The following is a 288,358-nucleotide window of genomic DNA, read 5'->3' on the forward strand; positions in this document are numbered from 1 at the left end:
CACATTCTCACACACTGTAAATTATTCCCGCTAACAGAACAGCTGCAGTACAGACAACCCCCCACACACACACACACTGCACATTAGAATTGTTGCTGCACACAGATTAGATGGTGAAACTCGCAGTGCCATCATCTGAGGACAGAACTCACAAATTAGACCAATCTGAAAGAATAATCTGTGCCTAAACTGTCCAAAAGATGCCGATTCACCGACGTCCTGCAGTGAAATCACCTTAAAAATCACACGTTGGCTTTTCATTTTTCGTATGCTAATGCAAAGTCATGTTAAAGGGTTAACGTTTACGTCACATCATCATAATAAAAGAAACGTTGGGCCTGATGACATCACTTCCTCCCGTGGCAGGGCACAGCTTCCTGCTGTTCCACCGCCCGCCCGGCCTCATCATCCCTCATAAAAAGTCCAACAAAGAGCCGAGCGGCTCAGTAAATCAACTCAGCCTTGTTAAACACAAACACACACACACACACACACACACACACATATTAACACAGTGGCATTCCAGAGCAGGGTGCTCTAACACACCCCTCTAGAGTCTTGTCCTTTGATGTGAGTGTGGGAAAGCTCAGGGGAATGGTCTTCATGGGGGATGGAGGTAAAGAGTGAAGGGGGGAGGGGCTTCAAAAAGGGGGAGGGGGGAGGGTACACACACACACACACACAAGTGGGGAGTTGAACCTGATCCTCGGAGACACCGAGGTCAGATCTGTACATCGATAAAAGACATCGAGAGTACCATTATCATCATTATTATTATATTTATTCCACAGCACCAATCGTCTCTGCACGTCAACGTGGGCGGAGCCAACTCGCGTCGTATTCTACGCGACGCGCAAACTAGTGACTTGGCGCAACTGAGTCATTAGACTTGTTTCTAGAGCTGAAACAAACGACGACTAAATGAATCGTCAACTATTTTGACAATCGATTAATCCGCTGTTTTCATGATTAAAACGCGATTTCTGATTGTTTTAGCTTCATAAATGTGAATATTTTCTTTGTCTCTAGACAAAGAAATCATTAAAACTGAGTCATTTTGGTTCGAGAACATCGTTATTTCCATTATATGGACCAAACGATTCATCGGTTACGAAAATAATCGTTAGTCGCAGCTCTGCTCGGTTCATTGAATCGATTTGTTAACGGAATCGTTCAGTACTTCCTGCCCGAAATACGACGGAACGTAGCTGTGATTTGGCTCCCGGGCGCTAACTTGCTAAATAAACCAGATTCCTCCGTTAAATATTGACATTTAAGACATTTGCTTTTGCTAATTGTTGGGAGATTAACGCACGTTTAAGAGTCTGTTTAACTTTAATCTACAGTTTGGCTTTGATTCCTGTGACGCACGGAGCAGGTACCATCGCCGGTGGAAAAGCAGCGGAAAACGAGTCGAGTCGTGCTGGAACGACGTAGTGGAAAAGCGAGCTAACATGTTGCTGAGTAAATAAGGTCGCGTTTATATGGCTGAAATCACATGCACACATTTTTAATCCGCGCTACGCAAATACGACTATGTCAACTTCTGAGTTGCACTAAAAGAACACAGTGGAATTCAGTGGTGGCTAATTAGCAGCACTTAGCGTCTCTTCTTTTCTGCTGCAGGTTTCGTTACAAGGCCGAGGCAAACGAGCAAGGAAGGTAAGGATGGAGCAAGAGGAGTGAAGTGTAAGAGTTCCTATGAAAGAATCTCTTATGGCCAGTTCTGCTTTGGCCCAGCATGTGTGTGTGTGTGTGTGTGTGTGTGTGTGTGTGTGTGTGTGTGTGTGTGTGTTTGTGTGTGTGTGTGAGTGTGTGTGCACCACAGTGCAGCAGCTAAACAGAGGTTACTTTATATAAAAAGCTGGTTCCTCTCCTGGTCTCTGTAATCTCGCCGTACACAAGACGACACACACACACACACGTCCAAAAAAGCAGGCACAAACACAGAGCTCTGAGGTCTCGGTAATCACACCGAGCAACACACACACACCGAGCAACCCACACACACCACACACTCCACCTTTCATTAAACCCAGTGACCTCCTCCTCCAGAGAGACAGAGGGAGTGTGAGAGAGACAGACTGTGTATGTGTGTGTGTGTGTGTGTGTGTGTGTGTGTGTGTGTGTGTGTGTGTGTGTGTGTGTGTGTGTGTGTGTGTGTGTGTGCGTGTGTGTGTGTGTGTGTGGCCCTTCCACAATAATATGTCCAATTAACCGTCAACACACTGAGACGCCAGCTATCCACTATCTTATCAACTAGGGCTGCAGCTATCGAATATTTTTGTAATCGAGTATTCGACCATTTATTTTTCGATTAATCGAGGATGCAAAACGCAAAATTATTATTATTATTTTGAAAAAAGTGTTTTTGAATTTTAATCGAGTAATCTGATTTTTTTTATTTTTTCTTCAAAAAAATAAAAAAAATCAGATTACTCGATTAATCGCGTAATAATCGGTAGAAAACTTGATTACAAAAATATTCGATAGCTGCAGCCCTCATAAGCTACATTAAATCAGCGAACATCAATGTTTACACCGACACACGCTAACGTCAACATTGATTTTCATGTAGCTTACTAGGGATGCAGCTATCGAATATTTTTGTAATTCGAGTATTCGACCGATTATTCCTCGATTGATCAAGTAATCGGATTAAATAATAAAACATTCTCAAAAAAATAATAAAAATTCAAAATATAAATATAAAAAAAATTCATAATAATTTTGCGTTTTGCGCCCTCGATTAATCGAAAAATAATAGGTTGAATACTTGATTACAAAAATATTTGATAGCTACATCATCGTTTAAATCAGCTAACATCAATACGTTTACGTTAGCTTCCAGTTGCTAATGCTGCGGGGACACACGCTAACGTCAACATTGATGTTAGCTGATTTGATGTAGTTTACTAGGGCTGCAGCTATCGGATATTTTTGTAATCGAGCATTCTACCGATTATACCTCGATGAATCAAGTAATCAGATTAAAAAATAAAAGATATTAATATATTTAAAAATATCTAAGAAATTTGCGTTTGTGTCCTCCATTAATCAAAAAATAATTGGTTGAAATACTCGATTACAAAAATATTTGACAGCTGCAGCCCGAGCAAGCTACCTTAAATCAGCTAACCAATCATCAATAATCAATGTTTACGTTAGCTTGTGCCGGCAGCGTTAGCAACTGGATGCTATCGTCTCAGACGCCGAGTCATTGAGGACGTGCTGTTGTGGTTACGCTAGTTGTCGTTTTCCTGGTTAGCTTCTTGTTGAAGCGTGAAATGGTCGCACAATTTTGACATTTTCTGCCTTTTTACGAGCCGTTTCACTCGCCGTCGCGCTAGCTGAAATCCGGATGTGCGGTGTGTGTGCGTCTACTAAAACGGTCCGTGTGGAACGACGATCCCCGCGCTGAAGATAGGAATCAAACCAATACCCGAATCACTCGAGTAATCGTTGCAGCCCTATTATCTACACGCATAATCCAGCCCTTGTACGTCTTTAATCCATCTTTCCATCTCTGCATCCATCCCATCATGTGTAGTCTGGCATTATCTCAGCCCAGTAGGTGTGCCTGAGGCCATCCCTCTGATTTCAGGGGGGAACAAAAATTGAATTACATGACGAGTCAGAGACTGTAATTAGCTACGACATTAGACGATGGTGGAGTTGTCTTTTCCGAGCCAAATCTGCACTCTCTCCTCTCCACCTCCCTCCTCCTGCTCAAAGAAAACCTTCACTCAGAGGGCAACGGCGGCTGATACAGACGAAGAGAGGAGGGAGGAAAACAAAGATGTCCTTTCAAAAAGTTCTCTGACTAAGAGCTCACACTGCTGACATCATCAAAGTGAGACGGGGGAATTCCAGCGTTGTCTTAACTCTGGTTTACAGAGACTTTAAGTGGCTCACAAATGTGCCGATATCAGATGCAGACAGAAAGTGAGACTTCAGAGTGTTCTTAACTGGTGTTAAAATCTAAAAAGACCACACTTCAGGGCGATCAGGTCCTTATTTTTAAAGGAAAAGCACTTTTTTCAATGAATATCACACATTTTGAGAGAGAAAAAAATTTGAGAAAGAAATAAAATTTGAGAAAGAAAGAAAATTTTGAGAATGAAACAACATTTTGAGAAAGAAAACTAATTTTGAGGAAAAAAGTGTTGAGGAAAAAGTAAATGAATTTTGAGAAAGAACTTGAAATTTTGTGAAAAATATTAACATTTTCAGAAGAAAAATGATGTTAGCACAGCTGAAAACAGCAAAGTTTGAAGGGAAAAATTATTATTTTGAATTAAAAAAAACTTATTTCTAATCTTGTCAATGTCTTGGCTATATTTTCTATTCATTTTGCAACTCTTTTGATTAATAAAAGTGTGACTTTTAATGGAAAACACAACAAAAATTGAACAGGTGACCCCAAACTTTTGAACGGTAGTGTATTGACAATTGATTCATCAGTTTTTAGTGTTTTTAAGGATTTTGTTCTGATTTTTCAGCTGCTTTAATGTGAATATGCAGAAATGTCCTTATTTTTAAAGGAAAAGCACTTATTTTCAATGAATATAACATTAAACGAATCAGAAATACACTCTTTACATTGTATAGAGAGTCTATAACGTGTTCTAATGGTACATTGTGTTTGCTAATTGCGCAAGAAGGCTATTAGATGATTAGAAAACCCTTGTGCAATTATTATTCTGAATAAAAATTATTATTTCTAATCTTCTCAATGTCTTATAACTATATTTTCTATTCATTTTGCAACTCTTTTGATGAATAAAAGTCTGACTTTTAACGGAAAACACACAAAAATGGTGTAGGTGAGGCCAGACTTTTGAACAGTAGTGTATACAGACATGTATACAGAAGTTAGAAGTCATAACAAGAGCTCACATTAGTGCTGCGTTGGTAAGAAAAGTCTCCACGGAGGCACATGAATGCACCATTGTGCATTGTGTGTGCAATTGTAGAATTAGGTAATACACAATTTCACAGCGCAAAATCCCATCCAAGTCTTATAAAACGAAGGTAAATGACTGGAGCTCATTAGCGACAGAGAGAGCGAGCGAAACGGTTGGTTATTAAAGTGATAAACCGTAATGATTTTTAAAAAAGTGGACTGACCCTGGATGCACTGCAGCGAGCCGTCCTCCGCTCGGATCGTAAACGTCTCCCCGGGGTTCACCTGCACCAGGATCACCTGGACCAACAGAGACAGAGACACACAGGGAGCACAGCGTTATTCCATTTAGCCACGAAAACAGCAAACATGAGGTGTTTTTTAAGCTAACGTAGAGTAAGATGCTGCTGCACACGCCCTGATTTAGAAGTTCTCCACACACTCACACACACACATTACACAGTTAACAACATGACGCTGTCCCGATCCCTGCAGCACCTTACCGTCATATTGTCCGCATACAGGTTGTTGAGCGTGTACACGTGGCTGCAGACGTGGAACAGGTGACCCTCCATTGCACACGCACACGCACACACACGTATTCATGCACACACACACACACACACACACGTATGCATGCATGCACAAGTAGCCGACCAGAGTCTACGCTCTACAGGTGCGGCGCTGTAAAATCCTCATCCTGCTGCTGCTGCTGCGTCTGCATGCTCTCTCCCATCTCAGCCCTCACACACACACACACACACACACACACACTTCCTGCTCTGTCTACTGCAGCGGCTGCTGTTGCTATGGGAACCCCAGCCAGCATAGCACAGGGCGACCCATGTTTCCTCAGGACCGAGAAAACCCCACCGTATCCGACACAGATGTGCACATCTGTGCGTCTACTGGAGACCAGATCCGTGGTACGATTTGATTTATTTTTGGGGATTAAAATATTTGGATAATCCTGCTGATGGTCTGACGCGCTCACGCGATGTTTAACGTAAAGTTCAATCACGAAAAACGTTAGACTTCAATCTACTTTGTCTAAATCAGGGTTGTGTGTGTGTTTGTTTGTTGTTGTTTTTAATTCAACATTTCCAGGCAGCAGCTCAGAGCGATTATCGTCCACAATGTTCACGTAATCTAATTGCGCTAATTAGCTTTTAATGGCGTAGCGTGTCAACAAACACGGGGCCGTATTCTTACGGTGCTTGCTATGACCGCACACACATTAACAAATAAATAAATATTTGTAATAAAAAAATAAATAAATGTGTATTCTTGATACACATGTATCAATAAAGCCCCCCTGTGAACACTTTGATACACAGTTTATCTGCGATTGCATCATTTCCCAAAAACCCAGTTCCCTTCAAGGCCAATGAAATAAGAGCTGCATCCCGTAATATGTGACCTCTAACTGGCTACATTGTTTCACATCACGTAGCCGGCGCAAGGTCGCATATTCTGAATGGAAGGGAATTTTTATGACTGTTTATATACAAGGTTACATGTGACATCATTTGGATGAATTGTTGAACTTTATCAGAAACTCTAAAGACGAAAAATAAACACTTTTTTTCCTTCGCCACATTATTTGTTTATCTTCACATATTTAATTTAGTTTCATTTCATATCGAGTTCAGAGCTTTTATTCTGAAAATCAGAATAGTTTCTGATGCTAGAACAGACAGTTAGCCTAAACCAAATGTTTGGTTTGAAAAAATTTGTGCTAGGTGCGCTAACAGCGTCAACGTTAACACATGACGCGTTTCCATGACGATCGGAATTGAATCAGAATTGTTAAAATGAGTCTCTAAAGTAACGCTAAACTTTAAAAACAGACGCACACATACGCAGTACACAGGTACGCTAGTTATTTGTTAGCGCTGCTCTTTTCCATTAATAAACAGACCGCTCCAGTTCCACTGTAGGCTAACGATAACGTCGCTAATGCAGCTAACTGGTAAACGGTGCCTGGACTCATGAAAACGTGACGTCACGCGCGTTTTTTTCCAGGTCAGTCGTCGTGGAAACGCGACGTGCGTTAAGCTAGCGCTCCAGCACTAGAAAAAATACAAATAAAAACACTGCTGTCGTCATGGAGATGGCCAGGTTTGGTGAGTAAATGTCCGTAAAATAACGACTTGTATAAACTGAATATATTTACCCATAAGTTTGTTTGTACACGTGTGCAATTGCTTTAAAATGACAATAGTTTTAGTTTCCTTTTCCTTTGGGTCACTTCTTTAGGCGAAGGCAGCTTAAAACAGACAAACACAGCAGATTGTTTGTCTTTTTTTGGTGTGTGCTTTGAAGCAGACGCTTACAATGCAAACAAAGAGGAACAGATTTGCCCACATAAACCAAGGAGGAGGAGGAGGAGGAGGAGGAGGAAGACAAAGAGTGGGCAAAGTTGACGACTGGAGAGAGTTTTTAACATCCCATCGAGTACGCGAACGAGACGACGACACACTAACGATCACACTCGTGCATCTGCAGACAAAACACGCGCGTGTAAACAGGTGTAGGCAGGTAGAAACAGACAGACGGGGAAGCAGCAGACACAAACACAAACACACAAACAACAAGTACTGTGCCCACACACACACACACACACACACACACACACACACACACACACACACATCCAGAGTCAAATCTATATAATCATCGGTCTCCATCTCTGCTGCTGCAGCCTCACTGGGAACCAAGTTTTAAACTGCAGGGTGTTACAATAAAAAAGAGCTCCCTAACTGCCGTGTGTTACAGCCAAAACACTCCCCCTTAACTGTTATGTGTCACAGCCAAAACACTCCCACCGACCGACCGACTGACCATCCCGACAAGGGGGGGGGGGGGCAAGGCCAAGAAAGTATTTATAATTATCGCCCACATGCCATTAAATCCATGCAAAGTCACTTAAAAGTATGATTGTTTCTTTTCCTGGGACAAAGTCGTCCTCCCGCGTACTTAAACGCACATTTTATTTTAAATGTGTTTAGTCTAGTTCCTGTTAAATGACAACTGCCTCACAGCCTGACAGCTGTTCATTACCTGCGGCAGCCGCCCATGACGCGCGTGGTGAAGGAAAACACAAAAGGCTGCGCATCAAGGAATGTTGAAAGATGACTGGTGCATTCGTGATGCAGCTATACATGAATGTAAACAGTGTGTGTGTGTGTGTGTGTGTGTGTGTGTGATACCTGCTGCGCTCCATCACCGTTAACCATGTGCGGCATCAGGGGGACCTCCCCGTTCAGGAGGGGGGGCGGAGCCAAATCCAGTGGAATCTGGTCTGTCATCATCATTGTGACGTACATTCATGGAGAAATTCACTGAACTGCCCTACCTGAGGGAGTACACGGAGAGAGAGAGAGAGAGAGACAAGACGTTAGCATTGTTCATTTATAAATACACGTACAGTACAGTAACACAAAGACGTCAAGTGACATTTACACAAATGCCGTGACGAGTACAAAAACAACAACAACAAAAATAACTGGTTTAAAGAACAACATCCAAGAAACAACACTTTAAAAAGGGCTATAGCCTCGCGTGAAGAAGCTAAAATGGGACGCTAATGTCTCTTTATTTACATACTGCACAATTTTTCAGTTCACATTAATCCATAATTTAAACAAAATGTGAACATACGACAAAACATACTTTATGTCCTGGATCAAATCAAACAGTAGAAGTACATTTATACTGCTACTGCTACTGTGAATAAGAGGCCGGAGCCAGCGGCTAGTTAGCCTAGCTTAACTTAACTTAACAGCCAGCAGCTAGCATGACTGTGTGAAGCTCAAACATTTCTATGTAAAACCTGGGTTTTGGGGTTTGTAATATTCAATATTTATAAAGATAGTGTTAATCTGACTATGTTTTAATAGATATTATTAATAAATTACACAGTTTGAAGCTTTTTTCATTGTTAAAACAAGATTTCTGCTTGTTTCAACTTCTTAAATGTGAATATTTTCTGGTTTCTTTGCTCCGTAAAACAAAGAAATCCTTAAAAAGTGATTCTTTTTGGTTTGTGGACAAAACAAGACATTCGAGAACATCATAATTTCCAGGTTTATTTAACATTTTCTGACCAAACGATTACTCGATTAATTGTGAAAATAATTGTTTGCTAAATCTATGATGAAAATAATCGGGAGTTGCAGCGCTAAAGTACGATAAGACCGCCAATTTCCGTCACACCGCTCCAATCGTCGCAGAATTAAACGGACGTAAAAACAACAAAGCTAGGCTAATCAGAAAGGGCTAATAAAATGTAAACAAAGATATACAGTGGATGGTTGGTTACAAAGAGGATTAAGATTAAAGGGGAGATTAAAGTAAATAGAGAGAGGAGCTTCATATCAAGTCATATCATGTCGATATGATTAAAAGGAGGCGAATTACTAACCCAACTATAAAAAAAATGTTTTTAAATAAAAACAACAACGTTTTCTCCTCGTCTTTCATCCACATCTGCAGAAGAAGAAGAAGAAAAAACACCTTCATATATTAATACGTGTAACTGTACTGCACACGTGCAAACACACAACAATGCGACGCCACAGGCGGATTACAGCGTGACGTAGGTGTGCTTTAATTCACTGCTGCTGAGTGAAATCACTGCTGAGAGACGACCGCGCTGTAAGCCGCCGTACGGACATCACATGACCACGCACGGCATCGACACTGTGCTTTTTATTGAAGTATTAAGTATAATAAGACACACACACACACACACACACACTGTCCCTGTAAAAACAGCTGTGTGTCATTGTGTGCCTTCTCTTTCAGCTGGTTGTCTTCAAGCCGCGATGATGAGGTCTTTGAAAAGGTTAGTGGATCACACAGCTGTGGCTCATACTGTTCTAACATAAACACACACACACACACACACACACAGACAGACACACACTCTATCTCCTCTTTTAAGTCTTGATTTTTTTTCCCTTCCTTCTTTCTTTCTCCTCTCGTTGGGTCTAAAAAACCCTCTTTTTTCTCCCTTTAAGCCGCATTTCCAGCTCAGCCTAGCCATCCTTGCCTCGAACACACACACACACACACACACACACACACACACACACACACACACACACACACACACACACACACACACACACACACACACACACACACACACACACACACACACACACACACACACACACACACACACACACACACACACACAGACACACATCACAGACACACACATCACAGACACCACTCTCAGCTTTGCCAGGAAATAGCAAAGGGAGAGAGACAGAAGAAAGTAGGGAGAAGAGACGACGAGTGAGGGAAAAGGCAACTTGTTGAGAGAATAATTTTATATATATATATACACACACACACACACACACATATGTACACACATACATATGCACACACATGTATGCATACACATATACACACATATATGCACACACACATATATACGCACACACACATATATACACACACATGTATATACATATATGCACACACATATATGCACACGTATATATATATATACACACACATATATTTGCACACGCACATGTATATATATATACATATATATGCACACACACACACGTATATACATACATGCACACACATATATGCACACGCGTATATATATATATATGCACACACATATATGCACACGCGTGTATATATATATGCACACACATATATGCACACACATATATACACATAAGCACACACACATATATATACATATATATGCACACACACACATGCACACACACGTATATACATATATGCACACACACACATATATATGCACACACACATATATGCACACGCGTATATATATATATATATATATGCACACATATATACACACATATATACATATACATATACATACACACACACACATATATACATACACACATATACATACATCTACACACACACACACATATATATAGATATATAGTCAATTTCCTGACTTCTTACAAATTGTGTTTAAGCTGTAGGTCCATATGTAAACACACACATATATATAATGTCTGTACCAATCATAAAGGAAATACGACATACAGTCTCAGACCAAGCTGTAAAGACAAATTATATCGTCTTAATCTCGCCGATATACCTCGTTATGTAATTTCGAGGCATCGGCATCCTCTAAATTTAAACGCTCTGCAATTTGGAGCAAGTGATGCGTGAAATTGCACAGCGCAGAAAGAACTTTGAGAGGCAGGCAGCGGAGTTCTGAGTACAGTTTTGAGCAACGGTCGTTTTTTTTACAGACACAAGTTCATTAACGCAGAGACTGTGAGCGAGTCTGAGTGGAAGAGACGTGCTAATAATTTGACGAACCACACGCCAGGGCAGCACACACTACTATACTGTAACTACACACACACACACAGAGGGTTTGTTTGTGTTTCACAGCTGCTCTCTCTGGTGTATTCCACATTTCCGACAGGATCTAACATACAGTATGTGGTACGTACAGTATACATCAATAACGACCTTTTGTTTTCCAGTGGAATCGCAACCAGATGGATGCTGCTGTTGACAGCTTCAGACATCACCATACACACACACACACACACACACACTCACACACACACACAATGGTTTCCGTTGCCCCGCGGAATGTCGCTGGGAATAAGGTGTCGATTCCCAGCAGGGATAAAGTGTTAAATTGAAAATTCCACGTTGGATCCGGGAAAACAATCGGCCACTTGTGCGTCAGCGGCGGCATGTGTATGAATGTATTTGTTTTGTGTATGTGTGTGTGTACCATGAGTGTGTGTGGACAGAAAGCCCTGTGTAAGCATGGAAAAGTGCGTCTGCAACATAAAAGGACACATAGACTAAAAAACGCACACCTCGATTTAACACTCACTCACACACACAGAGTGAAGGCCTAGCGCTGACCTGACAACACGGCAGTCATAACTCATTCACTCATTCATCATTCACACCCAAAGACTCCAGTCTGTCCATCCTGACGGAGCATAATGGACGTTCACAACCTCATGGCAGACTGTCTGACTTACTTCCAGGCGACTGATTCACACCTCCCATCTCACAGAAACACAGACACATTTGTGCAACGTCTTGGCCATTTTTGGTCAGAATAAATTTGGTTTTGGGGGGAAAATGGTGTTGAAATATAAGCTCACATTCCTCTATGGTTTCCCTTTGGTGCTTTTGTACTACTGCACATTTAGGCTAACACTTTTGGGACGCTAACGTCTCTTTATTTACACAGAAAACTAGCATTATATCCGTATTTGAAACACTTTCACATTTGTATCACAACGCTACAAAACATACTTTATGTCCTGGATCAAATGAAAGTGCATTTATACTGAGGCTGGAGCCAGCAGCTAGTTAGCCTAGCTTAACGGCTAGCAGCTAGCGTGACACGTGTGTGAAGAGAACAACGTATTAAAAGCACACAAAACAGGCATGTACGGTGTTAATTTTGTAAGACGCTAGAATGGGATGACTAGCGCTTTTGGGATGCTAACATCTCTTTATTTACACAGAAAACTAGCATTCCTTTGTCAGTTCAAGTTAAACTGTAATTAAAACATGTCCTGGATCAAATGAAAGCACAGCAGAAGTACATTAGTACTGAGGCTGGCGCCAGCATCTAGTTAGCCTAGCTTAACGGCTAGCAGCTAGCGTGACTGTATGTGAAGAGAACAACGTATTAAAAGCACACAAAACAGGCATGAACGGTGTTAATTTTGTAAGACGCTAGAATGGGAAGACTAACACTTTTGGGGCGCTAGCGTTTCTTTATTTGCGCAGTAAACTAGCGTTACTGCTAATTAAAACACTTTCACAATTGTATCACAACACTACAAAACATACTTTATGAAAGTACAGTAGAAGTACATTTATAACTGCTAGTGCTACTGTGAATATGAGGCTGGAGCCAGCAGCTAGTAAGCCTAGCTTAACGGCTAGCAGCTAGCTTGACGACTGTGTGTGAAGAGAACAACATATTAAAAGCTCACAAACAGGCATGTATGGTGTTCATTTAGGAAGAAGCTAGAATGGGAAGACTAACACTTTTTGGACGCTAATGTTTCTTTATTTACACAGAAAACTAGCGGTGCTGCTGCACTTTGTCAGTTCCCATTAATCCATAATTAAAACACTTTCACATTTGTATCACAACGCTACAAAACATACTTTATGAAAGTACAGTAGAAGTACATTAATAACTGCTAGTGATACTGTGAATATGAGGCTAGAGCCAGCAGCTAGTCAGCCTAGCTTAACGGCTAGCAGCTAGCTTGCCTGTGTGTGAAGAGAACAACAGGCATGTATGGTGTTCATTTAGTAGAGAATCTGAATATTTCCCCCCTACAGTACTATAAAGCTTAGCGACTTCTGCCGGTTAAAGTTAATTTTGAATAAAAACATTTAAACGTGGCACTGTGACCTTCCGTTTAATCCCGACTGTAAACCTGAGATGATTTCCCAAAACTTCAAACTATCACTTATCACTTAATACCATCCTATTTTGACCACAGCTGCACAAAAAAAAAAAAAAAAAACAACCCCAAACTGCTTTATCCCAAATTTAGCTCCACGTCAGTCTTTTTATGGACGGATGATGCATCGTCACCGTCTGTCTCCCACATGACTGACGTGACAAAGTCCTTTCTTTGAAGCGATTGTGTCACCAGAGGAGATGAGGACTGTTTAAAAATAAAAAAGTGCCTCGAGTGGAAATATGGAAACCACATATTTCAGCGAGCGAGCGAGCAGAGCAAGATTTACATAGAAAGATGACGCAATGCAAATTTTGCACTGTTGTGCACATGCACAAGGAAAATGAAGCATGCACATTTACGTGTACATGCAGTAAAAGTGGAGTCTTGCCACTGAATCTGCAAAAAGGACATGTGATGCTGAAAATTAAGGCCTAATGTGCTTTATTCTGAAAATCTATAATCTATCATTTAATGTATTTAAATGCACTTTTTCCCCATGCTGTTTCAGTGTTGGCCTTAAATGACAGGAGGTTAATCAGCAGTTGCATGAATGCATTGATCTGCAGGACAGAGAACATGTATAACGTGACTTCACGGCTCCGTGAGAACACAAACCGTTATTTTCCTGCCCGGCGTGACAGATTAGAACCAGACACGGTGAGACTAATATCCACGAGCTGAGAAAAGACAGATTATTTAAACCCTTTCATCAACGACACCGGCGTCTCTGGGACCTTTGGGAACTCCTTCATAAACTCAGAAAACCTAAAGCTTCACAACCTTTACTCACATTTCACTGCAAAACAGTTGAGTTTTAGAGAACTGAAAATTCCGGCTAATTTTCGACAAAACATTACGCAACTGCCGTTGAAATCATAACAAACTGCTGCTGCTGCTTTGCGTCATAACGTCACTGTATCTTGGCCGTCACTGCTGAAGGAAACCATTGCTCCGTCAGCTTTTCATTCTGCACACGACTCATTTACACCAAAATAATCTATGACATCAACGCTTTGTGCAAAACGTATGCAAAACCTCTCGCGACACACAAAGCTCCATTATGAGCCCGTTTACACAGAGATTTAGATCCAACTCCTAAACGCTGCTTAAAAACAGAATACATGACATATTTATATTCATATACATTCAGACTGATAACATACAAAATGGACCATTGGCTTCTGTATCAAGGGTTCTTGGTAGCACTAATGGTTCCAGCAAGAACCATTTTGATCCAGAGAACCCTTTAAAACCCCTTTCCTGAATAAAGGGGTTTTAGAAGGGTTCTTGGTGCAACCCTCCAAAAGAAGTTCTCCTATGAGGACAAGCAGAAGAACCCTATATGGTTCTACTGAGCACTTTTATTTCTAAGAGTGTACTGGGACAAAGTGGAGGAACTCATCTATAACACACTGGAAATCCCCCTCCCCCAAAAATGTCAAGTTATTCCACCTTAAAGGCGCCATATGTAAGAATGTGGCCAAAAACGGTTACTACATTCAAATTCAAAACACAGAGGTATTTTAGGTTTGGTTTTTCTGGCAACCCGTGGTTGCTCGGCAGCTGAGACTCTACTGACTGCAATGATTGGTAGACTGCGGTAGGTGGCGCCACCTGACACCAAAACATAAGTTTGGGGTCACTTTGAAATGTCCTTATTTTTTAAAGGAAAAGCACTTTTTTTTCCAATGAATATAACATTAAATTAATCAGAAATAAACTCTATATTCTGGTTTTTAATGAAATATGTACATAGGTGTATAGAGGCCCATTTCCAGTGTTCTAATGGTACATTGTGTTTGCTAATGGCGTTAGAAGGCTATTGGATGATTAGAAAACCCTCGACAACCAATGTTTGAAGGGCAAAATGACTATTTTGAATATAAAAATCATTATTTCTAATCTTGTCAATGTCTTTGACAATATTTTCTAGTCTTTTGATGAATAAAAGTCTGACTTTTAATGGAAAACACAACAAAAATTATCGTACAAGTGAACCCAAACTTTTGAACGCTAGTGTATTGAGGTGACGACGTTGTTTTTCTTTTCTTTGCAAATGCTAATGTGTGGTTTCAACGACACTCGCAGCCCGGAGATCGGTGACAAAATACAGATGAACTAGTTAATTCATTCAATAATCCTGAGCGTGGAGTGGATTACAGTATTGGATTATCCCGTCGGTGTCGCTAATATGTAACGAGCATGTAAATGTAAGAGATAGGAAAAAAAAAATGTGAGGAGAGGAGTGAACAGGAGATAGACGTGACATCTTTGGGTGTGTGACGAATTCTCTCAGGTGTCACACACACACACACACACACACACACACACACACACACACACACAGTGGGAAATACATACACACACACACAGTGGGAAATACACACACACATGCATGCAACAGATTGATCCTTTTAAAAACTCATTGTATCAGCTGACGACTTCAATCTGTGTTTAATTCACACACATGCATGCAGACACACTGGTGTGTGTGCGTGTGCATGTGTGTGTGTGTGTGTGCGTGACTTCTAAATATGGTGGGAAACTGCCACCAACACCACTCCCATTCAACTCCAGCTCCTTTTACAAAAGGTATTCAGTCTACAAGAGACCTGTTCCCTCTTTACCCCCCCCCCCCTCCACCCCATCCAACCTCTTTCTAACACACACACACATTCTTGTTCTTGCTGCATACTGAGGACCGGGGTATAAGTGCTGACAAAGTGAGGACCAGCATATCCACTTTTTCCAACACAATTACAAAATATCTACTTCATGAATGACATCTGTAAAGAACTACTGGGTGCAGTACCATAACATGTCTGCAGGTGGAGCCCCAGAGGAAAAAGTTTGTGGCTGGAAATTGGGTTTTTGTTACCAAATTGAGGACCTAAAAATCAGAGTATAGCATGTTTCGATGAAAACATAAGTGAGGACCGGGCCGAAATGTCCCCACTTTGTACAAATGACCTCACTGTGTTGGTTAAAAAAACCCTCACTGGTCCTCAGTATGCTGCAAGTACAAGAACACACACACACACAGATTGAGAGAGTACCTTTTCACCAGAGGAGGTGGAGGTGGAGGTGGGGAGTAAGGCAAAGAGGAATGCTGGTCTTGTGCTTACATTGAGGGGAGCATGAATGTGGTCTCACACACACACACACTCACACACACACTCTTGGGAAAGACAGAGAGGGGATTTATAAAAGATGGAACCTTCTTCACATTCCCACGTCAGGCCGACAGCTTTCTGCACATATGCATGCAGCATGTGTGGAAGAGAGAGGGAAGAGGGGGAGTAAGAGAAAGAAAGAAAGAGAGACTGTCTATTGAAAGGCTGAATGAGAGGGAGCAGCAGCAGCAGAGAGAGAGAGAGAGAGAGAGGTAAAATTTAAGGATTGGACTCGTTCCCGTACGACTGCATGCATTTTGGTTTGCAGATGCGTGTGCGTGCATTTGTGTGCAGTGGCTTTTATGTGTGTGTGTGTGTGTGTGGATATGGTCAGAGTCCTCTTGCCCTGTAATTGCGGTAATGATATGTCATAGACGACCAAGAAGAAGAAGAAGAAGAAGAAGAACTTGGAAACGGGTGGAGTGGAATGCAATGGACACACATACAAACTCCACCGTGTACGAACAAGCTCTTTTTCCAAAACTCTTAAAAACCCGAGGCCTTTAGGGCAAACGTTGCCCCCCAAACAGAGGAGATACAACACCTCCACAAACCACATCTGACAGACGCTGCTCATGGCTTTAATTTGACTTTTTAGCTCATTAAAACAAATCTTTTAAGTCATTTTTAACATTCGTCACATCAAATGGTCTGTGCGCTTCTAGGCTGTATATTCTGAAGTCGATTTAGGGTTTTTAAGGTTTGAGTTTTAACAAAAAAGTCCTAGACTTCAAAATATACAGCCTAGAAGCGCACAGACCATTTTAAGCAATGACCGTGTGAAAAGTGATGATTTTGTCAATAAATGGAACAAACCAGATGAAAATATTGGTTAAAAATGACTTGAAACATTATTTTTCAATGAGCTGAAAAAAGTCAAATTAAAACCATAAGTCTGTGCACTTCTAGGCTGTATATTTTGAAGTCGAGCCAGGGGTTTTAAGGTTTTTTGTAGGATGGGTTTGTTCAAACTCAAACCTTAAAAACCCCAGCTCGACTTCAAAATATACAGCCTAGAAGCACACAGACCATTTGAAGTGATAAATGGAACAAACCAGAGGGAAATATCTGTTAAAAGTTACTTGGCTAAAGAGTCAAATTAAAACCATAAGTCTACGCGCTTCTAGGCTGTATATTTTGAAGTCAAAACGGGGGTTTTTAAGGTTGGATTTTTAAATAAAAGTCCAATGTCTGTCCGAACTTCAAACTCAAACCTTAAAAACCCTCCTGGCTCGACTTCAAAATATACAGCCTAGAAGCGTGCAGACCTTTTGATGTGATAAATGGAACAAACCAGAGGGAAATACATATGAAAAAAGACTTGAGACATTATTTTCCAATTAGCTAAAAAGTCAAATCAAAACCTTAAAACCCCCAGGCACGACTATAAAATATACAGCCTAGAAGCGCGCAGACCATTTGAAGCGATGACCGTGTAAAAAGTGACGATATTATAAATAAATGGAACAAACCAGAGGGAAACATCTGTTAACAATGACTCGAAACATTTCTTTTTGTTTGTCCGAAGGTCAAAAATTACAGCCTAGAAGCGCGCAGACCATTTGAAGTGATGGTAACCTACCTAAATGACTTAGCAGACAATGACGACACCAAAGTGGCAGAAGAAGCGCAGAATGCAAAGCGACAACCTTAAGTGACAAAGAGTCATAAATATAAACATTAATGTTTTCACATTTATGTCCTTTTTCAAGGTAACATTTCTCAGATTCACAACTATTTTAGCTCAAAGACACACTGAACTCGTCTGGGTGTAAGGACGACTCCATGACTGTTGCATCATGAGGCAACGCTGCCAAACCAGGACGGGAATATCAATAGGAAAAAAAAAAGACAGAATAACCTCAGTAATCCTAATATGATGAATAGCCGTAGCTTCTTTTTTTTCCCTCTTCTGGCTGCTGCAGAAACTCCTTATCACAACAGTTTTCCTGACGTTCGGTCATTGCCACGTCCCACATTCGAGTGTTTTCTCTCCCACTTTTTTTTTTTTAACAGAAATGCAAATGAGTCTCCAAGGTTACGCTGCGGTTGTTGCCTGAAACTTTGCACGTAACTCGTGGCAGATGTGGAGCTATTAAGAGAGAGAGTCTGCGAGCTGGCTCCGAGGAACGCAGAAAACACCCTCCGCGTTCATTAAATGTCACTTTCTGATGAAATCCTGTCATGCGGCACTTAATTAATCCCAGATTATAGTTGGCACACATGAAAAAAATGTGTGTATTAACCCTGTTTCATGGGTAGTAACTTGAATTTTTTTGGTCTCCCCCCCCCCGCACCCCTGTTTCCTCCAAATACCAAGCATTCTGCAGATTGTTGTGTGCAGCCGGAGCTAAGGCAAGTCAGGACTGAGCCCGGTGAAGGACCAGCTCAGCACTTCTACCCCCCCATCGCTCTCCACATATAAACCAAATGAGTACCCTGAGTAAAACCCTGTCATCCATCCATCCATCCATCTACATCCAATCCTCTCATCAGGGCTGGTTTCCAGGAACACAGGTCACCAACTGTTGACCCCCAGTGACTCAAAGTCACAAAAACCGTTCATCTTTTTCTTTAAATTTGTGCGACTACGGCTTTAAAATAAAGCAACTTTCACAACTTTCTCCACGGTGCCAAAAAAGCAACTAAGGGAGAATTCCAATTCCTTGCTTAACCCTCAATCTCAAAAATGCGCACTCCCGCTAGTGCAAGTGCTGTCCCAATTCTGAGGAAAAATTAAGTTGAGGGGCGAGTTTAAAGGTGCATTATGTAATAAATCTAAATCAACTAAAGCCATAAAATCCTCCTTATGTCACAGAGACTCAGGAATAATGTTCATATAACAAACTGAACTCACCAACAACAACAGTACAGACTAAATATTTGCAATAAAAATTTTTTTTTGCATACTGCAAATCATGTTTTGGCATGTGGCGCCACCTACCGCCGTCTACCAATCATTGGAGTCAGTAGAGTCTCAGCTGCCGAGCAACCACGGGTTGCCAGTTACGTCAAAAAAACGAAACCTAAAAGACATCAGTGTTTTGAATGTGAGTGTAGTAACTGTTTTTGGCCACATTCTTACATATGGCGCCTTTAAGGGCCGTAACGCCCTCAATATTGAGATTTTCCGAGACCACCCTTTGGGAGCGAGGGCTACCCAGAATGCATTGCGTGTTTTTGACATAACAAAGATAGCGCCGAAAGCTGCGAAACGAGTACGCTACAAATGAAGTATTTTCTTTGTTAATAGAGATATATAAATGATGAAAACCATTGTATTATCTTAGTTTAGGCCCATATTATGGATTACTGACGTCATTGTTGCGTAACATTTATTTTACGATCTTTTGTCAATAGCCGGCCGGTGCGGACAAGCGATCGTTTGCTATGGTTTACTTCCGTGGTTGTGGTATTTGTACGAGTATCATCTTAAAACTTGACTGACAAACGGATCGTAATAAATAATCGTGACGTAAATGTGTTCTTCTTATTCTTATTCTTTTTTGGAGTTGACAGACTGGACGCAGCTTTTGCGTTATTCTGCCCCTACAATCTAAAGACGTATCTGCATTTAAGGGGTGTCCCCTTTCTAAGTGACAAAATAACCCTCAACACTTGGTTAAGATTAAGGGTTAAAGATAGGAATTGGAATTGGCCCTAAGCCTCCACTAAGTTCTGGATCTCACTCCGTTTGCCATCCACTTCCTGGAAAGATCCCGCCTTCGCGCTCGCATTCCACCGCGCTGTCAAAACACAGCGTCCCCGCTCCCACTGGCTGATGGGAAACCAGCGGCGCCGCTCACAGGCTGCTGCCAGAGCAGTGGGCGGAGGAGGGGAGGAGGGGAGGAGGGGGGAGTTTAACAACAACAAAAAAATAAAAAAGAAGAAGAAGAAGAAGAAGAAGTGGCGACCCATTCCCAGAGATTGAGAGAGAGACTACGGTTACATAACGCAGACAACACAACACACACTCTGGATCGAGACAACACCCTCGCAACACAAAACAGGGTCAGGGAGAAGAGAAAGGAAAAGGAGGGCAACAGGAAAAAAGATGGAGGAGGTGGAGGAAAGAGGGAGGTGAAGCATCAGCTTTCAAACTAAAGAGGGAAAAGTGCTATTTTACACTCAGGTCAGCAGCAGTGGGATCGTCTCCAGCAGGTGTTTGTGACACAGAGAACGATAGAAGATCGACGTGGACGAGTCGTCTGTAAGTGAGGAGAAAGGCAAGGAAGCGAGGATGGAGGAGACGAGGAAGGAAAGAGGAGACGAGGAGGAGGAAAGGGGGGGGGGGGGCGGAGGTTTGAGTGTGTGCCGAGAGAGGAGAGAGAAATGTGTGGAATTCTAATTGTGTTATTGCTCCAGAACAAACATTAGTCCTGCCTGTCATACCACAGACAGCAGGCTGCTCAGTGTGTGTGTGTGTGTGTGTGTGTGTGTGTGTGCAGCAAATTAACAGTCAAGTGCATCAAGTTTAAAATAAGTCCCCGACAATAAGAGCTTGTGCCTTAGCTTCACGTTAGCACAGCTAGCTCCAGCAGATCGGCCTCCCCCCCTCCCTCCCTCCTGCAGCTGTACGCCTGTAGGCTGGCCATGTGTGTGTGTGTGTGTGTTTAGGGGGGGGGGGGCCGGGCAGAGGCCCAGCAGGCAGCAAACCCTCAGTTGAGGCCCTGACAGTCCAATGTTTGCCACGTAGCCGAGCAGAGGACAGAGAGAGAGAGAGATATATGAAATATATACGTCTTGTCGTCTAGGGATGGACGTCGACAACTTGTTTGTCATATAAATGTTTATCAAAACACTGGTTGCACAATTTGCAGGAGCATTTTCTTCTTTATGATAAAAAAATAAAGTTACACTGCACCGTTTTGTCCTAGTATCTCATCTGTAAACGGCTCCACCATTGCTAGGATGCTAAAGCTAACACTAGTTATGGTTAAATGTGTACTTTAAGACACCGTTAGCATCACTTGTTTTGAATTTAGTGCTGGACACGTTAATGCGTTAACGCACGCACACTAACGGCGCTAACACAGCTAACTTGTGGGACGCAAACATGACGTCAGGTCAGTCGTCGGTAACGTGGCATACACTAACGTTGATACCGTTAACCGACGCTAACTTGCCCAGCGCTATTTGAATTACAATCGTGAGCTGAACAAGACAGCAGTTGTAGCTCGACTAAGACGTTCAACTGGACCGCAGTCTCCTTGACCACAAGCGAGGAACCGCTAACATGCTAACTCGCTCCACGCGCTGCTAAAATGCCCTTAGCATCTTCGCTAACATCCATCTACTCCAAAAATATCAAAAACAGAAATAAAATTGTCCTCCTCGTCAGTACCAAAAAATGTACCGACCTGGTTTCCCGCCCAACCGGGTTAGAGCGCCCCCCGTAGGTTTGATTCCACACTTTTCAGTCCCATCTAATGAAGGCGTAACACAATAATCTGTCACAGAGCAGCTAAACCCTTCTCCATGACTTGAAAAGAACAAAAATACACATATTCACCATTAGCTAGGTGCTTACTAACATGTCGTTAGCCTAATAGCATAGTTGCCCAAGTCATATTTGAACGATTTCGGAAATCAAGGAAAAAAATATTTTTAGCAAGCACATTGGTAAATTTAGGCAGATATCACAGTTACCAAAAAATGTATTATGCTATTAGGCTAACGATATATATAAGTGGCTGGATGGGAAAACTCCAGAGACGACACCTAACCTAAACCCTAACCTAAACCCTGTGGAGTCGCAGTGTAAACAAACAGTCGGGGAGACACCGTCGACTTGATGGAATTGTTTATCTCATCACTCGGAGACACCGCCGTTTCCGCCGGGTTACGTCAGCCGCCGGCAGCTGCCCAGACTCTTTCTCGTTTCCTGCCGTCTGAGCTGAGTCGCAGATGCTGGAGGTTTTCGTTGGTGACCACACACACACACACACACACACACACACACACACACACACACACACACACACACGTAAGACAACACAGTTTATAAGCCAGCGCACCCTGATAATCATCATTAAATCTGATGTCGCTGCCTGTCTTCATGGCTTCCATCAGCCTCAGCCGTGACCGTAACACTGAGGAAGTGGCCGTGCTCCCACAAGCACATGAACATGACTCACGCCTCCTCAACACCGGGCTACCAGATTTTCCCTTCTTCTTCTTCTTTGCCCTCTCTCATCCCTCTCTTCCTTAGACTTTTTCCCCTCTATGAGAGGATAAGCCTCTCCAACACCTCGGATCCACCAGGCCTCAGACCGACCTCACGCTGGGAGGACACACACACAGATGTCGTACACGGGTGCCGGCGCTGCAATTACTCCAATTACACCCCCCGAGATAACACTTTTTAGAGTCCACTTCCTCATCACAATCCAGGTCCTTTTAGCATTCAGGAATGTTGATATCAGTCCAGCCCCAGGGCTCAAACACCTTCACTGCTATTAGAAGCTTAGACGTAGGAATGAAGACGCCCTCCAGTGTGGCCTGGTGGGTGGAGCAAGGTCTAGAGGTCCAGGGGTTCCACAACCACAAGCTGGATCCTCTTACAGTGGTGGTTCATGCTAGCTTTACGCAAAAACGATCTGAACACAAAGCGCAAAAGTGCCGTTGCGTTTAGTCTTTGGGTGGAAATCTGGGTGACGCAAAAGTGTGCAAAATTTGATGTAGTATGCATGCCAGGTGGCTAGGTGGCACTGTGAAGCACTGCGACTTCTAGTAGCGCGAAGTAGCCGCTAAGGCGACTTGAACGTCCCGACTGGTGGATTATAAAAATGTTTTGTTGTTGTTTGGCCGTAGCGCACGTGGATCTGACGTCGACGCGTACGCGAGGCTAGCCAGCGTGAGCGGCTCGGGGCACACTTTTGCGTTTTTTCAACCCTTTAGACTTTAGAACACGACGGTGGAGCGTTTTTAAGATTTCCACTCTGGGGGGTGGTTTTGTTTTTTTTGCGTTTTTAAGCCCCAAAAAAGCCGTCGCCGTCTCAACCAAAAGGCACGTCTGATAAAATATTTTGTCGGTTTCACCCGGGAGCGTTTTCGTGTAAAGCCAGCCTAGGATAAGACTGTGTTGCTTCCGTGGTTGGATGCTTTCCACTCCAAAAAAAAGCACAAGTTGCCAATGAATATTAGTTCCACTTTGATTCCTAAGCTCCACTGCTCCACTCTCGATCCTCCTCCTCCTCCCAACTTTAACCTGTCTCAGCACCCTCCTCCTCCACCTCCCCCCACCAGTCGTGCCTCCGCTTCCCACAACAACCCCTCGCTTTACCAAAGACAGGCGCCCATTCAAGAGGTTTTGGTCAATGTAGGATGGGGGAGCAGTGCAGGACACGGGGGGGGACAGGGGGGTCTCATTCCCGCTAAATTGTCCCACATGGCTGAGCGTGCCGAGTTTAAACAAACACGGCCACTTCCTCCTGGGCCGGCGCACAAACAAAAACAAGCGTATATGTAAATATATATACGCTGCACAGGGCTGCAGATGACTTATCCCTCTACAGGATCTAGAGTTACTCCTGGTGACCAACACTCTCATATGCACGCTCAACAAAGTGTTTATGTTTATCACTTGGCGTAAAAACTGTACATAACAATTCACAATAAACATCTATAACGGCTAACGGCTAACAGCTAACAGCTAACGGTTCCCATGCGTCTGAATGTACAACAACTGAACTTCATTTTAAAAGACTATTTGACCTATAATGCGTACAAAAACTGACAAAGCTGCCTGTAGTACAACAAACCTCTACAAACCTTAAACTTCTTATTTTGTTTTAATGAATTCTTTGTTATATGGGGAAAAAGAAGATTGTCACATTTAAGACGCTAGGTAAGACAAATAAGTGTTAATAGTTAGCGCTTGCTCTGTTATTGCTAAGTAATAGTTCCTTGATTTCTTGATTTCAAATCAATGTGCTTGCGACACGAAATAGGTTATATAAGCCAGGTTGAAAATATGTAAATAAAGCAGTCGTGACAAACAATACCGTTTACCAACTGTGGAGGGAGCCCAAGAGCAAACCCTGCATTGAGTTTTACGTTAGTGTGAAACAAATAGGAGTGTTTTATTAAACTATTGATCTGAGCGGCAGTAATCCGGGTTTGTTTACGAGATTGTCCCAACTTTTACGAGTTCCGACAGAACTGGGAAACGCGGACATTCCGACTTTCAGCGATGACATCGCCCAAGAATTCCCCCCAAAAAAAAAAAAAAACATCAGCGTTACGCCATTACTAAATGAATCGTTAACCGTTTTGACCATCGATTTTCATGATTAAAACAGGATTTCTGATTGTTTTAACTTATTCAATGTGAATATTAACTTAATTTATTTGCTCCACATAGCAAAGAAATCATTTGTGGACAAAAACAAAGACATTGTTCATGAAAGAACATCGTCATTTCCAGGTTTGACGAACACTGATCAACGTTTTTTTACATTTTCTCACATTTTACCAAAAGACTAGTGGATGAAGGAAGTAATCGTCAGTTGGTGCAACCAAGCAAATGCCATGAGTCTTAATTAAGTCAATAAGTTAATTCTACTACATACCTTACTAGTCTCTCCCTCTCACACACACACACACACACTCTCACAAACACACACACCACCCACTGAGTTTACTTTGTCATGGCCCATAAACCGGATCATCTGAGTGTCTCTCCGTGGTGCGTCTGCATGTGTGTGAGTGTGTGTGTGTGTGTGTGTGTGTGCGTGCGTGAAAGACTATTTAGTCACACCTACACGAGAAACAGACGAACACACACACACACACACACACTTTCTCTCTCCAGCAAATAATAAATTAATGAATGGATTCTGTGCATGTTTACTACGACTGACTGACAGCTGTGTGTGTGTGTGTGTGTGTGAGCGGAAGCTTAATCCATGACAAGAAAGCGGGAGAGAGCGCTTCTGAGAACAGCAGCAGGGCAGTGGAAAGTGTACACACAATCACTCGCTGCTTCCCGACATCAAACACACGGACACACTCACATATTTATAACACCCCCCCCCCCTCCCCACAGCCTGGGGGGGTCATAAGGTCACATACCTCCTCCTCAATCAGCCTCAGGATTTCACACACTGGTTCAGGGGAGATGGTGTTGGTGTGTGTGTGTGTGTGTGTGTGCGTGTGTGTGTGTGTGTGTGTCTGCAGTTTGTGTGTTTGGGATGTTTTAGTGATTTGTGGGGGGTCCGGGGGGGCGAGGAGACGGGGGGACTGAGACTAGCAGCAGCTAGCGCGGTAGATAATGAAAGCAGAATAATTACTTTTCTGAAGTCATAAAAGTTTGACAATAACAAACACACACATCGAAGGTGATTGTTGTCAGTTGATTCTGGCAAAAAGCTAACGTTTATGAACACTTTTATGAGTTTGTCTGCAGCCTTATAGTCCTTATAAAACAGTGTCAGAGCTGCAACTACACAATTATTTACGCAATCTATTAATCTGTCGATTATTTTCTCGATTAATCGATTGCTCCACAAACCAAAATTATTCAGTTTTAATGATTTCTTTGTTACGTGGAGCAAAGAAACAGAGAAAAGATTCACATTTAAGAAGCTAAAACAGTCAGAAATCTGGTTTTAGTCATGGAAAATAAGCTTCAAACCGATTAATCGATTATGAAAATAGTTGACGATTAATCTATTAATTGTTTTTCTAAAGACGACCCAAAACTTTCACCAGCACTTTTAAATACACACCCATATATATACACATATATATATATATATATAAACTACAGCTGAAACAATTAATTGATTAATCAATTACTAAATTAATCGTCAACTAATTTGATAATTGATTAATCGGTTTGAACAAGATTTCTGATCGTTTTAGTTTCTTAAATGTGAATATTTTCTTCGTTTTCTTTGCTCCACATAAACAAAGAAATCATTAAAAAACTGAATCATTTTGGTTTGTGGACAAAAACAAAGACGTTCGAAGAACATCGTAATTTCCGACGATTAATCGAGTAAATAATCGTTAGCTGCGGCGCTAAAACCGTGCAAACTGCAGCTACGGAAGAGGAGTAAACAACCATAGACTTTATGCTGGAGACGCTAGGAAACGGTGTGTGAATGCAACCGAGCCAATTTCACTTCCTGTCACATGATAATTAGGGATATAAGCAGTTGTAGATTCAGTTCCCCACAGTGCATTTCACACACACACACACACACACACACACACACACTCTTTCACAGCAGCTTTGATGATGACACTCAGAGACAGAATATATTCCTCTAGTCCCTAACAACACACACACACACACACACACACACACACACACACACACACACATCAGAAAAGGCATAAAAACAGCCATTAACAAGCGGCGGAAACTTTCCATGCTGCTGCCAACCAGCAGCACCGACACGCCTGGCATGCTAATGCAGGCACGTAAAAGTGAAGAGCGGCATGTTTCGTGGCATGTGTGTTAAGTCGGCACTGTGCACGCGCGCACACGTGCACGCACACACACACACACAGGGCTCTTTAATCAGCCGTTTGCATGGACGATGCCCTGGAGGTTAGCGGGGAAAGGGCACGAGCAGGGCACCGCGACCCAAACGCCAAACATCAACCCTTCTTCTTCTTCTGCTGCTGAATGACTCCCAAACACTTTCCTGCAGCGGGCGTGCACCGACACGACTTTACACGACACGACTCCTGATTCGTGGATTCCAAACCATTTGAATCTCTTTGTTATAATATTAAATATATATATATATTGAATAAGTCGGATAATCTCTTTGTGGAATGTCAGGTCAGATGAGCAGAGACGGCATATTTAGACGATTCATCGAGAGGATAACCGATGACGAAAATAAGCATTAGTCGCAGCTCTAATTTAAAAATGTAATTCAAAATCACACAAACACACTACGCCAGAGTCAGAGCTGTGGGAAATACAAACCAGTCCATACAATAAAATGGCCAAAATATATAGATTTTACACCACCTAACGTCACTAAATGAGAAAGAAGAAGAGAAAATGTCTTTTTTAGCTGGTTTTAGTCATTATTTGCATTAAAGATGAGGAGACTGGGAGGGAAAAAGTATGAATATATTGATTTAAAGCATTTAAATGACATGAAATGCACATAAAGTCTGTCTTATGATGAGGTTTAAAGGCCAAGATACTTAAATTATTGCCTTTTTTGCAGTTTTTTGAATGACATCATCTTTTGCTTCAACAAAAAGTTGAATTTCTTAGTTTTCTCAAGGTTTGACAGCACTTTACCCTCACATCAAACACTGAATGCCTTTAAGGTTCACGACTGCGTTTCCTTCAAACTCAGGACAGCTGTTCCTCGAACGTTTGAGATTTAATTTGAGCTACGACGACAACTTCACAGAGGCCTCCATGACATATCTGCACATTCTTTTCAAAAAGAGAGGAGAGAAGAGGCTGCTTTTATCTTCTAAATCGACTGTCAACAATGCAGGAAATTATCAAGGCAGACAAAAGACGGTGGGGGGGAGAGAGAGAGACGGCTTTCTGGAGAACGGTATAGAGGGTTAGGGAGTGAGAAAAGAAAGAGGGTAAACATTACAGCTCTGTGCCAAGCAAACAGGAGATGCTGGGATACTTCAACAAAAACCCTCTGTTCATATGGGAAAAAGAGACACAGAGAGCAAAAGCTGGGAAACAGAAAGTGAAAGCAGTCATCATGAGATCATAAAGTCATCAAGTTTTCCATAGACCATCGTCTAACACGGCGAAATGAGTCTGGAAGAAGCAGGAAGTGCTCGACCACTCTGCACTCTGAGGAAAACGCAGTGCCACTTTACACCGACATATACGGTACAGTAAGTACATTACATTTGACTCTCCTTTGTTGGGATAATGGGATTCTTACTCCAGTTTACCTTTACACAAAAAGAGAGAAGAAACCTGAGTTTTTAAAGAACTTTCTACCCTGTTTTTTTAAATGTAAATAAAACATTAGGTAACGTAAGTAGCCTATATGTGCTTTTACTGTGCATGTGAATGGACCAGGTAGACAGAAGACACTCCAGGTGTCAAACCCTTGACCTTGCGGCGAGCAGAGGAACATCGGAACGTTGGAACACCTCCTCCTCCTCCTCCATCTCACACACACACACATACAACAACCTGCAACAAGAAAACCTCTCATCCACAGGCCGAGGAATCAAGAGGCAGCTTGTTCTCGCCACCAAACCACAGCTCTGCAGCTCTGCTAACAGCCAGTGAAGCAGACGTGGTTCTGGGAAGCACACCTGTTGCCTTTGGGTTCGACAGAGACCAGGCTTTATAGCAACGATCATTTCTTGGGGCGGACGTCTTGAAAATCTGGGCAATTACACAAAATGCTAATTTGAAGTCACATTGAAAACTAATTGGCTAATCGATCGTTTCTTTCGTCTAGAAAAGAGCACAAAAGAATTTGCTCGAACGCATGACGTCGTTTCCATGACGACTGACCGGGGAAAAAGACGTTACGTTTATGTGATTCACGATTGTTAAAGAGATTCTCTAAAGTAACGCTAAACGTTAAAAACAGACGCACACATAGGCAGTGCACATGTACACTAGTTACTTGTAGTAGTGTTGCCCTTTTCTTTTAATAAAAACAGACCAGTTTCCAGTTTGACTGTAGGCGCGCTAACTGGTGCTAAAGGAGCGTACGGAGCTAACAGAGCTAACAGGTAAACGGTGCCTGGACGCCACAAAAAACTATGTTACTTTAGAGACTCATTTTACCAATCGGGAGTCACGCAAACATGACGTCACACGCGTCTTTTTGTACGGTTAGTCGTCACGCAGCTAACAGAGCAACACAGATACGATGTGTATTTGTAGCATTGCTTTTTTCGTTTAATAAACAGAACGCTCAAGTTCGACTGTAGGCGCGCTAACCGGCCCTACAGGAGCTAACTGGTAACTGACTCCCGATTGTTAAAATGAGTCTCTAAAGTAACGTTGTTTTTCGTGCGCAGGCACGAGAGTCCAGGCACTGTTTACTAGTTAGCTCCTTTAGCTCCGTTAGCGCGCCTACGGTCGAATTGGAGCAGTCTGTTTGTTTACAAATAACCAGCGTACCTGTGTTCTATGTGTGTGTCTCTTTATCAAGGTTAGCGTTACTTTAGAGACTCATTTTGACAATCGAGAATCACATAAACATGACGTTGTGGAAATATTAACGGCGTTAGCGACCTAGCACTATTAACAATACACTCTTCTAATGGCGACATAAGACGAGTGTATCTTGTGAACTGCCCCCGAGAGAATTCTGTCACGAAACAGCCGAATGGTTTTTTGTTTTTTTTTTATCTCCGACAAATCAAGCGCTAACTTCCTAAAACAAGTTTGATTTCGCGTTTGAAGACGTCCAACGAGCACAGTCAAGAGCTCGGTCGTCGAGGAAAACCAACGCACCAGGAAAGATATCGTGACGAGGTTTAATCTCTTGTTCTTCTTTGCTTCTCTTTCACATGTTCTCACACACACGATCCAGGGATGTGCATTGTCTTGTCTGTGAAACTCTATCGCTGCTCCGGCTTCTGTTTGCGATACACAAGCACTGTTCGGTAACACTAGCTAGGAGTCGCACACACACACACACATGAATGGCCCTTCCCTGACCCAATTACAACTCAGTGTGCCTGAAGACTTTACTTCCACCAAAACGTCCTCACTAGGAGTAAACACGCGGTTTATTGTATGTGGTGAACGTCTGACTCCGCCTCCGTAGGTGGCGCTGTAGTTTCCTTTTGACCTTTTACGTCACACAAAAACAAATAAGTGATGTTTCGTACCGCACTTTCTACACCGCGAGGAAATTTGCGTGCGCGCTAAAGTCCGACTAAGCGTACACATGTAGGAGTAATCACACTACGAATCGCATTATCCCGGTATGCTAGCACGCATTCGTTCACACCAGCTTCTTCTTAATCGAACCCTAGTTCGTTTACTCAGAAAGTCCGAAATCTAGCTTAAAAGCTCTAACAGGACTACAACGCAGGGCATTGTGGGTAAACACACCCAAAACATACGTGCACGTAGAAGCGATAGCCGGGAGGAAAAAAAGGCTTGTGGTATGATGTGGTGGATCGCATTAACCAATAGACGAGCGAGTTTTCTCGTTCATTTGTTTGTCTTCTCTTTCTGTCATTCTCAACACAGCGCCACCTCAGGCAAGGAGGGGGAACACGTCATTAAAAAGGTTTTGAAGTCTAGCAGAGACTGTTAGGTTTAAAAACGAACTTAGTCTGATTAAGGCTAGCTTGATTTTAGTTGGACTAATGTGTTTACATGACATTAAAAAATAAATTGTATTAGTCCGTTTATAATCTGACTTTTAACATGTAATGTAAACGCACCGATAATCTCTCAGATTATTAAGAGGCGAGACCAATAGACGAGCGTTTGTCTTCTCGTTCAGTCATTCTCGACGCATCGCCACCTCAGGCGAGGAGGGGGAACACGTCATTAAAAAGGTTTTGAACCGAGTCTAGCAGAGACTATTAGGTTTGAAAATGACCGTAGTCCGATTAAGGCTAGCTCGATTTTAGTCGGACTAATGTGCCAAAACACAAAAAAAAAATCACTGCATGACATTTTCATGGGGTAAAAAAAGCCAAATAAACTGATTTTCAAGTCACATATTTGGCCTTCGTGGCGCGCGTTATTTCTGAATTTACAACAAACTGACAAACTGATGAAATCGGATCAATTAAAGCAAGTTTGAAACTTGGGCACACATGGGCAGAGTGAGCGTAAAAGCAACAATGGCGCCCTACTTTCACTTCAAAACACGTATTTCTTCAGCCAAGTTGTGTTAAAGTGGCTTAAAAACGCCTTTAGCACAACATTCTGCCGCAAAAGCACAACCATAAAGAATCAAAAAACGTCAATCCTGTCCTAGGACAACACAACGTGGGGGAGGAGGAGGGAGGTGAGCTTTCATAACGGTTCAACGCTGGACTCTGAGCTTTGTTTACATTCTTAAAGTGTATAAACGCTGAAGCCGCAGAGGCTTAGGCGTCCACAGAGCGTCCACATAAACCCGTGCACAAACACACGGAATCACACGTAGCGGTATAAGCCTCTGGTAGCCTTTTCTCCCGACTCGAAACCGGAGAGAGACGATGAGACGACGTGTCCCGCGGCTCAATCTGAAAGAACCATCTCACCTGTTGAGTAAGAAATCTGGGAAACGAGGTCGTGTCACAAACTGACGCTCAAACATACGGACGCTCGTCTTATTTATTAAAGCTTTACATTTTTTCCTTTAATGACCTCCTCCACATGTGGGATAAATTGCCCATTCATGCACGGCGGCGGGGAGAATTCCTTTAAGCGTAAACACCTTTTTTTTCTTCTTTTTTTTTTCCACCAGCTGTTGCAGCCAATCGCTGCATCCCACAACAGCACCCCCATCCCCATCCCATCATCACTAACTTTTAAAAAAAAAAGAAAGAAAAGTCGGATATCAGTTTTTAGAGGAAAAAAAAGAAAGAAAGAATCATGGCCACATCAGCCTTTCACCAAAGGAATTTCATCTGACGTCATGTATTTAGGATCAGATTTCCTCTCCGTCTCCCAGTGTGTGTGTGTGTGTGTGGGGAAGTGTTAGCTTATTTTTTCCCCAGATGAAGACGAAGAAGAAGAAGAAGAAGAAGTGGGGGATGAAATTTTTTCTAAAAAAAAATAAAAATCATAATCATAGCCCATCCAATTATACCCTCCCCCACACCACCACTAATCATGACAGCATGATAATCAACCACTGAGTCCTGTCATTAACTTTCTTTTTCCCCCCTTTATAAACACACACACACACACACACACCAGTTGAAGCAATGTGTGTAGGTGTGTGTGTGTGTGTGTGTGTGTGTGTTAAGTAAAAATCGATGGTCTTCAGCAGGAGGAGACCAATGCTTGATCTCCACGTCTGCATCAGAGAGAGAGAGAGAGAGAGGGATTTGTCTTCTCTGCACAAACAGACACGTAGTCGTTTCTGATAGACAGTGTGTGTGTGTGTGTGTGTGTGTGTGTGTGTGTGTGTGTGAGAGAGACTGACTGGAAGGAATGCTAGGATATGCTGGAGTTGACTTTTTTTCTCCTCCTCCCCGTCTTCTTTTTTTACTTTACACCACTTTTACTGCAGCTTCACACACACACACACATTTAATCCTTTATACAAAAAACGTGTAATAACGCAACACAACAACAATTATTCACACACACACACACACACACAGGGATTTCGCAACCAACTGTGTGCGTCAAAATCTGACTTCCTCAGCATCTTCCACACACACACACACACTCACTTTTACCACTTTTATACGTAAACACACACATAATTATGTATATAAATACACAAAAGAAGACACAAAAACAACGTAGGAAAGGTACAGAAACTAGCCAAAGAGGAGAAGTTAGCTCCTGTTGCGCACTCACTCACTCACTCCATCTGAAGTCACTCTTTGGTTGGATAAAAAGTGTGGATTCTGGAGCAAAAAGACGATAAAAAAAAAAAACCCACGTCGCTGCGTCTGATTCTCTGAGTTTTTCTTTAAAAACAAAATAAGAAAGGAGGAAAAATGTGGCCCAGAAAAAGTTCGGTGTCACCTCCTTTCCTTTCCTCCTCTCCTCCGCTTTCCTTTCCTTTTTCCTCCGCGCTCGCCAAGTGGCCCAGACTGCCGGCGTCAGCGCTCACACACACACACGCGCGCGCGCACACACACACACACTTCGTCAGACACACACTTCGTCAGTCACACACACACTCACACACACACACTGAGAGACAGAAACACGCACTTCTTAAAACTTTTTTCCCCAACATCGACTCCGCCGGAAGTCGCGAGCCCTTTTCCTTTGGTTTCCTGCCTCGCTCGCGCCTACAGTTGTCGAGAGTTAAAAAAGCGTAAACTCACCTCGCTGTAATAAAACGGCTCGTCTTCTTCTTCTTCGTCAGTCTTCGTCAGTGTTCGTCAGTCTTCGTTAGTATTCCCAGACTCGGGGCTCTGCCTGCTGTCTGCTGGCGAGGCGCGACGACGCGGACTGGGAGACTCCGCTATGTCAATCAAAACGCGACGCACATGGAGGGTTTAGAGCCCGCCCCCTTTTTCCTTAAACCCCGCCTCCCTCCTCCTCTTTTACCGTAATACACTGTGTGTGTGCACTGCGCAGAGAGGAGGACTGAAGAAGAGAAGTAGAAGAAGAACTCCACACAGAAGAGTTAGTTAGTTAGTTAGTTAGTTAAGTAGGTAGTTAGCTAGTTATTTAGTTAGTTATGTAGGTAGTTAGCTAGTTATTTAGTTAGTTGGGTGGGTGGTTAGTTAGTTAGTTAGTTAGATAGTTGTGTAGGTAGTTACCTAGTTAGTTAGGTAGGTAGCTAGTTAGGCAGGTAGGTAGGTAGTTAGCTTGTTATTTAATTAGGTAGGTGGGTAGTTAGCTAGTTATTTAGTTAATTAGGTAGGTAGTTGGTGTGTTTGTTTGTTTATTTATTTGTTTGTTTGTTAATTAGTGTATTAGTTTAGATACTGTGTTAGCTACCTACCTAACTAACTAACTAGCTAGTTAAGTGGGTAGTTAGCTAGTTATTTAGATAGTTAGGTAGGTAGTTAGCTAGTTAGGCATGTAGGTAGGTAGTAAGCTTGTTATTTAGTTAGGTAGGTAGGTATTTAGCTAGTTATTTAGTTTATTAGGTAGGTAGTTGGTGTGTGTTTGTTTGTTAATTAGTGTATTAGTTTAGATACTGTGTTAGTTAGTTAGTGAGGTAGGTAGCTAGCTAGTTATTTTGTATGTTTGTTAGTTAGGTAGTTAGTCAGTGTGTTAGTTAGTGTTTGTTTGTTAATTAGTGTGTTAGTTTAGCTACTGTGTTTGTTAGTTAGTTAGTTACTGTGTTAGTGTGTTAGCTAGTTAGGTAGGTAGTTAGCTAGTTATTTAGTTAGTGTGTATGTTTGTTAGTTAGGTAGTTAGTCAGTGTGTTTGATAGTGTGTTTGTTAGTTAGTTAGATGGTTAGTGTGTTAGTCATTGCGTTTGCTAGTTAGTGTGTTTGTTTGTTTGTTTGTTTGTTTGTTGGTTAGTTCGTTAGTGTATATGATATTAAAAAAAAATCAACTCTTACAAGATAAAATACACAAACATGAACTATAACTATGCTATATTAATATAAGACATTAGAATGCACATGAACAGGTCTGTTGTATGACATATATATAAAAACACACTATGACACACAATACACCTGTGGCACAAAGGTTGTATCATAAAAACATCTTATACAAGTTATTAAAAGGAAGATAATTGTTTTTGTTTGTGGTTTTATGACGACACATTACATCACTCTCATAAGGTGTCATTAGAATAGAGATTAAACGTAAACAGGCAATCGTAAAGATAGCGAGATTACGTTAAAATAGATTTATTTTAAACATAACTTAACAAAAAGGGAATGAAAAACAACGAGGACGACAAACAACAGAGCAAAGTCCTCCCATCAGCTGACAGGTCCAAGGGTCTGACACACAAAACACACAGGATCAATTCTGACAATAATAAGAATTAAAAATAAAGTGTAATCTGGACTGAATGAGAGGCAGACTGTCAGGACACGCTTCATCATGTGTGTGTGTGTGTGTGTGTGTGTGGGCTTCAGGGGATTATTTTAGGGCATGTCGAGACATTAAGTGCAATTTAAATACTTTCCATTTTCTAAATTATTTCTATTACTTTTTAAAAAACAATTGAGAGTATAAAACGACAGAGCAGGTGCTTTGTGATGCAGAAAAAGTGACAATAATCAGATTATTTTGCCACACAGGGCTCAGTTAACTCACAGATTGAACTCAAATAATTTGTTACATGAGCACATAAAGAAGACGAGACAATGAGCAAAACGACAAAAAAACAAACAGAATAAGACGTACAATTAGCATTTAAAGGTCCAGTGTGCGAGTTTGTCGAAACTTGCTGTAAATGAACACTTGTGCGTTTTCTCCTAACCTCAGAATAAGACTTGGACCTTTAAGAATAGCCATGTTTTATAGTTTTATAGCTGCTCAAACAAACTAACTAACTAACTAAGTGAGAGCATGCATCAGTGTGAAAAGAACCAGAGACAGTTCTGAACATGTCAGTGTCCAACAGTCGACGGCTCTGTCTTTTCCTCGGAGCCAAATACACTCGCTGCCCCCTGAGTTCTAGATTTATCTCTGCTGACACTGACACACACACACACACACACACACACACATTCCAGAAAGTGCGCTAAGAAAACAGGCCACTGTCATTCTAAAGCGAGCTGAAGTGTGACAGACTGTGGAGCCCCCTATCTGCAGAACGAGGGAATGCAGCTCAAGCAAACACATTTTAAAAATTTTAAATCTTGACTCTGCCTCATCTATTTTTTTGTTTTACTTTTTTTTTAAGGTTTTGGACGACATTTTTCATAGAATTTTTTCCAAATTTTGGACAAATTTCTTTTGGACATTTTTTTCAAATTTTGGAAAAAAAATTCTTAAAACTTTTTTGACAATTAAAAAAAAAACATTTTGACAAATTTTTTCAAAAACTTTTTTTGACAAGTATGACAGATATGACTCTTTTGTACAAGTTTTGGACCGCTTACTGTGGGTTTTTTAAAATTTGGGAAAACATTTTTTTAGATAAAGCATGAAACAGAGATACACAGATAACAGATAAGTTTGGAAACTTCCAGACGACCACGACGACTCAGTCTTATTAGAATCGAGCTGAGGAGGAGAATGTGGACTGGAGCAGATCTTGGACCGATGTCAGGCTCAGGCCTCCACAGCCGCCAGATGTTTACCACCAGCCCAGCTGCTTTCTCTCTCTCTTTATCTACACTGTCTTTGCCTCTCTTTGCCTTCCCTTTAAAACAAGTCCTCCCTGTAATCATGCACATGCTCAGTTCGCCCAAAAAAGCCTCTGTGAAGTGAGTGGAACACGTCCAGCTTTATGAGAATATCTGCACCGCTGCATATTCTCCACAGAGAGAAAGTGGAAGAAGTGTTTGGTATATGTTCATTATTGACCCTGCATATGTGTGTGTGTGTGTGTGTGTGTGTGTGTGTGTGTGTGTGTGTGTGTGTGTGTGTGTGTGGAGATGCATGTTATGACTACATTGACATGTGTAACCTCTTTTCTGTGGATCTGGTTAAGTTTAGGCCTCAGATTTGAAATGTTATGGGGACTAGTTATGGGTCAGGCTGTCCTGACATGAATGAAAGACAACGCACGGTCCTTAAAAAGATAGCTGTGCAAACCTGTGTGTGTGTGTGTGTGTGTGTGTGTGGCACTTCCTCCTATAGATGCGAGGATGGAATTTGGCTCATCGCGAGTTCAAAGGAGTCGACGCAAAGCTCTTTGCTCGCCGACAAGAGCCTACATGCCTCGCTCTCATTTCTCAGCTGCTGAGACCATCAAACACTTCACCTATTTCTTTGGTGTGTGTGTGTGTGTGTGTGCGTGTGTGTGTGTGTGTATGTGTGTGCCCTGAATTAGAATAGATAGGGGCTCTCGCTGTATGATGTCTGGCAGAAGACATGAAAAGAAGATTATGCGATGTGATAAACTGCCGTGATTCTATCTCTAAAGTCCTTTTTTATGGGAAAAAAAAGACACTTATATTCTGCCTGACAGCACATTTTGTGAGGCTACGTTCATCATATTTCTCTTTAAAGGTCAAATAAGTTGGAAACGATACGAGACAAATGCATTTTCCTTCATATGTGGTGTAAATATGGCACACTGAGCAGAATACAGTGAAAATAAACCTATATATTACCCTTTAAATTAAGCTAATGCATATATGTATACTGTATAGTCCGACTAAGACGGGCAATCGGACAGTGTCTGACTCCGCCTCCTTAGGCGGGCGCTATATCTCTCTATAAGCTAGTGCGTATTGAATTGACCTTCAAGTCACGGAAAAACAAACAAAAGTCCAACTAAGCGTTGAATAGATGCAGGAATAATCGGACTATGAGTTGCTTTATCCAGGTACGTTAGTCCGACTAAGAATAGCTCGATTCTAATCGGACTAACATGTTGACCTGACGAAGAAAGAAACAGAAATATTGTCTTCAGCATGACTCCTTATGACACAAAAACACAACGAAATCAGGTAATCTTGTGTCTGCTATCCGCTGTGCTGCTGCTGTATACACACAAATGCTCCCTCAATCCAGGCTGACAGCGTTGCTAAATGTCGCCCTTTTCTAACAGAAGGACGCAGCATAGAATTAACAGTTTTTAACAATAATAATAATAAAGATAACTTTTGATCTTGTATGGGTCGATTGGACGCCAAATCCAATATGGCCGACTTCGTAGAGCCGAGGTCATGGTCTCAAGAGACACAAGATTTTTTGTTCGCCTTGGGCCGAACAACGTTCCCACCAAATTTTGTGAAATTCCATGCAACTAAATCTCGGCCCGCTCTATAGGCGTTTGACCTGAGGGGGGCGCTATACTGAGCCATTTTGCATTGTTTTTTTTGCAATTCCATTATTTTGGAGTACTAGTTGGACCACATCAGGTCAGAGGTAGACGCTAAGGGGGGTACTGTACAACTGTAAAACGCTGACTTTTATAATTATAATTTCAGTCTGGACCGAACCATTCTGCACATTGGGATATTAAGTATTTGGTCTGGCATGTGTGGTATGTCTGAAACGAGCATTTGAGTCCAAATCCCTCCGTCCTGCTTTGAGAACATGAATCTGTTTCCAGTTGTTTTCCCCGGGATTTTACACCGTGTTATCTAAATCTCTGTGTTTAGGGGAAACCTAGCAGAGTCACGTCATGTGTTCCTACTTAGCGAAACACCTTCCAGTCATAGCATCACGTCATGCTAGCTCGGTCACCACCACCAGTGGAATGTTGGTGACTCAGGGAGGTTTGGGTCTGTGGACTTTGTCCGTTCTGACATTTGTGGGTTGGAAAACCCACGCCCGGCTGCCATTTCAAACAATGACCCGTCGTCACCTCTGACCTTCGATGGGAGGCAGAATCGCTAATGTACAAATCACAACAACACAGCTGCGGCGGCGTGTGGGGATTCTGCCAACCATTACACAACAACACCCGGTCAGGACAATCACAGCATTCAGAGCAGTTATTTAATCTGCAGTTTCCCCCCCACAGTCCAAAAACATGCAGATTTGTGGATTAGGCAAATTGGACGCTCCACCTTTTTTGTCATGTGACCTTCACGTGGAGGATGTGGACGGTTAAATGGTAGAAGATAGATGGATGGATGGATGTCGTTTCATTACCCGTATAAAGCGTGTCCGGAAACGTGTTCAGGGACGTTCACTTGTCTCACATGTCAATTTTCGTGCAGATCAGACAATGTTAGATTTTACTTCCTGTTACGCAGGTTCCACTTCCTGTTTGTCATCTTTTGCAGACATGTTCAAGAGCGGTCCCTGGTCTCACATATTACGTTTCGTGCAGATTGGTCAACGCACAGCAAAATTAGTGCTCACTTCCTGTCTAAATTGGCCGAATTAAAATGGCCTATTTTAATTAATAATGTTATTACTGCTGCAGAACCTTGGTAACAAATCCAGTCCACGTAAATTTGGAAACTCAGAATCTAAAAAAAAATGCTAATAAAGCTATATTGGTTCATTTTATCAACTTTTTAATCACTTTAATACTTATACTTGAGACTGGAGTGAAAAATGTTGAATTTAAAAACTAAAGAAATTGCCGTCTAAAGCAATATTGGTCTATTTAAAGCTGTAGTACGTAACTTGTAATCGGTAATAACTAGCCTACGTTCGAACAAACCGTCAAAATTAGTTTAGATCTCGTAGATGACTTCAAACAGGACGGGGTTAACACACAACACAAAAAAAACACACAAAACAACACAACACAAAAGCACTGCTCCCTTAGTCCTCCTGGTCTGATAGTCTTGCTTCACAGAGGTCCATTTCAGAGATGTTTCTGCTCACAAAGGACAATCACATCATTGTAAACAACCAATAAATCAACAACAACGTAAAAAATAACACACTGCAGCTTTAAATGTTACCACCTGAAGTCGTGGCGGTGTCCGGCGGTAACTGGTGCTAACGCTAACATCATGTCACTGCTGCTTCAGCGCTGACGTCACTGCTTCTGGAGAAGAAGAAGGTGCAGAATCATCGGTTATTACTCATGTCATTGCACAATCGCTGCATGTAGCGGTCTGTTCCCCAGCTGTGGGACGGCAGCAGCAGCAGAGGAGGTCCGGCTGTTGGGAAGTTACCATGGCATCGGTGAAATCATGTCGCCGCTGTGCTGCGGTTAGCTCGGGGAATCTCTCGGGATGGATTTATTTATTTTCTTCCTGCCAAGGGTCGAGTCAACAATGTGCCACACACACACACACACACACACCAACCAGAGACTTCCTGTGTTGGCCCGCGGTCGTCATGACGACAATGACGACGACAGTGATTCAGTGCAGGGGCGATGACGTCACGGTCCGAGCCATGTGGTAAAGTCAACCCCGTAAAAAAGAAAAAGTTGAGGAAATTCAAAATTTCAAGGGAATCAATTTTTTCAACTAATCAACTAATATTATTTTGTGAAACAAACTTGTAAGTTAAAGTTGTGCCAACTCAAAATGTTTGAGTTTTCATACTGTTTGGCTAACTAATCTTGTTCAGGTCATTTAAAAATGTAATTACAAAATGAATTTTGAGCTAGCACAACTCCAAACTTACAAGTTCGCCAAACAAAATAATATTAGTTGATGGACGTTTTTTAAAAACTCAAGATCTTTTGTTGGGCTGCAAACTCAAAAATTGATAGCAGTAAGATGGAGGTTAGCAAACTATGACCTCCGTACAGGAAGTGGAACGCCCGAAACAGGAAGTAAAACGTCGGAAACAGGAAGTAAAGTCTAACATTGTCCGATCTGCACAAAAATTGTTATGTGAGACAAGTGAACGTCCCTGAACACGTTTCCGGACACGCCTTTGACACAATAGGAAGTTGGCCATTTTTAACAGGAAGTGCACTCTAATTTTGCTGTAAATTGACCAATCTGCATGAAACTTAATATGTGAGACCAGGGACCTCTCCTGAACACATCTGCAAATGATGACCGCCGTACAGGAAGTGGAACATCCGAAACAGGAAGTAAAGTCTAACATTGTCCGATCGGCACGAAAATTGACATGTGAGACAAGTGAACCTCCCTGAACACGTTTACCGAAACACGAACACCTTTGACTCAACAGGAAGTCGGCCATTTTAGACAGGAAGTGAGCACTAATTTTGCTGTACATTGACCAATATGCACGAAACTTAACATGTGAGACCAGGTCCTGAACAGGGCGTGGAACACCCAGAACAGGAAGTAAACAGTGTAACCGCTCATTCTTACGTGACAAATAAAACATACAGATGGTTTTATTACACGTATAAACACAGTGTGTGTGTGTGTGTGTACACAAGGAGGAGGCGATGACGTCCGTGTGGGAGACTTCATATTGTTGAAACATCTTTATTTTAAACTCCAGACAAAGCAACGAGAGAAAGAAATAAAGATTGTAAGAAAGAAAGAAAGAAAGGAAGAGAAAACCATGCCAATACAATAATTATCGCATCTCCAACCACAAGAGGAAGTCAGTCCAAAATAAAAAGTCACTTTTCTTCTGTTCTCAGAGTTAAGAGAAAGATTTCAAAAGCACAAGTCCCACATGGCTTCACCTCCTCTTCCTCCTCCTCCTCATCACGCCTGTGTGTGTGTGTGTGTGTGAGCACCAGGACATTTTTGCATAGAGCCACAAGAGTTATTGACCACAGACATCCCATCATCTTCCAACAGTTCTTTAAAAAAAATACTGTCTGGCTGAAAAAAAGGAGAAAAAAAAGAAAAGAAAGTGTCTTCATGAGATCGTGGCAGTCGACACGTCCGTCGCAGACGTCTCATTATGGCATGTTTCACTACTATTGTTTGTGATTGTCAAGGTGGGCGGAGCATCAGATTAGGCCACTCCCTCCTCCTCCTCTTCCTCCACTGTGCATCTAACAAACAAACAAACAAATAAACAAACACACGTCTAACATAATTTACCCCCCGGCCCCCGAGCCACACAGTGGCACAGCAATACAAACCATCAAAAACAGGAAAGAAAACAGAGCCTTTATATATCTATATATATTAAGATATATAAAGGCTTATTTTGACTCTTGTTGTTATTATTATAATAATAATATAGTTTAATACACAATCAGGCACATTGACGAGAGCAGCAGGGAACTCAAGGTCCTGAAGGCCTTTCAGCATCGACTCGCTCTCTTTATCCTTTCAACTGCAAATACTGTGTGTGTGTGTGTACATCACACACACACACACACCCCACCGTCCCCATGGCAACAACCGTGACATAAAAGCCGCTCGTAACGGCGTATCACGGACTCCTCAGTCACTGATGTTCGAGTAAACAGAAACTAAGCTACACACACACACACCGACGCACACACACATTCACACACATATAAGAGAGTTAAAGGATCACTTCACACACACTAACAAAATAAAATGTCATAATAATAATAATAGTTTTCGTCCTTAACTTGTCGAGAACATATGGACCGAGTTTGACGCGGCTAGCTCAAACGTTCTAGCACAACTATGTTTAAATGCGTAGTTTGGTGTTACTTTCCAAAATGGCCGACTTCTGGGTGGGGGCGGAGCCAATGGAAGTACATGAAGAAATTTGTTTGAAATCGTGAGAGTTTACCAAAGTTTGGTCAAAATTGGAACACAACTGTGTACGACATATACGGGACAGCAATTTATTTATTTATTTTAATTAGCATTTAAATTAAAATTTTGGCCACTTTTTCTCGCGTCAAAAAGTCCGGAAAAAACGCCAAAATCGAAACTTTGGACTTCGCCCGACACACTCGACAAATTTTCGATCCCGATCTGAATTTTTTTTGTCTGACCTCTGGGGGAGCTGTAGAGCCCTGGGGCTACGAATGGGTTTGTGCACTATGCCACTATCGCAATTTTTTGTATGTGTATATATATAAATATATATATATTTGGACATATATATATGTATATGTATAAATATATATATATATATATGTATTTGGACATGTATATCTGATCCGTTACGAGTGGTGTGTGTTTGTGTGTTGCAAAATGTAAAAAATGGACATTAAACAAAAAGATATTTACAATAAGTAGAGGACAGGGACAAATAAAACAATGACCTAATAATACTTTACGTTACTTCCAAAGTAATAAGTTAAATAAGAGCTGTGTTAAATGAGACCTTCACGTGATGCAAAAATGTTTGTTTTTGACGGTTATTACTAAGGCGATAAGATACGACCAGTGTTAGCAACAAGGACGACGATCAAACACACAGTGGTGAGGACGGGGACAGCTCACAGCTCTTCTTATTATTATTATGCGCATAATAATAATAATAATAATAATAATAATAATATCATTGTAATTACAAATGTTACAGGTGGAAATGTGTGTGGGGGGTGGGGGGGGCAAACTCTACCAGAGAGTTAGAAAACGTCTCTCTCTCTCCGCCCCTGCTCAATCCAAAATAACAACACTCGTCCTCTCTTAGATGAGATGGAGCTCAGACTGTGCAGTGAACTGAGCTCAGTGGCGCGGTCCGGCCACAGAGAGGCGCTGTTTCACCCCCCGAAAAGGCGACAGGAGTCTTCAGAGACACAGTGCTACGCGGCCTCACAGGCAGTATCTGTCTTTAGTGTTTGTGTGACTGCAGCTGAGTCACTCTTCTTATCTCCCAGAGTCTGTTTGTGTACCTGGAGCACAGCTGATGATTGTCTCGTGGCAGGATTGTCAGGCGTCACACGGCTCTTCGCTCTCTTCACTCTCGCGGGTTCGAGTAAACTGGAAAAACAGACGCCACAGTCGTTTTCTCTCCCCCCGTGTTTTTCCATCCCCTTCTTTAGGGACTCTTTAGAAACTTCCTGTTTTCCAGGATGAAAACAAACCCCCAGAAATTCCAGGGAAAAACGCTGAGTTTTTATTATGCCGTTAGATCGGAGATCACCAGTTTCTCCATTTTATTCCCAATCTCTCCTGAGACTTGAAGCTCGTCGGACTCATAGTCGTCATCGAAAGACCTGGAGAAGAAAACACAAGGAAGAGTTGCTAACAGTGTTAGCATGAAAACACAACCCTGTTCTGTGTGTGTGTGTGTGTGTGTGTGTGTGTGTGTGTGTGTGTGTGTGTGTGTGTGTGTCGTACCCTTCATGTAGCTGCTCATTCGCAGTCTCTTCGGCGACCAGAATCTCGTATTCCTCTGAGGCGTATTTATCCCAGTCAGAAGGTTCTGGACCTTCACTGTCCACGTCCTGAATCCACAGCACAACAAAAGACAAAAAGATAAGGGTCAAAGGAGTGTCCGTAAACGTGTTCAGGGACGTTCACCTGTCTCACATATCAATTTTTGTGCAGATTGGACAATGTAAGACTTTACTTCCTGTTTCAGGCGTTCCACTTCCTGTACGGAGGTCATAGTCCCTTACATGGGAAGTTGGGAGGGTTAGGGGTTAGCGGTTCTAATATCGTTAGCTCCTTGCAAATGTGCAAATGCTTTTGTTTTCCGTTTGTAAAAAACAGCAAAAACGGTATATGATGTGAATATATATATATATATATATATATATATATATATATATATATATATAAATAATCGTACATTTTTGATTTTATTTATTTTTGAAAAGACTTTTCACACAAAAATAAAAACGAGCCATCAAAATTCGCCAATATTCCAATGGCTGCTGTGGCCACGCTCCTTTTGAGTCCAATAACATTTGATCTTAAACGCCCTCAGACTAGCAAGCTCAGTTACGAAACTTGCGTAACTGATATACGCCAAATCCAAGATGGCCGACTTCCTGTTGAGTTGAGGTCATGGTGTCAAGAGGATTTTTTTGTTCGTCTAGGGCCGGACAACGTTCCCATGGAATTTTGTGACATTCGGCACAACTAAATTTTGGCCCTCTCCATAGGAACCTGACCTGTAGGGGCGCTACTGAGCCATTTTGCATTGGTTTTTTCACAAGTTCTGATGTGCGTGGCAATTTCCGTTTCTCATTCACAAACACAAGCAAAAAAAACCTTGTTTAATGACATCAATTGCAGTAAGACGGAGGTCTGCAAACGCTGACAGGAAGTGGAACGCCCGAAACAGGAAGTAAAGTCTATGATTGTCCGATCTGCACGAAAATGTATTTGTGAGACAAGGGAACGTCCCTGAACATGTTTCCGGACACGCCTTTGACCCAACAGGAAGTCCGATCTGCACGAAAATCAGGAAGCAGCACGGGATCATGGGAAGTGTTGTCTTTTAAAATTAAAGACACAAAATGTAACATACTGGCTGTTAAGCACATGTTAAATTAAGATAAATTAATAATGAATTCATTGTCATTTAAATGTTGCTATTTACAGTATTTACATGTCAAAATAATAGGAAAGTTTATGGTGTTTATCTTTTGAATTGAGCTACTTTGAGTGCTTTTATTTTGATAAGCACAGACAGGAAGAAGCTATATTATAGTAGCTATGATGTAGGCTGTACGTCTACGGATGTTTTTATTATTATAAGAAGCAGTAAAACCGCACATAAACGGCGTCTTATAGCGTTCGCATGCTCTCGTCCGCGACATTTTCCGATGCGTCTCTTTTTGTGTCGCTGAATTAAACAACGACGCAAACCTTTTGCACAGCAAACGGATCTCTCTGCTCATGGTCCAGGTATTTCTCCAGGTTGAAGAAGGTGTCGAAGAAGATGTGAGCCATCCGACAGCGCTTCAGGTCGCTCAGGGTTATCTTACCTGCAGGAGTGGAGGAGAGCGGCGTTAGCATTCATCCATAGAATCGTACGTTGTATTAAAAAAAAAAAACGGGACGTAGCGACGACTCGGGCACAAACCTGGACTCTCGGGTTTCACGAGGTCGAGCATCTGACAGAGAAGGTCCTGGAAGGGCAGCGGCTCGATGCCCATCCTCTCCATCCTCTCACACTGCTCCTCGTAGAAATACTCCAGCTCAAACATGGACAAGACGCCGTCGCCGTCCGTGTCCATGCACCGGAACCAGTACTCAATGCTAAAGACGTTAGAAAATCAGAAAACATTCATTATTCCTCAATTACATAAATATAAAATTGCAGCTTCAAATGTTTTTTTTTTTACCTGGTGAGATTTTTCTTGTCCTCCTCAGATAAGAGGAACCAGACGAACTCGGCGTAGCTCATGCGTCCTTCTCGCTGCACCGCATTACCACTGGAAACCAGGGAGGGCGACAGAGAGAGAGAGAGAGAGGCTTTTCACATTCACTGCTGCAAATATTATGGTTTGTTTATGAGTGTGTGAGCAGGGCCGGCCCAAGCCTCCATGGGGCCCTAAGCAAAATTTGATTTTGGGGCCCCTCTGTTACTGCCAATAATGATGATTATTGATCACTCACACACCTACTGTACTAAAGGTATTCTACTTATTCTACTATGTCACTAATATGAATACACTAAATGTTTTGTTTATATATATATATATATAGTATATAGGGAGTTGTCAAATATTATATATAATATATATATACATATTATATATGTTTATATATATACATATATAAAATATACATATATATTATATATATATTATATATAATACATATTTATATATACATACATATTTATATACATATTATATATAAATATATATAATAATTGACAAAATCAGCAACTCCCCCTACTGGCGACACAGATGTAAGATATTATAATTATATAATATATATAATATTATATAATATAATATAATAATATAAATTAAGGTCTATAAATACAAAATACACTCCTGTAATAAAAATATTTGACTTTCATATGAAAAAAACCCCACAGCATTTAATAAAATAAACAAATAAATAATAATGTTAATCAACATAGGAGTCCGGGACGAGGTAATAAAAATGGTTTATGAATAAAATATAAAGTATAAAAAAAAAAAAAAAAAATCACATCTGACAACTAGGTAAAAACTGTGAAAAAGCTTTGGTAAAAATGGGGGGAAAAATTCTAAATAAACTCCAAACTTTTTTTTTTTTTTTCAGTTAATTGCTTTGGGGGCCCTCTAGTGGTCACGGGGCCCTAAGCAGCGGCTTAGTGTGTGTGCACATACCGAGTGACGGCCCCTGAGTACAGCCTCTCGATGATTCTGCTGGACGAGGCTGCAGAAAGGAGAGAAAATGGAGACACATCTGTGAAGGTTCTTCTGTCGTTAGCCGTTAGCGTCTTTTCATAGAGTTTGAACGTTTTAATCTGACGTCAGACGACGTGGAGGACAAACAGATGCTGGTTTTTGTTTGAAAAAAGGCTCGTGAAAGAACAAACAGAATGGAAAAATAACAAACATCCAACGTCCGTCTGCTTGTGATTCTGGATCTGAGCTGACATTCCAGAGCAGTTTCAAAACATCGCGTCAAATCAGACTCTTTAAGTTGTGGAGCTCCATACCGTGGTCGTTGTATCTGGACAGGTCTTTGGGGTCGATGTAGAGGTCGTGGTCAGTGTCCAGCTCCCAGAACTTGCAGTAGATGACGTAGAAGTGCTCGTAGGAGAAGTAGTCGGTGATCTGGTTGATGTCGTCCTCCTCCTCCAGCAGCGCCAGCGTCTGCAGAAAGTTGCTCCGCCGCAGCTCCGTCATGGTGACACGACCCGTCCACGAGCGGTTCACGATGTAGAAGATCCGCTGGATCACCTGATGGAAAGGAAGAAAAACATCTCTTCTTCATTGATTTATTTAGCAGTTTTATGTGGGCGGAGCTTCTGTTCGAACATCCATTTAGGGCTGCAGCAAAAACATGGCACACAAGATGGCCGCCGTTGTAAAGAAAGAGTACAACAACAAAGGCTACAATAACAAATTATACACTTCTACAAACATACGAGTACATAGGAAGTGATTTTGTCCATTTTTATCCAGAATAACTTTCAATATCTGGCGATTTGCGGCTAAAAAATACAGTTAAAAATAGAAAAAACACAGTTTGCGTGTTAAATTTGAAATTTGAACAGTATACAACATATTTATAGTTTCCCGATAGCACGGATACGGTAACGCAAAGCCTTTGTAAAGAAAAAGTACAATAACAAATTATACACTTCTACAAACATACGAGTACATAAGGAAGTGATTTTGTCCAATTTTTTCCCAGAATAACTTCAAAATATCTGGCGATTTACTGCTAAGAAATACAATTAAATACTGTTTTATCAATTTAAAATGAATAAAAAAACACATTTCGCGTTAAATTTGGACATTATAAAACATATTTATAACAACTTGTCGGAATTACCGTAATAACCACAACATGTTGGTTTTGACGTGCAACAAACCGTCGCAGTTTTTCCCCGATATATCGCACAAACCGTCGCCTAACGCAAAGTGCGCTTCAGTGCTAACGTGAGCCTCTGCCGCCCCCCTGTGGACCTCTCAGTAATAACCACAACATTGTGATAATTCATTTATACCTAAAACGATACAAAGTACACCTTTAACACAATTCTTTTTAGCGTAAATAAGAAAATCCGACTTACATAATAACGTGATAGAATCTTTTCAGTGTTTTTAAAAAATATTATACTTTTTTTTATACTGTACTTTTTATATTGTATACTACTAATTTAATTGACTTCTTATACCTTTATTTTTGCTTTATTTCGTACTCATTTGGTTTGTTTTGAACATTTTGACAAAATAGTGATGTTTATACACCAGTGTGTGAAGTCATGAAAGCTGTGAAATATTTAATCATATATTCATATTATTTTATATTTATTGATGTATTTCATGACGTTTAAGACATGTTTATATGGTTAATAGTAATCACTTCATCATAAGTCGTCTTCATTGTGACCTTCATGACATATTTATGTCACTTTCTGAGTTTCTGAGATGAGTTTAATTTGCTTTATTGATACTTTATGTATGATAAAACAAACAATAGTGATCTTTTCACTGCTATATTATAATTGCACACTATATCCCACTTGCAGCTGTTTACCGTTGTGATGTAGCGGGAATGGAATTCAGGTGCATCTTTCAGAAAGGTGAGTCCGGGGTGTGTGTCCACGATGTCCTGATGATTTCAAAAAACAGGAAGAACCAGAATTAAAATTAAAAGAAGAGTTTGAGGGAGAAGAAAACACGAAGAAGACGACGTGACGACGACAACGTTTACCTGCAGCAGAGGAATCAAGTCCTCCTGCTCCAGGAAGCCACAGCCGGGCTTAGCCAACAAGGAAATGAACCTGGACGAATCGTCGTGGCAACTGTGCAACAACCTGAGGAAGGAAGGGAGGGAGAGTGATGTCATCACCTGGTGACGGGTGAATCAACAGATTAATAAATAAAGAATAATGTGTGCGTCTTACTTCCTCCAGGTGGCGATGAAGGAGTGGACGGACACGAAGCCCGTCCTCTCGCCACCGGCGCCGTAGAACATGGGAGCTTTCCAGTACAGAGGACACCCGCACGCCTGAGGACACACGACGACAACGTCACACACGGAACAACGCATCGTAATCCAGTGAAGCCGGACTCGTGTTAATCCTGCAGTCGTAATACCAGATGTGTGTCCTTTAGATCCACATATACCGTGTCATCCAACTTAGTGTCTGCTGCAGGATCATTATAGCTAACAAAAATGTCTAAAACTGAAACTGAAGCAGTTTAAAAAATAATTGAGTTCACTGAAATCAAAACAAAAACGACAATAAAAAAAGAGAAAGAAAGAAAGAAAACCAAGAAAAAACGACGATAAATAAAGCAAAACTAAGACTAAAAACTAAACTGAAATAATAAAAAAAGCAATCTGAAAAACTACATATAGCTAGCTAGTTAGCTAGTTAGCACAAGCTCTACTCGTGCTGCTGTAACATGAAATCAGATCTGCGTCACGTCGTCCGACACTGGTTAAAAGTTAAAGTTAAAGGTTAAAGAATGAAATTAAAGGATAAAATAATCCATAATTTGGTGTCACACGCTCTTTCAAAGTCAAGGTTTTCTCTCAATACCTGAAAAACTAAGACTTAAACTAAACAAAACTAAGCTAAAACGACTAAATTATTTGTTGAATGATGAAAACTAAACTGAAATAATGAAAACGCAAACGGAAAAACTAAATATAGCTAGCTAGTTAGCACAAGCCCTACTTGGGCTGCTGTAACATGAAATCAGATCTCGGGATCGTTCACACCTGTACGTGATCAGATCTGCGTCATGTCGTCCGACACTGGCTAAAGGCTAAAGGTTAAAGGTTAAATAATGAAATGAAAGGATTAAATAATCCATAATTTGGTGTCACACGTTCTTTCAAAGTCAAGGTTTTCTCTGAATACCAGAAAAACTCAGGTTAAAAACTAAATAAATACTAAACTAAAACTACTAAATAATTTCTTGAATTAACTAAAAATAAACCGAAATAAAAAAAAGCAAACTAAATTTAGCTAGCTAGTAAGCACGAGCTCTACTCGTGCGGCTGTAACATGCAATCAGATCTCAGACTTTATCGTATCTGCGTCGCGTCGTCCGTCACTGACCTTAGCGATCTTTCCCATTTCGTAGATGTCCGCCTTCTCCTCCTCGAACTCGGCGAACGCCGCCTCGACGGCAGCGATGGCCGCGTCATGGTTGTTAGCGGCCGCCGCCGAGCCGCTCAGGCCGGGGAGGCCGCACGGGAAGTAGAACCTGGGAATGTTGACGGCAGCCGAAGGAGGAGGAGGAGGTGGAGGAGGAGGAGGAGGGGCTACGGCGACGATCACCGGGGCTGGAGGAGGAGGAGGAGGAGGGCTGGGCGAGCGTGGAGGCGTGGCTAATGGAGGCGTATGTGGAGCAGGGGGAGGAGCTGGAGCAGGTGGAGGTGTGCCGGGTTTCTTATCCGGTTTGGACTGGACCTGAAAATAGAGCCATTGAATATATTATAAAGTCTGTGTAATTTAATCATAATAACAAAGTTACAACACTTTATTCAATCAATAAACGACAGTTTTAAATGTAAGAGAATCGATCGAGCAAAGGAACGAAAAGGTTAAACGTTAGAAGATCACTCATTAAGATATTTACCACTTATTATTCTTTAACACTTTAACAAGTGATTGATAACGACTATAACGAGTCAGTCGTCACATCCCGACACAGCACAGAAATATTTAGAATAACGACAACAACAAATGAGCGTTCTTAGCCTTCACCGACCTTCAACACAATTCACTCCTCATTAAAACGCTAAAGCAGCAGCTCATTTTGCACACACACACACACACACACACACACACACACACACACACAAACACACACACAAACAACAAAATCTCTTTTTTAAACAGTTTATTTCATTTAAATTCTCATTTACTCCTAATTCTGAATTTTCATCTCATAATTATGACTTTTTTATCTGATAATTTCAACTTTTGATCTCATAATTCTGACTTTTTATCTCATATTTTGGAATTTTCATCTCATAATTCTAACATTTTATCTCATATTTTCAAGTTTTTATCTCATAATTTTGACTTTTTAACACATAATTCTGACTTTTTATCTCATATTTTCCACTTTTTATCTCATAATTCTGACTTTTAATCTCATAATTGTGAGTGTATTGAGCAGTGACAGCTGAAGCTCTCTCTCCTTCACAGCGTTCATTCTATCACTCTATTCCTGCGCCTCCTCCTCCTATTAATACACTGATGGTATCTGCTCAGAATAGTCACTCTGTGTGTGTGTGTGTGTGTGTGTGTGTCTCCTTCATGTATGATCCTGAGTGTAAACAATGACTTTAAGTTAGTTTCTCCTCCTGACCTCCTGCTGCTGCTGCTGCTGCTGCTGCTGCTGCTGCTGCTGATGAAATGACCTGAGTCTCTTCTTGAATCGTGAGGGCAGAACAAAGTCACAGCCTCTGGACAGAAAGGCCAACTCTCCCCTCAGGTCAGGGTCTCTGAGCATGGACGTCTCCTTGATCATCATGGTGGTGGAGGTGGTGGTGGTGGTGGGGGGGGACGAGACTGACAACAACAACAACCCCCCCACCCCGACACAGACACCGGCCGCAGTACAAGCTAAGTTTGTCTTAGTTTGTCCCTAAGTTTCAGCGAAACAACTCCAAAGATAATCCAGAGAAAGAAAAGTATCCAAAAACACGTGAGTGACTCAAACGTCACTCAAACGTCTACTTCATGAAGTTTTCTTCTTCACTTTGACGCAGAAACAAACTCCGTTCACTGTGTTCCTGTCTGCTCTGGGATGGAAGCGTGTGTGTGTGTGTGTGTGCTGCACTCTGGAGAAACATGAGCCATGACACGCACGCACGCACACACGCACGCACACCGGCTGTCCTCAGTATTAAACATGAGCCATGACACACGCACGCACGCACGCACGCACGCACGCACGCACGCACGCCGGCTGTCCTCAGTATTATGGTTGGGGGGTGGTGGTTTAAAGGGTTTAGGTGGTGGTGTGTGTGTGTGTGTGTGGGGGGGGGGGGGGTCACAGCATAATGTGTGTGTGTGAGGTTTCGTCAACACCTGCCCTTTGACAGAAAGTTACTTCTAGATTAGAATCATAACGTTTCAGAGGTAATAACTGAGGTAACTGTGAGTAAATCAGTGAATCAGTGTATTCTGTCGACAGCTCACACCAGATAGAGTAGTTTATTACTTTGAAGATACTTTAGTATTTTAAATAGAACACGTTCTGATTATTTGTCGCAAAAAATATACGTATTTGTCCAAATATACCAAATTTTATTGGCCTTTTATTCATAAACGACTTTTATGACCATTAATATCATATTTATTGTTGATATTATACCACAACTATTTTTAGTTTGTACAATTGTGTAGAAAATTGTGATATTTCTTGGTATGACTTTATCTCATAATTATGACTTTTTATCTCATAAATGTTACTTTTTATTTCATAATTATGACTTTTTAGCTCATAATTATGACTCTATAACTAAACTTTGACTTTATATCTCATAATTTCGACTTTTTAACTCATAATTTCGACTTTTTATCTCATAATTTCGACTTTTTATCTTGTAATTATGACTTTTTTATCTCATTATTATGACTTTTTATCTCATAATTTTGATTTTTCATCTCATAATTTCGACTTTATATCTCATAATTATGACATTTTTAACTCATAATTTTGACTTTCTATGTCATAATTATGATGTTTTAACTAATTATTTTAACTGACTTTTTGGAGAAAACCTCTAATTGTGATATTCCTTTCTGACAGATATTGCATTTGCATGTGTTCAGTGCAGTATTTACACATATAAAATGTGACAGAAACTAGTATATAGATAAAAATAGATCATTAATCAATAGTATAAACAAGTGATTTTCCACTACAATTCTCCATGTGAAGCCTGAGAGTTCATCCTTTTCCTCATAGATAAACACCAGGTTAGACCAATCAGAGACAGGAGGACATGAGGACGTCCTTTAATAAACCTGTTCACATCTGAGCCTCCTCCCTCTACATGAACACTGAAGACTGCAGAGAGTCTAGCGCCATCTGGTGTTGCAGCAGCTGCACTGACATAAAACAGTTTTCTCAGGGTCATGAAGGAGGTTTTTCCCTCTGCTACATCTGATAGATTCTTTTCTTTTCAATGACTAAGAATGACTTTTATGTGTGTGTGTGTGTGTGTGTGTGTGTGTGTGTGTGTGTGTGTGCGTGTCCTTCCAGAGAAGTCAGTGAGTCACTCTCAGTGTTTTTTAGGGTCACTCCTAAATTCTTTGTACGCCCTGATAGATTCTCTGGAACAGCTGGACACAGACACACACACACACACACACACACACACACACACACACACACACACACACACACACACACACACACACACACACACTGACTCTTTCTGGCCACTTCTTAGCAGGGAAATAATATAAAAATAGTAATCTCTTAATGGAAATAGGAAAAAAAAAAAAATTAGTAATCTTGCAATGTCTATCAACAAATGGACAAAATTACTTTTTTATCTCATACATTTCGAATTGTATCTGATAATTATGACTTTTTTATCTGATAATTATGACTTTATCTCATAATTTCGACGTATTATGTCATAATTATGACTTTTTAACTCATAAATTTAAATTTAATCTCATAAATTCAAATTTTATCTCATAATTATGACTTTTTATCTCATAAATTCGAATTTTATCTCATAATTATGACTTTTCATCTCATAATTTCGACCTTTTATATCAAAATTCAGACTTTTTACACCTCTTTGTTTTTTAGTTCCGGTGGAATCAGGCTTTCTTACATTTTAACCATAAAAGTTCCAGAAAATGATCATATGAGTAAGTTATTTAAAAGTTACTGCATGTTAAAATAGTGCATTAACAATTTAAAATGCACATTTTTATTGATAAAATTTATTTATTGAGATTTTTTTCTTTTTTTACATCCTGTGAAACATGCTATATATAGGAATTTTGTATCGGATTTCACTGTTTTTTTTGTTGTTTTTTTTAAAATCTAGAAATGAAGATATTCCAATATGACGGGGAAGCAGAGAAAGGACAAAAAGATTATGGGATTGTGACAGCAAGAGGAGACGGGCTAATGGAAATCTAAGGGGGGGGGGGGGGGGGGGGGGTGAGCAACAGGTGTGTGTGTGTGTGTGTGTGTGTGTGTGTGCTAACCCAACACCATTACAGGAACAGGTGAGTCAGCAGCAGCAGTCGTCTATGACACAGATGGAGTAAATGCATGAGAACTGCTGCTTATAACATAATATATATAATAAAATAAAGAGTGACCTTTGTCAGGACCTAAACCCTCAGTTCTTATGAGGCAGAACCTCGTTTCTGAGCAGCTGAGGTTAAGGTTAAGGTTAAGGGGTTAATTTAAGGGATAACACTTTGTTTTGGGCCGTACCAAATGAGAGGAAGTCAATGCAGCGAGGGTGTCAAGTTCACAGGAACTGCTTCTTCCAGAGAACTTGAATAGTGTGAACATAACAACATCCGAAAACACACACACACACACACACACACACACACACACACACACACACACACACACACACACACACACACACACCTGCTCTGTGAAATTGGCTGTGTGTTGTGTGTGTGTAAAATTATCCGTATAAATATAGACACCAATTTCACGTCTATTTCTGCTCCAGGCACCGGGCAGATCACACACACACACACACACACACACACACACACACACACACACACACACACACACACACACACACACACACACACACACACACACACACACACACACACACACACACACACACACACACAGTGACTGTCATTAATTGATGCATTTCTTAATTTACACACATTTGGATGGTAAAACTACTCAGACTAAAGTTTTAATAAAGTTAAACTAAACTTAACTTTGTGATTAAACACAAGCTCACTTCAGACCTTGCCGGCCAAATGCCGTCTCCATGGCGATAACCCTTTCCCTGGATTGAGTGGCGGGTGGAATGCTCCCAGGGTTACCGTGCCAACAGCAGGAAACGCAATTCCCTCTATTCTTTATTCCCAGTCGTCTCACTTCCTCTCAAGAAGTACACACAAATAACCGCACACACACACACACACTAACACACACACAACACAAAGCTGCCTTCAGATTCCTGCTCTGTAAACGTTGAGCAGAATGAACCTCAGTGGAGTGAAGTGTGTCTCGGTCGACCTCACGACGTGGGAACAGTTAAAAACACAGCTGTGGAAGCAGGACTTCTGCTCTGTAATAAACGTCAAACTATTTGTATTTCTTTCGGAAACTACAACGTAAAATTTCTGCTTTCATAAACAAAAGCCAAGACTGGGTTAGCGTTAGCGAGGAGGCTTAATAGGAATTTCCATATCTACTAAAACTAGTAAACATACCATTGGTACAAATTCATGTTCGTACGATGCAGTATTGGTTCACTTTTAATCTGTAATCTGTGCCAAATTACGGTACGTGAAATCTCTGGGAGAGTGCACGAGAGCTAGCGCTCAAAAGTTAGCCGCAGAAACATCTCAAACCCGATGAAGCACCTGGTCAAAAACGGGATTTATTTAAAGTGGAAAGTGACGACCGCTGCATCGGCTAACAACGCTAGCTAGTGCTACTACTAGCAATAGTAGCAACAATACCCCCCTGAATATTGGCGACAAAATGAGCGATGAAATCCACCTCAAAGTGTGGCTGCATTTCACACAATTAGAAACAGACACTATTAGCACTGCTAGCTACACCCCTGAAGCCAGTCAAGCTAGCAACGTTGGGGACGAAATGAGCGACGAATCAACCTCATCGACAAATTCAGGCAATCATCAGCAAGCTAACTCAGTGAATACGTTGAAAATGGTTAAAAATAAGCGTTTTTACAACTGAAAAAGCGAAATAAGGTACCGTTTAGCACCGGTACTGAATTCCAGATACAAAAGCTTGGAAAGTTGTTAGCTTTATCTGTAAGAATGACATTTTCTGGACAAAAACGTGGTATCGCTCACGAATAACAGAGAATAACAGAGAATAACAGAGCGCTAACACGCCAATGAATCCACATCATTCAGGCAACCATCAGCTAGCTAACTAGCTAAGTAGTTGGAAATAAGTGTTTTTACAACTGAAAAACATTTTAAAAATACCAAAATAAGGTACAGTTTGGTACCGGTACTGAATTCCAGATAAAAAAGTTTGGAAGTTGTTATCTTTTTCTGTAAGAATGGCGTTTTCTGGACAAAAATCAGTGGTATCTATCGAGTCAATTTTAATCTACAGTCGTGCAAAGTGGCTTTCTGCATAATTTGTGCAGAATGCTAACACGCCAAGCTAATTTGTTGACGTTATTAGCCAGAATCTGTTTAGCAGCATCCATTTGTAAGGAATCTGGTCATAAAAACCAGAGTACTAAACAACAAAGACGAGAAGAAATCAGACTCGGTGCCAGATTTCGTGACACGCCAAGAGATTTCAGACGAACAGAGTCGTAAAGATTCTAGATTTATTATCGGGGTAAAGATACGTGTTGAGATTAAAGCTAATCAAAGCTATAAAAATACCGATGGTCGGGGTATTTTGATGAGGCGGCGGAACAATCTTGAAAAATGTTGTACATAAACATTGACCTGACGTGAACTCTGACAGGAAGTGATAAAACATGTTAAGGAGTGACTTTCTTTGTTAAAAACAGTGAATTATTATGGTATGGTGGTTTCTGGGAGGGAAGCCCAGTGACATCATGGTGAAAAACAAACAGAGTGATTCACTTCCTTCAGCCTGTCGACACTTTAACCTTCAATAACAACAGGCCGCGATCGGCGCGGTATTGTGTATTTATACACGCGGATATCGGGTTCGGATAAGTAAAGTGTCGCGTTACGTTTTAACGTCCGTGTCAGTATTTAAAGTGAGTGAGCTAATCCCGCAGCAGAAGAGACGCCGCGGACGAACATGAAAGTGCAACAGTGACTGTGATGTAAGATGTTTTAATAATAAAGCCTTAAAGGGACGGCTTTGTTTGTGCGTTTGCTATTATTTTCACATCCAAACACAGCTCTGGAGGTTGCACAACAGCGTCATCGTAACGTCACAATCGCAGCAGATGTTTTGTTTCCACACAAAAGAAAATCCCATTATTAAACCAGAGGAGGTGGTGAAACTACGTCAGTTCACCGACTCTCCTGCAGATGGTGCTGTTAATCCTCTCCATTATCAAACAGCTGGAGGTGTGCGCTGAGAGTCACTAGAGGGCAGCAACTCTCTAAATGTTAGCACGTGTGCTCACACACACAGGCAGATAAATATGAATAAGCCTGAAATCCCTAATCTCACTTCATTCAAGGGTGAAATTCATTAAATCCCCATTGACAGGCAGTGGTGATCCGTATTAAAAAGAGTGTAATTTCATTATTTATACTTTAAAGAAGGTCAAAAATACAAGTGTTTTCCCATCTTGAGTTCGATTCCCACATTATTTTTTTTAATCCCCGGCTTAGTTTGGGTGGAGCTGGGGTCAAAGATCAAGAGTTCCAGGTTCTATTTGCTATTCCCCTGATGACGTTAGCCCACTCCAATCCAAGAGATTGCACAATTTATATTCTGAGGGTTAGGGTCCCACCAAACACAAACTACAGTGTGTATTGTGGTGGTTGGTTTCCATGGCGACACAGAGGGAGGCCCCCCCCCCCCCACACACACACACATACCAGTGACGCAAACTTCTGAGATGAAAAGGTAGCATTAACAAAAAAACTAGCAGCAGCTGGATGATATCCCAGAGTGCACCAGGAGTAGTGAATTATGATGTGCGTAGATGTGTGTGTGTGTGTGTGTGTGTGTGTGTGTGTGTGTGTGTGTGTGTGTGTGTGGGGATATGAAGGCTGTGTAGAGAATAATCCATTGTCCGGTCTAACCTTGAATGGTTATGAGCCTGTATTGGAAAACGCCTCTCACACATAGCAACACCAGCCCCTGTTTGGCAGTACATTGTGTGTGTGTGTGTGTGTGTGTGTGTGTGTGTGTGTGTGTGTGTGTGTGTGAAATGGGCATCTTTCCACTACTGGACCAAGGGTTCTTCTGTGACCTCACTTCCTGTGGAAGCAGTGGAGGAATGATGTCATCCTCTGCTCAACCTAGTGTCAACAACAAGTCTTCTTATCTCTGTTCTGTTTTAGCCTGGAATGAATCCCTGTTCTCTCTCTCTCTCTCTCTCTCTCTCTCTCTCTCTCTCTCTCTCTCTCTCTCTCTGTCTCGCAGACATTCACTCATTCATTTGGCTTCTCCCGACTCATATTTAATGATGTTTCTCCTCCTTTTCCCCCCAAAGACTTTCTATTACCAAAAAAAGTGGCAGGTTTACGGTCTGACGGGATCAGCAGCTGACTTGTCTGACTTGGCCGACTAAATATGGTCAAGGAAATTCACTCATTCTTCTTCCAAAACCAAGAAACTAGAGCACTGACAGGCCCTCGATAACAGCTGTGTGACCTGTGATTACACTATTTTCAGATCTGGATACAACGATGAGCTATGTTGCTATTAAACAAAGGCATATCCACACAGTGACAACACTTAGACTAACCCTAACCCATATTACTTGGAAATGGCCAGATATTTCCAGACCTGACAGACATGGACTGAACCACTGTCACCACACATCGGATCAATAGGCCTGTGCAACAGAGTTTTAACCTCCTAACCTCTAACCCTAACCCCAACCCATATTACTTGGAAATAGCCAAATTTTCCAGACCTGGACTGAACCACCATCACCACACATCGGATCAGTAGGCCTGTGCAACAGAGTTCTAACCTCCTAACCTCTAACCAACCCCAACCCCAACTCTAACTCTAAACCTAACCCGTATTAGTTGGAAATAGCCACATTTTCCAGAGCTGACAGACCTGGACTAAACTACCATCACCACACACTGGATCAGTAGGCCTATGCAACAGAATTTTGAACTCCTAACCTCTAACCCCAACCCTAACCCATATTACTTGGAAATGGCCAGATTTTTCCAGACTTGACAGATCTGGACTGAACCACTGTCACCACACGCCGAATCAGTAGGCCTGTGCAACAGAATTTTAAACACCTAACCTCTAACCCAAACCCGGACCCAAACTCTAACCCTAACCCCAACCCATATTACTTGGAAATAGGCCAGATTTTTCCAGACCTGGACTGAACCACTGTCACCACACACCAGATCAGTAGACCTGTGCAACAGAGTTTTAAACTCCTAACCTTTAACCCCAACCCTAACCCATATTACTTGGAAATAGCCAGATTTTCCCATAAAGCACCTGAGAATAGTCTGGATATTTGTCTCTATTTGGGACTTTTTAGCCTCTACGATAACCTGCAGGAGCCCAACATCAAATCTTGCCACATGACCAGTGCTATTGTGGCCTAGAATCACTCAAATCAGCGGTTAGGGTTAATGAAGGAAGGCCATCACAAAAGCAGCTCTGGATCCAACCAATTGGGAACGTAATCATAAAACACAAACACTCAGGTCAACAAGCTCTCAAATATCTGCTCTCGTGTTACCCAAAAAGTGAGAGAGGGGGTAAAGAAAGACAGGCCGCTGACCTAAAAGTACCGCAGGCGGATTTAGTCGACCCCCCCCCCCCTCATCTCAACATCCAGCCTACCACTACCACTGATTTATTTCAGCCGGCTTCGTTGTCTCCATGGAGATTAATGGGGTCTGCTCTGACGGGCGCAGAAGCGTTAGTTTGTCAGCAGCAGCAGGATCAACAGTCAACATGTGCGCGCCATACCGACACACAAACACACACAGACACACAAATATGGACGCCACCGTCGGCCCCGCAGAGCTTAACAGAAACCGCTCATCAAAGCAAAGCTCGCCGCGAGCAAAACACGGACACAAATCTCCAAAGGCGGCGCTCGAAAGTCGTCCGTGAGGGCATTTTCTCACTTGTGTGTGAGTGGGGGGGGGGGGGGGGGGGGGGGGCGTGCCTTGTTTACAGTTTGATTGGCAGTTTAATGTGCGGGGGGGGGGGGGGGGGGTTGTCTCTGACGGATATTAGCATAATTCCCAGAGTGCCTGAGTGAGTATTGGGTGACGGGAGAGCTATTCCCAAACTCAGCTGTGACCCACAGTAGCACAGGGTCGACTTACACTCAGGCCAACAAACACACACACACACACACTACCGTTGAAAAGTTTGGGTCACCTATATAATTTTTTGTGTGTTTTCCTTTAAAAATCACTTTTATTCATCAAAAGAGCTGTTTCAAGCTGTGCTAACATCAATAAACAAGGGTTTTCTAATCATCCAATAGCCTTTTAACGCAATTAGCAAACACAATGTACCATTAGAACACTGGAAATGGGCCTCTATACACCTATGTACATATTCCATTATTCATTTACCACATTAACAATGTATAGAGTGTATTTCTGATTCATTTAATGTTATATTCATTGGAAAAAAGTGCTTTTCCTTCAAAAAATAAGGAAATTTCTAAGTGACGCCACACTTTTGAACGATATCGTATATGCTAGCATGCATGGTTACGTATGTAAATGCACATAATATGCATGAAAACCTGCACAAAATAGACGCGAAGCCTGGACACACACACACACACACACACACACACACACACACACACACACACACACACACACACAGGTCCATTTACACTGTGGCGACAGTGCGTCTGTTAGCGGGATGCCATAGTACAGGGGGGTGGACAGATTTAGGTCTCTGTAACACCTAACTCTGCCAAGAAGAGAGGCCGGACAGTAACGATACCATTAACACTTAGTGTGCCAACAGACACCCCCCCCTGAACCCCCCCGTACCCTCACCCCCCGTACCCTCACCCCCAAACCCCAACCTCATCCCGCCTTTCCACCGTCCTCCAATCATCACCCTCTCATTGGGTTCCTCTGCCATCCACACAGCAACAGCTGTTATCCCACGATCCCAAAATAACACCACGAGCCAATCACAGGGCAGGAAGAGGAAGTGGCGGTGGTGGTGACCGCAGTCCTCAAGCACAGGTGAAGGAACGCAAAAATCACCCGGATGCACATTAGCAAAGAGACGAGGAATAATTAACAAAACAAAGACAAACAAAGGGCCAATTCCAATTCCTATCTTAACCCTCAAGCTCAACCCTTAATCTTAACTGGCCTCAAAACCAAGTGTTGAGGGTTATTTTGTCACTTAGAAATGGGACACCCCTTAAATGCAGATACGTCTTCAGACTGTAGGGGGCAGAATAACGTGAAAGCTGCGTCCACTCCAAAAAAAAAGAAGAAGAACACATTTACTACAAAAGATCGTAAAATAAAAATAAATGTTGCGCAACAATGACGTCAGTAATCCATAATATGAGCCTAAACTAAGATAATACAATGGTTTTCATCATTTTTATATCTCTATTAACAAAGAAAATACTTCATTTGTAGCGTACTCATTTCGCTGCTTTCGGCGCCATCTTTGTTATGTGAAAACACGCAATGCATTCTGGGTAGCCCTTGCTCCCAAGGGTGGTCTCGGAAAATCTCAATATTGAGGGCGATACAGCCCTTAAACTTGACCCTCAACTTAATTTTTCTGAGAATCGGGACAGCACTTGCACTAGAGGGAGCATTATTGAGATTGAGGGTCAAGCAAGGAATTGGAATGAGAGGAAAGGGGGATGAATAGACAGTCAGAGGACGAGTGGAATCACGTAACGATGTGTGCGGGTGCCGGTTGTTCTGATCTGAATGTGGCAGCTACCATGGTTACCCTCATAAATAGGTGCCCTACATATCAGCAGGGCATAAGGTTACACAGCTCGGTAAATAAACAACACAGGAGAGAGCGCTGCGGAGAAGGAAAGAGAGCATTTGAAAATAAAAAAATAAAGGGAGTCAGGCTTTGTATTGATTTGGTTCTCTGTGCTAGGGTTCATGGGTTTGTCTGTCGGTGCATAATCAGAGAGAAACGGGGGGAAAGGCAACCTTTTTGGGTTCATGCGATGCAGTTTCAGATTTTTGCAAGATATTAAAGTCCTTCTTTGATCTTCCTTGTGCAGCGCAACCTCAATTTACCTCTAAATATTCCCCAGAGAGGCAACGAGATCCAACAAAACACGAGTCAGAAAGCCAGGAAAAGTCAACAGAGCCGCTCCGAGCACAACGAGCTACTCTTTTCCATGATTCAGAGACACACACACACACACACAGATAGGGGGGAAACTGTATCAGCGTGGTTCATCGTAGGTCATTGATACTATTCATCACAGCGCATCAATCGCAGCTGCAGAAACCCCCCCGTTGTGTTGCAGCAATCAAACCTTTATTGGGCCTTATACAAGAAGCAATAGATCCATCCTGTCATTCAAACGTCACTCGGTCGGTCTCTCTCTCTAACAAACATCTGCGTTCAAATAGATATCCACTCGATCTGAGACACTGATTTGTCATAGCATAGCCCTAAAACAAGACATAAGGAAAGATGAACTTACCCGGATCACCTCGGGAGTCTGCTGGATGAGCAGGGTCGAACCGGTGTCTCTCATCAGAGCAGGGTCTGCGACGGCGGTATCTCTTGCATCGACTGCGACGGGGGATACAACTTCAGGCGCGACCACAGGTGTCGCGTCGACTGACTGCGTGGACGAATGCAAGCTTGCAGGTTCGGGGGCGTCGTCCGCAAAGGCCTCCGTAACTTTATCCGGAACATCTGCGGCCGGCTCTGGTGTGGGCAAAGGCAGAGGTTTGGGGGACACGTCAGGTGAAGGTTGAGGTGCAGGCTCAGGTGTGTTTGCCAGGGAGTGTTTTGGCAGTAGAGCCGGGACGGATGGCACAGTGGGATCAGCAGCTGGAGGTGTATCAACCCTGCCGCCTGTGGCCAGCGTGTCCTGCAGAAGCCTCATCACCTCTCGCTCCTTGCCGCATTTCCTCTCGGCACTTCCCGTGCTTCCCGCCCCGGAGTCCACCAGCTCCTGGGCAAAGCTCTCGATGCTCTCCAGGATCCTGAGCAGGAGAGCCCCGTCCTCCTCCTCTCCACCCACCACTAACGCGCCACCGATGTCTCCCTGGGGAGGAGCGAGCCTCGCGGGCGCTCCAGAGCTCGGGCCGTTCATGGCTAAGTGGCTCGCGGGCTTCTGGATTTGGAACGGGGAGATTTTCTGCTGAGCGGGGACCTCGCTGCTGGATGTGGTCACCTCTCTCTTCCGGGTCTTGACTGGAAGTGGGGGCTCGGTGTTCCTGGGGTGGCTCATGCTCTGGGACAGATTCTCCAAGTCCATGAGGAGCTTGTCAATGTCGTCGTTCCTGTGTGACGCGGTTTTGGGCGCGGACAGTGAAGCGATGGGGCTGTAGCCACCGCTGGCTGGCAAAGTATCGTAAGCATTATGGAGTGCGTGTTGTTGGGTTAGCTTCATGTGCGGACTTGAAAAAGTCCCGTTTTTGTTCTGGGTCACGCTTCCCGCTCTGGTTGGCGCGAGCGTCTGCGGTGGGATTTGCTCGAGTGTCTTCCCAACATCGGCTTCCTCCTCCTCGATATAGAGAGCCTCCATGGGGGACGCCGGAGGTGTGTGAGTGTACGGTGGGGTTGGGGAGGTCCGAAGAGGCGACACGGAGTGTGTCGGAGAGGATCTGGATGGTGAGCAGGTGACAGACGGCGGGGATAGCGTGTGTTGCGTCACAGAGGACGAATACGAATGCTGCAGTCCGTTGCTAAGGGAGCTGGTTCTCGACGGCGAGCTGTGGACGACTTTGTTATGGATGGAGTCCGATTTCAAGGAGAATGAGACCGAGGAGGGAGTCGAGGGTGCAGAGTAAGGAACGGTCTTTGATACAGGAGGTGACTGCACCACGTCCTCATAGCGAGGAGGCTGCTCGTGGCCAAAGATTGGCGAGAAAGGTCCCTGTTGGATGGAGTGAAGGGTGTTGACCAGCTCAGCCAAATCACCGTGCCCACCTCCAGGTGCTCCCTGCCCACTGCCCCCCAAACCTCCAATCCCTTCGAGGTCCAGAGGCAGTCTTTTCAGGTAGCTGCTGAGTCGCGTCATGACGGCCCGGTACATGCTGTCAGGACTGGCTCCTCCGTCCGTAGACCCTCCGCCCGCCTTGCCTTTGATGCACTGCTTTATGATATCGGTGCATTTCTTAAGGTCTTCGGAACATTTAAGCAGAATGTCGAGGCAGGCTCGGATGTCCTCGCCACCTGCTCCGCCGGTGCCCGCCTCCGCTCGCGTCTTCTCAAGCAAGCGAGCGATCAGGTTCTCCTCGCCCAGCGTGTTGCGGTACAGGGAGGCCACCGTGTTCAGACTCTGGTCCAACGATCCGATACCCGTGAGACCGCTGGTGGAGCCGCCGCCTATTTTGACGCTAGTGCTCGTGTTGTCTTTTAGCCTCGCCTCCTCCAGCCCCGCCTCTTTCCCGAGCACAAACGGCGGCACGTTCTCGTCGTTGGCGGCGACGGTGCCGTTCGTGACGCCGTTCGTTGTTCCGTTGGTCGCGGTGTTGGTGCTGAAGTGGCCGTAGATGATCTCCAGGTCCGTGGAGCGTCGGCTGAAAGAGTCCGGACGAACCTTACGACCTTTTCGGAAAGTGACGTGATTGGAGGTGGAGAGGCGGAGCTTGTCAAAGGAGAACTCTTTGAGTTTACCACTGGCCAGATTAATGGCCTCCTCAGTGATGTCCTTCAGACTGCCGGAAGTGCTCAGATTTCCAGTCGATCCTCCACAACCTGGGGTCTTTTTACCTTTCCATGTGGGACTGTCTTCCCCTAAAGACAAATTTCCACTGCTGCCCGCCCTCTCCAGACCCCCGTTATAACTCGTATCCACGGTAACGCTGATTTTGCCATGGTTGGGAAGCTGCTGAGCGATAACGCCGCGGCTGTGCACGGGCGAGCAGCTCACGTCCGCGTACACGCACTCGGGCGCGACGAGCAGCTCGGAGCACGTGCCGCGGTGTGCGACCGTGCAGTCCAGACCCTGAGACAGCGCCCCGCATGGCCCGGAGCAGTAGTGCACGGCGTGGGAGTGAGTGCGGCGGTCCACCACCACGCTGTTGTAGCAGCTCACGCTGCTCACCACGACGCGATAGGCTGCTGCCATGGCGACCGGTGTGCTTCAGGGCATAGGAGGGTCAACGTAATGTCAGCGCGTGAAGCTAAAACACATAAAAAATAGCTTAAATTACAAAGTTTAATGGATTTGTCCAGTTTTCTAAGAAAAACGTAATCCAAAGTCGATATTCTTTCATGGCTTTAAAAGGATTCCACTCGTCCTGCAGAGGGAAACAATTCCTTGTCACAGATCTCTGGGCCTCCTAATAACAGCTTTAAGGTTCCTTCTCCTCTCCACAGGCACCTTCTCTGTTTCCTCTTCAGCAGCAGCTCATTAGCCGCTAATAATAGCCGCGGAGGACAGCGACAGCGGAAGATCCAGCTGGGGCTTCAGCCATTCCTCGACAGACGACGGCCTCAGGGGCTTAAAAAACCAAGGCCGGCGAGGCCTTCACATGGCTCCAGCCTGAGCTCCTCAGACGTTAGAAGAAGAAGAAGATCCAATCGCTGTGTCGTGAATTTCCTTTTCGTTTACGAAGGAGTTTACGAAGTGACACAGCTGCAGAACGGCAGGGGTCCGATCACAGATGGCCGAGCGCCTCCTCCTCTCCGCGAGAGCTCGTCTGGATCTCCCTTTCGTCTCGTACCGTCAACCATGTGTCAGAGGGAACAGGAGGGCGCCACCTGTGGGGAGGGAAAACAGAGAGAGTGAATCATTAGAGTTGGAACTCCGTGAAAAACCCAAAAACCATCCTCCAAATCCATGACACACATTCAAGATGAGAACGAGAGCGTCGAAGGTTAAACGACACATGTACAACAAGAGCTTTTTTTACCCAGAATCCTGCTGACAAATCACAACTCTGTGTAAAAAACACCTGTCGGGTTTCAGCTCAGCTGCAAATCCCAGTCTGTTTTATTCGACTTACGGTGCAAGAAAGCATGAAAAAATAAGCGTTTGCAAAAACGTAAATACCAGCTGATAACAGGGCGAGTGAGACGGGAGCAGCAAAATGATTTAAAGGCCATGAAAACACTTCGACGTGGGAGTTCTTTCCGTCTCGTTTTCTGCATTTCTGTGTTTGTTATGCTTCTCTCTCTCACTCTTTAACACCGCAGCAATACAGACGTTGAAGATTCTACATGCATTCATGTATATTAAGCATAATAAACCACACTAATGTACTCTAACATGACGTTAAGTACTACAGAACACACTCGAAAGGTTCATGTACGTGCTGCATATCTGCAGGATTCTCAGAGAAAGAAAGAACAACACGGAGAGGTTTTTACAGCTTCTGCACTAAAGAGCGTGGATATACGATCCGTGCGTGACTTCTCGGCCATTTTCCGACTTGAAAGTGTGAAAAAAGGGGAGGATGATTGGTGGACGCATGGGTCAGGAGGAGCAGCAGGGGAAAGGAAAAGGTGGAGGAGGAGGAGGAGGTTTGGAAGCACCTGGAAAAACAACTGTTATGACTTTAAAGTGGAAACAACAGGCGGACACCACTCGTCTGTCTGACTCTGCTTTCTCTCTCTCCTTTTCTTTACACACACACACACACACACACATGCAGAAACACACACACACACACACACACACAACAGCTGGATGCTGCTGAATCAGTCTCTTGAAAAGGAAATTACACTTCCTGCCAGGGTGCACTTGAAATCTTAAGAGACAGTTAGGAATAGACTATTATAGGATGGCAATTACACACACACACACACACACACACACACACACACACACACACAAACACACAAACACAAACACACACACAAACACACACACACACGCACACACAGATACACACACACACCTCCCTGCTGTGTATATATATATATATATATACACACACACACATATATATATATATACATACACACATATATATACATATATATATATACATACACACATATATATATATACATACACATATATACATGTGTATATATATATATATATATACACACACACACATATACACATATACACACATATATGTATATATGTCTATATGTGTGTATATATATACACACATACATATATAAATATACACATACATATATATATACACATATATACATGCATATATAAACATATACACATATAAACATGCATATATATATACACATACACATATATGTGTGATACTGATCATGTAAACAAACGCCACACAACACACACACACACACACACACACAAATACACACAACACACACACAGCACGTGCATACACCCACCCATGAATGCCTGCACATGCCCCACTGGCACAAACACAGTTACAGAATGAGATGATTGACTCTCACTCACACACACACACACACACACACACACACACACACACACACACACACACACACACACACACACACACACACACACACACACACACATACTTGTTTGCAAGTATCGTCTTTCTCTTTCAAAGCTTAGAACTCAGAATCCTTCTGAAACTATACATGAATAATAAAACATCCTCTGCGTCTTCTTCCATTTCGTCCTCAGAACTTAAAGACAGAATGGAGGCAGAGAAGTGGAGTTCGTCTGGTTTTTAAGTTTCTTTGTGAGGCCAAACGAGGTTATTTGTTATTTGTGACAACTCTAAAAAAGTCTTGCCTTTAACCTTCACCAGGAAGCTCTAAATCACTGGAGGCCACTTCTGTCACAACGTCCAATACAACCATTAAGAGTATGTTTGTGCACATGTGCATATGTGCGTGTGTGTGTGTGTGTGCACATGCATACAGTGAGTGGGCCAGTATAGACCTGTCTCCACTTCCACTGTGGATGTTTGGGGGTTAAGATTTGGGCCCTGTGCGCCACACAAAGACTTCCCCTGAGAGGCCTCTCTGGCCTCTTGTTATGTTCCCACCCACACACACACACACACACACACACACACACACACACACATACACTGATCCTCACTGAACGCTGCACTGCCATGTTTTAGATGTTACCAAAAACACCTGATTTGAATAAATCGTCAGGTCGTCATCAAGCTCTGCAGAAACCTGATAACGAACTTTTGTCAATTTTGTTTTTCAAAAAATTTAATGTTTCAACTTCTGTCATTTAAATTTTTTTTATATATATATTTCAATTTTTTAAAAATTCAAATATTTAACGATTTGTTACAACTATTTCAATTTTTGTCAAATTGTTTTCCAATTGTCATTTAAAAAATGTTTTTTTCAAAAAAATGAAATGTTTCAATTTTTATCTTTAAAAAAAGTTGCAACTTTGGTAAAAAAAAAGAAAATTCAAAAAAATTATATTCCAATTTTTGTCAAATTGTTTTCCAAAATGTTATATTTCAATTTTAGAATAAAAATAAAATAAAATGGTTTTTTTTTCAAAAAATGTAATGTTCAAATTTTGTCTTTTTTTCAAAAAAACTGTTTCAACTTTTGTCAACATTTTTTTTTTAGTTTTTTTTATGTTACATTTCAATGTTTGAACACATGGATCCGTGTTCCCTGAGGACCAGGGTTTGGGAAACACTGGTTTGAGGTACAAAAGATGCAACAAATACACACAAGTACACACACACAGACACACTGTGTTGCCACTGAGATCAACACAACAAGAACAGAAATGCCACACACACACATACATACTAAATAAGCAGCTCTGAACCTACAATGAGAGACAACAGCAGGGACAAAAAGAAGGATGAGTCGACTTTAAACATCACACAACTCTGCAGACACACACACACAAACAACACACACACGCTGCATACAAAAACACACTATTTAAATGTCTATTTGATGCAATTACACTCAGATCTTTACAAAAATGTCTGTTATGTGGAGCTCTGACCCACTTCTGTCTGAAACCTTCACATGAATTATTTAGCCTAACTTCCAGTGCACACACACACAAACACACACACACACACACACACACACACACACACACACACACACACACACACACACACACACACACACACACACACACACACACACACACACACACACACACACACACACACACACACACACACAGTCAGTCAAACTTATTCTGCAGCAGAACTCAGGACAGCGTCGCAGACAGATGGATAGATACTCCAGAGAGAGACAGATCTGTCCTTGTCCAGTCTGTGTGTGTGTGTGTGTGTGTGTGTGTGTGTGTGTGTGTGTGTGTGTGTGTGTGTGTGAATCATGAAGAAAGATGTCCTGGCTGGGCGTCAGGAGGAGGAGAAACTGCTCTGTGACCGGAGCAGATGTAAAAACTCAGCGATACGATGAACTTGGCAGATTTAACATCCTCTCTCTCTCTCTCTCTCTCATTCTCTCTCTCTCTCTCTCTCTCTCTCTCTCCACTAAACACAAAAGTGTAAAAATGTGAAGTATAAAAACACAGCAGGAGGGTTTTTCTACACCGTGGTCATTAGTCTGTCATGAGGAGGAGAGCTGGCGTTTTTCTCTTGTGGATCTGGCAGATTTCACTTAGAGAAAACTCTGCAAACCAGAGCCAGAATACGTAAGAGGAGCTTATTTGACACAGATTTGGACGGAAAGAGGGAACATTTAAGATGTTCATGAGCGCTAACGTTAGTTCAGACCATTAACAGTGAACCCTAACCCTAATATGAAACAGGGTTCCTCTCTTTAGGACCTTCTCTGACCTTCTTCTCGCAAATTGTGGTTAGTTTAAGGCATTAATTTGTTGTAGTTAAGGTTTCTGATGCCGCTTTACACACATATACACTACCGTTTTGTTGTGTTTTCCATTAAAAGTCAGACTTTTATTCATCAAAAGAGTTGCAAAATGAATAGAAAATATAGTCAAGATTAGAAATAATCAAAATAATAATTTTGTTCTTCAAACTTTGCTGTTTTCAGCTGTGCTAACGTCCTCGCACAAGGGTTTTCTAATCATCTAATAGCCTTCTAACGCCATTAGCAAACACAATGTACCATTAGAACACTGGAAATGTGCCTCTATACACCTATGTACATATAACATTAAAAACCAGACGTTTGCAGCTAGAACAGAGTGTGTTTCTGATTCATTTAATGTTATATTAGTTGAAAAATAAGTGTTTTTCCTTCAAAAATAAGGACATTTCTGAGTGACCCCAAACTTTTGAATGCTAGTGTAAATGTATGGAGGTCAATAGCTGCACAAACCTGTGTGTGTGTGTGTGGTTGTGTGAGTGTGTGTGTGGCAGTCTCATTATGTCTGCCAAACATATTGCCTGAATGAAATCCAGACTGCAGAGAGCACAAATCACTGTAATCCACACACACACACACACACACATTACAAAACCACAAACACACACACACAACAATGACAGCACCACACCTTTAAAGGTCCGTCAGGGTTTGAACAGGACGAGGCCACATGGGTAAAATGTTTCATAAAAGCATTTTTCACTGTAAACCAAGAACAGACTTTGATTTGTCTTTAGTATGTTTGTTGTTGTTGTTCATCTTAAATGTTATGGCATAGGTTTGTTAATCTGTTTTCTATTGCTTTTTTCATACCAGCAAAAGAAACTAAAGCAAATCCAGATGACAGTGCCAACGGTAAGTATGTCCAGATTAGAAAGCAGCGGGCCCAAAACTGATCCCTGTGGTACACCACAAGTGATTATATATGCAAAATAACCCTTTATTTAACTGATTTAAAGTAATTTTGCATCTCTTTAGTTAGCATTTTGTTACAAACAGTCATCATCATTCATTTTCTTCTTTCTTTTTTTTACAATTTCCCTGCTTTTTTAACCTCTCTGCTCTATTTTCTTTGCTTAATTGTTTCTCTCTCTCGTCGTTAATTGGGCAAACAATCCTACTTAACACAGTGACGTGGAACAAGGGTTTCTCAAAGGTTCCACACACTTAATCTGTTTTCTATTGCTCTTTTCATACGAGGAAACTAAAGAAAATCCAGATGACAGTGTCAATGGAAAGTATGTCCAGATTAAAAAGCAGCGGGCCCATAACGGATCCCTGTGGTACCCCACAAGTGATTATATATGCAAAATAACACCTTATTTAACTGATTTTCTATCTCTTTCGTTGCCATTTTGTTGCAAATAGTCATCAGCATTAGTTCCGTCTTTCCTCTTTAACCTTTTAGCTCTATTTTCTTTGCTTAATTGTTTCTCGCTCTCGTCGTTAATTGAGCACAGATTCCTACTGAGCACACTGAGATGGCACAAAGGTTTTCTCATAGGTTTCACACACACATGACACTGAAACAGCTGTTCCAGGGCCGTGTGACTAGCAAAGCAGCTCATTAGCGAACAAAACACACACACACACACACCTGCGTGTCCACTCACTCACAGAAACACAATCAATCCCATGAGGACGGTGCTGAGGGCAGCAGAGAGGATGCAAAACACTGACTCACTGAATCTTTTCTTATCGAGCGTTTCCCTCGTCAAAAAACGGCTTGGCCTTATAAGGCTAACAAAGTCAAGTGTTGACCTCACACACACACACACACACACACACACACACACACACACACACACACACACACACACACACACACACACACACACACACACACACACACACACACACACACACACACACACACACACACACACACACACACACACACACACACACACACACACACACACAGCTGTTTAACTGTAAAAGGCAGATCAAATGGATCAAATTTGTGCTCAAACATCCTCCTCAAAAGGCCTTTTTTATGTCCACTAACTAAATATATTCACAACTTTTTATTAGATTTTTAAAAATTACTCGAAATGGTTGCAAATAATGAAGTAATGAATTTCTAATCCTTTCACAAATTAATAACGACAACAAAGATAAAGATAAACTCGGCTGTGGCGGTGACGACTTGAAGCTTAATTTAATTTTTTCTGGCCTCGCCTGTGACGTCTATTTATTCAGAGACCTTGGTTGAGGCTGGATAGTGGGGCTCTATAGCGCCCCCAGAGGTCCGTTCATGGTCAAACAAAATTTGTCAAATCGGGACGAAATTTAGTGAGTGTGTGCGGCAAACTCCAAAGTTTCTTGACGATTTTTTTCAGAATTTTTGACGCGAGAAAGAGGCCAAAATTGCATTAAATGCTAACATTTATTAGCATTTAGCATTTTTTTCCCCAAGTGATTCCAAACAACTTTCTAATGTACTTCCATTAGCTCCGCCCACCCATAAGTCGACCATTTGTGGAAAAACAAAAAAACGGCTAGTCTACGCATTCGTACAAACTCGTCCTAGCGCGCTTGAGCTAGCCGTGCCAAGCCCAGTACATAGGTTCTACGCAAGTAAATGATGAAAAGTTGTGAAAGGATTTTCTCTACGTGGCCTCAACTCGACAAAGTTGAGCTTCCCTGTGGGGGTACCACACGGATCAGTTTTGGGCCCAATGCTTTTTTTTACAATCTGGACATACTCACATTGGCGCTGTCATCGATTGGATTTGCTTTAGTTTCCTGGTATGAAAAAGTTGACGTGGTCCGTTGTGTGACCGAATCACCAGCACAATATTGTGGTTGAATCCGGCACGGAAGCACTGAATCGACAAAACTATGTCACCATCTGTTCGCCAGCAGGTGACGTGGGAGGTCTGGATGTGAGGTGAAGTGAGCAGGTGTGTGGCATGACAACACACACAGATATGTTTAAAAACAACAACATATTGGTATAAAATGTTGGTTTTATATAGCGCTAGATAGATAAATGCACATGATAGCTATTGGGGAAAGTAGTTTGGCGCATTTCTATATGAACACATCAATTCAAACATATATATATATATATATATATATATATATATATATAAACTGTGCCAAAAGAGGCAGACATCTCTTTACTAAAACCTCTGTAATGTAACTCTGCTTCATTTCAACAGCATCAGACTTTGCACAGCTCATGTCCACATGGATAAGAAGAGATAGCAAAGGACATTACTTTCATTTTCTATATTTATATATATACATATATATATATATATATATAAAGTGTGCACATTATTGTGTGTCCTCAGGCGTGTTTGTGTTCACTGGACAGTGACGAGAAAACGGCAGGACAATCTGTTTATGACCAAAAGAAAGAGGCGAAATCCCCCGATTTGAGCAGAAATCCCATATAAGAGCATGTTTAGACTGGAGCTCTGAAGCTAGACTAACGAGACTGAGGTCCATCTATCTGTGTGTGTGTCTGTGTGTGTCTGTGTGTTACTGTGTGTGTGAGTCGACTGCTGTTCCTGTCCATCACAGAGTCATATGAGGAGCAGATTAGGTTTTCTAACCGCAAACCCCCGTCTCCATGACCGAGCCATCGTCACGGAGACGGTGAGGAGAGACCACTGACTCACCCCCCCAAACCCTCACCCTCCTTCGTTATCTTGACACCATGTGCACGAACACTGTGGGCGCCTCAAAAACCACATCTAAATCTGGACTTTGTCGTGCAGGTTTCACCACAGAGTCACATGTTCTTCCCCCCCCAACATCTCAAATATTAACGAGTTATGAACACTCTTAAAATTCATTTTGGACGCCTTTTTAGGACATCAATATTTGCTATTTCAAGGTTAGCAAGTGTTAGTCGCCATTTATTGCGAGTTCCGCCAACGTATCGCTCAACATAAAGCACAAACACACGGAGAAACCAAGCGAGACGACAACAAAACAACTCCCGTGATCCAACACTTGCTGTCTTTTCATTATCGTCGATAACGTACAACAGTACAGACAAAATATTTGCATTAAAAAATATATTTTGCAGACTGCAAATCATGTTTATGTTTTGAAATCATGTTTTGGCGTCATGTGGCACCATCTACTGGCATCTACCAATCATTGCAGTCAGTAGAGTCTCAGCTGCCGAGCAACCACGGGTTGCCAGTTACGTCAGAAATCGAAACCTAAAAGACTTCGTTTTGAATTTCAATGTAGTACCGTTTTTGGCCACATTCTTACATATGGCGCCTTTAAGCGTTGTGTAAACAAACACAAACTCAAGCTATCCAGAACTAGCTACAGGAAGTGTTGGATGGGGGGGGGGGGGGTGTGGGCGGTATTGCTCGCTGTTTAGATCCCTCAAGGAAGCAGCGAAGAATTACGCACGAATTATGGCGGAAATCGAAAAATCCGACCCAAAGTTTCCAAAGTCAGGAAACATTTCACTGAAATTAAACCAGCGAAGCACGCTAACCGCTCGTTCCACGTTAGCGCGACGGCGGTTCACGAACACGTTAAACGCCGTCACGTACCGCAGAGACGTGAGTTCACAAATAACGTCGATACCTCGTAGTTATTAACCATCAGACTACGATGCAAGTACATAATACTTCTGCGTCGTACGTCTGTCAGTCGGAAAAAATCACGGAAGAAGCTAGCTTAGCGGATGCTAAAAACGTTAAATTGAAAGGAGTTGAATGACAGGCGAAGCTGCTTTGACGTACTTTTACAACCACGCGGTGCACGTGTATTTTTAAATTACCGTAATTACTCCTCGCTACTTCGTGCATTTTTTAATCATTGGATCTGCCCCTGAAAGTATATAAATATAAGGGTTAATTTCAACCCCTGTCAATACTAGCATTTATAATGAATCGTAAACATCTTTCACTTATTAACTGTGTGATATGGAGCAGATTAATTTGATATTTAAGCTGTTTCAGGTATTTAACAGTGATAAATGTTGTGCACGAGTGAGTCCACTGTATGTAGGTTAAACACAAGTCCAAAATAGGTTCTAACGAAGATAATCGTGATTAGTCGACACCAAAAATGACCGTTAGCTGCAGCCTTAGACGTAACGTGATCTTACAAACCGATTACCGAAGCGTTAGCAGCAGCAGCTCAAATGAAGGAACGTCAAAACACCTATTACTGCTGCTTCACACACTGACCATTGGCTCGACCAACCCTCTAATCAAGACTTCTGCGATGCTTCCCGGGAACGGCAACTCGCTTAAATCGTCCCAAACGGCCTCTAATTCATGCCTACGATGAGCGTACTCCGTCCGCCTCAAAGACCCTGACTTGACTTTCACGTTATTGTTGTTTAAATGTGACGAACGGTCACACAGCTGCCACTTTAAAGCCGTTATTTACAACGCAGCGTACAAACAAGACTGTAAATTTCTCCTCACCTCTGTCTCAACTCTGCTTCCTCTCGTTTTTTTTACTAAACTCCAGAGCGAAGGAGAATTAGTGTGAAACGACAGTAAAAAACACAAGTTTAATAGAAAGTGAACAACAGATGAGAAGCTGGGCTGAGTTAAAGTAAGTGGAGAACAGTTAATTCTGCACATAAATGTGTTCAAGTGAACACAACACGTCTCACTGTCGCACACATGCGCCACATCCTCTGTTACTGGGTTATTATAGTGTTTACAGTCTATTCCTGGACTTGTGTTTGTGCACGTGACCTCTTTTCACTGCTCACGGTCAAACGTCCACTCAGGGAACATGTGTGTGTGTGTGTGTGTGTGTGCACGTCTCAACATTAGCATAGGGTACCAACCCGTTCGTAGCCACAGGGCTCTATAGCGCCCCCCAGAAGTCAGGTCATGGTCATGTGAGAGAAAGTGGTCAAAATTGCGATAAATGCTAAATTTCAGACAAAAGTCGTCGGATCGGGACGAAATTTTGTGTTTTTGTCGCGCTTACTCCAATGTAACTTGAATATGTTTTTTGGGATTTTTGACGTGAGAGAAAGTGGCCAAAATTGCGTTACATGCTAAATTTGTTTAGCATTGTTTTTTTCTATCGTGTCCAAGTCACAAATAGTTATTCCAATTTTAACCAAACTTGGTAAACTGGTTGCTCTCACGATTCCAAACAAATTTCAAATGTACTTCCATTAGCTCCGCCCCCAAACTCGCGCCAAACATGGTGCGCTAAAAAAAAAGTGATATTAGCATAGGGTTAATAGCTGCAGGGCTCTATAGCACTCCCAGAAGTCAGGTCTTGGTCAGACAAAAGTCATCGGATCGGGACGAAATTTGCTGATTTTGTCGGGCTTATTTCCAAAGTGTCTTGAATATATTTTTTGTGAATTTTTGACGTGAGAGAAAGTGGCCAAAATTGCGTTAAATGCTGGATTTCTTGATTTTTCCAACCAGTATAGTCATAGTTATTCCAATTTTAACCAAACTTGGTAAACTTGTTGTTCTCATGATTCCAAACAAAATTCAAAAGTACTTCCATTAGCTCCGCCCCCAAACTCGCGCCAAACATGGTGCGAAAAAAAAGAAGTGATATTAGCATAGGGTTCATAGCTACAGGGCTCTATAGCACCCCCAGAAGTCAGGTCATAGTCAGACAAAAGTCGTCAGATCGGTACGAAATTTGTTGATTTTGTCGGGCTTATTTCCAAAGTGTCTTGAATATATTTTTTGGGAATTTTTGACGTGAGAGAAAGTGGACAAAACTGCGTTAAATGCTAAATTTATTGATTTCCAATCGTGCCCAAGTATAGTCATAGTTTTTCCAATTTTAATGAAACTTAGTAAACTTGTTGCTCTCATGATTCCAAACAAATTTCAAATGTACTTCCATTAGCTCCGCCCCCAAACTCGCGCCAAACACGGTACATATGTTCTACACAAGGATTTTCTCTACGTCCAAAAGCAAAGTTGACGCTAAAATGGCAGGAAAACTACTTTGAAATTCCACTTTTTGACAGTTGATTGAGATTATTATTGTGTATAATCTCACAAATAGAAGTTTACTATGATTATCATCAATTTTCAGTACTAACTCACATGGGCTACTTTCCCATCGTCGTTCCCATTATTTCTCCACCTTCTCCACTCGACGTTTTCTCCTCGTCTTAAATCAATCATCTCCTCATCACCTCCTCTATCATCGTGGCCACTTAGACCAACATTTCCAGCGGTCGCAGGAGTTTTAAAACTGGATTACGAGAATGTGTTAAATCAACAGTCAGAAGACTCAATTGCAATTGGATTTAGTGGGAATGTGAGACCAATTTAACTGGTTTATAACCTGATGAAGTGCTCACTGTTTGTTTTTGGATAAATTGAAAGATCAATTAAGAGCGCGGGATAAGTGAAACCGTGTCTCTGTCCTTATTTTTGAAGGAAAAGCACATTTTTCAACGAATATAACATTAAATTAACCAGAAACACTCTATTCTAGCTGCAAACGTCTGGTTTTTAATGGAATATGTACATAGGTGTATAGAGAGCCATTTCCAGTGGCGTTAGAAGGCTATTGGATGATTAGAAAACCCTTGAAAACAGTTTTATTTTGAATAAAAATCATTATTTCTAATCTTGTCAATGTCTCGACTATATTTTCTATTCATTTTGCAACTCTTTTGATGAATAAAAGTCTGACGTTTAATAGCAAACACAACAATATTGTATAGGTGAGCCCAAACTTTTGAACGGTAGTGTATTATAAGCTCTGTCCGTCCTTTCCTTGACATTTAATATCATCTCTTTTTTCAAAGCATCAGTAGACACCAGGGTTTTTCGTCCACTAACCCAGCAAAAAAAAAAGAAAAAAAAGAAAAAAAAAACCCATGGACGTGACGCCACGGCTCAGCTCTGTGGCTTCAGCTGACCATGTTTGCCGCCGAGGTCTAGACGACTCGTCGTCGTAATGAAAAACAGCCGCCGCAGCTACAAATGTGGAATATTCCGCGTTATTTACTCGTTACCCGCGGTTCGTTTTACTAATTCTCGAACGCTCACGTTTCAGGCACATGTGGCCACCAGCTCTCCTGGAGTCGTTAAAGCTGTGAAGTTAGTGGTGAGGAACAAGAGTCCGTTAAAGCTCGTTTCTGAATATCTGGTCAACAGCTTCAACCACCCAAAAAACGACGTATCGTACGCACGATTGATCTGCAAAAGTGTGCAGAAACCAGAGATTATGAAGGGAAAGCAAAGTGAATGCAAATGGGTGGAGGTAAATAAATATAAGGAAGCAGAGAAGATGAAAATAATATAATAATAATAACAATACGACGCATAACAAATAGAAAAAGAGCTCGATTGTTGAACCAGGTTAGAAAACTGGGTTTGGCCTCACCACAGATTCAAAGTAAACATAAGACGAGAAGGAGACACACACACACACACACACACAGTCGGTGTTTTTCTGTCTCCAAGTATGGCTGCAGGCTACATTTATGTGTGTGCGTGTGTGTGTCTGTGTGTGTGTACATCTGTTTGTAATATGGCAGCACAATGGTAAAGATTTACTACATGAGCGGACTGGAGTACGGCTTATTAGACTGTAATAATGTCAACCTAGGACTTAACAGAGAGCTGGAGGGGGAGGGGGGGGGCAACCTGTCTGTGCTGTCACTACACACACACACACACACACACACACACACACACACACTAACTGACAAAGTGCACTAACACACACTAACACAGCTTCTTGACAGGCCGCCCGGTCTCGTCGGCCAAATCTACAAAGTAGAACGAACGCGGTGATCTCATGTTGGACTATTCTGTGTGTGTGTGTGTGTGTGTGTGGAAAGTATCCGACACTCACACACACACACACACAAACATACACACTCCTGCTTTGCTTCCCCTCACCTGAGAGAAACAACACGAGCAGCATGCGTGTTTAGAATACAAAAGACGAACGGCCACAGCTTGCATGACTCACCGTGCTGAGCGTGCACGTGCACGTGCGTGAGCGTGCACACACACACACACACACACACACACAGCCCTTGGGTTCGGCTCAGAAAAGAACATTCCCTCATTATAGCAGCGGCTCAAAGGCAGCGTGGCATCGCCGGGGTTGTTACCATGGCTGTGACTGGCTGTGAGCCCTGGACCATCACACTGACGACTGTCACCGTTTATCACACTAACACACTGACCAATGCGAGTCTCACACACACACACACACACACACACACACTCATGCTGACTGCCAACAGTGATGTCAATTGCAGTCTATTACAGGATCATCAGTAAGTGACCGTGTTGAGCCAGGAACTAAAAGCCTAGTAACAGTTTATTTATACGCAGCGCTCACAGTCACATGGGAACACGCGGGCGCTGACGTTATCCACGCATTTACGGTGTTTACCATATGTCATTATTGTTATGAATTGTGTGGGAGAATTAAGGAATAATCCGAAATCCAAAAAACCACCCGATGGTGGTAGTCAGATACTACAGGACCCCTGACGCACGTGAATACCAGGGTATGCGCGATATCGGAAGTATACCAGGGCCTTTTACCCTAACCACAATTCAAATCAGCCCAAAAACTGTCAAGGATGATCATCCGTCAATGATAATCGTCCGAGCGGCGACCTAGCGACCTTTCAGCTGTGAACCGGTAGTCAGATACTACAGGACCCCTGATGCGCGAGCATACCAGGGTATACGCGATATCGGAAGTATACCAGGGCCTTTCACCCTAACCACAATTAAAATCTTAGCCCAAAAACCGTCAAGGATAATCGTCCGAGCCGCAAACTTTTAGCTGCGAGCCGAGGGAGCCGTAGCATCATTCTTCTTCTATGGTAGGAATGCGTACTATTCCAGGCACCCAGGCCACCCGATGGTAGTAGTCAGATACTACAGGACCCCTGACGCACAAGCATACGCGATATCGGACGTATACCACGGCCTTCACCCTAACCACAATTCAAATCTTAGCCCAAAGTTCGTCAAGGATAATCATCCATCAAGGATAATCGTCCGAGCCGCAACTTAGCGACCTTTCAGCTGTGAGCCAAGATGGTGGTAGTCAGATACTACAGGACCCCTGACGAGCATACCGAGGTATATGTGATATCGGAAGTATACGAAGGCCTTAGGCCAACCACAATTCAAATCTTAGCCCAAAAACCGTAAAGGACAATCGTCCATCAAGGATAATTGTCCGAGCCGCGACCTAGCGACCTTTTAGCTGTGAGCCGAGGGAGCCGTAGCATCGTTCTCTTCTTCTTTGCTAGGAATGCGTCCTATTCCTTTCGTCCAGACTTGAACCGCCACCCAATGGTGGTAGTCGGATACTACAGGACCCCTGACGCACGAGCATACCGAGGTATACGCGATATCCGAGGTATACCAAGGCCTTCACCCTGACCACAGTTCAAATCTTAGCCCAAAAACTGTCAAGGATAATCGTCCATCAAGGATAATCGTCCATCAAGGATAATCGTCCATCAAGGATAATCGTCCATCAAGGATAATCGTCCGAGCCGCGACCTAGCGCCCTTTCAGCTGTGAGCCAAGGGAGCCGTAGTATCGTTCACTTCTTCTTTAGTAGGAATGCGTGTTCAGCCTTGTACCGACACCCGATGGTGGTAGTCAGATACTACAGGACCCCTGATGCACGTGCATACCAGGGTATGCGCGATATCGGAAGTATACTAGGGCCTTTCACCCTAACCACAATTCAAATCTTAGCCCAAAAACCGTCACCACTTCTTAAGAAATGCCTCACTAGGACCAGGTTTTGGTCTCCATGAGGACTACTGGTCAAAGTAGAAAGGGAGTATCACACGGCCTCTTGATGCCTCATGATGCCTCAAATCCAAAATACATTTGTTCTGACGGCATGTCGTACACTGCTGGGACGTGTCATTGGCGAATATCTCAGAAAGTCTGTGCGCGCGCAAATATTCCCATAAAAGTTGAGACGGCAATAAATGCTATATGTCAAGTAGGTGTGTGGATGTCTTTCTTCGTATAATTAGCTGCCAGCAAATACTATAAGTGTGTGTGTGTGTGTGTGTGTGTGTGTGTTTCCATATAAAATGAGGCGGTGAGCTCTATGATTCCACATTTTCCACCATCAAGAGTTACTGAGCTCCGTGTTGGCAGACGAGCGAGGCAGACACACAGTCATCGTCGTCGCTGAGCTGCCAAATATTCCATGTCCATGCCTAACATCTGTATGCAGCAACACACACACACACACACACACACACACACACACACACACACACAGAGTACATATCGCACACATACACTTGCGTATTCTGCCGAGTTCTGAAGGATCCGACACGACTCACCCACACAACTGCACGTTTAAAATAAGCTAGGGGTGCTAAATGTACGGCCCGTGGCCCAGAACCGGCCCACCAAAGGGTCCAATCCGGCCCCGCGGGATGATTTTGTGAAAATTTCACATTACAATCTAATGCTAAATTTTTCACTTCCAGATACACTACCTGTTCAAAAGTTTGGGGTCACTTAGAAATGTCCTAATTTTTGAAGGAAAACCATCTTCTTTTTTTTCAATGAATCTGACATTAAAGGTGCCATATGTAAGATTGTGGCCAAAAACAGTTACTACATTCAAATTCAAAATACCGAGGTCTTTTAGGTTTCGTTTTCTGACGTAACTGGCAACCCGTGGTTGCTCGGCAGCTGAGACCCTACTGACTGCAGTAATTGATAGACGGCGGTAGGTGGCGCCACCTGACGCCAAAACATGATTTCAAAACATAAACATGATTTGCAGTCTGCAAAATATATATTTTTAATGCAAATATTTTGTCTGTACTGTTGTTGTTGGTGAGTTCAGTTTGTTATATGAACATTATTCCTCTCTGTGACATATTAGGAGGATTTTATGGCTTTATTTGCTTTAGATTTATTACATAATGCACCTTTAAATGACTCATAAATACACTCTATACATTGTTAATGTGGTAAACGACTATTCTAGCCATTTCCAGTGTTCTAATGGTATGGTGTGTTTGCTAATGGCATTAGAAGGCTATTGGATGATTAGAAAACCCTTGATTGAAATTATCATTTTGAATAAAAGTCATTATTTCTAATCTTGTTAGTGTCTTTGACTATATTTTCTATTCATTTTTCAACTATTTTGATGAATAAAAGTTTGACTTTTAATGGAAAACACAAAAATTGTATAGGTGAGCCCAAACTTTTGAACAGTAGTGTACGTTATCTCCATCACATACGACTAACCTGCCATGGGTTACGTCATATAATCCTTTGTGAACTGTATACGTCAACACTCACTGGCACTTTCACGTCAGCCTTTCTCCAGGTGGAATTCCTCACTACAGGAAGTGCACACACACACACACACACACACACACACACACACACACACACACACACACACACACACCCCCACACACACACACACACACACTCTCTCTCTTATCCGTCAGGCTTTGGCAGCTTCAGCATCAGTGACAGAGCGACTGTTCTGAGCCTTTGAAGTCAGGAGTCAGTAAACCTCTGAGAAACTGGCTCCTCCTCCTCCTCCTCCTCCTCCTCCTCCTCTTCCTCCTCCTCCTCCTCAGTCTGCAGCTCATTATGAAGTCAAGAAAAGAAGCCGCTGCTTCTAATGATCGATTCAAAACGGTCTTTGTTTCGCACTAATGTCCAAAGATTCTATTCTTTCGTCTTTTGAGAGAAAAAATAAATGTGCTCGGTTCAAAAAGAATCATCATCGTTTAAAGGTTTTCATCCCATCATCTCTGTCACACTTCAACTCTGTTTGGGATTAAAACAGTGAGGTTTTTTCAGATATTCTGACTTAAAGTCAATCCTTCTTAGAAAGAGAAAAAACTTGAGCAAAAATCCTGATATTTTTCACATATGTGGTAAAAAAAAATCATTTAAATCTTCAAATCAAGAGTAAAAATGTCAAAAAACCCACTTTAATCCAGGGTTTCAATGATGTGTTTAACTGCACATGGGTGTTGGTGGGGATCATAAGACCAGACCCTCATTCCTTCTCCATCTGCTCTGTTTATGCACATAATTTCTTTTTTCCATTAGCATAGCATTAGAGCTAAAACAATTAATCAATGACTAAATGAGCTGACAACTAGCCGGTGTTAGCGGCGGTTAACGCACAACGCATTTCCACAACGACCCACCGGAAAAAGACATGCGTGATGACGACGTCATGTTTACGCGACTCCCAATTCTTACAATGAGTCTCTAAAGCTAACGCTAACGGCGTTAACGGCATCAACGTTAGCGCACAACGCGTTTCCACGACGACCCGCTGGAAAAAGACGTGCGTGATGATGATGTCATGTTTACGCCACTCCCGATTCTTACAATGAGTCAATAAAGCTAACGCTAACGGAGCCAACAGGTAAATGGTGCCTGTTGACGCCGTTAACGTGCCCAGTGCTAGATGATCTCCAACATTTAGCAAAGGAAACTCCTAAAACACGACTGCGACGTCCAACGCACAAATTCATGATTAAAACCAGATTCCTGATTGTTTTAGCTTCTTAAATGTGAATATTTTCCTTGTTCCTTTGCTCCACGTAACAAAGAAATCATTAAAAGTGAGTCATTTTGCTTTGTGGACGTCTTAAAACCCCCACAAATGCCGACTTCTTCAGGTGCCAGAGAGGCTCTTATGTCTCATTTGCCTTTGACGATCAGAAGAAAGACAGATTTGCGATGACAGGTGAGAACAAAGACGACATACTTTAAAGACAGGCCGTTACAATATGAGGCTGACAGCACTTCAGCGGTGATTAATAGCTGGATATTGCATCCACAGGGAGGGGGGAGGGGGGGTTAGCAGGAGGGCATCTGCAGGGCACTGCTGGCATCCTGAGCTGCTCCACCTCTATATAAAGCAGTGGCGCCGGGGGGTAAAGTGGCCCGTGTGCATTCCCCTGATTCAGCCTCAATCATGGATACCTCAGATAGTTTAGCCTCCGTGTCAGCGAGCGTCTCACTCTGTAGCAGCGCTGCTGCCTCAGGGCTAAACCTTAGCATCTACGTTCACCTCCTTTGCCCGACTCAACCCCCCTCCTCTATAGTGGTTCATGCCAAAAAATGTGCCATTTGATCTGTGTGTTTTTTTCTTCTCAGCATGCGAGAGACAAACAGAGACTCAGCGATGTGTGGTTTCATCTGGAAAACACGGGAGGACGAGGAGGACGTCGTCTCGTTTATTTTCATAATTGATTAATCGGGTCATCGTTTGGTCCATGAAATGTCAGAAAACGTTAAAAAATGTTGTCTTTTGATTGAGTTTTTTAAATGATTTCTTTGTTTTATGTAGCTAAGAAACTTTGGAGAAAGAAAATATTCTTATAATTAATAATCTTATTTTAATCATTAAAAAAAGCTTCAAAACTATTAAATCAATGATCACAATAGTCGACGGCTCATATAGTCATCGATTCGAGTCGTCGTTTGGTCCATGAAACCTCAGAAAACGTTAAAAAATGTTGTTTAAAATGTCTCGTTGCAAAGAAACAGAGAAAATATTCACATTTAATAAGTTAAAACAATCAGAAATCAAAGTTTGAATCATTAAAAAAATCTTCAAAACGATCGATTCGAGTCATCGTTTGGTCCATAAAACGTCAGAAAACATAAAAAATGTCTTTGTTTTGTCCACAAACCAACGTTATTTGTTTTTTAATGATTTTTATCTTCTATGGAGCAAAGAAACGGAGAAAATATTCACATTTAAGAAGCTCAAAACAATCAGAAATCTTGTTTTTATGAAAACAGCTTCAAATCGATTAATAATGGATTAATCGAGTGATCGTTTCAGCTCTAATCTTGTTCGAGGACATGCAATATGGATTAGAGTCAGTATAGATTACCTAGTAGATTATTTACTGATAACGTGTGAATAAAATAGCAAGAAACACCAAGATTTCCATGGTGTATTAAGTGAAAAAGTCCCAAATCCTCACAATTAAAGCTTTGCATTAACAAAACAATCCTATTTGATTTAAAACAATCATGAAAAACGACATAATTCGACCCCAGATTCTTCTACAGATCAAAGATGACAATGATGAGGACATTTCTAGTATCATTATTATTAATATTATTATTATTACATATTTATATCAGTCATTTCCACTCAGACAAACCTAACAGCATGAGATGTAAACAGGATGTTTTGATGCACTTGTATGTGTGTGTGTGTGTGTTCTTGTACTTGCAGTATAATGAGGACCAGTGATGGGTTTTTAACCAACAAAGTGAGGACATTTTTACAAAGTGAGGACATTTTGACCGGTCCTCACTTTGTTTTCATTGAAATCACTTCCTGAAGTTGTAAACATGCTATAATCTGTGAGAGGTCCTTAATTTGGAACAAAAACCCGTTTTCCAGCCCCTGGTGTTTCACACACTTTTTGCTCTAGGGCTCTACCTGTAGACATTTTATGGTACTGCACCCAGTAGTTCTTTATGGATATCATTCATGAAGTAGATATTTGCAATGGTGTTGATTTATAAAGTGGAAATGCTGGTCCTCACTTTGGCAGCACTTTTACCTGGTCCTCAGTATGCAGCAAGTACAAGAGTGTGTGTTTGTGTGTGTGTGTGTACATCTGATATTCAGGTCATGTGAACGTAAGATCCTGAGATCCTAAGTACGTTAAAACATTAGGTTAATGTCACGTTTTCACCCGTCAATTACGACATGTGATTATTTATCTGATTATTCCTGCGTGTGTGTGTGTGTGTTTGCTGTGGAACTGTGTGTCCGTCAGTCTCAGACGTCCCCGAGGAACGCAGAAAGCTAAAAGCCACCGTGGTTCCCATGAGCACTGAGGGCTCACTCAGTCCCCGTCACTGTGTTGGTTTCTATTGTTGAAAACTCAAACACACAACGTTTCTACAAATAAACAATAAGCAAAACTGCTGCTTAATCACAGCGTCATTGTGATGTAATTACAGTGTAATTACGAACCACATCTATGTTTTCTATGAATCTGAGAAGAATGTTGAACAAACTCAGTCTCTAATCAGGACTCAGTCAGAAAGTAGAGGCTGAGAAAAGCAAGAGAGGCCGTTATTATTCTGAGATCAGCTGATTTTCTACTTTTGTTCTACACTGTTAAACATCTACGACTATTTATTTTAAAAGCTTTTCCACTACACAGTTGGAGCAGGACTTGGCTCAACTGTGACGTCAACAGACTGCCGGCCACCGATTGGTCAGAGAGTGTCGTCACTGGACGGGTCGTGAGTGCGACGTCCGACACAGGAAACCAAACAACACCCAACTGTAGGTCAGTTAAAACGACTTAAAAACACTGAAAACTTAGTGTTAATCTTAGTGCTGGGCACGCTTACGGCGTTAGCGGCGTTAGCAGCATCAACGTTACGAAACAACGCATTTCCATGACGACCCACCGGAAAAAGACGCGCGTGATGATGACGTCATGTTAACGCGAATCTCGATTGTTAAAATTAGTCTCCGCATCAATGTTAACGCACAACGCATTTCCATGACGACCCATGTCACATTTACATGACTCCGGGTTGTTAAAACGAGTCTCTAAAGTAACGCTAAACTTTAAAAAACAGACGCACACATACGCAGTACACAGGTAAGCTGGTTATTTGTTAAATAATAAACAGACCGCTCCAGTTCCGCTAACGGCGCTAAAAGGAGCTAATGCAGCTAACGGAGCTAACTGGTAAACGGTGCCTGGACTCCGGGTTTTCACGGCACGTAAACATTTTTCCGGGTCAGTCGTCATGGAAACGCGCCATGAGTAAACGTTGACGTTCCCAGCGCTAGTTAATCTCCAACATTTAGCAAAGGAAACTCCTAAAACGCGGCGTATTTAGCGACAGCGCTGCTTAAAATCCCGTTACCCGCGTTAACCTAGAGCCCAGCACCCAGCGTCAAGTGGCGCCACCTACCGCCGTCTACCAATCACTGCAGTCAGTAGAGTCTCAGCTGCCGAGCGACCACGGGTTGCCAGTTACGTCAGAAAACGAAACCTAAAAGTATTTTTAATTTGACTGTAGTAACCGTTTTTGGCCACATTTTCACATATGGCGCCTTAAATAATCGATTGCGCTCTAATAATAATAACTCATCGTGCTGCGACAGGTGTTAGATTTCTTTCCGTATCCATTTCTCAAGTCAACATTTCTGGTCACGTGTTGGAGCTTCTTGTCGGAAAAAAACCACACGACAAAAAGACGCCAAACCGAATCCGCTCAAAGTCGGAAACACGTTTGGCTCGATCGGTAAGATTATATCTAAATTGTAGCCTTGGTTTCAGTCAAGAGGCGAAGAGAGAAATAATCTCTGATGTTTCTCAAGAACAAAAAAGAGAGAGAGGGGAAATGAGCTCACAGCTTTAACCACACCGACTGACGACGCTCTCGTCTGTCCGTCTGTCTTTGCAGCAGAGAGACAGTACAGCGCTGGTCTGTAACCATGGAAACGGCAGAGCTGTATCACTGACAGTCTCTGGTAGTAATAGTGCCCACGCACACTCACTCAGACCAAAAAAAAATCCTCCGCACCACGGTTAAGAGTCAGGGAAAGGTGACGGAGAGACGACTCCATTTGAAACTTTGTGCAGAAGCGTCTGCAGCAACAAAATCCACAGGAGCTCAACGTGTCACTCGAGGACCAGAGGCGGTTCTAGAGTCTGTAGGGCCCCGAGGCAAACATTCCCAGGGGGGCCCTTCCTTCCAAACAGTGTTCATCACCATTGTGTTATAAATAATCCGACACCAACGAAAAATGTATGACTAAATGAATGAAATAACATGGAAAACCCTGTAATTAAAAAGTATGTGAATATATAAATGTAAAGAACAATAAAATACTGTAAATAGCTTTTAAAAAACTATATAAACTTAGTAAAAAATACATTACACTGTAAAGAACCCACATTATAAAACAATAAAATACTGTAAATAACTGAAAAAAACATATAAACTGAGTAAAAAAGATATGCATTACACTGTAAATAATCATTTTCTAACTTCACACAGTGGGGCCCCTTTAGGGGGGGTTTACTACTGAGATGTCATTGCAAATTCGCCCATTGTTGTTTAAGGGGGACGGGGAGGCGTCTGGTCACTGCACATTTCAGTAAAAACAGCCCTCAGGCTCCGAGTGTCGGGGGCCCCCTATCGGCTCGGGGCCCCAAGCAGTCACCATCACAAGGTGCGCCCCCGTTAAAGACAAAGTGACCCTCTTTTGCTGATGTTCCCAAACCAGCAGTTTTCTGGTTGGTTTGCGAGCCCACGACACTGGCTACTGCAACTCCTACGTTAAACCTCTTCCCCAAACAAAGCAAACAAGCTAACGTAATGGTTTGGTCCAGAAAATGTCAGAAAATGCTAAAACCTGGACATGACGATGTTCTCGAACGTCTTTGTTTTGTGCACAAACCAAAATGATTCAGTTTTTAATGATTTCATTTCTTACTTTAAGTCCTATTTTGGCACAGAGGTTTTCTTAAAGAACTTTTATAATCAAGTATCAGTCGTTTTCCAGTTCAGTTTACTGAACAGCATTCATTCAAGTCAATGACAAGTCAGTTGTCATTGTCAAAGACACGGCTTTAAATAGGGAAAACCAGGTTTATGCAACATTACAAGTTTGTCTTGAAAGTAAAGTTGAAAATTCCACCCATATGCAAAAAAAACCCCTCACATGACTCGCAAAGCATTTCCTTAGCATCGTTAAAAAACGTCTCTAAATTAGCATCTGTAAGACAGAAAAGTACAGTGCAGAACCACGCTGTGACGGAGGTTTGTGCATGGAATCATCCACTGGTTTATGGTAAAAAAAAAATCCAGTTGCACTGAGCTGTGGAGCAGTGATACACACACACACACACATATACACACACATATACACACACATATATACACACAACCACCAGTGGTCAGACTGGCAGGCAGGAGGGAAGCTCGAGTGTGCTGAGATTTGACCGATTCACCATAGACTGGCAGCCAAACGAGCCACACACACACACACACACAAACACAGATTCAAATGTGTATGTGTCAATACATACGTGTCTTTGCATACATAAATATATATGCATATATACACACATATATATACATATATAGACACATATATGCATATATACACATATATACATACATATATATACACACATATATGCATATATACACATATATACACATATATGCATATATACACATACATATATTCATACATATATGCATATATAAACACACATATATATGCATATATAAACATATGTACATACATATATACAAATATATATATATACACATACACACATATAGATATACACATACATATATGCATACATATACACACATGTACATACATATATAAACATATACACATATATATACACACATACACACACATATGTATATATATATACACATATACACATGTATATATATACACACATATATACACACACACACATATATATACACACATTTATATATATATATACACACATATACATATGCATACATACATATATATATACACATACATATATATATATTTTTGGTGTACTTTGGGGGAAGTGGTTCCAAACCAGTAGCTTAAAAACCCATAAAGTTAATATACAGCCTAGAAGTGCAGTGAAAATGTCAGACCAAACTCTGCCTTCCTCTCGAGCAAACAATCTAAAAAAGTGGGCGTGTGTAAGCTTTTACTGTTCTACTCTGTAGATGAGAAAGTCATTAACATGTAAATGTGCAGACTGTTAACTTCACCCTCAGGTGAAGCAGCAGCAGCAGCAGCAGCAGAAGAGGAGGAGACGTCACGGATGAGCGGCTAATAGTTTCCAGAGGAACAACATGTCATGTAAAATATATTCAAATAGATTTTCAGACAAAGTGACAGAGTGAGTGAAACCTTTGCCTCTGTGTGTGTCTGTGTTACAGAGTCCTCTAAAAGTCTTTCTATGTCCGTGAAGAGGAGTGAAAGACACAGGACGATAAACAATGTCGGGACTCCCCTCGGTCAGTGTTTACCCACCGAGATAAAGGCCGTCGTTCCGCTCTCACCACCCAAAATACTTCCTCCTTCCTCCTCCTTCCTCCTTCCTCCTCCACTGGAGCTGGAGATGCACTTAAGCCTTGGCGCTGTCAGAACCATGTTATCATGCCAATAAAGCTTCTTGTGGACGGATTTAGATTAAAGCAAGAGAGAGAGGGAACAAGACAAGGGAACAGTGGTGCAACGGGGTCATGAGAAACACTGCAGCGTGGCCTCCTCCTCCTCCTCCTCCTCCTCCTCCTCCTCCTCCTCCCACGTCACATGTTAATGTACTTAGAGCTCTACCAAAAACCTTGAGATCCTGGCTGGCATAACAAACAGGGGCAAAGAGCCTGGAATAGTTTCTTGTTCCCCTCGTTTCCCCAGATGCACTGGAGCTATTTCTGTGGTTAAAACATGGATCAAACCCACATCGCTGCCTTTCTACTTCCTTTCATCGTCTCCTCACTCCTTCCTCTTGCTCTATCTCATAATTTCTCCATCCGTTGGTTCGTTCCACCCCCCCCCCCCCACAGTCTTTCCTGGTCTGTGGTAGGCAGTGAGACGCACGGTCTACCCACACTTTAGCCTCTGTCGTTCAGAGTCTGCCGTCTGTTCTACAGCTCAGGATTCTGTCTGCCCGTGATGTCACACATTTGGCTTCGTCTCGCGACCTTTCTTGGATATCGTCCTCGCCGTCCTCCCCCCCCCCGTCTGACACCTCGACGAGTCACAACCGACTCTATAAAGACGCTGTTAATTCGTCAAATACTTGATTACAAAAACTCACCACAGGGATCATTGTTCCACACGGACCGCTTTAGCAGACGCACATCTGGGTTTTTTTAGCTGGCGCGACGGCGCAGACGGAGAGTGAAAAAGTCCGTAAAAAAGGCAGAAAATGTCCAAAGTGTGGGACCGTTTCACGCTTCACGCTTCAACAAGAAGCTAACGAGCTAACAAACTACAACTGGTGTAACACAACTGCACATCCTCAATGATTCAGCATCTGAGCCGATAGCATCCAGTTGCTAACGCTAACGCTGCCGGCACACACTAACGTAAACATTGATGTTAGCTGATTTGATGTAGCTTACTAGGCAGCAGCTATCAAATATTTTTGTAATCGAGTATTCTATTGATTATTCCTCGATGAATCGAGTAATCAGATTAAAACATTTTTTTTTTTTATTAAAACATTTAAAAAAAAAATTTTAATTGAAAAATGCAAATTTAAAAAAAAATGAGAATAATAATTTGCCAATAGCATCCAGTTGCTAATGCTCTCCGGGACACGCTAACGCAAACACTGATGTTAGCCGATTTAATGTAGCTTAGCGGGGCTGCAGCTATTCAAATATTTTTGTAATGGTGTAATCTACAGATTAAAACATTTTTTTTAATTAAAACATTTAAAAAAATAAAAAATAAAAAAATTAATTTGCCGATAGCATCCAGTTGCTAACGCTTCTGGCACACGCTAACGCAAACATGGATGTTAGCTGTAATCAGTAAGTAATCAGATTAAAACTTCTTCTTTTTTAATTAAAACATTTAAAACATTTTTTTAAACATTTAAAAAAATTGTTTGAAAATTAGCCAATAGCATCCAGTTGCTAACGCTTCCGGCACAAGCTAACGCAAACACTGATTATTCCTCAATGGATCCAGTTATCAGATTTTAAAAAAATAATAATAATAATTAAAATTTAAATAAAATTTAAAAAAATATATATAAAATTTAAAAAAAAATCTATTTAAAAAAAATAAAATAATAATTATAATAATTTTGCGTCTTCGATTAATCGAAAAACAATTGGTTGAATACTCAAAATACACAAAAATACTCCATAGCTACAGCCTGTTAATCTCATCTCAATTTAGCGCAAGGTTCGTTTGCTTCCGACAGAAACAAGAGAGGCAGTGATGAAAAGAGCGAGTAATAAAAAGCAGCAGTAAAATATTTTTAGCATCTCGTACCCGTTCACGTCGCTAACCGGGGCCTAAAAGGACCATCGTCGTCATGACTAACAATGCCCCGGTTAGTGAATTAATCTGTTTTCTTTGCCTTGGCAAGTGTGCGGTGCCACTGCAGGAATGCCCTGCTTCACATTCACAGAGATGTACACAACTGTGTGTGTGAGACACGAACAAAGAGTTCCACTGTGGACAGCACAACACAATCAGCCTCTCAATGTGCAGCTATTAACTCATCGCACACACACACACACACATTCCAGAGTCCACGGACAAGAAGCAGTGACATTCAGACCCCGAGCGGCCAATCGGCACAGAGCCACAATGGAGCACAGTCGATGAGCAGCAAAGGATGATGGGTAGTTCTGTGAATCAAAGCGCTCGGATTAAAGGTGGTTTGGAAGGAGGACATCGGGGCCGAGTCCACTTCCCACACACACTCATGTATGAGTCATCCCATTGTGGGCTGGGTTCCATTTCTTACACTTGTTTTGGGACTAAGCGGTGATTTGTTTTCATTTCCATCGCCGCGCCTCCGCACGGTTAAAGTTGTGTTTCCATTAGCGATAGCAACTTTTTTTTTAGTACATGCTCTGACGAGGTTCCAAGCTAAACAAGCCAAACAAAGCCGAACTGTAGATGAGTTAAAAAGACTCGACAATAAATAAAAATGTGGGTTAATTTCCAACAATTAGTAGCGAAAATGGCTAAAATCTCAATATTTAACAGTGGAGTCTGCCGTTTTTCGTCCAGTGACTGTATCAGACGGAGGAAATACTGAACCAACCATTTTAGATTTACTGATTCTAATGATTCAGTACCTGCTCTGGCAAGATTCCAAGCCAGCGGAGGCGATTACTATGTGTTACTGTCACGTCACAGGAAGAGACGTCCGACACGAGAATCAAAGCCGAACAAAGCCGAACTGTAGATGAGTTAAAAAGACTTAACGATAACTAAAAAAGTGGGTTAATTTCCAACAATTAGTAGCGAAAATGGCTAAAATCTCAGTGGAGCCTGGTGTTTATCGTCCAGTGACTGTATCAGACGGAGGAAATACTGAACAAACCATTTTAGATTTACTGATTCTAATGATTCAGTTACACAGAAAACCACTCCTTTATAAGTCACTCGTTTGTGTCGCGCGTAAAACAACGTCACGGCAGTTTCATGCAGCGGAGCGGCGATGACTCCGCCCACTTTGAGTAGGTACTGTTTGTGTAGTGGAAAAAAAGTAGGTGTAAGCAAATCATACCGGGTCTAAACAAACAAAAACAACCTTTTAAATTGTTTAGTATTCATTCATTTATTATTTCATTCATCTACAGAACAAAACGTAAGTTGTTCATTAGAAGTTTAAACGTACTCTGATGTTGTTTCTCTTGTCTGAAAAAACCCCCAAACTCTTGACATCTGATGACGTTATCAGACGTGATAAACTATAAATAGACGTCGAGAAAAAACCCCTTAAAACGGCGCCAAAAACCTTAATAAAGTGAAATTGCTGTTCCACTAAACGGTTTAAACGGTTCCCGACTGTTTAAGCTAACGTCTCGACAGTTTAGCGTCAAGACGCGTTAAGCGATCGTTACAGCATTTTTGTCCACGTCATTCACTCGTACCTCAAAAGCAGCTTCAGGGCGACCGCTAAAACCATAGAGTCGTCCGCTTAATTCACCTCATCTTCATCTTCCTCAGTCTGGGAGCGTGGCCCAGTTTCATGGTTCACCACAAACCACCACGTGCAAAACTTAAAAAAAGGTGAACTGTTTCCAGCTCGCAGCTAATCTTTGATGAATTCCTTAAATAAAGATAGCGGATTATTTACTTTTTAAGCTCTCGTTTTGGCACAAAAACATCATGTGAAATTAGCGTTAGAATAATCACGATTCTTAATGATGCCGAACACTTGGAGCCTGAGGACTCGGTGATTTCCAAGAGTAAATGATTTTACACAGCAGTGAAATTATTAAATAAGAAACTACGTCTGGAACTCTCTTCTCAATCATTATCCGTTTGTGCACCGACGATTACTCTTTGTTTTGGGCCTTGGGTTCTTTGAAACGCACTCTACAAGTTATTATTATTCTTATTATAAAAACTAGCATAAGAAGTAGGACAATTGTATGACAACTACATCGAACAGAACGGAAAAGGCCAACGTTTAACTCCTTAAAGGTGAAGTAAGTAGTTTATAGTGCCATCTAGAGGAGAGGCTGAAATTTACAACAAAGGACTGCTGCTCTGCTCACCCCCTCCCTTCCCTGAGTGCTACGGTATCCTCAGCTGTCGTCCTCGTCGTCTTTCTCCGTGTCAGCAGATGAGGTTCGTGAGGCGAGGGAGAGGGCGAGCTACCGTGGCCGTAGCAGACGAAGCGGAGAGAGAGGAGGCGGGACTTCAGCTACAAGTAAAGAGACGCTTGTTTTGTTCTGTCGCGTTTGTCCTTACAGGCTCCGGTAAAAACTTGGCGTCTCGCTGCTAACAGTGGCTATGCAACCGCGGCCCGCGACCATGTTATTTTACATGACTTTTTGAAACACTACGAAAATGAAACAAAAACTATTATACAGCGACTAGACAATGCAGGAGCACATAATATGCATAAAAAAGTGGATTTTGGGTTATATGAACCCATAAATACTACACGGTGTCCCTTTAAGACAGTAAAATATTATCGTCAATATGTTTGTGAGTGTGTTTCCATGACTTTAGAGGACACTGCATCGACTTGCATACACTTCCTGGGTACTCACGCTGACTTTAAAGGCGCCATATGTAAGAATGTGGCCAAAAACTGTTACTACGCTCAAATTCAAAACACAGAGGTCTTTTAGGTTTCGTTTTCTGACGTAACTTGCTCGGCAGCTGAGACTCCACTGACTGCAATGATCGGTAGACGGCGGTAGGTGGCGCCACCTGACGCCAAAACATGATTTGCAGTCTGCAAAATATTTTTTTTTAATGCAAATATTTTGTCTGTACTGTTGTTGTTGGTGAGGTCAGTTTGTTATATGAACATTATTCCTGAGTCTCTTTGACATATTAGGAGGATTTTATGGCTTTAGTTGTTTTAGATTTATTACATAATGCACCTTTAACCTTGAATTACCACTGGCCTAATCCTAATCCTGACCATTATCTTGTAATAATTTATGTTATGGGACTAGATTTTTGTCTTTAACTGCTCCAACTGTCTTTGTTACTCGTTACCAAATAAAATCAGAAGAAGAAGAGTTGTTATTATGGTCTGTATTTATATGAAGTGTCATATAGACATTCTCAATGCTCACTAAAAACAACTTTTCATACTTAAACACAGTAAATATCTTATACTTTAAGACTTTTACTTAAGTAATATTATTCAAAAAAAGTGACTTCAACTTCTACCAAAGTCATTTTCTGGTCACATACTTGTACTTTTACTCAAGTTTCCACTTTAAGGTACTTTACACACAAGTCCTTACAATGTGACTGTGTCCCCACAACATAAGGAAGACCAGTACACACACACACACACTTCTTACGAGCACACTCACACTTTCCCTGTCACATCTTCATTTTTAGACGCCCGGCAGTGTTACATGGAACATGAGACGACCACCCACGCACACACACACTCTCACACACACACACACACACACTCACTGTTGCCGGGAAATGGGGAACGACGATGTCACTAAAAGTGCAGTGAAGATGGTCAGCACAATAGTGCCTTCTGTTGCACAGGGATGAGTAACTCGCAGCTTATGTGTGTGTCTGTGTGTGTGTGTGTGTGTGTGTGTGTGTGTGTGTCTGTGTGTCTGTGTGTGTGTGTGTGTTGCACAACGGAGGGCAGGCGAGCACATGTGGCTGCAGAGAGAGCAAACATAAATCACACTCTGGATCAATTAGAAAGCACAAATGTGAGACGGTCCTGCAGCAGTCGCAGCAGCAGGGTTGATCACAGACACACACCACACCCATACACAACACACACACAGACACACACACACACACAGCCAGGGTGTGGGTATGATGTAGCTCATAATTACACATTAAACAAAGCCCAAAATGGAACATAATTAAAATCTGGGATTCCACTGGCTTTCTTTATGAGAACCTTTTTCTTTCTTTTTTTTAAAAAAAATCACTGTACGACGACGACAACACGTGCTATTCTTATTCTTATTTACACACAGACACACAACACAACACAACCAGGGAGTGGTCTTGAATTAACCTGAAAGTCCGTTTATGTTGAGTTTCTGTTACATAACTCCTGTTGTTTATAAACCTGCGTGTTCGTGCAGGCGTCTGTTCAAATGTTTTCAACGACATGTTTATGTTTTTATTCAAGCTGAAATGGGCGTCAACTATACATAATATTACATATTATATAAAATCAGTGTGAAAAAGCAGATTAAATTAAACATCAGAGGACGTTGAACTTGTGCTCTGTTCTAATAAAACATCCTTTACAAACCACATATTTCTTTCTTGTTTTTAAGGCCAGTCACTGTTTGTTTTTTTAATCATATTTTTTTAAATCCTATCCACATCCTGATAAGTCAAAAATAAAGTGTGAAAAAAAAAAAAGCAGACTCTGTCCAAAAATAGAGGGAAAGTCGTACCAAAAAATGTCCACAACAAAACAGCAAATTCCACAGTTTTTTCGGGCCGGAGGTTTGACAGGAGAAAAACATAGTTTGAACACCAAACATCTGAAAGTTCTCCACTAATATATATATACATATATGAAAATATTTGAAAACCTCTTAAGGAATAATTTTTACAATTTTTTTAATTTCATGAAATGATCCATTAGCCCTGATCCACTTTGACAGTGAGCTGACTTTCTTCTCAAAAAAAAAAGTATCTCGGAATGACTTGAAATTTACCATCATACTAGTCGGCATCGCCCTGAACAAGGATCTGTTGAAAATATTCACATATCTCTTAAGGAATAATTTTAATGAATTTTTGAAATTAGGCATGTTTGCGTTGTACACATATTTATAGAAATGACATCCACAGGAAATAAAGTATGACATTGTGACTTATTTTGTGACTGGTCTGTCTGACCCTAAACCATCTCAGGACACTCCCAATCTATTCCAGTGGGTTATTGTTGCTAGGCGCTCGCTGTCCTTCTACACCTACGTGAAAAAATGGATCAAACCCAGATTAATATCACACACATATTCAGTTACACACACTCACACACACCTTGGGAACAACAAGCACCTGTGAAAAGACGCACATCTGTGTGTGTGTGAGGGGCCGAGGATACAAATCCACCCACTCATCATCTGCCCACAGGAAAAATCTGATCAGTCAAACGTCTCTGGGAGTTTATAAGAAAGTTATATCAGGTGTGATAATGATACGTGATACGTATCAGAGGTCCTTTACAAACACAGATAATGACAGGAAACGGCGACGTCGTCTTTTGTAAACTGTCATTATTTTATTGGACGAGGACGAGCGCTCTGACTCAGACGAGACCACGACGTACGATCCCCCCCCCCCCCCCCCCGCAGGACGACGTCAGTCTGACCCCGGGCGACTTAAAAACATCGTGTTTCACCGCTGTGGAATTTTCCCTTCCATCAATCTTTCCACAATCTGGGAGGCATTGTTTACGTTTGTAGTTCATTTATTTATCGGGGTTCCCTACGATTTAGAGGGGAGAATATCAAATTCCCAACAGACGATGTCATTTCAGCTCCGTATTTTACTCATAGATTTAAAACATGACGTAGCGTTAGCGCCATGAGAAGCCATTACTATCCGATATAAGGGTGAAAGCTGAAAGACAAGTGCAGCCTTATTTTTGTATGGTGTAATGTACGAGGATACTTTATCCTCTGACTTTAAATAATCTCTTCTAGAATCGTGTTTTTCTGTCTGATTCGGTTTCTAATATCTTAAAAAATGAAATAAAACGACGTAGCATAAAATGCTATAACATGTTCCAACATTTATTGTTCTTTGGATTCCGTTTACTGTATATGCAGATGACAGTCGAATGTATACGCCACTAAAACAAGAAAAAATAATAAAGTACATTATTGCAGAAATCAAGGCACTTTAATGATAATAAGCTAGCAGCACTTCACTGGCTACCGGTTTGTTTACAGATAGATTTTAAAATGACTTCATTTGTTTTTTAATGTCCTTAAATGTACGCTCCCTTACGCTAACTGTCTTTTATAGTTGATAGCGTTTGTGTGCAGCACATTTGGTTAACCGTGTTGTCTTTAAAGTGCGTTACTGCAACAAACAATACCGTTTTCCAACTGTAGGGGGAGTCTCTGAGCGCAAATTCTACTTCAAAGTTTTTCAAAGGGTTTTCTATTGGAGGCTAAAGATTTTTCTTTTCTACATTAATAACTCTCTGATTGATTAAAAAACAGGGATATTGAAATGTGACACTTATTTTGATTTGATTTTATATTTCACATACCTATACACCTATATACCTAAACCGATACACATGTATTACATACATGTAGAGTATTTATCCAAGGATACTTGCCTTTTTAATGAGTGCTTTTCACTTGTAAAAATACTCTGTTATTATTGCTGTTAGACATAAATCATTCGCTGCAGTTCTCTATGCTGAATTATGGATTAATTGCCATGAGAAAAGTGCATGATTTGTGCATCACATTAACACACACACACACACACACACACACACACACACACACACACACACACACACACACACACACACACACACACACACACACACACACACACACACACACACACACACACACACACACACACACACACACACTTCTGCACAGTTTGTGCCGTCAGGTTCTTTGCGTTCTTCCAAAGTAAATGTGTGCAGCCAGGATCCAGTTACAACACACACACACACACACACACACACACACACTTTAAAGCATCCATCATCACACACAGATCTCCTCCACTGGCCACAGAGACAGAGCTTTGGTTTTTCTTGCCTCTCTGACGTTTCCTCTCTGACTCACTCTCTCAGAGTAAAGTCAGTGAACGGACACAAACACAAACACAAACACAAACACAAACACCAGGTTCTATGTCCAACACTGTCAAAGTGTCCAAAGATGATGATGATGATGACGACTCATCATTTAGATATTTGGAGTAAACCACAATAACAAAAAGGTGGTGATTATTAGCACCAGTGACTGATGGACTCTAAAGCTCTTTGAGATCAACAACACAAACAAAACACTCAAAAAAGGATGAAAATATAGATTTATAAATGACACGGGGTCACTGTGGGTCATCATTAGAAGAAAACACATCGCTCAAAGTGTGTGTGTGTGTGTGTGTGTGTGTGTGTGTGTCTGTGTTACATCTATTCTAGGAGAATTCCAGAGGGGAGACCCTGTGACTGACGCCCCCCCCCCCAGGATCTGACAGGATATCACCAACTGGACACACACACACACACACACACACACACACACACTAGACATACAGCAGTGTCACAATAACATGCACATGTTGGGCTGTTGTTGTTGTTGTTTATTTACTTCTATTGTTTTGTCCTGTTATCTGTCATTTTGTAAACACATGTTTACATTGTAAACTGTCGTTTGAGTGCAGTGACTTGATATTAAAGTCAAATATCTGCATCTTTGACCTAAAACACTTCGATTTAGTTCTTAAATGAGGAAAAAAATATACGATTTCACTCATTTTGTGTGCAACAAAGTCAAATATCTCCGTTTTTGACCTAAAAATCTTCAATTAAGTTCTTAACTGAGGAAAAAAGCTAAGATTTCACTCATTTTGAGTGCAGTGACTTGATATTTAAGTCAAATATCAGACTCTTGGACATATAAATCAGATATAAACCAGTGTCTGACCTAAAACACTTATATTAAGTTTGTAAATGAGGAATAAAACAAGATTTCTCTCATTTTGAGTGCAGTGACTTGATATTAAAGTCAAATATCTGTGTCTTTGACCTAGAAAACACTTCAATTAAGTTTCTACATTAGGAAAAATATAAGATTTCACTCATGTTGTGTGCAATAGTCAAATATCTGCATTTTTTTTTTTACCTAAAACACTTCTATAAAGTTGTTAAATGAGGAAACAAATAAGATTTCACTCATTTTGAGTGCAGTGACTTGATACTTAAGTCAAATATCAGACTCTTGGACATTTACAGCAGATATAAGCCGGTGTCTTTGACCTAAAACACTTCTATAAAGTTTCTAAATGAGGAAAAATATAAGATTTCACAAATTTTTTGTGCAATAAAGTCAAATATCTGTGTTTATGACCTAAAACACTTGAATTAAGTTCTTAAATGAAGTGAAAAAAATATGATTTCACTAATTTTGAGTGCAGTGACTTGATATTTAAGTCAAATATCTGTGTTTTTGACCTAAAAACATCTAAATTAAGGTCGTAAATGAGGACAAAAATAAGATTTCACTCATTTTTCGTGCAATAAAGTCAAATATCTGTGTTTTTGACCTAAAATACATCAATTAAGTTCTTAAATGAGGGGAAAATATAAGATTTCACTCATTTTGAGTGCAGTGACTTGAAGTCAAATATCAGACTCTTGGACACATAAATCAGATATAAACCAGTGTCTTTGACCTAAAACACTTGGTCTGAGTCCACTCTGCAAACTTCCTTTGACACACACACACACACAAACACACCCACACACACGCACACACACACGAACGTGACAGAGTCAGCACGCGCACACGCACGCGCCGACACGCTCGCGCGTAAAGAGAAATACTTGGTCGAAAAAAAATCACGCCCTGACTGATGATCACAGAGCTCGCGCAGCTGAGAGGGAAGAAAAAAACCGCACAGGCGATAATTGTCGATATTGTCGATATTATCGATGACTGCGACGCGAACACACGATAAAGTTTGTGCACACACACACACAGAGAGAGAGAGAGAGAGAGAGAGAGAGAGAGAGAGAGAGAAGAGGGGAAAACGTTCCGTCTGACACCATCTCTTACCTCCTCCTCTTCTTCTTCCTCTTCCTCTTCTTCCTCCTCTTCCTCTTCCAAACTCTGTCACGACGTGGCTCGCGCCGCTCCCGCGGACTGCGAAACCGAACCGCGGCGAACCGGGAGAAGAAGTGCGGACGTTAATGAAGCTGCTGCTCCTCAGTGTGCTGCTACTCCGAGTGTGTGTGTCTGTGTGTGTCTGTGTGTGTGTGTGTGTGTGTGTGTGTGTGTGTGTGTGTGTGTGTGACAGCTCATGGAGAGACTGAGCAGAGTGAAGGAGAACCGGGGGAACTTAGGGGGGAGTTCCCTATGAGCAGCGGAGCGGCGGCGGGGGGCGGGGTCTGGAGCGGAGTGACGAGGGGGCGACCACTCTTTAAATTTCACGTGGAAGCTGCTTTAAAGGCGCCATATGTAAGAATGTGGCCAAAAACCGTTACTACATTCGAATTCTTTTTAGGTTTCGTTTCCTGACGTATCTGGCTACCCCGTGGTTGCTCGGCAGCTGAGACTCTACTGACTGCAATGATTGGTAGACGGCGGTAGGTGGCGCCACCTGACCCCAAAACGTGATTTCAAAACATAAACATTATTTGCAGTCTGCAAAAAAAAAATTATCTGTGACATATTAGGAGGATTTTATGGTTACTTTAGATTTATTACATAATGCACCTTTAATATCCGCGTAAACTAAACACAACAGGGTGTTTATTCATGTAAACGATAAAACACAAGCCCCATCAGTACGTTTGTATTCATTTAGAATAAACTTTTGTAGTTGGTTTAAGGTACGTGTTTTTTGGGTGTTTCCGTTAGGACTAGTACCAAAATAACCGCCCCCCCAACTGTTCTCGTTCCCTTCGGGGTACTAGCGTAAATGTACAGTACGGGTGGAGCTAGAACCCGCGACAGTTAGCTGATTGGCGCGACGGAAAAGCGAACCGGTTCTTTCTTCAACGCCTGTAGATATACTTCCGAAACACGGCGAGCAAGGACCAAACGCGCAAATCGCGATATGCGCCATCGACGGACGCCCAGGTTTTTGGAACCGCGCGCAAAGAGTGCGCTGGGTGCGCGTGGACAGCGCTAGGTGGAGCATTAAGCCCCACCCACTAATTAACCTAACCATTAACAAAATTTTTCACTCACTTACAATTCATTCCAGTTATAGTCGAAAGTCAGAATTTCCAACTTGTTGCTCCTTCAACTGGAATGCCCCCTAAAGTCGGAAAGTTGGAGCAACCTCACAAACCCCTGACGTTGGGCTCTAAGATGGCTGCCACTTTCCACACCAAGTGATGTCACTTTAACACGTTAAGTAGCAAAGTTTCTGACTTCCGACCTCCAACGTAAATGGAACGCGACGTCAGTACGTTATTGTAGACGGAAGTAGACGCTAAGGATAATCATCCGAGCCTCGACCTGGCAACCCTGGAACCGACTGACACCACGACTCCCCTGCCCGACGGACCTGTCATGCGAAGCTCCGACTTCCGACCTCCGAAGTAAATGGAACACGCCGTCACTACGTTATTGTAACACTTTTACCAGAGATATTTTACACATTTAATCCCCTGAAAGAGTGACCAGGAGTGACCAGGATTAGAACAATGCTGTGTCCAGTTGTCCAATTTTGCAGTAAATCAACAATATAATCAAATTTTTGAGGCCGGGGCCTTTTCTTCTAGGTTTCCCCCGACGCGCAGTAATTTTGGTTTGGCCTTCAGTAAAAAAAAAAAAAAAGTATTCATCACTGACGAATATAAAGCTCTTGTAACAACCACAGACTCAGAGATTTATGCCTCGGGTCCAGCTTCAATAATTGATGAATTATACATGGATATAACAGCAGCTCGCTCGGTTTAACTCGACCACTGATTTGATGGAGTGCAAGACCTGTGTATCTCCATGATCTATGTTTCTATGGAAACAGAATGCAGATCATGATACTGATATATTGTTTTATAGGCGTTTTAGACGACACGTAAGGTTATATAAGCGGTATATAGTGATCAATGTTATGGTTTTAGACCCAGGACAGAGGGTCGACAATGGTCTACGGGACGCGGTCTGTGGTCGCGTCGCTGGTGGTGTGAAGTTACCGAGTGTGAGTAAGACGTGCTGATGGACGATGTATAGCGGATTTGATTTAAAGCAAACACACACCTCACATCCCTGACCCCCCCCCCCACACCCCCCAGGCCAAATCCTGCAGGAATGCGTCTCCTATAACAACATGAACCATCACAAGGCGCCACCATCACACGACTACAGGAACACGCCGTGTTTTCAAAAATAAACGCTCCGATGCTCGAGTAACACCCAGCGAGAGGGATAACAACAAATCGCTCTGGACGTCTGTTTTTTTTTTTTTTTTTTTTAAACGACTCGCGTAACAAATCCCTGAAGGCGGCGAGGCAGAGTCCAATCCGATTTAACCCCCGGGATCTAATTCTGCCGCGGCCCGGGAACACCTCGCGGATAAGTTACCGCCACATATTGCAACAACCCCCCCCACACACACACACAGAGTCAGGAGGAGCCGCAATAAAGTGACAACATTAAAGTTTTGTTCCGGCCTCCAAACGACTGTTTATTGCTCGTTCGTGCATCTTCAGCTTATGAGCGGTTAAGTTTAGCCACCGTGTCGTTTAGCTGAAGGTCCAAGGTGAAACGTCCTTATCTTTTACAATGAATATAACATTAAATGATTCAGAAATATTAATAATTCAAGCTGCAAACGTCTGGTTTTTAATGGAATATGTACATATGTGTATAGAGGCCCATTTCCAGTGTTCTAATGGTAAATTGTGTTTGCTAATCGCGTTAGCACAGCTAAAAACAGCAAAGGGCAAAGGCCAAAATGATTATTTTGAGTAAAAATCATTATTTCAAATCTCGTCAAGGTCTTTGACTATATTTTCTATTCATTTTGCAACTCTTTTAATGAATAAAAGTCTGACTTTTAATGTAAAACACAACAAAAATTTTATACAGCTGAGCCCAAACTTTTGAACGCTAGTGCAAAGGTTGAGACTGAACTGTTTTAAAGGCGCCATATGTAAGAATGTGGCCAAAAACGGTTACTACATTCAAATTCAAAATACCGAGGTCTTTTATGTTTTTCGTTTCCTGACGTAACTGGCAACCCGTGGTTGCTCGGCAGCTGAGACTCTACTGACTGCGATGATTGGTAGACGGCGGGAGGTGACGCCACCTGACGCCAAAACATAAACATGATTTGCAGGCTGCAAAAAAAATGTTTTAATGCAAATATTTTGTCTGTACTGTTGTTGTTGGTGAGTTCAGTTTGTTATATGAACATTATTCCTGATTCTTATTATGGCCAGTTGCTTTTATTACATAATGCACCTTTAAATTGTCATTTCCTCACCGTTCTCATACGACGGACGCAAGACAAACCCCAAAAACCTGAATTACGGAATAAGACTTCAGAATACGTGAAGCTAAAATATAGAAAAACGCTGCTCACTGCAGTGAGAGCTGCAGCTGCAGAGACACTGAGCAGAAATGGCTGCAGGGATAAAAAAGAAAAGGCAAAGGAGGCGCTGACACATACTGACAAACTGGAACAGAGAGCGTCACTTCATCACCTCACACACTGATCGACGTGCACGCTCGCACACACACACACACACACACACACGCGCATGCATGTTGCAAAGAAGAGCCTTGCCTTAAGGACATGGAACCTGGATCTGAGCTTGTGCTGAAAGCAACAGATGCTGGAAATACAGCGCAGTCGCATTAACCAAGGTCACACCACAGTCGTCAGTGATCCAGAGGCCTTTATCTTCATCTTCATCTGAGTGATGTTCCAAGGTCTCCGTCTTTGAGACGTTTAAAATGCTCTCTATTTATGTCGTATTCATGTTCCTTGTTCCACACGGACCGTTTTAGCACGTCCTGGTTTCAGATGGCAGAAACGGTCCGTAAAAAGGCATAAAATGTCCTTAGTGTGCGACCATTTCACGCTTAAACAAGAAGCTAACGAGAAAAACTACAACTAGCGTAGCCACAACAGCACGTCCTCAATGATTCAGCGTCTGAGCCGATAGCATCCAGTTGCTAACGCTGCCGCCAACGTAAACATTGATGTTAGCTGATGTAATGTAGCTTCCTAGGGCTGCAGCTATATAATATTTTTGTAATCGAGTATTCTACCGATTATTCCTCGATGAATCGAGTAATCTGATTAAATTTTTTTATTTTTTTTAAATTAAATAATTAAAAGTTTAAAAAAATGTTTTAAGAAATTTGCAGATAGCATCCATTTGCTAACGCTTCCAGCACACGCTAACATAAACATTGATGTTAGCTTGTAATTGAGTATTCTAACAATTATTCCTCGATTAATCGAGTAATCGGATTAAAAAAAAAATGTTTTATTAAAAAATTCGCTGATAGCATCCAGTTGCTAACGCTGCCGCTAACGTAAACATTGATGTTAGCTGATTTAATGTAGCTTACTAAGGCTGCAGCATATCAAGTATTTTTGTAATCGAGTATTCTACTGATTATTCCTAGATTAATCGGATTAAAAAAAAATGTTTTTTTAATTAAAACATTTTAATAAAAAAATAGCCGATAACATCCAGTTGCTAATGCTTCTGGCACACGCGAATGTAAACATTGATGTTAGCTGATTTAATGTAGCTTACTAAGGCTGCAGCATATCAAGTATTTTTGTAATAAAGTATTCTACTGATTATTCCTTGATTAATCGAGTAATCGGATTAAAAAATAAAAAAATTAAAACATTATAACAAAAAATTAGCCGATAGCATCCAGTTGCTAACGCTTCCAGCACACGCTAATGTAAACATTGATGTTAGCTGATTTAATGTTGCTTACTAGGGCTGCAGCTATCACATATTTTTGTAATTGAGGATTTATTTTTATTTATTTATTTGTTATAAATAAATAATAATAATTTTGCCTTTTTGCTTACTCGATTAATCGAGAAATAATTGGTCGAATACTCGAAAATACAAAAACATCCGATAGCTGCAGCACTGGTCCACACATATGCTGTTTCATGTTCCCGTCTTTACATCTCTGTGGCACTCCAGTTACAAATTAGCTCAAAGAGAATCCCACAAAGCCACAACCACACACTTGTGCGCTAATAAAACGGCTCACATATTTACAGTGTAAATGTGGATGCACATGGCGGACGTAAACCCCCCCTCTGTCCCCCCCCCCCCCTCCACCACCACATGTCTGAGTATCTGCTCATTTATCTTGGTATGGTCTTTGGTCGCCGGCTGCATCACTAACACCCTCTCAGCGCCACAACAGCTGTGTCTCGTCAGTGTTGCTGTGCAGCAGCAGCAGCAGCTGAGGACGGAGTTTAACTGCCTCGGTTCTGGCTGAAGGGGTCGGAGCGGGGGTTTGAGGGGGGGTTTGAGGGGGGGTTTGAGGGGGGGGGGAGGTCAGTGCTTCACTGAACATCAGGATCCCATTCAGAGCAAAAACGAGGCACATGGGAGGGAGAGGGACAGGGTGTCGGCTGCTCGGGAGGAAGTGGGAGGTCATGTGCGTGAGCATGTTCGTCTCGCATGTTTCTAATCTGCGTTTTTTTTTTTTTAAATCCCAGCCGCCATGTTACCGTCTCCATGTTGTCTTTAATGTGGTCGTTTGTTTTTGCCACCGTTTTTCCATGCGAGGACGAACACGTGTGGTTTTTGTCGACGATGACACGACGTCTCCTCTCAGAAGAAGAACAGTGCAGCACTATCCTCGTGGCTCCTGCGGGGTCAAAGGTCAGGGCTGAGGCATGCGGGGCGGTCAACATCAGTCCCTAGCTAACGCTGCAACTTTGACCTTTCTCTGCGCAGGATGCAATGCCAGCGTGAGGTTTAGTCTTTCTTTGTTTGTTTGTTTTCTCCCCAAAAAATTGCAATAAAAAGTAAATTTCTCTGTCTGTGAAATTCTCCCGTAGGTTTGATCCAACAGAGCTCTCGTAGCTGACATTGAATAATAATGTGGATTCAAAACAACGCTATTTCCACAAAAATCTGCAGGGCGTTCCAGCTTTTAATCCAGGTTTTCAAGTCCCTGTTTGGAGGTGGAGTACCAAGTGGATCGAGGGGAACTGAGCTAGCAACTGAATCCAATCAAATCCAATCCGTTTTCAAATTACGGCTGGGCACGTTAGCGCGTTAACGGCAGGTTAACGGCGTTAACAGCGTTAACAGCGTCAATGTTAAAGCACGTTAGTGCACGACAAATGACACGTTTCCGTGACGATTGACCGGGAAAAGACGCGCGTGCCATGACGTCATGTTTACGTGCTGCGGTACCGGAGTCCAGGTCCAGGCCACCGTTTACTAGTTAGCGCCGGTTAGCGCCGGTTAGCGTTGTTAGCGCGCCTACAGTCCAACTGGAGCGGTCTGTTTATTATTAAACGAAAAGAGCGGCGCTACAAATAACCCGCGTACCTGTGTGCGTCTGTTTTTAAAGCTTAGCGTTAGTTTAGCATCTTTTTTTGCGTCATTAGTGACTCGTTAAAATATATAAAAAGAACTCTAACAATGACTTAAATACCAAAAACTATGGTAAATGAGAAATATGTAAATGAGATTGAGGTAAATAACTCTTTAACTTAGTAGTAGACTAGTAGAAATGAAGAAAGTCCAACCAAAAATCTACCTATTTATATAATTTTATAATTTATTCCTCTCTTAAGCCTTATTTCCTTGTTGCTAAGGTTGTTATATAACAGCTGAGCACATTCCTTGTTTGTACTTGGCCGCAAACCAGGATTATTATTCTAAAAATAATAATAAAAGTAGTAGTACACAGATAATCTTGCCTCTGCTGAAACATTAAAGCATCACAAAAACCTATTAAAAATACATCTCAGAGAAGTCATGAATGTCTTAATAAGGTCAGCAAGAGTCTTCAGTTAGAAAGATCTGCTTTGGATTCAATACTGGACGATAAAGAGGAGAGAATAACGCAAACAGAAACCATGTCATTATGTGATTATAATGAAAACATCAGATCATCATCATCATCATCATCATCATCATCATTGATGTCAATCTGGTTTCAGATCCTCAACGACATGAGAAACAAGGTCTAATCTCACGCTGTTCAGGGTTATTGAAACAATCTGAGGCTCATTTAGGATAAACTGTTATACTTTGTACTGAAATATTCTGCTATAATATAATACTAATAATATATATATATACACACATGCATACATATGTATGTATATATGTATGTACATGTACATGCATATATATATACACATACATATATACATACATATATATACATACATATATATACATATGTACACATATATATACACATATATACATATATATAGATATATACATACATATATATACATATATATACATACATACACATATACATATATATACATACATACATATATACATATATATATTTATATACACACGTATATAAACAAGTTATTGTCTCTTTCTGGGTCAAAACAGAAGTGAATGAATAGGTGGACTCCTGGCTGTGACCTCTGCTGCAGCTCTAGTCTGCCACCCTGTGGCCACAGGTGTGTGATACAAATTTTCTTTGCACCTCTCACAAAAAAACTCCAATTCCCATAAGCCCTTTCAGGGGGAGTGTTGTTTGTCTCCAAAAAAAAAAAAAAATATATATATATGTAAAAAGCATTGAGGAAGAAACTAAACAACAACAACCACACCATAAACATCAATAAATAAATCTGACTTATCTGTGTCCTGATTGGTTCTTTGCAGCGGCCAATCACGGTGCAGCACATGCAGCAGCAGAGAGTCAGTGAGCATCATCCTCCTCCTCCTCCTCCTCATCAGTCGTCAGTGGTCCATGATGAGGCTGAGGCCTGTCGTGGCGTCGGTGTTTCTCACGGCGACCGTGGCTTATTACGTTTACGCGCCGCTGCCCGAGAGCATCCAGGAGCCGTGGAGGCTGATGCTGGTGTCTGCTGCGCTCAGGACCTCAGTGCATCTGGTGAGACAAGTCTTTTTATTATTATTGATTCAATTCTATCACGGTATACATGTCATCATGATGTCAGAGACGGGAAATGTAGCAGCTGGTGATGGATTTATAGGTTTAAAGGCGGCGTTTTGAGCCAAATGTCACCGTTACACTGCGTTTTCATCCTTTGTTAGAGTATGTTTATGTATTATGTTAGAGTAACAGTACATCACCATATTGATTGTTTACCCGTCTTTTGCTGGCGTCCCTGCATTAAAACCTATAAAACAGAGCCATCGTCTCACATTTGTTCAATATTAGAAGAAATGTCCTTGTACATTTTGAACGTTTTTAATTATTTATCATTTATAAATCAAAGAATAGAATGCCTCCACCAGCTCTGGGTGATTTTTTCCCCAAGAAACAGCTCAAAAACATGGATAAATAGCAACAAACAGTGCAAACATTAGAATATACCACATGAAAAATATGCTAATTTTTACCTTTAACAATAGAAAAAAAGGATGCACACACACTTTCAATATGAAATATGAAAACATAAGACTTAATAGAGCTGACAACAAAAAATAAAATACTGTAGAAAAGTATTAAAATAACACAAATAAACAAGGCATAAAATAAAACTATAAAAAAAAAAACTAAAAATGCGATCAGAATTTTGACTCAACGACATTTGTTAAAACCTGAATATGTGACTTATAAGCACACACAACACAGGATGTCCATATAAGGAGTTACCAAGGGTTTTGTTTAACTCCGCCCCTTTATCCTCCCTCCAGACCTCAGTGATAAACTGGCTCGGTTACGATCACTACATCAGGTCTGTCAGACAGTTGTCGGAGAGCGTTTATGGTCTGGCAAAGTCGGGCGGCGACAGGGGTGGCGAGTCCTGCGGCGGCGGCGGCGGTGTCGTGCCCGGAGTAAAGGTCAGCGACGTGTCGTTCGCCGGCGTCCCCGTGCAAGTCTACGAGCCCCCTGCTGGTGGGGAGGGCCACCTGAGGAGAGGGTTGATGCACTTCCATGGAGGGGAGTGGCTCCTGGGCAGTGCTGGTGAGACTTTTGCTCATTTTTCCAGAATTGCTTTTGAATATCTGGTTAAAAAGTGTTTATTAACAGATTTAAAATGTGTCTCTCTCCTGAATCGTCAGAGCGGTGGTCGAACAACGCCCTCAACCACATGGTCTCTGATGAGCTCAACACGGTTGTGGTGTCAGTGGAGTAAGTTCTTCTTCTTCCCATTCGCGTTTGTAGACGTGTTCGGGGGCGGGGTCTCGTGTCACATATGAAGGTTCATGCCGATTGGTCGATGTATGGTGAAGTTATAGCGCACTTCGTGTTTCGCGGTGAGTCATCGAAATTTAAAATGCTTCTAGATGGACACCAAATCCAAGATGGCCGACTTCCTGTTGAGTCGAGGTCATGGTCCCAAGAGGATTTTTTGTTCGTCTTTGGCTGAACAATGTTCCCGCCAAATTTCGTGAAATTCGACGGTAACTAAATTTCGGCCGCTCCATAGACTTTGACCTGAGGGGGGCGCTACTGATCCATTTTACATTAGTTTTTCGCAATTCCATTTTTTATCAAATTTTTCGCAATTTTCTTCCATTTTCACACACGTTTAGTGGGTCAAATTCGAGATTCCGTGGATCAATAAGGTTGCTAATCAGTCCCTAATAATATGTTTTGCAATCACATCCGTGTAGGTATCGTCTTTATCCAGAGGTGCGGTTCCCGGTGCCGTACTTGGACTGCCTCGCCGCTGCCAAACACTTCCTGTCTCCGGAGGTTCTGTCCAAGTATTCCATTGACCCGGAGCGCGTGGCCGTGTCGGGGTCAAGCGTCGGCGGAAACCTGGCTGCCGCCGTGGCTCAGGCGGTAAAAGACAAACTCAAAACGCAAACACGTAACTAAAACACGCAAAGGAATCACCCGTGTCTTCTTTTTTTCCCTGCAGATCGCTACGGACGACACCGTGAGCGTAAAGTTCAGCATCCAGGCGTTGATCTACCCAATGCTCCAGGCTCTGGACTTCAACACGCCGTCCTACCTGCAGAATCAGGACATACCCGTGCTCTACCGAGGCCTCGCCGCGCGGTTCTGGCTGCAATACCTCGGCGCCGACCTCTCGCTGCAGCCCCAGCTCCTCGCAAACAACCACAGCTCGTCAGCCGTCTCCTCGGAGCTGAGGGCCCGCGTGGACTGGACCGCGCTGCTGCCCGCCAAGTTCAAGAAGAACCGCAGAGCGGTCGCGGCCCAGCAGGGGTCGCAGAGGCTCGTCAAGGAGGTGCCGGCGTTGCTGGACGCGCGGGCCTCGCCGCTGCTGGCGGGCGCGGAGACATTGGCGAAATGTCCGCGCGCGTACGTTGTGACGTGCGAACACGACGTGCTGAGGGACGACGGCCTGATGTACGCGCGCCGCCTGCAGGACGCGGGTGTCGCGGTCGCGGGCCGTCACTACGACGACGGCTTCCACGGCTGTTTTAGCTTCACCGTGTGGCCGCTGGAGTTCGACGTGGGGAAGCGGTCGGTGAGGGGTTACATCAGCTGGCTGCAGAACAACCTCTGACCTCTGTGTTTTCACTGCGAATGATTAGATCCAAGCTCAGGACATTCATTCATTCATCTGCACCACATTTTCAATGGTTGACAATGGGAAATTGGATTAGCATCGACATCGTTGACCCTTAGATACTTGGACGTGTGTTCCACTGAAGGATTAAAACGGTTATTTTAAACATAAACAAATGTCTTCCGATGAAGCCTCTCAGATGGAGGCAACAGCTACATTGTGCAAGTAAAGCGAGACGACTGCCGCCAAACTCCGATTTTGAGTTTGTTTTATGAATGCATGAAGCGGTTAGTGGTTATTTTAAACATAAACAAATGTTTTCCGATGAAGCCTCTCAGACGGAGGCAACATCGACATTGGGCTAGTAAAGCGAGAGGACACCAACTCCGATATGAGTCCGATTTATGAAGCTGTTAGCGTCACATTTTATTGTTCTCACCCCCAAACATGACTCAGCTAAACAAACATCTGTGACCCGAGTTCACACAATTCTGATGAAGCCTCTCAGGACGGAGGCAACAGCGACATTGGGCTAGTAAAGCGAGACGACTTAGCATCACATTTGTGCCGAGTCGTTGTCCAACTGTGTCACGAATATTGTGAAGAAATAAACAACCCAAACATGACTCAGCTAAAACGCTTTTGCTGATTTATATTTACATTTTTTTTTATTTTACGTGCTCAAGAGAGCACTACTGCTGTATACACACATTTGCTCCCTCTGTCAGGTCTGATAGTTTTGGCCATTTCCATTTCAGACACTCACAGTTGGGTTGTAAATGATTTTTCTACTCGTATTTTTCACTCAAAAGTATCCGATATTTTTGTTATACATGTTTGTTCTTTTAATAAATGACTTTTCTACCTTTTTGTGTCAACAAGATTTAACTTTGCACATTGAGAGACTCAAATTTAACATTGCTCATGTACAAATTGTAAATAATAAGCCAGATATTGGGAGTTATGATGGAAAAATGGTGAAAAAGCATCGAGGATTACTCATCATTATCAGAGAAGAACAGAAGCTGAATCAGTTCTTCATGTTCAGACGTGTTTCCTCTCTCCTGAGTACATTCCTGAGTCACTGCACACAGCAGCAGCTTCAATAATAACCAATACAACAGCGCCTTCTAGTGGCGGTTTAACAGCAGCATAAATCAGCCTCTACAGTATGTGACACTAGAACAACAATACTTTAAATATACTTTAAAAATGTATGTAATTTTACTTTTATTATGTATGGGTTTTTTGGGGAAGTTAATGTTGAGGACAGGTGAATGATGAGGACACGTGAATGACAAGGACAGGTGAATGATGAGGACATGTGAACGAGGACAGGTGAATGATGAGGACAGGTGAATGATGAGGACAGGTGAATGACGAGGACAGGTGAATGACGAGGACAGGTGAATGACGAGGACATGTGAACGAGGACAGGTGAATGACAAGGACAGGTGAATGATGAGGACATGTGAATGAGGACAGGTGAATGATGAGGACAGGTGAATGATGAGGACAGGTGAATGACGAGGACAGGTGAATGACGAGGACAGGTGAATGACGAGGACATGTGAACGAGGACAGGTGAATGACAAGGACAGGTGAATGATGAGGACATGTGAACGAGGACAGGTGAATGATGAGGACAGGTGAATGACGAGGACAGGTGAATGACGAGGACATGTGAATGACGAGGACATGTGAACGAGGACAGGTGAATGACAAGGACAGGTGAATGATGAGGACAGTGAATGAGGACAGGTGAATGATGAGGACAGTGAATGATGAAGACCAGTGAATGCAGACAGGTAAAGGTAAATGAGGACAGATGAATGATGAGGACAGGTGAATTTCTAGGAGAGGAAAATGAGGACAGGTAAATGTAAATGAGGACAGGTGAATGATGAGGACAGGTGAATGAGGACAACATGAGATTTGTGTTCCCTTGTCCTTTTTTGCACACAAAAAAGAACCTTGTTAAAACGTAACAAGATAAACAAGTTTCTAACAAGCTACTTTATATATATAAATATAAATATTTACGCTACATACATAGACGCATAATCTGCGCCACCTAATTCATTCCTAACACGGGCCTCCTCCTCCTCCTCCGCCCGCTGATAGATGTACTTTATGTTTATTAGCTGTGAGGTTTTCACTATACTTTTACTAAAGTCAAATGTTGTAAACGTAGTGGTTCTTTTACTTTACCAAAGTACAATTTTACTTCTATAAATCAACTTTCTGATACTTTTACTGTGAAAATACAGTTTTTCTTTCATGACAAAAAAGAGAAACATTCATAATGTAAGACATGCTAACATGTTGTTATATATGGAGGACAATGGACGTGTGTGTGTGTGTGTGTGTGTGTGTGTGTGTGTGTGTGTGTGTGTGTGTGTGTGTGTGTGTGTGTGTGTGTCACGTCGTTGGCAGCAGCTCGTGTTCATTGTGCCGTCGTAGCGTTTTTCTTTGTTTCCTAAAAAGAGGAGACAATGAGCAGCTGCAGCTCTCAGACTAATGTAGGGAGATTCCATGACTTAACAGAGAGGAACGCTGGGAGGAGACGCCTTGGGAGGGAGAGAGGAGAGAGGAGAGAGGAACGGAGGAGAGAGGAGGGAGGAGGGAGGAGAGAGGAACGGAGGAGAGAGGAAGGGAGGAGAGAGGAGAGGAGGGAGGAGGGAGGAGAGAGGAAGGGAGGAGAGAGGAACGGAGGAGAGAGGAAGGGAGGAGAGAAGAGAGAGGAAGCGAGGAGAGAGGAGAGGAGGGAGGAGAGAGGAGATGAGAGAGGAGAGGAGAGTGGGAGGGAGGAGAGAGGAGAGAGGAAAAGAGGAGATGAGAGAGGAGAGGAGAGAGGGAGGGAGGAGAGAGGAGAGAGGAAAGGAGGAGATGAGAGAGGAGAGAGGGAGAGAGGAGAGAGGAAAGGAGGAGATGAGAGAGGAGAGAGGGAGGGAGGAGAGAGGAGAGAGGAAAGGAGGAGAGGAGAGAGGAGAGAGGAGAGAGGAGAGAGGAGAGAGGAGAGAGGAGAGAGGAGAGGAGAGAGGAGGTGACTGTGATCCATCCTTTTCATCCACTTTATGAGTTCTGGTTATTATTCCAGTCTTGGCTTCAGTCCAGAGGGAAACTCTCATGTCCAGAGACTCATCACTGATTTTTATGTTTTTCTGTTTCCACTCAGTCGACTGATAGCATTTTAATTCAGCGTAGAACAACTTTAGAGAGACGACACTGAACAGGACGAGGACCTTTAGTGTTTAACCCTTCATTACTGTGTTTAAACGTACAGTTTATACAGAGGTTATAAGAACGTGCAACAGAGTGAACTTAAAATGATTAAAATAGAAATTTAATTTGGTAAATACGTCACAGTTCAAAGTTCACTTTGCTCATTTTTATGAAGAAAAAGAAAAACGGTCTAATTTTGTGAATGATGCACAAGGACAGGTGAATGATGAGGACAGGTGAATGATGAGGACAGGTGAATGAGGACAGGTGAATGATGAGGACAGGTGAATGAGGACAGGTAAAGGTAAATGAGGACAGGTTAAGGTAAATTAAGGCAGGTGAATGAGGACTGGTGAATGATGAGGACAGGTGAATGAGGACAGGTGAATGACAGTTAAATGAGGACAGGTGAATGATGAGGACAGGTGAATGATGACAGGTAAATGACAGTGAAATGAGGACAGGTAAGTGACAGGTGAATGAGCACACGTGAATGATGAGGACAAGAAAATGAGGACAGGTGAATGATGAGGACAGGTGAGTGAGGACAGGTGAATAAGGACAGGTAAATTAGGACAGGTGAATGAGGATGAATTGGTGTTCCCTGAGTGAGTGAGAAAGTTAAAGCATTCGTGACCTTTGCAACACGGTGTTAAGTGTCTTTGCTCAAGGACACACAAAAACGAGCAGAGCCGGGAATTGAACCCACAACCTTCCCATTGAAAGACAACTCGCCCCACCACTGAGCCACGTCAAGGTAAACGAGGACAGATACTGTGTGCCGACATTAGCTGACGCGGAAGACGTCATATGACTTTTAGCAACATTAGCAGCTCTAGTTAGCTACAATGGACACTGTTCTGCTAACCTGAAAAGTAAGAAAAAAAAATTCTCTTCTCTTTCCTGTGATTGTGAAGTGATTTGGGAGAATGTGTTTTGTGATTAATGCCAAATTAATGCCACTATTGTTATCGTTAGCACTGCGGCGCAGTGAGAGTGAGCGGCGTCTGTCGCAGGGGAGTCGTTCACTCCGCACACGGATTAACCTCCACCGATTCCTGTGCTTTCATTCCTGACCTTTGACCCCTGCTCCATTGTCAGCGTGAGGAAGCGATGGGCGGAGCGGGAGTCGCCCCCCGTAACCCCGCGGCGCGGCGCGTAACGCTGCCAACAATGTCAACAATGTTGCTCGAGGAAATAACGTCGCTGATTCAAATCTTTGAAAAAAAAAAAAAAGTTTGCGGAAGATCAGAACGTGAGGTGACACGAGAGAGGTTTTCTGAGAGAGGAACCAATTCCCAGGCTCGTAGAACAGGAGAAGCTGAGCGACGGCCTCGGGCAGGGAAGACGACACCCTGAGACACACGGATGTCTTCAATCCCAGGGCAGAGAGAGACACAGTGAACTCTGTAAGCGGAAATGATAACATCAAAAAATGCTGCGGTTTTTTTCTCACAGAGTGAATCACCTGTCAGCGTTTTTTCAGGATTTAAAACAAGATTTGTGACAGTTTAAGCCTCTTAAAACTGAATATTTTCTTCGTTTCTTTCCAAACAAACAAAGAAATCATTAAAAACTAAAATCATTTTGACGTTTGCGGACAAAAACAAAGACATTTTTCAACATCTAGCTATAAATTCCAGGAACGCGAGTAAGCGCATCGGCAAATTTGAAGGTTGTTCGGTTAAGAAACGCAAAAGATATCGTTAAAGGCGCCATATGTAAGAATGTGGCCAAAAACAGTTACTACATTCAAATTCAAAACACCGAGGTCTTTTAGGATTCGTTTTCTGACGTAACTGGTTCAACCCGTGGTTGCTCGGCAGCTGAGACTCTACTGACTGCAATGATTGGTAGACGGCGGTAGGTGGCGCCACCTGACGCCAAAACATGATTTGCAGTCTGCAAAAAAATGTTTTTAATGCAAATATTCTGTCTGTACTGTTTATTATATTATTCCTGAGTCTCTGTGACCTATTAGGAGGATTTTATGGACAGTTGCTTTAGATTTATTACATAATGCACCTTTAAATATATATCGGTACAAGAGGCACATGTTGGCTTGTCGCGGCTCTACTGTAGCCACGCCCCCTCTTACTCGCACATCGATGTCGGTCCATTTTGGCAGAATTTAAAGTTTTCTGACATTTTATGGACCAAACGATTATGCGATTAAATCAAGAAAATACACTCCTCAAGCTTCAAAATCTATCTATAAATATTAGGAACATATGTTAGCGTGAGTGTTATTCGCATATCTGTCGAAACCGACAGTACGATTAATTTCAAACTCGACAGGCGTCTCGCTACGGGTGTGAGTAAGTGATGCGGAGAATTTGACATTGTTCGGTTAAGAAACGCAAAAGATATCGTTAAATATGTATCGGTACGAGAAGCACGCATAGGCTTTTCGCTGCTCTACTGTAGCCACGCCCCCTCTCACTAGCACAGCGCTGTCGGCCCATTTTGGCAGAATTTCTGACATTTTATGGACCAAACGATTACGCAATTGAATCAAGAAAATAAATTCCTTGAGCTTCAAAATCTATCTATAAATATTTGGAACGTCCGTTAGCGTGTGTGTTATTTGCATATCTGTCGAACCGACAGTACGATTAATTTCAAACTCGACAGGCGTCTCGATACGGACGCAAGTAAGCGCAGCGCCAAGTTTGACGTTGTTCGGATAAGAAACGCATAAGATATCGTTAAATACGTATCGGTACGAGAAGCACACGTTGGCTTTTCGCGGCTCTGCTGTAGCCACGCCCCCTATTACTCGCACAGCGCTGTAGCCACGCCCCCGATCACTCGCACATCGCTGTTGGGCCATTTTGGCAGAATTTAATCCGCGGGTAAAAGTTGAGTGGGTGATTATTATGGTCTGACCTCAACGACAAAGACTCCCCGAGTTTGGCGGATTTTGCTAAATGCGGTTAGCTTGCATTACGACGAGTCAGCGGACACATCAAAAGTACGTAAAAACATGACGTGCATTAAACTGACACTTTGAATAGCCCGGCCGACTTCGGACAGTTTTTAAGACTTTGAAGAAACACAAACGACAACTCCGACTTTAATTTAACCAAATTTAAATGAGCGATAACGATCGCAAATTTAACGGCGTTATAAATCTAATAATCCACCCTCACCGTTATCTTCTGGTCTTCAGAGGTTTCGACCAATTTGTAGACAGGAAGTCATAAAAGCCTCTGGAGACGCAGCGAAAGAGCAATAACCGCAGCAGACGCCATGAAACGACGGCTGAGGTTGAGAAAATTGGGACGTAAACGACAGCAGAGTTTTCTTTGAACGTGAGACGATAAACATTTAAAGCAGTAAAATAAAGAGGCTTCATGGCTGCGGTTTTACTACAGCGGTCTTAAAGCTGCTTCCTCCTCAGCAGACGCCAACTTTACCTTTTCTTTGGATTTTTTGACGTTTTCACAGATCGACACGTGGTTTTTATCAAGTCGAAATATGCTCGGCTGTCTTTTTGCTTAACGATGCTCCGCGATGCTAACGCAGGAAATACTGAAATACTGCTGATCTGAGAGCAGTTGTTTTTGTTCACAAACAAACTCAATCCTAATCTACAGTGACTTCAACTTCTGTCAAAGTCATTTTCTGGTGACGTTACGACAGTGAAACTATTATTATTATGGATGAAGTTTCTTTAGATCCTTTAAAATAAAGGTCAAAAAGTCAAGTTTACTTTAGACTACAAAGAGGAGAGAGAGAGAGAGAGAGCGCGTGAATATTTTCTAATCTCTGAACGTGAACATTTTTCTAATCCCAGAATGTGAATATTTTCTAATCTCAGAATGTGAATATTTTCTAATCTCTGAACGCGAATATTTTCTAATCTCAGAACGTGAACATTTTTCTAATCTCAGAACGTGAATATTTTCTAATCTCAGAATGTGAATATTTTTCTAATCCCAGAATGTGAACATTTTCTAATCTCTAAATGCGAATATTTTCTAATCTCAGAACGTGAATATTTTCTAATCTCTGAACGTGAATATTTTCTAATCTCTAAACGTGAATATTTTCTAATCTCTAAACGTGAATATTTTCTAATCTCTAAACGTGAATATTTTCTAATCTCTGAATGCAAATATTTTCTAATTGTTGTTGTTTTGGACGAGGATCGGGATCTGAAATGTAAACATCTCAGAGTGGACGAACTCTATCTACGACAGTTCTGAGGTCAAGAAGGTAAAAACAAAGTACTTTCACAGCATGTATAAGAAAGATGAAGACATTAAAACACTAAAAAACAAATTACTTTTACAACATAAGAAAGATAAAAACATTAAAACACTAAAAAAAAGCCTCTCGTGCTGAAATGTTTTCATTTTTCTCGTCTTCGTTTAATCTCCAGCACAAACACATGGAGCAGCTGATATTCACACTTCATCTTAACAAAGCTCACATGTTTTCCCTTCACTCCGACAGCCACAGCATTCAAAGATAATAAGCTCAGTGATCGATGTCGTCGCCAAACAAAAGAGCGAAGACAAAACAATTCAGATTTAATAAAACACCAACAATGGAATGAACTCAGTGAACACAAATCTCTCCATAATCTTCACCATCTTCATCCTAATCCTCATTCCACCGCCGTCACCAGACGTCTTTAAATCCAAACCCCCCAATTACACTCCATCTTCTTTTTACTGTCGTCCTGTCGCCTGTTTTTGTTTTTTATTGAGTGTTTGAAAGGCGCTTATAAATAAAATGTAGTATTATTTAGGGCCTGAGCCACAAATGGCGTCTCCTGGCACAAATTTGTGCAAAAAACCTATTGTTAATCCTTCAGATTATTGTATATCTGGTCATTTTGGGGGGTGTTAACGTGCATAAAAACTCTTAAAACTGGGCATGAAAACGCGATATTAGCATAGTTCCCGGACCCGTGCGTTGCTCAAGGGCTCTCCAGCGCCCCCTAAGGTGAAAACAGAGGCAAAATTGAGTGCCACCGAATTACCCCAAACTTGGTGGGATGATGTCATAGACCAAGACGAACAAAAAAGTTGATCATAACCATGGCCTCAACGCAACAGGAAGTCAGGCATTTTGGCCATTTGCGCCCTACATAAAATGAGCGAACTCGTCCGAGTGCTTTTTGCGTACAGGAAGTGTGACTTCAGCGTACATCGAGTTCCAACGAATTTTCCGAAACTTGGTGGGAAGATGTTATCGACCAAGACGAAGAAAAAAGTCGACCGTAACCATGGCCTCAACTCAACAGGAAGTCCACCTTTTTTAATTTTGGAGTCCATTTTGCCGATTTGCAACCTACGTAAATGAGTAAACTCGTCCGAGCGCGTTTGTTGTACGGACATAAAAAAAAGTGCCAATTTGTACGAGACACATTAAAGTTTAAAAGTTGTCAAAATGTTTTGAGGATTCAAAACTGCACGGCCACGGCAACCCTCTGCGTTTTGGCGAATTTTGACCAGTCGTCATGCAAAACAGGAAGTGCCCTGTGACTCAACAGGAAGTGGTCCATTTTGGCGATGAGCTAACACGTCCGAGTGCGTTTAACATACGGACATAAAAAAACAAAACATGCCAATTTGTACGAGACACATCAAAAGGTGAAACCCTAGGCGTTTTGGCGATTGTCAACCACTCGCCACGCAAACAGGAAGTGCCCTATGACTTCGGCGTACGTCGAGTTCCACCGAATTGCCCGAAACTTGGTGGGAAGATGTTATCGACCAAGACGAAGAAAAAAGTCGACCGTAACCATGGCCTCGACTCAACAGGAAGTCCACCTTTTTGCATTTTGGAGTCCATTTTGGCGATTTGCACGATACGTAACGCCTAGCTTTAATTAAAACGGGCTTATAATGGACTTCATTGTCATAATGTGACTGTTCTTACTGAGATACACGAGGGAATAATAGAGTTGACTCCTTGTTGTGATGAAGTTTGAAGCCCCTGAAGCTGCATTCACAGCATCAGCGCTCGCTCTCTGCTCACTTCAGTCCATTAGCAGTGACATCTCCAGGCTGCTGTAATCCTTCATACCTCCCTCTCTCTGCTCCACCTACAAATTGTTGCTCTGTTTTCCGGCCTCTCTCTCTCTCTCTCTCTCTCTCACTCTGTCTCTCTCTCAGTTTCTCTCTCTGTCTCTGAAATGCAGCAGAGCTTGATCCGACTTGTTCTGCCTCTGCTTTCTCTGAGTCTCTACAGGACGTATAATCCCCTCTCTCTCTCTCTCTCTGTGTGTCATGGCCGTTTCCATTTCCCTCCAGAGTCTGGGGCTCATCATACTCGCTGCCGTCCTGCTGCAGACCATCGCCGTCGCCATCAGCTTCATCTACTTCAACAAAGTCCTCAACACAGTAAGTAAGCGTTTAACTGTGGGACAACTGTCCAACTGTGGATAGATTTGGATAAAACTAACTCCAAGTGGTGCCAAAAAGTGCCAAAAAGACTATTTTTAACACTTGGTTAAAGACCTCGTCAGATGTGATCTGCTTTATAATAACATGATCACATAGTTACACAGAGTCCAGACTCACTCTGTTCTCTATAAAGACATGAAATCACGTTCACGTTCGTGCTCTTATTCTGAAAGAACAGCAGAGTCGTTTCCAGTGTCTTTGTTCGTCGTTACGACCAAATAAAATCAGAAGAAGAAGAAGAAGAAGAGCTTGTATTTATATATATATTTATATAGAGCGTTTAAACGCTGCAGCGTGAGGTTAAAGTGTCTTTGCTCAAGAGACGGGAATTTAACCCACACACAAAAAACTAAAAAGTACAGTAAATATCATCAACTTTAAGACTTTCTGCTTAAGTAATAATATTAGATAAAAAAAGTGATCAAAGTAATTTTACGACAAGAAGTGAGACTATTATTATTATGGATAAAGTTTCTTTAGACAAAATAAAGGTCAAAAAGTCTACAAAGTTTACATCAGATTACAAAGAGAAGAGAGAGAGAGCGGCGGGCGAGCAGACAGATGGAAAACAATAGGAGGAAACGTGACTCAGGTTAGGATTGACTTTGGTTGTGAGACGTGAAACGTTTTCAGACGTCTGAGGAAGAAGAAATCTGAGAGATTTAATCTGGAGCTCTGGTTAGATTAGAACGAGGAGAAGTGATTGTACCTGCACCTTAACAAATACAAACATATGATATTTTGTAATCCCAGAATGTGAATATTTTCTAATCTCAGAATGTGTTTTTTTTTCTAATCCCAGAATGTGAATAATTTCTAATCTCACAACGTGAACATTTTCTAATCTCGGAATGCAAATATTTTTTAATCCCAGAATGTGAATATTTTCTAATCTCAAAATGTCATTCATTTTTTTTCACAGTTTTTGGTTGTTCGTTTCGTCGACTGAAAATTCCAAATTTGCTCTAATTTAAAATCACGTCGCTACTCTACCATATAAACCAGATTATAGATATTGCTGGAAACAGATTATGTCGATGATTTCTCCTAATCCCCAGATGCAGCAGAGTTTCTCCAGGAGCAGCGTTTCCTGTCTGATCGACGCTGAGCAGCAGCTGGAGAAGAAGAACGACCCGTGCTGGCAGGTCACGCAGCAGCTCCACTACCACATCGAGAAGGTCTACCGTCACTTAATCTCTATAAGCCTGCATTTATTATTTCAGTTCTGTGCAAAATGAATGAAAACAAAGCCAGATTAAGTGGTTAAAAAGACAGCAGGGGGCGCTCTCTTCATCGTCTCCCCCACGATGCTGTGACACATTTTCCTTCAGACTCAATTACTCACTTATGAAGTGGATGATTTGTGGGGTGAGACGCTGGATTACTCAGATTAAAAAGAAGAGGATGATATATAATCCCCCCCCTTCCTTTTTTCCCCTCTGTCTTTCAGACGATGGCTGACAAACTCCAGAAGGAGATGAGAAGTAAGAACCACGCTAAATTACAGCTAATCTGGAGCTTCAGTAGTCGTACGACGACATTCTCAACGTTTGTGTGTTTTTTTTTCACAGATAAACTGACGGGGGGGCCCATCCTGAGCCCCGGGGGGCCCGCCCTGAGCCCCAGGGGGCCCATCCTGAGCCCCGGGGGGCCCGCCCTGAGCCCCGGGGTGCCTCTTTCTAAAGTGGCCGCCCATGTGACCGCAGTTTCAGCCTCAAAGTCTACGACTGCAGAAAGTGAGTGAGAATGTGAGGTTTCTATCACTGTTTCTGCTGCTGCTAAACCCTTTAGAGCTCACACAGCATATAATCTGTGCTGCAGGTGCACGGGAATAACACACAACTCCTTATATGGACGTCCTGTCACATATTCAGGCTTTAAAAAAAAGTTTTTTCGGTGTTAGAGACAAAGTTAGGATTTCTTATGATTTCTTCTTTTTCAATTTTCTAATCTCAGAATGCAAACATTTTCTAATCTCAGACCGTGAAAATGTTCTAATCTCGTAATGTGATAATTTTCTAATCTCGGAATGTGAACATTTTCTAATCTCAGAATGTGAACACTTTCTAATCTCGGTATGCGATCCTTTCCTTCTAATCTTGCAATACGATCATTTTCTAATCTTGGAATACGATCATTTTAAAATCTCAGACCGTGAACATTTTAAAATCTCAGAATGTGAATATTTTCTATTTTTGGAATGCAATCATTTTCTAATCTTGGAATGTGAACACTTTCTAATCTCGGAATGCAAACATTTTCTAATCTCGGAATGTGAATATTTTCTAATCTCAGAATGTGAACACTTGCTAATCTTAGAATGCGATCATTTTCTTCTAATCTTGCAATACGATCAGTTTCTAATCCCTGAATGTGAACATGTTCTAATCTCAGATTAGACATCAGATTGTTGGACTGAAAAAGAGGATATAACACTCTACACACTAACCCTCTATAGTCGCCTCTGTATAAACTGTACATTTTGACAAAGTGAAAAAAGCAGCTCTGTGTTCTAAAGGGTTAAATTTACTACAGATTAATTTGTCATAATCTGTGTAATGCACAGGCGTAAAAAGGCAGAACATAAACCCTCTCGTTTTGTTTGAATCTTCTGGATTATAGGACGTAAAGTTGTTATTTATCGATGTCAAGATGTTTCCTTTTGGCCTGCGGCCCACACATTTAAAACAACATAAATAATCTGCTGTCGTTTAAAGACGAGCCGACGTGCACCACGTGGCGTCTGTGTGTGTGTGTGTGTGGTTGTTGCGTACGGATTAGAGATTAAGCGAGGCCTTGTTGTTGCCTCACCTGCTCTTTCCTGCCAGAGGTGAGGAATGTGCTGCGAGCTTCTCAGGCTCTCACATCCAATAATAACCTGCAGACGAGTCTGTCAGGACCTGCTGCAGATGCTGCAGCTGCAGAGTCCTGCTCCCTCTGTGTGTGTGTGTGTGCGTGACACATCATACTCACTTCAACGCATAATCTGGACAGGTTAAGCAAAGCATCATGGGTAAGGGCTCTGCTTCATCAGGACCAGGTGTTGGTCTCCGGTGAGAACTACTGCTTCTGACAAGGTCAGGGTTTCTGCCAGAAGTGACACGGCTTAAACATTAGCATTATTTATTAACGCCTTAACCTGAACCAGAACTCGTCAGGATCCTGGTCCTGGTCCAGGTCCAGGTCCAGGTCCTGGTCCAGGTCCAGAAAAAGGTCAGTGTTTATGTCGGTAAACGTCCTAAAGAGGTGATAAATACAAGCGCACACACACACACACACACACACACACACACTCATGTGTGTCCCAGATGACACGGAGAAAGATTGTTAAGAATGTCATGGATTTACAACATCACCTCTTTACTGCCCCCTCTGTTTAGACCAGGGATCTGCAGGTAAATCTTTGTTTTTGTAAGTACTTGAATATTTGGGCCAATAAAACATCGTAAAACATCTTCAATCGGAGACAAAAAACTACGCTAATTATGCAAAATTATCCTTATATTTTGGACTCTGGAGGTCTTATGATTCAGCCTCAGAGGATTTACATTTTATATAAGACGCCAAAGTGCCGGTGAGAGTTGGAAAATAAAGGCTTTTCCAAAAGCTAACTGCTGTTAGCGTCAGTGACGCTGACATAGTTTCCTTGTGGTAGATATATAGATAGATAACTTTAAGCTAACAGATAGATTACTTTACGCTAATAGATAGATAGATAGATAGATAGATAGATAGATAGATAGATAGATAGATAGATAGATAGATAGATAGATAGATAGATAGATAGATAACATTATGCTAGCAGATAGATCATTTTAAGCTAACAGATAGATAGATAGATAACTTTAAGCTAACAGATAGATCAGGGGTCACCAACCTTTTTGAGTCAGAGAGCTACCTTAAGGGTAAAAAATAATATGGAGGGCTACCATATAATATTTTTTTGTTTGTTTACCATTTAAATGATTAATATTATGCATTCAACTGCATACACATTCCTTCCAGTGCTTACTCCTAACGATTACCAGTTTTTATAAACAATATCAAAGATATTTTACTGACAGATCATACGGATACATGCAAGTGAGGTAAAGTGAAGTGAGCCCGCGGGCACCGTATTGGCTGCCCGCGGGCTACCAGGTGCCCGCGAGCACCACGTTGGTGACCCCTGAGATAGATAGATAACTTTAAGCTAACAGATATATAGATAGATAGATAACTTTAAGCTAACAGATAGATAGATAACTTTAAGCTAACAGATAGATAGATAGATAGATAGATAGATAGATAGATAGATAGATAGATAGATAGATAGATAGATAGATAGATAGATAGATAGATAGATAGATAGATAGATAGATAACGTTAAGCTAACAGATAGATAGATAGATAGATAGATAGATAGATAGATAGATAGATAGATAGATAGATAGATAGATAGATAGATAGATAGATAGATAGATAGATAGATAGATAACTTTAAGCTAACAGATACATTACTTTAAGCTAACAGATAGCCAGTAGATAACTTTAAGCTAACAGATAAATAGATAACTTTAAGATAACAGATAGATAACGTTAAGCTAACATATAGATAGATAGATAGATAGATAGATAGATAGATAGATAGATAGATAGATAGATAGATAGATAGATAGATAGATAGATAGATAGATAGATAGATAGATAGATAGATAGATAGATAACATATGTGAGAAACTTATTTGGCAGATTTTACTCCGACAGAATCCGTTTAAATCGGTTCATACGTGTTTTTTCAGAATAAAAGCTAAAAAGTAAATCATTTATTTAAAATTTTGCTCATTCCGTGTGTTTTAAAAATATGTTCTAAAAATAACTTTGAAGGTTGCACCTCTCTCTTCATTCTGGTGCCACTCCTTAAAACCACCATGACCTCTGACCTCCTGACCTTTGACCTCCAGGTCACTTCCACACACTCACACACCTGACGCCCTGCAGTGATTCTACTGAAATCCTCTCGTCTTCAACCCTTTAGAACACACAGCTTTTTTCCAGTGACTATGTTCAGTTTATACAGAGACTATATAAGTCAAAGTGTCTTATATCCAAACTGAGGCAATCTGACGGAAAAAAATGTCCAACTATATTTTTCACCAACTATATAAACACACCTGAGCAAAAAAGTCCTACAAATGTTAGAAATCAAATTGAATTTGTGAAATTTGACGAAATGTCCATATAAGGAGTTGTGTGTAATTCCCACGTCGAACAAATCTATTATGAAATATAACACGACTTTCACATGTCATGTAAATATGCCAGATTATCAATTCAATCAATGAATCCACAGAGAAGATAGAGAGACAGGACAAGACAAAGCGTCAGTGTCACATGATACTGACCACAGACCAGCACAGCAGCATTGTTGTTACGTCAACGACGTAAAAGAAGACAAACTCCACACAATCTTAACGACGTCTGTGTGAACGTTTAAGGATCGTGTTTCTGTCGCTAATCCTTTACACACACACACACACACACACACACACACACACACACACACACACACACACACAGCTCGTCTGTCAACGTGTGTGTTGTCACGTCTGACACCAGCAGAACACTGATTTCATGACAGTCCATTAGAGCTGCTGTGTGTGTGTGTGTGTGTGTGTGTGTGTGTGTGTGTGTGTGTGTGTGTGTGTGTGTGTGTGTGTGTAACATCTGCCGTCTCGTTCACATTCGTTCCTCATTTTTTAAAGCAGACACATTCTGCTAAATCAACTTTTTAAATCATTATAGTCCTTATATTTTGGACTCTGGAGGTCTTATGATTCAGCCTCAGAGGATTTACATTTTATATAAGACGCCATTGTGCTGGCTAGAGTTGGCAAATGATGGCTTTTCCAAATGCTAACTGCTGTTAGCGTCAGTGACACTGACATAGTTTCCTATAGAAAGATAATATATATAAACTATTTAAGCTAACAGATAGATAGATAGATAGATAGATAGATAGATAGATAGATAGATAGATAGATAGATAGATAGATAGATAGATAGATAGATAGATAGATAGATAGATAGATAGATAGATAGATAGATAGATAGATAGATTTAAGCTAACAGATTGATAGATAGATAGATAGATAGATAGATAGATAGATAGATAGATAGATAGATAGATAGATAGATAGATAGATAGATAGATAGATAGCTTTAAGCTAAAAGATAGATAGATGATATATAACGTTAAGCTAACAGATAGATAGATAGATAGATAGATAGATAGATAGATAGATAGATAGATAGATAGATAGATAGATAGATAGATAACTTTAATCTAACTGATAGATAACCTTAAGCTAACAGATAGATAGATAGATAGATAGATAGATAGATAGATAGATAGATAGATAGATAGATAGATAGATAGATAGATAGATAGATAGATAACGTTAAGCTAACAGATAAATAGACAACGTTAAGCTAATAGATAGACAACGTTAAGCTAACGGATAGATAGATAGATAGATAGATAGATAGATAGATAGATAGATAGATAGATAGATAGATAGATAGATAGATAGATAGATAGATAGATAGATATCATTAAGCTAACAAATAGATACATTTAAGCTAACGGATAGATCGATAGATATGTTTCGCTAACAGATAAGTTTAAGCTAACAGATAGATGACTTTAAGCTAACAGATAGATGACTTTAAGCTAACAGATAGATGACTTTAAGCTAACAGATAGATAAGTTTAAGCTAACAGATAGATGACTTTAAGCTAACAGATAGATAACTTTAAGATAACAGATAGATAACTTTAAGCTAACAGATAGATAACTTGAAGCTAACAGATAGATAACTTTAAGCTAACAGATAGATAACCTTTAGGACACCGATGAACTAGGTTCACTTGGTATAATATGTCTACTTTAAAAACTTCCCACAATCTCAAAAGGATCTTGCGTTATAGCGGACGGACAGATCTAAACTTTGTGTTTGTTGGTGTTTTTGTGTTTTCAGGCTCGTGGAGCAGCAGCAGCAGGGGGTTCCTGGGGGAGCGTATCAGAGCGTGGGAGGGCCACAGAGGACCGTCCTTCCTGCAGAACATGGAGCTGAGAGGTGGGGACCTCCTGGTGCCCACGGCCGGCCTCTACTACATCTACGCTCAGACCTACTTCAAAATTCCCTCCACGGGGGACGGGGAGGCGGAGACTAAGGAGGAGGCGGGGGAGGAAGAGGGCGCGACGCTCGTCCAGTACATCTACAAGAAGGTTCGAACGCTTAACTGTGACATTCTTCATGTGTGTCGGAGAAACTTGAAGAAAAATATGGAGGAACGATGACTATGCTTCCTCCATATTGTTTTTAAAATGCCTTACAGTACAGGTCCGAGAAAGCATTGTCTAATAAGCACGGTGGTATGAAATGGTTATGAAAAACAGGAAGTGTCAGTGGAAAACCTTGGCAGTGAAACTAAAGACAGCAGCAGCCACATCACAATGCACCTTCTTCCTAAAGCCAACAAACAAATGTAGAGAACATACCTCTGAGTCTGAGTCTGAAGGAAACTCTGCAATCATGAGCACATGGACAACAAGATCACACACAGGTGTGTTCATCAGCAGAGGAGTGAGGGGCTGCGTTCAAGAGCTTCATCATCGTTATAAACTCTTTATTTGTGTCAGTGCAAAGGGAATTAAAGTTAATATCTAGAAGTTTCCTGGTGATGAACTGCTGTTTCTACCTGGTCATATTTGTCCAACACAAGTCATTTTAGGCTGTTATATATATATGACTGTTATATATATATATATGACTGTCATATATAATACAATTATATATGACCGTTTTATATATATATATATCTGTTATATATGACTGTTATATATGACCGTTTTATATATATATCTGTTATATATGACTGTTATATATATATATATATATGACCGTTATATACATATATTTGACTGCTATATATGACCGTAATATACATATATATGACTGTTTTATATGACTATTTTATGTATGTATATATATATCTGTTATATATAACCATTATATATATATGACTGTTATATATATATATATGACTGTTATATATATGACCGTTATATATATATATGACAGTTATATATATATACAACTGTTACATATATGACTGTTATACATATATATGACCGCTATATATATATATATATATGTATGACCATTATATATATGACTATGACTGTTATATATGACAGTTATATATATATACAACTGTTACATATATGACTGTTATACATATATATGACCGCTATATATATATATATATATATGTATGACCATTATATATATGACTATGACTGTTATATATGACAGTTATATATATATATACAACTGTTACATATATGACTGTTATACATATATATGACCGTTATATATATATATATATAACCGTTATATATATATGTGACTGATATATGACCGTTATGTATATATATACACAACTGTTATATATATGACGTTATATATATATATATGACTGTTATATATATATGAACGTGTGAAGCCGTTCACGTCACTTTTCTGCTTTTGAGTCACTTCAATATTGTTGAAAAAAATGCTTTTTCTGATTGTTTTTGGCGGCTCCGTTTGTTTGTTTGTGCTTCCACACTTGCACTTGGCAACATGACCACCAGAGGCTTGTTGCCATCTCCGATTGCCTTGTTTTGCACGCGATAAATAAGATTAATCGGACCGATACCGATACGATTCCCCCCCAAAACTTGCTGAACTGCTGTGAGACAGTCTAACGCCACTGTTTTACCGTGTTCTCACCTCCACAGATGAGTTCCTACACGGGTCCCATCCTGCTGATGAAATCGTCGCGCAGCGCCTGCTGGCCTCGCGGTCAGGAGCCCGGTCTCTTCTCCTTACACCAGGCCGGCACCGCCTTCCTGCAGCCCGCCGACCGCCTCTTCGTCACGGTGAGCAATGCCAGCGCCTTGGAGCCGGACGGCAGGGCCACTTACTTTGGGGCCTTCCTGGTTGGCTAAACGAGAGAGGAAGAAGAAGAAGAAGATGAAGTGTTGAGGAAAAACCCTGGGATGACTTTGATTTAGAAAACGTTGAGTTTAAACCCAAATGTCAGGGAGGGTTCGCAGCTGGCGCCAATATGACGAGGAAGTGGAGCCATTTGGTGTGTTTACGCCAGCAGTGGATTGGAGCTCACGCAGGAGTTCACTTCCTGCATAACAAGTGTGCGAGTGCACGACAGAGGAGCTAACGCCGATCATGTGGCACGTTAAAGAGGACGAAGGCGAGGGCAAGGACGTCTGGACGAGGACAAACGACGCGGATTAAACTCTGTGCTCTCTGTTCCCAGTCGACGGTCGTCGTTTCTGGGAAAATGACAGAGAAACAAATGAAAAACAAATGACATGAGTTAATCATGATGATGATGATAAACGATGAAGGTTCATTTGTCGCTCGTCTTTGAACGGATTAGAGCGGAAACCACTATTGGATTAATCCAATGAGTTCTTGATGAAAACAAGATTTCTGATTGTTTCGGCGTCTTAAATGTGAATATTTGAGATTATTTCTAACAAAATAAATCATTAAAAACGGAATCATTTTTTGATTTGTGGACAAAAACATGATCATTTTGACAAACGAGAATGAAACTTCTACATATATATGTGTGTATGTGTATATATGTACGTACATACATATATGTACGTACATATATACATACAAATATATACGTACATATACACATACATACAAATATATACGTACATACAAATATATACGTACATATATACAAATATATACGTAAATATATACATACTAATATATACGTACATACAACATACAAATATATACGTACATTTATACATACAAATATATACGTACGTACATATATACAAATATATATGTACGTACATATATATACATACAAATATATATGTACGTACATATATATACATACAAATATATATGTACGTACATATATACATACAAATATATATGTACGTACATATATATACATACAAATATATATGTACGTACATATATATACGTACATATATATACATACAAATATATATGTACGTACATACATATACATATATACATACACATATATGTACGTACATATATACAAACATACAAATATATATGTACGTACATATATATATATGTACTTACATGTATCCATATATACAAATATATGTATATATAACATACATTAATACATTTGTAACAACAGATTGAATCATAAATAAATATTAAATTCAATATTTTCCCACATTCTCATCCAGTACAAAAAATGATAACAATAATAATAATAACAACAATAACAATATTAATAAAGAAACCTTGTCCTCCTGCGTGGATTCAGATTCCAATGTTCACACAAATGAAGGCACACAAACTGAAAAAGTAAAAAACTATCATTTAATCCATGTTGTATTACATGTCTCCATATTATGGCAGTGAATGTTTCAGTAATAATAATAATAATAACAATAATAATAATAATAATAAGAGTCACTCCCTCAAAACAAGAGTTTTTACATTAAAAAAACCAAAAAAAACAAACAAAAACAAAAACAAGAAAATAAAAACTAATCAGTGTTCAAGTAATGCCCAAAAGAAACACATTTTTGAAACATAAACACACACATACACACACGTACACACACAGTCTGTAAATCCACCTGCTACTTCCTGGTCTGAGGAGAGAACCTCGGCGTTTGTTTGGTCTGCACGAGTTCTCTTAATCTCTAATCTCTCTCTACTGCTTCAGTCTTGTTTTTGGTCACCGTGACTGAAAATGAAAAACACAAACACGGACGACACACACACACACAGACACGCACACACACGGCCTTGTGGAGTTTTTATAAGGAGGGAGGGAACCGAAAAACACAAAGTACCAAAACGCTAACGCTTGGTAGCAAAAAATAGGCTCCAAATCAGTCGTGAATGACAACCTATGGCTTTAAGTTGCGTTAGCTTAGCACACAGTTGTGTACGATCAAAAGATAATACAGTTTAATGATAGTCTAATCGTGGTAAACAACTGTGTGTGTGTATGTTCCTATTGCTATGGTAACCGTGAACAGGTTGCAGTTGTCGTTTTGCGCAACGATCGCTAAGTGCTCGCAGTTCCCTTCGCCGATATCCGATCATCATCAGCAGGAGGAAGTGTTTTCAGATACACACGGACAACTGGACATTTCCCGCGAAATCTCGCTCGCGTTGTCGTGAATCTCGTTAAAATTTGTCACGTCTGAAAACAGCTACAGATACGTTGAGGAGGGAGGGAAAACGTGGAGTCTGGAACGGTAATGAGCGACAGTACTTTGATTGAGTAACGTCAACGACGTGGTTAATAAACGGGGGGCCGTCCTTATACGGAAAAACACGGAAAAAAACGATGCGTCAAGTAACCGAGATAATGACGTACACACACAAACACCTGGTCTGGTCTGGTCTGGGTTCCTATTGCTGCCTCTTACAGTTTATATGCATGTGATATATGAACAAAAAAGCACCTCTGAACGTAGAAAAAAGAAAAAAGACAGGCGTGTAACCGAGTATAAGTGTTTTTAAACTACAGACGGACACACACACACACATACGGGCACACAGGCACGATACAGGAGGCTTTGGCACAGCCATGCTAACTCTGAGTCTGACACAGAAGAAGAAGAAGAGCAGGTTACAGGACAGGACAGACCCATAGCTGCCGTACGCTCCCTAACCCCCCCGTGCAGAGGGGCGTGGAAGGCTCCAGGGTTTGTCTCGTCATCCAATCAGCAGCTCCAGGCTGTCCTCGTAGCCGGGCTCCCGCGGCGGACTCGGCGACAGGAAGGCGGTGGCGACGGGCGTCCCCGTGGCCGTGGCGACGTTGAGGAGGGTGCCGGCGGCGGCGCGGATGCCGCCGCCCGTGGCCGGGTTGCGGAGGGCGGCGGCCGCCGTGATGCTGGTGAGGTTGATGCCGAGCGTGAGCCGCGTCTGCTCCAGGGCCTTCTCCGGCACGGCGAACGCCTCCAGCTTCTTCTCGCCGTTGGCCATGTACGAGTTCTGGCAGCCGCGGCAGATGCAGTCCAGGCAGGCCTGAGACAGAGAGATAAGATATAAGATCAGGGAATGTAGCTGCACATTTTTACTGACAGAACAAAGTCAGATTTGTGTGGGAAAAAGAACAGCAGTGAATTAACCGATTAACAAAATATGCCCACGCTCAAGTCTTCAGGTTACATTCATCACATGCTAAAGGGTTAGCATCTTTTAAACCTTTAGCATTAGCAAAAGTAGCTAATGTAAAGAGATTGGACAGTTTGTGGTCTAACGATCTATATCTATATTAAACACCAATACATTCTGGAGCGGAAACAACTCATCGGTTAATCGATTACGACGATGGTAAAAACAAGCTAGCTTTAGCTTCTTAAATGTGAATATTTTCTTCGATTCTTTGCTCCATAAAACAGAGAAATCATTAAAACTGAATCATTCTGGGTTGTGGACAAAAACAAAGACGTTCGAGAACATCGTCATTTCCAACAATTTATCAATTAAACGAGAAAATAATCAACAGATTAATCGATTACTCGATTACTAAATTAACCGTCAAGTATTTTGATAATCGATTTGAAGCTTTTTTTCATGATTAAAACAAGATTTTCTTCATTAAATCATTCAAACTGAATCACTAATCGACATTTTTTAACATTTTCTAAACCAAACGATTAATTGAGAAAATAATCCATAAAAAAAAAATATCACTGGCAAATGAAAATAGTTGCTACTATAACTAACATCAGGGATTACATATCTTCAGCGCTGATTAAATAGATCAAAAACAGAACAACAGCTGCTGCACCTTGCGGTTTGAGTAGCAGGGACAGCGCTGCCCCCTACAGGTCAGCACTGAGGGATTCTGCGTGGCCCTGCCACACTTGCAGCCCTTCTTCTCCACGGGCTTCTTGTACGGAGGTCTGACGGGCGCCACAGGAGACACCAGGCCGCAGCCCGACATCAGCCGCTGCTCTTTGCTGCGCTCCTTGTTCTTGGAGCCAGCTCCTCCTCCTCCTCCACCTCCTCCTCCGCCGCCACCGCGGGCCTTGACATGCAGCTTCTTGGGGCCCGGCTCGGCGTGCTTCCTGGCACTTTTGCTGTGGTTGGGCGCGGGGCGGCTGTGGGGCTTCGGGGGCCCACCGTTGGGAAGGGACGAGTAGGCGTGCGCTGGTGCTGTTAGTGAAGGCGTGGGCGGCTGCGTGTGAGGAGGAGGGTTCGGAGTGTGTAGGTGCGAGGATGAGCCCTGGAGGATGGAGGTGATGGGGAGAGGATTCACCTTCTCCCTGTCGCTCTCCGAGTGCGATCGTTTGCGGTTAAGGCGGACGGGCGACGGCGCGGAGATCGGGGGAGGGTCGAAGGATGACGCGTGTATGTGAGCACCGTGGTTTGTGACGACGTTAGTCCTGTCTGTCTGTATCTGTGTGTAGTTGTGAGCTGCGTCCAGCTGTATGTACATCTGAGCATGCGCTCTGTCCGTGGCTATGTGCGTGTGAGTGTGCATCCTGTCCGGATACGCGTGCAATGATGAATCGCGACCGGGCTGCAAAGGATCCAGAGTCTGTAACACCTCCTCCACGCTGAGGAGCAGCACCTCGCCCTCCTGCAGCTCCCTGCTGCCCGAGTCCCCATCCCTGAGTGAGCACACGGTGCCCGGAGTCGGGGCTAAAGTTCCAGTGGTCAGACTCAGTTCCAGACCACCACAGTCGGTACTGGACACAGACAGAGCCGTCTGCGGCTGCTCCTCCACCAGCTCGCACACTTCCAGCTCAGGAGAAGAGGGATCCAGATCCTCAAACACCTCGCCGTTGCACTCCTGTGGTCCGTTGGAGCAGGGAGGGTCAGAGGACGAGCTCTGGGGTACAGCGGACAGTTCTGCCGGGACAGGCGGCGCCTCTGTGGGGGTGAGCGACTCGGGTGCAGACGGAGTCAGATCAGCCTGAGCGACACTTGGCTCCTCCGCGTCCACTTCCTCTTCGTGCGACGACGACACGAGCACTTCCTCGAGCAGAGCCATCACTTCCGGAGAGCCTTCCACGTGGCTGCTGACCAATGGCAGCAGCGGCGAATGAGTTACATAGAGGCAGAGCTTCCTGTAGCACTGGACCAGCAAGGAGAGCTGCTTGTTCTCCTGGAAACAGGAGTGGTCCTTGCAGCGGCTGCACGGCGGCCTGACCTGCGTCTGCTGACCTTTGCAGCCCAAGCAGACATAATGCTGACACTCTGGGAGTGAAGGGGAAGTCGGATCCTGGAGCAGTTTACCTAGGACACCAAAAACAAATGGAGCTGTTACTTTGTACAGAGACAGACATTTAATTGTACTGAAACATGGAAAGTTCCAACCTGCTTAAACCAATTTGTACTACATGAATCAAAAACTGCAATTATTAATAGATTAAAGACCTATTACTAAATGAATCACCTACTGTTTACTATAATAAATTAGCAGACCGTTGATTTTATTGATTAAAAGACTTGTGAATGTCATAATTCTGAGGTTAGGGAAACACTTATTGACAGTTAAATATATACACACATGTATTTATACATATATATGTATGTGTATATATGCATATATATATACACATATATATGCATGTATATATATATACGCATATATACATATATAAGTATATATACACACATGTTTATATACAAATATATATCCATACATATACCCATATATATGTATAATATACAGACACATACACATATATGTATATATACACACACATACACATATATGTATATATACACACACATACACATATATGTATATATACACACACATACACATATATGTATATATACACACACACACACATACACATGTATATATATATATATACATACCTATATATGTATGAATATATACCCCAACTACATATATACATATACATAAATACATACACATATACATATATACACACACATATATATTTATATATACATATACAAACACACACACATACATATATGTATAAATTGAGAAAACAATCATCAGATTAATCAATAATTAAAATAATCACAAATTGTGGCCCCGCTTAAAAACATTTTTTTGAAAAGCCAAATCATTTACTTCATGTGAATCAGAGCTCAGAAACAACTCTGCAAACTCTGCACAATCGCATCTCTAAATGCAGATCTCTGCATAGCTCAGTGTTGATGTTCCACGAGCTGAAGCAATAAAGCATGAATAGGAAACACATGGCTCTGCAGACAGGCACAACAACACGGGAGTCATCTGTCTTCACAAGAGGACAGATGACTGGGGCTCTGCCTCGGTTGCTATGGAGACCGCGGAGGTGAGCAGCACGACACAATCGAGTCAACTGCTGCGGGCACCTCAGTTGTGATGTGAATAGTGAGATTATTATAAAGTAGTAATCTAGTTTAGATGTGTGGAGATTATTTGTGACAGGGGGGTAAATTAGTGACAATTTTGAAAAACGATGCAGCATAAAACAAAATAAGAGCAGGTGTTGCTATGATGCACTATTATTATTATTATTGTTCAAATGCTTACCACAGACGAAGCATGCGAGGGACTGTCTGAAGAAGGGCAGTAGTGTGTACATGTCTGTGAAGGTGCGAGGCTGCCGCGGGTCACACTGCAGCACGGCCCGGCTGGCGGACACGTACAGAGCCGTTGCATTGACGGGGTTCATAGCGGTGCACTCCGCAGCCTCAAGGGGGGAAAAAATCCAGCCACTGGCTATAAAGGAGCTATGGATCAAGTTAAGTCTCAGGGTGTAAATAAAAAAAATAACAAATATATATAGTCTATAATGGTGCAACAATCAGTAACTCCAGTGTGTCATTTTTACGACTCAACGAGAAGCACAATAACAGACAGCGAACATCAAGAAAGGCGCACAACGTTAGCTTGGCTAAGTGGCTAGCTGAAGGTAGCATCACCGGTCAGCGGGCTCTACTGTTCACCAACGAGACCCGACCGAGCACAATTAAAGTATCCGGTTTTGTTGGTAATCCTGCCCCGCGTTCCAATTACTCACATTATTCCCCAAATGCTGGCGAGGGCTAACCGCGGGTGAAACGACCACACAACCGCGATAGTGAGGTTAGCATGTTATGTGGTTAGCGTTAGCTTGCGACAGCAGCCGAACGTTACACGGGGCACCGGGTGGTCGACGCTGGCCATAGAGGCGGCTTTCTACGCAGCGGTGCACCGTCGTCGACGTAGAAACGGAACAGCGAGCTGCTGCGATCGCAAATGTGTTTGGTTAGCAACGAGCTAACCGAGCGCAGGCGCGCACTTGATGTAAACAAAGCTAAACGGCTAGCGTTAGCATGGCTAGCCAAATTAGCCAGTGGAGGGAAAAAAAAGACCCCAACCGTATCACTAACCCCCTCAGCGGGGCCGCGTTATAGCTCACGCATAGGAGGGAAGCACAAGCTGTCAATTGAGATTCTATTTTGATACGTGTGGCTGTAATATTTGGAGAGCAACGAGCGAAACATAGCTAACTGGCCGTTTAACAAACGCAGCAAGCACTCGATTTTCCACTTTTCCTACTAGCACAGCCCCTCTCGACAGGCATGATAATCACGCGAGACTTCCTGTAGTTACCCTGGTTACGGTGTAGTGAACGTTAGCGCGTTTCCGCCCCTCAAACACAAACACGAATTAAAAATAATAGGCGGTTTATCATTATTATCTGTAATATACTTGTTGTATATAGTGCACATCTCTTATTATCTTATTTTTATTCTTATCTCTACTCTATTACTTACTCTACATGTAATTTAATTACATTTTTTTACCATATTGTATTTTATTTTATTCTAGTCTTACTTATATTTAGAGTGTGATTTTTTTTTTTACCATATTGTATTTTATTTGATCCTATTTTTACTCTTATCTTTACGTTGTCTTTCTTTTTTTTACTTGTTATGCCCTTGCACATTTCTGCACCTCTTGTTACTTTAACTGAGTGTTGTAAATGTGTGTTTCTCTAGGAATAAAGTTATTAAATTCAAAATTCAAACTCAATATAATGTTTATCTATATTAAAATAAATGAGAGCATTCACGACGAGGAAACGTTATTATGTCTGTATCATGTAATAGGCACATTATTTATTCATTATTAATTCATCCTTACAGGGCTATTGTAATTAATTCCATTCATGGAAATCAATAACGTCAACTCGTGGTTGTATAAATATGATGTTAGCTAACGTTATTTCACTTTAGTATTACTTTTTATGCTGTTTCTGCTCAGATTACATGGAAATAAAATTATTTTGACTTTGATACAAACCAACTAATGCTTATTATAATGTTATTATAATTATTATATAACACATGGATCTGTTTAGGGTTGGTAGACTGAAGCCTGAGCGGCAGGACTTGCCTGACAGGCTAAACTTGGGGCAAAACTCCTCAATCGTTGACTTTTCAGGAAAACCCGATCCCTTCCAAGCCCCGCCCACCAGCCTGAGCTCCAACATACCGGTCTCTGATTGGCTGACAGGGCTCACCCCCTCTGTCCTGATTGGTTCAAAGTCCTGCCTGTTCTTCCGCCGGGGTCTCTGTCGTCAGAGAACAGGCACAAGCAAAGATGGCGGCCTTCACTGTGGCTCGCAGCAGCTGCGGACTCCTCAGCGGTTTGCGGACGTCTTTCAGGAGTTTGGCGCAGGCGAAACATGGCGCGTTGGCCGCGGCTGTGCCGCAGACGGAGCTGCGCCGGGACAGACGCTGGTACTCGGTCAGCCACCTGTCCGTCAAAGAGAGAATCGACGTTAAACGGAGGGCGGCGCTAGCCGGTGGAGGTCAGAACAGAATAGATGCCCAACACAAGAAGGTAAACACAAAAACAACAACAACACTGTGTTTTTAATGTATTCACGTACTTTGTGAGATTATACTTATACTTTAATTGGTTGGTGAAATGCCTGGCTCAAGTGTTGTGAGTCAGCGACCCACAAACACACATTCAAGTAACCTGTCAAACACACTGCTAGTCTTACATATAATACTTTAAATATATGAAAAATGGCGCCTGGATATTACTAATATTACAGTCAAGACAATTTGACATGGTGATTTCCATGCACAGACGACAGAGGCGATTCTAAAGTCTGTAGGGGCCCCAAGCAAAAATTCCCAGAGGGCCCTTCCTTCCAACCAGTGTTCGAAATTAATGAAATAACATGGAAAAACCTTGTAATTAAAAAGTATGTGAAAATATAAATGTAAAGAACAATAAAATACTGTAAATGGCTTTAAAAAACTATATAAACTTAGTAAAAAAAATGCATTACAATGTAAAGAACCCACATTATAAAACAATATAAATATATAGAACTATAAAATACTGTAAATAACTGAAAAAAAACTTGCAGAACGATAACTTCACACAGGTTAAAGTGAGGTGGGGCCCCTTTAGGGAGGTTTACTACTGAGATGTCATTGCAGGCTCCGCGTGTCGGGGGGGCCCCCTATCAGCTCGGGGCCCCAAGCAGTTGCCTGCCTTGCCTGTTCACAAGCTGTGCCTCTGACAGACGCTACTGTAGATTAGGATTATTAGTGCTACTCTGTTTGCAAAAGGTTATGCAATGTTAATAAACCTGCAGACACTTTGACATTTAACCTGAGAAATAAAGAGGTAATTAAACATTTTTTAGAGCATTTAGAAGAAAAGTTGGACGTTGGTCTGTGGAAGAGCTGCACAGAGGAATTAAAATGAAGTACTTCACTTACCTGTATAGATGTTCCTGTGTTTTTGTACCTGCACGTGTAATACATATATGTACGCATAGATAAAATGGTAATTTGTGACTTTAATATCAGATAAACGTATAAATCTTTCATATGTAGAAGTAGTACCATGAGAGGCCAGTGTCACTGCAGCTGTGAATGCCTCCTCACAGGGTAAACTAACAGCCAGGGAGCGAGTGGAGCTGCTGCTGGATCCAGAGTCCTTCGTGGAGTCGGACATGTTTGTGGAGCATCGCTGCGCTGACTTTGGAATGGAACAGGACAGAAACAAGGTAACGGGGCTCAGGAGAAGTCTGTGGGTATTGTTATTGTTATTGTCCTTTATTTCTCTTTGGTTTCTAAAATCTCCTCCGCGCCGCAGTTCCCAGGCGACAGCGTCGTGACGGGTCGAGGCAGGATCAGTGGTCGACTGGTCTACGTGTTCAGTCAGGTACAAAACACATCACGCATGTTTTATACTGTAGAAGGAAATTCTACATTTATACGTTAATCCTCCTCTGTTTCCTGTCAGGACTTCACAGTGTTTGGTGGCAGTTTGTCTGGAGCTCACGCACAGAAGATCTGCAAGGTTTGGCTCAGTGTGCTCTCAGATAATAATCTATATTATAATATTTAATGTGTTTGTATTCTGACACATTCTCTGTGCTCAGATCATGGACCAGGCCATGACCGTCGGAGCTCCGGTTATCGGGCTGAACGACTCTGGAGGAGCTCGGATCCAGGAGGGCGTGGAGTCTCTGGCTGGATACGCAGATATATTCCTGGTGTGGACGCGTTTCAGTTATATTTCGTCGCTCTCTTGTCAGTGATGGGAAAATAAACGTTGATTTCTCATTTCTAGAGGAACGTGTTGGCGTCTGGAGTCGTCCCTCAGATCTCCCTCATCATGGGTCCGTGTGCAGGAGGCGCCGTCTACTCTCCGGCTCTCACAGATTTCACCTTCATGGTTAAAGTGAGCGTAACGACTAACGCACTAAAACCCCCCAAACTGTCAGTATATTTAAAACACTTCCTCGTGTGTGTGTGCGCACAGGACACGTCGTACCTGTTCATCACAGGACCTGACGTCGTGAAGTCTGTGACCAACGAAGACGTGACGCAGGAGGAGCTGGGCGGAGCCAAAACACACACTTCTGTGTCTGGTTAGTTTGCATTTAATCTAGCTTGATCTTGATAATTGATTTAATCGATTTGAAGCTTTTTTTCATGATTAAAACAAGATTTCTGATTATTTTAGCTTCTTAAATGTGACTATATTCTTTGTTTCTTTGCTCCACATAACAAAGAAATCATTAAAACTGAATCATTTTGGTTTGTGGACAAAAACAAAGACGTTAGAGAACCATCATTTCATCGAGAAAATAAAGGACAGATTAATCAGTGATGAAAATAGTTGTTTGAAGTTCAAACTATGTGATTTAAATAAAAGCTGGAGGTTTTAATAATGATCCGAGTTCACACAAAGCATACACTACTGTTCAAAAGTTTGGGCTCACTTATAAAATATAATTATATATATATAATATAATTTAGAGAAACCTACATTTAGAGAAAGCACCTCTTTCAATGAATTTAACACATTTTGAGTAAGAAATTAACGTTTTGATTAAGAAATTACAAATTTGAAAAAAAAACCTACATTTTGAGGATTATTTTTTTAGAAGAGAAATCAAAATTTTGAGAATTCTTTTTTTTTAAGTCCTTATTTTTTGAAGGAAAAGCACATTTTTTCAATGAATCTAACACATTTTGAGTAAGAAATTAAAATTTTAAAAAAAAAGGGAAAAAAAATTGAGAAAAGAATATATCATTTTGAGAAATTTTTTTTTAAATAAAAAATAAAATAAAAAGTAATACATTTTTAGAAAAAATTATTGGGAGAAAAATTTAAATTTTGAGGGGAAAAAATACAGCTATTCTAGCTGCAAATGTCTGGTTTTTAATGGAATATGTACATAGGTGTATAGAGGCCCATTTCCAGTGTTCTAATGGTACATTGTGTTTGCTAATTGGATGATTTGAAAACCTATAAAAAACAATATTATTTATTCATTTTGCAGTGGGTGAGCCCAAACTTTTGAACAGTAATGTATACGTACAAACGCTAACCTCTGTCTGTTGCGGTGTTTTCTCTCAGGCGTGGCTCACCGTGCGTTTGAGAACGACGTAGAAGCTCTCCTCTCTCTGCGAGCGTTCTTCAACTTCCTGCCGCTCAGCAACCAGGACAGCGCCCCCATCGGGGAGTGTCACGACCCCAGGTGACGTCGGTCACCTTCACCGCCTGCACGTCTTCGGGAGGGAAAAACATTTACATTTTATTTATTTATGTCTCGTGTGTCTTTGCCTCAGCGATCGTCTCGTACCTGCGTTGGACACCATCGTCCCGTTTGAGTCGACCAAAGCTTACGACATGTTGGACATCATCCATTCAGTACGTACACACACGCATATTAACCCTTGCTTATTGCTTATAATGCTTATTTAGTGACTTTAATTCCTATCAGATCGTGGACGAGAAAGATTTCTTTGAGATTATGCCAAACTACGCCAAGAACATCGTGGTGGGTTTTGCACGGATGAACGGACGCACGGTGGGCATCGTGGGAAATCAGCCCAAAGTCGCTTCAGGTGAGTTAAAAACAAGATTTCTGATCGTTTTAGCTTCTTAAATGTGAATATTTTCTTTGTTTCTTTGCTCCACGTAAACAAGGACATCGTCATTTCGTTTTTTTAACGTTTTCTGACGTTTTCTGGACTGAAGGATTCATCAATTAATCGAGAAAATAGTCGTTATTTGGAGCTCTACTTGTAAGGGATGTTTTTGAAATATTAACTTTTTAACCGTCATTGACACCAGGCTGTTTGGACATCAACTCCTCGGTGAAGGGCGCTCGCTTCGTACGCTTCTGCGACGCGTTCAACATTCCCATCATCACCTTTGTGGACGTGCCGGGCTTCCTGCCAGGTTTTCATTCCTCCTCTTCTTCTTCTAAATTAATAAATAAATATCAGCTGTGACGGACAAACCTGACTAACGCTTGTAAACAACAGGTACGGCTCAGGAGTACGGAGGAATCATCCGACACGGAGCGAAGCTGCTGTTCGCTTTTGCCGAGGCCACCGTCCCGAAAATCACCATCATTACAAGAAAGGTAAAAACACTTATAGATAGCTTTGTTTTAAGATAATAACAACAAGCTCGGTCATTATCTTAAAAATAGAAACGCATAGAGATGTTTGCCGATAAAGTAAACTTCAGTGGGATTAAGCTTTACCCTTTAGGTGTTTTTCCACAACGATTTGATTCAAAACATGACTGTGGTACCTTTCACGACACAAATAAGTAATTTTAAGAGTCTGTGGGCGGTGCCAGAGATTGTTGGTGTTGTGATCGCAGTATAAACGCGTTAGTTCTTCTTAATTTGAGCCGAGCGTTTGAACCAAAACTGGTCCAAAACAAGAATGAATTCAACCTGGAACGTTCCTTCTATACTCATTTACGTGTACGGCTTGAAATGTGCGTATTTTCACTTGTGTATGTATTTTATCTCTTTGTCTACACCATGTTTTTTCCTCACTTGCTCTGTTTTTGTTTGTGGCCGGAGTTTGTTTTTTATTTGTTTGTCTTTTAACTCGAAAAGTCGCCGACGGATTTGGATTTTCAATGCGACCCAGAACAAGTGATTACATCTTGGTCGTGATCCGTAGACGCTATCACTCGATGTCTGACCCGTCTGTTTTTCTAGTTTTTGTTTTAATGGCTTGTCCCATGCTGAATTTTTGTTCCATCGGTACTTAATTCACATTTGTAAAACTAGAAAAGCACACGGTGAGCGCAGACTTCCACCAAGGCAGCTCACTGCCTACAAAATACTCCCTGCTGGCGTGTCTGGGTCAGACAGCGAGTGATGGCGTCTACGGATCACGCCCATGTTCCTGGTCCCATTGACATGGACATTTCCTGAAAATTTCATCCAAATCCGTCCGTGACTTTTTGGTTTATGTTGCTAACTAACAGACGGACGTACAAACAAACTCCAATGAAAACATGGCCGAAAATTAGTGCTGGGCGTCAACGGCTCGCTTCCATGAAGACTGACCGGAACGCGTGACGTCATGTTTACGTGACTCCTGATTGTTAAAATCAGTTTCTAAAGTAACTCTAAACTTTAAAAACAGAGGCATACAAACGCAGTAACACAGGTACGTTGTAGCGCTGCTCTTTTCCTTTAATAAACAGACTGCTCCAGTTCCACTGTAGGCTAATGCTAACGGCGCTAAAAGGAGCTAATGCAGCTAAGGGAGCCAAGTGGTAAACATGACGTCACTTAAATGCCATTAAGTCCTCCTCCTCATGAATCTCAGGCGTACGGAGGAGCCTACGACGTGATGAGCTCCAAACACCTGAGAGGAGACGTGAACTACGCCTGGCCGTCAGCAGAGGTCGCCGTCATGGGCGCCAAGGTACAAACTCACTTGTTCTCTCTCTCCGTCCCGATCGGTTTGACCATATTTGACTCTTCACCTATTCACGTTTTCCTCTCAGGGCGCCGTTCAGATCATCTTCAGAGGGAAGGAGAACCAGGCGGAGGCCGAGGCCGAATACGTGGAGAAGTTTGCTAACCCTTTCCCTGCAGCCGTTCGAGGTACGTTCTTCCAATTTCCACCATTGTTTTCCCCACGTCTTACGACGTCTCCGTGACCGTATACGCTTGTTGTTTTTTAGGTTTCGTCGACGACATCATCGAGCCGTCGACCACGCGCAAGAAGATCTGCAGAGACCTGGAGGTGCTCGCCAGCAAGAAGCAAGTCAACCCGTGGAAGAAGCACGCCAACATTCCTCTGTGAAAACGGACGTCAACACAACACGATCGAGCGAAACTGCAGCGATACTGTGAGACGGTGACTTTATGACGGTTATCGCTCCACTACAAGCAGCACATGGATGCAACACATCCTGTACCGAGTGGGTTATCATGGATTTAAGGGGAGAAAACATCGGTGTTGTGTGAATAATATTGTGTTTTTTTTACACTTATTATGCAAGAAACTAACAGGAAAACTGATCACATTTCACCACCATGCGGCCATATTGGTCACAACGTGTAGCTGTGATTATCACAGGACGACAAAAGGCAGATTAACAAACCGTATCGCTGATATACATCGTATTATGTACGTTTGTCTTTAGGTCAAGAAAATGTCATTCTCACCACATGCAGGAACTGTGCCTTCCCTTCTTCTTTCCTCGTCTGTCCTGTGTTCTTCCGTCTGTAAAATAAATCGTGAAAACACGAGCATATTTTCATTTGAAGAGTTTTTGTTCATAAATCTGTGAAGAAAATTGAGTTCTAGTTTCAGTAAAATCATGAACAACAAGCGTCTCTGGTTATTTTGGATCCGACAAAAGCATAAAACCGTATTCAACAAAGATTGCAAATGTCCATAAATTGAATACAGATTTTATTTTATTAATAAAAAGAATTTAGTTTAAACGAAAAAAACAAAACGGGCTTTTAGAGCATTTTTTAACCGATGTCAACTGCACTGCAGAGAAGATCCGATCGTCTCCGACGCTCGGGGGAACGACGACGACCGAGTGACGGAACGAGGAGAAAGTAAACGTTAAACAAACGGCGAGGTGGGAAAATATTATGGCAAAAAACACATTCAAAGAAAAAGCTGTCAGGACACAAAAAGAGCCATCACTGCACCGATATGAACAAGAACGACGACGACGACCACCAATCTTCAACTTCAATACTGTTCGCAGGTGTAAAAAAAACCAACAACAAAACAAAACAAATAAACGAGAGAAATGTGAGGAACTTTGAATGAAAACACTGTCATCTGCTGAAAAGACTGAACTGATTCTGAGCTAACCGTTAGATATGACTGAGAGGTGTGTGTGCGTGTGTGTGTGTGGGGATACACTGTAAATATGTCAGGCCACAATTTGGCAACAAACGAGAAACACACAGAAGAAAAAAGCTGTACAAACATCGGACGAAAAACAGAAACACTCGATTTAAAACTTCAGTACTAAGGCTACAGAATTCAAAATATGTTGATCTTTTCTCTTTTTTTCTCCTCCTCTTTTAAAACCTTTTTTGTTTTTCTTCAAAAAATCCATTATTCAGAATGTGTGTGTGTGTGTGTGAGAGAGAGAGGGGGCGGGGCTTCTGTCGCTTTGACAACACGCGAACGACAACACGGTTACATCATCACTTCTGTCAGACTGCAGCTGTTGACCCCTGCTGTGTGTGTGTGTGTGTGTGTGTGGACCCACACTGTAAACACACACACACACACACACACACACACACAGATGATAATAAGATCAAAGATACAGAACATTTAGAATCCAGATCTCCGCTCATCAAATTCAATTCTTCAAAACCAGACGTGAGACGCCGAGAGAAAGTGGGCGTGGTCAGAAGAGCGTGGGCGTGGTCAGGAGAGCGCGACGTCAATGCTCCGCGGGCCGCCGACAAAACGACTGTACATGTGTTGAACAGAGAACCGTAAAAACTGCCAAGTGCTCGGTTGGCGTAGCAGCCTTCAGAGCTACCGCTAATAAGAGCTAAAACCAAGGAGGAGGAGGAGGAGGAGGAGGAGGATGAAGAGAACGATGATGAGCGACCTCCGGCTCCGCCCCCTCCCCCCGGCTGATAAAAACAGAGCAGATGCTCGCTTAATGCGTCCAAGGTGAGATCCAGCCATCCCATCATGTTCTTAGAGAAAAGTACTTCAAACAAATGTCTTTTTCTTCTTCTTCTTCTTCTTGTGGAGAGTTTGGCTGGCAGGAGCTGATCAGCTGATCACACGTCCAAACCCCAAACCCCCCCACCCCTCATCTGTTTACTCTGGATTAGGATCCTGGGCCTCTTCTCTGGATCAGAACATGGGCATGGTGAATCCCTGTAACCACAGAGAATAGACAGAAAAGAGTCAGAAAACATCTATATTCATGTTTTATTTGTGTTATTGTGTGTATTTTTTTTATTGTTTGTTCTTATTCTTTATTTGTTTATCTCTGATGTACACCGGTCTGTTGTCAGCTGTTGTTGTTTTTAAAGTGCTTTATAAATAAAGTTAGATTGGATGGATGGATATTTTTAACTCGCCACTAGAGGGCACCAAAGACAATAATGTCTCAATGAACAGAAGACCCTTGTGAATTAAAAATAATACACCCTAACCCGGTTAGTTTTTTTCGTATTAATTTAGTAGTAGAATCTTTAAATCTGAATAATAATTGTACTAATGTTTGGGAAAAATTGCTATTTTGAACCCTAAATTAAAAGGTAGCAGCAGTAATAGGAGCGAGAAGCCATATTCTCTTGTTTTCAGTTAAGAGCTTAGGTCAGCTGGTGGGTTTTTTTTTGTCATTTATTTTCCGTTTTAATTTTTTTATATTTATTATTATATTAATAATTTATATTATTATTATTATTTTATAGATATTCTGCAAGAGAATTAAGTTTTGCTTTGTTATTTTGGCGAAAGACGAGGTGGAAGACGCACAAGGCCTTTACATCATGGTATAAACTATAGTGTCTATCGTCTATGTGTTTGAAAACATAAATACTGCACTTTTAACGGCCTCTGTAATTAAATTGAGGTTTTAAAACCTCAGTTTTAATAGTATTTACTAATGTTTCAGGTTTAATTATTCAAATTAATCTCATCTATTAACTCATTATTATTCAAATCCTTACCGACTCGTCCTCGATCATCGCCGCCGAGTCAAAAAAGTCCGGTCTTAATTCCGCTCGTTCTCGTCTGTTCCTCGAAGGCGGCTGAAAGAGAGAGTAAGAGATTAAACGTAGAGCCATGAAATAACATTAAGTGTTAAATGTTAATTTTTTCTTTACTGACCAGGTCGATGACCATCGTGTCCTCAAACTCCTCGTTCATGTCCTCCAGTTGACCCCGCGACGACATCATCACGTCCTCGAAGATGGGCTCAGCGTCGTCCTCCATTAACCCGCGCCTAAAGAGCAGGTTTTATGATTATTCTGATTATTTCCTGCAGCGACCTTCAGTTTGGATTAAAATCTGTGAGCCGCTTCATCTTCAAAGTATGGAACGAGTTGAAGAAGATACTGAACACGTGTGTCGTGTTATCTGTAATCTATCGCAGGACGACAACATCCAAGGCAACGACAACGACTTCTTATTAAAAGACTTCAAAGACAACCGTCACAAAAACAAACTGGACGTTATTGAAGAGATACTCGATGATGATTAAGTCATGGAACACAGAGTCGAGGTGGTTTACATTTAAAGACGACTGAAGAGTTTTAAGTGAATTGAGAAAAACAAAGAAAATAAAGCCGTACACAGTCTGCCGGACGCCCTGATTGCTGCGTGACTTGATGTAGTTCATGCCCGTCCGGTCCTTCCTGTTCACCTCCTCCATCTTCTGCTGTCCGAGCCACGACATCTGCATCTGAGGACTGAGGACGGAGCATTAGTGCTGGGCAACGTTCACGCACGCTAACGCACAACGCGTTTTTGTCCCGTGACGATTGACCCGGAAAAAGATGCATGCGTGACGTCATGTTTACTTGACTCCCGATTGTTAAAATGACACTAAAGTAACACTAAACCGCTCCAGTTTCACTGTCGGCACGCTAACGCAGCTACCTGGAAAATTGCGCTAAAGGAGCTAACTGGTAAATGGAGCTAACGGAGCTAACTGGTAAACGGAGCTAACGGAGCTAACTGGTAAACGGAGCTGAAGGAACTAACTGGTAAACAGAGATAATGGAGCTAACTGGTAAACAGAGCTAACGGCGCTAAATGGTGAAAGGAGCTAACTGGTAAAAGGAGCTAACGGAGCTAACTGGTAAACTGAGCTTACTGGTAAAAGGAGCTAACAGAGCTAATTGGTAAACAGAGCTAGCTGGTAAACGGAGCTAACTGGTAAAAAGAGCTAACGGAGCTAACTGGTAAACAGAGCTAACTGGTAAAAAGAGCTAATGGAGCTAACTGGTAAACAGAGCTAACTGGTAAAAGGAGCCAACTGGTAAAAAGAGCTAACGGAGCTAACTGGTAAAAAGGTCTTTTTCCGTCAGTCGTCATGGAAACGCGTCATGCGTTAATGTGCGTAAACGTCGCTAACCGCCGCTAACGTACCCAAATGCATCGTAAATATTAAATTCAGTATGTCTGTGTTCGTAGAACGGACGTGAGCGTGAACTCACTTGTGCACGAAGTCGTTCTCCGATCCAGGTTCCGAGTCGGGGTCCGGCATGTGTTCCGCCGGCCTGTTCTCTCGGAGCACCGTCGAGGTGAGCTGCGGAGTCTGCAGCGCCCCCGGTGTCTGTAAGGTGTCGTTGCGTATCAGCCACGAGCCCTCCACGCTGCTGCTCTCCTCTGGAGACGAAGAAAGAAATCATTAAAACTGAATAATTTTGGTTTGTGGACAAAAACAAAGATGTTGGAGAACATCATCATTTCCACGCTTGACAAACACTGATCCACGTTTTTCCGACGTTTTATTCCCTGTAAACTCTGAGGTTTTAACTCACCCTCGATGCGTTTCTTGTGCAGCGGCGGTCGACCCTTCTTGCTGCGCACCGAGCCGGTCTTGCTGCTGGATCCCGACACGACGGACATGTGGTCCTCGTCTCCTCCGGTCAGCAGACTGTTCCTGTAGGAGATGAGCGGCAGCCAAACGTCCTCACGACGCTCCGACATCGACTCCGACATGAACTTCTCCAGATAAGAGTGGCTGAGGCGACAGAGAAGAGAGTTTGTTTTTAATATAATCTAATTTAATTACACAGAGAGGTAACACAGTGGGATTATTTAAGTTGGTAACTTACACCGTCTTTTTGTCTTGGCGAATGAGTTTGGACGAGAACTCGCTCAGGACTTCCAGGAAGGCCAGGTTGAGGGGAGGGAACTCTGATCCTCGAGGATTCTGGTATTTAAACGCAAACTCTATTCCATCCCTAATTTAAAAAAAAAAAAAAAAAAGGGAAAAATATGAAGTAAATTATTAAATAACGGTAACACTTTATAATAAAAGTACACACTATTAACATTAGTTAAGTCGGGATGCACCGATCCACTTCTTTTCACTTCCAATCCGATCCCTGAATTTGAATATCTGTGGACACTATTCCAATATGGATGCTTTAATATTATAATATATTTTCCTGGTTACGTCCTGATCAATCATGCTCGCCTGCTAGCTGGCTGTAAACTGTGGAATGGATTTAACGAACGGATCGTGCATCGTTACTCCGCGTCTCATTGAGACACGCTTTCCGTTCAGGAAATCCGTTCCACTTTTTGCAGCCAGCTAGCAGAGTCAGGGAATCACTTGTGGAGACGTTTCAGCAGAAAAGATGGATCAGATCGGAAATCTTTACACATGGATCGGATTTTTTCCCGATCCGTGAATTACGTCTGTATCGGAACCCGATACCGATACTGGATCGGATCGGCCCCATCGCTATAGTTAAGCATTAATAATAATAATTCATAACTGTGTTTATGTTCTTACTTGTGCAGCGTGGCCACGGCCTCTCTGGTCTTGATCTGATCGAGGCCGAAGGTCAGAGCGAAGCGACGAGCCAGCTCCTTGATGCCGCTCACGTGAGACGACGTCCGGTCCAGATTTGGACCCTGATCCTGGAGCAGCTCGTTGAACAGCTGGAACACACACACACACACTTTAAGAACACAGCGAGACAAACCTGGACGTGTTTCCGTGTGTATGTGTGTGAGCGTCTTTACCTGCTGCAGACTGAGGATGAGCGTCTTAGCGCAGAGGATCTTGTCCGTCTGCCTAGTTTTACTCAGCGTCTCCTTGATGATGTCGCCGTAATCGTTGTAATACTGCGACACAGACGGAGGAGAACGCGTTAGCGTCTTTGAGCACAGCACCACACACAGCGTTCACTGATGTCTAAAGTGTGAGCACAAACCTTCATGTAGTGCTTGAATATGTCGGCGGCTGCAGGCATGTCCACGATGTCGTAGATGATGAGTTTGCAGAACGCAGCGAGCAGGTTTCTCCTCTTGTGCAGAGCCTCGATCTTGTTGGCCTCGTCCTCCTCGTCTCCCTCTGAAGGAACGACGACAAGAAATGACTCATTTATATAAATACACTGGGCTCACGAAGAAATTTCCTTATTTTTGAAGGAAAAACACTTTTTTTTCAATGAATTTAACACATTTTGAGTAAGAAATTACAATTTTGAGAAAAAATATATATCATTTTTTTCAATGAATTTAACACATTTCGAGTAATAAATGAACATTTAGAGAACATTTTTTTTTTAGAAAATTTACATTTTGAGGAAAAAAGATATTAAAAAATGTCCTTATTTTATAAGGAAAAGCAGTTTTTTTCAATGAATTTGACAAATTTTGAGTAAGAAAATAAAATTCTGAGAAAAAAAAAAATTCAATTTGAGAAAAAATAGTTTTGTGAGAAAATTTGAGAAAAAAAAAACATTTTGAGAAAAAAAAAACATTTGAGAAAAAAAAATTAAATTCTGAGAAAAAAAATGGCTAATGGCGTTAGAAGGCTATTGGATGATTTGAAAACCCATAAAAAACTATATTTTCTATTCATTTTGCAACTCTTTTGATTAAAAAAAGCCTAACTTTTAATGGAAAACACACAAAAACTAAAACGGTAGTGTATCTAAAGCGTTCCCTCTCCGTCTCTCACCCATGCTCTGGCTCTCGTCGTCCTGGTCGATGAAGACGTGGTCCAGGACAAAGGTCAGCAGCTCGTTCTGCAGAGTGCCGTCCGGGTTGAAGACGAGCGGCTGGAGGCCTTCTCTGCCGCCCGACGTCAGCTGGTGACTGAAGATCATCAGGAGGTCGCAGAGGAGCATGAACGCCTGCGCGGGAGACCAGAGCACAGGTAAAAACACACACACACACACACACTGTGTCAACAGTAAAAACATAAACTGTTGTTCACCTGCTCTTTGACTGGAGTGTTGACGTTGGACAGGCACTGCTGGCACACGGCTAAAAAAGACTTCACCACTCGTCTCAGAGCCAAGAGATCGTCCTGCAAAAACACACATGAGCCAGATGTCGCATATGAATGAATTAATATCAGTGTGTGTGTGTGTGTGTGTGTATAACCCAGGTACCTTGCTGGGTGCTCCCTCTGTGATCTTGACCAGCTGCCACAGAACAGAGTAGTGTGAACACTGCAGAGCCTGCACAGCGATCTGCTCTGGCATGGAGCCCTGCTCGATGCCCGCCTTCAGCAGCCGGTAACAGTTCCCGAACAAGTCCCACCGCGTCAGGTCGTGAGCACTGATGACAGAGAGAGAGTTAAGAACAACGGAGTTTAGAGAGCTGACATAGGACCAGTCCATGATTTGAATCATCAAGTTTAAAAAACCTACTTGTGGAACGCCGTGAGTCTTTTGAGAGTGGATAAAACGTTGTAGATGTCATCGTCGTCCGCCTCCTCAGCCTGGACAATAACAAACACCATCATCATCATCACAAAAGAATCAAAATCTTAGGTTAAATTCAGCCTAATAAATAATGTGTCTACAATCTTCTCTTTTTTTTAAAGTCAGAATGTGTAGAATAAAGTCAGAATTCTGTGTTTTAGAGTCAGAATTTAGTAAGAATTCTGAGTTTAAAGTCAAAATTCTGAGGATAAAGTCAGAATTCAGAGTTTGAAGTCAAAATTCTGAGCTTAAAGTCAGAATTCAGAGTTTAAAGTCAAAATTCTGAGAATAAAATCAGAATTCAGTCGGAATTCTGAGTTTAAAGTCAAAATTCTGAGTTTAAAGTCAAAATTCTGAGAATAAAGTCAAATTCTGAGCTTAAAGTCAGAATTCAGTCAGAATTCTAAGTCTAAAGTCAGAATTCTGTGTTTTATCTGAGTTTCAAGTCAGAATTCAGAGAATAAAGTCAGAATTCAGTCAAAATTCAGAATTTAAAGTCAGAATTCTGTGTTTTAAAGTCAGAATTCAGAGCTTAAAGTCAGAATTCAGTCAAAATTCTGAATTTAAAGTCAGAATTCAGAGCTTAAAGTCAGAATTCAGTCAAAATTCTGAATTTAAAGTCAGAATTCAGAGCTTAAAGTCAGAAAATCTGAGAATAAAGTCAGAATTATGAGTTTATTGGTTTCCTGTGTGGCCCTAACCCTCTTCCGTAATGATGTCATGATCCTAGCAGAGAAAATCAAGTGATGTTGCACAGACACCATTTAAAGCTTTATATCTTTATATCTACATGAGGACACGCCTCCTCCTCCTCCTCCCCGTCTCACCTCCTGCAGCAGCTCTTCCACAGAGTGAGCGAACCGGTCGGTCATCTCGTCGATGAGCTGCGAGCGTGCGATGTCCACGCGGTTCATGATGGTGTACTCCTCTGAGCACAGGATGCTGTAGGTCTTACTGCAGGCCTCCAGAACATCAGGCTCTATGTGTTTCTCCACCACCAGACGGATCTGCTTCAGCAGAGCGTCCAGATGCTTCTCCATACGCCCGGCACTGTACACGTCCAGGTCAAAGAACTGAGGGATCTGCAGCAGGTTAGCAACCTTCTCTGAGTCTGCCTGGTACTGGGGAACAAAGAAAGACCAGAGACGGATTTACACATGTGCAGAATAAAGTCAGACTTTAAAGTCAGAAATCTGAGAATAAAGTCAGACTTTAAAGTCAGAATTCTGAGAATAAAGTCAGACTTTAAAGTCAGAATTCTGAGAATAAAGTCAGACTTTAAAGTCAGAATTCTGAGAATAAAGTCAGACTTTAAAGTCAGAATTCTGAGAATAAAGTCAGACTTTAAAGTCAGAATTCTGAGAATAAAGTCAGACTTTAAAGTCAGAATTCTGAGAATAAAGTCAGACTTTAAAGTCAGAATTCTGAGAATAAAGTCAGACTTTAAAGTCAGAATTCTGAGAATAAAGTCAGACTTTAAAGTCAGAATTCTGAGAATAAAGTCATAATTCTGAGAATAAAGTCAGACTTTAAAGTCATAATTCTGAGAATAAAGTCATAATTCTGAGAATAAAGTCAGACTTTAAAGTCACAATTCTGAGAACATCAGAATTCTGAGAATGAAGTCAGACTTTAAATTCAATTTCTGAGAATAAGTCAGAATTCTGAGTTTATTTTTTTCAGAATTTCAGAATTCTGAGAATAAAGTCAGAATTCAGAGAATAAAGTCAGACTTTAAAGTCAAAATTCTGAGAATGTCAGACTTTAGTCAGACTTTAAAGTCGTAATTTTGAGAATAAAGTCAGACTTCAAAGTCAGAATTCTGAGAATAAAGTCAGACTAAAGTCAGAATTCTGAGAATAAAGTCAGACTTTAAATCAAATTTCTGAGAATAAAGTCAGACTTTAAAGTCAGTATTCAGAGTTTATTTTCAGCACTACATGCTTTCTTTATGTTAATCACTTACATAAAAGCGTCAATTGCTTTTTAATTAATTATCCGACACACGTCAGTCCACACTGACGTAAACTCAATAACACTTGTGGAAGTAACACACTGTGATCAATGATTTCGACAAACAGATCAAACTCGAGCTCATTAATCAGAGACTGTGTCTCAGGGTTAGTGTGAAGTCTTCTTTAATCTTTAATCTAATCTTTACCTTTGACAACAGCATGGGCAGAGCCATGATGAAATGCTCCGTCAGTTTGTTCTTATCGTCGATCTGCGTCTTCCTCTCCTTCGCCGTCAGAACCTGGACAAACAAACACAAAGATAACGGTGTGAGGAACAAAGATGGAGGACGTCCTCTCTCTGCTGTGATCCTAAAGGTTATCTGTGTAAATCTCACTGGTGAGAGAGTATTCACACACACACACACATGGATAAATCATATTGGCTGCTATGTACTGTATGTCACAACTGGAGAACATGCAGAAATTATTAGAGAAAAAAGGTATAAAAAGTGGAAATTATGAGATTAAAAAAGTCATAAATATGAGAATGCGCACTTCTTATCTCATAATTTCCACTTTTTAGCTCATAATTGTGTCTTTTTATGTCATAATCTCAACTTTTATGTCATAATCTCAACTTCTTATCTCATAATTACAACTTTTATCTCATAATTACGACTCTTTATCTCATAACGACTTTTTATCTCATAATCTCGACTTTTTATCTCATAATTTCAACTTTGTATCTCATAATTATGAATTATTTCATAATCTCAACTTTTATGTCATAATTTCGACTTTATCTCATAATTACTTTAATTAGTTTAATTAATAATAATTTTTTATATCATAATCTTGACTTTTTATCTCATAATTATCATAATTATAATTTTCTCATAATTAGGACTTTTTATCTCATAATTAGGACTTTTTATCTCATAATTTCGACTTTCTATCTCATTATTAAAACATTTTATCTCATAATTTCGACTTTCTATCTCATAATTACACATTTTTATCTCATAATTTCCACTTTCTATCTCATAATTATGTCTGTATCTCATAATCTCAACTTTTTATCTCATAATCTAAACTTTTTATCTCATAATTAAATTTTTTTAATTATGAGATAGTGTTGTTGGTGGTGTTTGCTGTGTGTGTGTGTGCATATACATATACAGTCGACCTACCCGTTTGCCAGTGCCTCTGCCCACAGGTGGATGAGCCTCTGCTGCCTGTCTAATGGTGCAGACAGTCAGCTCTATCAGTGCACTCTCCTGTCTGTCTGACAACACTGAGAGGACACAGAGACATGAGTAAAACACGAAGAACATTTAATGAGACGACAAAGAACAAGAGACAGAGACAGAGTCGTACCCTCCTCGCCCTGCACTGGTTCCTCCAGCAGAAGTTCAGTCATACACTCCCAGTCTTTCAGAAGCTCCTGAGAACTTTCCCACAGTGAGTCCACCAGGTAGGCTGCGTGCTCGTGGAGCTGAACACACACATACATGAGTTTAACGCAGCAATCCAGCACTTATCGACGACTCTAAAATGCCTTTAAAATGTGTTGTTTCTTTACCTCGCTCTCCAAGAAGAAGAGCACCAGCATGCGGATGAGGTTTCCATTAGGACTGCTCCTCCCTCTGCGCTTGGCCAGGGCTTCTTCAGCCTGTGGGTCATGACGACTGAACAACCTGACACAGACACAGAGAGACAGACTCAGTATATATATAAGAAGCTAAAATGACATTAAATGAATCGTTAAATATGGCCGCTGTTGCTCTCGACTTGACAATCGACTCACTTCCTGTGCAGGAATTCTCCGGCGGCGACAGCCACAGGTCGGTGGGCGGAGTAAACCAGGTGATACACGTTCTCACAGTCCTCATTGGACAAGGCGTCTTCACTGCCCCTGCAACAGAGTTTCAATGATGTCTCTTTATTATCTCTTAATTAGGACTTTTTAGCTCATAATTATAACATCTCATATGACTCTTAATCTCATAATTTCTACTTTTTCATCTCTTAATTTCTACTTTTTCATCTCTTAATTATGACTTTCATCTTATAATTTCTACTTTTTCTCATAATTATAACTTTTTAATCTCATAATTATGACTTTATAATCACTTATGACTTTTTAATCCCTTAATTATGACTTTCATCTCATAATTTCAATTTTTCTCTAATTATGACTTTTTAATCTCATAATTATGACTTTTTAATTTCACAATTTCGACTTTTTCTCATATTTATGACTTTTAGGCTGAATCCCAATACCACCCCTTAGCCCTCCCCCTTCCCCCTACCCCTTGTTTTTGCGCGTTCATGTGAGGTGTAGGGCTGTCTCATTTCTCATAAGGGTTTAGGGGTAGGGCCAAGCCGTAGGGCTACGTAGCCCTCGAAACGAAGCTTCCTCAGGACCACACTTGAAACGGAGGGTTTGAGGAATTTCGCAGCTTCCGCCGCGTCACCTGTCAGCGAAGTTTGAAAGCTGGCCGTTAAAGACTCGCACAATGTATTTTCAGTATTTTAATCACGACAGTCATGTGTAATGATTGTATTGTGGTCTTCTTCAATTGTCAACGGTGTTTATGAATCACTAGTCAAGTTTGTTTTGAATTACTAGCTAGTCGTAGCCGATGCTATCCCGGCGTTCCTTTCGTAAGTGGTTAGCTAGCTGCTATCGCTATTTTTTTTTAACATTAACAAATTGTGCCGGAGTGCACAGTTATGTCTTCAGGACAGAACAGGAGATTCTGTCTCCTCCGCTCTGTCTGCGAGTAGCTTTCTCCCTCTGCACCATGTGTGTGTGTGTGTGTGTGTGTGTGTGTGTGGCTATGGTAATGCAGCGGATCTGCAGTCGCTGTAACTGTGTGTGTGAACACTCCTCACAGCGTCGCCGCCGATGTCTTTGTTAGCAGCGGACAGTCGTAAAAACAGAAAAATAGCCCAGGCAACAGACATTACTTGTGAGGACGGCATATTTGGATTGTTACATCAACAAGCATCGCATCGGCTTGTTGATGTAGCAGTCCGCGAGCGTCAAGTCCGGACGACGTGATGACGTAATGGAGGTGTGTCTCATTTCTTAGGGGAACGTTCGTACCCCTCGCTCCCTCAACTCTGTTTTGAGGGCCAAGGGGAACTCTGACAAAGGGGTAGGGGGAAGGGGGAGGGCTAAGGGGTGGTATTGGGATTCAGCCTTAATCTCATAATTCTGACTTTATAATCACTTATGACTTTTTAATCTCTTATGACTTTTTAATCTCATAATTACGACTTTTTTTTTATTATCTCATAATATGACTTTACCTCATAATTTAGCCTTTTTCTCATAATTATGACTTTTTAGTCTCTTATGACTTTTTAGTCTCTTATGACTTTTTAATCTCATAATTATGACTTTCGGTCATAATTTAGACATTTTACCTGATAATTTCAACTTTTATATCTCATAATCATGACTTTATATCTCATAATGATCTCTTCACAGATGAGTTATGGAGACAGAGTGACACAACAGCAGCTCGATCGTTACTAAAACAAAGAAGTGACGACGTCACAGATTATTGAGATTGTGACTCACTGAAGGATGAGCGTCACCAGTCTTATCGCCTCCACAGCGACGTCGTACTCCTTGTCCAGCGTCATGGAAACGATGCGATCCTGTCAAAAACAAACACAAGCTTCCGTGATCAGAAAAGACAAAAAACATCGTGTGTTTCTTATATGTTCTCGTTTACCTTGAAGCGGTTGGTGAAAAGCTCCAGTTTGGGGAAGAGTTCTCGGTTTGTGTAGAGGTTCTGCAGAGCTTTCAGACACTTCAGACGAACCTCTCCTTGCTGAGGAGAAAACGTGAGAGAGTGAGTTTGTGTAAATAACAAAGCAGCAGTGTTGTTGTTGTTGTTGTTGTTGTTTGTTCGACTGTGCTCTCACCCTGTCGTGTAACGTCCATCCCACGTATTTCAGGTAACTGTCGTTGAGGAAAGCGTCGCTGTACATTTTCATCCACACGCCGATCTCCTCGATGCAGATGGCTCTGATCTCTGCGATCGCGTCCCTGTGAAGTCAACGCTAAGTTTTAGTTTAGGACTTTTTGTCTCATCATTATGACTTTAATCTCATAATTTATATTTTTAATCTCATAATTTCGATTTTTAATCTCATAATTTCGATTTTTTTTATCTCATTATTCCTACTTTGAATCTCATAATATCGACTTTTAATCTCATTTCAACTTTTATCTCATAATTATGACTTTCAATCTCATAATTTTAGTTTTTTGTCTCATCATTTCCACTTTTAATCTCATTATTTGGATTTTTAATCTCATAATTTCGATTTTTTGTATCATAATTTTCGACTTTTTGTCTCATTTTAACTTTAAATCTCATAATTTTTACTTTTTATCTCATTATTTTTCTACTTTGTATCATAATTTTCGACTTTTAATCTCATAATTTCTACATTTTATCTCATAATTACAACTTTTTAAGATAAGATAGTATTTTATTCGTTAATCTCATAATTCTGAGGGTAAAATGGTTTTATAATAATAATAATAATAATAATTTTAGGGCATAAACGTCGAACATGTACCTGTAGCGATGCACAAAGATTCCCTTGAAGATGGAGTTCATCATGTTCTCGATTTCATCTTGGTTTTCCTGAAGCTGTGAAGAGAAAACAAAAAAACAAAGTTACAGACAAATATTTTAATATTTTAATATTTAAACTAGGGCTGGGAATTGTTCCTTCTCAGATAAAATGATGTTTTTTTTTGTTACCTCCTTCCTTTTCTGCAGCAGCAGCTCCAGCTTCTCGTTGGCTCTCTTTCCGGCGATCTTGTTCCTCTCGGCCTCGTACTGCCTCTGCGTGTTGTCCTGGTGAATGCTGAGGTTCAGCGCCACGTTGACCAGCGCCGTCATCAGCTTCATCGCTAACGCAAACACAGATAAACACGTCTAATAAAACCTCTTTTACACGTCGATATCAGCGATTTTAACGGCGGCGCGGTGCATCACCTGCTAACGTGGACGTGTGTCTGAAGGCTCGAACCTGCGAGTCAGACAGGCCGGTGAGGAGGGAGATGACCGTGTCCATCATGTACTCGTCGTAGATGATGCTGTACTGACACTGACGGATCAGCACGCAGATGAACTCGCAGAAGTTGTAGCGGAACTTCTTCCACAGCGGGCCCGGCATGGTGAGAGGATAATCTCCGCTGTCCTGTTTTTGACGAAAAAAAACACACAAACAACAAAAACAGATCAAATAAATCACGTTCGACTTCGGCGTCTGGTGTTTTCAATAAAGAGAATCTTTCCAGTGTTTACGTCAGAGAAAATCTGCTTCCTGTTTCCAGTCGAAAACCTTTAAAGCTCTGATTAAAACAAACAACTGATCGTCCGTCCAAAGACGAGGCGCGAGGAACACAAGCGCAGAAAAGTAGGAACATGTTGTCGTTTTCTGGTCGAGGTTAAATTCCACGTTCTACTTTCATCTTTTAATCCACGGCTCTGCTTTTTCTCTGTGAAACTCTTCTAATTCTAATTCTTCAGCGAGAGAATAAGATAATAAAAATAAGATGAGCAGAAAATATCCCCCTTTTACATATCATTGATTCAGACATGAAAAATAACAAATAAAATAAACATGAAACAACTAAATATCTTTGAAGCCTTCATGTTTCGCTGTGGAGGATTTTACACTGACGTACACAGCATCTTCACAGCAAATATATTTATATGTATATATATACACACATTTATATATATTAATGAATCCATTCTTCCATCTATACCCGGTGACGTTTACCTCGTCAAACTCCTCTGTCATCTTCCGGATGATCTCTGCGTTCTGCATGTTCCTGAACATCTCAATCCTCACAGTTCCTGGTTACACAGATAATAAGATTTACACATTTATATCAAAATATTAAAGATGAGATACGTAATTTAAGTTTTGAGTGAGAGTTTTACCTTTGCAGCCCGAGCACTGGATGAAGAAATTGATGAGGTCCAGCAGAGCCAGGTCTCTGTCCTGTTTGTATGACTCGATCCACTCGTCCACCACAGACTGTACACACACACACGCACACGCGCACACACACACACACACACACACACGCATCAAACACCAAGTTCCCAGTAAAATTAGATAAAATTTGAAATTATGAGATTAAAAAATCTATATGATGTGATAAAAAGTCGAAATTATGAGATAAAAGTTGAAATAGTGAGATAAAGTCATAATTATGAGATAAAAAGTCAAAATTATGAGATAAAAGTCGAAATTATGAGATAAAAAGTTTAAATTGTGAGATTAAAAGTTAAAATGTTGATAAAGAAGTCGAAATTATGAGATAAAAAGTTTAAATTGTGAGATTAAAAGTTGAAATTTTGAGAAAAAAGTTGAAATTATGAGATAAAATGCTGTAATTGTGAGATACAATGTAGAAATTATGAGATAAAGTCATAATTATAAATAAAAAAATCTAAATTATGAGATAAAAATTCAAAATAATGAGACAAAAAAGTCAAAATTATGAGATAAAAAAGTCAAAATTATGAGGAAAAAATTCAAAATTATGAGGAAAAAAGTCAAAATTATGAGGAAAAAAGTCAAAATTATGAGGAATAAAGTCAAAATTCCGAGACAGAAAAATTAAAATTATGAGATGAAAAAAGAAAGAAAAAAAAAGTCAACCCTATGAGATAAAAAAAAAAATCAAAATTATGAGCTAAAAGTCAGAAACACACAACCTCCTCAGTGTCTGATACAGAGTTAAACACATTCTTGATGTGATTGTTCACTGACTGACCTGCATGGCGCTCTTGCCCATTTTGACCACTTCAAACAGAGTGACCGGGTCACCCCCGTCTCCGTTGTGTTGGGCCACGCCGTTAGCTTTCCCTCGCCCTCTGGCCAGCGTCACGGCTTTGTCCGCCGGCGTCTTCCGAGGCTTCTTATTGGCCGACTGCGGAGGAGACAAACGCACGATGTTTCACACAAACAAACAGACAAACGCAGACTCCGTCGTACACATTCTTTTACAGCGTCTCATACCTGGGTTTGTTTCCCAGGCCTCCCTCTCTTCTTCTTCCCTTTGGCCTCGGGATCTTCGATCTCACTCATGCTCATACTTAACCCCACTGCGTCTGTCGCCCCGGACTCGTTGGACGAGTCCCTGAGAGACGGAAATGAAAGACAAGGACACTTTTATGAGATTACGGCCGAATTTTGATCTCAGAATGGTCATCTTTACATAATTACGACATATTTAAAAGGATTACTGTGTGATATTTGGGCAAATCTGTGATCATTTCACACACATTTTCAGCTCTAACACATTTGAAAACTGCGTTAACTGATAAAAACGTGGATATGCGTCACTCACTGTAGGACGGGGAGCTCTGAGGTGATCATCCTTTGTTGCGCGGAGGGGGAGGCGGCGGCGGCGGCGAAGCGTGCGAACGTGTGTTTTTACGTCGCGTGTCCTCACGGCCGGGCGCGTGTTTTTCCGGAACGCCAAGAGATGGAAGTGCACGAAGGACAAGAGCGGCGGGGAGGAGAACCTCCAGGATGGACCACACCGTGGGCTTCTTAATGCTCCTCAGCTCCTGGAGAGGAGAGAATAAGAGAAAACAACTGTCACAGGTGTCGAAGAAGCAGAGAAAACAACTCACTCTGTCACTCTGATGGATCAAATGTGGAGGTGAAAGTGGGGAAAGGAGGACACCAACTGGCCATTTGCAGAACTACAACAGCAACATATTGTGGCGGGACGTGAAAAGGACGTAAAAAAACAGTGTTCACATCATTTTAGTTGTTAGAGACAGCACAGAATAAGACAAAAGTGCCAAAGAAGTTCATAAACAAGAAAAACAAAGAAAAACAGGCTTAAAACTCCAATATAAACAAAGGGAAAAAACTAAATATATATTTAATATTATATATTTTATTATATTATATTATATATTTTTAAAAATCTATATTTTTTATATATATATAATATATAAATATTCTGGCCTGCTCATTTTAAACAATAACATCAGGGTGCACAAAGATCAGCTGTTGACCTGTTCACATGCTAATTAGAGCAGAGTTCAAGCAATGCCACTCTGCACCACAAGGGGCAGTATGATCCACAAAGTCCTGAGTCAAAAAGTTGGAACTTGAAAACTGCTTCACTGAGCTTTAAAAGTGTGGGAAAAAACGGGACGAGAAAAATCCACCGACGCTCATTTTACGCCTCGGCCGAGTCTCAGTCTGAGTGTGAGTCATGTTCAATTAAAACTGTGTTTGAGGGTTTGATTCTGTGCACACAGAGTGTGTGTGTGAGTGAGTGTGCACACACTCTGTGTGTGCGTGTGTGTGCTGAAAGTAGGTCTGGGCAACAGTAGGGGGCAGGCTAAGAGAGTGTGTATTTAAATAGTGAGGAACAACAAGGGCAACAGAGCCCACACACACACACACTGACAGATACATGGTGAAAATGAGTTGTTACAAACCCTGTAATCCCAAACAAACCCTGTAATCCCATTTCACCTTTAGACAAATTGATTAATACATGATCAAATATGACCGAGTGTTAATATTTATAATAATCCTGAGCTTCTGATTGATTCTGGTCCTTGATATTCATGATACACATGTATTAAAACCCACATAAGACTGCACAAAGTGTATGAGGGGAATATTAATGCTGATGTTTTTTTGCAGTTTAGTTATTTAATAAAATAAGAGTGGGATAAAAACATGAAAAACTTGTAAACAGGAAGTCTGGGACAGACTCATTTCCTCTCAGCACAAGCTCAGGGGCACACACACACACACACAACAACAACAGTCTGGAGAATGTGGATCTAAACAAATAAACAACAAAACAAAGGTAAACAACGCGATTACGAGATGATTCGTGGGAAATCGCCGAAGGTCTGAGCAGAAATCTGCGTCTCAGAAAAATAAAACCATGCAGCGATAATAACGGAGGCCTGACCTCAAAGAAGCTTCAGTGGGTCAGGGTTCTGAACAGAAACAACGAGGGATTATTTGTGAGTATGCACCAGTAGAGCAGAAGGTTGACGAAGCATCCATCTCATCAAACTGCTGCGTGAATGTGTGGAAATCACTTTTCTACAAACACTTCTTTGTGTGATATTTTAAGTCAAACTCCCACTTGTTTGCAGTCGTCTCGCTTTACTAGCACAATGTTACGGTGACCTCCGCCTAAAAATAACTAATCTGTGTCCTGTGGAGCGAACAGGGTTTAATCAGCGCAGCGTGAACTCGTTTGAAGACGGTTTGATGTCGATGTGCAGTGATTATTCAATGAATAAAAGGATTACTAAATGATTTAGAGACTTTTCTCAATAATTAAAACAAAGTTTTTCAGATTTTTCAACTCTGTTAAATGGGAATATTTGGTATTGCGGACAGAAGAGGACATTTAAGGACATCAAATCATTAGTTGCAGCCCTGGCTTGACGCAAAATAGCAGTTAACGCGCAGTTTAGACGAGTGACTGACGACAGAGGGAGCAGAGTACGGAACCCTGGATTATGTAATTTTACGACTGCCCCGCCTCCTCCACCTCCTCCACCACCACACTTCACACACTGATGAATCTGCAGCTTATTTTTACCCCAACATGCATCTATGTTCCTGTTTCTCTGAGCGACCTGAAGAGGAACAGTTTCACTGTTTTGACTTGGTTTTAGGTGTGTGTGTGTGTGTGTGTGTGTGTGTGTGTGTGTGTGTGTGTGTGTGTGTGTGTGTGTGCAACAGAGCTGGAAGTCTGCCTGCCCTGATATCGATCAACAACTAAACTAAATCCTCAATACACATTGCATTTCCTCATTTCACACACTGGCTCTCTTTGGCTCTCTCTTTCAAACACACACACAAAAACACACAAAAACACACAAAACACACACACACAAGCTACAACCGGAGTCTATGAATAATTTGCAGCAAGAGTCTCCACAACGACTGTATTCTTCAGGATTAACGTCTGGTTTCTCTCACTTCTGTCCAACGTCAGGACTGAAAATCTCCCTCTAACTCTGGATAAATACCTTTTTTTTTTTTTTTTAAATAACAATAGAAGAATAAGATGAAGAGTGAATTATACATGGCAATGCTTTGGGCCAAACCCCCCGTGACTGACTGATGAACATGTGGATTCACTTCAAAACAATTACAGACGCAGCTGAAAGGCCAAATATTAGTGATCGCAGAGCTGCGCTTGCATAAGAATCCTCTTATTTTACCTTTTAAACATTGTGTGTTTACGCATTATGCATAGGGGAAAGATTGACTGTTGTTACTCTTATTAACTTGTATTTAAAAGTAAGAAAACAACACACTCGTACTGAGCCGATGCTAAAATCTGGTCATAGGAATGCAGATGTTTCTCCACGTGGTCGCTTACTTAACTTAAAACCTAATCATTCATCAATAATAATAAAAAAGTTGAATTACATTCCCAGATGGGAGAATAAAAACGTTACGCGGGCAAACTGAAATTTACGGCTAACGTAACGAGTTCGCAGCCGTATAAAAATTTAACGCGGGGATCTCACTTCACTTCTTTGTATGCAGCAAACAACGCCGTGTGCAGAATTGGACTTTTACGCTGATAACTGATGGCTGCTTAGATGAGACACGTAAAGAAAACCGTTTACACACGTATATATAGATATATAAATACACAAATCCCGAGTTTCTGCATCCAATTGAGCACTTTTCTTTGTTTGCAAGTCAAAAAAACCGAGCGATAATTCAACGTCCGACTCCGAGTTCCGTCCTCTGCTGCTTCAGAGGCCTCGCGTCGTCGACCACGCGCGCTTCTTCATCCACTGTGACTGTACGTCTACTTAAGAGAAGAGTGCAAGACAACGAGCGAGCGTCTGAAAACCACTTAACATGCATGACATGTTCTCTGGGAGGCAGGCTGCTGTTGCTATAGCAACCCGTGTGGGTCATAAGCCCGGTGGTGACGGGGTATGTTTGATTGGCTGAGGTGAGACGGGAGGGGATTTTTCTGACTTGTGTGCTCTTGCAGGACACTTCAAATCCAAGGTTCCTCCTCTCTTTCTCTTATTCATTCATTCATCTGGAGTCTCACTCACCAACCTACGTAATATGAGCTCAGTGTTTCCTTCCTTGCTGCCAAACATCTCACAACACATCCTTCCTGACCTCAGAGACAGAGATGCTGTGCAGCATCCTAACAAAAGAAAATAATGGATAAGGATTAATAAAAGAGCTGAAGAGTCTGAGCTGCTGCAGACTTTCAATGCTTGGTGTCTATTTTAGGTCGTTTTCACACCTAATAATTTCTGCTAGACGCTAGGTTCAATTGGAGTTGGTGACATTCTTTCACACTTTTGAATGACGCGCTTCCCCTCCTCGCCTGAGGCGGCACTGCACTCAAGAATGACTGAAGGAGAAGGACCCACAATGTTGTTTTTACCCACAATTTTCTCCTGCGTTGTTAGTAGTAGTAAAATAAACATCTAATTGCGATTATCTTGACAGGAAACTGCGATATGATTTGCGATGCTAACGGTCATTTTTACATCGCTAATCTCTTAATTTTTATTTAAAAAAAACATATTTAAAAGGATTAATGTGTGATATTTGGGCATGTTCTCTTCAGTCTGTAGAATAAGATGTTTATAGATCGAGACAATAATTCATCTAAGATTATATTTTGAATAAATATCTAATTTGCGGTATCATTTGCGATGCTAACGGTCATTTTTACATCGTTAATCTCTCAATTTTCATTCAAAAAAACTTATTTAAAAGGATTAATGTGTGATATTTGGGCATGTTCTCTTCAGTCTGTAGAATAAGATGTTTATAGATCGAGACAATAATTCATCTAAGATTATATTTTGAATAAATATCTAATTTGCGGTATCATTTGCGATGCTAACGGTCATTTTTACATCGTTAATCTCTCAATTTTCATTCAAAAAAACTTATTTAAAAGGATTAATGTGTGACGTTTGTGCATTTTCTCCAGTCTGTAGAATAAGACGTTTATAGATCGAGACAATAATTAATCTAAGATTATATTTTGACGCATATTTTGGCTTGAACAAATATTGTGCACTACACTTGACCAGAGGATCTGCTGTTGAACGCACCCTGAAACACCGACACAATCAGACCCATATGTTGTCTTAATTACAAGTTTGACATTAGCCTCGGGCGAGAAAAACTAAAGAAAACATGAGCCTTATTGTAAGCTAACTTTGCTAATATATTTACACGTTGAAAACAAAATAACTATTAGCATAGCACACACTTCTGGAGTTGTAAAAGCCATTATTAGAACAGCAAACTTCCCATTTCACACACTGTTATTTTTTAATATTCCACATAACAGTGACAGTATCACTGCCTAAAGTGTTAGATCTGAGGGGGAAAAGGAGCCAAAATGTTATGTTTAATTCAGTAATGATGGAAAAGTAATGTGACTATAAAAGATTAAAGAATATAACGACATATAATTAAGGTAAAACACATTTGTAATTGGATTCTAGAGTCAAATTACTAACGACTCAGTTATAATTAATGGGTGCTTGCGTACGCGTGATGTATCCAGGAGTTCAGCGCGGTGCAAATCACATTTAAAGTCATAAATCAATTCCAATGTCAGTGGCTTTTATGAAGCGACAGAGAAGAGAAAACACTGTGCCAGAAAGAAAAAGATTTCCACCACCACCACTAACCCCCCCCCCCTTTTACCTCGCGGCTCTTTTCTTTCCAATTTCTGCTCTACAAAAAAAATCTGAAGTTTTCTGACAAATATTACTTTAAAAAAAACGACTGCTGATTCAAGGCCAACGTTCAAAAGAAAAAAAACACACTTTTCAAAGCACACGTTTATACCCGAGTGTCTGCACCATTATGTCCTCTCCATATACACCATATTATACATATATATATATTTTTCCTCCATTTCTCAGACAGAGCTGCTGTAGAAAAACTAGCCTACGCTGTCGGGGGCCGACAGCAAGGGGTATATCCGCGAACTTGTCCAATCCTCAACTTTCCAATATACCCAAAGTATACGCACTCGCACCTGCCACTAACTGTTTTAATTAATTATTAATAAATTCAACAAAATAACTGTTAAATATTATGATATAATGCTGACTACACTTTATACATGTTCAAAGTATCCATATAAACTCGATATTGAACACAGAATACCTGAACTCATAAATTTCTCTCTAGTTTTTAATAAAACTAGTTAACCTATTATACCTTGTTAAATATTATGAATATTAAAATGCTAACCACACCTGCCATATCTTCAAAGTGTCCAAATGTCATGAAAAAGCATACACTATGTTTATTCAATTTCATGAAAAAGCTACAATATGTTCAAACTTCAGATTCAATGCATTAATAAAGAAATGGAGGCTTAACTATTTTTTATATGATAATTAATAAATGTATATTATAATGTCATAAATATTATGAATAAGTTCTAAATAAACCCATGATATCCTCAATGTGTCCAAATGAGCTAGGGATCAAATATATATATATAATAGGGATAATTCTCAGGTGGTATGTGATGCAAAATTTGAAGCCAATACCTGCAATACTTTGGAAGATACAGGCGAAAATATTGTTTTTATATCATTAATTAATTAATTAATTAATTAACTAATTAATAATAATGGTAGACAGCTCAAAATCAATATGGATCATCTACAGGGGGTATGTGACCCATAAAAAAAAATAAGAAAATTAAAAACGCCTTTCCAGTTATCGCGTTAACGGCTAAAATCTGCGGACGCGCAAGACCGATTCCATAATATCCGCATTTCTCACGGATATAATAAATAGTTTTTCTCCTTCCTGACTTCCTCTCACACCTCAGAGCCTCCGTGGTCCCTGCTGAGTTTCTGCCGTTTCTCCTTACAACAATAACCTGTAATGCATCAGCTATAATTGGCCACACTATCTCAGGAGAATTGAGCGTAGTCAGCCTCTGATTCCAGCACTGAGAGGGGGGGGGGTGAGTACAACTGAGCGGCGCTCAAGACAAGATTGGATTCACAACGACTAACTGTAGAGAGACAGAGGGTTGCTCAGATACTGTACATGTCCTGTGTAAGTGTTGTCGTTAATAAAGACAGTTGAGACGCACATGTGTGTGTGTGTGTGTGTTCTATTTCTGTCTCTGCAGTCGATATTACAGGAGGACGTGAAGACGCTGGACCAACTGTGGGGGTTTAAGCTGCCCGGGGCTATGAAATTTCACTGTTTATGCAACCTATGAGGAATTATTATGTTATGATGTGATGGGACGAGGAGAGAAAGTTAGGTATAAAAGAGTTCTTAAGCATCTGTGGTGCAGAACCAGAAATACTACAGAAGCTTTTTTTTCACGATTAAAACATTTTTTCTCATCATTAAAAAAGTGAATAATTTTGCTCTGTGGACAAAAACGAGAACTTTTTCTGACATTTTATGATCCAAACGATACCTCGATTATTCGTGAAAATGATTGACAGATTAATTATGGAATATAATTCATTTAATTAGTAGTCATTTATTGTATTGAATATTAGATTTTTTAACTTATTAAGTTAGGAAGTTATCTGAGGAAATGTGTGGTGTTAGCTTAAAGTTATTTATCTATCTGTTAGCTTAAAGTTATCTGTCTATCTATCTGTTAGCTTAAAGTTATCTATCTATCGATCTATCGATCAGCTTAAAGTTATCTATCTATCTATCTATCTATCTATCTATCTATCTATCTATCTATCTATCTATCTATCTATTAGCTTAAAGTTATTTATTTATTTATTTATCTATCTATCTATCTAAGCTAGCTTAAAGTTATCTATCTATCTATCTATCTATCTATCTATCTATCTATCTATCTATCTATCTATCTATCTATCTATCTATCTATCTGCTAACTTAAAGTTATCTATCTATCTATCTATCTATCTATCTATCTATCTATCTATCTATCTATCTATCTATCTATCTTAAAGTTATCTATCTATCTATCTATCTATCTATCTATCTATCTATCTATCTATCTATCTATCTATCTATCAGCTAAAAGTTATTTATTTATCTATCTATCTATCTAAGCTAGCTTAAAGTTATCTATCTATCTATCTATCTATCTATCTATCTATCTATCTATCTATCTATCTATCTATCTATCTATCTATCTATCTATCTATCTATCTATCTATCTATCACAACCAAGCAAAATTGCCATGGAAACTGAACATTTTACGGGGTAAATGTGAGGAGTATTTCCTCAGGAATATACTCACGAGCTCGCAGAGCAAAACTCATAATTATGTAAAAAAGAGAGAGAGATTCTCACTTGACCCCGTTTCACTTCTAACTGCAGGAGTCTCAGAGGGAGGCTGAGAGAAATAAAAACACAAACTATTTCCAGCTGAAAACTTTTCATTTAGGTGTAAACACACACAGAAAAATCATTTTCCCATACAGCTCGCAGCGTTTTACCCTCGATGCAACATTAACCCTGAGATATCTGTGGTCCCTCAGAGCTTCAGCGACAAATGGAAAGGTTTATATACATTCATTAACTGCACAGGCAGCTATATATGCTACTATAAATGAACTAATGAGGTCTACAGTCAGACACAGCTGACACAAAGCAAACAGCAGAGGTTTTTTTCCTCTGCAAACGCAGCATTATAGAGCTCAAACTAACTGGCAACCAGGATCCAAAGCTGCTTAACTTTGTCTCTGCAGGCTCTGCACACACACACACACACACAGTGACCGAGCTGATGTGACACTGAGCTCTGACGTGGATTAACTTCTAACATCCCAGCGTTTTCCCTCTCAAACTCCGTTCCTCTCATTCAGAAACAGCTCGATGACTTCGGCGATTGAAGGTTATCTGCACTAATGGAAATGGAATCCCTGAAAAGCATTTGTCTTGGTTGGTTCCCATAGCAACGTGCCACTGTACGGACTCAAATAAAGGGTTTACCGCATTAAATATACACAGATATAATAATATACAAGTAAAAGACATTCACAACATACAAAAAAAGGCTACGATTTATGACTGAACTCTGCATTCTCTGGTTCCAGCGTCGTTTTAAACCTTCTTTTAAGACAAATGTGTGATGAATAAAGTAAAATAGAGAGCAGTTTGATGGTTTTCTCTCTTATAATGAACACAAAAATGCAAAAAAATTATTTTAAACCATCTCCACAAAGGGTTTCATCTCATTTCTTTAAATATGGAGCAAAGAAACCAGAAAATATTAACTTTTAAGAAGCTAAAACAATCAGAAAACCTAATCCTTGTTTTAATCGTTAAAAAAAAAAACTTAAAACCGATTAATCAATTATGAAAATAGTTGACAATTAATTTAGTAACGGATTAATCAAGTAATTGCTTGAGCTCTAATGTGGTTATTACGGTAATTTAACACGCACTGTAGCAGGAAGTCTGCAAATCACTTTCACCAGAGAGGAGGAAGTTTAATTGAATATTTTATTTTAAATATGATTTCAACTGTTCAAATGTGTGTTTTTCAGCATTTTAAATTGTTAATACACTATTTTAACATGCAGTAAAAATGGCAAATAGCTGCCAAATATTAAACGTTGTTCTGGACAAATGGGCAAAAGCACTTAGAGGATAATTTTCGGGCTCTTTTATGGTTAAAATAAGCAAACATTTGGAGACTTCAAGGTCTTAAAGGGTTTAGCTCTTCAAAGACAAACAGGAAGTTTGGTAAATAAAATGTCCAAAGTCATAAAAACATACATATATATATATATGATGACAAACCACTGCAGGACCTTCTGTTGTTGACAACTCACTGGTGAGAAGCCAGAATCCAGTCAACACTTAGTGATTTGTACAACATAGACTTCACTGCCTCGTCTTTTTGGTTTGTTTTTTTTTCTTTTTAAAAAATTGAAAATGCTCGAGTGAGGATTTCTGCTGCCGCTGCATCGTCATTCTACAGTCTGCAATATGTGAAGACACCGGGGAGAGAGTGAGAGAGTGAGAGTCACAGTTCAGATCTGATAAAGGAAATCATAAAGAGGCACAAATACAAGTGTGTGCAGTGGTTGTTAGAGGCTTCAGAGGCTTCAGTGGACGGATAACAGACAAATGCAGATAATCTCCATCTTATTACTTTGAGGTCAGCGTTCAACTGCCTTTCAGCCATTCATAAACTCTACAGTGAATATCCACATGAATAAAATGCAGTATATTCAACCATTTGTGGTTCAAAAATTGATTCATTTTTATTTTAACCTTTGCAGATTTCACAGTCTTTACACCACTGGAGATCCCGGAAATACAGACCAATTACACACTATTGCACTATTTCTAGATTTACTTGGCAATGCTAATATTGGGCTTTTGTGTCGACATTAATAATGTATAACCATTCACTAAATTTGTGCAAAAAGAACCAAAAGTATGGTGGCCCTGAGAGGTCAAGGCGCTGCGAATCCCACAACACGACGCATTAAGAAAAACGTGCTGCAAATATCACAACACAACAGAAGTGTTTCCAGGGGACACTTGAAAGTGATACACGTCTCGTGGGTAAGTTTATAACATTAAAGTCACACAGGATGCCTAATTTATAACTTTAAATGACGTTATTTTTGAACCCTTTTTAAATCTAGACTACTTTTGGTAAGTGTTCTTTTCGATGTCTGATGCCGCAGAGGTTTTATTTCGAAAACCGGATGTCCCGGTCCTTCCTGTCCGCTCGTTCGGGATCGTTTCAGTGCATTTACCACAGCTCGACCGCAGTTGTGCATCACTTTCAAGTGTCCCCTGGAAACACTTCCGTTGCGTTGTGGTATTTTGCAGTGCCTTGACCTCTCAGGGCCACCGTACAAAAGTCTTTCAGGTTACAAACTGCTCTATCGTCACACCTGTGTCTGTTATAATTTGGTGCTAAGCAGGTAAGCTAGTTTTGGGTGATCTCTGAACGGCGACACGGATGAAGAAAACCTTGTTATCTTTACTCCAATATTGAATATCGACGCGTGTTCTGACGACTGTCAATAAAGTTCTTTCACAGCTCTGCTCAGCAAACTAAAGCTTTTGAAAACACGGCTCCACAGAGCGAGCGTGGACCACAGAAACGCTCTCACACTGGGCCACAAACTCCAGCCTCAACCACAGAGACAATCCTTCAGACTGCGTCACGCTGCTGCCAATGAATTCCATACATAGTGAGAGCAAAGAGCCCTGGAGGGGCCGACTGTGGAACGCCTGCTTTAACCACATTATGATTATATCGCGTGGAGGATTTAGCCCTCCGACACACATAAGTCACCAAATCCACACACACAGCCATCTGTTATTGTCACTGTACGCTCGCGCTCAGCAGCATTCAATCCAGATTGTAGTGGTGGTGGTGGTGGGGGGGGGGAGGAGCTGATATCATCTCTGCTGCAAATGTGTGGTTTTTCCACTCTCCGGAGAAACTGACAAACGACCTCAGATAAATAGATAAGAAATGAAAGGTTTGAAAAGGTGTTAGAGAGACGGAGAGAGTGTGACAACAGTGAGGATTATTATTATAGCTCCTTCTTCCTATATTTTAAGTCTGAGCTTCGGTCTAATAAAGAGAGACAACGGTCAAGGACGACACACACACACACATTATTACGTCCTAATGACCTAGTGCCACACTGTAGACTCCACTGGAGCGCGAGAAAGCTGCTAATCTGAGAAGGCAGATGTCATCAGGGAGAATAAGAAGAGCTCAGATAGAGACGGAGGACGAAGACGACGAGGGAGTCGGTCAATTTAAAAGAAGCAGAGCGTGGAGCGAGCGCAGAAAATATCATTTCAGCGAGAGTTTAGATCACAGGAACATTTTCGAGGCCATGTGGTGACATTTAGGAAACACTAAATAATGTGATTATACTGACAGATCATGGGGAGCTAGCATCGTTAGCTAGCACAGCAAAAAGACCAGGATTCGCGGCCAAGGTTATTATTATAGTTTGGAAATATTCATCTTTACTAAGTGTTTCAGTTTGCTTTTTTTAAAATTTCAGTTTAGTTTTAGCTAATTCAACAAATGATTAAGTCGTTTCAGTTTAGTTTTAGTAGGGATGTGAATCTTTGGGTGGCAAATTATGGCATCAAAACAATAGAGTTTGTATAAGATAATGTGATAATGTGATCACACAAAGGCAAACTTAAGACGTTAGTTAACATTTATTCATTCAAAACAAATAAAAACTTACTCACTGTACAAAAAAATTACTTTAGCATAAATAAAAGCTTAGGCTAGCTGCCTTTTCTCCAAGAAGTTACAAAAATAAACTGTACACAAATAACACAAACTGGTGTTTTGTGTGGTTTTTCAAAATAGAAACTTCAAAAATTAAAAATTAAAATCGATTTTTGAAGTTTATGAATCGATTTTTCCCCCACCCAGAAGTTTTAGTCTTAGTTTTTCAAGTATTCAGAGAAAAGCCTCGACTTGAAGACACTGAAAAGGACAAAAGAATGTGACACCAAATATTGATTATAAAAATTAAATCCTTTCATTTCATTCTTCAAAATCAAGAGTCAAACTTCAATGTCTGTATTCCAGAATAAAGTTAGGGAAATTTTTTTATTTATCTACCATTCAGTTTAGTTTTGCTTTGTTTGTTGTAGTTTTTAATATAACTACATTATTTTTTCGCTGCTAATTTGACTTTTCGTTAACTACAATAACCCTGGTTCACGCCACCCATGTTCTCCAGTTCCAACCCACAGTCCAAAAAACATGCAGAGTTTAAATGGTTAAATCTAAATTTGGCGGTAGACGATGAATGAATGAACGAATGAATGAATGGTAGCTCGTTAAATGATGACTGGCACTTGCATTTAAAACAATACACAAATAAGCAAAACAACACAAACTTAAACCAGGAAAATGTCAGATTCTCTGCGGGTAAATAATCTGTGGTCGTAAAAAAGTGACACAAATCCAGTAAATCTGCTCAATGCGAACAAGCTGCATAAAACTATACTATATATATAATAACTGTAACTCATTTGCTGTCAATGCTATGAAGAATAATAAAGATTTGTTTTTTGCAGTTTGCAGACCGAGGAAGTTTCACCAACCAACGTTTACAACCACTTCATTCTCACTGTGTGCAGCCACAGAATGGACTTGGCACAGGTCTGCAAATCAATATGAAGTAAGAGCGTGGACCAAATAGTACGCACTGTCGACACACACACACACACACACACACTGCCCAGGCTTATGCCGAGGAGGAGGAGGAGGAGGAGGTGTTTGCTTGCAGTCGGCTGCTGACCTCAACTTCAGGATTTGCAGGGTCTGCTCCGGAGCCAAATTTAGAACATACATAAAATCCAAATAATGAGTCAAAGCTATAACCTTTACTTATCCCCCCCAACAATAACAGCAACAGCCCACAGAGACTCGTAAAGCCACGATACGCTATTGAAACTGGAGACAAATGTGGAGATCAATAAAATATCATAATCTCTGTGGATTAGAGAGCGCACGGATACATTTACACAGCGCTGAATCAAAGCTTTTTGGCCAATGCCTCCAAAATAAATTATATCCACAAAACTACACTATTAGGTGAGGCTGAATCATGAATTTTCCCATCTAGACTTTAGTGATTTTTGCTTTTTTCCTACTGGTTCCACGACTCCTAATTCTTGTGTTTTTCAGTCATCCAAACAATGTTAGCATGCTACAGAAGGACAATAATCTCCTTATATTGTCTGTGTTTGTTGTTACGTTAGCTCTCACAGTGAAACGTGAACGTACGCAGACCTGAATCTGCCACCTGACATCGAGGCGTATTATTCACACCAATTTAATCCCTGCCCTGTATTCACACACACAGAGAGAGAGAGAGCGTGGAAAGTGCTGATGACGACCTTTTCTTTGAGCCATCTGTCTGCGGCTCAGTCTATGATGAAGTGTTCCCGCCAACAAAAGCCTCCCTACGTTACAGCTGCTGGTGTGAAAATGAAGTGCTGTCCGTGTCAAAGGGAGCAGGTGGAAGCAGCAGGTACAGGACTGAATGCAGTATTTGCGATACAATGGGTAAAAGGAAAATCATCCGTTTACGTTCATTTCCAACAATTTCTTAACTTTTGCCGTGAATTTCATAATGACTTAAGGTTTTAAGCTAGCAGGACGCCATAAAGTCGCTCCATTTTTTCCGTCCGTTTTCCCCGCTAGCTTGGCTAAATCATGTTTGTTTTTAGCCATCATGTTTGTTTCCTGACGGAATCTCGCGTAAACCGCGCTTAGCTCACATCTCGCATTACATTGGATTGGTGGATTTTTCCGTGGTCGGACGCCGTTATTGGTGGAATATCTGACGTCTCTGTGACCTTTTAACACTGTTTACAGAAAAACGACAGAAAGCCTGATAACTATAGGAGTATTTGGGAGTTTTTTTTGGATTCTTTGGTGCCGATAACTGTTGCTGAACCGCGGGGAAAAACAACAACAAAAATGTTAGCATGGCGCGACCGGCGAGAACCAAAAGAGGTCAAATTTGTCTGGTTCCTTTGAGTAAAAAAGGTGGATAATTGGATGTTTACAGTTGCTAATGTCCTTTATAATATGAAGGAAAAAATTAGCTTTTTGCTTCGTTACGAAGTTACTTGAGAAAAATGAGGAACATCTCCAGAGTAACCGTGTAAGAATAGCATCACAAACACAGAGCTAATACAACTGTGAGCATATTAATACATGAAAGATTAACAACATTGAATAAGTAGACAATAAAAGCTGGTTTAGGGAAGAGCAGAAGCAGCATAAGTAATAAAAATAATAATATCAATGCCCTAAAAACAATAAACACTTGGTCATTTCAGTTGGACTGAACAACGTATGAGTATAGCATAGTATATGGTATACGGTTTGTTATAAATATGATCGGCCATGGTGTTCAAGGGCAGAATTGTATCGTAAAAATAACAGAAAAGGGCGTCGCTAAGAACTTTCAGGTGTAGAATGTTCCACGTCTTGTTTTATGAGCTTCTGCTTCTGACATAAAAAACCTTTCCAACAACTACTACAGCCGTCAGTGACGTCAAAGCGACGGCAATTCCCTGTTTTTTATGCAAAAGTACCGGAATATTTTCCATAAAAATCAATATAAATGAAAATGGCAAACACTCCATCACGTGAGAATACCACAGAGAAATCAAACACCTCTGGAACACCACCACAGATCGTCTCATTACCGCTCAGCCTGACAGCTGAACAGCATCGCTTAATCAAATCCTCCTCCTTCCTGAAACAGATTAAATTGGTTGGGCGACGTATTATCTGACCATTTAGCACAACTTGGAAACTTCGAAACATTCTCATATTGTACCAGACGAAAAACCAACCATTCTGAATCACAGCCAGCGTGCAGTGGGATTTTTGATTCCACGCAGGAAATCAATCTTTTCCTCATTGTTATGTGTGTTTGAGCGTCAACAAAGGAACGCTTGCCAAGTTCTACATAACCTTGGCTTTGTGATTTTTGCATGGCTTGGTGTAGTAGTGGTTTGGGCTCTTGCCTTTGCAGCATGAAGAGCCCAGGGAGGTTCGAGCATCCGTGTCAAATTTAAGACTTTTTAAGACTTTTTTAAGACCATAATGAATACAATTTAAGACCCATTTCAAATCCAAACTGGCAAAAGGAAAATTGGAGCCACAAATGGTTCAACTTGCAATTTCGGCTTAGCTGTGGGCTTTCATGAAGTTTTCTCCGCTGCTATGCTAAGCTATAGTATACTAGCTAGTGGTGATCGATAAATTGTCACCGGGGAAAAACAGGTGACCTACTTTAGTCCTGTGTTGTAGTTATGTTATCGCATCCTCAAAAACAGAAACATATCAAAGCGAGACTGAAGTTTATGCATGTTTTAAATAAAAGTAACGTTAATAGATTTTTAAGACCTTTCAAAATTGTATTTAAGACCTTTAATGAGATTTTAGGAGAATTTGAGACATTTTAAGGCCTTAAATTTAAATTATTGGATTCAAGACTTTTTAAGACCCCCGCAGATACACTGTATGAGCGTGAATGGTTGGTTGTCTCTATATGTGGCCCTGCGATGCTGACATAATAGAAACAGAGGTTTAAATAATAATAATACGATATATTACTGCGGCTTATCAATCTCTGCATTATCCTCCCCTGATTCACAGCTTTAACTTTAGTCTGAGCTGCTCCGGCGTGAGCCGACAGTAAAGTAAACAAGTTCACAAGAACAGGAAACCACAACACAAAGGCCTTGAACCAGCCAGCGGTGACAAAAACTGGTTTTCACACAGACAACACAACACAACGCAGGCTTGTTTTAGTCTCTCAGTCATTTCACACAGGAAACCAAAGTGTGAACCGCATCTGCTTGTCGCTTATATTACACTTGTAAGACTAATTATACATTTTTCGGATTCCACCGGGACGTTAAATGCAGGATTTTCACATCAGCATAATATGGGATTGTAATTAACTCGATTAATAAATGTTCCGTTGACTTTACTGCTGAAAGCTGGGAAACAATTTGAACGAGAAAGATCCTTTCAAACCAAACGTCCGTGTCGCTGTGTGTAATAGCGTCTGACAAATGTCAAGTCCATTACATAATCTCCTGAGCTGTGTCATTATAAGCACACAGTTAAGAGTCTCTAATCCAGGACTATCAAAAGGCACATTTGTACTCCAAAAACCAGTTCTACATGCTCTTTAGTGTGGATAAAATAAACAATTAAGACACTAAATATCATCACATCATAGTCTTTTATGAAGAAATTGCCCAGCTTACTATGGGAGAGCAAATGCAACACAACACAGAAAGGAGAAGCAACAGCAGACACCTACAGTACAGTATTTATATATATGTCTAAGCAGAATGTCAGCTTTTAACTCTTCAACTCCCAAAGGCAAGGACACACTGCTGCTGCTGCTGTGTCACTGAATATTCATCAGTGTGCAAACAGTGATGAATATTTGCACAATTTCCTTCTAAGATGATAAAGCGAAAGAGGATTCCTCAATACAAGACACAACAGACACACACACAGATGAACTGTACAACTATTATTGACATCATCAATTAATAATAGACAATTGTTTTCTCGATCAATGATGTCTTTGTTAAATGGGGCAAAGAAACCAGAGAATATTCTACATTGAAGAAGCTGGAAAATCAAATCTGAACGTTTGTGTTAATTGCTGACAAACACTCAAACTGATTATTATCTGATTATTAAGATAAATTGAGTATTAAATAAGTAATTGATTGATCAAATAATTAAGACTACAGATTCTATATGAACTACAGTGAACTACAGCCTTACAGGTGAAACTACTGCGCACTGTGTCATCAAAACACAACACTGTGTGAGGGACAAGGGGTCAAAGGTCACACAGAGTGCATGCTGTACTCGGTGGATATATTTGCCAGTATATTTGAGAGAAAATGGGTAATCATTTCTGGTTAAATAATTTCATCCTGATGCCGAAAGACAAACATCGTCATTGCTTCCATAAGATTTACAACATACAAGGTTTAACGAAACCCCCATAGATTAGTGGGAGATTGATTATGTAAAGAAACGGCAATGAATCCCGGCACTATTTTTTGTTGTTGTTTTTAATCGAAACACAGCAACATCTGGCAAATGATCTATAAAAGTACAGGGACAACATGGAGCAACGGAGGCTGTGTTAGAAGCAGGATTACTAGAACGTTTACGTCAGTGATTTTTCCTCAAGAAAAATGATTTTTAGCAATCAAAATGTGCATTTTAGGGGTTTTAGTTGTCACTGAAAAATGAATGAGAAAAGACGTCCTCTCATCTTCCAGTTTAGTACGGCAACAAACATTTATTTTCATCATTATCACTTGGTGTGTAAAATTATCAAATGTCTAAAGTTCAGTTTGTTTTTAACCTAATTGAAACTAATATTGGTTTTATTCATACTGCTTATATGGTTTGTTATGTACTGTAAAAGCACTTTGTAAACTGTTGTTTTTCAAAGGTACTATACAAATAAAGGTATTATTATTGTCAAAATAGTTGGTGATTATTTATAATTTTACAAGTCCACTGGCATTGAATTGATAGTTGTAGCACTATTCTTGTAACCTTTGTCTTTATTTGGCCAAAATGTGTTGGTTTAGTTGGGATTTTCTGGGAGAAGTCAGTTATGGCCCAGGGAAGAAATCAGATTGTTACATACACTTGGGTTGAATAATAATAATAATAGTAATAACTAGAATGCATTTCCGGGGGAACTGCAGAGGGGTGCATTTTGCTAATGCGAGCAGCTCGTGGAATAGGCTGTGCTTCTGATATACGACTTAACTTCCTGTTTGTCGGCTACGCCGCTGATTTCCTCTGGCTGTGACAGGCAGATGCTTCCGAAAAAACAAAAATCATTCTGGTAACTTTTGTGAGGCTTGGTCCGAGGATCGCGTACGTCAAGTTTCGTGAAGATCGGCCATACGGTGAAAGTTTAGTTTTGCTTTCCATTCAATCCAATATGGCGGAAGAGCGACAAGGGTCAGTAACGCTAGCTTCAATAGGCTACGCGCACAACGGAACTTCCGCCTAGAAACCGTGGCTTCCGGTACGTCGTGTTGTGATTTCCTGGAGACGCTAGCGAAGTGCTAAGTCGTAGAGACAATTATATGCGTAAAATTTGCAGATTTCGGATACAAGAGACGATTATCGCATCATAAAGTCAGAACGTCAGCCCCGACATTGTTGTGTACGATAAACTTTCATAGGTTTCCGGTGGAGCCGAATGGATGGTGAGGGTGCGGCGGGACGACTTCACACCTGCCAAGTTTGCAGCCGGAATTTCAAAAAGGACTATTTTTTGTTGTAAGATAGTCGTACGTACGACTTTTAAAAAAAGCAGAAACGTTCTAGGAGAAGGAGCTGACCAGCTGGCTGACAGGAATAAGAAAACTTGAGAAGGACAATAGTGTGCTTGCACTAATAATACCAGACGTGTGAGTGATTAACACATTTCCTTCCTTGTTCTGCAGGAAACACTGACAACACAATGACGAACGCACGTGGCTGATTGTAAACACTGACCCACTATCATCTCACTGCTGAACCCAGCTCAGATCAGACAGACAGCAGTAGCAGTAGCATTAGCACTGGAGCCTGTGTGAACCTGTAGGGCTGCTGCTGCTGCTGGAGCCCACCCCCCCCCTAATGTGACTCACGTTTCCCCCGCTCACTGGTGCTTGCTTCCCGCACAGAAAGCATGCAAAAGTCAACATATTCACAATGCAACCCACGTGCTGCTGCACACAACAACAACACGTCCGCGTGAATAAGTCATTACTACTCTGGAAACTTGAAAGCAGAGAGGGGAGGAGGGGGTTGGAGGTGATGCTGATGTTGACAGGGGGGGGGGGGAAGTGGCATCTTTTATATGCAATAATATATGTGTGTGTGTGTGTGTGTGTGTGTGTCATAAAAGAAAACAAGTAGTAAAGTCAACAGCTGCACACACACACACACACACACACACACACACACAGAGGAGGCAGCAGTGCAGCGCTGTACAGTCATAACACGGCTGTGTGAATGAGAGGAGGCGGGTGATGATGCTCTGAGAGCCGCCGCCGCCGCTGCCGTGTAAAGAAGCGAGAAAAACACGTCACACCGCACGGCTCTTTATTTGTTGACAAGCCGAACTCCGGGTTAACAAAAGGCCCCGCAAACACAGCGGATGCTGCGGCAACCGTTATGCTAGTTGTCTCGCCGAATTGTTGTTTTTTCCCCTCTCTCTCTCTCTCCTTCTGTGGAGGAGGAGGAGGAGGAGGGGGGAGCTAGCATGTTTAGCTAGCAGCTCCGCTAGGCTATCATGTCAGTGAGGAGCAGAGAGCGAGTGTGTGTTAGCACATTCAGCCTCCGTTAGCCGCTAGCGCCCATCCCCCATCCCCGAGCAGCCTTTCCACCGTCTGTGTCCACCATCTTTAATCCGTGCCCCGTCTCCTCCTTCTCCCCTCAGCGCACAAAACACGAGCGAAAAAACCACCGGGCACTCACCTTCAGCGACCATCGCGGAGTCGATTATCACCTCGCGGAGCGATAAATCAATTTTGTGGAAAATAACAGTGCGTATTTTTAATATGGGATATTTGGCCGAGCGAGCGGAACCGCGCCTTGAGAGAAGAGCAGCAATCCTAAACCGCCATCTGGTGGTATTTCCCTCTCTGTGATGCAGCGCGAGCGGCGCAGCCTCAGACCGACACACAGCTGCCCCCTGGCGGACACACCGGGCGGCGGCGGCGGACACGCGCCTCGGGCGAGCGCGGGAGGGGGGGAAATGGGGGTGCGCGCAGAAGCCCCGTACCATATGACTGTCACGGGGACGCGCACAGTGCATTAAAAATCTAACTTTTATATATTTAATGTATGTATATACTTCTCCATGTGTGTGTGGGTATACTTTTATTGTATGACCTGTTTATTTTTGTTGTATTTTATATTTCTACAGTATTTTTATGGTTTTATGGTTTGTTCTCACACGTTTGTATGTTTAATTTATTTATCGCTGATGTATTCTTGGTTTCAGCTGTTGTTGTTTTCAAAGTGCTTTATAAATAAAGTTGGATTGGATATTAAACACCTTTAATTTATAGGTTGCTATAAGGAACAGGAGAGTGCATTAAAATCACTTCATTTGACACTATATATACATATATATACTCCTCCATGTGTGTGTGTGTACGTTTATAGTGTTATTGTATGACCTGTTTATTTGTGTTGTTTTCTATATTTTCTACAGTGTTTTATTTACCCATACATAACAGCACTTGGTTTCAGCTGTTGTTTTTAAAGTGCTTTATTAATAAAGTTGGATTGGATATTAATAAATACCTTTAACTGTGTATTATCTTGTCTCTTTGTGCTCATTCTTTGTAATTGCAGTAATTGTTTATTAATAAGTTAATAATTCAAACTCAAACATCGTTAATTCGTGGGATTATTTACACTCAAAAACACCTTAAATTTAAACTACTTTATTTTTAAGCAGACTAATAACACCAAAACCCTATATCATATATAACTCTATCTCTTTATAGGTTGATAAGGAGTGCATTAAAAATCAAACTTTGTATGTATACACTTCTAATAATATACTACTATTATACTATTTGTGTTGTTTTTTATATTTTATACAGTATTTTTATGGTTATTAGGTCACACGTTTGTGTTTTATTTATTTATTGCTATATATAACACTGTTTTTAGTTCTTCATAAATAAAGTTGGATTGGATATTAAATACCCTTTAATTGTGTATTATCTTGTCTCTTTATGCTCATTCTTGTACAGTAATTGTGTTTTGACACGTTTATTAATAGGTTGTTTGTCGAACTCAACCATCATTAATTCATGGGATTATTTACAAAAACGGCCCAATTGCTTTCCTTAAATTTAACTTAATCTCTTGTTGTTGAGTTTGTTATGCAGCAATAACAGCAAAAGCACATATCATACAGTTATATGTCCTTCATATAAAACTTATCCTGTTATAATATAACGTTTTTTTCTTTCCTGACACGTGCAAAGAGTTCACTCGACCTTTAAGCGAAGTTTGGACGCTTTGGTTTGTGTTTTATCGTCTCAGCGTCTTCACCTGAGACACAGGAAGAGTTAGTGTTTCACTAAAACTCTGCAAACGTTCATTCATCTCCATAAGGTCATTGGTCTGGAATGTGGACGTGGACACAAACACAATCACAGGCAGGACGGAGCTCACATTACTGACTCTGACACAGAGAGGCCTGATAACGCTGGGAAACAATGAGACAGAGAGGCTTCACTTAATTATATTAGACCCACATGCAGAGTCATTAAGTGCATATCAAATACCTGCACACACACACACACATACACACACACAGCAGTGCATAAAGCAGTGTTTTATAGCATTGTTGTTTGCCATAGCAACAGCATGTCGCCATGAAACCTGTGCCAGACCCTCCCTAAAGGGGTATTACACACACACACACACACACACGGTTATTATTCTCTAATCATTAGTGTAATGAGGCAGGTGTGTGTGTGTGTGTGTGTGTGTGTGTGTGTGTGTGTGTGTGTGTGTGTGTGTGTGGCCTACAATAAAGAAAATAAAGTTGTCATATAATTATTTTCAAATTGTTCCCCAGAGGGAAAACTGAACCGAGTGTAATCTAAATTGAATGTAATTATGTTTATTGTGCAGCGTGTTTCGACACTTAGGAGAAAAGAAAATAAATAAGAAAGAAAAACTGTCAAATTGAATGTTTTTCTACAGTTAATTCAATTCACGAGTGACAGAAATGTCTTATTTTTTAGCTAATTTGAACCTGAGAATATAGTTCTCAACTCTTCACACACATGCATACATATAAATATATATATATATATATACATATATATATACATATATATATATATATATATATACTGTATATACATGTGTAGTAGAACTTAATTCAGTCACACAGTCAAAACTAAAGTCCATATACACACCTGTCCTATGTTATCTCCATAATATGCTAACCCTATGAAAAAACACAGATAAAATACAGACCTCAAAATTAGCATTTTTCTTTAACTTTGTAGTAAAAACAAATCCTCAAATTTAAAAATATTCAAATTTAAGACCACAGTCTTCATGATTCAAACATAAATAATAACAAATAATAATAATAACTAGGAGCGCTCGTAGGACTCACAGTAACTCGTCATATCCGATGACTACGAGAAAAATCACGTTGTTCTGTTTACGTTAAAGCTTCAAAAAGCGGAATTTTAAAGTACTTTAACGTCAACTTTGTCGGAGCGCTGAGGCCACGCCTTTTGACGCAGAGAAAACCCTTTGACAAATTTGAATCATTAACGTGTCCAGAACACATGTACCGAGTTTGACGCGGCGAGCTCAAACGTGCTAGGGCTCGTTCGTTCAAATGCATAGACTAGCCGTTTTTTTGTTGTTGTCCAAAATGGCCGACTTCTGGGTGGGCGGAGCTAATGGAAGTACGTTAGAAATTTGTTTGGAATCGTGAGAGCAACACGTTTACCAAGTTTGGTTAAAATCGGAACAACTATGTGCGACATAGACACGATAGAAAAAAAAATCCAAAATGTTGTGTTTTACGCAAATATAAAATTTAGTGTTTTACGCAAATTTTGACCACTTTCTCTAGTGTCAAAAAATTCTGAAAAAAATCATCAAGAAACTTTGGAGTAAGCCCGATACACTTACCAAACTTCGTCCGATTCGGACTACTTTTGTCTGACCATGACCTGACCTCTGGGGGCGCTATAGAGCCCTGGGGCTACGTACAATTAATATAGAGGCTGTAAGAATATGTGCAACATAGACGTGTCTTATATCACTTTTCACCAACTATAGAAACACAAATTCTCAACATATTTAAAATTGGATTGAATTTTTGTAATTTGTGAAACACGTCACAGTTCAAAGTTCACGTGGTTCGTTTTTACGTACAAAATATTTAACTAACAGTCTATTTTTGTGACTTTTTGTGAATTATTGCTGCTTTATATCACTACTAAAAATGAATCATCACTTTGTCGCAACAACAAGATAAGAAGACATTTTTTAAAGTCTGAATATGTGACCTATGAACACACTCACACACACACACAGGATGTCCATATAAGGAGTTGTGTCTTCTTCCCACGGCAGATTTACTTTAATTAAACGAGGAAGTACGGGTAAAATGAACAAAATCACTGAGTTACAGGACATTTTTATCTCCTTTTGAAGATTAAAATAAGCAAAAAATTTAAAGTCAAGGCAAATTCTGGATCCACACTCACACACACACACACACACACAGAGATGCTCAGTATGCAGCATAAAGAATGCAGCAAAACTTTTTTTCCCCCCTGCGTAACCATGGAAACAGAGAGGCCGTCTGGTTTAAAGTCAGCGGCGGTGCAAGTCAAGGTAATCGCAGGTTATCAAAAACACACACACACACACTCCTGTGATGATGCTCTCACACACATTTGTTGATTTAATCCCAGCTGGATCACGTCATGTGACGTCTGGACGGTGATTCAATAAAGTCTTTTTATTTACGTCTGCTCTATTTTTAATTTCCTGTGACCTTGCATCGCATGATTTTCCCTAGAGTTGAATTTACTCAGCTTTAACCCCATGTTGGGGAAAAAACCCATTCCACTTTTGCAGCGTCATCCATTAAGCATCATCCTCCTGACTCACACACACACACACACACTCACACTCCACCCAGTTCCTGCTGATGTTGACCCTCGTCGTGTTTTCCTCCCTCCCCTCGGTGATGAATGTCCTGTCCGCGGTTTGTGCTTCGCTTATTTCAGCCCCTGCTGTATTAATGAGAACAAGGACCTTAAGCTTTGAGTATAACGCTCACCACGGAGCTGAATCACTCTGTAAAACCTGGTAATTTAGCATAAGAGCAGATAAACTGTATGAAAATGGAAAATCAGCGTGAAATGAGCTCTTATCCCCCCCCCCTCTGCAGCTCCTCCCCGCTAACAGCTAACAGCTCTTCACCTCTTTATTCATTATCACAGGAAGTCACCCCGACCCCCCCTCCTCCCTGGAGGCTGCACACACTCCAAATATGATGAAGCCATTCCTCAGTGAAGCCGCCCTGGACCGGACCGGACTAGACTGGACTGGACTGGACTAAGGTAGAGCGCTAGCTTTAAATAGCTGCGTCCGTCACCATGGAAACAACAGCAGCAGCGTATGCATGCTCGTCCTCAGAGAGGACGTGTGTGTGTGTGTGTGTGTGTGTGTGTGTGTGTGTGTGTGTGTCAGGTAGAGTACGTACATGGTCTGTAGGCTAGCTGCCTTTTTCTCCCAGAAGTTACAGAAATAAACTATACACAAATAACACAAACTGGTGTTTTGTGTGGTTTTTCAAAATAGAAACTTACATTTTTTTCTTTTTTTTTTTCAAAAATCGATTTTTGAAGTTTATGAATCGATTCAGAATCGTGGATGATTAGAATCGCGATTCCTATGTGAATCTATTTTTCCCCCCACTCCTAATAGTCTGTATTTATATTGTTCTTCTGTATTCTTGAAAACTGGATATTGGTGTAAAAATGCTTATTTATCAATAAAAACCCATTTTAGCTGTAGCTTTAAAAAGGTCAAAGGTCAAAGGGTCAATGAGTGGGACCTGTATCCCTCACTATAGTGCTATGAGTTGCGCTACTTTTTTAGTGTGTGATCTCACCAGAGTGCCGGCCACTGATTGGTCAGAGTTCCATCACAGGAAGAGAGACGTCTGACACGAGAATCAAAGCCGAACAACGCCGAACTGTAGATGAGTTAAAAAGACTTAATCCTTAAAAATGTGACTTAATCTCTATCGATTACCAAGTGGAAATGTCTAAAATCTCCATATTTAACACAGGAGTCCTGACCTGAGAGCAGCAGCAGCAGCTGGAGGCCTTGTTGTTGTTGTTGTTGTTGTTATTATTAATAAACAGAGCGATGGTCAAAGCTCACACCAGTGCAGCCACGGCTGCAGCTGCTAAAGGTTAACACAGAGTGAATGAAAGCAGAGGAAATGGCAGCGAAATGCCAAACCACTTAGTGTCAGCTTTACAAGGAGATGGAAGCACAAGTGGAGCCCGAGAGGGTGTGGCTACAGGTGGAACTGAAGGTGGTGGTGGTGGGCGTGGCCTCTCCATCTGTACCAGACGCGACACTTCCTGTTATGAAGGCTTAAGGTTCAACAGGAAGTAGCTGCACAGAACAAAATCAGGTTTCTGGTACAGATGATGTTACTCTAGCGCGTTTTTACCGCTACATACACTCTTAGAAATAAGGGTTCCAAGAGGGTTCTTCAACAAGGGCTGAGGTTCTACCTGGAACCATTTGCTTCTTTAAAAGGGTTCTTGGTAAAACTAATAGTTCCAGTAAGAACCATTTTGATCCAGAGAACCCTTTAAAAGCCCTTTCCTGGATAAAGGATTTTAAAAGGGTTCGTATAAGCTTAAAATTTTTTGGTTTTATTGGTTTTATTTTTTTTAAAAACATTCATTATTTATATGTTACCTCTAGAACACCATTGCCGGGTGCAAATAAATTGATGTGATTTTCATGAAAACCAAGTTTTCATCTTCATTACTTTATTTTTTTTTTTAATCTTTTGTTAATTTTCCAGTAATTTTGCAGCATTACTTTTAAATTTGTCCTCTTGTGATGTTTTTCTTTCATTTTGTTAGACATGACACAGTTTAAAATAAAAGAACACTACTCTAATTTGTCATCTTTTGATATATTTTGAAGTACTTTTTATTGGGTGTATTTATTATCTTGTTAGTGATGGTGTTTGGAATTTGAGCGGGCCGGTCCAAATTGCTTGAAGGGCCGGTTCTGGGCCGGTTCTGGGCCCCGGGCCTTAAGTTGAATAGCATTGGTTTAAGGGTTAGGGGTTTAGTTGTGATGGTTAAGGTTAAAGTTAACGGTGCATTATGTAATAAATCATAAAATCCTCCTAATATGTCACAGAGACTCAGGAATAATATATATATATTTGCATAAAAAAATATTTTGCAGACTGCAAATCATGTTTATGTTTTGAAATCATGTTTTGGCGTCAGGTGGCGCCACCTACCGCCGTCTACCAATCATTGCAGTCAGTAGAGTCTCAGCTGTCGAGCAACCACGGGTTGCCAGTTACGTCAGAAAACTAAACCTAAAAGACCTCAGTGTTTTGAATTTGAGTGTAGTAACTGTTTTTGGCCACATTCTTACATATGGCACCTTTAAGGTTAAGGTTAAAGTTAGGGCATAGGGAATGCATACGTGTGTGTGTGTGTGTGTGTGAGTGTGTGTGTTGAGACATATTCAGTAGACATAGTGGACTGTATGTAATGATAATACTGGTATTCAGGACAGGGATGCTTTACGCATGCTCACACACACACACACACACACACACACACACACACACACACACACACACACACACACACACACACACACACACACACTCCGTCCTCTGTGTCTCAGGCTCAGCAGCATCATTTGTGTCAGTGATCACACAGTCACAGACGTGTGTGTGAGTGTGTGTGTGTGTCCTTGAGCTCAAGCAGATATAAAACTGCAGCAGGAGAAAGAAAGAGGAGGAGAAGCAGAAGGAGAGAGAGGAGCAGGAGGAGGAGAAGAAGGAGGAGGAGGTGATGGAGCGCGTCATGGACGGCGATGCTCGGTGAATGAGTGAAGTTCAACCCAGCACTGGTTTAACGTAAAACAAAGGTGAGCTGCTTTATTCTTTATTCTTATTATGCTGTGTTATAAATAACAGCGGCCGGTGTTTTTCTGTTGATGAATTGATTGAATTATGTAATAACACAGGTCACTAATTGGAAATCAGGAGCACGGGAGCGTTTAACCACTGACTGTTTGTCCACATGCTGATTTTCTGTCAGATTCTACACGTGCAGAGACACTAAAACAGGATTATATCATCTATTATGGCGTCAGATTTGACGTGATCTGAGTCTTGACACATGCAGCTGAACATGTGTGTGTGTGTGTCACTGACTCTATAACCTTGAGAATGACACACAGATAAATAAATAAGAATAAAAAGGACCAATTCCTATCTTAACCTTCAAGCTCAACCCTTATTCTTGACTGTGTTATTTTGTCACTTAGAAATGGGACACAACCTTAAATGCAGATACGTCTTCAGACTGTAGGGGGCAGAATAACGCGAAAGCTGCGTCCAGTCTGTCAACTCCAAAAAAGGAGGAAGAAGAACACATTTACGTCACGATTATTTATCAGGATCCGTTTGTCAGTCAAGTTATTAGGTTGTCAGTTAGTTATAAGATGATACTCATACAAATACCACAACCACGGACATATTCAGCTGACAGTTACCACACACCACGGCTTATTGAAAAGTAAACCATAGCAAACGATCACTTGTCCACACCGGCCGACTATTGACAACAGATCGTAAAATAAAAATAAATGTTACGCAACAATGACGTCAGTAATCCATAATATGGGCCTTAACTAAGATAATACATCATTTTCATCATTTTTATATCTCTATTAACAAAGAAAATACTTTCTGCTTTCAGCGCCATCTTTGTTATGTGAAAACACGCAATGCATTCTGGGTAGCCCTTGCTCCCAAGGGTGGTCTCGGGAAAATCTCAATATTGACGGCGATACAGCCCTTAAACTTGGCCTCAACTTAATTTTTCTGAGAATCGGGGCAGCACTTGCACTAGAGGGAGAGCACATTTTTGAGATTGAGGGTTGAGATTGAGGGCTAAGATTGAGGGTTAAGATCGGAATTGGAATTCACCCAAAGTCAATAAAATGCAACAGAAGCCCTGAGCGCGTGCATGTATGACATGTTTTATTTTTCTAAACTGAGAGAGAGTATCCTCACTCTTCTGAGCTGACCTTTAAAGGTGATGTAAAGTGCGGAAACAGCAGCAGCAGCATTGCAGAGGCAGACTGCTTCCCTCATAACTGTATATTTCACCAAACAAGACAACAGTGAAGGAAAATCCAGATCCGATCAGATTGTTTTTCCCTCTTCGGGATTCAAAAAGAAGCTCAGATCAGGTTTCCCGCTCCTCGTCTTTGAGATCAGTCAGATCTTCACTGAGTGAAAGCTGTGAAACTCACATCTCATGGTTATTGGGTTGACGTTATATTCCTCTCTCTTTGGGAGTGAGCTCCTTCAGTGTCTTCACTCAGGTTCTTCCATAATGTATGAGGTCTTTGCACACATGCGAGCATCACTCCCCACCGTGATCACTCCTCACTCTGCTGCTGCTGCTCAAACTGTCTCAGTCTCAATCAAAACACCAGAGTCCAGAGGAAACCAAGGCGACGCATATGAAGCCACTGATTCTGCAGCAGGAGATGTTTCACTGCAGCACTGATGCTTTTCTTTATACGACCTCATATAGGAGGAAAATGGCACATTTTTGCACGACTGTTCATGCTTTTATTCTGGCGGTTTAGGATTTAGCAGAACCAGTTTTCGCATATTCCTCTGGACTTACTTTGTCTTTGAAGTCATGCATCGATTTTCCAGGAAACCGATATGTACTCATGCACTTTATATATATATGTAAATATAGCAACAGTCGTGAATGAAACACGATGCTGCCGCTGTTAGAAATCAATGTTTAAGCACCGTTAAGAGGTGGATCTGCCTTAACCTAACTCTGTTTTTCTTTTACGACAATAACTAGGACTGTACAGTCATGATAGGAGGGTAAACGAGCCAAAATTCAAAATGGACTTGTTGACTTGAGACCATGGTTACGGTCGACTTTTTTGTTCGTCTCGGTTGACAACATCTTCCCGGCAAGTTTGGGGAAATTTGGTGGAACTAGTTTTTGTTGAGTTGTGTTTTCACCTTAGGGGGCGCTATAGAGCCTGTGAGCAACACACAAGTCCAGGAACTATGTCAATATTGCATTATTGCCAGACTTGACTTCCATGCCAAGATTCAAAAGTGTTTTTATGCACGTTAATCTCATTTACGTAGGGAGCAAATCGCCAAAATGGACACCAAAATAAAAAATGGCCAACTTTCTGTTGACTTGATGCCATGGTTACGATCAACTTTTTTGTTCGTTTTGGTGAAATACATCTTCCCGCCAAGTTTGGGGTAATTCGGTGGAACTCAATTTTGCCTGTTTTCACCTTAGGGGGCGCTTTAGCAACGCACAAATCCGGGAACTATGTCAATATCGCATTATCGCGAGACCTGAGTTTTTCTACATGTTAACGCCCTCAAAAATGACCAGATATAATAATAATCTGAAGGATTAACGATAGATTCCTCGCACAAATTCATGCCAGGAGCCGTATTTAGGGGCCACGAACGGCAGGGGCCCTAATAAAGTGAAGTACCATAAAGATTCTACACCTGATATATTGATTGAAATATTCCTAAAGCAATAAAGACAATGATAGAAAAAGTGGAGTCCAGGGAACAATCGGTGCACAACGCTCCGTATGCTTCTGTTCTGTAAGCCCCGCCCCCTCCCCCCCCCCCAGTAAGCGGTGAACCGGCGAGTGTTTTACAGCCTGAGAATACAGCAGCACAGCACCTGCATGGCCATAATGTTCTGCTGCAGATAGATAAAAAACAACGTGATGGGTCAGTCGTGCGTGGAACAGGACCTTGAAAAGAAAAGTTAAGAGGTGGAGGATGAAGGGAGGAGGAGGATGAAGGGAGGGAGAAACCATTTAGAGGTGTTTAATGTGTAAAATAATCGATGTATAGAGTTAGGGAGGGTAAGAGAGAGACAAACTGATGCTTATGTAAGCGCCGTTGCCGCCGCTCTCCTCAGAGACTGTGGTTTTCAAATAGAGACTGAACGACAGGATGATTAGCTCTGCTAATCTGTGCCGTTACGGCTTTTCTGCATGTTTATGCTGACGTGGACTCAAATGTGAACAGAAGAGAAACACAGTTCATGCACAAGGAGAGAGCTGCTATTATTATTATTATTATTATATCGGATATTACAGATACATGAGAGATAGCGAGCGGCAGTTTCTGTGCGTGGGTAAAAGTCTAACACCTAATCTATGTTTTCAAATTACCATCTGTCAGTCACACGATGTCTGGAACATAACGTGACCACGTTGACCTCGCGTTCTAGCGAAGAAAACGCTAAACTAGGGATCGAGGCGGTTAGTGATGCCCCATGAGGTCCTGACCTTGGTTCTCCCTTTAAGACCAGGTACATAAGGTGTTAATACGTGCTTAATGTTTACTAATAAAAGGTTAGCATGCTAAAAGCTTAGAAATAAGGGTCCCAAAAGTGTTCTTCTGCAAGGGCTGAGGTTCTACCTAGAACCGTTTGTTTTTCAAGGGTTCTTGGTAACACTAATGGTTCCAGTAAGAACCATTTTGATCCAGAGAACCCTTAAAATCCCTTTCCTGAATAAAGGGTTTTAAAAGGGTTCTTGGTAACACTTGGGTTCCAGGTGGAACCATTTTGATCCAGAGAACCCTTTAAAACCCCTTTCCCGAAAAAAGGGTTTTTCAAGGGTTCTTGGTAACACTAATGGTTCCAGTAAGAACCATTTTGATCCAGAGAACCCTTTAAAACCCCTTTCCAGAAGAAACGGTTTTTCAAGGGTTCTTGGTAACATTAGGGTTCCAGGTGGAACCTTCACAAAAGAAGGAGCCAAAAAGGGTTCTCCTATGAGGACAAACTGAAGAACCTTATATGGTTCTACTGAGCACCTAGTTAATGGTGAATATGTGTTCCCTAATCTGTGTGTAGGTTATTACACTGACGTTAGCCTCCATTGGCTACATTTGTTAGCAGCCATCTACTTTTATTATCCTGCATATTAAAGATGTATGAGATTCATCCCAGAGGAACACGGAGTAAAAAGTCTATATTTAGTCTCTGTGCCACTAAAAGAGTTCTCTCTCGTTTCCCTCGCAGGTGTCTGCTATTCTCTGCCGTTTCAAAATGGAGTCCACTCACCTCCTGGGCGGCGCTAAGAAGAGGGTAAAGATCCACCCTCACACCGTCACGGCCAAGTACGCCACGCAAGCGCCGTACTCGCCTCAGCCCGGAGTGCACACGCACTTCCCGCAGCCTGGCGACGAGGGCTACGACGATGCGCCGTCTTTCGAGGACTTCGGCTCCTTCCTGGAGGAGACGTCGGACAGGAAGCAGCTGACGGAGGGCAGGAAGTGGCCCCTGGCTCTGTTCGGCTCCAAAGACAAAGATACAAAGGACGCGGCGCAAAGACCTCCGGGTGCCGCCGGGGCGGACGGGTGCGAGGGGGCAGCGGCGGCCAAAGCGGCGAAGGGCTCCGGGAAAGGCGTCGGGGAGCAGCTGGCCAGCTTCGGGGAGGCGTCCGTGTCGGCGTCCCGGCTCACCTGGGTGGGGCTGCTCGGCGCTGCGCTGGCTCACGGCTGCTTGATCGTCCTGACTCGAGTGGCCTCTGAACGCTTCAGCCTCGGCCCCCTGTTTCTACTCTTGGTTCGATCCATGGCGCAGCTCCCGTCCGTGGCTGCGCCGCTGCACAGAGGCGAGAACCCTTTCGGACCGCCGGGCTACCGTCTGCGTCTCTTCTGCTACGGCGTCGCCTACTCGCTGTCCCTCTGCTGCGCCTACTCGTCCTTGAGCTTCGTCTCGGCCGGAGACGCGACGACCACGTGGCGCCTGGCGACCACGGCACTGTCGGCGACGCTGGCCTTCCTGCTGCTGGAGGAGAGGCTGGGATTGGCCGACGGGATCTCCATCGCGGCGGGGCTCTGCGGTTTGGGGCTCGTTCTGCTTCCCGCGGAAGACGAGAGCAACTCGGATTCGCCGACCGACCCGGCGGTGTTCTGGAGAGGAGCTTTCGGCTGGTCGCTGTCGGCGCTCGCAGGACTGTGGATGGCCCTGGCGCTGGTTGGCTATCGCTCCCTGAAGGAGAGGGTGGGCGTTGGCACGGCGCTGTTCACGGTGAGCTGGACGAGCTGCCTGCTCGCCCCGGCCTCCTTGGTTCTCCTCCAGGAAGGGTGGTCATGGCCCGCGAGCGCCCCGGCGTGGGGGCTGGTCCTGGGCCTGGTGGCCTGCTCGGCGGCGGCCTTCCTGGGCATGACCCACGCCCTGACGCGGCTCCACCCGGCGCTGGTGTCGGCCTCTCAGAGCCTGGAGGCGCCCGTGGCGATGCTGCTGCAGCTCGCCGCGCTGACACTGTTCCCCACCGCGCCCGAGCTCGTTGGGAACGCCATGGTCGTGCTCAGCGTCGTCTGGCTGGTGGCCATGAAGCTGCTGCCGTCTCGAGGCGCCGGGCGGCGGCAGAGGGAGGAGTACGAGGAGATTCTGGACTCGCCCATCAAATAAACGCCTCCGGTTTCTCACGAGGTCGATTCCGCTACCGTGCACAATAAGAGACTGTTTAACCACGACTGGAGCTGTGTCTATTTTGTATTGTCGTCTTTGCTTTTTTGGGGAAAGTGCCAATATTGTCGTTGTCTGTTGTCGTGACTGTGTGATGATGTGACATTAAAGTCTCGCTGATGACCACCAACGCAGTCTTGGCACCATTTGAAATCGAGAGCATCCAAATTATCAGTGTGTCTGTGAATCGTAGACTGTGTACAAAAATGGCCGCAGTCTTTAAAGGTGCATTATGTAATAAATCTAAAGCAACTGGCCATAAAACCCACCTTATATGTCACAGAGACTCAGGAATAATGTTCATATAACAAACTGAACTCACCAACAACAACAGTACAGACAAAATATTTGCATAAAAAAAAATATTGCAAATCATGTTTATGTTTTGAAATCATGTTTTGGCATGTGGCGCCACCTACCGCCATCTACCAATCATTGCAGTCAGTAGAGTCTCAGCTGCCGAGCAACCAGGGGTTGCCAGTTACGTCAGAAAACGAAACATAATAGACCTCGATATTATGAATTTGAATGTAGTAACCATTTTTGGTCACATTCTTACATATGGCGCCTTTAAGTTGCAAAATAGAGCTGCATCTAACGATTGTTTTCGCAATCGATTAATCTGTTGATTATTTTCACGATTAATCGTTTGGTCCATAAAATGTCAGAAAAACGTTAAAAAACGTTGATCAGTGTTTGTCAAACCTGGAAATGACGGTGTTCTCGTTTTGTCCACAAACTAAAACGATTCGGTTTTAATGATTTCTTTGTTATGCGGAGCAAAGAAACGAAGAAAATATTCACATTTACGAAGCTAAAACAATCACAAATCTTGTTTTAATCACGAAAAAAGCTTCAAACTAACTAACTTAACTTAGTAATTGATTAATTGACGGCACTGTCAGTTTTGGAAACTGGACGTTCACCTGCAACAAATTAAAAGCGCCATATGTAAGAATGTGGCCAAAAACAGTTACTACATTCAAATTCAAAACACAATTAACTCGCCAGAAAAACGTTCTTTTTGGTGTTTAACTGCTACATCCACGCAACTCGCTAGGCTTTGCCATTGTAATAATACAGCTGTGTGTGTGTGTGTGTGTGTGTGTAATCACAGTGACTGTTAGCAGCCAGCTGAGGATCTTTGTGCTGCTGGCTGTGATTAAGACGGAGAGAGGGAGGGAAATAAACGCTGCAGATAGAGAGCAGATGATAGCACTGGCACACAGATAATAAGAATCAGAGGCGACGGCCAACGAAAAAACAGGGATGAAAGGCAAAGAGCAGAGAAGGATGGAAGCCAAGTGTAATCTGAGCAGCTGGTTGATAATCCACCCAAAAGCAAAAGAACTAATCACTAATGTTCTAAATGTAAATAATAGTCATGTGTCATCAATGTGTCTAATAACTACCTGACACGTGCTGACCTATAATATAGGTCAGCAACAAAGAGGCTAACAATGAGGGAGTATATCTTTGTTGCTTCTCCCACTCCATGAAAAATGAATAAACAACAACAACAACAACTCCCATTCATTCACACATCCTCTCTCAGACTTGAAATGAAAACAAGAGGCCCACGCACAAGTGTTTGGACGCCATGGTGAAGCAGGTGGAGGAAGGAAAAACACACAAAAGTCATTCATAACCACGGAGAACTGAATTAAAGGTGCATTATGTAATAAATCTAAAGCAACTGGCCATAAAATCCTCCTAATTATGTCACAGAGACCCACCTAACGCCGTCTACCAATCATTGCAGTCAGTAGAGTCTCAGCTGCCGAGCAACCACGGGTTGCCAGTTACGTCAGAAAACGATACCTAAAAGACCTCGGTATTCTGAATTTGAATGTCGTAACTTTTTTTTTTTGGCCATATACTTACATATGGCACCTTTAAACTCACATATTTATGTAAAAGTTATATTTCCTGACATACGCGCTAAAGATTCTAGCATTTCACCTGAATTTATTTGCACAAATATAGATAAAAGGCACAAGAAAAACTATAAATAAGAGTCAGAACGATGATGAAGTTACAACATCGTGACCTATTTTTATTTTTTTTTATTTTATCATAAAGCAACAGTGGAAACTTCGAGCCACAGTGTGTGTCTGTGTGTGTGTGTGGTTTCTAACAATAGATGTGTGTGTATAAACACCCTGAAAACACTGTCAGACTGAGACAAACACCACGGTGTAAACGCTCACAGAGCTCAGGCAGCGACTTGTAAGCCTGGCAGAAAAATGACTTCACTGGTGTGTGGGAGTGAGTGAGGGAGGCAACCCTTTCCACACAGTTCCTCATTAACGACGCAACAACAATTTATGTTACACTTCATTTTTATTGTTAGCAAACACAAACAAGGCGTACGTCTTTAAAAAAGAAACGAGTAAATGTGCAAAAAATGTCAGTCTTTGTTGTTGTTTTTCCTCACTCGGGATCATTCATGACTTTCCCGCTCGCTCTATCACTCTGCTCAGCTGCAGGTGGACTCTCTGCAGCTCTGTTGCTATGGCAACCAGGGCCTTTTCCATTGTGGCCATGTCCATAACGTCCGCCGACGATGGCGGTGGTGTCGGCCTCGTCCCTAAACCGAACGGTGGACTCAGAGCTGCAGGTCTGGGTGTCGGTCTGGGCGTGGGTTGGTGCCCCTGGTAACCGACGCCCTTCTCCAGACGCTTCAGACGAGCGTTCTCCTCGTGGCTGCTGTGCAGGAGGGCGTGCAGCGTGGCGTTTAACCTCCTCTCCCTCTCCACCTCGCCCCGCGCCAGCTCTAGCAGGCCTCGCCGCAGCTCGAAGCTGGCCTGCTCCTCCCCCTTCGCCCTGCACGCCGCCTCTACGGCGGCGACGCACCGCTGACACGACGCTCCCTTCGCCAGCTTCTCCACCTGGGACCTGACGGAAGACGTTCCCGCGCGGCACTGCTCCACTGACTCCAGCAGCATGTTCTGCCTCATGTGGGAATCCTCCAGAGCGATGAAGAGCTTGTCCCAGCGGGAGAAATCCACAGCCGGGCAAGGTGTAGACGGAGAATCGCCTGCAGACGACAACCGCATAGTTATGATAGGTCAACATGTGACATGTAGGAGAAAGAAAACAAGGTAGAATGAAGAAAATTTTGGGAAATAAAAGAAACATTTGGAAAAGTTCCTTCTAAATCTAAAGAAAAGATGGCACACTGTATGCTGATGTTTTAGCTTCTTATATTTTCAGGTTTCTTTGACAAAAAAACATTAAAACTGAAAAGACATCAGAGGAACTCATGATTTCCAGATTTTGGGAACCACTGATCTGCATTTTTCAACACTTTCCGACATTTTACAGACAAAAAAACACTCGAGAAAATAGACGACAGATTACTTGAGGATAATGGTTAATTTGCTCAGTCTAAACATGTGAAATTGTTGAATTTAAATAAATGAGTTTGATCTGAGATAACGCAACTTCCTTTGGCGTCACATGGTAGCATCATTGACAAAAAAATGGACATTAAAAATAAACAGAAGCGGCCCAAGGATAAAGCCTTGTGGGACACCTTTCAAAACACGTCATTTTTGTTAATGAGTTCATCTTTTTGGGCTAAATTAAATCTGACATTGAGGACAACGCAACTTCCTTTGGCGTCACTTAGACAAAGATGGACATTAAAAATTAACGCAAGCGGCCCAAGGATAAAGCCCTGTGGGACGCCCCTTTCAAAACACGTCAAATGGTAGCGTCACTTACACAAAAATGGTCATTAAAAATAAACGGAAGTGGCCCAAGGATAAAGCCTTGTGGGACCCCCCTTTCAAAACATCATTTTTGTTGAGTTCGGCTAAATTAAATATGACATTGAGGACAACGCAACTTCCTTTTAATGTCACACGGCAGCATCACTTCCACAAAAATTAACGGAAGCGGCCCAAGGACAAAGCCTTGTGGGACACCTCTTTCAAAACACGCCATTTTTGTTGAGTAAATCTTTTTTGGATCAATTTAATTTGACATTGAGGACAACGCCACTTCCTTTGGCGTCACTTACACAAAAATGGACATTAAAAATAAATGGAAGCGGCCCAAGAATAAAGCCTTGTGGGACGCCCCTTTCAAAACACGTCACTTTTGTTGAGTTTGGCGAAATTAAATCTGACATTGAGGACAACGCAACTTTGTTTTAATGTCACACAGCAGCATCACTTACACAAAAATGGACATTAAAAATAAATCGAAGCTTCCCAAGCATAAAGCCTTGTGGGACGCCAATTGTAAAACACGTCATTTTTCTTGAGTTAATCTTTTTTTGGCTAAATTAAATCTGACATTGAGGACAACGCAACTTCCTTCGGCGTCACACGGCAGCATCACTTACACTTACTTAAATGGACGTTAAAAATGAACGGAAGCGGTCCAAGGATAGAGCCTTGCGGGACGCCCCTTTCAAAACATGAGTTAATGTATTTTGGCTAAATTAAATCTGACTTTGAGGACAATGCAACTTCCTTTGGTGTCACATGGACATAAAAAATAAACAGAAGCGGCCCAAGGATAAAGCCTTGTGGGACGCCCCTTTCAAAACACATTGTTTTTGTTGAGTTTGGCTAAATTAAATCCGACTGAGGACAACGCAACTTTGTTTTCAGACAAGCAGGAAGTCAGAAGAGGAGCCAAAATAACAAATAAACAACAAACTCACCCTCCTCCTGCTGCTGCTGGTCCTCGGAGATCTCGTTGTCGTAGTTGTACGGGTAATCTTCGTACTGGATCTCGTTCATACACAGCGCCGCCACCGCGAAGCCGAGCACGCACAGCACCGTACGCCAGGAGCCGCACGCTAGCATGACGACGCAGCTTCAGGTGAATATTAGTTAGATTAATAATCTGTTAATAACCGTGAGATCTTCAGCCTTCTTCAGTGAGTTCCCTCTCGTTCTGAGCCAACGCTCGTGTGAGCGCAGACTTATAAACTCAGAGAGGAAAGAAGGAGGGAAGAAGCTGTGGAGGGTGGGACGGATGTGGGGGTGAAGAGGGGGGTGAGTAATGCCTCTGTGGAGGTAAATGTGTCATAAGTCAGACTGAGTGGGAAATAAGGGAATAGTTAGAATTACAGGGAAAAGGGGAAAGGGAGGAGTGAGAGGAAAAGAAACTCTGTTGATCTCTGGATTTACTCATCATCTTTAAGTCAAGTATTCAGTTTTTAACATGATTTTAACATGAAGATACCATCAAAAATACTATAGTTTAATGCAAGAGACAACAACTAGAGCAGTAAAGCACTGACAACATTCACTTATGTTGACTAAGCACACTTTTTGTTCAAAATAAGTCATTATTCTTCTTTTCTCCTCCTGCATTTACACACAGTGAGGTGAAAATATAACAAATACATAATCTATTCCATGGTTATTTAACCCTTGTGTGGTTTTTAATGTTCGCTTAAAGAAAAAATACGCTATTTATTATGATTATTTTTATTACAGCCCCAGAATCATTGGCTTTGGATCATGAAACGAAATGAGAGCGTTTTAGACGGTAAAATCATCCCTGATCCAAGTATTTACATCATTCTAACTTTAAGTTGAAGGTGCCATATGTAAGAATGTGGCCAAAAAACGGTTACTACATTCAAATTCAAAACACCAAGGTCTTTTAGGTTTGGTTTTCTGACGTAACTGGCAACCCGTGGTTGCTCGGCAGCTGATACTCTACTGACTGCAATGATTGGTAGACGGCGGTAGGTGGCGCCACCTGACGCCAAAACATGATTTCAAAACATAAAGATGATTTGCAGTCTGCAAAATATTTTTTTTAATGCAAATATTTTGTCTGTACTGTTGTTGTTGGTGAGTTCAGTTTGTTATATGAACATTATTCCTGAGTCTCTGTGACATATTAGGAGGATTTTATGGCTTTAGTTGCTTTAGATTTATTACATAATGCACCTTTAAATCATCTTTTTGTCCACATTTGAGATGAAGAGCGTTTCACAAAAGGTGTAGCTTCAATAATCGGAAAATCTGAATATAGACAAGGGTTTAAAGGATAAAATGCTTTAATCAGGAGCAAAACTGCAGAAAAAAAAGACTTTTTATACCAAGAAGAAGCACCTGAGAAAATACTGAAAACACTGGTGTAGTGAGATTAGATCAAGGCAGTAAGGAAAACAGTAGATAACCAGAGGAACCTCCTGAGGACCACAGGTTGAGAACCCTGGATCTAAAGGAAACGTGCCATTAAATCTCAGTCGTGCAGAGTCGTGTTTACCATCTTTTCCACAGGACGTTTCACTCCACACTCTCTAACCTCTTTGTCGACGATCCAGACCCTCCCTGCTCCGTGGATCAACATCGAATCCCCGTAACCTCAAATATATAAAAAAAAAGGTTGCGACACTGCTGAGTCGGGATTATATTTTTATATTTGAAGCTTGCAGTGATTATGTTTTTACGACTTTTGAAATTAGGAACCAGAACAACATTGTGAAATCTGGCTGCGACACGTCCCTACACTGTTTGTGTTGATTCGACGTGGAGTGACAAATGTCCTCTGTGACAGGTGTTTGGGGGCTAAAACGTGTCAAGGTCAGAGGAAAAGCCTTGACCTTCCTCCGTCTGACGGGCTATAATCACAGCAGAGGGACAAACGGTGAGGAAGGAGCTGCTGGATTTATCTCAGGAAGAGAGAGAACGACGGGAACCTGCAGAGGAAAGAGTTCAGGGATGAAAACAAAGACCTTTCCTCTGCAGTAAAAACACCTCACTGTGGACGTTCATTAAAACATATGTGTGTCTTATTGGACTAAATTTGTGAAATTTAGAAATAAGTCCACAAAGTTCCACATTCGCTTGGCTCGTTTTTATCAACAAAAACGCAATAAGAACGGGTCTATTTTGTGACTCCTGTACAATAATCGCTAAATTTGACTTTAGGCGCTCAGGGTTGTTGCGTGCTGTCCATATTTTCAAAATAAAAGACTTCAAAAATGGCGTCCATCGCTGCGTTTTATACGATCAACTCGCGACTCCAGTTTCGCTAATTTACGTCAAGTGAAGGTCGCCAAAAAATTCAAAATGGCCGAATTCCTGTTGCCTTGAGGCCATGGTTACGGTCGACTTTTTTCTTCGTCTTGGTAGATGACGTCTTCCCACCGAGTTTCGGGAAATTCAGTGACACTCACTTATAGCGCCTCACCTTAGGGGGGCGCTATAGAGCCCTTGAGCCCCTGACCTCCGTGCAAAGTTTGACACTCCCGAGTTTTTCTGCACGTTAACGCCCTCAAAAAAAAACACGACCGCAAAGCCATGGATAGAATAATAATAATAATGTGAAGGATTAACAATAGGCTCATTTCTTTATCAGTGAACACAGTAGTGAGGGAGATCTAATGAGAACACTTTGTTAAAGGGTTATAGGGTTTATACATATATTATTACACATATAATAAGTCTATGTATATATATGTATATATATATATATATATACATATAATAAGTCTATATATATATACGTATATATATAGACATTTTATATATTATATAAGGGTTAACACAGAGGACAACGTTTGATAGCGATGCCTCCTGTTAAAAGTCCATAGCGGAGCTCAATATATAAAGTTTTAGTCGTTGCCTCGTGTGAGCTTTTATACGCCTTTTATTTATTATTCTGTACAGCACGTTGGTCTGAAGTGCTTTACAGAGCACTTTAAAAACGCTGGGATCGGATTATGGCTAAGACTAGGATTGTGAACACAGTGTGTGTGCATCAGTACATCCACGACAATCCACTCCATAAAGCCAATATATAAAGCCACTCTGGGGAGTCGATTATCTTTCAAATCACAAGATTTGGCAATAACGGCGACGTGGAAATGAAAGAAACGAAGCCTCGAGCTTCTCTTTCTCACGTTTTGGGACTCAAATCCACATAGAATTAACACATATAATAATCTGTGTTGGTGTGTTGGTGTGTGTCGCCCCTGGCTACAGAGAAATATGATTACCAGCTCCACAGAGCTCTATATCGAGGTTTCATAAGTCACTCATCGAGTCTGCAAAACACCTTTTCAGCATCGCTTTTCCCTTCCTGCGTCACATGAACTAACATAACTGCTGACACAGCGGATATGATGATAAAAATAAAGCTGGAAAAATGTCCTTTTCTATATCGGAGAATCTATTCTGAGTTTGGCTGAGTCGTCGGGAAAAAGCTGCGGGAACAAAAAAAACAACATACACACCATTTAATCCTCCTGTGAGGGTTTATGATGTTATTGAACACGAGGGAGATCAATATCGCACAACTTTATCGATCTAATCTGGGTTTACAGCCTCTGGCAGAAGAGAGGAGATTAGAGTTATGCGGTCAACACAATTAAAGTGGACCGAGAACGGAAGTTCACATTAAAGCTGTCACTTCCAGGTAGATTTCAGTCTGAAAGAGCGCGACTGACAAGAGCTTCAGTGAGGAGAGATTTCTATCGGCTCGTTTACAGCAACTAGGAGGTCTTTGACCATGAAAACAAGTTAATGTGTGTAAGTAGACCTCCATCACTAACATATATGTGCAACAGGACCACTCTATGGGAGCTTTAAAGGTGAATTATGTGATAAATCTAAAGCAACTGGCCGTAAAATCCTCCTAATATGTCACAGAGACTCAGGAATAATGTTCATATAACAAACTGAACTCACCAACAACAACAGTACAGACAAAATATTAACATTACATTTTTTTTTTTGCAGTCATGTTTTGGCATCATGTGGCGCCACCTACCACCATCTACCAATCATTGCAGTCAGTAGAGTCTCAGCTGCCGAGCAACCACGGGTTGCCAGTTACGTTGGAAAACGAAACCTAAAAGACCTTTTGAATTTGTATGTAGTAACTGTTTTTGGCCACATTCTTACATATGGCGCCTTTAATAAAAGTGACATCAACACCGTGTTAATTAGATGGTGTGATATGTTGATTCTTAAAGGCGCCATATGTAAGAATGTGGCCAAAAACGGTTACTACACTCAAATTCAAAACACAGAGGTCTTTTAGGTTTCGTTTTCTGACGTAACTGGCAACCCGTGGTTCCTTGGCAGCTGAGACTCTACTGACTGCAGTGATTGGTAGACGGCGGTAGGTGGCCCCAACTGACGCCAAAACATGATTTCAAAACATAAACATGATTTGCAGTCTGCAAATTTTTTTTTTTTTTAATACAAATATTTTGTCTGTACTGTTGTTGTTGGTGAGTTCAGTTTGTTATAAGAACATTATTCCTGAGTCTCTGTGACATATTAGGAGGATTTTATGGCTTTAGTTGCTTTAGATTTATTACATAATGCACCTTTAATTCATGGTCGCGAGGAGTTCATTTTGGTTCAAAACCATGGTTTTATACACGTTAAATGATGTACGACAGCGAGCTTTAGCATTTAAAACGGGAACTGCAATAACACCTTCAAAACACTGTAGCACGCGGTTGTTTTGAACGTGTCCTGAAACACAGAAGGAGCTGCATTTGGAGCTGGTTTTATGTCGTGTCTTCATCCACTGTCTGTTATTATTAAAGGTGAAGTAAGTAGTTTATAGTGAAATCTAGAGGAGAGGCTGAAATTTACAACAAAGAACTGCCCCTCTGCTCACCCCCTCCCTTCCCTGAGCGCTACAGTATCCTCAGCCGGTCAAATGTTGTCCTCGTTGTCTTTCTCCGTGTCAGCAGATGAGGTTCTCTCCGCTTCAGACGTAGCGGAGAGAGAGGAGGCGGGACTTCCGCTACAAGTAAAGCAACGCTTGATTTGTTCTCTTGCGTTTGTCCTTACAGGCTCCGGTAGAAACATGGCGTCTTGCTGCTAACAGTGGCTATGCAACCGCGGCCCGCGACCATGTTATTTTACATGACTTTTTGAAACACTACGAAAATGAAACAAAAACTATTATACAGCGACTAGACAATGCAGGAGCACATAATATGTATAAAAAAGTGGATTTTGGGTTATATAAACCCATAAATACTACACAGTGTCCCTTTAATATATTATTCATATAGTATTATTATTAGCAGCAGCAGCAGCGTCAGAAGAAGAGCGTGAGTGAACCTCGGCTGTTTCTCATTTGAGATTAAGAGCATTTCATTAAAGGTGCAGAAATCGGAAAATCTAAACATAGAAAAGGGTTTAAAAGGATAAAATGCTTCAAGCAGGAGCAAAACTGCAGAGAAAATGACTTTTTATACCAAGAATCACCTGAGAAAATCCTGAAAACACTGGTGTAGTGAGATTAGATTAAGATGAAGTGAACCTGGGCTGTTTCTCTTACCTGTCCAGGAGAAAAATCATCCGTCACCAGCAACCACGTCAACTTTCTCTCCACTTCCTCACTTCCATCTGCCATTTTAGAGAGGAGTAACGGAGACAATCGTTTAGCTTTGCGATCCTTTAATAACATTTCTTCCACCCCTTTCTTCAAACTGGCAAATATTTCAATTAAACACATTTTCCTCCCCCAACGTCTATTAAAACCTCTTCAGTCGTTAAGACTTGGCTTTAGAGTCAGAAGGCGTTTATTTTTTCGATGGTAGGTGAATACGTCGCCATCCTTTAATGTCACTTTTGGCACACAGGACATTTTAAAAACATGATTTAAAATACTCTAACTTCACACTGACATCAGCAGCACAACAAACGCCATGCGATGTGGATGTGAACACTGCATTCATTCATGTTTCCAGCAGTGGATCCACACCACAACACACAACAACAACATATGGACGACGTGGAAACTTTGACCCGCTTTGGTTTTAATGGGGGGGCTTTTCAGGGAGGGGGGGGGGGTAAAGAGTGACTGATATGACCGTGTGTCGAGGGTGGAAACACCCAGAGAGGCTGCAGCACAAAGATCCTGTTCAGCCTGGTGTGTGTGTGTGTCGTCACCTCGCCGCGCTCCACAAACACGCAACACACAAGTCGCATGTTTATTTGTTTTTGTGTGTGTGGAAAATGACCTCACACACACACACACGCACGTTACTTTCTAAAAGGTGTTAGGTTGTTGGCACAAAGACTTTAGAGTGTTTTTCCTTTATCAGTGAGTTCAGTTCTTACTTTGCATCATGTAAACAGTACAAAAATCAACACTATAAATAATCCTAAAAGCTACAGCTACTGTGGCACTATAATCTCTATAATCTCTATAATCTCAAGCTCCTTCTCGGTCAGCGTTATCGCTTCTGCTCGTAGACTGTGGATAAAAACGGTCGAGTTAGCGATTAGAACGACTTTGAATGAAAGTCTATGGAGGAAAAATGAGCTTCTCACTCCATTTAGAACGTCAGTAAACGTTTTTCTTTAGGTTCTAATTTATGGAGGACCAGACCTGACATATCAATAAATAAATAAATAAATACAGGAACAAATAAATAAATGCATAAATACATAAATAAATAAATAAATACAGGAATAAATAAATGAATAAATGAATAAATGCTATATTTATTTTACATTTCTGTTCACCTACGTTTATTTATTTATTACTGTATTTATTTACAGTAATAATCATTTATTTAATAATAAATTATTATTTATTGATATGTCAGGTCTGGTCCTATAAAAACGGTCAAGTTAGTGATTAAAATGACTTTGAATGAAATTCTACAGAGGAAAAATTCGCTTCTCACTTCATTTAGAACGTTTTCCTGAGGAGTTTCACGTCTTCTTTAGGTTCTAATTTATGGAGGACAAGACCTGACATATCAATAAATAAATAAATAAATATAGGAACAAATAAATAAATACAGTAATAAATAAATACATGCTTTACATTTATTTCTATATTTCTGCTCAACTACACCAATAAATGTATTTATTTATTTATTTATTGATATGTCAGGTTTGGTCCTCCATACTAATTTGTGTGGAAAGGAGACGATAAAGTGTGGCGCGTATGAACGGACGCCAGTGTACGGATTTCCAGTTTCACAAACGGCGAATCTTGAGGTCTATTGTTCTGCTTTATGGAGTGTTATTCTGCTACATCTCTGAGTCAAAGTCTTTGTCGTCTTCATTTGTCAGCACCTGCTCGTTTGCCGTCTCCACAGACGCTCGGAGCTCATCATCATCATCATCATCATGATCATCATCAGCCGCCGCTGCTGCATCTGTTGCCATGGTTTCACCATGCACTGCGTTCCCCGGCTGAGATGCACTGGGCGGTGAAGGTCGAGAGGACGTTTTCGTCGTTGTCGTCTCGTGACCTGCGTCATCGCCGTTTCCCGGCATCTGATCAGCATCTGAATCTGATGGTGAGACATGAACGGCTGCAGAAAAGTACCTGTTCTTTTCTCTCCAGCGGCCTTCACTGTTGTTGTTGTTGCTGTTGTTGTTGTTATTTGACGGCCGAGTGGAATCTGAGGTCGTCTTTTGGGTCGCAGGCGCTGGATTCGCCGTCGTCCACGAGTCCTGGTTGAAGTCTGGGAGGTGATGGACGACCAGAGGAAGAGAAGCAGCCTGATTTAACCGAGACTCACTGGACTCTGAGACGTCTGAGAGCCAGTTATTGGAGCACAGCACTGCAGGAATCCTGCACGGTGACACATAAAAACAGTCCATGAACAACTGAATGATGATTTAAAATCGAAAAAGCTGTCATAGAATCCAACATAGGCTCTAAATTAACTCATAAGGGACTAGTTAAAATAAAAATTCTCTATTATTTCTTGAAATCCTGATCAAAGAAACTTGCATTTTATAAAATTGCGGGGCATAAATTAATATTTAATATTATACAGATTTCAAAATGCAGGTAAAAAGTGGGTAACACATATTCACCATTAATTAAGTAACATACTAGCCCTTTATTATTAAATATTAAGCACCATACCACAAGTATTAACACCTTATGTAGGAAAAATCTTAACTAATGTCGTAATAGAGGTAGAATAAGGTGTTAATATGTGCTTAATGATGACTAATAAAGGGCTAGTATGCGACTTTTATATGTAAGTAAGCACCTTCACTCTTAGAAATAAGGGTTCCAAAAGGGTTCTTCTACAAGGGCTGAGGTTCTACCTGGAACCATTTGCTTCTGAAAAACCCTTTTCCCAAAGAAAGGGTTTTTCAACGGTTCTTGGTAACACTAATGGTCCCAGTAAGAACCATCTTGATCCAGAGAACCCTTTAAAACCCCTTTCCTGAATAAAGGGTTTTAAAAGGGTTCTTGGTGGAACCCTCCAAAAGGGTTCTCCTATGAGGACAAGCCAAAGAAATTTATATGGTTCTCCTAAGCACTTTTATTTGTAAGTGTGTAGTTAATGAACTAAATAATAATAATAATAATAATAATCTTAAGTGTTACCAAACAGCAAACTTACATTTTAAAGATAAGGTGTGTATGTATTTGAGATTAAATGACCTTTATTTTGAAGAAAAGCGTCACTTTAAAAAGTGTAAAATCATCTGTTTTCCATAAACCAGGAGGTGAAGGAAATTCAGGCTGCAACTTCAAAATAAACGCTGCTAAATTGTAGCTTTATGTGTTAAAAAAGACAGACCTTGTCAGCTGTTTCTGGAGTTCCTGTGCGTGTTGGTTACACTGGTCAAAGTAAGACGCCTGAGCGTCCACAAAGTCTGTCAGACTCCGCAGGTGATTGGTCTGAAGAAAACAACAACAAAGACCTCACACAATAAAAACACAAGCAAACACAATGGAAAGTCTCTGTGTTTTTCAGTGTACGTACATGTGTGTCGTCGATTCCTTCCAGAACCCGTCGTGTCATTTCTGACTGTCGGTCAAACAGACTCTGACAGATGCTCAGCTCCATCTCCGCCTACACACACAGATAACATCCATCCATGCCATTTAAAAAAGGCAAATAATCAGACTTTAGAACAGAGTACGAGATTATATAACAGAGGAATAACCCAGCAAACACAAACTTCCTCACTTCTTCTCTGTATTACAGTATGGAAATAAAGCAGGAAATTTATGTAGAGCAGTGTTTCCCCAACCCAGGTCCTCAGGGAACACGGAGCCCTGCCATGTTTTAGATGTTACCCTGCTCCAAAAACACCTCTAACGTTTTTATAAAAATTACAAAAGTTGAAATATATATTTTTTAATGACAAAAGTTGAAATATAACTTTTTTTTTTAAAGGACAAAAGTTGAAACATTCTATTTTTGAAAAAGTGAAAAAAGTTGAAAAATATATTTTTTTTTATGAGAAAAGTTGAAACATTTATTTATTTTTTTTTTAAAAGACAAAAGTTGAAATAAATATATTATTTAAATGATAAAAGTTGAAATATAACACTTTTTGAAAAAAAAAGAAAAAAATGCATAAGTTGAAATATAACATAAAAAAAGACAAAAGTTGAAACATTACATTTCAGATTTTTATTTATTTATTATTATTATTTTTTTTAAATTATTTGAAAAAGAATTGACAGAAATTGTCATCAGGCTTCTGCAGAGCTGACCATTTATGTGAATCAGGTGTTTTTGGAGCAGGGCGACATCTAAAACATGGCATGGCAGAGTTCCCTGAGGATCAGGATTTGGAAAACACTGATGTAGTGAACACAGAAAACTCACCTGAGAGATTTGCTGAGCCCAAATCTGTTAGAGAGGAAAAAAGACAAGAGGAAGTGAAAGTCATGAACTCAGTGAGCAAAGAGAAAAACGTCGTACGACTAACCGACCGACTGACCTTTAGCCACTTCACGCGCAGGAAGCTGAACATGAAGGAGACGTGAGACGCGTAGTCTTGGTCCAGTGGGTTTGAATTGAGGCTCTGGTTAAAGAAAGAAAAGAAGTCAGTGAAGCGTTTTCAATCGTTCTCCAGAATAAAAAAACACATTCAAAAGTCAATGATGCATCAAATGAGGCGGCGACGACGTGGACCGTGACTCACTCTGTCCTCTCGCTCGGCCTCGTGGGCTTTTCTCAGCCGGGATTTGGCGATGTCCAAGTCCAGACGTCTGTTCAGCAACGTCCTGCGCTCGTCCTGTGATGGGAGAGAATAAAGATAAGATATAAGAGATAAGAGAGTCCTACATTCGTCCCACAGTGGCGGAAATTTACAGCGTTACAGCAGCAAGACAGCAAAGATAAGGATTATAATAATAATAATAATAATAATAATAATAAATCAAAAAATGTGTCCAACATAGGCTCTAAATTATCTCATAAGAGAAGAAGAAATTATAATTCTTAATTATTTCTTTAGTCCCTGATCAAAGAAAGTTGCATTTTATAAAATTGTTGGATTTAAATGATCTATAAAGAATTTAAATTAATATTTAATATTATACAGATTTCATAATTCAGATTAAAAAGTGGGTAACATATATTCACCATTTACTAAGTAGCATTCTAGTAAATATTAAGCATGTATTAACACCTTAGATAGGAAAATATAGGAAAATTATAATAATAATAACCATGCATTAACAAGAAAAGTACAATATAAAAAGATATTAACACTGAGACGATATAAAAAAGCTAAATAGAGTTTAATAGAATAGAAAGTATAGTGTACATAATAGACAATTTCCAAAAATAGATGTTGACATAATATTAAAGACTGAAGACTTTGTGTTATGGTTAGGTTTCAGCTTTATTATCACTATATAAAATAGTCTTATCATTATTATTATTAATCAAATATTTTGATAATGGATTCAAGTGTTTTGTGTATTTTCTCAATATTTAAAACCAGTTTTCTTGGATTTTTCTGGTTTTCTTTGCTCCATAGAAACAGAGAAATCACTCAAACTGAATCATTTTGAGGTTTGTGAACCAAAACAAGACACCGTTATTATTATTTCCAGGTTTTTGTAAACAATGATAAACATTTTTCAAAATTTTCTTATATTTTATGAACCAAGCAAGGGTTAGATTTGCAGCACTGCTGTAAATGTGTATATTTTCAGCTTCAAACCTTCTTTTTTGACATTTTATGGACCAGAAAACGAGTAAATAATCAACGTATTGTTTGTTTGTGTATGTATTTTACTTGTATGGCTCTGAATTCCCCCTCAGTGAAACTCCTCAGAGGGCTGATGAAGTGGATGTTGGAGCTCTGGACAAACTTCCTCTCCTCGTCGCTCAGCTGCTTCTGAACTTCTCCACATCTGAGCAAAGCAGCTCCTACGACACAACACAGAAAAACACACATTAACTAACCTATGTCCTCAGACAGAAACACAGCTAATAGAAGATGATTATGTCGTTAGATTATGTCACCATAAGGTGTGGTGGATCCCATCTCCAGTCCGGCCTGGGTCATTTCATTTCCGAGGAGCTCGTTTGGTCGAGGTCTTGGTGGAACGCTCCACTCCAGATGTTCGTACAGACGATCCTCCAACCGTGCTCCTGTTCACCAGAGGAGGAAGAAGACGATTAGACGGAAACAGGTTTATGGCCATGTACGCTAGAATCCATAAAGGGAAAAATATAAATGACACACTATATTAACTAAATTAAACAATAAATTATAACACAATTATTTAAAATGCAATATTATAATATCTCAAAAATGAGATATTCTCAAAATCAAAATCAATCAAAAGTCCACTTACAACAGTGAATATGTGAATATAGATGTATTTAAATTCTCATTTAAAAAAAGGTAAAACAGACATTTAATACAACAGTTATTATTTTTGTTTCCAGTGATTTATTATCACCTGAAAATGAGGCTCGGCTGTGTTTTTTTTACCTTGGAACAAGCCTTTTAAATTAGATTAGAATAGAATAGGATAGAATGGAGTAGAATATCTTTAATTGTCATCGCAAAGTACAACGAAATTGAGGTAGAAACGCTCACATCTGTGCAAAAACAGACAAAAGTATAATATAAATAAGATACAAACCGTTTATAACCTTTATACCCCGAATCTACCATGAGTGTACGGTGGCCCAGGATGGACAAACTAAGGCAAACTTTGAACGTTTGTTATGAAACCTGCGTGTCGTGGAAGCATTGAGTTGAGTGCAATAAGACATTTCACAGCTAGGTGGCGCTAAATCGTACAGACTGGTCCCTTTGATTGATGACAGATGAAATAACAGGTCATACAAGTCAAATTTGCATTGGATTCAACTACTTCAAATACTTTGTTTAGTAGTACAAACACAGTACAACTTGGACAAGCATTGAAAATCAAAGTTGTACGTATTTTTCCATAAGTATAAATATGTACATATGTATATATATATAATGCAGAAATGTGATTCTGCAGAGCACATACGAGCCCTCGGCTCACAGAGTTTCTCATTACTTGCGGCTGCTGCACGGTCTCTAGCCCTCGTTCGACAGATTATAGATCACGTCCACTCATAATTCCATTAGCTGAGGCAAGTGGCAAAAAAAAGAATTAGCCGGCCTATTCGTCCGAGGATGAGGACGCGAAAGCAAAAGGACACACAGGAGACACATTAACAGTGAGGGAGAGAGGTCATAAATCTGGACTCCCACGTGCACAGATTCATAATCATCATTCAGTGGTTTTTTCTACACAGAAAATCATTATGATCATGATGGACGTGGTGGGAGAGGCCACGAGAGGCACTGGTCTGGTGTTTAATCAGTGGTGTTAATTATTCAACTGCTCAAGAACACTCACTGGATATTTATTTAGGTATTAACTCATAATGTGTCCAGAGTGTTTCTTTATGAAAATCCCAGAGGGATCAGCAGTCCCTGAACTACTCACACCAGCCTGTCTGGCAACCACGTCACGTTCAAGGACACTTTCTTCTTCTTCATCCCTCTGATGCTTGGTGTGAACTTGAGCAGGTCACCTTGCCGCCATGTTTTTATTGTTATCATTATTATTATGAAGCAGCAGTTTTACAGGTGTAACTTAAGAAGTTACATTACTTCTTATTATTTTGTCTTTCTCCAGGGGAAATTATGTTCGTACAAAAAGTTTAATATGACACTAAAATCTTACGTAAACAATACAGAATTTTAGTTTATTTCACAAAGTTTGAAATAGAACTTCCACGGAAGCGTATTGCTGCCACACATACAAAAGGTGGGATGCTCAGTATTAAGTTATTTCGAGAAACTCTCACATTATTTCGAGAAACTATTACCATATAACGAGAAACTATCACGTTATTTCGAGATACTAGTATGTTAGAACGAGAAACTATCACTTTATTTCGAGATACTAGTATGTTAGAACGAGAAACTATCACGTTATTTCGAGATACTAGTATGTTATGAGAAACTATCGCGTTACTTCAAGATACTAGTATGTTATAACGAGAAACTATCACGTTATTTCGAGAAACTATTACGTTATAACGAGAAACTATCACGTCATTTCAAGATAAGATGTTTTCTCGTTATAACTAGAAACTGTCACGTTATTTTTAAAAACTATTACGTTATAACGTGAAACTGTCACGATATAATGGATAGCTGTCACGTTATTTCGAGAAACTATTACATTATAACGAGAAACTATTACGTTATAACGAGAAACTGTCACGCTATAATGGATAGCTGGCACGTTATTTCGAGATAAGATGTTTTCTCGTTATAACGAGAAAATATCATGTTATAACGAGAAACTATCACTTTATTTCGAGAAACTATCACGTAATTTTGAGAAACTATTCCGTTGTTCCGAGAGATTATTTTGAGCAACTGTCACGTTATTTTGAGAAATGACTTTGAGAAACTATTCCATTATTCCGAGAAACTACTACGTTATTTCGAGAAACTATCACTTTATTTTTCGTGTATGTGTGGCAGCAATAATTTCCGTAAACTTTATAATTATAATGTCACATAAATCTTATTTTGACCTAAAAACAGAACAGGTGTATCTCCCTCTCTCTTACCCGGGTTAGGCAGCAGTAACACTTCGGTCTGACTGATGATTTTGTCCGTCCAGGTCTTGGTGGCTTCAGCTCGGGTCAGAAGCTCCTCGAGACCCCTGTCCAGCTCGGTCCTCTCCGCCTGACCGAGACTCTCACCGGTGAACTGGAGCGGATTAAGATTAACAACAACAATTATCGAATTAAACGCAAAATGATGTCGTTTTATCCGTCTTTTTTGTGTGTGTTTATACCTGAATAGCTCGGTTGATGAACTGACCCGCATCCACAGCGAACCGTGTCAGCTCCATGCCCCCCCACCACCCACCCCTCACCACGGTGTCTCCGAACACGGCGCTAACGGCTAAAGTGAACGCGAAGACTGATAAATATTACAAATATCGCCGAAACAACCGGTTTAATTCTTCGTTAAACATTTAACTGCCGACGAAAAACACCTGCGCGTGTTTCCGTTGCTAGTTTATCCTCGCGCCGGTGCTGCCATGTCGAGTCAAGCTAGCTTAATTTACTACCGGTGTGCTACCTCTATCCGGTTTACGCTAACCGCCCGTAAACACATAAAAACAGCTCGTTTCACGGCTAAACATGCGGCAGATAATGAATTAATCATACTTAATATCGTGATATATTAAACTAACCGACGTAAATAACGACACTCGTATATTTACCGAGACCTCTTTGATGCTGACGACCGTTTACCGGATGCACACGGACTTACTTTCAAAATAAAAGCATAATCTCAACCAAGCTGCGCAACTAAACACGAAACATAAACAAAAAATTAATCTGTCAGCAAAATACGATGAGTATAACACGAAATATGATAGTATAGTATAGTAATATAATATAATACTATTCAACCATATATAGCTAGCAATGATGCAAAGATGATGATGCTGCACATGTGCAGAACACTGTCCTGCTCGGAAAAAAGGCGAGGATCCAGTCAGCTGTAACCTTGGAACGCAGTAGTGACGGTGTCTCTCTATCCAAAAGCAAGCACGAACATCAGCCAGGCATTGACGAAAAGGAGGAAGATGATGATCATAAACACAGCGACCCTCTGGGTGTCTGAACTCATGGCTGCCTGGAAAAATACAAAAACAGAAATTCCACTTCCCCCTTTTTTTTCCCCTTGTTTTACTCGTATCCTCCTCCTCCTCCTTCTCGCCTGGTGATCTTCTGCTTCTTAACACTTGGTCCCAATTGGTTCTCGTCAGGAAAAACAGGAGCGGATTGGACCACTGGATTGGAGCGTGTGTGAGAAGAGAGCGAGGAGAGAGGATTAAAGCAGTGTGAGATTAGAGGACGCCACCTTCTTCTTGTTGTGGATTTATTACAGGAGAATGTACAACAAAATGTCCTTCGCTTCCAGAAAACAGGAAAATAACAAACGGCAACAACAGAAGCAGCGAATCCAAACCATTAAGGGAATTAATACATTAATTAATTAATGAATTAATTCTAATGTTTTATAAGTAAGGTCCCCAGCCCAGATACATCTGACACAGCATCTTGTCGTCCGTGGCCTCCTGTATGAGGTAGTGTACGTGTCCTTCTATGGACAGAGGCAGACCCAGCACTTTGTTACGGCTCTTTATGACGCCCTGCAGACGCTGCTCGATGTCGCACACATGTGTTTTAGCCTGGTGGAAACAGAGATGGGGGGGGGGGACATTATGTGTGTGTTTTTCCATTAAAAGTCAGACTTTTATTCATCAAAAGAGTTGCAAAATGAATAGAAAATATAGTCCGGACGTTGACAAGATTAGAGATAATGATTTTTATTCAAAATAATCATTTCGATCAAGGGTTTTCTCATCATAACGATGAACGTTTGCCGTTAGCAAACACAATGTACCATTAGAACACCGGAAATGGGCCTCTATACACCTATGTACATATTCCAATAAAAACCAGACGTTTGCAGCTAGAATAATAATAAATAAGGACATTTTTAAAATGTTTACCTTTTTCTCAAAATTTTTATTTTTTACTCAAAATTGTATTTTCTTTCTGTAATTCTTTTTATCAAAATTTAAATGTTTCCCTCAAAATTTTGATTTCTTTCTTAATTTTTTTCTCAAAATTGAAATTCTGTCTAAAACAATTTTTTCCTCAAAATATAATTATTTTTCCTCAAAATTGAGATTTTTTCCCTCAAAATGTATTTTTTTTCCTCAAAATTGTAATTTCTTTCTTAAATGTTTTTTCCTCAATTTTTAAATTATTTTTCTCAAAATTTAAATTATTTTTCTCAAAATGTTTTATTTTTTCTAAAACTTTTAATTTATTTCTCAAATTTGTAAAAAAAAAAATTGTAATTCATTGAAAAAAAGTGTTTTTCCTGCAAAAATAAACATTTCTAAGTGGTAGTGCATCTCTATTTCTTTATTTACCTTCTCGTTGACAATCTCTCCAGTCTCATTGGCTTGAGTTTTGGAAAGTCCTTTGTCTTGTTTGCTCCACTCCACCAGAGGGTCATGAAGGAAGGTCTTCAACACACTTTAAAAACACACACACACATATTCAATTATAAGTGTCTATTTAAAAAAATAAATAAATAAAAGAACCTATAAACTTGTTTTAAAAAAGAAATAAAACATGGACCTTGTGAGTGGCTCCCTCTGGTCTCTGATCAGTCTCAGTGTGACCTCACAGGCTTGTCTGAAGAGGCCTTCAGTGCCCATGGGTCCCATGGCATGGATCATGTTCTGGGTCAGACGGAACGGAACCACCTCAGGGACGTCGAATGTCTCCCCCTAGTGGCGAGGGACAGAAGGAGCATGAAAGACAAATACTAGGGCTTTTTATTTGAAAAATTATCTATGTATATGTTCCATGTTAAATTCATCATCATCATAATGACCTTGTTAAAGAGGCAGTTGAAGTCGACGTGAACACATTCCCCAGTGAAGGAGTCAAAGAGGATGTTTTCCCCGTGACGATCTCCCAAACCCAGGACGTAGCCGACCATCGACATGACGGCGGTGGAGCGGCAGTACGCCGAGCGGCTGCTGTACCTGTAAGACGGTCATGTCACAAACTTTATTATACACCAAAACGTACAAAAAATTAATTAATTAATTTACATTTTTTTTAAAAATAAAAACATTTAAAAGACAAAAGTTGAAACATTACATTTTTGGATTTAAAAAAATGATAATTATTATAAAAACATTTTTAAGAAGACAAGTTGAAATATTACATTTTTGGAAAACAATTTTTGTCAAAAGTACCAGGCTTGTGCATCTAAAACATGGCAGGGAAGTGTTCCCTGAGGACCGGGTTTGGGAAACACTGTTATAGAGAATAATAATTGTGGAAGTGTACCACGACGTGGGGTCAGGGAAGGTGCGGAGAAACCACTCGTAGAAAACGGGGGGGTGTCGAGCACACAGAACCTCCTTGTGAATGCGTAGCTTCTCCTCAAACGGAGCCGTCTTTGGAAGCATGAGCTTCCGAAGCTCTTTCCCCGACAAGTTCACGCCTAAAAAAACTCACACACATTATACAATCTCATACTCCACATCTTTAATCCAGGGCTTTAATCTGCACGAATACCTCTTTCTTTATAGAGCTTGGTGAGAATGTGTCGCAGTCCGGCCGTGCTGTTGACCCACTCGATGATGCCGCACTCCTCGTTCAGGGGAATCACGGCGTAGGTGCGAATGTGCAGCTCCCTCCGCCTCGACTCGGCGTCTTTACGGAGACACTAGGCGAACACAAAGATTCATATTGTTATTTAATGTGAATCTTTTTTAAAAAGTTAGTTCATATTCACAAATTAATATTTGTAAGAGTTGAAACGATTAATCTTGCCATTAGCAAACACAATGTACCATTAGAACACTGGAAATGGGCCTCTATACACCTATGTACATATTCCATTAATAACCAGACGTTTGCAGCTAGAATAGTCGTTTACCACATTAACAATGTATAGAGTGTATTTATGAGTCATTTAATGTTACATTCATTAAAGAAAAAGTGCCTTTCCTTCATAAATAAGGACATTTATAACATTTTTCATTTCTCAAAATGAGTTAGAGTCACTGAAAAAAGTGCTTTTCCTTGATAAGGAAATCTTTTAAATGTTAATTTTTTTCCCTCAAATTTTAAATTTTCTTCTCAAATTCTTTATTTATTTCTCAAAATTAGTTATTCATTGAAAAACGTGCATTCCTGTGAAAAATTTACTCTTTTTTTTCTCAAAATTAAAAAAAAAATCTAAAAATGTGTATTTCTTTCTCAAAATTGTAATTTCCTTCTCAACATTTTAACTCTCGAAATGAGTTAGTCACTGAAAAAAATGCTTTTCCTTGAAAAATAAGGAAATCTTTTAAATGTTAAGTTTTCTTCCTCAAATTTTTTAATTTTCTTCTCGAAATTGTTATTTATTTCTCAAAAGTAGTTAGATTCATTGAAAAAAGTGCTTTTCTGTGAAAAATCAGGAAAACCTTTACATTTTTATTTTTTTCTCAAAATTAAAAGAAAATCTAAAATTTTAATATCCTTCTCAAATTGTTTATCTCCTTTCTCAAAATGAGTTAGATTCACTAAAACAAGTGATTTTCCTTGAAAAATAAGGAAATCTTTTAAATGTATATATTTTTTTTTGCCTCAAATTTTTTTCTTCTCAAAATTTAAAAAAAAAATCTGAAAATTTGTATTTTTTTCTCTAAATTATAAGTTCCTTCTCAAAATGTCTATTTCTTTCTCAAAATTAGGTGTGATTGTGCAGCTCCCTCCGCCTCGACTCTGCGTCTTGACGGAGACACTACTGGTACACAAAGATTCATATTGTTATTTAATATGAATCTTTTTTTAAAATGTTGTTCATATTGAGAGAGAGCTGATATCAGACCTTGTTGATGAGGCAGTTGAACTCCATGAGTCTGCAGTCCTTCCTCAGGTCGTCTTTGGGCTTACACATCATGATGTAGCTCCTCCCATCAGAACCCTTCAGGTTGATCTTCTTCGGCTTTTGTAACGAGGCTAAAATCTCCACCTGGAATCATAGTCACATCGCTGTATATTTTCAACCAAAACGTTTATTTCATATTCATAATATCCATAACTGTTCCTCTTACGATATCGTCAAAGCCATCCAAGTAGGCCCAGTGTCCGGGGAAGGCGTCGTGCTGCGCGTTCACCCCTCCAGTAGAGGGCAGCGTCGGGATGAGCACCGACTGCAGCGGGATCAGGATCTGGCTGAAGGTCGGCTCCTCCACCAGACGCTTCAGCTGCTTGAAGTGAACGCTCATGCTGAGCGTGGTGCTGTTACCGTCCACCTGGACCACATCGAAACACAAGGAGTTACCTGAGGGGACTCAAAGCGCTAACGTTTACGGTTTAAAGCCCAGTTTGAGATTATTTTATCTAATCTATTTTACACGTTGGAGTACATTTCTTTGTGTCATAAATATTCCACGTGTGCGTGAATACCGGTTTGTTGCAGAGCTCCAGCAGCTTGTCCGTCAGTCTGTTGGAGTCGCCGATGAACTTCTCCAGAGACTGTTTGAGACTCATGGCTTTCTTCAGAATCTGATTACAGCGGTTCTTTCGCATGGGGTAAGACGACTGGGAAAAAACAAACAAACATAACGTAGGGAGTGAGCGTATTTTCAGAGAAGTGGACACTACAGACGCATAATAAAGCAGAAACTGATCTATTATAGTATATATATATATACACACACAGGTTTGCTCCGCTACTCTTCTTAGGACACTCCATTGCCTTCCGTTTATTTAGACAAGCCTAATCCCTGACCTTATAGGAGACATATTATGCAAAATCAACTTTTTAAATCATTTTTAATACTTATATTTGGGACTCTGGAGGCCTGATGAGTATGCAAAGTGTGAAAGAAGATAACTAACCCTAAGTCAGTGCACTGATAAAACCTCAAAGCTAAGTCTTTACCCTAAAAAACCCTTTAAACTCGCAATGTCCTGCGACCCTGCTCTTATTTTGAAAGGATTCAATTCAACATTTAATTATATATATAAAGCCTGTGTAGTGTTTTAATTACACTTGTCTATGTGTATATTTTGATTAAATGTTTAATTACTGTCTGTTTTTGTTATTTACTGATTCATTTTGGGGTTTTCTTGTCGTGAACTATATATCAAAACAAAGACTTTTACTTTGAAATGGTGTACAATTTCATCCCTAAATATTTCTAATTGCAACAATATGACTATATGAGATATAATTTAAATTTATAATCACTAAACTGTTAATTTTTCCCCACATTCACTTAACCTGGCCCCTCCCTGACCAGACTAGAAGTTCATTTTGAGTTTGAGGCCCCCCCCCTGATTTACCTAATCCCCCAAAAAATCTGCATGTTTTTGGACTTTTTGGAAAAGCCACGCACACAAACAAATACAACACACCCATAAAATTAAAGTTAGGGTCAGCTCTTGTCAAACTGGAGCTCTAAAAGTACAACGTTCTAGATTAGATTTGAGGTTTGGAGACGGTGTAAAAACCTGTATGTGCCAGTTTTTGGCCAGCAAGCTTTGTGTGAAGTTGCAGGGGTAAAAAAAGGAATGTATATTTTTTAAAAAGAATAAAGCTTAAACACACACACACCTTTGAGACGGCGGTCATGAGCCACATGGCCTGCTGAGGGTACGCCAGGAAGACTTTGGCCACGATGGCCTTGAGGACGGCGAAGACCTCGTCGCTGGAGTGACACACTCTGGAGATGAGCTGGGAGAACGCCGTCAGGAACTGGTACGGCGCCAGGTTCGAGCAGTGCTCGGTCACCACCGCGTTGATTTTAGTCAGCTCCTGTCTCATCTGTCTGTCCACTCGTCCAGCTGAGAGGGGGGGGGGTGATATTTCAGGGTGAATAAAAAGTGACCCAGCTGCTCCTAAAAGAATCCAACTCATGATTGAGTCTATTAAGTCTAACCGACCTTTCTCACATTCACACACTTTGGCTCCAAAGTCTAACCAGAGCGACAGCATGCGAGGCATGGCCTGGTAGATGTACTGGTTCCCATAATGCAACGCTCTGGAAAAAAAAGGGAAACGACAACAACATTCGTTGAATTGGTGACAATGAAGTAACTCTAATGAAGTAACTAATAAACCAGTTCAACTCCTCTTACTTTCCAAAGTACATGACGATGTAACGGATCAGGTTCCCCTGCTTCTCCATCTTGTTATCGGTCACCATCGGCATCACTTTGTCGTAGTATTTGGCCAAGTAGAAGTTTCCGTCCTCCCACTCGGGCAGAAGCGTCGTCACGTCCTAATAAAAACACCCCACTTTTAGTTAGTTACCTGCATGTATTCAGAGCCTTCAGCGTCCTTCCTTCCTTCTTTCTTTTACCTTGTACACTTTCATGATGGCGTTGGACTCAAAGTTGGCCGTCTCCTCCATGAAGCGTCCCACCAGCAGCATGGCCTTGCTCTTGGTCTGCAGGCCGCGAGGGTCTGTGAGGGAGTCGTCGTCGGGGAAACACTGAGCGACGCCTTTCTGCAGCACGATCAGGGCCTGGTGGGCGTCGCCCTGATGACACACAGCCTTTGTCAGCGAGCAAAGCTTCTCTGCTCTCGAACGGACACCACCGTTCAAAAGTTTGGGGTCACTTAGAAATGTTCCTTATATTTGAAAGTAAGGTTTTTTTTATTAAATAAAAAAATTGAGAAGAAATTAACATTTTGAGAAAATAAAATAACATTTTTAGAAAAAAAAAATAGCCACATTTTTTTTTTCATTTTAAGAACTTAAAAAAGAAAGAAGAAAACCCTTGATTGAAATTATCGATTTGAATAAAAATCATTATTTCTAATCTTGTCAATGTCTTGACCATATTTTCTATTCATTTTGAAAAAGTCTGACTTTTAATGGAAAACACAACAAAAATTGCATTGGTGATGCCAAACTTTTGAACGGTAGTGTAAATCTAAAGCTTTGTATTATCCAAAGGTCACTGTATGTAGTTTTTTGTTTATACCTTAGACCAAAGCCACTTGGCCTTCTCGGTCACCAGCTCGGCCAGATGCGTGTTCTCTGCGTTCAGGAGAGCGTTGAAGGCCGTCTGGTGGTGTCCTGCCTTTCTGGCCACTCGGGCACTTTGGAGCCAGCACTCGCCGACCAGCTCCTGACACGCAGACCTGCAGAGTAAACACACGTTTACATCTGAGTCAGGAGCTTTGGTCGCCGGACAGGCTCTCAGACATGACCTATGTTATAATAATGTGTGTCTTCTTCCTTACTGTGATCCCAGACTGAGCAATGCGCGACGCAGAGCAAGGACCGGCTCCTTGGCCCTGAAGGAATTCTGGGTCATCTCCAGTCGGTCGGACCAGTGTGGAGGCAGCTGAGTGAGACACGGGGTGGACTGTTCCTTCTGTTTGTGCAGCTCAGTGAACGTGTGCTCCAGCTCGCTCAGCATGTGCAGCCTAAATACACAAAATCAACGAAAAATAGATAAAGAGCTCATTTAAAAACATCATTAATGACAGAAAACGCTCACAGACCTGACGATATACTCGTATCCCCTCTGATAGGTCCCACACTCGTAGCTGGCTGCAGACAGAGGAACCACCTGCTCCTTCCTCACAAGCTTCAGCTTCTCATAGAAAGTCCCAGCATCCTGCTTCTTCGCCGACAAGAGCAGCTGGCCGAGGCGCACACTCCAGGTACTGGACTGATGGTCTGGAGTGGAGAGACGAGACATTTACACAAAAGTTACACAAAAGTTTGGGCTCACTTAGAAATGTCCTTATTTTGGAAAGAAAAGCACTTTTTCTTTCTACAATGGATCTAACACATTCTGAGAAAGAATTTAAAATTTTGAGGGAAAAAACAAACATTTTGAAAAAGGAATAAAAATTTTGAGAGAAAAAATTGAGAAAGAAATTTAAAGTTTGAGAAAAATAAAATACAATTTTGAGAAAAACATTACATTTTGAGAAACAAAATACTATTTTGAGAAACAAAATAAATAAAAAATTGAGAAAATTATTTTTACATTTTGGGAAAAATAAATTAAATTTGAGAAAAATAAAATAACATTTTGAGACAAAACATTTTATTGAGAAAATAAAAATTTTGAGAGAAAAAAATAAAATTTTCAGAAAGAAGTTTAAAGATTGAGAAAAATAAAATAAAATTTAGAGAAAAACATTACATTTTGTGAAACAAAATACTATTTTGAGTAAAAAAAATATAAAAAATTGAGAAAATGATTTTTACATTTTGAGAAAAATAAATTATATTTGAGAAAAATAAAATTTTGAAATATAATTATATATATATTTTCCTTATTGTTGAAGGAAAAGCACTATTTTTAACGAATATATATATATATATATATATATATACATATATTTTTTTGGTAGAAAAAGTAATCGAAGTAAATGATAAATAAACGCCTATTACAAGTTGTTCCCACCTGAAGTCAAGTAATCCTCCAGCAGGTCCCATTTCCCAAGTTTCCAGGCTGCCTCCATTCTGTACGTGTTCAGCTCCGACTTCCACTGGGGCCTTAAAGTGAACGCAAACAGTGTTCACTTCACCTCAAGCCACTTTATCTAACATCACAACGAGTTCAGTGGCTTCTTCTCCTCTATCGAAGCAGTTCAGAAGTCTTACTTGTTGGCCAGGACTCCGTTAACTTGAGTGATGACTGTGGACAGCTGTCCCAGGCCGAGCATGGACGTCATCACACCGTGATAGTGACCGATCTGAAGATGTAAAACAGACAGAGAAAGAAGTTGAAGAAGAACAAAAACACTGACATATACTGGAGACGCAGAAGAAGTCTCCCCGTGTACCTGGTCTGACTCCAGCTGTATGGCCCGGTCGTAGCAGGCGGTGGCGTCTCGTAGCAGGCCGATGCTCTCGTGCTCCAGTATCTGCTCCCGTAACGACGGCTCCTCCCTCCTCAGGGCGTTCACTCCTCTTACGCCGTCAGGCTCGTGCATGGCAGCGTACAGCGTCTGTGCAGAAAACCAATAAGAAAACACACGCTCTGAAAACCTCTGAATATATATATATAACACAACAGAAATGATTAATGACACCGACTGACCTGCAGGAAGGTGAGGTGGTCCTGGATGTTCTCCTTGTTTTCCAGGATGTAAGCTTCAAAGTGCATGAGAGCGCGCGTGTACGCTTTGGACCGCAGCGCCGCTTTAGCCAGGACGTCCTGTGGAATACCCTTCAGGAAGGCCACCACACGCTGGTAATCCCCACTCTCTGCAGGGAGAGTTTACTATTTAAGCTCTAAATTAAAGGTACTCATTCAGGTTTAAAGTTAAATGGGAACTAAGTTTTATTTGAGCGTCAGAATCTGGTCGATCTTAAATTGACTTTTGAAAAATCTCATTTGCCACCCCAATTTCAAAATGGCCGCCATTTCCAACTATCTTTGACTTCAGAATTTCATTTCCTGGGCCGATTTAAGTGATTTTGGTGTCAAATGATAGGTAAAAATTCTAATTAGTAAATCAGAAATCCTTTTTATAACAGTTTTGCTGAAATAATGTTGTGTTTGTGCATATTTTCTACATTATTTTAGAAACATATTCAGAGTAAATGGCAGAAAAGAGATATAAAAAGGATTTCAACATCACTAAAAACGATCCAAATGAAATTCTGATGTAAAAGACAGTTGGAAATGGCGTCTATCTTTAAAAATGGCTGCCATTTCAGCGCTTCTTCTCCACTTGTGAAAGATTATCCTGAAAGAATGCAATAATCTGCTCTATTATATAAACGTCTAGATTCTGACTTTATTCTCATAATTCTGACTTTAAAACTCATAATTCTGACTTTAAAACTCAGGATTCCGACTATATACTCATAATTTCCGACTTTATTCTCATAATTCTGACTTTATTCCCAGAATTCTGACTTTATTCTCATAGTTTTGACTTTATGCTCAGAATTCTGACTTTATACCTCAGAATTCATTCTAACATTAAACTTAGAATTCCAACTTTATTCTCAGAATTCTGACTTCAAAACTTAGAATTCTGACTTTAAATCTTCTAACTTTAAACCTCAGAATTCTGACTTTATTCTCAGAATTCTGACTTTAAACTCAGAATTCTGACTTTAAATCTTAGTATTCTAACTTTAAACCTCAGAATGCTGACTTTATTCTCAAAATTCTGCCTTAAAACCTCAGAATTCTGACTTTAAAACGTATAATTCGGACTATAAACGAAAATTTCTGACTTTATTCTCAGAATTCTGACTTTATTCTCAGGATTCTGACTTTAAAACTCTTGACTTTAAACTCTTATTTTAACCATAAAACGGCCAAAAAATTATCCTGTTTTATTTTGTTTCACTGAATGAGTTTCAACATGGCACAGCAGAGCTCAGTGCGTGTGTGTGTGTGTTGCATCTCTGACCGTTGTGTTTGGATCTGGAGTAGAGGATGTGGCGGCTCCACTGCGTCAGGTGCGACAACATGCTGAACACCGTCTGGATGCTGAGCTGCGACAGACTGGACGCCGTCTCCTGCACTCGCTGCCCGGCACCTCCGCCGTCGCCCTCCGTCAGCACCGCCAACATTTCCTCCGTCACCTGGAAGAAGACGTCAGCGTTGTTGTTATTATTATTACAGCATCTATACAAGTCTGAAGAGACAGTGTTTCCTCCTCCTCACCTCCTGCTGCTCTGCGGCCGTGCATCCCAGCAGCATGTAGAGCAGAATGTGAGGCAGCAGGTAGATCGCCACCTTGTAGTCGTGTTTGATGATGAAACTGCAGCAGGTGAAAACCTTACCGGCCAGACCGTGTCTCACCTGCAAGAAGAGGAAGTTCACGCTGAATAAATGAGATTAAATTCATCCTCTTGAGGTTTTGAGCTGCTTTAAAGCTAACCTTGCTGATCAGATATCCAGCCCACGTGGCCGACCAGTCAGAGAACTTGCTGCCTCGGTTGCTTAAGTACACGGGTTTCTTCATCTTAGACCAGTTCACCTCCTTCTGGCTGCTCTTGTACCTGTGGGGAAACATAGAACGAGCGTAATGAGCGAGTAAAGCAAGAATGTAGAGCTGAAACAATTCATCGATATTAACGGCTAACGGCAATAGCGGCGTCAACGTTAACGCACATTAACGCATGACGCATTAACCCATGACGACTGACCGGAAAAAGACGTGTGGCATCACCGTTTACCAGTTAGCGCCGTTAGCTCCTTTAGCACCTGTTAGCGCGCCTACAGACGAACTGGTGCGGTCTGTTTATTAAAGGAAAAGAGCAGCGCTAACAAATAACCAGCGTACCTGTGTACTGCGTACGTATGCGTCTGTTTTTAAAGCTTAGCCTGACTTTAGAGACTCATTTTAACAATGCTGAGTCACGTAAACATGACGTCACCGTTTACCAGTTAGCTCCGTTAGCTGCATTAGCTCCTTTAGCGCCGTTAGCGCGCCGACGGTGGAACTGGAGCAGTCTGTTTATTAAAGGAAAAGAGCAGCGCTAACAAATAACCAGCGTACCCGTGTACTGCGTATGTGTGCGTCTGTTTTTAAAGTTTAGCGTTACTTTAGAGACTCATTTTAACAATCGGGAGTCACGTAAACATGGCGTCACGCGCGGTTTTTTTTTTTCGGTCAGTCGTCATGCTAACGGCTAAGCGCTACAAGAATGTACAGGATGAAGCTGAATACCTGCTGTTGAGGTGAGGTTCCAGTATTTCCTGGATGTGCTCTGGAAATCTCCTCCACAGGCGGCGGCCGGGAGAGTCGGTGCGTCCCTCGCGACATTCAAAGATGGACAGCAGCTCCTGCACACAACACCGCGCAAAAGCATCCATAAATAAATCTATTAATAAAGAACTAAAATCCAAAGCTACAAAAGAAGAAAGAGAGAAGTCTGAACCTGAATGGCGTAAGCGGCCGAGTCCTGCGCGCGTACGTCGTCGGCGTACGCCAGGAAAGTTCTGGTGAATTCTGTGAGCAGGTCGTAGGCAAAGTTGGGATCTTCAACTCCGCTCTGAAGATGGAGGGAAATAATCTACATTAATTCTGGCTTTACTTTTCCATTTTTGGTTAAAAGTGATGAAATTCAACATAATTTCAGGAGTTTAAAACTGTAGATTTGTCTCGCTCTAGTAAAGTAGAAGCAACTGCTAATCCTCAACCAGCTGCATATTTCCTAATCGATTAATCCGTCAATTATTTTCTCGATTAATCGTTTAATGTCTTGTTTTTTAGTTTGAATGATTTCTATGTTATGTGGAGCAAAGAAAATATTCACATTTAAGATTCTAAAACTGTCAGAAATCTTGTTTAATCATGAAAACTAGCTTCAAACCGATTAATCGATGATCAAAATAGTTGACGTTTAATTTAGTCATCGATTAATAATCGATTAATCAAGTAGTTGTTTGAGCTCTAATGTGGTTTCTATTTATTTTTTGGCCTGTGTTAGTACATTGACAGAAAGTTTTAAAAGAATATTTCATTTTAAATAAGATTAAAACTGCTCAAATTTCATATTTTGTGGGTTTTTTTCTCAGTTAAACTTTTTGTTTTTCATCGTTTTTAAATTGTTAATGCACTATTTTAAAAATGCAGTAAAAAAAAATGCTAGCTAAAAATAGCTACCAAATATTAAAAGTTATTATTGTACTTACGGGATCATTTTCTGGTTAAAATAAAGTCAGAATCCTGAGTTTAAAGTCAGAATCCTGAGTTTAAAGTCAGACTTCTGAGAATAAAGTCAGAATCCTGAGTTTTAAAGTCAGAATTCTGAGTTTAAAGTCAGAATTCTGAGTTTAAAGTCAGACTTCTGAGAATAAAGTCAGAATTCTGAGTTTAAAGTCAGACTTCTGAGAATAAAGTCAGAATTCTGAGTTTAAAGTCAGAATCCTGAGTTTTAAAGTCAGAATTCTGAGAATAAAGTCAGAATTCTAAAGCAAATATTTTGAAACTTTAAGGTGTTAAAGGGTTAAGCCCTTCAAAGTAAAACAAAAAAAATGTAAATCTCGTTTTAATCATGAATCGATTAACAAAAATAGTTGACGATTAATTTACTGAAACGATTAATAATTGATTACTTTTAACAAGGTAAAGTGTTAGCATACCACAAAGGTGTTGCGGTCACCGTGTGTGAGCGTGTGCGACAGGTCCAGACGTCCTGGGTCCACGGCGCCCAGCTCGCCCAGACACTCCCCACACAGAAGCCTGGCCTCGGGGGACGAGTCCTGGCAGCCTTTGAGCAACACTGACACCAGACTGGAGATGACCGGCTCCACCGCCTCACTGGCACACACCTGCCTCAGGAGCCACTCCTGCAGAAGACAAGAACAAAAACCATCATTTCATGAAGATTTAACACAAATGTGGCCGGAAAGCAGCAGGAATATACTGCTTTATATATAATAATATTATATATGTATTAGTTTATTATACTGCTTTATATATAATATACTGCTTTGTACGGAGGAGGATTAGGGCCACACAGGAAAAAAAGCTTTCATTTCTGAGTTTAAACTGATAATTCTGACTTTATTTTGAGGATAAAGTGAGAATTCTGAGTGTTTAAAGTGAGAATTCTGAGTTTGAAGTCAGAAATTCTGAGTTTTAAAGTCAGAATTCGGAGGTCAAAGTCAGAAATTCTGAGTTTTAAAAGTTTTCAAGTCAGAAATTCAAGTTAATTCTGGGAATAAAGTCAGAATTCTGAGTTTTAAGGTCAGAAATTCTCAGTTTAAAGTCAAAATTCTGAGTTTTAAAGTCAGACATTTTCAGTTTAAAGTCAGAATTTCCAAGAATAAAGTCAGAATTTTGAGAATAATCTCAGAATTTTGAGAATAAACTCAGAATTCTTAGTTCAAAGTCAGAATTATCAGTTTTAAAGTCAGAACTCCGTTTGTCAGAATTCTCAGTTTAGTCAGAAGTCAGAATTTTGAGAATAAACTCAGAATTCTCAGTTTTAAAGTCAGACTTCTGAGAATACAGTCAAAATTCTGAGGTTAAAGTCAGAATTGGCCTTGATCCTCTTCCGTAGCTTTACTTCTTGATAGAATCTATATATTGACTTTGTACCTGATTGCTGTGCATCATGTCCCTGAGGCTTGTGAGCGCGTGAATCCTCACGTCCACGTTTTCGTGTTGGACGGCTCTCATGGAGAGCTGCAGCTCTGCCACCAGGTCACTTCTGCTGGCCGTCAGCTGGATGACATTGTTTACGAAGACATAATTATGCCATTTATTGCCATTTTCTATCCTCCATTACACTCTTTAATTGTCCACGCACTGACCTTCTTGTAGTCCTGCAGAACACTGTGGATGTCCTTTAACTCTGGATGATCGGGTAGAAAGTAGATCTCGTGGAGATAGTCCTTCACTTCATCCCTGTGACAGACAGACTCGCTTATTTTCTAAAACTACAGTGAATCAGAGATATGACTAGAGCTGAAACGATTCCTCGATTATTAATCGTTTACCGGAGCTCGATGTTGAACTTTAAGGATGTTTAAACAAGCGTTTTCACCTGTTATCCGTGATGAGGAAGCGAATGATGGCGGCGGTTTCTTTGGGCTGCAGAGGGATCAGCGGCAGCAGAGCGACGATGACGTGACTCAGCAGAGGACCCAGGTGTGCCGGCTCCACGCTTCTCACAAAACAATCCCACGTCCTGATGACACACACAGAGAATATACTGGATTTTCTTCAAGCTTAACTTACAACAAAACAGTGTGTGTGTGTGTGTGTGTGTGTGTGTGTGTGTGTGTGTACTGACTGGCAGCAGAGCAGAGGGAAGTCCTCCCTGTAGCGCAGGCCGGTGCGCAGCGTGGTCATCATCTTCACTCGGACAGAGCTGATGTGTTTGGAGCCCATCAGTCGCATCAGAGCCATCACGCTCGTCAAAGCCTGAGCAAAACAGGGGAAAACACGGTGACATATATGTATTCGTATATAAATATATACGTAGACATACTGTTAACAATTATTATTCTTTTCTTTTTACTCACCAGCTTTTTTGAGTCCTTCTCTCCTGCGCTGGAGCTGAGCAGCTGCATGTTGAAGAAGGCAAGAATTCCCAGAAGCTTGGGTTGAAGGTAGTCAGCCTGCCACAGAGGAAAAGTGTGTGGAAATGTTAATTTGTTGAATATTAAAGGTTGAAATTATGAAAATCTTGAAAATATAGTCAAAACATTGACAAGAGATATTTTCGGCTCTGCTAGCATCACTGCACAAGGGTTTTCTTATGATCCAATAGCCTTCTAACGCCATTAGCAAACACAATGTACCATTAGAACACTGGAAATGGGCCTCTATACACCTATGTGCATATTCCATTAAAAACCAGACGTTTGCAGCTAGAATAGTCGTTTACCATATTAACAATGTAGAGTGTATTTATGATTCATTTAATGTTAGATTAATTGAAAAAAAAAAAAGTGCTTTTCCCTCAACAATAAGGACATTTCTAAGACAGTAGTGTATAATATACAAAACAATGATGATTATAGAACATACCATGCGTTCTGGGGTGGTGATGTCTCGGGGACCCTGGTACGGATCATCGTTGGATGCAAACGAGGCCAGGATTGCCAGACCATTAAAGACCTGTGTCATTTTCATTATTAGCAAATATATGTGTGATAGTTTTAAGAATATGTCTCTGTGTGTGTGTGGTGTGTGTGTGTTAACCTGCTGGTAGTGCTCTCCGAGGCGCAGCAGCAGCTCATTGTGCAGACCTTGGAAGTCTTGCCTGAGCAGCGATCCCAGTTCAATCTCTGTCTCGCTCTGAAGAAAATAAATCAGTATTTACCATGAAAAACAAACATTTTCAGTGAGGTAATGTAAGTATTATAGTTACCTGGAGGTAGTGGAACGCTCTCTCCAGCTCCTCCTTGGTGCAGGAGCACACCAGGTGGCTGAAGATGTATTTGAAATTGTTGATCAGGATCTCCCTCCTGTTCGCCTTCAGCTCGTTGGCCAGCGTTCGGATGAGGGCGGAGCCTGTGGAGCTGGCCTTGGCCGCCAGGTAAGGCAGCAGCACCTGCAGAGTCCTCTGTGAGCACAGACATGAGCGTGAGCCACAAACGCTCAGGTACAACAGTCGTGTTTCAGGTGTAACGGCAGGAGCGCGCGACGTACAGTGAGGAAGCGGTGCAGGTCTGGGAAGTCAAAGGCGTGTGCGATCTGAGCCAGGATGTCCAGAGCCAGCTCTTTCTGATTAGCCGACTCGGTGTTGTGGTCCGGCGTGCTCCGCAGGGCTGAGGCGTGCCGCGAGTGAAGAGACTCCACCAGGAACTTTACGTACGGAGGAGAAGAAACGGCATGTGCAGATTAGAGCTGAATCGGTGATTAATCGATGACTAAATTAATCTATTAGATCATCGGTTAATCGGTTCGAAGCTTTTTTCATGATTAAAACCAGATTTCTGATTGTTTTAGCTTCTTAAATGTGAATATTTTCTTTGTTTCTTTGATCCACATAAACAAAGAAATCATAACATAATCATAATCTGAATCATTTTGGTTTGTGGACAAAAACAAAGACATTCTAGAACATAATCGAAAGATCAATCGAGAAAATAATCAATAGATTAATCGATTGCGAAAATAATCGACGGATTAATCGAGAAAATAAACGACAGACTAAACGATTTCGAAAATAATCAACGGATTAATCAAGAAAATAATCTACAGATTAACCGAGAAAATAATCTAGAGATTAATCGACGACGAAAACAATCAACAGATTAATCGACTACGAAAACAATCGACAGATAAATCAAGAAAATAATTGACAGATTAATTAATTAATCAAGAAAGTAATTGACAGATTAATCGATTACGAAAATAATTGACAGATTAATCGATTTCGAAAATATTCGACACATTAATCGATTACGAAAATAATCGACAGATTAATTGATTATGAAAATAGTCGACAGATTAATTGAGAAAATAAACTACAGATTAATCGAGAAAATAATCGACAGATTAATCAATTACGAAAATATCTTAAAGATCAATCAGATAACAAAAATAATCGACAGATTACTAGTGAAAATAATCGACAGATTATTGGACTAAAAGAGAAAATAACCAACAGATTAATCAATAACTAAAATAATCGACAGAGTCATCGATTAGGAAAATAATCTTCTAGTGCAAATGTAACATGATTCACAGGTGAATTCAAATCTCTCCCATGAGCGAATGATTAGATAAAATAAGTGTGAGATTTCACACCTGACAAATGGGGTTCTTGTACTGACTGAAGAGGGTTTGCAGCTTCAGGCCTTTGGCCGTGGCCAGAGCTCTGATCTGAGTGTAGGCAGCCACAGACACGGAGGACGACTTGGACAGCAGACAGTGAAGCAGACGCAACAAGGAGAAGGACACCAACGTGCCCTGAGACGCTCTGAGGGACGGACAGGAAGAGACATTTGAAACAAAGAGAGAAGCGACAGTAATAATACAAGTAAAAGATCATACGTGAACGTGTACCTGCCAATCTCCCCGGTCGTCAGGATGAGAGTGTTGCGCAGGTCGGGATCTTTGTTGAGTTTAGCGTTGTTGAACGCTTCTTTAAGACGGGCAACCAGGAGCTGGGAGAGTGAGAAATCATCTTTTTACTTTAACAAAACGTATTTGCTCTGGCAAAAAATATGTATATGTCTAGGAGGACTCTGGATAAAGACCCTGAGGATTGGTGCCTTGCTCAGGAGCCAGTTGATGAGTGTTAAAGGACAGATTCCACTCACCTCGCTCAGAGAGCTTTGCTCAGAGTTCCTGGGGTTCTCCGTGAGCAGGAAACGCACCGACTGACTGAAATGTATCCGCACGGCTGAATCCGAGTCCTCCATGAGACCGATCAGAGCGCAGAGAACGGCCCGGGAGTCGCTGTCCCCGCCGGTCAGATTCACATGTTGGCAAAGGTGAGGCAAGGCGTCCAGAAAAGCTGTTCCAATGTCAAGAAAACAACACATTTAAGACCAAGAACAGTACGTGGTTTGTTGCCATTATTTATAAAAAATGTTTTATTTTTTTTACATATTGCATATTTTTTTTACTACTTTAAAAAATGTTCAAAACTTTTTTCAAAAAATTGTTTTCAAAACTTTTTTTTCAAAAAATTCAAAGGAAAAAATTATCTAAACCCCCAAAAAAATGTATTCAAAAAAACTTTTTTTTGAAAAAAAAAGACAATTATTTTTTTTTTTTTACTTTTTCAGAAATAAAACTTTTTTGGAAAATAAGTCAATTGGTAAAAACTTGTCCTACCTTGTTTGACACAACTTGGAGCTTGCTGTCTGAGTAAAGGCAGAAATGGCCTGACGACGATGGCCTTCAGTGGCGACTGACGACTCTTGTTGGCGTGCTCTGCTGCGAGGCGCAGGTGGACGCAGAGGATTCTGGGATTGCACGCGGACTCTGCCGTCTGAACGTCGCCGAGCAGGGAGACCTCGGCTTGGACGCAGCTCAGCTGACCGACGATCCTCGCGAGCTCCGACTTCACCTGCTCCGAACTGTCCTGCAACTTGGAACTGAAAACACAACACGGTGAAAATAAGCTGTACGGCAAATAGATGAGGGTAATGAATAATGTGTATGTGTGTGTGTTTTAACATACAGCAGAGCGCTGCCGATGAGGCTGTGGTGAGCAGATCCCAGGTGATGGAGAAGAAGAGGGAAGGCACGAACTGCAGCCGCTCTCACCGCCTCATCCGGACTCTGCAGCGCCTTGGAGAACACGCACACACGCCACGCCTCGCAAACGCCGCCACGCAGCACGGCCAGCAGTGACACGCAGTCCACCTGGACCTCAGGAGCTGCAGAAGAAGAAGCACGTTTAGAATGACTTTCGTTGAAGCGACGGACGATCACAAATAATACGAATATCTGAATACTCACAATAACAGGAGCTCAGTTTCTGAGCCAAAGCAGAAAGCCAGGAGGGGAATCCTGATCTCTTATAGGCCGAGACCGACTGATTCTCACACACCCAGGGAAGAGATAAGAGAGCGCACACGCGCTGGAGGAGCCCATCCTCACTTCCTCTGCTCACTGTATTCACACACACACACACACACACACACACACTTTACTACTTTATTTGTACCCACAATTAAGAATAAATTACATAAGGACACAAATTTGACAGATGCAATGATTGCTCAGACAAGATGTGACAACCAATCTCATCTTGGAAAAAAACTATCTCGGAATGACTTGAAATCTTACACAGTAATAGTCGGTATCGCCCTGAACAAGGATCCGTTGAAAATATTTGCATATCTCTTAAGGAATAATTTGAATTAATTTTTGAAAATCATGAAATTATCTATTTGCCCTGATACACTTTGACAGTGAGCTGACTTTTTGCAAAAAAACAAAAAGTATCTCAGAATGAGTTGACATTTACCATCGTAATAGTCTGTATCGCCCTGAACAAGGATCCCTTGAAAATATTTGCATATCTCTTAAGGAATAATTTTTGAAAATCAGGACAAGATCCATTTGCCCTGATACACTTTGACTGTGAGCTGACTTTCTTCTCAAAAACAAAAAGTATCTCAGAATGACTTGAAATTCTACACAGTAATAGTCATCGTCGCCCTGAACAAGGATCTGTTGAAAATATTTGCATATCTCTTGAGGAATAATTTGAATTAAAAATTAATGAATTTTTTAAAATCAGGAAATTATCCATCAGGGAAATATTTTTTTTGCAGCTGAAAACATCCTTATCCTTACTTATCAGGTAGATGATGGAGTCCAGGACCTGGACGGTCGTCTGAACAGCAGACTGAAAATAGTCCTTGTTTGACACCGGTTCAGCGTCTCCTTCCAACCCTGAGTGACAGCTTTTTAACGCTCTGCTCAGAGTCTCCGTGGAAACCCAGAGCTGAGGAGGAAGACTGTTCACAAAAAAAAGACACGTGGAGAAAGTCATGACATAAGTGACGTAAAAAACTGTGACAGTGACGAGAAATAAACGTTGGCTGTATTTACCTGTTGGGCGATGAGCAGAGGGCTGCCAGGTGAAGGGCGAGGGCCAGACCCTGCAGAGCTGAGAGCGTCTGTGAGCTTTCAGGTGCACTGGAGTTCAATAATGTCAGCAGCTCCTCCAGACGACCGTGAACCACAGGCCACACGGTGCTCTGGACACGCATGTCCAGCTCACTTTGGACACACAGACACATAATCCCTTAGATTAATTTTCTCAAAATTTAATTTTCATCGTCAAATATTGTTTAAATTATCAAAAAACACATTTCCCAAGAATTTTTTTTTCTCAATTTAATTATTTTTCTCAGAATTGTAATTTCTTTATTAAAATGTGTATTTCTTTCTCAAAATGTAATAAAAAGTATCAAATTTTTTTTCAAAAATGTTTCTAAAAAAAAGTGCTTTTCCATGAAAAATAAGGACATTTCTAAGTGACACCCAACTTTTAAACGGTAGTGTATATCTACACTGTGTGTGTGTGTGTGTGATATACGAGGCCTGTGTTGTGTTTGCACGCTCATCCCTGAGCCCTGAACTCACACTGAATTGGGTGTTTTTGATGATTTGTTGGTCGTCTTGCAAGATTTCTTGGCTGCAGTTTCTCCATCTCTTGACTTCTGCGTCACCGTGGCCGTATCCGCTTTGAGCGCTGCTCGGAGAAATCCCTCTGCACACTGCGACACAGAAGAGTTGTGACTAACAGCAGAAGAGATAACAATAATAATAATAATAATAATAATAATTACAGTACAAGATCATACTTCAGCTTGACTCTCAGTCCCGACGGTGCGCGCCAGCGTCCTGCAGACGTCTGTGACTCGCTGCCGCCTTAATGACGCAGCGCTCTCATAAACCGGTGCGATAGATAGTAAGAAGCTGAACAGCAGGCAAAGTGATTCAGTCACCTCCGCGCCCAACTTTACACCTTTTCCTCCAAGAGTGCAAACACACTCAAAAATCTGCGACAGGTACGTGGGCTCAAAGTGTGTGTGAGAGGCAGCGGGCGAGTGGAACACGCAGCGGGTCAGGCGCAGCAGCTCCCCTTCATACGACTGAGTCTCCTGGGTTTCCAGCAAGTGAAGGTAGGCTGCAAAGAAGTCGTGGGACTGCGTGTCAGGGAATCCTCTCAGCTCCATCAGCACTCGCAGCATCGCCATGGAAACCTTCCTCAGCCTGGCGTTGCCGTTGGCGAGGACGGAGCAAGCCGTTTCCCAGGCGGCGCTGAGATCACTGCGTGAAACAACCCCCCTCATCGAGTCGGTGAGGACGCCGATTGTGACGGCGGTCAGCGACTCCAGCGCGGCGGGCGACGAGAGCACGAGAGGAGACGCAGTGAGGTATGAGGAGGTGCAGGCAGGGGAGACGCCGAATCGCTGGAGTGTCACGGGCCACTGCGTCTGCGAGTGAGCGCCAACAGAGTGTCCTTGCCCTGCGAGTGCGACAACGTGAGTGTACAGGACGTCGCCGAGGTCCTGGGCCAGGAGTACGAGCTCCTGAGCGAGGCGGCCGAAGATGAACGGCGCTCTGACTCTCAGCGTGTGAAGCAGCGAGCACAGCACGGCAGAGGCGCGTCCGTGGATGACGTCGCAGTCCGGCGCCGCCGCCACGCGAAGCAAACGCACAGCCACCCATTTACTGAAGTCTGGCGAGGAGAAGAAAGAACGACACTTTTATCACCTTATCATTCTCACATATTTGTATTGCTGCTATTATAAAAAGGCGTGTATGCACGTTCTACCTGTGCAGCTCTGCGTGGCGTCGGGATACTCGGCAGGCTGGCACGCAGGATTGGCGAACATCAGCGACGAGGACTTGACGATGTGCTGCACAAAGTCCAGCAGCATCACGCAGGCCGGCTGAGACGTGGACTTTTTATTCAGACCCAGAGCAACTGGTGGAGGACAAACACACAATCAGTAACTGTAATCTGTTTTTCATCAACTCATTTTTACTCCTTGGCTTTTAATACAGCGTGAGAATCGTGTGTGGTCCCCGTCTGTCTTTTATTGTATTTCTCAGTGTTTTATCTGATCTTACGGTTATGGTTTTTGCCTTTTATATGCTTTTAATTTATTGTGTTTTAACTTTCTTTATTTTACTGTTTTGTATCTGTTGTGCGGCACTTTGTTAACGTTGTTGTTTTTAAAATGTGCTATACAAATAAACGTGGATGGGATTTGTTCACACTGCAGCTTTTTTGTCTGGTGTAATTCACTGTAATTTATTTAATTTATTTTTTTATTGTATTTTTACTGCTTCTTTGCACTCTACTTGCTTTTTAACTTTGCATTTTACTATATTTATGCAGCATATGTTAGTTTCTTATTTAGATTATGTTTAGGCTATTTTAAAATGTCCCCTACTAACAGAGCGTGCATAAGTTCGCTGGATATTCGTTTTCGACATTTTCTCGATCAACAAATAGACATTTTCCCATATTGTTTCAACATAATGGCAGATATCAACAAAACGTCACCTGTAGTAAGTAGCTGTCTACCATTGGCAACTACTACAGCAATCAGAATGGGAAAATGTCTATGTGTTGATTGAGAAAATGTCTTTCGAAAACGAATATCCAGCGAATATCAAACCTCCTGCTAACTTATGCACGCTTACTAACAGTTAGCTTGTTTGTTTGTTTACTTTCTGGTGAACCTACACTTCTGGTGTAACAAGCTACTAGTGCTATATATCTATCTAATGTAGTCTGAAGATTAAAACATTTTACTGTGTTGTAATGTCATGTTTATGTCTTTCTTCATATCTTCTTTCTTCTATTAAAAGCCTAACTAGGGACAGGAGTTGGAAACTAGCATAAACTATAACCTCTGTATGCAGAACATTAGTCACATGGAAGTGTTATTATGCTAACCTGCATTGTCCCTATCAATTAACTACGTTAAATCTAAATTAACATATGTAAATGTAGTCGTAAATGTGTAGCATGCAGCTTGGACAGACTGTTATTGTGTGTGTGCTTCCGCTACTCACCGACGTCCACATCCGTCAGTATCCTGTCAATGAACTGACAGAGGATCTGTCGAGGTTTCTGCACTGCCTGGTCGTACTCAGCAGCGCTGGCACTGCGAAAATATAGTAAAATATATCAAATTAAAATTAAATTGGCTTTTAAAAACACTTCAGAGAAGAGTCTGACAGAGTTTTGTCAACAACTTAGCTTAGCACACTCGCGTTACTCACCTCGCTAGCTCGCGAAGAGCCGGTATCATGGCGGACATTTCCAGTCCTTCCATTTTTTTACAGTCACTTTTGTCGCTAATTTGAAATAAATAAATGTCAAGACATTATAGTAACTAATTATCCGGTGTTTGTGACGAGAACTCCGCTACACGTCCACGTGAATCCTGTCAGAGCTTTCGAAAACTTTCGCTCCCAAATGACGTTTCATGTTTTGGTACGGCAGCCTCCGATGGTCAATACACACCACATAAAACCGCGATCGGTAAATTGCTCCCCCTTCACATTGTATTATATTACATTATGTTAGGTTATGTTATATTACATTATATTACATTATATAATACTACATGAGTTATATTATATTATGTTATGTTATATTATATCATATTGTAGTGTTATATTATATCACACTATGTTATTTTACATTATATAATATTAGGATATATTATATTGTATTGTTATTTTACATGATATAATATTATGATGCATTATATTGTATTATGTTATTTTATATTATGCTATATTATATCATATTGTAGTGTTATATTACACTATGTTATTTTACATTATATAATATTATGATATATTATATTGTATTATGTTATTTTATATTATATTGTTGTATTTAAAAGAAAAGTATCAGTCAAAGATAAATTAAATGTATCTTTTGAAAAATCACACAGAGATTTAGTAAATTTTTTTAATAATTAAATAGCAACATCAGTGCACAACATTTACAGCATTGCTGAAAGGAGAAACGTGTATGATTCTTATGCTCACATTGCAGGAGTCGCTACATGACAAGTGGTATTTAGTATTAGGAAATCACAAAGAACAATTAGTTGATTATGTAAAATCACAGATACACAAACGGTGAAATTATTTTTAAGTTGATGAGACTTTTTTCCTATACAAAAACACACAAATAATTGTACAATACGGGATACTTAATACTTTATTATTATTATTTCCTGAAAATAATCTTAATGCCTCTTTTGAGTGATCACAACAAGGTCAGCGGATTTACAAAGATGATGAAAGTTGAAAAAAAGGAAATATAACGTATAACTGTAATATTAATAATATCGGTGGCAGGTTCCCAGGTTTGTTCGTGTCTGTATTCGTTGTCGTTTTTCAGCGGTCGGCCCTTTTCATGCCGTGTCCCATGAGGCAAGCGAACAGCGTCATCACCATCTTGGGTTTCACCTCGACCAAATCGTCGGGCAGCGCGTAGACGCGAACTCCGATCTTACGGGCCAATGAGATCGCATACCTGTGACGGGAACAGGAAGAGGGAGGAGTCAGGAAATGGTGATTGAGTGACAAGAAGTAGGAAAAGGAAAGGCAACAAAAACAAAAACAGGGTTTGAATTTACTTGGCGTTGTTGAGTTTATCTTCGTCTTTCAGCCGTCCTGTCTCCACTCGCTTCACCATGTCCCACTTGACTGTTCCGGGAGCGATGACGTCGATCAGGTCGAACACTGGGAGACTGGTGCTGATCAGTTTGTCCTGCAGGGAAACAGAATGGGAAAGGTCAAATGTACCCAGAGAAATAATAACATTAACATAACAATTTTCACAAGTAAAGAAAGACTTATTTGCATTTTACTGACAATGATATGGAAATGACCTTTTGTTTGTTATGTTTTAAAGGTGCATTACGGAATAAATCTAAAGCAATTGGCCATAAAATCCTCCTAATATGTCACAGAGACTCAGGAATAATTACATAACAAACTGAACTCACCAACAACAACAGTACAGAAAATATTTGCATTAAAAAAAAATATTTTGCAGACTGCAAATCATGTTTATGTTTTGAAATCATGTTTTGGTGTCATGTGGCGCCACCTAGCGCCGTCTACCAATCATTGCAGTCAGTAGAGTCTCAGCTGCCGAGCAACCACGGGTTGCCAGTTACGTCTGAGATACAATGGCGGAGAAAATGAAACCTAAAAGACCTCGGAATTTTGAATTTCAGTGTAGTAACCGTTTTTGGCCACATTCTTACATATGGCGCCTTTAATATTTATATGGAAAATCAAAAAAACAGGAAGACAATAAAACCCCCGAAAGACAAAACAAGTAGGGGAAACATAATGAACAATACAAAACTTTTAAACTATGCCTCCTTCAGTCGAATTTTACATATCAGTCTCTCCAGCCACCCTTGTTTGTCGTTTTCATTCACTGTTTTGGTGTTGGTACGTCTTTTTTCCCCACTGTAAGGAGGATTTTGATTAAATATTGGTCCCCTTTACTTACGGTCTGTACTGTATATACCTGATGCACATTACTTGAAATGTTGGTGGTATTCCATATCTTAAGACCTCACAAAGAACTGAATTTATTTCATCCCAGAAAGACCGGATTTTCACTCCAAAAGATGTGAGTATGGTTGGGCTCGATATGTGATGATGACATAACCAGAAATAATACAATTTCTACACAAATACAACATGTACACGTACGCTACCTTAAAGCTGCTGATCTGTGTGTCCTTGCGTTTCTGGCTCAGCGTGGTGTTGACCCAGTTCAGGATGATCTGATCGCCAATCTTTTCTCCGTCGCCCAAATCTGACAAAACCTGCAGCGTGTACCTGAGGAATAAACAAGCAGGAGGCATCACTGAAACTGTGAGTCTCTCCAAACTACTACGACTACGGCAGAGAAAAAGTGCCAAGACTCTGGACGGTGTGTGTGCGTGTTTACCTCCTCATCAGCTGCCAGACGAGCGCCAGAGTGTGCAAAGCACTGCCATCGTTGATGTTTTCTCCTCCGATGCCGACCAGAGAGAAGTGAGCGACGTCTCTGCCCAGCATCACCGCATAGTTACAGTTCTCCAGCTGGAATATTTTATGTATCACATGTATAACATTTTCTCTCTTTATTTACCACGACACAAATCCAATACTTTTGCATGTTTAGTTAAGTCGAGTCGTCGTACCTTCTTCATATTTGCACCCAGGACGGGATACGGCGGCTGGTTGACCCGACTCCAGTTCACGGGCACGTTGACCTTTTCGTAAAGCTGCAGAATCACCAAGGCGTCGCGCAGGTCACTGCAAAAAAAACAAAAAAAACCATCAATGTGATCATGAATCGCAGCTGCTGCTGTTTCCTCAACAATATAACTTACACCATTGTACCATTAAATAATTAATTAATTAATTAATTAATTAATTAATTATTATGTATTTATTATTAATAATAATAATGATACTAATAATATATATTAATTAAATAATATATAATTAATTAATTGATTAATTAATTAAGTATTTAATAATTATTATGTATTTATTATTAATAATAATAATAATAATAATAATAATAATAATAATAATGATAATAATCATATATATTAATTAAATAATATATAATCAATCAATCAATCAATCAATCAATTAATTAATTAATTAATTAATTAATAATAACAATATAAGATAAGATTGCACAAATAACATCAAAAGATAAAACCATATATATAAATAAGTAAATCAGTGCAGGACTTATTGTATTTCTCCACGGAGTCACATGGACTCCTGACCAGAGCGTATTTAAAATTATGATAACATTTAATATACATTTATGATTCATTTTCAACTGCAACTGTGATCGTAAAAATAACATCAAGCAATAACCTTTGACCAAGACACTCCCTGTTTAATTGTTAGAGGATTTAAGTCATCGGTAACTGGACAGTGCAGATGTGACAAGTACAATAAGTGTATGGGTGTTATGTTTGTATAATGATGATGATGATGATGATGTAATAAGTGACATACCAGTACAGATGATTGACGTATGGAGCCACGCCCAGAGAGTTCATCCAGTTGCGGAATGTTTTCTCTTCTCTGGACTCGCCTGAAAAGACATGAAGATAGTGATGAACGGTTCCCACACATCACCTAACGTTCATAGAGATTTACGGCCGCTACATCCCATCATATATAACCACCTAAAACATCTGCATCGGTTCCCTGTAGAACCCCGTCAAAGAGTGCGATAGCGACAGTGTTTTATGGCCAAATCTCGGTAAAACAAGGAAAAGTATATCTCACCTGCTATGTGTGCGATCTCGATGCCGTTGCCGTTGGTCTGACTTCTCTGCAGGGCTGGGTGCATGTTGTACAGGTTGGCCACAAAGGCCAGGTTGAGTTTGCTGTTTCCAGACACGACGTCGTGCGGCGACACAAACTGTCTGCAGTCGAGGCGGGCGGCCTGCCGCAGCATTAGCTCCGCCCTTTCCTCCATATCAGACTCCTGCACGCACACGCATGTAACGCACACATGTAACAAACCACAGTTAAACATTTAAACCATTTTCAGCTGTGAAAAATCACATTTTGATCTGCTGCTGTTGCCTCCATCGCGCGGCTCCAATTAAGCTTTCTTTAAATGAAGCCTGGTCAAGAAACATTGCGTTAAATATATATACTGTATATACAACTTTCTTACAAAAGAAGCGTAGAAACACCCTCTGTGTATGTGTGAGCGATATCGCAGACGACGCACTTAGCATTACCGTAATTACGCTACGGTTTCTGAAAGCCAATATGTGGTTATTTGACTCGCGCTTTTGCAGGACATTGTGACAAAAACTCAAACAAATGTCACTTTAAATATGTTTTAAACTGTTTTAACATGCAGTAAATTGTATTCTCTGGTCCTTTTATGGTTAACATTAGCCAAAAAAACGACATTTTGAGGCTTTGGTGTTAAAGGGTTAAAGATCCCGTGTGTTCAGGGAGCTGTGGACACACGGTGGAGCAAGATGGCCGCCTCTGCAGAGACGGGTCCTTGCACAAAGTACATGGACAGTTTCTAAAGCTAGAAAAACCAACACATTTTTTATTTTAAACTGTTATACACTGGACTTTTAACTCATGAATTCTCAAAAATTCAGAACAGCTCCGCCCTTTCCTCCAAATCAGATTCCTGCATGCACACACATGAAACGCAACATAATGTGTAAATGCAATACAAATGTAACACACCACAGTTACATTCAAACCATTTTCTACTGTGAAAAATCTAATTTTGATCTGCTGCTGTTGCCTCCATCAAGCGGCTCCAATTAAGTTATCTTATTACATTTACATTACATTTTTTATTTTAAACTGTTATACACTGGACCTTTAACTCATGAATTCTCACAAATTCAGAATCAGACTCACATGCAGGCCACTCATGTCGATTTTGATTCTCATCTTGTTGTTCTCTTCGTGCGATGTGATCTGGTCCAGCAGGTAGAAGTAGGCCCGCGAGTCCTAGCGGTGACACAGCACAACAAAGGGAGGGGTCATACAATGTCTTTGTGTCATTTATATATGTGTGTGTGTGTTGTGCTGCAGGTTCACCATGATGTCTCCACTGAAGTTGCTGATGGTCTGCGTCCCTGCGTTGCTTAGATGGTGGTTGACCCAGTGGAGCAGCAGCTCCTCGGGGGACAGGGACAGCAGATGGTCCAGTTCTTCTCCCTCCTTCAGGAGCCCGTAGAGACCTGTGGGAGAAAATGAAAGCAAAGAGGCCGTGAGTGGAAAAACGATCCATAAACTCATTTTATGTCTCCAGATAGTAAACTCTGTCAACGAAACGCGGTTCATGTTTTATTGCGGGGGGGTTTATAGATAGTTAGAATTTGTCCTCACATGAGCTGCAATAGCACCTTAAAGCAATGCTTAACTTACATTTAATCAACCCGTTCATATAACATACAAAATTATATCTTATAATATTAAAGTATGGAACCTTTGTTTCTAACATGCAAACATGAGGCAACGATGACTTCATCTGTTTGCATTGTTGCATCATTACACTTCTTATATCTGGATTTTATACTCATTACATGTGTCTTCTGCTGAGATCAACAGTGTGTGTGTGTGTGTGTTTGTGCAGATGTGTGCGTGTGTGTGTGCGCGCGCTGACCTTCGTTCTTGCTGATTTCTATATCAGCAAACAGGCCCACTTTGATAATCTGCCACAGAAGTCCCAGCACCAGATGGGGTTTCCCGGCCATCAGATCAGGGGCGTCGATGTTCACCACCGTGCAGCCGATGGCCGACGCCGAGTTCAGGCCCAGGACGAGATTCTCCTACGAAACGCAGATAAATCAACACATCTGGAGTCAGTGGTTATTTTGAATACTTATTATTTATTTCTATACTTATTCTATAACTGTTAAGTTATATGTATATTATTTTTGATGTTATTTTTGTATTTTTTCTGTCTTTACATGAACATAATGACAACAAACATCTTCAATCTTGAATTTTGCAGGTGAGACTATCACACGGCAACTGTACTAATCTGGATTATACGACAACAATATAACTGTACATAAAGTAAAAGAAAAATATTAAAACATATATATATAAATTATAAAAAACCCTTATATATAGATATAAACGTACAGTCATTTTGAAGGTGGTGAGCTTCTTGGTGTTGATGACTCGCTCGTCGATGGTGTCGGGCTGAGACAGGTTGATCATTTTGCTGAAAGTGAACAAAAGGGAAAAGGATCCAGTGAAGCGATCGGTGACAGGTGAGTCATTTTCGACTCATCACACAGACACACACACACACACACACACACACACACACACACACACACACACACACACACACACACACACAAGAAGATGACACGTCGTAAAATTACAACACAACATTCCTCCTTTAACCTCTGTGAAGCAGCTCCAGAGGATTAAACATTAATGTGTTCATTTTTCTCACCTTTATTAGCACCTTTATAATAAATCAACTATATTAACTATATTAATGTGATGTTATTCAGCGTGTGTGTGTGTGTGTGTGTGTGTTTTTTTACCATAACAGGATGCCATCGCGCGCAGACGTGAAGAGGCTTTCGTCGCTGGGGTTCATGGGAAGCAGATGATCGCAGTCGGGATCTTTGGCCAAAGCTTTGTTGATCCAGTTTACGAAAGCCACCTTCTCCTCATCTGAAACCAGCAGAGATTGAACAATTAAAGCTTAATTTCATATTTATTAAATGGTTTGAACACATTATAACGTGGTTGTATGCAAACAAAGGGATATTTTAAGTGTTTAAATGTATTTAGGGTTAGGGAAAGGGTTAGGATTAGCCTTAAGGATGATGGTTGGTTGGTAAGCTAACCCATACCAACACATAACGTGGTTGTATGCAAACAAAGGGATTTTTTAAGTGTTTAAATGTAATAATTAGCATTCAGAACTTTAAAACATGGAGACTTAAAGAGTCCTAGATCTTAGTTTCATTCCGTTCATTATGTGCAACTGAATTTATCTTGCATAGCAAAGTTTACGTTCAAGTGACAGAGCTGAACATTTACTAATTTACACAAAAAACAATGGTATCTAAACGTGTAACCCTACTACGATGGCACATTTCTTCATAACTACACAAAAGGGTTCTTCTACAAGGGCTGAGGTTCTACCTGGAACCATTTGCTTCTGAAAAACCCTATCCTGAACAAAGGGTTTTTCAAGGGTTCTTGGTAACACTAATGATTCTTTTAACAACCATTTTGATCCAGAGAACCCTTTAAAACCACTTTCCTGAATAAAGGGTTTTAAAAGGGTTCTTGGTGGAACCCTCCAAAAGGGTCCGAACCCTCCGAAGAACCTTACATGGTTCTACTTGATGTTCACTTCTGTGACTTCAGTCTAAGCTTCAAACGGGTGAAAACTCAAACTCTAACACATGTAAACTCACCGGAGTACGAGTGTTGGGTTCCCTCGCTGGAGTTCCTCGACATTCCGCCGAAAGACCGGATGCCGTCCCTCCTGGAGATGGTTTTCCTGAACGTCTCGCTGAACTCCTTGCTCTTCAGCTCCTGGTAGATCTGAGCAGGTTAAACGAAACACTTTTCAGGTCCACGCGTACGACCGTAATACGCCGCGTGAGCGTCTGGATCTCTGCGAGTCTGCGAGTCTGCGGGGGGGGGGAACTAACTTACGGAAACAAACTCCTCGAAGCTGATTTTCTCGTCCTTGTTGGTGTCTCCGGCCATGAAGGTCTCCACGATCTCCCGCACTTTGTAGCCCGGCAGGGAGAAGCTGGCCTCTCTGAAGAGCTCCTGGAGCTCAAAGTCGCTCACGAAGCCGCTGTTGTCGATATCTGGGACGTAGATGATGTAGACGGTGTGAGTCGATTAAACAAAGATTAATCGCGTTGGTAAACATCGTCCATGGATTATAAAGTTTAATCAAACAAATAATTATAATGAAGCTGTTATTAATCCATTATCTACATGCATCACATCATAAAATCTCTCGGGTGACTTTCTGGTTACGAAATACTCGGTTCACACACGACAACACGGTCGATTTAAAGTCTGTTTTCACACCGTGACGAACGTGATGATGTCCTTGACTTATTTTTGCACATTTCTATGTATAATCACACACTTACTTTGGCCCAATCTTATTGTTACAGCTGGAAATCACACACACACACACATAATAAAAATCTCTTACATAAGATAATGCTTTATGACAGGCAGTAAAATTCTGCCTTTCGGTCACAAGTGACCTTTTTATTTTTTTTCCACAGCAGCCATTTTCATGTGTGTAAAAAAGTCAGCAAATGCAGGTATTTCTATTCTCTGTGATCGAGTGGAAAACGCCTTTATTTACATACTGTTTTGAGCCAAAATGGCTGCTTCTATTCTGCTTTATGTGTGTGTGAAACTGACCGATCTTATCAAAGGCCTCTCTGAGTTCGTCCAGGTCCACTCGGGAAATCTGCGTGACGTGGTTCTCCATGGTGGCGTCTGCTTCAAGCACCTGAAACATTCAAGGGCAACTTCCTGTCATATGTTGTTCATCATAACATATGACAATAATATCATATCATATCATAATTGTTGTTTTCTTAGACAACAGCCAGAAAGACGTACCTTTCATAAGCGCCTGTGTTGTCCCTGTCTTTGAGTTCCAGATCCCTCTGGTCTGGCTTACAGGAGGAGGGCTCGACGAGTCCAGATGTCTCTCTGCGAGGCTGGAGACCTGCTGAGCAGAGAGGAAAGCTGGATCTCAGAGAGGCTGCACAGGTGATTATCTCCGCGTCCGTCAGCACAGGAGGAGTCACTCAGCGCTGCACAGAGTGGACCTTTGGTCGGCCTGCACCCTGAGACAGGCGTCGTCTGACAGTTAACATTTAACGCCGCAGCTGTGTCATCGCGTTATTGTCCAGAAAGAAGAAAAACAAAACCACACGCAATCTGTTTGTCCTTTCTGCGTTTGTACGCTGGTTTAGAGTAAAGACGTACATACGTCTGATTTATAACTTTATAGTGTGATAATTTTAAGAGAGAGAAAAAGAGGAAGACGTTACCATTTCCTCTTTAACAGTTTAACATTAAAACCATAAAATAAGGTTGACATGGTGGAAGAGAGAGGTTTTATCTTCCTGACAGTGTGAGGAATGAGGAAAACAAACAGGCTAGTTTAAATAGCTAGTTTAGCATAGCTGCTAGCATCACTGACCCAAAATCTCTTAAACCACCTGTGAAAAAGATTTAATTCTACATTTTACTTTGGGTTTTATAAAGAATTAATAAACTTCAGAGCTTTAAAAGTGATTGGGTCTTTATGCTAAAGCGAAGGCTAAGCTAAAATCGCAATAAATTGTTAAGTGCCCACTTTAATGCTAGAATTTCTCTTGTTATATTTCTGACTTTATTTCTGAGTGTAGAGCTCATAACTACTTAAGGTTGTGCTTCCTTCCTGGCAGTTAAATGAGGAAAACAAACAAAATGGCTAGTTTAGCATAGCTGCTAGCAACACTGACCCAAAATCTATTAAACCACCTGTGAAAAAGATTTAATTCTACATTTTACATTGGGTTTTTTAAAGAATTAATAAAAACGTCTGAGCTTTGAAAGTGCTTGGGTCTTTATGCTGAAGCTAAGCTATGCTATGCTAAACTAAGCTTTCGCATTGGTAGTACTTCACATTGTGGAAGAGCGGTTTTACCTTCCTGACAGTTAAATGAGGAAAACAAACAAAATGGCTATTTTAGCATAGCTGCTAGCAACACTGAAAATACACACCAAAATCTCTTAAACCACCTGTGAAAAAGATTTAACTCTACATTTTACTTTGGGTTTTTTAAAGAATTAATAAAACGTCTGAGCTTTAAAAGTGCTAAAGCTAAGGCTAAGCTCTTGCATTGCTAATATCTCAACAAATTGAATTAAAGTGCCCACTTTAATGTTGTGCATTTGTCTCGTGAAAAAACTTAATCCTACATTTTACTTTGGTTTTTTTAAAGAATTAATTAATTAATTATTGGGTCTTTATGCTAAAGCTAAGGCTACGCTAAGCTATGCTAAACTAAGCTCTTGTATTTGTAGTACGTTTTTAAATTGTTTATTGACAGTTAAATGAGGAAAACAAACAAATGGCTAGTTTAAGTTTAGTTTAGTATATTTCTTTCTTCTGTCTTTCTCCATTTACACATATAATATATTTAAAAACACACAAATATGAGGGAGAATGAGCTAAACTTTTACATTTGAGTTTGGTTTGACAAAGATTGTAATAAATGACAATGAGCCATGATGTTAAATGTGACATTTAGAGTTGTGCTGTATGGGGGAAAACCTGAGAGAGTGAATGTCACACTGAGTTTTCCTATAATGACGTCTTTTGCCTCTTACTTTTAATAGAACACCGGTGTCACATTTGGCATTTTGTGTTGAGCATGTTTAAAACATGAAGGCCTGTGTTCACACAATGACCTGTAACCGGAGGCACTCACATTAAACTGCAGAGCAACAACACAACACAGCTTTTCATTTACCTTTAAAAAAGGCTCTAAATCTGTGTCATCTGTGACCTGCTTGTGTCAGTCTTTCAGTATCAGCTGTATTATTGTGTGCAGAGGTGAACAGTTCATGCAATAAAGGAATAAAAGGAGCTTACGCAGGACGAGTGCTGGGCTCTTTCTTCCTTCTCCTTTCCTAACGTCTCCTCTCACCTCGTTCACTGTTCAAGAGCAAACACATAATCCCACAATCAGCTGAAAGCTAGAATACAAGAAGACTTTCAAAGTCAAAGTCAGCTTCTCCATGTTGTCTCTCCACACAGTGAACACATCCCTCAGGTCTTTTCTTTCTCAGGACACCTGATCGGCCCTGTTTCACTGTGTGATGCCGAGCTGTGCTCTCCGGTTACTCTCTCCACCTCCACCGTCACTGATGTAGAAACCCTGATCCAGGATCAGATCACAGTGTAACGGGTGGAAACGCAACCACGCGTGTACATGTACACATAATATTTATGTTTACACACGGAGGAATGAATGGAATTACATGCACACAATGACACAGCTGGAGTCAATGCTCCTGTTCATATGACCTGACCTTTAAAGTGTGTATGAATACTGACATCTAGTGGTGAGGCAGCAGACTGCAGGACTCCTCTGCCTTTGTACAAATAAAGAAATACTTATTTTAGGGCAACAACACATTATCTTTAGCATCAGGATTAAATTATGACTTTTTAATATTATGACTTTTGCTGGTAAATTACGACTTTATTCTCAAAGAATTGTGACTTTTTAATATTACTACTTTATTCTCATAAAAAGATGATTTTTTTAATATTACGACTTTATTCTGGTAAAATTACGACTTTATTTTGGTAAAATTAAGACTTTTTTAATATTACGACTTTATTCTAGTAAATTATGACTTTATTCTCATAAATTACAACTTTATTCTCGTAAAATTATGACTTTATTCTTGTAAATTATGACTTTATTCTCGTTAATTACAACTTTATTCTCGTAAAAATTATTAATCTTTTAATATTACGACTTTATTCTAGTATATTATGACTTTATTCTGGTAAAATTAAGACTTTTTTAATATTATGACTTAATTCTAGTAAATTTACGACTTTATTCTTGTAAATTACAACTTTATTCTTGTAAAAATTATGAATCTTTGAATATTACGACTTTATTCTAGTAAATTACGACTTTATTCTTGTAAAAATTCTGACTTTTTTAATATTACGACTTTACTCTCGTAAATTACGACTTTATTCTTGTAAAATTATGACTTTTTCAATATTAAGACTTTATTCTAGTAAATTACGACTTTATTCTCGTGAATTACAACGTTATTCTCGTAAAAAATATGAATCTTTTAATATTATGACTTTATTCTAGTAAATTAAGACTTTATTCTTGTAAAATTATGGCTTTTTTTAATACTACAAATGTTTTCTAGTAAATTCCGACTCATATAATCGTGACTTTTTAAATATTACGACTTTATTCTCAAAAGATAATACTCAGAATTCGGACTTTTGTGATTCAGAATTTTGACTCATCTCTAACTAACTCTGACGAACGACATTTTCCTTTAATCTGAGAATTCTGACTCTAATCTGCTGTTTTATTTGAACATGCGTCTCTAACACTCTGTGGTAACAAAGACCAAACAGAAGCACAAACTAACATTAATAATAAACAGAAGGAAAGGTTCTGTATTGGAGCTTTAAATTGAGAGAGAGAGAGAGAGAGAGAGAGAGAGAGAGAGAGAGAATAGAGAGATGAGGAGAGAGAGAGAGAGCATAAAGGGGCGTGTCAGTTGTCAGTGGTCACATGATCCGGAAAATGTGGGGCTTAATTCCTGTGCTGGACTGTTCTCAGCTGCTGCGCTTCTGTCCTTCGCAGTGTGAACCTTCTCTCGTCTCCCTCACGACCTCCGACCCCCGGGCGGACCCCCGTCACGACCCCCGTCACTGCACCATGTCATCAGGTAAGAGCCTGAACACCCGCAGCCTCCGGAACACGGGCCCGCCGACCTGATCCGCGGACCGGACCGGTGCTGCTGCGCGAACTGGCCTCTCACACCTGCGCGAACCGTCGCACTTTAGTAAAAAAAGAGACGCAGCGGAAACGAGCAGCAGGTGCAGCGCGTGCACTGATGACACGGATTATCAGTGTGAACACGCGCACGCGGGTCATTGTCGCCGTGTTGTGTTTGTTCACAAAGTGTCGTGATGGAGCGACAATGAATTACTGCAGCGGAGATGGACCACTGTCAAGCGAGCGAGCGAGAAAAACCGCACATCCGGTCAGGATTTTCAAAATAAAACAACATTTGAACGCAATTACTATTGAAAAACACTTGAGAAAAAGGAAAATAAATACGTTTTTCCTCCAAAAAAATACTTCAACAAATTATTATAAAATTAAATTTTATATATATAATTATATATATATGACTCGTGTTTGGTTTGTATAGAAAATTACAAATTGGAAAGAGTTCCACCTGTGTATGTCAAATAAAACCCAAATATGTATTTAATTTATAACAAAGAGTAATATTAATTTATATAAATAACAACACATGACGGATATATTAATATAAACAGGCTCCTGTAGGGGGGGTCTTGTGTCGCGCGTTTGCCAACCTCAGATAAAACATTTTAAGAAAGAATCGCACAATATTCCGACTTTATTCTTGTAAATTACGACCTTATCGTCGTAAAATTATGACTTTTTTTAATATTACGACTTTATTCTCGTATATTAAGACTTTATTCTCGTAAAGTAGGGGGCGCTAGCATAGAAGTTAAATAGGTAGCAGCGTTCCACCTGTAGATGTCAAATAAAACCCAAATATGTATTTACTTTATAACAAAGAGTAATATTAATTTATATATATATACATTTTAGTTTGAGCCTCCACAAATTGTACTGGATTTATTGAGATCAGTTACATCACCATTTGTGGATTCAAACACCGCTAATCTTCACTTATCTCTTCTCGTGAGACATTTTTACAACTATGTACAAATGTACGCTTACATAATGACGACACATCTGCATTACAGTGGTGTTGTGTAATCACTTTTTTTTTTAATCAGACGTGCTCAGGTTTTATTTGTGTGCCAACAGCAGTCAGAGTGGAAGTTACAGACTGTAACCAAACTCAGTCACATTACACCACTGACACAGAGACTTTCACCATGTGTCAAGTGAACAACTGCAGGTTTTCCTCAGCTTCTTAAATGTGAATATTTTCTGGTTTCTTTGATCCAAGAAATCATTAAAAGTGAATAATTTTTTGGTTTGTGGACAAAAACAAAGACATTCCAGAACACCACATACTCGACAGATTCATCAATTTAAGTCAAATTATAATTCATTTATGTTGAATTATAGTTAAAAACACTAGGGACGCTCGATATTGGAGATCCAAATGCCAACATATATCAGTCGTAAACAGGCTCCTGTAGGGGGCGCTAGCATAGAAGTTAAAGCGGTAGCAGCGTTTTCAGCTCACTGTTTTGTCGTCACTAGTCGTAAAATCGTCAGGTCTTGGCGTGTTTGCCGACAAGAAAGCATCGCACAAAATTCCGACTTTATTCTCGTAAATTACGACCTTATCGTCATAAAAATTATGACTTTTTTAAATATTACGACTTTATTCTCATAAATTACGACTTTATCCTTGTAAATGACAACTTTATTCTCGTAAATTACAACTTTATTCTCGTAAAATTATGGCTTTCTTAGCATTACCACTTTTTTAATATTACGACTTTATTCTAATATATTACGGCTTTATTCTCGTAAAGTTACAACTTTATTCTCGTAAATGACAACTTTATCCTCATAAATTACAACTTTATTCTCGTAAAGTAGGGGGCGCTAGCATAGAAGTTAAAGAGGCAGTAATCGTTTTCAGCACTGTTTTGTCGTCACGAGTCATCGGATAAAACATTTTAAATTGACCTGTACGTGGGTTACCGTGGCAACCATGGTCATATTACTGCAGGACGATAATATAATATTTTCCATCTTATGTTTTTTTTAGAGCTAAAATCCATTCGTGATAATAGTGATAATAATAATAATAACAAGCTGCAATGTCGGTAATTTCGACAAACGTTTTTTTTTCAGTGGTTAAAGTGCGGTTTTATTTTTTTAAAGAAGAATTTATTCACTTCCTGGAAAGATTTGGGGAGCTGACGCAAACTTGACGGACTTGTTTCCGTGTGAGGACGTGCGATATGTGACAGCATCACAACTGCTCTGTTGAACGACTATAATTATTTTTAATATGGTTTATATATACATTTATATATATATTTCGGAAGCAAGACAATTTTTTTCTAAGTGTAGTTTTTTGTTGTTATTGTTATTTTTACGCAATTCTATTCATGCATATATTCTTTCATATATCAGTCGTTGCACTCACAGGTAAACGAGTCGTGTATAATCTCATGACTGTTTTGCGTCCATATCTGGGACAAATATCAGAGTGAGTTTTTCTTCACGTACACACAGAGAAAACCCTGTCACAACATGTTGTCCCCACACTTCCTGTCGAGCCTTGTTCAGCTTTCACACACAGTTTGATTTCGTCGTTTACAGCTGAGTTTTTGTAGGTCACTGAATCGGACCACGGCGACCGTGTGACACTCACTCCCACTCCAGTCACATTCTCCCCCTGAAGCCCATGACAACACACACACACACACACATACATGTCTGACACGCCTGCTGCTGGCTCTGCGCCCACTTTCTCTTGAGCAGTAACTCACTGAGTCCCTCCCTCCCTCCCTCCCTGTATGCATGCATGTATGGAAGGGGGTCGATTCATTCCCACAATTGTCCCCGACATGAATGGGACACGCTGATTCTGCTGCAGCGGGTTAGAATTCACTTAGTTTGCACGGTTTGGACTTTTGATTTAATCTGAGAGACTCGAGTTAACCAGAGTTCCTGCACATTTTCCAATTTCAAATCCATTTCCAGACTTCTCTGAGGATTTTTCAGTCAATATCAAACACCTGATTACCAATCGTTAGATGTTTATTATGTAAATCAATGTTTGTTTGTTTTTTTTTAAATCCTTTGCTCATTTTTCATGAAGTCAGTTGGCTTCATATCGCATTGGTTCTATCTCTACAGTTGATAGTTTTAATCCAGGAGCTACTAAGCTTGTTAAATGTTTATTGGACATTACTGGATACAGACCAATAAGTGTAAACAAAAATACTGGGTATTTACCTGGTTTCTATATGGTGAATTTTTGTGTATTATTGGGTTATAAGCTGGTAATAAGCAGGTAGCTACAGCCCCCAATTACTAGCTACCCAGTAAATATATGGTAACAGAAATGTGTTACTTGGTATTAACCTGTAATTAGAAGGTAAGAACAATGGCCAAAATACTGGGTAATTACCCAGTAAATTATAAAGCGTTATTATATTAACGCTTAAATTACATTATATTAACGCTTATATTACTTAACGCTAAACTGTAGAACTGCAATCTGGTCATTAAAATGATTATCAATGGGATTTCTACAGGTCGGCTATGTTGCGTTAGTGACTTGTTTTGATTTGTATATATTAAGATATTTAATTTTTAGAAAGTGAGATAATAGTCTGGAAACAACACTAACATTTTCTCCATACTTATTTTCCCCATTTTTCCAATACTTATCCAGACTTGGAAATTACTTTAATTAAATTCCATATACGTTTCCATGCTGCGTTGGACAGACTGGTTTGAAAAGAGTATATTGGGGGCCGCTATAATCTGCTGTATTCACTTTTACATGCACAGTCACCAGGGGCCTCTCAGTCAAAAACAATGTAAAGGGGTTTTAGTTTAGTTTTTGGAAGCAGCGTGGGATCCCAGAGGGAGAGCTTTGATGTGCAGAGAACGTGCAACAAATAACAACGAGTGTGTTCGCCATACATTATTGACTTGATATACTAAATAACGTAGGGGGAAGAAAAAAACTAAAAAGGCAATGTGAATATTTCTTTCCTCATCCTGACAAATTGTGGGGATGATGTCACTGAAATGCAGGTCAGTTTGTTCCCTTAAATAGAAATGTTTATTTCTGTGTGCTGAGAAAGTTTTGGCTAATGCACTCAGAGTTAGTTTTCAGATATTTGAATGCAGAAATGTTATCTTTAATAGCACACGAGCTAATATTTATATCACTAAAAGGTGAACTAACACTACATAGACTACAAGAAGTAAGCCTGACGGGCAAAAACAATGTGCAGGAAATTTGATGAAATAGCAGAAGATCAGGGTGAGTCAGTGATGGTTGCAATGTGGTTGTGTGTGCAGGTGTAATGACATCATGTCATGACTGGGTGCAGGGTCTTTCAGCAAGTCAAATTCAAGACTTTTTAAGACTTTTTAAAGACCATAATGAATACACTTTTCAAATACACCCATTTCAAATCCATACTGGCAAAAAAAGTACAAAAGACATGAAGGAAAATTGGAGCCACAAATTGTTGGAACTTGCAATTCGGCTTTGATGTGGGCTTTCGTTAAGTTTTCTCCGCTGCTATGCTATGCTAAGCTAAGCTGTAACACAACGTGGCGCGCACACAGCACGCTAGCTAGTGGTGCCTGATAAATTCTCACCGGGGAACACAGGTGACCTACTTTAGTTCCGTGTTGCAGTTAAGTTATCGCATCCTCAAAAACAGAAACATTTCAAAGCGAAACTGAAGTTTATGCATGTTTTAAATAAAAGTAACAACTTTTAAGACATTTCAAAAATTGTATTTAAGATCTTTTTTGAGATTTTATGAGAATGTAAGAGATTGTAAGGCCTTAAATTCAAAGGATTGGATTTAAGGCTTTTTAAGACCCCGCGGACACCCTGTGTGTGTAAATAATATCTGCATAAACTACTCAGTGAAGTGATAAAGTGACATTCTTTGGTCCATAAAAAGTGTCACAAATTTTCCGTTTTGTCCACAAAGCAAAAGTATTCCGTTTTAAATGTGCAAAGAAACGTCAGACACCTTGTTTTTATCATTTAAAATCCTCTCTAAGTCTCAGATAGAAGTATTTAGCTCTGTTATGAGTGCAGCACATATCTAATAGGACTGTGAACTGTATAAATAACGTTTTTTTTTTTTTTCTGTGCAAACAGACCAAGCTTTCGTAACGTTGGCCACCAACGACAGCTACGCCAAAGGAGCCATGGTTCTGGGGCAGTCGCTGCGAAACCACAACACTTCCAGGCAGCTGGTGGTGCTCGTGGGACCTCACGTCGCAGAACCGTGCAGGTAACCGAGCAGCGACGGGTTATTTTTGGAATCTGTCGGATTATTTTCTCGATGAATCGCTTTACATTATCGCATAGAATGTTGTCAAACCTGGAAAATGTCTTTGTTTTTGTCCACAAACCAAAAATGATTAAGTTTTAATGATTTTTTGTTTAAGTGGAGCAAAGAAACGAAGAAAATATTCACATTTAAGAAGCTGAAACTGTCAGAAATCTTGGTTTTAATCATGAAAAAAGCTTAAAAAATGATTCATCGATTATCAAAATAGTTGACGATTCATTCATTTCGAGCCATAGTTCTCCGTCGTGATGCCGGATACGCGCTGATATTTCCCGCCCTGAACAGTAGGGGTCACTACGTAAGGTTCTTGTGCTTTTTGCTACAGTGAGCAATGGCGTCCAAGAGAGAAAGACTGTTGTTGTTGTTGTTGTTGCTGCAGTGGAATTACATTGAAACAGTGGCCGTTTCTCACCTGAAATAAATTATTATTAATTTTTTCTGTCCCGGAACACAGTTTTAAGATCATTTGAGGCGAGAAATTAGCCATTTAGAGTCTAAACATGTGTGTGTAAACATAAGCTCTCTGCGTAACCTATGTACAGAGGCGATTCTAGAGTCTGTAGGGGCCCTAAGCAAAAATTCCCAGGGGGCCCTTCCTTCCAACCAGTGTTCATCACCATAATCTGACACCAACAAAATATGTATGTAACTTTATTCTTGTAAAATAATGACTTAATTCTCGTAAAATTGTGACTTTATTCTCGTAAAATTATGACTTTTTTAATAAAACGACTTTATTCTAGTATATTAAGACTTTTTTCCCGTAAAATTACGACTTTATTCTCGTAAATTACGACTTTATTCTCGTAAAATTACTACTTTTTTTTTTAGCGTTAGCTCTCTGTGTAACCTTCTTACAGAGGCGATTCTAGAGTCTGTAGGGGCCCTAAGCAGAAATTCCCAGGGGGCCCTTCCTTCCAACCAGTGTTCATCACCATAATCTGACACCAACAAAAAAATCTATGAGTTCAAAATATTTTTTTTTTCCGAAATGAATCAAATAACATGGAAAAACATTGTCATTAAAAAGTATGTGAAACTATAAAGGTAAAGCACAACAAAATACTGTAAATAGCTTTTTAAAAACTATATAAACCGAGTAAAAAAGATATGCATTACACTGTAAATAATCCTCTTCATTTTCCAACTTGCAGAACGATGACTTCACACAGGTTAAAGTGAGGTGGGGCCCCTTTAGGGGGGGTTTCCTACTGAGATGTCACTGCAAATCAACCATTGTTGTTTAAGGGGGACGGGGAGGCGGCTGCTCACTGCACATTTCAGTAAAAACAGCCCTCGGGCTCCGAGTATCGTGGGGCCCCCTATCAACTCGGGGCCCCAAGCAGTTGCCTGCCATGCCTGTTCACAAGCTCCGCCTCTGCCTACATAGAGCACTTTACACAGGAGTATAAATTGGGCTTAAGGCTGCTTTATACTAACAATATCACATGTGTGTGTGTGTTATAGGGAAGTGCTTGGTTCCATCTTTGACGAGGTGTGTCTGGTAAACATCATGGACTCTGACGACGAGGCTCACCTGGCTCTGATGAAGCGTCCGGACCTGGGCGTGACCTTCACCAAGCTTCACTGCTGGACGCTCACGCAGTACAGCAAGTGTGTGTTCATGGACGCCGACACTGTGGTGAGGAAACACACACGGGGTCGTTATTAAATAATCATTTAATTTAATTAAATCACGATGATATAAGAGTCGAACTGAACCCTTTACCGTACTCAGGTGCTGTCCAACGTAGACGAACTCTTCGAGAGGGAGGAGCTCTCGGCGGCGCCGGACCCCGGTTGGCCCGACTGTTTTAACTCGGGGGTTTTCGTCTTCACGCCGTCCAACGAGACTCACGAGAAGCTGCTGGCGTTCTGCGAGGAAAACGGCAGCTTTGACGGTGAGAGGAAAACTGAGCGCAGCTAAAACAGACGCATAAATGACACCAACCTGCTGGATATTTTCACTACACATCTGATCTGTCTTTGTATCAAAGACATCAAAGACATCAGAGCATCCCTGGTGCCTTTTATCCTTTTATATAATTAACAACAAAGGACCACACATATTTAATCAGGCCAACAGTTGACATTAACTACATTATTAACTGTTCACAAATCTACACTCACTTAGAAATGTCCTTATTTTTGAAGGAAAAGCACTTTTTTTTTAACATTAAATGAATCAGAAATCCACTCTATACATTGTTAATGTGGTAAACGACTATTCTAGCTAATCTTGTCAATGTCTTGACTATATTTTCTATATTTTCAACACTGTTTTAGATGTTGCCCTGCTCCAAAAACACCTGATTCAGATGAAATATAAATTTTTTTATGAAAAAAATATTGACAAAAGTTGAAACATTAAATAATAAATTAAAAAAAATTAAAAAACATTTTTTTAACAAAAGTTGGAACATTACATTTTGGAAAAACATTGACAAAAGTTGAAACATTTTTTTTGATTTTTTTTTTTTTTACAAAAGTTGAAAAAAAAATAGATTTTTTTTTTTACAAAAGTTGAAACATTACATTTGGGGGGGGGGGTGTTACAAAAGTTGAAAAAAACAATAATTGACAAAAGTTGAAACATTAAATTATTATTATATTTTTAAACAAAAGTTGAAACATACATTTTTTTAATTAATTGTTTAAACAAAAGTTGAGAAATTAAATTATTTGAAAAAAAAAAAAAGTTTTTTGAGCAGGGCAACATCTAAAACATGGCAGGGCAGTGTTCGACAGTGTGATCTACAGTGCGTGGTCTAAAGTGCATTAGTGTGTGTGTGTGTGTGTGTGTGTGGTGAACGATCTCAATTGTAGGTGTGTTTTGGGGCGTGACATCAGTCAAACCAATCTTATCGCTCCCTTTAAACGCCAGGTCATTAACCCACGCCTCATGCGCCTAATTGAACCGAGCATGAAAACGCCGCTCCGTTGACTCTGGACCAGGTTTTTGTCGAGTTAATGGGTTACACTGATTTCTGTGTGTGTGTGTGTGTGTGTGTGTGTGTGTGTGTGTGTGTCTACAGGTGGAGATCAGGGCGTTCTAAACAGCTTCTTTAACACCTGGGCGACGGCGGACATTACTAAACACCTTCCTTTCATCTACAACCTCAGCAGCATCGCCATCTACTCCTACCTGCCTGCGTTCAAACAGTCAGTACATTATTAGCACACAAACACACACAACACTGAATGTCTAACCCTAAAACCACGTCTTAATCCACTAAAATCCCATTAAAGGTGTGCCTATTTAAGACACACACACACTCACTCTGTCTGTCAGCTGTTAGTTAATCTGAGTTTATAAAGGATACAGGAAATGACATTTATTAAAAGATCCATCAAAGGGTTTTTCATGAATCGATACCAGACTTTTTATCCACGAATGATAGGAATCAGAAAATCCAGCCCCTCATGGGATTATAGTCTGGATTAATTAATCCCGTTTCTGGCCAGAGTTTTCACAGACGATATAGAGACACGTTCACATTCTCACCACCTTTGCTTCTTCGCTGCGTGGACAGGTACGGCCGAGACGCCAAGGTGGTTCACTTCCTGGGCAAACTGAAGCCGTGGAACTACTCCTACGACGCCAAGAAGGGCGAGGTCAAAGGTCACTCTGCCGACTCGGGCCACCTGCACCCGGATTACCTGGTCCTGTGGTGGCGGGTGTTCACCGAGTCGGTGCTGCCGCTGCTGCTCAAGGCCCGCGGCGGGGAGACGGCGTTGGGCGGTGGCGACTGTGGAGAGGACGGCGAGAAGGTAAAAGAATGTTAGAGCTGAAACTGACTCAGTATTTTCATCATCCATGAAGAGTTTGGTTCATGTTAAAAAACGTTGATCAGTGTTTGTCAGACCTGGAAATGAAGAGGTTTGGATTAATCTGTGGATTATTTTCAAGATTTATCGACTAATCTGTCAATTATTTTCAAGATTAATCTGATGATTATTTTTGTAATCGATTAATCTGTCAATTATTTTCTCGATTAATCTGGTGATTATTTTTGTAACCGATTAATCTGTCAATTATTTTCTCGATTATTTTCTCGATTAATCTGTTGACTATTTTTCGTAATCGATTAATCTGTCGATTATTTTCTAGATTATTTTTCGTAATCGATTAATCTGTCGGTTATTTTTCGTAATTGATTAATCTGTCGAACAGTTTTGTTATCGATTAATCTGTCGATTATTTTTCAGAATCGATTAATCTGTTGAAAATCTTCTCGATTAATCTATCGAACAGTTTTGTAATCTATTAATCTGTCGATTATTTTCTCGATTAATCTGTTGACTATTTTCCGTAAACGATTAATCTGTCGGTTATTTTCGTAATCGATTGATCCGTCAATTATTTTCTCAATTAATCTGTCGGTTATTTTCCTGAATCCTTTGGTCCATAAAATGTGAGAAAATGTTAAAAAACGTTGATCAGTGTTTGTCAAACCTGGAAAAGACGATGTTCTCCAACGTCTTTGTTTTTGTCCACAAACCAAAATGATTCAGTTTTTAATGATTTCTTTGTTTATGGAGCAAAGAAACAAAGAGAATATTCACATTTAAGAAGCTGAAACAATCATAAGGTGTGTTGGATTGCATTGATGTGCATGAGGAGGAAAATGTGAAAGAAGCATTTTTACTACGTGTTGATCTGTTGTGACATGTTGTGTAACATTGTCACGTCCTGAGTGTTTGGAAACAACTCGTCGAGCGAGTGATCTCGTGGTTTTTCCGAGCAGGTGTTTCAAAACGTGGTGAGTAATGACCGCGCAGTTAAAGCCACGCCACGTCGTATTGTAGTAAGTTAAGTAAGAGCTCATTGTGTTCAGATTCCTCTGCAGCAGCAGCAGCAGCGAGGTGCCAATAGTTTTAAAGTTCCAGGCCGACAGGAAGTGGCTCTGGTGTCTGACTCAAGTTCACTGGAACTAACTCCACTTTTTAGTCACTGCCCAAAAAAACCTGTTGCTTTTGCCTCAGGAGTGAAGCTGTGTGTGTGATTGTGTGATTGTGTGATTGTGTCATTGTTTATACAGTAAAGTACTGATGCAACATTAAACCGAGGGTTTGGGTAATACAAGAAATAAAGTCGAGTTTAGTTTATGAAAATAACCGACAGATTACTCGTTTACAAAAAATAATCGGCAGATAACTCAATTACGAAAATAATCAACAGATTATTGGATTACAAAAAATAATCGACAGATTAATTCAGAAAATAATCTACAGACTAATCAATTTCAAAAATAACCGACAGATTAATAGAGAAAATAATCTACAGATTAATCAATTTCAAAAATAATCGTTAGATTAATCGAGAAAATAACCGACAGTTTACTCGATTACGAAAAATAATCGACAGATTAAACAAGAAAATAATCGACAGATTAATCGATTACGAAAAATAATCGACAGATTAATTGAAAAATAATCGACAGATTAATCGTTTACGGAAAATTAACGACAGATTAATCGAGAAAATAATCGACAGATTAATCGAGAAAATAATCGACACTAATCAAGAATATAATCGACAGATTAATCGATTACGAAAACGAATCGACAGATTAAACAAGAAAATAACCGACAGATTAATCGATTACCAAAATAACCGACAGATTAATCGATTACGAAAAATAATCGACAGATTAAACAAGAAAATAATCGACAGATTAATCGATTACAAAAATAATCGACAGATTAATTGAAAAATCAGATTAATCGAGAAAATAACAGACAGATTAATCGTTTACGAAAAATTAACGACAGATAAATCGAGAAAATAATCGACAGATTGATCGATTACAAAAACAATCGTTAGTTGCAGCTCTATATAAATATAATGCGTTGTTGCATGCAGAGCATTTCCTGTCGTCAGCGTAGATTAGAGGTAATTCCTCTTTGAGGAGATTCCAGCGTGGGTGAATCTCTGGTTTTATTTCACAGTTAACTCAATCCTCCTCTCTCCTCCTCTCTGTCACACAGATTAACCTTCAGGAGGAGGTGAGAGAAGAGTCTCAGCCTGACTCTCATCCTCATCATCATCATCCTCCTCCTCTTCCGCCTCCTCAGCTTTCCTCCGAGGAGAGGAAGCAGCGATGGGAGGACGGCCAGATCGACTACATGGGCGACGACGCCTTCGCCCACATCGAGAAAAAGCTCAACACCTTTTTGAAGTAGCAGACGAGAGGCGAGAGGAGGGAACGACGTGAGAGAGAAGAGAGAAGAGAGGCTCTGTGCTCTGAGCTGGGAGAGGGCGTTAGAACCAACACCGCGGCTCAGACGCTCACTGCTGCTTCACATTAAAGCAGGTGACTGAAGGAAGTTTCTGCAGCAGCTACAGCAGCAGCTACAGCCTCTGTCAGTGTGTATGAACCACTGCTCAGAGTCACATTTAAACACACACACACACACACACAGTTCTCACGCTCTCACCATTCACTGGATTTCTCTTTAGGAAAAGAACAAGTCTGACATGTTAGGAAATATTTGATCATTTGAAAAAAAAGTAAGAAATATATTTGCGTGTGTATTTATATATGTGTATATACGTATTAACACATATACATATATTTATATGTATATATATATACATATATATGTATACACATATATATGTATATATTTGCATATGTGTACATATGTGCATATATATATGCACATGCACATATATGTATGTATATATGTACACATATATATACGTATATATGTGCATATATAGATATGCACATATATACACATATACATATATTTATACACATGTATATATACACATATATACGTGCATATATATATATGCACATATATACACATGTGTATATATGTGGGCATATATGTATATATATGCACATACACATATATGTATGTGCATATATACACATATTTATATGTATATATACGCATATGTATATACACATATATACATATACATATGCACATATGTATATATACAAATATATATACACGCACATATATACGTATATATATATGTGCATATTTACACGTATGTATATACACATACATGCGTATATATATGCACATATATACACATGTATGTATGTATATATATATAAATATATATATATATATGTAAACAAAGAAATAAAAAAGAAGCCACTCATGTGTATGATAAATCTGAAGCTCGGTGTAGAAACACGAGCAGGCGACGTGACCTCCTCACTGTTTCGTGGACCAAATCAAAGCTATTTTTAACCACGTTATCTCTCTGTGTCTGTTACACGTGGACGTATTTATAATTTATAATCTCACAAAAAGTTTCCGCCCCAGAGTTAAAATCAACGGTGTTTCCACTGACCTCATACCTCAGTCTCTGCTCTCTGCTCAGCTGTGATGGACGGAGGCTGCAACGAGAACACAAGAGGCTGTTTGTGTTGATTTTGAGTCATTAATTAACCTTCTATAACTTGGGTTTGGACGGACACGTAACAAACATCTGTGAGATCTTAAAGCAGTTAAAATACTTTTTGCAGATGCACGGCAGCAAAATGCACCCCTGAAAACAAACACTGACGTGTGTGTTTTAATGTGTGGTTTCATGACGTCATCGCTTCACGGTCTGTGGTTCAAGTCCTCGTTTGCATGTTGTGTGTTTGTGTGTGTTTTCTTCCTCCTTTACAAAGTCCAAACACAAGCATTCAGATTACACGTAGTAATCCTGTAGGTGTGAGGGGGAAAAAAAGGGCTGGGTGTTATTGATTTGAATATTTTCAAGGGTTTGTGAGACTCTTGGTCAAACACAACGCTGATAAGAGCCACTGAAATGAGGTAGAACGCAGTTTCGGTGATCGGCGACACCACAAAAGCGATGTAGCTCGACTCCTCGGGCCAAAGTTAGCTCGATACGACAAAAAATATCGGTCCCTAGGCGAGAACGTGAATGTGAAGGGTTGTTTATTTATTAGCTCTCAGGAGGACTGAGTTTCAGATAACGCCTAACACCTCGCTAACACCTGTGCTTGTCCTGATAAAACACGGCAAAGGATCTGGATTGGGATGATATAAAATGATAGCTTTTTTTAAAGCTTCATTACTGGAGCCGTAGGGAATATGCAAACTTCCTAAAATGTCTAACTTATTCCTTTTTTAAAGTGTCTGTATGGATCGTAATCCAGAGTCTTCCCTAATCTGTATTAACCCTTTAACAGCTATGGAAACTGATCGTGAAGTGAAGTTTAAAGTTGTTGTTTCTGGATCTAACCACAATAATATTAGCGGACTAAACCACTTTCACGTGAAATACGCAGGATCCTTAGCTAAACGTTGTGATCCGCGCCTCTTCCGAGCTAAGCTTGTGTTTGTGCTGCAACATGGTCAGTAATGAAGGGTTTTTCCTGTAGTATCGTATTCAAGTTTTTGTGTGTGTTCATCTGCAGCCTGAATGTTACATCCCCCCCCCCATCACCATCCCTGTGTGTCTGTCCTGGGTCTTCATCACTTCCTGTCTGTAGTTAAAGCAGCTGCTTTGAAGCACCTCATTTACTGTAACTGCTGCACAGGAGTTAATATTAATGTTAATGTTGAGCACTTCCTTTTTCCTCTTGTGAATAATCGACCAAACCTCCAGCATGCGTGTGCTCTTTAAACTCCTGACAACACAATCCACAATACACTTTTCCTGCTAAGACTCCAACAACAAGGTTTACATGACGCGACAATGTTTATTTATCCTGCAAGTGTCCCATCGCTGTTGTTAGCCATGCATCCTCTTTGTCAAAGTGCTAATAAAAGAAAGAACTGGTGGTTCAAAAACACCTTAATCCACCGTGTGTCGTGTCATGTGTGCGTGCGTGTGCGTGTGTGTGTTACATACCATAGAGTCCAGGTGTGCAGCTGCAGGTCAGACATGAGCTGATAATAAAAGAAATAAACATTAAAATCCCGATTAAAAACTTTTTCAATGTTATTTCAATCTTTGTAAAAACACAAAGTCACCTTACCTCACATTTGAGAAAGAAACAAATTCATGATGAACTGGACTCTTAATCTGTGAGTTTGGCGCCACCTTGTGGCCTTTTCAATATATGTCAGAACTCTTAAATTAGACATGAGACGGCGACTTATTGCAGGTACTTTTTTTTTAGTTGTGAAAAACAGACATCGTGTGGAGTAACAACGTAGAACTTAGATATTTACCAGCCACCTCCGTTAGCATTCGCATTAGCATCACACTTTTTTTTTCAGAATTAACCATAATAATAATAATAATCAAAAAGACAAGCCGGCTCTGTGCAACACAGCGGAACATGAAGGAAAAGTCTCCTAAACTGCTAAATTAAAACCGAATTTCGGCAACACAGAAGCTACAGTGGGCAGGATTTTTCGTGGGGTTTTACTGGTCAATAATTCCGTCGTAATCTGCCAGGATGATATAAATCAATAACCTGAGGAAATAGGGAAATTAAATGAATTGAAAGTCGATTTTGCCGCAACAAAAAAACACACATAACCGAGAGCAACAGCTGTTTTTCTGAGCTCGTCTGCACTAAACCCATCTTCTATATCAGTTTCTCCATCCTGGTTCTCTGGACTCGCCGTGCTGCAGGTTTTAGCCGTTTTTTAGAGGTTTTTCCCCTGAATCAGCTGATAAAGGAGAGTTTAAAGAGCAATAACATCTCCGCAGCTCCCTCAACCGACTACCGACCAGCAATCCTGTCGACTGCAGCTTCAACCGCCTGTAAACTAAAAAGTCCAACATTCATGCGTCTCCGTGTGTGAATGAATTCGTGTCCGTCTACAGCTCCATGAGAGCTCTGATGTCGTCGATGCGAGACGTTTTCCTGCCGGCGCCCGTGGAGCCGAACGCCTTCTCCACCAGGTCCTGCTTCTGCCTCTGGATCTTCACCATGTTCTCCTCCACAGAGTCTTTCACGATGAACTGCAAGAACAAAACCACAGTCGCCATGAAAACAATGCACACACGCACACATAATAACATGCAATAAAAAAAAAAAAAAGTTTTTAGACACCTTGGTGACGACGACTTTCTTGGTCTGACCCAGACGGTGGCAGCGGTCGATGCACTGCTCCTCGGTGGCCGGGTTCCACGCCTGAAAACCATCAACGCCATCCATGTTTTTAATTTAAAAAGCACAAGTCACTCGTCATCTCTTGGGTTACTTACAGGGTCCATGAGGAACACGCGGGAGGCGGCGGTCAGGTTGAGGCCCACCCCTCCAGCTTTGAGCGACAGCAGCATGACGGTGGGGCTCCCTGCTGCGGAGCTCTGAAACTCCTGGATCACCTGGGTCCTCCTCTTCTGGCTCATGGTGCCGTCCAGACGCACAAAACTGAAGCCGTGCTCTCTGGAAATGTGTGTTTTATTGTTTATTTTTAGCTCACGTTCCTATATCTTATTTGTTGTGTTTATCTCTGATTGTGCAGCCCTTTGTTTCAGCCGTTGTTGTTTTTTAAGGAGCGTTTGTTTGGATATTTGACTATAATTAAATCAGAGAAGACAGTTTGAGGGGACAAAGAGGATTTAAAATCTTTACATTGGTCAGTTTTACAACATACCATCCACTCAAACAGGAAGTGGTGTGCTTTATCGTCTATTTTTCCTCTCAGTGGAATAAATGACACAAATTGACAATAATAAAAAAATGTTTATTATTATAATAAATGTTTCCTTATATTATATATTATTATTATTATTATTATACAAATCAAGTGAGAAGTGGAAGCTAATTTTCCCATAAACTTTCACTAAAACAGAGTTATTTTTGCTACCAGTGGAGTCGCCCCCTGGTGGCAGACTTCCATTCACTTTTTTAAAACATATAGGGTGAATTCCAATTCCTTGCTTAATCCTCAATCTCAAAAATGCGCTCCCTCTAGAGCAAGTGCTGTCCCGGTTCTCAGAAAAATTAAGTTGAGGGCCAAGTTTAAGGGCTGTATCGCCCTCAATATTGAGATTTTCTGAGACCACCCTTGGGAGCAAGGGCTACCCAGAATGCATTGCGTGTTTTCACATAAGAAAGATGGCGTCGAAAGCAACGAAGGGAGTGCGATACAAATAAGTATTTTCTTTGCTAATAGAGATATAAAAATGATGAAAACCATTGTATTATCTTAGTTTAGGCCCATATTATGGATTACTGACGTCATTGTTGCGTAACATTTATTTTAATTTTATGATCTTTTGTCAATAGCCGGCCGGTGTGGTTTACTTTTCAATAAGCCGTGGTGTGTGGTAACTGTCAGCTGAATATGTCCGTGGTTGTGGTATTTGTATCATCTTATAACTAACTGACAACCTAATAACTTGACTGACAAACGGATCGTAATAAATGATCCTGACGTAAATGCGTTCTTCTTCTTCTTCTTTTTTGGAGTTGACAGACTGGACGCAGCTTTAGCGTTATTCTGCCCCCTACAGTCTGAAGACGTATCTGCATTTAAGGGGTGTCCCATTTCTAAGTGACAAAATAACCCTCAACACTTGGTTTTGAGGCCAGTTGAGATTAAGGGTTGAGCTTGAGGGTTAAGATAGGAATTGGAATTGGCCCATAGTCTAAGATAGTAACTTCTCAGGGTTAGGGGGAACTGATTATATACTCGATATAAACATAAAGCTTAAGTGTGTATTGAGTTGTGTTTCCTTTAGCGACACAAAGCGAGGTGTGTGTGCGTTACCTGAGCGGCGTCTCCAGCAATGTGAGGAAGCGCGTGAACTGAGAGACGACCAAACTCTTGACGCCGCCGTCTTCACCTCGCAGCCTCAGCAGGTTTCCCAGAAGCGCCTGCACCTGCAGGAGAGGAGACAAAAGTAGTTATTGTGAAATAAACTAATAATGTAAAGGGGTTTGGTTAAGGTTTGAAATGAAGGTTTTTCAGCACACGCAGAAACACAAACGTACCTTTGAGCTCGTCCTCCACCTCTCGGAACTGGTCCCGTTGTCTTCTTCCGTTTCCTCCTGTGGAAACTCCACAAGTTCGCTGGTTTTGATGTCACTTCGACAGAGAGGACATCGCGCCGCCTCCTACGGAAACACAAGGAACAAGGAACAATTCAAACGGTCTTGTTTTTGTCCACAAACCAAAAAGATTCAGTTTTCAACAGATTAATAATTGATTAATTGTTTCAGCTCTACTAGAAACCCTGCATACTCTCTATGCACAAGTACCTTCTCGACGCCAATGACCTGCGCGATGCACGGCTGGCAGTAAACGTGAGCGCAGTGCGTGATGACGGGCAGGCGGACCGAGTCGAGGCACACGGCGCACTCCTCGTCAGAGCCGCTGGACAAAACCAGCCGCAGCTTCTCGATCAGTCGCTCTCGCAGCTCCGCGGGTGTCGCTGCAGCACCTGCACACAACAAGGAGAAGGGATATAAATGATATAAATATAAGGGGATGGAAGAACGCCTCCTGTTCTCTTTGGTATTTGACTTGATAGGAGCAGCAAAAGTGAGTTTGTTTGTGTTTTGTTGGAGAGAATTGGTGGCAGAAGAATAACAATAATAATATCTTCCTTTGTAAAGCACCAGTTTACAAAGTGCTTTTACATACAATACATAGACACATATAAACAGCATAAATAAAACGAGGATTAAAAAAAAATAACTATAAAAAGAGATTAAAAAAAAGACATTTAAGAAGGTTTCTTCTTTTCTTCTTTCTTTCAAAACCAAGTAAAATATGATTTAAAGTTTCAGAAAATACTCAACTTTCAGCTAAATTTAACCGGAAAATAAGTCTAATTAATCCAAAAAATCATATATGTATATATTATAATATACATAATATTTATAATCAATTAATATTTGGTCTGCTTGGTCCATAAAAGGTTAGGAAAATGGATCTGCTTCCCAAACCCCAAAATTATGATTTCCTCAAATCAAATGTATTATTATTTCTTTATATGAAATAATATACCGTATACATTTTATAAAGCGGATCAAATATAAAAATTTAATTTAATTTAATTTAAGAAGCTGGAAAAATTGTTTGTGATTGATAATCAATTTATTATCATTCATTATTGTTTTATTGTTTGTTCTTAGGTCTATTAGGTCACACGTTTGTATGTTTTAGTCGTTTTATTTATTTATGTATTTATACTCTAATGTTCAGCACTTGTTGTCTTTAAAGTGCTTTATAAATAAAGTTTGGATTGGATTGGAAGTACTTGTTGCAGACTATATTCAAATGGACTTGAAATGAACAAATCCATGATAGATTTCACCTGATTCCGTGGAGGTCTTGGACAGGAGACTGGGGTGGCAGCAGTGCTGTCGAAGCCTCATCAAGATGACCAACACGTCAGCGTAGTTCCCCAACACCGTCCCTTCTGCTACATATCTGTAAAACCACAGCATCCATCAGTGAAAGCTCTATGAATAACTCACCTCATCTCTCACTGTAACACATGCACAAACCTGCTGATGGCGTTTCTTCCTTCACTGCGTGCCAGCTCGTACTCCTCCCTCTCCTGCTGGCTGAACTCCACCTGCTCCACAAAGATGGTCTTCTCGGGCAGAGACACCAGGAGGCGCCCGTTCACCTCGCTGCTCTTGGTGCGCCGCAGCGTCACGCACTTCACCAGCGTCTGAAGGTTCCTGCACGTCGGGTTTGCCAGATTAACAACAGCGCTTACGTTTAAAAAAAAAAACAATTAAAACTTATATCATATAGATATGAGAACAATTTTTTCGATTTACAGCCTCAGTGAGCGTCACTCACCGCAGGCCGTCCTGGTCTCCCTGCGTCACGGGCCTCTGGATCACTCTGTTCCACCACTCTTTCACGTCGAACGGCTTCACGCGCAGGAACGCCAGCAGCATCCACAGGTCTTTGACATGGTTCTGGATCGGAGTACCTGGATGTAAATATACACGCGATTGTGGTTTATGAACAGAAGCTGAGACAGAACTATATCTGCATCTTTATTTGTAAGAGCTGTGAATGTCAGTTATCGCATATTTGCAGGGTCTCTATTGTTTTAACAGTATCACATCAAATCTGTCAGTCCTATTACTTACTATACGAAACATTAAAGTGTTAATTCATTGGTTATCAAAGTGCGGCCCAGGGGCCCGCAGAAACATTTCTGGCGGCCCACGGTGAATTACAGTTGATAGTTTTAATCCAGGAGCTACTGAGCTTGTTAAATGTTTATTGGACATTACTGGATACAGACCAATAAGTGTAAACAAAAATACTGGGTATTTACCTGGTTTCTATATGGTGAATTTTAGTGTATTATTGGGTTATAAGCTGGTAATAACTACTATTACTAGCTATTTACCCAGTAAATATATGGTAACAGAAATGTGTTACTTGGTATTAACCTGTAATTAGAAGGTACGATCAATGGCAAAAATACTGGGTAATTACCCAGTAAATTATAAAGCGTTATTATATTAATGCTTAAATTACATTATATTAACGCTTATATTACTTACGCTAAACTGTAGAACTGCAATCTGGTCATTAAAATGATTATAAATGGGATTTCTTTCTGGTTTTTTTCCTTTTTTTCCTGGGCTCCTAAATTGGCCCTCAGGTATCAAAACTTTGAGAACCCCTGTGTTAATTGGTTGGTAAACTGCATGGGAATAAAAAAAAGATGATAGGACAGATGGTTCAGCAGGAGAAGCACTGGACACAAAGATCTGTCACATTTCCATGGTTAACTTTGTCCTCGTCATCGTCTCTTTTGACCAAAAACAAGAGTGCGTCCATGCGGAATCAGCTCATTTACGTCAGTCATGTAGACCTCTGCAGTCAGTTCAGTTCATGTTAGGAGGAAAAACTCCTAACTGGAACTCAGTCGTCGTTAATTTAAGTTTCTTTGGTGTAACACAGTGATCTAAGGAAGATATACCTGAAAGAATCCAGCGTCGGCTGGTTTTCAGGCCGAGCACAGCCTTGCTCATCTGTGCATTTGGGTTCCTGACGACGTGGCCTTCATCCAGGACAACCCTCAGCCACCTGATCCCGTGGAGGGGGCTTTTATTCTGTAAAAAAACAGATTGTATGACTCCTGTTCCATCAAATCGAGAGTTAAACAGCCGTTTAACTTTTAAGTTTATCTCGCACACGTGACACACTGCGCTCGCTCACCCCAAAGTCAGTGGACAGAACGTTGTAGGTGGTGATCACCACGTCCTGGGAGGACAAGAACTTCTGGCTGCGGTTGCGCTCGGCGCCGTAATACAGATACACGTTCAGCTTCACGTTGGCGCGCACGTGCTGCTCAAACTGCTCCTGCACGTGCACAACAAGAGACACGTGACGCCGCAGAAACGGTAAGGGATCATTAAATCTTAGTGTGACAACGTAGCTCTTTGTTTCTACGGTCACTTTATACATTTAATATAGATATATCTATCATCCATCTATCCATCTATCCATCTATCTATCTATCTATCTATCTATCTATCTATCTATCTATCTATCTATCTATCTATCTATCTATCTATCTATCTATAGATATATCTATCTATCTATCTATCTATCTATCTATCTATCGCATGCATGATGATTTGTGTGTTATTTTTTGTTTTATGTGATGTGATTATGATTTTTATGTGTGTGTGTGTGTGTGTGTCCTTTACCAGCCAGTTACTGAGCACAGAGAGCGGACAGACGATCAGGGTCGTTCTGGCCGACAGATCTTCGGCACTTTCAGGGACGAGGGATTCCTCGACGGCAGCAACTGCACGTAGACAAAGTCACACAGAGAGACGTCTCGATGCAGTTTTACAGCAGACTCTCATTCTTCTTTCCCCTAAATTAAATGAATCCCACGTAAAGTCACACGACCAATACCATTAACTCACTTATTGGCGCTGGAGCGGCCTTCTTGGCGGGTTTCTTCTTCTTTTTTGAGGCCGTATCTGGCGCTGAGCCACCGAGCGCTGCAGCAAAGTCCAGATCGTCCAGCAGCTTCGGGGCCGCTGCGTTTCAGGAAAACACATCAACATTGTGTAAATCGTAGCATGGTCGATAGCCTAACTTAAAGTCTCTTAAACCCCTCTATTATTTCACCTTTAGTGGCCTTTCGCTTGGTGGCTTTAGCCTTTCCTTTGCTCGAATCTGTAAGTGCAGACATCAGGTAAAGATGTGTGTGAGCCACAATCTCAATGGTAAAAACCAGGAAGCGTCAGTTTGCACCCACCTGTTACGTCCACCGTGTCCGGTGTATCGACACAGACGACCTCTGCCTGAGGACTGTTCATGTTTTAAAGAAACTCATGTTACAAAAGACTTTAATACAGCAAAAATGACATGATGAATAATTTGAAAATAAGACGTTGAACTGAAGCACACTTACAGGTCTGAGCATAGAGCGGCAGCAGCTGCTGCATCGCTAACTCTTGCCTCTTCATCCACAGCCGTGCTGCTGCTGCTGCTTCCTGAAACACAGACTCTCATCAGCTCTTTAACGACGCTCAACCTCCCTGTTTCTAAGATTAGATCAATTAATCCCACACTGGGAAAATGTGCAGCAAAAAGGGGAGAGGTGACAAAATAACACAAGTACCTTCCATTTTGGAATCCATCAGTGGTTTGGCTTTCATAGGTGAAGACCCCTTTTCCTGCAGACATATATACACAATCACTTATAATCATTGTGACAGCAGCACACAGACAGAAAAGGGCTTATTAAACGTACACATTTCTCCACAGGCAGTGGTTTTCCATTGTGGAAGTTGGTGAGAATCAGAGCGATGGTCGTCAGAGTTTTCCCCTAAAAAAACCCCCACAAAAACACACCTGTTGGTTCATGCCGTTTCACACAACATAACAAACTGTGTGTGCTCGTGACTCACCAGTCCCATGTCGTCTGCCAGTATCCCTCCACGGACCCTCTCCGGCACTTCTTTGGCGGAGAAACACGTGACGGTGTTGTAGTACAGGTCGCCTCTCTTCTCCCAGAATGGCGGCAGCGCAGATTTGTTTTCTCGAGCGCACATCCAGGACAGCGCCTGCTTCTGGTGAAGCAGGAGAGGCGTGCCCACGGACTGCAGAGACAGAGAGATGCGTTTCAGGGTGGTGAGTTGAAAAACAAACAAATAAAGAAAATGTGGTAAATGTACAGTAAGATCTGTATTTTCTGATTCAGCAGCTTCACAAAGAGTCTAAATGAAAACGTCCGAGTCTGAATTAAGACTTTTGGGCACTATGATGAATATATGTGGTTAATAATAATATTTATTTGATAAGAAACGAGGTGGAATGATTTGTTTTTGTATTAAATTAAGTACAAACCTCAGCTGCTTCTCTTTCCCCGTCTTTGCTCTCCGTCAGGCCCTCGAACAGATTATCAAATGCATTCTTCAGCTGAAACAACAAAAAAAGAGTGAGTGTCATGTTATTACAACTAATGCTATATGCTTCTATGTATCTATGAAGTAAACACATAAGAAGACAATCACCTCGTCTGCAGTTAGCGGGATGGTCACGCCTTTTTTAGACGCCGTTGCAAAAGCACCTGGTTGATTATATTTTACCGCTCCTGCACCAGAAATCAAACACAAGCAGATTATACACAAACACAAAAATAGGAAACGTATTGACAATGACAAAAAGCTAATATGAGCTACTGTACATGGAAGGAAGTAAGAGGTTTTTGTACCTATTGGCATGACTAGACCGGTGTTCAGTTTAAAACCATGGCGCGTCAAAGATCTCGCCGCGGCTTCTCTGTTCTCTTCTCTCCCCCAGAACGACAGCATCACGGGCATATTAAACTTGTTGGTCGTTCCGAAGTGCACCACACTGTCACAGCGGAGACACAAATAACGACTCTGGCATACACACAGGTGTTCGCAAAAGAATAATCAACAACCCACTCACCCCTCCACTTTGGCCAAGTTGTTGTCCATGATGTGAGCCATAGCTGCCGCCAGCTCGCGCTTTATGTGTCCGACCCGGTTACCGTTAACGTTGGAGACCATCACCGCGTTGCTATCGTACGGATTCTGGGGCTCTCGCACTAAACCAACCATTTCCCCCGGATTGACCTGTCCAGAGAGTCAAACACACGATATATCTTAACAAACATCTTCAGAACCTCTATGAATCAGCCTCCCACACAGCAACACAGAGTATCTCAGAACACTCTCTGTGGGTTAGGGTTAGCACTTAGCTCAAATCAAGATTAAATACATGCCACCAATCATTTGTCTGTGTGGCTGTTCTGTCTTCTCGGAGGAATTCATTTAACTCTCATCCTCACCACTCCTTTGTAATATCTGAGGCCGACCACATTGCCCTTCATGTGGCCAAACAGCAGGCTGCCGTCTGCGTCCGGCTCCTCCGACACTGCAGCTCTGATGGCCTGGGACAGGGTCTCGGTGTCCGTCTCATATCGGTCAGTGAAGAGGTCCACTTCGCTAAACCTGCCCCAACCAAACCTCTGCCAGAGCTGGGACATGATGACACCCTGGAGCACAAACATGAGAAGAATATTGTATACAAGTAAGGTCACTGAGCTACACCTGTTACTGGAGCTGCAAGTTTGAACAACAGGAAAACTCTCTCATGATTGTTATAAAGTCATAGTGATCATTACAGGTAAAGTGTGTAAGAATTAGTGCCATCTAACGTGAGACTGCAGATAGTAAACTAGGGAAAACATGCTCGTCTGTAAGCGCTCCTGCAGAAACATGGAGGAATAAAGGCTAACTCTAAAGCCACAAAAACAGATTATTATTGCTTTACATCAACTATAAACCCATACAGACATAATTATAATTTCTGCTGATTAAACCCTTTGGCATCTTAAACACTGCACCTTAAAAGACTGAAAGTGAAAGTATCACAAAACACAGGTGCAGTCACGTCTCAAAATGTGTTTGCACAATGCTGACAGACTTTATTCATATAATTAACTGATTGTTGACATGGTATTGTAGAAAAGTACTTAATTCAGCCCTAAAGTATACAAATATTTGTTCATAATAGTCCACAATGCAACTGAGTCACTTTATAATAAAAGCTATAATAAATAAATACATAAATAAAAACAGCCCACATGGATAATTACTGTTGTAAACATAAACGTTAGCTTAGTTAGTATAGCTTGTTTCAGTTAGCAGTATCTACAACGTTGTTAGCTAAGTTGGTACTAAATTATTGGTCTTATAACACTTCTTATTCGGATATACACGACGACTGACAACAATTACTTATTTCCCGGTATTAAATAATTCGTCCATACTGTTTATCTTCTCCGCATACGTCCCTTAGCGGGATAAAAACCGTTGTTTTGGAGTTTCTGACGTTTGAGTTGCTGATTTCTCCCGGTTGCGGTGGACGGAGAAGTCAAGCTAGCAAGAGCGAATCAGCAAATGCAGAACATCCGGTAGTAGCCTTCAAAAAAAAGTGGTAATGACGTAAACGTTCAGGTTGTTAACGCGCCTCTCTATAGTACAAAACAATCATAGAAAATTATTTTCCTTTACTTATATATTCTTTTATGCAGCGGCGTGTGTGTATGAGCTTTCTCCTATGTAAAAAGGTAGATTACGCTTATTTTGAAAATACAGGACAACCTATAGCTGGTATTGTGTCCGTTAACTTTAATATCAACATAACCGAGAGGCATTATGGGATGCTATGGCCCCAGCGTGACGCTCTACGGAAGCCGCGACGTTCCCGATTCCACAGTTTTCTCGTTTTGTTACTTTTCTACGACGTTCCGCTTCCTCCTCGCCTGGTTCCTCCTCCTCCTCCCCCGGGCCGAAGCTCACCGTTCTCCTGGGACTAGTTCGGGCTGAAACCGCTGAGCGTTGGGAGAAGGTACAGTTTTTCACACCCTCGGGGAAAGTCTGTGAAATCTCAGCGTCGAGTGTGGACTTTAAGCGGCGTGAAAAATCGGAAAAGAAACTAGGGCGGAGTTTATGTTTGTGTCGAAGTGTGCTTTGATACTTTGCGATTGACAGCAACCGGTGAGTTTAGTCACACTAGCTAGCTAGTTTGGTTTTTAAGCTTTTAAGTTGACAAATAACTTGTTTTCCTCACTTTATGACCGTGTTATCATTCTGTCAATAATTCCACTGTTACAGGAGATAAAAATAAAAGCACAACAGGGCACGAGACCGAGATGCCTGCGTTTATTATTACTGGAGCTCTGTGGTTAGCTTACTTTTTAATTTGAGCTAAAGTAATGACATGTCTTCAAAGTCACTGTGCTGTTGTAATAACATGTGATGGATGGACAAACAGCCAGCAGAGGCTGCTCTACCTGACTGACATGGACGAACACATTATTATGATGCTTTCATAACATATATACAGGCTAATATACTGTATTTGTCAATAACAGTCATTTAATGAGTCATCCAATCATTACTTATTACTCCCAGAAAACCAAATAGTGCTATGAAGTGCACAAAATCTTTATTTTTTTCATTCAAAAATATAAACTGACACTGTTTAGTTTCGGTTATCAATGTAATTCACATAGAAAAGCCATGTATTTGTCTGTTTATGGTATCAATTGTGGATTAATTGGTCACTTCAAGCAACTAAACTCATTATACACGTTTCTTATATATTTGTATATACTTCATATTGACATATCTATTTTTTTTACGTTTGCAATATCAATATTCAAGATCTAGTCCAAAAGTCAACCTTATTAGGATATTCCTGAAACATATAAACACACACACAGTTTAGACATTGAGTGCGTTTAAATGCACACTAAATACACGATTGTTATTGGATATTTGTAGTTATCTATTCCGGTTATTCAAGTGCTCATGTAAACGGAACAAACCGATGTTCATTATCAGATTATTGCCCTTATCGGTTTTTGTAAAACCTGTTTAACACACCTAGGTTTCTGTCAATGATCTGATTTCTTAGAGACATGTTTACACCTTACTAGGTATATTCCAGTTACCCTATTATTGCCAGACATTTTTATTATTATTTTTGCTACGCAGATGAGCTAACACGTTCCCGGTTTTCACTGGGAGAGTTCAAATCAAATCTGTGACTGTTCTTCCTCAGTCTCTGAGTTCTGACAGTTTCCCCCCGGGAACGCCAGGTTGCCAGGTTTGGAAAGGTTGGAGATTTTGATCCGGCGTAACTGTTGACGCGGGGGTGAGGCGTCTGTTTGAATAACAGGATAAGGTGTTGGGTCAGTGTGGGAGTGCAGCTGGGTAGCGTGTGTTTACGCTTCATTCACCGCCAGACCTGTAATCAGTGACGTGACTGTCGGAGACACAGAGTTCAGACAAATGAGCCTGTGTGTGTGTGTGTGGACAGTACACACTACACATGTGTGTTTTTGTGCGATACACTGTGTGTATTGTCATGTTTTTAGTGCCTCTGAATGAAAATAGGGCTGGAAGTGGTTTCATCACTCCTTCCAGGAAGTCCTCTGCAGAATTTCCTTTTATAGAAGCTAAATACAAAAGGCTTTGCTGTCCTACTTCCTGTAAACAGCTCGACGGCTGCGCTAGCCGTGCTCCGATTGGCCTTTTGTGGATCTCGGGGAGTTCCAAAGAGGAGGAAGCGAGCCTCCTCTGACAGTGGCCAACCACAGGGAATAGAAAGTGCTCTGATGCAGCTGAGAGAGTGGAGTATGAGGAAGTGAAAATGTGAAAGACACTGGGACATTGACGATGGAAAGCAGCAGTGCTTTTGTTGTTTTTTTAATTTGAAGCATTGGTTCATATGACTTTAAGGAGTGTCCCTCAAAACATTACGGACTGGAGATTTAAGTCATGACCCAGACCCAGATGTAGGAAGTATTTTTGAAGGAACACTAAGCCCAACATTCCTGTAAAGTTCTCCTTGTTCTCAGAGACTTGTTAGGTCACGTGATCATAGACGTGGACTCAAAAGTCGACGTAGACTTCTGTTTTTTTTCTGAGGAAAATGTATTGAATCTGAGTCGTTTAATGGTCTCAATCACTAGTTTCAAGCCTTATGCTGCAAAACAGACAACAAAGTGTGGCGTACGTGTTTGTTGACATCCACAGATGTCTTCGTGGAGGATTTTATTTCTTTGTTTGCTGAATTTTGTCCAGCCCTTTGCATCGGTGTTTAATCAGGCATGCATATCATGTATAAAAGAGATGGAAATTTCTCTTTAAACTGTCAAAATACTGTTGTTTTGTAACGTTGTTTCCTGTTGGTGTGTGTGTGGCAGGCTACTTAATCCGTGAATCCCGTCATTGGTACAATTACAAACACGTGCGTGTCGTGCACCTGCCTGATTCCCTCAAAGCTGCTGCTGTACAGTGATATGAAAGATGTTCAAGGCCTCACAATGAAGGCCCTGTTGGCAAGTGTGTGTCTGTCTGTGTGTGTGTGTGTGTGTGTGTGTGTGTGTGTTCATGTGTATAAGAGATGAACTGGAGGACACGCCTGCTGCTGCTGCTGCTGCAGCCCTGCAGCTAGGAAATTCCTACTGAGAGACAACTTGTCTCAGCCTGGCCAGCCAGCACCCGGCAGTCAGTCCAAAACACACACACACACACACACACACACACACACACACACACACACACACACACACACACACACACACACACACACACACACACACACACACACACACACACACACACACACACACACACACACACACACACACACACACACACACACAGAGAGACTCTGAAAATGCATATTAAAGCTCTGGACTGGGTCTAATTTTATCCTGTCGGGGCAAGAAAACACTTGTCCCATCCAAGATCGCTGAGGAATGAGGCAGCCTGCTGTGACCTGCCCTCAGAATGGTTAAAAAAGAGATGGGGGGGGGGGGAGAAACAGAGAGAACTAAGTAGATAAATGAGCAGTAGAAGGGGAGACACACACACACAGAGAGAGAGACACACACTCGCTGGGAATAGGATCGTGTCGTGTTTCTTGTTTACCTGGTCTTCTGTGCGGAGCAGAAGAAAAAAACAAACAGGTGAGTAACTTGGCAGCTTTGATGAAAAAGGCAAAACTAAGATTTTCTTTTTTGGGGGGGGGGGGGCGTAAGAAGAGAGAGAGCGAGAGAGAGGCCAGGGAGTGTCTCGTATCCTGTGGGTGGAAAAACTCCTTGATTTCCACAGTGGAAAACCTTCAGGACCAGTTCTAGACTCGAGTGTAAAGAGCTGCTACGAGACAGGTAGCCTTTGTGTGTGTGTGTGTGTGTTGCACAGTGAAGGGAGTGTCTTGGATTGCTGAGAACAAACGTAGCCTTGAGTCACGTCCATGCTGCCGTGTCTCTAACTCGTGGCCTGCGGACAAAAAAAACCCCAAAGTTGTATCTTTTGGTTTCAGGGACTTTTATTTTATAGGGTTCAGTATAAGAAGTGAGCTCAGGTCAGCAGTGTAGGCACCACGTACCCCCCCAACCTGAGGCACACTTCTTATACAGGTTCACTACCAGCTGTGTCATTGGCGGTCAGACACGGGAAATAAGGAAACCTTTTGTTTGCTTCCTGTTTCCTGTCTGTGATGTCACCAAGAATGCAACAGGCTACAGCGACGGAGCTGTTTGAACTGCGCGCTCTGCACGACTGTATGAGGTGCTGTAGTGGTTTATGGTGTCGCGTGTGTGTGTGTGCTTGTGTGTGCGTGTGCCTACAATCTCAGTTTTCACCATATTAGGGAAATGGGTCAAACATCCTGTACGTACTGAAATACTACACGACGTAAAGTTACTTCTACGACAAAGTGAAAAGCGGTCGCACAAAGATGTTTTACGAGGTTGTGGGAAGTTGAAGGATTGACTGTGAATGACTTTGAAATGCTGACTCAGCATTCGGAACTCACTTTAACAAACTACAACGTGCAAAACAAACAAAAAAGTGTATTAAATTGAGTGACAGAAAATGTGCTGCACATACACTACCGTAAATCAAACAGTTTTGTTGTGGTTTCCATTAAAAGTCAGACTTTTAATTATTAAAAGAGTTGCAAAATGAATAGAAAATATAGTCAAGACATTGACGAGTTTAGAAATAATGATTTTTATTCCAAATGATCATTTTGCCCTTCAAACTTTGCTGTTTTCAGCTGTGCTAACATCATCGCACAAGGGTTTTCAAGGGTTTTCTAATCATCCAATAGCCTTCTAACGTGATTAGCAAACACAATGTACCATTAGAACACTGGAAATGGGCCTCTATACACCTATGTACATATTCCATTAAAAACCAGACGTTTGCAGCTAGAATAGAGTGTATTTCTGATGAATTTCATGTTATAGTCATTGAAAAAAATTGCTTTTCCTGCAAAAATAAGGACATTAACCCCAAACTTTTGAATGGGTTCTCACTCCTGGTCCTCAGGAGCCACTGTCCTGCATGATTTATGACGTTTCCCCAACTCCAACACCACCTGATTTTAAATAAATGGGTCCTCAGCAGAGCTTAGTGACGAGCTGACCGTTTGAATCAGGTGTGTTTGAGCAGGGGAAACACCTAAAACATGGAGGACAGTACGTTAGTATTTCAGCAGTTTCCCTTGTGTGTGAGGTGCACTCGGAGACGCTCTCCTCTGCCTCCTTTCCTTCCTCATTCACTCGAGCGAGACTCGACACGTCACTTTGCCCATTCAGAGCTGCTTCCTGTTCACGCTCTCTGTTCCCCTTCACTCCAGCACCGATCCGCACTCGTGTGGACCGTGGATGGCTTCGGTCGGGTCAGTGTGAGCGCTGCTTTATGCGTTTGTGGTGTTAAGCTTTACTGTGATGTGATGTGCAGCTGTTTTTGTCGCATTTCAAAAAACAGGAAGAGGTTTATCGGTGATCGAGTGTGCGCCTAATCTGCGTCACGTCTTCTAATCCCCGACTCTGCAGGTGCACGTGTGTGTAAATGTGTGACAGCGGAGTGTGTGAGGACAAGCCCCCCGCCCCCCCTGTCAGGATGAGCAGCCAAGGAGGAGGAGCCAAGGACACGCAGTCGGCCAATCACAGCTCGCGGCCGCTGCCGTCCGTACCGGAGGAGAGGAAGTCCAGGAACAAGATCATCTCCATGTTTGCCTCTGAGAAAGGTGAGCGGGTTTCTGGGTTCTGGAGGTGGGGAAGGGGGGTAATACAGGGTGTTATGAGCTCACACTGACTGACCCTCTGACCCCGCAGGAGGCAGGAAGAAAGACCGGGACAAGGACAGACCCGAGATCTCGTCTCCGTCTGACTTTGAGCACACCATCCACGTGGGTTTCGACGCCGTCACTGGAGAGTTCACCGTGAGTATCTCAGCCTGTGTATTGTACTCATGTAACATGTCTGTTACATCAACCCATCCATCCCCGTGTCCGTGTGTCATGTCTAGTTTGTTGACACAGCTCTTTTAGAACAAGGACCATGTTATCCAGCCACACACAATGCACAGACAAGAAAATAACACTAATCTCAGCTCGTGCATCAGCTAAGTCTCGTCCTAGCATCGCAAACCGTTTGGTTAGCTTGCGGAATGATGTACAGTCATTTGAGGTGTACTATGTAGTGTAGTATTTTTGTGAATTTCTACCCTACCGTTGGACTCACCTATACAAATTTTTTTGTGTTTTCCCTTAAAAGTCACACTTTTATTCACCAAAATGAGGAGAAAATATAGGCAAGACATTGACAAGATTAGAAATAATGAACCAGCAAAACTGACTGGCGAACTGTTCAGGCTGTACCCCACGTATCGCCCTATGTCAGCTTTGAATTTTTTCTCAAAATGTGTTATAGTCATTGATAAAAAGAGCTTTTTCTTGAAAAAATAAGGACATTTATAAGTGACCCCAAACTTTTGAACAGTAGTGTACTTCTTCTGAAGTCCTGTTCATTTTACTAATGTTGTCAGATATTGGTTGTTGAGCTGCATAAATAAAGTCAACACCAGGTTACAGAGGCTCTTCAGTGTTTAAATGTGTAAATGTGTGTGTGTGTGTGTGCAGGGTATGCCGGAGCAGTGGGCCCGCCTCCTTCAAACCTCCAACATCAGTAAATCAGAGCAGAAACAGAATCCTCAGGCCGTCCTCGACATTCTCAAGTTCTACGACTCCACCACTGGAAAACAGAAATACCTCAGTTTTTCTGCCTCGGGTCAGTTCTCTTTAACTCCACCAAGGAAAAAGTGCAGTGTTGTTGTAACTCCTTTGTCCTGACACTGTTTTTATCTTGTATTATTTTCAGATAAAGACTCACAGTCGGTGAGTACTTCTGCTTCCACAGTTGTGTTGTTGTTTTGTTTTTTTTACATCAAACTCTGTTTGTTGAATCTCATTGTGTTTCACGCGTTTGTCGTCAGCTTGGTAAACAGGGTACGGTGACCTCCCCGTCAGGCGGTAAAGGCGGCGACGACGATGACGACGATGACACGCCTCCTCCCATCGTCGCCCCGCGGCCGGAACATACCAAATCAGTGAGTCGCACAAAACACAAAAACACAAGTTTTAGCTAGCTAACATTTGAACATATCTAAGGTCGGTGTTTGTGTTGTGTTGTCAGGTGTACACGAGGTCGGTGATCGATCCACTGCCGCCTCCAGAGGGCGATGCTGCGTCAAAGGCGGCCGACAGACAGAAGAAGAAGGGAGGAGGCAAAATGACCGACGAGGAGATCATGGAAAAACTAAGTATGCAAACCAAACACGGGTCACGCCGCGACAACGACATCTCAGGCTGAATTAACACATTTATTTATTTATTTATTGTTCTCAGGAACTATAGTCAGTATCGGGGATCCTAAGAAGAAATACACTCGCTATGAGAAGATCGGCCAGGGGTGAGAATAATTGTGGACGATGAGTGATGTAAAAAGACCTTTAAATACTTTTTTATTCTCCTCACATTATTTGTTTTTCTTTCTTCAGAGCGTCTGGCACCGTTTACACAGCCATAGATGTTGCCACAGGACAAGAGGTAAGTTTAACTCTTCTTCAAACAGAAGATCAAACACAAAAGATTTAAAGGCTCTTTTCTGCGGTTATGAAAAACAACACCCGATGAGGGGATTTGTATACGAATTGTTTTTATCTTTTATTTATTTCTGCTAAACGGACGACAAACCTCAGCTCATTTTACTCACTAGACACGTTTAACAAAGACGTCCAAGACCTCACTTTCACATCTTTCAGCTCTAATATGAGTTTGTGAAGTCCTGCAAAAATGGACGAGATTTAGAAAAGGATAGTTTTCTGTAAAACGATATTCCACTTTGAAGCGTTGAGAGTTGCGATTTAACCGGCTAACCGACCAGCTAACTGACTCGCTCACCGACCAGCTAAGTGACTCGCTCACCGACCAGCTAAGTGACTCGCTAACTGACCAGCTAAGTGACTCGCTAACCGACCAGCTAAGTGACTCGCTAACCGACTTGCTAAGTGACTCGCTAACTGACCAGCAAAACGACCGGCTTACTGACCAGTTAAGTGACTTGCTAACTTACCAGCTAACCAACCAGCTAATTGACCTGTTGACTGCCTGGCTAACTGACCAGTTTATGGCTTGGCTAACCAAACAGCTAACCGTCCCTATAACCTACTGGCTAACTGACCTGTTTACGGCCTGGCTAACCAAACAGCTAACCGACTGGCGTACTGGCCCGTTTACGGCCTGGCTAACTGACCAGTTTACGGCCTGGCCTGGCAAACTGAACAGCTAAATGACTGGCTAACCGACCGGTTAACTGACCAGTTTACAGTCTGGCTAATTGACCAGCTAACTCACCAGTTTACAGCCAGGCTAACTGACCGGCTAATTGACCAGCTAACTGATCAGTTAACAGCCTGGCTAACTGACCGGCTAATTAACCGGCTAACTGCCCAGTTTACAGCCTGGCTAACTGACCGGCTAATTAACCAGCTAACTGACCAGTTTACGGCCTGGCGAACTGACCAGCTAACTGACCAGTTTACGGCCTGGCGAACTGACCAGCTAACTGCTTACATGCTCCTTCCGTCCTACTTCCTGTTTTGTGTTCATCTGTAGTGCCACATTCATTCATTCAGTCATTCAGTCATTCATTCATTCATTCATTCATTCATTGAGCGGTTTCGTTGTTCCACAGGTGGCTATCAAACAAATCAACCTGCAGAAGCAGCCAAAGAAAGAGCTGATCATCAACGAGATCCTGGTCATGAAGGAGATGAAGAACCCAAATATTGTCAATTTCGTAGACAGGTAACTCTGCCTTTGTGACACATGCTGCACAGACTGTCTATATTATCTATATTGTGCGTCTGATTGTGTCTTGCGTGGCTCTGCAGTTTCCTCGTAGGCGATGAGCTGTACGTGGTGATGGAGTACCTGGCCGGAGGTTCCCTCACTGATGTTGTGACGGAGACGTGCATGGACGAGGCTCAGATCGCCGCCGTCTGCAGAGAGGTGGGACAAACATGATGCAAATATTACAAAATCTCCATTAAAAATGTCAGAGATGCTTAAGCACACACTTTAAAGATGGCTAACCTTTCTTTCTCGGCGCGTTTAGGTCCTTCAGGCTCTAGAGTTTCTTCACGCCAACCAGGTCATCCACAGAGACATCAAGAGTGACAACGTTCTACTGGGGATGGATGGATCCGTCAAACTCAGTGAGAGACACATATAGAACATACTGTTAAAAGCACACTTGTTGTGTTTATGTCTCTAACACAATATTACATCTTCTCTCGTTGCAGCCGACTTCGGCTTCTGCGCCCAGATCACTCCAGAGCAGAGTAAACGCAGCACCATGGTGGGGACTCCGTACTGGATGGCTCCAGAGGTGGTGACCAGGAAAGCCTACGGACCCAAAGTGGACATTTGGTCTTTGGGGATCATGGCTATAGAGATGGTGGAGGGAGAGCCTCCGTATCTCAATGAGAACCCTCTCAGAGTAAGTGCTGCACTCCTGTTATTCCTTAAAGCAGCGTTTCCTAATCCTGGTCCTCAGGGAACACTGCCATGTCATGTTTTACATGTTGCCCTGCTCTAAAATCACCTGATTCAGATGAAACTGGAAATGTTTTTTTTTTTTAAAGTTCAAACTAATTTTTTTTATTTTTTTTAACAAAAGTTGAAACATTAAATGTTTGAAAAAACACATTAAACAAAGTTGAAACATTAAATAAAAAAAAAAAATGTAACGACAGTTGAAACATTACATTTTTGAAAACATGTTTTGAAAAAAAGTTGAAACATTACATTTTTTGGGGAAAAAATTTACAAAAGTTGAAACAACATTTTTGAAAAAATGTGTGAACAAAAGTTGAAACATTACATTTTTTGATAAAATATTTGAACAAAAGTTTAAACATTACATTTTTGGGCAAAAAAAATGACAAAAGTTGAAACATTACATTTTTGAAATATTTTTTTAACAAAAGTTGAAACCAAAGTTTTGAAAAAATGTTTGAACAAAAATTGAAACATTACATTTTTGACTTCATGACATCTCCTTTTGCGCCACCATGAGGCCAAACACGTGTCTGCACACCATCAGCTCATGGTCTTGTTTCTGTACTCGTTCGTCTCAGATACAGCAGATAAATGTGAATGAATGTTGGATGAGATGAAGTGATGCTTTATTTTTGTGTGTGTTTGTAGGCTTTGTATTTAATCGCCACCAACGGCACTCCTGAGCTGCAGAGTCCAGAGAAGCTGTCGCCCGTCTTCAACTCCTTCCTGTCTCGCTGTCTAGAGATGGACGTGGAGAAGCGAGGCTCGGGCAGAGAGCTGCTGCAGGTACAACACACACCCGCTTACATGCTTTATATTTACTTCAGTATTTCTGATGAATTCAAAACACGGATTTATTTCATATCTGTACTCGTACGTCTGCAGCATCCATTCCTGAAGCTGGCCAAGCCTCTGTCCAGCCTCACTCCGCTCATCCTGGCAGCCAAGGAGGCCATGAGGAGCAACCGCTAACAAACGCCCAGTCTCTAAAGACCATAAAAGACCAGAGAAAACCAGGACCGGACCAGCAAGCATCTTCTTCTTCTTCTTCTTCTTCTCGTCTAAGTAAAACCAATCTCCGCTCTTAACTCTTTTCCTTTTTTGCACCGAAGCCATATTTATTTGTTCCAAAGTTAGAGTTCATACAGACACATGCCAAAGTTCATACTCGCAAAGTAAACAATGGATTTATTTACTCTGACGCTGAAACGGTTACAATTTGATCATCTTTTCACTATTAAGAGGAGGTTTCTGAGCGTTTTAGCGTCTTAAATGTGAAGATTTTCTGTTTTCTGGACATGTTTAGTTTTGCGAAACATCGTCACGTCCACGTTTGATCGATATTTTTTGACATTTTACGGGAAAATGTAACGCTGATTTTGGTGAAACAACCTCAGAAAAGCTAAAATGGATGAATTTGATTGAGTTTTTGACGTTATCGCCTCGTTCCGTTTAAGCTCTTTAAGTCAAAATCAAAACACAGGTCACTTTTCGACCGCTTCTATGACCTTGGATCGACTCTTAAAGAGTAACCGTGGTCATTTTCGACCGCTTTCTATGGCTGCTGTTGCTATAGTTACACGTATGCATTCTAAACCAAACAGTGGCGTCTTTGTGCGGCGGGGAAAAAGGCGTCCTCGTGTGACCTGGTGTCTCTTTAAAGCGTTCCTTCTAAGTGTTTTAAAGTGGTTTCGAACATGAAACCTTCTATTATTTTTATAGTAGAACCTCCCGGTGGACGTTTATGTGTCTCGGAATTCCGTGGTCTCTGTTAGAAACTATGCAAAAAAAAAACAACCATGTTTTACTGCATGAAATCAGTGCCTTGAATAATGTGTGTGTCCACAAAAACTCCAAATACTGTATGGAATGATGAGTTGAACTGGAGGAAGACTTCGCCCTCTTTTGTACATTATACGTATGTGTTTTTAAATCGTTTTTTTTATCATTGTAACTAACACACGGGACGAGATATTGCAGCCTTTGCAACGATGGACTTTGAATCCTAAAAAAAAATGCGTCAAAAAGCCTGAGAACAAAGGAGCCAGAGCTGAATCTGTCCACTTTTCTTTCTTTCTTTCTTTTTAAACGTTTGTTTTGCCTTGCTCAGAGTACCATACGAGTTTGGTGTATACCTCATTTTACAGCTGGTGTTGACAATCACGGAAAAACACGTTTTTTTTAATTAAATATTCAGCTCATTAAAGGACTGGCGTGAACTTTGACAGTCAGTCAGTATTTAAGTTAACGGATTACAGTACATCTAATCCATACTCCACACACACATAAAGCCACTCATGGTACTCTGCAGGTCGACACAAATACACAGTGTTTGCTCCCTCGTGACCAGGCTGACAAACACTATCATGATGCTTCTTTATTTCTTTATTTTTTTTAATTTTATGTGACGAGAACACATTCCAGTGATGCAGTTTTTTTTTGTATTATGAACGATGAAGAGCTTCAAAAAAAAGAATGCATTGTTTGTTTCATCGTGAGGAAAAGAAAAACACACATATTTCTGGTGTTGAATAAAATCCGTACATGTAAATTATTAATAAAGTGGTGGCTTGTTTCTGGATTATTCACTTGATATGATGTCGAAATCAATGACGAAGCAACTGTGTAAATAACACAGAATTGAAATGAAGTGGCAATCTCCCAACTTGAACACAAGGGGGCAGTATTACTCTATGCTAGAGCAGTGTTTCAAAATCAAGCAAGAAAAACTGATTGAGATGCAACATTTTTTTTTTTTTTTTCAAAAGTTGAAACGTTAAATTTGGATTTTATATTTTTTAAAATGTAAAGTTGAAACGTTACATTAAATGACATAAGTTGAAATCTAAAATTTAACAAATTTAACAAAAGTTGAAACATTACATTTAAAAGAAAGGACAACAGTTGAAATATAAAATTTAAAATAAAATTCACAAAAGTTTAAAATTTTAATTTTTGAAAAAAAATGTATTAAACAGAAGTTGAAACGTTACATTCAAAAAAATTACATAAGTTGAAATATACATTTTTTAAATTTTTTTGACAAAAGTTGAAAAACTTAATTTTTGATTTCTTTTTTAAAATTTTAATAATTTTATTTTTTTGAATGACAAAAAATGTTTATCAGGCTTCTGCACAGCACGATTAACGAGCTGAGCATTTATTTGAATCAGGTGTTTTTGGAGCAGGGCAGCATGCAAAACATGGCAGGGCAGAGTTCCCACAGTACGTTTATATTATATTAATGTTTTACCATGGGAATAACACACAACTCCTTATATGGACTTCCTTTGGGTGTGTGTGTGTTTATAGGTCACACATTCAGGCTTTAGACCTTTTTCCCTTTTCTTTTTGCTCATAAAAAACGAGCTGAATGAACTTTGAACTGTGACGTGTTTTCCAAATTAATTAATTTGATTTAATTATTAATTAATTTAATTATCATTTATTAATATTAACAAAATAAAATTATTATTATTATTATATTATAATTAATTAAACATTTTGAGTACTTTTTTGCTCAGGTGTGTTCATATGGGTTGTGAAAAAAGGGATATTTGACACTCCTGTGTTGCACATGCTCTTACAGTCAAAATCTGGGGGAAGTGAAACTGAGATTTTCATGTCCACTTCCTGTTTCCAGTTCCACATGGTCGACCGTGCACGCAGAGAGAAAGAAAGTCGCTGAGTCATGTTAGACAGAAGTGAAAAAGCCTTATTTACAGTTTATTCTCAGTGGGTGGGTTTTACTGTAATGAAGTTTGCATCACTGCATTTCTTAAAACCTAGTTTTACTCTTTTTTATACATCTTTTTATTGTATGACCTGTTTATTTATGCTGATTTTATATTTTCTACAGTACTTTATTGTCTATTAGGTCACACTTTTGTATGTTTTATTTATTTATTTATCTGTGATGTACAGCACTTGGATAAAGTTGGATCCAGATAATGAGCGTTTAACTCAAACATTAAGATAATTTAAGCTGTAAAAAATTAGCAACATTCATTGATGATGATGAG

The 288,358-nt window shown here is 41.0% G+C and overlaps 15 protein-coding genes across 18 annotated transcripts in view; 6 read left to right on the forward strand and 9 right to left on the reverse strand.

The window, feature by feature from the left end:
• Positions 1-8,235, reverse strand: part of fndc3ba (fibronectin type III domain containing 3Ba) — a gene marked incomplete at both ends in the record, with an annotated part of 64,377 nt that extends 56,142 nt beyond the window's left edge. Inside the window, 2 exons of the mRNA XM_083892069.1 lie at positions 5,131-5,206; positions 8,119-8,235. Of these exons, the coding sequence (XP_083748195.1) occupies positions 5,131-5,206; positions 8,119-8,235 (193 nt within the window). The remainder of the gene's footprint in view (positions 1-5,130; positions 5,207-8,118) is intronic.
• Positions 8,236-41,092: 32,857 nt separating this feature from the next.
• Positions 41,093-101,144, reverse strand: ppp2r3a (protein phosphatase 2, regulatory subunit B'', alpha). Of its 3 annotated transcripts, none has more exons than XM_083892804.1 (13): positions 100,918-101,144; positions 62,682-65,920; positions 50,224-50,577; positions 49,057-49,160; positions 48,864-48,966; positions 48,687-48,761; positions 47,137-47,380; positions 46,802-46,850; positions 45,821-45,910; positions 45,559-45,734; positions 45,342-45,460; positions 43,863-43,969; positions 41,093-43,738 (listed from the first exon to the last, which is right to left on the reverse strand). In XM_083892804.1, exons 2-13 carry the CDS (start codon positions 65,283-65,285, stop codon positions 43,642-43,644), a joined length of 4,122 nt encoding a protein of 1,373 aa, XP_083748930.1. In that variant the 5' UTR covers positions 65,286-65,920; positions 100,918-101,144; the 3' UTR covers positions 41,093-43,641. The 3 variants fall into 3 exon arrangements, with proteins under 3 accessions (XP_083748930.1, XP_083748931.1, XP_083748932.1); XM_083892805.1 differs by lacking the exon at positions 100,918-101,144 and adding an exon at positions 79,002-79,039; XM_083892806.1 differs by lacking the exons at positions 62,682-65,920; positions 100,918-101,144 and adding an exon at positions 51,485-51,913.
• A 7,627-nt stretch (positions 101,145-108,771) lies between these two features.
• Positions 108,772-111,472, forward strand: nceh1a (neutral cholesterol ester hydrolase 1a; the record flags this gene model as incomplete). Its single annotated transcript, XM_083891915.1, has 5 exons — positions 108,772-108,915; positions 109,686-109,956; positions 110,055-110,124; positions 110,610-110,781; positions 110,861-111,472. The coding sequence occupies 5 exons, from the start codon at positions 108,772-108,774 to the stop codon at positions 111,470-111,472; spliced, it is 1,269 nt and encodes a 422-aa protein (XP_083748041.1).
• Positions 111,473-120,945: 9,473 nt separating this feature from the next.
• Positions 120,946-130,160, forward strand: LOC310930146 (tumor necrosis factor ligand superfamily member 10-like; the record flags this gene model as incomplete). The annotated part of the gene is made up of 6 exons (XM_083893074.1): positions 120,946-121,059; positions 122,181-122,300; positions 122,573-122,606; positions 122,694-122,858; positions 128,143-128,393; positions 129,951-130,160. The coding sequence occupies 6 exons, from the start codon at positions 120,946-120,948 to the stop codon at positions 130,158-130,160; spliced, it is 894 nt and encodes a 297-aa protein (XP_083749200.1).
• A 2,549-nt stretch (positions 130,161-132,709) lies between these two features.
• msl2a (MSL complex subunit 2a) lies at positions 132,710-136,877 on the reverse strand. The gene is made up of 3 exons (XM_083892774.1): positions 136,721-136,877; positions 134,003-135,456; positions 132,710-133,233 (listed from the first exon to the last, which is right to left on the reverse strand). Exons 1-3 carry the CDS (start codon positions 136,860-136,862, stop codon positions 132,922-132,924), a joined length of 1,908 nt encoding a protein of 635 aa, XP_083748900.1. The 5' UTR covers positions 136,863-136,877; the 3' UTR covers positions 132,710-132,921.
• A 1,887-nt stretch (positions 136,878-138,764) lies between these two features.
• Positions 138,765-145,229, forward strand: pccb (propionyl-CoA carboxylase subunit beta). Its single transcript, XM_083892538.1, has 15 exons — positions 138,765-139,021; positions 140,091-140,210; positions 140,300-140,368; positions 140,450-140,506; positions 140,589-140,702; positions 140,780-140,890; positions 140,972-141,080; positions 142,076-142,196; positions 142,288-142,369; positions 142,443-142,566; positions 142,796-142,903; positions 142,990-143,090; positions 144,304-144,402; positions 144,485-144,584; positions 144,665-145,229. The coding sequence occupies exons 1-15, from the start codon at positions 138,779-138,781 to the stop codon at positions 144,784-144,786; spliced, it is 1,680 nt and encodes a 559-aa protein (XP_083748664.1). The 5' UTR covers positions 138,765-138,778; the 3' UTR covers positions 144,787-145,229.
• Positions 145,230-146,802: 1,573 nt separating this feature from the next.
• On the reverse strand, positions 146,803-181,586 carry stag1a (STAG1 cohesin complex component a). Its single transcript, XM_083892324.1, has 32 exons — positions 181,456-181,586; positions 161,748-161,970; positions 161,417-161,537; positions 161,172-161,327; positions 160,330-160,426; positions 160,166-160,242; positions 159,373-159,577; positions 159,136-159,287; positions 158,948-159,021; positions 158,285-158,408; positions 158,092-158,190; positions 157,935-158,014; positions 156,150-156,257; positions 155,925-156,039; positions 155,720-155,837; positions 155,533-155,636; positions 154,549-154,641; positions 153,215-153,508; positions 152,334-152,404; positions 152,073-152,241; positions 151,895-151,987; positions 151,637-151,811; positions 150,885-151,024; positions 150,694-150,795; positions 150,461-150,609; positions 149,775-149,903; positions 149,478-149,680; positions 149,151-149,322; positions 148,284-148,400; positions 147,820-147,934; positions 147,660-147,740; positions 146,803-146,859 (listed from the first exon to the last, which is right to left on the reverse strand). The coding sequence occupies exons 2-32, from the start codon at positions 161,774-161,776 to the stop codon at positions 146,836-146,838; spliced, it is 3,786 nt and encodes a 1,261-aa protein (XP_083748450.1). The 5' UTR covers positions 161,777-161,970; positions 181,456-181,586; the 3' UTR covers positions 146,803-146,835.
• An 11,331-nt stretch (positions 181,587-192,917) lies between these two features.
• Positions 192,918-194,288, forward strand: slc35g2a (solute carrier family 35 member G2a; the record flags this gene model as incomplete). Its single annotated transcript, XM_083892394.1, has 1 exon — positions 192,918-194,288. One exon carries the CDS (start codon positions 192,918-192,920, stop codon positions 194,286-194,288), a length of 1,371 nt encoding a protein of 456 aa, XP_083748520.1.
• Positions 194,289-196,784: 2,496 nt separating this feature from the next.
• Positions 196,785-199,168, reverse strand: LOC310929316 (pentraxin-related protein PTX3-like; the record flags this gene model as incomplete). Its single annotated transcript, XM_083892039.1, has 2 exons — positions 196,785-197,385; positions 199,024-199,168. 2 exons carry the CDS (start codon positions 199,166-199,168, stop codon positions 196,793-196,795), a joined length of 738 nt encoding a protein of 245 aa, XP_083748165.1. The 3' UTR covers positions 196,785-196,792.
• A 7,176-nt stretch (positions 199,169-206,344) lies between these two features.
• On the reverse strand, positions 206,345-213,458 carry LOC310929317 (endophilin-B1-like; the record flags this gene model as incomplete). Its single annotated transcript, XM_083892040.1, has 10 exons — positions 206,345-206,894; positions 207,865-207,965; positions 208,051-208,140; positions 208,906-208,929; positions 209,021-209,104; positions 209,225-209,317; positions 210,329-210,462; positions 210,559-210,687; positions 213,172-213,313; positions 213,402-213,458. The coding sequence occupies 10 exons, from the start codon at positions 213,456-213,458 to the stop codon at positions 206,345-206,347; spliced, it is 1,404 nt and encodes a 467-aa protein (XP_083748166.1).
• Positions 213,459-214,624: 1,166 nt separating this feature from the next.
• On the reverse strand, positions 214,625-237,384 carry atr (ATR checkpoint kinase; the record flags this gene model as incomplete). The annotated part of the gene is made up of 48 exons (XM_083892914.1): positions 214,625-214,814; positions 215,568-215,673; positions 215,779-215,930; positions 216,038-216,191; positions 216,502-216,658; positions 216,733-216,883; positions 218,036-218,179; positions 218,262-218,462; positions 218,617-218,751; positions 219,770-219,999; positions 220,099-220,196; positions 220,294-220,436; positions 220,518-220,697; positions 221,146-221,305; positions 221,408-221,593; positions 221,672-221,849; positions 222,589-222,680; positions 222,789-222,880; positions 222,971-223,135; positions 223,228-223,394; positions 224,558-224,732; positions 224,815-224,952; positions 225,032-225,152; positions 225,824-225,939; positions 226,035-226,148; positions 227,242-227,448; positions 228,203-228,328; positions 228,418-228,511; positions 228,651-228,794; positions 228,900-229,030; positions 229,132-229,227; positions 229,640-229,729; positions 229,814-229,909; positions 229,983-230,177; positions 230,264-230,419; positions 231,368-231,539; positions 231,626-231,726; positions 231,883-232,079; positions 232,403-232,665; positions 232,752-232,950; positions 233,033-233,185; positions 233,876-234,039; positions 234,134-234,304; positions 234,671-234,804; positions 234,892-235,772; positions 235,869-236,021; positions 237,122-237,213; positions 237,332-237,384. 48 exons carry the CDS (start codon positions 237,382-237,384, stop codon positions 214,641-214,643), a joined length of 7,797 nt encoding a protein of 2,598 aa, XP_083749040.1. The 3' UTR covers positions 214,625-214,640.
• A 1,081-nt stretch (positions 237,385-238,465) lies between these two features.
• pls1 (plastin 1 (I isoform)) lies at positions 238,466-246,104 on the reverse strand (the record flags this gene model as incomplete). The annotated part of the gene is made up of 15 exons (XM_083892505.1): positions 238,466-238,604; positions 238,708-238,841; positions 239,809-239,932; positions 240,045-240,178; positions 240,280-240,394; positions 241,121-241,199; positions 241,397-241,598; positions 242,513-242,605; positions 242,696-242,838; positions 243,264-243,429; positions 243,749-243,830; positions 244,165-244,297; positions 245,053-245,182; positions 245,297-245,457; positions 246,035-246,104. The coding sequence occupies 15 exons, from the start codon at positions 246,102-246,104 to the stop codon at positions 238,466-238,468; spliced, it is 1,905 nt and encodes a 634-aa protein (XP_083748631.1).
• A 3,853-nt stretch (positions 246,105-249,957) lies between these two features.
• LOC310929999 (glycogenin-1-like) lies at positions 249,958-261,724 on the forward strand (the record flags this gene model as incomplete). Its single annotated transcript, XM_083892882.1, has 7 exons — positions 249,958-250,114; positions 255,284-255,419; positions 256,947-257,121; positions 257,218-257,380; positions 258,515-258,641; positions 259,013-259,250; positions 261,471-261,724. 7 exons carry the CDS (start codon positions 249,958-249,960, stop codon positions 261,663-261,665), a joined length of 1,191 nt encoding a protein of 396 aa, XP_083749008.1. The 3' UTR covers positions 261,666-261,724.
• A 3,512-nt stretch (positions 261,725-265,236) lies between these two features.
• hltf (helicase-like transcription factor) lies at positions 265,237-274,760 on the reverse strand (the record flags this gene model as incomplete). The annotated part of the gene is made up of 25 exons (XM_083892041.1): positions 274,675-274,760; positions 273,691-273,897; positions 273,309-273,475; positions 273,088-273,230; positions 272,888-272,967; positions 272,721-272,792; positions 272,282-272,473; positions 272,125-272,199; positions 271,993-272,047; positions 271,783-271,864; positions 271,627-271,679; positions 271,497-271,544; positions 271,289-271,405; positions 271,064-271,164; positions 270,570-270,713; positions 270,331-270,463; positions 269,187-269,322; positions 268,883-269,062; positions 268,690-268,805; positions 267,629-267,810; positions 267,362-267,484; positions 267,138-267,250; positions 265,627-265,807; positions 265,472-265,552; positions 265,237-265,380 (listed from the first exon to the last, which is right to left on the reverse strand). Exons 2-25 carry the CDS (start codon positions 273,886-273,888, stop codon positions 265,237-265,239), a joined length of 2,916 nt encoding a protein of 971 aa, XP_083748167.1. The 5' UTR covers positions 273,889-273,897; positions 274,675-274,760.
• Positions 274,761-275,197: 437 nt separating this feature from the next.
• Positions 275,198-286,870, forward strand: LOC310929937 (serine/threonine-protein kinase PAK 2-like). 2 transcript variants are annotated; one of them, XM_083892811.1, is made up of 15 exons: positions 275,198-275,255; positions 280,267-280,460; positions 280,549-280,655; positions 281,355-281,502; positions 281,593-281,609; positions 281,708-281,821; positions 281,908-282,034; positions 282,120-282,183; positions 282,272-282,320; positions 283,468-283,580; positions 283,667-283,784; positions 283,891-283,990; positions 284,078-284,274; positions 284,985-285,122; positions 285,222-286,870. In XM_083892811.1, exons 2-15 carry the CDS (start codon positions 280,283-280,285, stop codon positions 285,306-285,308), a joined length of 1,557 nt encoding a protein of 518 aa, XP_083748937.1. In that variant the 5' UTR covers positions 275,198-275,255; positions 280,267-280,282; the 3' UTR covers positions 285,309-286,870. The 2 variants fall into 2 exon arrangements, with proteins under 2 accessions (XP_083748937.1, XP_083748936.1); XM_083892810.1 differs by lacking the exon at positions 275,198-275,255 and adding an exon at positions 278,285-278,388.
• The last annotated feature ends 1,488 nt before the right edge of the window (positions 286,871-288,358 follow it).

Source organism: Microchirus variegatus (assembly GCF_963457635.1).
Source record: "Microchirus variegatus genome assembly, chromosome: 7".
NCBI lineage: Eukaryota > Metazoa > Chordata > Actinopteri > Pleuronectiformes > Soleidae > Microchirus > Microchirus variegatus.

What these genes read in the sequence shown, in the direction of transcription:
- ppp2r3a (XM_083892804.1), bottom strand. Translation starts at nt 65,285, where the DNA reads ATGGCAGCAGCCTATCGCGTCGTGGTGAGCAGCGTGAGCTGCTACAAC. An exon ending in TACTCAGGGGCCGTCACTCG is followed by an intron (nt 45,911 to 46,801) that starts GTATGTGCACAC and finishes CCTGGTTTCCAG; the next exon opens with TGGTAATGCGGTGCAGCGAG. An exon ending in CGTGAAACCCGAGAGTCCAG is followed by an intron (nt 45,461 to 45,558) that starts GTTTGTGCCCGA and finishes CCACTCCTGCAG; the next exon opens with GTAAGATAACCCTGAGCGAC.
- msl2a (XM_083892774.1), bottom strand. Translation starts at nt 136,862, where the DNA reads ATGAACCCCGTCAATGCAACGGCTCTGTACGTGTCCGCCAGCCGGGCC. An exon ending in CCTCGCATGCTTCGTCTGTG is followed by an intron (nt 135,457 to 136,720) that starts GTAAGCATTTGA and finishes TTGGTGTCCTAG; the next exon opens with GTAAACTGCTCCAGGATCCG. An exon ending in CCTGCTACTCAAACCGCAAG is followed by an intron (nt 133,234 to 134,002) that starts GTGCAGCAGCTG and finishes TCTCTGTCTCAG; the next exon opens with GCCTGCCTGGACTGCATCTG.
- pccb (XM_083892538.1), top strand. Translation starts at nt 138,779, where the DNA reads ATGGCGGCCTTCACTGTGGCTCGCAGCAGCTGCGGACTCCTCAGCGGT. An exon ending in ACGCACAGAAGATCTGCAAG is followed by an intron (nt 140,507 to 140,588) that starts GTTTGGCTCAGT and finishes CTCTGTGCTCAG; the next exon opens with ATCATGGACCAGGCCATGAC. An exon ending in TCGCCGTCATGGGCGCCAAG is followed by an intron (nt 144,403 to 144,484) that starts GTACAAACTCAC and finishes TTTTCCTCTCAG; the next exon opens with GGCGCCGTTCAGATCATCTT.
- stag1a (XM_083892324.1), bottom strand. Translation starts at nt 161,776, where the DNA reads ATGATCACCTCAGAGCTCCCCGTCCTACA. An exon ending in ACCAGTGCAGGGCGAGGAGG is followed by an intron (nt 155,637 to 155,719) that starts GTACGACTCTGT and finishes GTGTCCTCTCAG; the next exon opens with TGTTGTCAGACAGACAGGAG. An exon ending in TATTCAAGCACTACATGAAG is followed by an intron (nt 150,796 to 150,884) that starts GTTTGTGCTCAC and finishes TCTGTGTCGCAG; the next exon opens with TATTACAACGATTACGGCGA.
- LOC310929937 (XM_083892811.1), top strand. Translation starts at nt 280,283, where the DNA reads ATGTGTGACAGCGGAGTGTGTGAGGACAAGCCCCCCGCCCCCCCTGTC. An exon ending in ATGTTGCCACAGGACAAGAG is followed by an intron (nt 282,321 to 283,467) that starts GTAAGTTTAACT and finishes GTTGTTCCACAG; the next exon opens with GTGGCTATCAAACAAATCAA. An exon ending in TCAATGAGAACCCTCTCAGA is followed by an intron (nt 284,275 to 284,984) that starts GTAAGTGCTGCA and finishes GTGTGTTTGTAG; the next exon opens with GCTTTGTATTTAATCGCCAC.